At 39.8% G+C, this 276,088-nt stretch overlaps 1 protein-coding gene and 1 pseudogene across 1 annotated transcript; one reads left to right on the top strand and one right to left on the bottom strand.

Annotated features, from left to right (window-relative positions):
- Window positions 1-31,233: 31,233 nt before the first annotated feature.
- Window positions 31,234-31,419, bottom strand: LOC142848901 (small nuclear ribonucleoprotein G pseudogene; annotated as a pseudogene).
- Window positions 31,420-131,062: 99,643 nt separating this feature from the next.
- On the top strand, window positions 131,063-274,193 carry Vps41 (VPS41 subunit of HOPS complex). Its single transcript, XM_075970144.1, has 29 exons — window positions 131,063-131,127; window positions 139,296-139,334; window positions 152,672-152,776; window positions 168,202-168,279; window positions 195,718-195,792; window positions 202,448-202,510; window positions 204,660-204,725; window positions 220,058-220,177; window positions 221,257-221,403; window positions 226,909-226,975; window positions 233,845-233,942; window positions 236,668-236,797; window positions 238,931-239,046; window positions 240,422-240,478; window positions 244,265-244,326; window positions 245,230-245,311; window positions 246,309-246,401; window positions 247,310-247,437; window positions 248,575-248,719; window positions 252,636-252,677; window positions 253,241-253,291; window positions 256,016-256,153; window positions 260,317-260,371; window positions 262,417-262,557; window positions 263,361-263,497; window positions 270,183-270,282; window positions 270,386-270,430; window positions 271,793-271,872; window positions 273,505-274,193. Exons 1-29 carry the CDS (start codon window positions 131,107-131,109, stop codon window positions 273,583-273,585), a joined length of 2,562 nt encoding a protein of 853 aa, XP_075826259.1. The 5' UTR covers window positions 131,063-131,106; the 3' UTR covers window positions 273,586-274,193.
- Window positions 274,194-276,088: the final 1,895 nt, after the last annotated feature.

Genomic DNA, 276,088 nt, shown 5'->3' with positions numbered 1-276,088 from the left:
AGCTACTTAATAGAGGTTCTAGGAAGAACTAAACTCTGGTCCTCTAGGAAAACAGTATTTTCTCTTAACCACTGAGCCATCTCTCCAGTACAGAAACTTGTTCTTGATACAATGAAATAGTCTGGATGCCAAACGAATCCCTAATACAAAATGAAAATCATTCTCTGGGCAAAGCTTGGTAAGAACCATCACTTTCTGCTCTCTGGGAACAGTTGGAAAGAGGAATGAAATCACATCAGCTTTGGAAACCTTCCCTTTGCCTTTAAAGGACATTGCATGGCCAAAAAGCTCCTGAGAATATTATTTCATGGCCGTCTTTCTCCTTTTACTCTCCTGACTTTTGGGCATTAAAATAATGCCATAAGAAATCACATACTCATTAAAAACTGTATGAAATGAACCCATAAAATAGTAGATACATAGTATCTACTGTCACTGTTTAATACATTATTAACATATTGCACACACACACAAATTTTGTATCTGATTGTACATTCACTCATTAAGATTGTATCATTACCATTTTCTAAAGCCACTCAAAAGTCCTCAATAAGAGAAATGAGTCATTACTGCATAATATTTAAGGCATCCACTGCTGGATGATTAACCTATTCATAATATGTTAAGTAACTCTCAGCATCATGAATTTTTTCGTATATGTTGTCTTGATCTCCCTTATCAAGTAATAGTTCTTCATGTCAAGAATTATTTCACCTGAAATGACAGATAATCTTAAGGATTTACTCAAATTGTTTTTCCTCAAAGGTCTGAGGACCTCATATTTCAGTATCTATTCCTTCTACTTGTCTGATACTGTCAATTCTTAATTTTTTTAAATTTCTCAAACAAAATCTTATCATTAACTTTTTTCTACTTCTCATGAGGAAATATGAAAGACATTTCCTCACATTTTATTGTTTGATGTGGTTATTATTCCTTTGAATATTTAATACTCTAGGATGTGCTTCTCTTACCAAATTTTTGAATGTTTAATCAAAATATAATTATATCACTTCCCTCTTCCTTTTTCCTCCCTCTAAACTCTGCCATTATGCCTCTCAGCTGATGGCCTCCTTTTCTTTGATTGTTACGTAGAGAAATACATAAATATGTAAACACAGCCTGCTGAGTCTACATGGTGATGGCTATGTGTATATTTTCAAGTTTTCAGCGTCACACTAAATTTGCTTGCAGTTATTTTTGGTCATGTAATATTGTAATACACATATACATTGTGTAATGTTTAAATCAGATGAGATACACCTGTCTTCTCAAGTATTCATTTCTTCTTTATGGTGAAAACACCTTGGTCTCGTACTCTTAACCTGCAGAATTAAAAGGAATAAATCCCTATCATTGAAATCTCCACCCTATAGGTACTCAATGTATTTCCACCACAGCTTGTAACTTACTTATTTTAGCTACTTAGTTTCTTTGCTGTTGTAATTTCTTTAGGCTTTATAACTCCTCAGAAGCTTTTCATCATCAGTTACCAGCAGATAAATGTTCCCTTCATTTCCAGTCTATAATTTAAATTATAACTTTCTCCGATATACAATGTGAGAATGAGCGTTAACTTTTTCTGCGAGGTGATAGATAATGGTTCTTTAGAGCCCTTTGGTCAGCAGACTTGTGCATTACTTTAGTCAGAGGAAAGCTTTCCTTTGGGACACAGACCAAGCACAGCTCTCCCTGATTCTGAGCATGCTGCCTTTGTGAGACTCTCCTCGTGCACAGTCCCACTCTTCCGAATCCCTTGTTATTTCTAAACACCCCAGAATTGTATTTAGTAATATTGGTAACACCTAGATCTTTTCCTCGCCCTTAAAGAAGTCAGTGCATCCTTGCCTTCCATTTATGAAAATGGAAGATGCCGGTTCTAATTTTAGTGTACGGAACATTTTAAATCTGCAGTGATAGAAAAGTGCCCGAGTGCGCACACACTTGTACACACACATGCACACACTCCAGAGATTTTCCGTCTCCTTATGTCCTGAAGACACCTTGTCTTGACACCTTTAACTGGGTTTTCAGGATCTTTCTGTCAGCCTCCTGAATAGCCCTGCTCTCCTGAAGCAGAGAGAACAGAAAACAGTGGCTTTGGTTCTAGTGAACAACAGCTGCAGGGCACTGCATGCCCTGGGAAGCAAAAGGAGCAGAGCATCCATCCCTTTTTAGGGCCCCATGTCTCCCCAATAGCCACACATAGGAGATGAAGATACTGGCTATCAATCAAGGGAGCTCTTCTCTACAAGGCGAAACAGAGCTAACTGTGTGGTTGGGTTAATGAGTACAGGTATTGCTTGTTGGGCATTTTCATGACACCTGGATTTTGATGTTCTTCTCTCAATCACCCAATGGAGAATCACTGGTTATTACATATCTCTGTCCTAAAGCTCACCAGGTTTACTATCCTGTCAAATCCAAACACTGTTTCTAAGTTGTCAAATGTCTATACCTTTGAGCAGCCTTTGCACTTTCAATGACTTTTTTCTTGAGATCTCTTTTACTTGACTTCCAGGAAACAATATTTGCCAGATGCTATTTCAATACCACTGACTTTGAAATTTTCTATAGATTCTCCTTCATTTACACCTTTCTGACCACATGATCTTATGCCCAGTCCTACAGTCTTCTCTTCTTTATTTATTTTTCAACATATTATCCATCGAAATGGCACTATGAAGAACCAAGACTTCTTACCAACTGACAAACTAATTTTATCTCGAAAGTGCACACTGAAGCCTCAGGCAACCCTTCAAAAAATGATAGCCTTGGTTAAGCCCTGAAGAGACTGGACTCTCGCAGTCATCTGCTAGAACTTCCAATAAAGCTTCTTCAGAAATTCTGATCTACCAAAACTCTGAGAGATGACTGATGATTAGTGTTGACATAACCATTTATTTTGGAGCCCTTCCTGATAGTTCTTAAAGAAATTAAACTGTTTAGCTTTAGACCATCTAAAGATTAGCTATGTAGCATAGAAAGGGGCCTGTTCTCTTAATACTACAGATTTGCATTGGTCTAAGGGTATAACAATAAATCACTGAGAGTCAGATTAATACTATGACCATTTAGTAGCAGAAGACTAGTACCCCTACCACAGGGCCTTTGTCCTGTCTAGCCAAAGCTTCCTGGCCTAATATTGGTGTCAGATACAGGTTATTGTAGGGGAAGCCCAGCCCTATGTGGGACGTGTTCGCCTCGACCTAATGTTTACATATAAATCTGGCGGGAGTGAGCCCCACCGGTCCTTTTTGTATTTCCTGCCCATCTGGATCCCTGGTGTTGTAAGCTATCCCTTCATTAAAATTTGCTGTTTCATATTAAGCTAGCCTGGTTATTACACCACATACAGGTTATATCTTGAGGAGTAGGACTTAAATCCAATAAAACTGTAATTGGTTACTCCCAGGATGTTCATACCCCCATTGCACTGGTAGGTATGTCCTGTCAGGCTAGTCATTTTTACAGCTTCCTGGTTTCACATCTGGGGAAGATTAAGGATTAGATTACTCCTCCTGTCCTTGCATAGCACCCTTGAGCAATATGAAAGCTAACCAGGAGGAATGGAGTGTTCAGGTCTGTCCCAGCTTGACTTATTCATTTTCTGTGATTCCAGTATGTGGCAACTTCAGTAACATAGTCTTACCATTAAGTTCAGGAGGGTAGCTAAGAGCAATGGTAGCCTGTAAAGTTTAAAGGGTCCATAGGACCTCACTGGCCAACAACTTCAAAACAACTAACGCATTTGTGATACTTGACTTCTTATTTGTTCACTGATGGTGTCTAGTAGGACATTGTCACCCTTTACAGGGTAGCTCCTCTCTCTCTCTCTCTCTCTCTCTCTCTCTCTCTCTCTCTCTCTCTCTCTCTCTGTGTGTGTGTGTGTGTGTGTGTGTGTTTGTGCTAGGAAGCTAGCTTCTACAGTAATAGATTTCCATGTGTCTTTTCCAAAAACTCTATTATTTGTCCTAGCTATTTAAAACCTCTCCATAGGGGGCTGGAGAGACGGCTCAGTGGTTAAGAGCATTGCCTGCTCTACCAAAGGTCCTGAGTTCAATTCCCAGCAACCACATGGTGGCTCACAACCATCTGTAAAGAGGTCTGGCGCCCTCTTCTGGTCTTCAGGCATATACACAGACAGAATATTGTATACATTATAAATAAATAAATATTTTTTAAGAAAAAAATCTCTATATACTTGGCAATGCTGACAAAATCTCATGGATCAAAGACGTCAAAACAGAAATTATGATTAATAGACTATATATTAAAATCTGTGACATACAGAGAAACCTGTTTTTCTAGAGAAAATTATGGGCATAAAGCTATGTAACAAAAAAGAAAATATGGGACATAAAATTAGAAAAGGGACTAAAGACTACGAAAACAGAAGCCATTGAAGGGGGGAAAATAAAATAGGGGAAAGTACTTTTGGGGAGGAAAGAGCCCAGAGAGAGAGGGAAAGTATGATGGAGGCCAAATAGAAGCAACGTGTCAGAGCTAGTTTGTAAGCAGGTAGAGAAGTTGTCACACAAGCCTGGCAACTGTTCCATCACCAAAATCAATGTAAAAGTGGAAGGGGAGACTCCAAAAAGTTTTCTTCTGACCTTCCCATGAGCCCCATGATGTATGTGCGCTTGCATACACACCATGCACACACCAGCACACATACAATGATAATAAAATATAGATACAAAGCAAAGTCTAATGATATGCTGATACACAAATGTGACAAAAAGACTTAGTACTTATAAGTACTCTTATCTTGAAGAAGAATTGTCAAAATAAAAAGACAATGCACAAATAAGCGCGTCAGGGGAAACAGAAGTGTAACTATAAATAAAACATATTGAAAGTATTATACAATAGTCAATGAAAGCTATAGAGCAAAAAAAATAAAAATAAATCTTAATCAAAATGGACAATTTTCTAGAAAACAAACGTTTTTCAAGAAACTTTAAAAAAAGAAATTCAGAGATAAAAGCCATGCACTTCTCCCTTTATTGTTAAGTAAGCTGAGTACACAATTTTAAGAGCAATTATGTATGTGTACATAAATATATGTACACTTCTTATATGGATGAGCATTTAAACATTTACACCAGCTTTAAAAACTCTTTTAAAGAATAAAGTAAGATTTTTTTCTAAATTTGTGAAGTCAATAAAAACTTAAAAGCAATTAAGTTTATTTGGTAGTCTTAGAATTTGATTCATGAGCAAAGATGAAAAACTCTATAAAACATTAGCAAAAAAAGTCTAGCATGATAAAAAATAGTAACATACTATGATAGAGTCATTATTATCTCAGAAATGCAACGATGATTTAGGATTTTAAAATCTATCAACATCATTGGCTTTATTGATTCAGTGACTAATTGTATGATCATTTTCATATATTCAGAAAAATAATTTGATAAAAATTCTAATACTGATATCAGCAATAAGATGCATGCTTTTGCAGACCAAGAAAAGAAAAAAAAAACTGTGTTTACTGTTTCAAAAGAATTTTGTAATAAACTTACAGAAAGCATCCTTGATGGTTAGAAAGAGATGGCATGCTATGCAAGGTCAAGCCAACCAAAGCTCTATTATGTGTGGGGAAGGACTCAGAGCGGCAACTACTGTCAGCTGGTGACTGTTGGGAGAGGTATATTTCTCTTTGAATGCTTGGCAACAAGTAGGTTAAAGGAAACATCAGAAGGTGACCTCTTACCCTAGCCGGTAAAACAGCAGGCAGAATTAAAGAAGCAAAGGAATGAAAACAACATACAAAGAGAGTTCTTTATGCTATGTGTTTGTGTAAAAAGTTCAAAAGGCATAAAATACTCTAAACAGCTTCACAAAATGACTGGCATGTAATCAATATACAGATGCAAATATCAATTACTATATGCCAGTAATGATTACCAAAAATATGTGCAAGAGGGCACAAACAGTTGGAAATTTTCTGTAGGAAAAAAAAAAGTAAGCGTTACAAGATGATTGATTCAGTGTACAAAGTGCTTGCTGCACAATCATGAGGACCTGAATTTGGATCCCCTGTACACTCTTAAAAAGCCTAGTCAGATAACATGTCTGTAGCTCCAGCACCAGGAGGCAGAGGCAAAAAGAGAAAAGGGGCTTGCCTGGCTAGTCAGTCTAACTAAGCCAGTGAGCTCCAGAATAAGTGGCAGACCTTGTCTAAAAAATAAGACAAAGTTTTATAAACCCTCTCCTTCATCCATGATGAAATGCTGACAACTCATTCATGTACAGATATATGTAATTATTCACAGTTAGAATGATGTATTAGTGCTATGGCCTTGTCATGTCCAGGAGACATTTTATGCAACACTCCTCTCCATCCTACAGTTCCTATAGTCTTCCCACCATTTTTCACACTCACACAAGCATGTCTAATTAAACCCAATGAGTCATGCATCCAGAAAGACACAAAACTAGGAGGGGTTTCTGGAAAGAGTGGGGTAGGAAATGTGACTGTATAATGGAGATAAAAATGACTAAAATTCATTATATACTTTTCTGAACTGTCAAAAATAAAAAGAAAGAATATGAAAATAAAGTAGAGAACAAAAGAAGACAGCAGCATTGGCCTCTGACCTCAGTATAAGCACACTGCGAACATACATTCATAATAAAATAAATATAAACGTTGTCTTTGGGTTTCTAATCCTGTGAAGAGACACCATGACCAGGTCAAGGCTTATAAAGGAGAAACATTCAATTGAGGCTGACTTATATCTTCAGAGGTTAGGTTTATTATCATCATGGTAAGACATGGCAGCAAGCAAACAGACAGATACAGTACAGGAAAGGAAGCTGAGAGTTTTATATCTTAATAACAGGAAGTAATTAAGGCACTGGGTGTGGCTTGAGCATATATGAGACCTCAAAGCCCACTTCCACAGTAACATACTTCCTCCACAAGTCACACCCACTCTAACAAAGCCACAAATTCTAATTGTGCCAGGCCCTTTGGGGGCCCTTTTCTTTCAAATCACTGTAGACATTTGAAGAAAAATTAATAAAACTAAAGCATACAAGAATAAATATGAAAAATACTCAATACCTGTTTAAATAACCACAGAGAAATTGTATTAATTAAATCACTGCTTGGCCCATTAGCTCTAGTTTCTTATTGGCTAATTCTTATATCTTAATTTAACCCATTTATATTAATCTGTATATCACCATGAGGTCGTAGCCTACCAGCAAAGTTCCAGCATGTCTGACTCTGGAGGCGGCTCCAGAGCATCTCTCTGACTCTGCCTTCTTCCTCCCAGAATTCAGTTCCATCTTCCCCGTCTACCTAAGCTCTGCCTTATCAATAGGCTACAGCCTTTATTCATTAATGGTAATTACAGCACATAGAGGGAACTCCCACATCACCTCTGTATGCTATATGTTTTATTACCATTGGTTAATAATAAAGAAGCTACTTTGACCTACAGCAGGACAGAATAGAGTTAGGTGGGAAAACTAAATTGAATGCAGGGAAAAAGAAAGAAGGCAGAGTCATGGAGATTCCATGTAGCTGCTGATGGAGAAAGATGCCAAAACCTTACCAGTAAGGCCATAGTCTCGTGCTGATACACAGATTAATAGAAATGTGTTAGAAGTATGCCTAAGCTATTGGCAAACAGTGTTGTAATTAATATGGTTTCTGTGTGGTTAATTGGGTCTGGGAACCTTGGAACCAATGTAAAGTCTCTGGTTACAAATGGTGCCCACCATCTGGGGTACAGATCCACATAAGACCTAAAAAAAAGCTTAAGGAAAAAGAGGGGCTCCTAGAGCCACAAAAAAATGGGAGCCAAGTGTAGTTTCTTGGTAGCTGCATTTTTTTTTTCAGATAGGCTCTCCTTGCTAGCTGCAAGCAAGGTGAGGCTTCTTTAAGAGATGGCTTCCTGGTTTGTGTTGGCAACACAAATGGCTCTGGCTCTTTCGGGAGATCCAGCTACTGAGCACTTGAATGGGGTTTGTAAACAGCATGCAGCAAGTTGCTTAATGACAACGACATAGACCCACTGCATTCCTGGAGCTGGGGTAATGAGTATGGCTCACACAGCTGGCAGTAAGTGTACCTCTGCCATATTGAAAGGCTAAGAGAGGTGGGACCAGCAGTCAGGGCTGCAGAAACCATACCACTTATCATTTTAAAAAAGTACTCCTGGTCAGAAAAGGATTACAAAAATAAACCTCTGAACAAGTCACAATGTGTTTTAAAATGTATATAGGCTTGGGAGAGAGAGGAAAAAGAGTATAGACAGCTATAAAAAGAAGTAAATAGTTTTAATAAATAAAACAAAGTCTTTAAAAAGATAGTAAAGGAATAAAGAAAATAAATATTAAAAAGTAATATAAAAAGCAACATAAAGATGGAAAATACACAAAGAATCTGAATTATGTATCCTATTGCATTTTCTTTGATTTTTTTTTTGTGGTGAATGAGCTAACTACAGAGAAACATTTTATTGTACAAGCTGCTAAGCTAAACCCAAAAATATATTTTAAAGATACCTTGACTTCAAAATTTGAATCTAAGGATATGTTGCTTTGGAAAAAAGGTTCTGCTTTTGTTTCCACAGAAGATCAGAACCTGTGGATTCTGTCCAGGCTAATGTGTTTTGATTGAACAAGACCCCCTGAAAGGTCTCTGTGAACCCTAAAAATACTCTACCCAACAAAAAACAGGAAGTAGTTCACAGAAAACAATGTCAAAATTCCCAAAATGATTGTTTATAAAGGTTTGTTTTCATTTAAAGGGGGATATGATATGGAGATGAATAGTTTGCATTGGGATGGATCTTGGTCTATTAATCCAGATTTAAGGTCAATTTTGTTACACTGTGTATATGTATTATTATATATCATATTATTATTACAGTCTTGCTTAAGGTATTGTGTTTATGCAGCTCATTTAAAATGTAATATATAATTAAAAACTATAATTTAATAGTCATTTATAATAGTCAAACTGTAGTCATGTTGGTTAGGTTTTCTAGATGTACAGAGATATCTTTCAGTTGGATGGGTATTCTTCAAACCTTTCAAAGACCTACAGAATATGGCAGTTAAAAGTCTAAAAATCTTAGACTTTCTCGTCAGTGAGACATGTCTGCTTCTGGCAGCACCAATTACTTTAGAAAGGTTAATGGGCATCAAAGAAACTTGTTGTGGAATTTGCCTTCATTGTGACAATACTAACCACTTAGACAAGAAACTGCCCTTGCCTGGACTGCTTGATTAGGTATGCTTATAAACTAGACATGCAGGACCCACAGAAAAGTGGCTGCTGCATTTTCCAAAAGATGGGATGGTCCTTTATGGTTCCTACTTCACAGAAGAAACTGCCAGACATTCTGCGGGACACAGAAAGTGACTGACAAATTTCCAATATAGGCAAAACAGCCTTTCAACTTTCCTGCTTCATGGAAGTCTGTCAGGTACTATGGGCCTGTAGGCTGAAAGTGATACCCCAATGATACAGAAGAACTTTGGGTGACTGTCCAGGCAGCAAGATGTCTCTGTCAATTCTAGTTTTGGAAGTTGTTTACAATGCACTTCCTCTTTACTTAAGTAATATTATATCCTTCTGGGGTCTTTGATGGAGTTGAAGACAGGTTATAGCTTTCTTTAGTTATGATAAAAGATCAATTAGAGATGAAAATTTAGACTCACAAAGGTAAAAGAGACAATAGAATATTTTATTTAATTTTGCCAGATACAAATAGACTAAATATTGTAACTGTAATTTTTGCTTGATACCTGTCTTGTTATATGTAATTTTACTATGTTAAAGTTAAAACTTTCCTTTTTATTTAGACAGAAAATAGAAGATGATATGAAATTCCCCTCTGTATGCTATGAATATGCTTTATTATCACTGGTTAATGAAGAAACTGCTTTAGTCCATGGCAGAACAGAATAGAGCTAGGTGAAGAAAACTAAACTTAACGCAGGAAGAAAAAAGTTAGAGTCATGGCGATGCCATATAGCTGCCAAAGGAGAAAGATGCCAGAAACTTACTGGTAGACCTCAGCTTCATGGTAACACATAGATTACTAGAAATGGGTTACATCTTACATTTAAGATGTAAGAACTAACAAGAAATATGCCTGAGCCATTGGCCAAACAGTGTTATAAGTGTAATTATTCAGATTTGGGTGGGCAGGAAACCAAAACGCAGTCTACAGTTATAGGCATAACTTAATCATTGACTGGAAATTTTGATAGTAAAAATATGTTAAATATCCCCAAACTTATTTACAAATATCTTTACAGACATTTCAAAAAGAAATTTTTATCAGTGTTTGGAGATCATCATTCTACCATTATCAGAACTTTATGAAGCAGTGATAATTAAGATAACTAAGCAATTATACATGTAACACTGTAGAGTGTCCTTAAAATACTAATGTACTTTAAACTTCCTTAAACAAGGCATAAAAGAAAAAATATGAAGTAGTTTTAGAATTCATTTCATCTGTATCAACACTAAAACTATGAGAGGTTGGAGAGATGACTGAGCAGCTAAAAGCTCTCCTATGCAGGGGGCATGAGCTTTGTTTTTAATGTCCACATCTGGAGGTTCATAACAGCTGTAACTTGAGTTCCATCAGATCTGACACCACCATTTACCTGTACTGACATGCACATACCAACATGTAGACACATCATTAAAAATAAAAATTTAAAAACTAAAATGTCCATCAAAAGTCACCATAAGGAAAGTGAAAATACAAGAGACAGAGACTATTTTTACTAAAAAAAAAATTAGAATGTATATAATCAACAAAGCATTGGCATGCAGAAAGTACAACGAAGTTTATAATACGGAAAATATGGGCAAAGGACATGCATAGCTTTTCATAGTAGATAAAAGGCATGTCAGACAAACATGAAAAAGTGCTTGTTCTCATTAGTAATCAGGGGAAATCCCTTAGAGGACCATAAGATGTAATTTTATACTGCTTAGCCTTCAAAAGTAATAATTTGATTCGACTTAGTATTAGAGATGATGTGGATCAATGGAGATTCTTAAATACTTGGTTGTAAGAATACAAATTGGCATATCCATGTGGAATACAAATTTGCTTTCTCTTTTAAATTTAACCTTCCTAGTACCAAAGGTAGAAAAAAAATTTTTTTTGTTTGTTTTTAAGTATATAAACAAGGACTGGAGAGATGGCTCAGCACTTAAGGGCACTAGTTGTTCAATTCCCAGCACCCTCAAGTTCCAATCATTTGGAACTCCTCTTCTTTGGAATTCTATGCCCTCTTCTGGCCTTCGCTGATACTAGGCACACACGTTGTGCACAGACATAAATGTAGGCAAAACACATATTTCACATAATATGAAAATAAATAAATCCAAAATGAATTAAAAACAAAAATATATAAACAAAACAAGGCTGCTGTACATTCAAAAAAAAAAAAGACAGTTTCCAATATTCCAGAGAACCACGCAAGTGCCACAGCTGTACATACAGTCAAGTCTATGGCAGGGGAAAGCAGCTGTGATTGGCAGGCCCTGCAGTTCACTAAACTTCTGAGGGCTGTTTCTGTGAGGCTAAAGATTCTGTGCTTTGCACAGCACAGCAAAATGTTTTAAGCATTTTTAGTCATGAACTAGAAATCAACAGTGCAAAACATGTAGACACAAAAGCAGAGTTGCTCAGGTTGGAACTGGAAGACTGTTCCCGGATGGTATAGCCTTGCCTGTCTTTGCATAGCACCCTGAAGATATCCCACAGTGCTCGCGAAGCTTGGGCCTAGACTTGAAACAAAAGCCCTGTGAGGAAAGTTTCAAATAGGCAGTGCCTCAATAGACTTGATACGGTAGAAACATCCTAGAACACCTGTACAATTGGATGATGGGGAAATGGCTAATTAAAATTGTTAGAATTCCCAGAAGATGCCCAGCTGTAATATGAAGGGACTGGAGAAGATTTGAAAGAAGCCTCAGGAAATGTGACTATTCAGCCACCGAGTCTGCTCCGGCACTCTGGAGGTAGACTGCACCTTTACGCAGGTGACTCATAGGGTTTCTCTGAGTTCTGAAAGATTGCCTAAGCCTTTCACTAATCCTGTGTGAAGCCCACTTAACACCACTTTTGGTCCTCATCACAGTCAAACGGAAAGCACAAACAAAAATAAAGGTAGGAGCAGCTAATGCCTTAAACTAGCCCTGGGAGTAAAGGGGGACACTGTCTTCTGTTTAGAGTTTGGCAATCTGTAAAAGAGAGATAAAACTTTCCATCTGTCTCTTTACCACTCTAAATTTCAATCTGACCATTGTATGAAATTAACACTGTACAATTAACCATTGTACAAAATTAATTAATATTAAGTCCAGGTGGATGACTCGATTATCTTAATATTAATAGCGAAATAAAATGGTAGAGAAAAGAGTTGGACCTTTTCCCTTCCTGGCTTCAGTGTCTCCATCTGTAAAGAAGGAAGAAAATCATATTTCTAGGATTAAATGAAGCATATTTAAAACAGATAGAATGGAGCTTCTACCACAATAAATACTTGATATATAATAGCTGCAATATGATGTAGAACATAAAACATAATAAATTTGTAAATTGGATAGAAACAGCTTCTTAATAAGAACTCCCTGAGGAGAAAATGAAAAAGTTGTTTGGATGTAAGTAAATCACTTTAAATAAAGACTCCTCGACCGTAGCCTTGTTGACATTTTGGATTGGGTTGTTTTAGATAATGGGGGACCCTTGTCTTGCGCTCATTAGATATCAGGAAGCCATTCTCTCTGAGTCATGACAAACCATTATGGTTCCAAACATCCCTACACGCTACTAGTAGTGAGAAAAAATAGCAACTGCAAGTGAAAAAAAGAGAAGAAAAAATTGGACATTGTCAAAATCCGGTTTCTCTTCTAATGAAAATGAGAAGGCGGACGGAGAGGCAGCTCTATCTTTAAAGTGCTTCTTGGGGGAGCATGAAAACATGAACTCACACCACCACCCCCCAAAACAGTCAAGCATGTTGGCATGGGTGATGTGGGCTTGTGATTCTACTACTGAGGAGGTGGAGACAAGGGGATTTCCGAGGCTCACTGTAACCCACCCAGCTTAGCCTAGTGAGTTCCAGGCTCTTAAGAGACCCTGGGACAAAAATGAAAAAGGTGCTCAGCTCCTGAGGAATGACACACACACTTGTTCTGTGGCCTCCACACACATGAACTCACAAGAATGCCCACATCTGAACACGTGCATTCATCCCTCCAACACAAGCACACATACCTACACATACACAAAAACTGAAATGAAAGGATATAAATGAAAAGGCATGATAGAGACTGACCAAAAGTTTACAATACATGTCTCTGATAACGGGCAGCATAAATACTTTAAGTTCTGAAAACGTTTTAACAACTTATTTGAAAAACCTTGCCAAAGACTTGAATAATATTTCACATATACAAAAATATAGAAATGTCCAATATGACCACGATAATCATCAAATAAATACTCCCATAAAATCATAATGATAATCACCACACACATCTTCAAAAGGCAGTATTCCACATCAGTGTTGGGCATGAGATACCTCCCTTTGGTTTGTTGACTCAGAGACCCACAAAACAATACAGGCTATTGGTACTACTCTTGGTTGCTCACTGGGACTTGATGGCAAGACCCTGCTGCTGAATACATCACCCATTTTGGTCACAGGATATGGAGAAATGAAGCTGAAAGAGATTGGAGGCTTCTCCCTTGCTGCCTAGCTTTCGTGGTACCAGCAGGTATGCTGTAGACTGCTGAGGGTGGTCATCAATCGTCTCTCCCAGCTGGGAGCCCTGCAAGCTGCAGTAACACCCAGTCTGCCCAGGTGTGCTCCCTGCTGTATCAGTGCCATGAAGGTTAAGGTGGTAACCAATTTCTTTCTAAATGGACTGGAGGAAATAATTTGTTCCAAAGCTGAAAAAAAACTAGAGGTCTGTATTCTAAGGTATTCCTCAGTACCAAAGGGAAATATTTCCTAAAGAACCATCATTGAAAAACTTTTGAGTTCTAAGAATAAAGGTAAAACTTTAAGTATGTTTAGAAAAAAAGGAAAAGTCGGCCACTAGAGTAAAATGAAAAATCATAGGTTTCGGTAATTTGATTTTAAGAACCCGTATAAAATTTGTTTAAATGGTTTTCAAATTTCATTTTTATAAGAACCTTAAAATACTTTATTTACTACTGTACAATATTCCAATAAACACACACATACAAATGCACACACACACACACACACACACACACACACACACACACACACTGTGCTTGATAGTTCTATGTCAACTTGATACAAACTAAAGTCATCTGAGAGGAGGAAATCTCAATTTGCCTCAAAAAAAAAAAAACCTGGGTTTTAAGCAGGCCTGTAGAGTATTGCTTAATTAATATTTGATAGGGGAGCTGATGGTCCTGGGTTCTATAAGAAAGCAGACCAAGAAAGCCATGAAGAGTAAACCAGTAAGCAGCATTCCTCCAAGGCCTCTGCATCAGCTCCTGCCTCCAGGTTCCTGCCCAGTTTGAGTTCCTGTCCTGACTTCCTTTGATTATGAACAATGCTGTGGAAATAGAAGACAAATAGACTCTTTTCTCTGCAACTTGCTTTTGGTCTTGGTGTTTCATTGCCGTAATAGAAACCCTAACTAGAACACATGCACACACAAACACACATGCACTCACACACACACACACCTTTTAAAATGGTATAAATTGTAGTAATATGGGCGGCGGGGCTGCGTCCCCAGCACCCCGGCTGCCTGGCTAGCTTATGCCCGAAATAACAACACACAAACTGTATTCATTTAAAAACTGCTTTGCCCTTTAGCTCTGGCCCTTACTGGCTAATTCTGATATACCGATCAACCCAACTCTAATAATCTGTGAGCACCGGTCATACCGGGAAGATTCTAGGTCGGAGCTTCATCGCGTGTGTCTGCCTGGGAGCGGGGCATGGCGTCTCTCTGATGTGTCTGCTCCAGAGAGGAGAGCTGTGGAGTCTGACCTCACTTCCTCTTCCTCCCAGCGTTCTGTTCTGTTTACTCCACCTACCTATGTCCTAACCAATAAAATGGGCCAAGGCAGTTCCTTTATTAGCCAATGACCTTCCTCCATCAATAAATCAAGTACATTGATTAACACATTTATGGAGTTTGAATTACTGAGTAATAAATAAGACAAAACACATTGTATCCTTTGTATGCAATGATCCTAGAGAATAAAGAAGAATGCATCAAAGAGGAGATTAACCATCACAATAAACTTGCCAAAGAAGAAATCCCCTTTGACGACATTTCTTTTTGGTATCATAATTATAAATTAATATAACATATTATTATAGACTTTAGAAAGAAATAATTCTATCAAGTGAAGATTAAGAAGATAATGGAATAATATATATTTAGGATTTTATATGAAAGTACTGTATCTAGGAACTGGAGAGATAGCTCAGAGGTTAAGAGCACTAGCTACTCCTCCAAAGGTCCTAAATTCAATTCCCAGCAACCACATGTTGACTCACAACCATCTCTAATGAGATCTGGCGCCCTCTTCTGGCCTGCAAGCATATATATTACATGTAGGTAGGACACTATACATAATAAATAAATACATCTCTCTTTTTTTTTAAGTACTGTAGCTACATCATTCTCCTCTTTTCTCTCCTCTTCTCTGATTCCTAGCTCCCATGACCTTTCCACTCCTTAAATTCATGGCCTCTTACTCTTTAATTATAATTGTTAAACATATATATATATATATGTACTTATGTTTATAGCATAACATGTTGAGATTATTTAGTGTTAATTATGTGTTTAGGGCTGGCTTCTTGGAATTGGCTACAGTATTGTGGATCTCATCCATGAGGAAGGTTGATATTCTCTCTCTCTCTCTCTCTTTCTCTCTCTCTCTCTCTCTGCAACCATTAGCTACCTATAGCTCTTATTCTAGTGATGGGAACTTGTGTAAATTCCCCCAGTCATGTTGGCTTGTCAATTGGTATTGTCATTGTTTAGATCTTGTATAGGCAACCATATTGCTGGGATTTTCTGGGTATGGTTTTCATATCATATCATATCATATCAGATGGCCCATCCTAATCCCCTAACTTTTGCAATCTTTCTTTCCCCTCTTCCATGATAATCTCTCAGCCTTACCTAAAGAAGTTATATTGAAGATGGACCAATTGGGACTGGGCAACCCATATTCAGGTGTTCTCTACATCTTGACCAGATGCAGTTTTATGGATTTGTCTGTCAGCTACAAAATGAAGCTTCTTTGGTGAGAAGTTAGAGCTACATTTGTCTGTTAGTAAATAGATAGATATTTAGAATGAACTGGTTTAGTGATGTGGCAAGAGCAGATTCTTTGCAGAGGTCCACGGCTTCACTAGCCAGTTAGTGGGCTGGCTTCCTACCTATTGAGCAGGGCATTGGTCTAATTAGACGGCTGCTAATGAGTCATGGGATATAAGCGCCACTATTGCACCTCCTAGGATATCTTGACATTCTGGTCATTGTTGTTCATCTTCACTATTGCTAGGTAGGACTGCTGATTGCTTTCCTCTCATGACTGCTCACGTAACTCCTTCTGGAGCTAGCTCTCAGGGAAGAGGACTTCAGGTCAGTACCACCAGTTCCAATGTCTGAGTATTGCGGTGTCTCCAGCAGTAGAGTCTTATCTTTCATTTCTGGAAGTCATCCAAAGGTAACAGATATAGTCTGTTATTTTAGGGGCCCTTGGGCTCCCCTGACCAATTTACTCAGAAAAAAAGAAAAAGAGAGGGGGAGGGAGGGAGAAAGGGAGGGAGGGATAGAGGGAGGGAAGGAAGGAAGGAAGGGAGGGAGGGAGGGAGGGAGGGAGGGAGGGAGGGAGGGAAGGAAGGAAGGAAGGAAGGAAGGAAGGAAGGAAGGAAGAAGAAAAAGGTTTCCTATACATAGCACGGGGTTCTGAGTTTTCTTTTAGATAGTTGATGGTTCATAAGGGAACACTGTCACCCCAAGTGGAATAACTTCATTATATACATATGAATACATATAGACTTATGTGTATGTATGTGTAAACATATATGTAAGTAAATATACAATAATATGATTCCCTATGGTTTTTCAGACATCCTTATTTTTATACATCCCACCTCCATTGCTTCCCCTCCTCGTTTCCTCTTCCCCCTTCCAAGGTAAGACTTCACCTGCTGGCTTCTCATTTTCCCTTCCATAGCATATATGTCTTACTATTCCTTTCTCTAGAGCTCTTTCTGTAACCCCACCCCCACCCTGGGCCCTTTTTTCCTTCCATAGTGTCTACTGTTACTCCAGATGATATGCTCATATCTACAGAGTTGAAGCTAGAGTCCAAAAATAAGAGAGAACCCATGTGTTTTGGCTTTCTTAGTCTGGGTCACCTCACTCAGCACAATATTTCTAGTTCCACACATTTACCTGCCATTTTCCAATATCTTAAAGTAGATTTTTGATTATCTAATAAATAGAAGTCCTGAATCTATTTTTTTCCTCAGAAGTGTAAATATTTTACATATTTTTCATGTTAAAAGGCTTCATTATTTAAGAAACAGGTTGAAGGAGTCTACTCTGATCCGTGCTAGCGCTTTCAATCCAGAGGTTCTGGCCCACAGTATGAAGAACGAGTCCTTAGTGGCAACCATGAGGGCACAGATGAACTTCTCACCTATTTCTATACATCACAAATGGAGCCTATCACAGGGAGCTGGTGAGGAAAGTCAGGACAGAAGCATTTAATAATTATCCTACTCTATAGCCACAATTACCAGATATGTGAAAATGTAGAAGAAATAAAAATAATAAAAAGAATAGATGAGCACAGAAGAAAACAATATTTCAAAGAGAATGGGATCTAAAAATAACGTGATTGTTTTTAGGAGGAAGATTTGACGGTCTTATCTATAGGATAAGAGCAAGCTGCAATGATAAAAGAAAGAAGAGTTTTTAAACTTTTAGATATTTCTAGACCTTTGTAAACTTGATAGAATACTAGATTAAGGAGTGAAGAACCTTTCAGAATCTGGAAGAAAATGACGAGCAGGAATTGTGAAAACTTTCAAAGCAATCAATACAGGAGACCAATATCCATCTCCTAGTAATTCTAGGAGGAAGTCAGTAAGGAACTGATGTGAACAATTATCGGGGGATGATGGAGCGAGGTTACCCAAAGCTTAAATAAACCAGCATTCCTTCATACTGATGATTCCATCTGTTGCTAAGCTTAAAAAAAAATCAAAACACGTCCCCATAAATTTCAGAACACTAAGTTTCTGAAGAAGATCCTAAGAGCTTCCAAAGAGATTACATTTATCTCCAAAGGAAGAAAGGCTAAATTGGTTTCAGACATTTCATGAGCAGGGCTAGAGGCCAGAAAACATCAGAGCAATGCCGTCAAAATTCTGAGTGGAAATTATTTTGAACCTCAAATTCTAGCTATCAGTCGGGAGGAAAGATAAATTAAAGCCATGTTTAGACGTTAAGGGCTTTAAAAAAACATCTGCTCTGTTCATAAAAGATTATTTTACAGGCATACCCAAGTGACAATGGCAAAAGCTGCACTCAAGACTCAGGGGTTACTTCTCTAATACCTGACAAAAGCCAATAAAGAGGGTTTTCTTTGGCTCGCAATGTAGGGGATGGTACATCACGGTGGGGAAGTTGGGGCAGCGGGTGCTCAGGTGCTGGAGGCAGTTGATCACATTGCTTCTGCAGTCAGGGTTAGAGTGATAAAAGCTGCTGCCCAGCTTGCATTTTCCTTTTTATTCATCCCAGGACTGCTGCCCAGGGAACAGGAGCAGTACTGCCCACATTTGGGGGAATCAGGAATCTTCCCGTGTCAATTACCCAATTCTAGATAAACCCTCACGTGCATGGCCAGAGAACTGTTTCCATGTTGATTCTAAATCCTATTGAGCTGGCAATCAAAATTCGTTACCACAATTTGATTTAAGAAAGTGTGAATCAATTTACCCATGAGTTATTGGTCAGGGAGACCCCCAGAGGCTCTCAAAACATCGCAGGCTATTGCTGTTTGCTCTCGGTTGTTCACTCCAACTAGACAGAAGGACCTTGTTGCCAGAGATAACACACTTTTAGATGTAAGGCACAGAGAAAAGTCCTTGGAAACCAGTTTGAAGCTCCCGCCTCCCCCGTGTCAAATGTTCCTAGTACCAGCAAGTGCTATGCAAGCTGCTGTAGGAGAAAATTCATCCAGGTCTTACCCAGTTACATACCTTGTGTTAGGAAACCAACCAACTAGCAAGATATGGCCACCAATAATAATATACTATTTTAGTTTTAAGAGCCCTCCATGGGAGGGAATACAGGATTGGTACTGTAAACCTAATTAATTGAAAGCTTACGAGCTTTAATGAGGATCAGATCCCTCATTAAAGTTTAAACCTGCTTTTAGGAACGGTAAGAACATGTTCTTTTTGTAGTAAGTTAGGGTTAATGCAGAGAATCAAATCAGGTCAAGGTGTTGAGAACACGTGACAGTTGAGGACTGAGCCCCAACTGGGATCTTTGTACCCTTCTCTTGCAGGAGCCAGGATCTTTGTACCCTTCTCTTGCAGAAGCCAGGATCTTTGTACCCTTTTCTTGCAGGAGCCAGGATCTTTGTACCCTTCTCTTGCAGGAGCCAGGATCTTTGTACCCTTCTCTTGCAGGAGCCAGGATCTTTGTATCCTTCTCTTGCAGGAGCCAGGGAGCATTGTGAAGAAGGAGAGGAAAGAAAGGTTCTAAGAGCTGGAGGAGGAAAGGAGAGTTATGAAATATTGTCTTTCTGGATGAGATGCCATTGCTCCAGTCATGAAGAAGAAACAGTAACTAATTTCACTAGACACACACACACACACACACAACACACACACAAGCAGAAGGAGATTAGTTGAGAAGGAAGGGAGCAGTAACTGCAAGAGAGGATAGAAAGGGTAATGGGCTGATTACAATCATAAAACCTTGTATAAATGAATGATTCGTTGTCTTTTTTATTGGGGGGGGTCATGTTTTGTTTGTTTCGTTGTTTGATTTTGTTTTTAAACAAGTAAGACAGCTGAATGGAAAGGGATTCCAGAAAGATAACTATGCCATGATCCTGGAAAGCGGGGCTGTCATAAAACATGGATTCACAGAGCCAAACTGGGGAGTTTCCAAGATTCTAGCAAATTTTAAGACCTGGTACAGAGGTTGAATAATGAGTGGCCTATAATTTACTCAGTATTAATCAGAGTGATTCAATATGTACTATTTCATAAAGAGAGTGGTTTGGAGAATAATCAGATACAAAATGCAATAATGGTGACAGATGGAGCCGGACAATACTTAGTGGACTCTCTGAACGCTGCCTGAAGGCATTCTTACCTGAGGACTTGACAATCACCTTCTCTTGATTAACAAAAAGTCATTTAAATACTGCCATTTGTGACTAAAACAGTTCAGACAATGTTCACATTTAAGGGACTGGAGAGAGGCTCCTCTGTCAAGAACACTGCCGCTCTTCCAGAGGATGTGAGTTTGGTTCTCAGAACCCCCATCTGATTACATGCAGCTCTTGTAACTCCAGCTCAAGGGTATCCCTGCCCTCTTCTGGCCTCTGTATGCACCCGCACATGTGGTACATACTTATACAAACAAAGGCATGACACATAAATAAAAAAACAATTCTTTCTTTTTAATCATACATTTAAACAAACCACAAGGACTTCTAAACTAGGTGGGAAGATACTCTTTGAATTTTCCTTATTGAGTTGAAACTATTAGCCAATTCAGCAAGTCCAAAAAAATAAATGAAAAACATTTGTAAGAAAGAAAGAAAAAAGACAATTACACCTATACAGATAATGGAGTAAAAAGCCAAAAGAATCACTCAATAAATTTAAAAAAATGTATCTGGGGAAAATCCATTAGAAATACACACCTTATATCAAAAAATAGGCTTAATTTTAAAAATTAAACGCTATAAGGGAGAAATTGTACAAATATTTGGAGGGAGGTTACTTGGGCAGAGAGACCTGAGTCTGAGAGGTGAGAACTTGGCTGCTCTGCAGAGCTGCAAGGGTCCCAGAGTACAGAGTGCAGCGGAACCGCTCCCGGGAGGTCTCTATGTTGCTGTAAAGACTTAGACTCCCACTCTGGGTGATTAGGGGGCCACACAGAGGGTTTCTAACCAGGACTAAGTAATTTACTTTAGGTTAGCCTGCTACAGGAGCCTGAGGCTATTGAAGCTTTGGACCCCACCTCCTGTTTCCCTGGTAACACTAGAAATGTAAACATCAGCTTTGTCATTGCTTGGAATTAAGATTACCACATGAAAAGGGTGAAGGTTTCTGGGATTTACTCTAAATGCCATCTCTAGCCTTAGAGTGGAGACCTGGCATTCCAAGCTACCCTAAAAGAGATGGAAAGGATTATTGACCACTTAAGAAGATAATGTACTTTTCTTCCCAGAAGCCCCTTCTCAATGTAGACCCTTGGAGCTGCTTCTAGTAAGCTGCACTGTGGAGCCTCTGCCACGAAGCCTGCCAGCTTTTCTGAGACCTTACTTAGTTACTGTTTAGAAAAGCGTAACTTTACTTTTCTTCATCCCTTTTTAGGGTACTGGCTTCGGGGTAGATGTTTTCCTTAGCATTCTGGGCTTGCGTTTTCACTCTCTGAAGCCTTCAGTCTCCTTTTGCCATATGGTTGCTTGTTAGCCTTCACTGCAAACAGCATGGTATGGCTCTCTCTCCCTCCCTCCCTCCCTCCCTTCCTCCTTTCTTTCCTTCCTCCCTCCCTTCCTCCCTCCCTCCCTTCCTCCCTCCCTCCTTCTCTCTTCCCTCTCTCTTTCTTTCTCTCTCTCTCTCTCCCTTCTCCCAGCAGCCACAGTAATTTATAGTTTGTCTGCCCTTCCGGTTCCCCGAAATTCCAACGCAGTTGTCCTTGAGCGCAGTTCTAAATTCCGTCCCCAACAGAACTAAGAACACAAAGGGAACCTCCAATTCTAGAACTGCTCTGGTGGCTGTGCTGCCAATAGACAATGGAAAGAACAGTAACAAAGTGAGTGATCATCCACATAAACATGACATCAGCAACCAAAGCTGATTCTGACCAAGGCAGGTTGTAATACCGCTATAAAGACATCCGACTCCAAGCACCAGGGAGATCATGAATGGCTGTCGAATACACACTATTTCACTTGCATATGCAAACCAAGTGAACAACTTTTGCTGTTTTATAAAAATTCTAAAGAAAATTCAAGGGGAACATGGTGTAAGTCCATCGATTTAATGAGCGTTTGTTGAGTGAACATGGTGTGGGGGCCAGCCATGATAAGCTAAGTATGGGCTGGTCACACAAAGAAAGTTCTTTACTTCCAACCATTATCACCTGCTAGAGTAGAACTCAGCCATCAATAAATTTAATAAGAGGCCTGAGTCTCAGTAGTTTACCCTGAGGCAACACCTGGTTGCAGAAAGAACCACAAACTGAGATTGCCTAGTACCACCCAAAAACAGACCATCCAAAGGAAATGCCTAGTATTCCAACTGCTATAGATAGGACCTCCTGCCAGTACACATTGAACAGGATACCCCTAGACAATTATCAGCCAATCAGGGGTCCTAAATCTCAAAAACTCCTCACCCCCACCTTTACTACTATAAAAACCCTATTCTAACTGAGCCCAGGGCTCTTTGGTTGGACATGCGGAGAGACCTAGTTTGCAAACTTGATTCAAATAAAGGCTCTTTGCTTTCACATATGGGACTCGGTCTCCTTGTTGGCTTTTGCAGGGACTTTGTGGATTTGGGTATAACAATGGCATTTGTGAATTAGCCACTAAGCAAGTCATAGAACAAGAATGGATAAATTCTTGCTCCAAAAAGCTCATGGTCAGGTTGGTAAGGGAAAAGAAACATGGCAAGATGAAACTAGAATATTTGCATAAATTGGGAGCAGGTATGGCCAATGTCTCGAGGCTTCCTCGCCCATTTGGAGTTAATGGTTTTCAGGGGCTTGCTGACATTTCTTAGGTTGAACCCAGACTCTTCTAAAAGAGCTCATGATCTGGCTCAATCCATCCTTAAGATCTGTTGAGATGAGGTGACGCTCCACTCTATGTTTCTCAATATTGTATTTAGAAAAGAGGGGGGAGAGGGTTTCAGGTTGAGTCTTGCCCTAGGAGCCTCCATTTTCCAAGCATCCAGTTCTATGTGGAGGAGGAAGAATGACTGTAGTCCCTGGGTAGACCTAGAAACTATAGCTCAAGTCAGTCGCTGCCCATCTAGCGCACACAGATCAATGACTTACTTCTGGGAACAGAAAGTGAACCTACCTCTAAGTTTGTTCGAAGGTTTGAAACTGTTGGGGCATGTGGGTATATTAAAATCCTATCATGACAAGACCCAAGAACTTATCAGACACACTAGATCAAAGAAAAGTACAACTCCCTCATTTGAACCCACAAAGTGATGAATTTATTATTCAGGGATAGTCCCATACAACCTGTCATCTGTCAAGCACCAAGGATTCCCAACGTTCTGCTTTATCTGCCCCAACCCCCATCTTCTGCTCCTGACCCAATTCAGACCTTTCACCTGCAGCATCCCTCTCAATCCAGAAGCGCCACCAGCTGTTTTCATGAGCAGAACCCTCTCAGCACTGGTCTGGTTCATCATCATCTCTATGCAGACTCTATCCACTTCTGAGGCTTAGTGAACTGTCCTGCACTATCTTAAACTTCACTCGATCTATAACCCATACGTAAGTACAGAGATATAAAATACATTTACTATGTGGCCTGTTGTGTGGAATAGTGTTAGTGATTTCCTAAGAACTTGATTCTTTGAATCAAGAACTTACATTTGCCCCTGCCAAGTCACCAAAGTAGGCAGATTTTATGACAATTGCTGTCATTGAAATTGCTGAATCTTGTAAATTTATTGTTATTCAGTAAATTCTGACGTTATAGAACGGCCCAAGCCTGCCCACCTGTCTCTGGCACAGTGTGCTCACAAGAGCATCCTCTGTTCTCTGTGTATCTGCCACAGTGGCTGTTTGTCTTCAATAGAACTTTGATCTAGATGGACCATGTTCCTTTTAGCCTCACGATTCAATGGCTAGGAATTACCACATCTTAATCTATGATGGGTATTTGTTAATTAGGTGAATTAAGGAAATAGTAATTAAATTGCAATTACTTTTTACTTTACAACACTAAAGAATGAGGGGAAACCATGAGTGTTTTACTTTCATTTTCATCATTTAACACAATGCCTACCTCATACTAAAGGCAGAACAATTATCTGTTGATTAGTAAATGATGAACTAATAAATGTAATTAAGTGAATGACAGAACAAATGAATTAACAAATTTGCTTTTTCCTATACCATCAACTATCTACAAATTAAATCTTTTTCTACTTATCTCCTGAAAAAAGCATGAATGTGTAATTGTATTTTTTCATAGGAGGAAACAAATTCTAAAATAAGAACTAATTGAGCATTCATTTTTAAAAATTTCTTCCCATAAGAGTGGGAGGAATGAGAATATGAGCAAAGAAGTCAAGACCAGGATGGGTACACCCACTGAAACAGTTTACCTGAGCTAATGGAAGCTCACCAACACCAGCTGGACCAAGAAGGAAAGAGCACAGGGACCAAACTAGTCCCTCTGACGTGGCTGACAGTTGCATGGCTGGGGCAGACTGAGGAGCCACTGCAGTGGCACCAGGATTCGTCCCTACTGTTTATACTGGCTTTTTGGAAACCTGTTCTCTTTGGATGGATACCTTGCTCTGTCTAGATATAGTAGGGAGGACCTTGGATGTTCCCCAGAACAATGTGCCTTACCCTATCTGAGGAGTGGATGGGGATGGGGGGGGGAAGGGGCGGGTATGTGGAGGGAATAGGAGGAGGAGAGGTAGTAGGAACTAGGATTGGTGTGTATAATGAAAAAACATTGTTTTCTTTTTAAAAATAAATAAATAAATTCTTCCCATAAAGAAAACAGAATGTTTTGACATAATTTGATAGCTTAATGCTTTCTTTAAACCATCAAATAAAATGCTGAATGTTCTCAGGGGCCATGTGAACAGAGACCACAAAGAAGAAATGGAGAATTTCTCTCACCTGCCATCCTTTTTCTTTCTTCTTCTTTTTTTAATCACAAGGCCTGTGGAGACAACTAAGTATAAAAGAAGGGCCACCAGCATTTGAGAGAAAGCAGCAACCACTCCACGGATCCAGTTCAGCCTACTCAGATGCTCACTGAACCTGCAGACTATTTCCACTGCCCAGAAGCCGACAAGGCCTAGAAAGACTCCAGGTCTGACCAGCAGCTACAGAAGAGAATGACCAAAGCTTAAAGACTAACTGACCAATTAACAGAAGTTCAGTACAGCTTTATCTGACTCCTTGAGATATAGTCCACTGGAGCAGTTTTCTAATGCCCAAACCCGTGGAAAAACTTAACATTAGAAGCTGCTACAGATTCGGTATGCCATAGTTAACTATGGTCTCCCTGCTCTACTACAAGGTGCCAGAACTTATTTCTCCCGCAAACATGGAAAACTAGGAGAGAAATGACAGGTGTTCAACATCACATCTGAAATTGCAAGCTTACTGCAAAATTAATTGCATCTTATTTTTCTGTGTGTTCACCTTTTTTATGCACCCGTGACACCTCTTCATTTGAGAACACACCATCTCAGCTAGTGGGAAGATAGATCCACCAGCCACTTCCACAGGCCCTTCTGAAGCAGCCACCAGGGGAAAATGTTCATGGGAAGCAAGGCTGACCACTAGCAGCACTGAGTTGTGCGGTTGGCTTTCAAGTAACCGCTTCAAGTCACTCCCAGGAGATGCATAGCTAACATTCCCATAGTAAGATGTCTCTTCTCCCGGCTGGAAAAGACATTGCCACCACATTCATATTTGATTTTCTGGAAAAAAAATCTGTATTTTCCTCATGCTTCAGCCCTTATTATTAAGCATATGACTTTACTTTTGCAACTCATTCAGACTGCTCTTGGGGGAGGGGGATGGATTCAGAAATGAAGTAACTCGAGAAGCTGACTCCATAATTCAGTGCTGAAATTCTCAACCAACAGACTCTTGATAGTGTGCATGCAGCACAAACACCGGCCTGCGGCACTCCAGCTCCTTTTCACAAGGAATGAACCGGTGTTGGGAGGATTACTGTTTAGGATTGCTTCCTGTATTTGTCAATTTACGGTAGCCCTAAACACTTAGTATTTAGACAAATGTTGTTATTGGAATGAAAGGAATCCTAAATATTTGCATAAATAAATTGTAAATAAGTGCTTCCTTATCGACACTGAAAAGTCCCATTATTTTTGCAAAATGGTTGATTATATTGGCACTAGTTTCTAAAAACCCAAGATGCTTTGAAATGTAGGCCTACTTCAAAAAGAATAAATCTAATATAAAAAGAAGGATCAGAGAGATAATGTGTTTTCCAAGACCCATCCGCAATGACTTTGGTCCCCTTCACAGGTTCTGTGCCTCTGACATGGGACACCATCACTAAGTTTAAACTTCTCTCACCTTTTTTCATCTGTCCTAAAGAAGTCATGAATATTCAAAATGCAACTTTTCCTTCCTGGAAAACTTTGGAATTTCTAAATACAAACATGTAAATGCAAGCGCGAAGAAACCCTCAAAGATCTAGTCTCCTTTCCCATAAAGGTACGCTTTCTCTTATGTTTAGATGAGCTATAAGTTCAGCAAACATCCCATCAAATACCATGTATATGCAATTTGTATTTAAAGGTAAGATCTAATTGTCAAATAGGTATACAGCAATGAAAGAGATGTATGAAAATTAGGTGACATTACCCACAGACAGAGCTACACAGAAGTAAGAAAGACCTTGAGTGTAGAAACTGCTAGACTCAAATGACTTTAAAGAGGATCAGAGAACACTCCCATACGCCGCCCCTTCCCCCTTGTTCCCCCCACCTCCCACCAAGAGAAGCCTGATTCCGCAGCAAGCCCACAGATCCAGTGTTTGTGGAAATGTCCTCTTTGTAGGCATTCTGAAATCCCAACAAAAACACCTGAGAAAGGTCATTTCCCATTTCCTTCTCTTAGCATCATGTCATCAAATGGGGTAACACAACCCGAGGGTTAAAGTAGAACAGGAAAGTCTAATGTTTTGTTCCGGTCATTTGTCTGAGGTTTGGCTTGCAACTCAGCCTTCAAGCGCTGAGATTACAGGCAGAAGCTACCATGCCTGATTCAACAGTTTATTTGAACGATGGCATTGTAAAGAAAGCTTAGCTGAAGAGAAACGCGTGCTCTGCCTCTGACCAGCAACCAAATTCCATGGGATCAGATGGCAAATGGCTTATTTATTTATTTATGAAAGTATAAAGAACCTTAAGGAGAGTCTTCTAAATTCATCTCCAAATAATGGTGCATCACCACTGTATAATGTATAATGCCCTTAATGTCCACATCCTTAAATGGAACTTTTCCTTACCACTCGTAGCGCAGTATCAAACACTACAACATGCCAAGTCAGTTCTGGCCTGGATCCCCCTTCCTTAGCCATGCAGGCGGAAAACCCAATGTCTGAGATTCTCCAGTAAAATACTATCTTGAGCCTCTGCCAGAAATCAAATGCCCATGAACTGGGTGGCCACAGTAATGCCTGTTTCTGAGTGTTGTGGTCTAGTGAGGAGATCTGCCTGTTTCTGAACATAAGCTCGTAGAGATCTGATAGGCCCTATGAAAGGTAAAGCGTCATTATGAATGTTTTTTCCTTAAGAAAGTCACTGCCCGATCCAAAGAATATCTTAAAACTCAAAACCAGACCAAAGAGGATTCCATGTTCTTGTGTTTCTCCCCTGACAACATCAGATCCTATTCACTTCAGAACTAAAATAATTAAAAAAAAAAAAAAAGCCTTCAGCAGGGCGGGTCAAGATAGCACGTGCCATTCAGCAACCCTCGACTCGTCACTACTCCCTTTACCCAAAAGCCTTTCACGCAAATGTCCAGCCAGACAAAAGCCTGTTTGCCTACTGCTTTTGTGTGCTATAGCAGGAAGCAGTTGTCAGCCACAGACAGCTGCGTTAGTGAAAAATAATAACCGCAGACGCCGAGACACGAGCCACAATGTTCCTGCGGAAATCAAACTCTGAGAAATTTTTTAAATGTTTTCAACACATCAGCGTGAAGCATCGACCTAGTTGGAATCACTTAGATCTGAAGCAAATGCGCTGATTGTTTTCACAGCAGGCTTTTCTTCTCAGACGCAGAGCAAGAGCAGGCGCTGGCACGAGGGCTGCTTGGAAGGGTTTTCAGCCCCCTGCCTCTGGAGGCTGTCGCCTGTGACAGGATCAATACCAGGGTGAGCAGCACAGGAAGCTGACGGAAGATTATGAAGATGAGGTGAGCTGTGGAATTACCCTACAGGCTCTGCTCTTTCCCTGACCTCGAATCTCATCAGCCTCGGACGTAGATGGAAAACCATCAGGACAGAGACTGAAAAAGAGAGGAGGAAGGGCCGAGTGGTGTGAGGCAGCGTCCGTGCAGAGCCTGGCTGTCGGGTGGCTGCATGTTGTGGTCTCAGAAAAGGGCAAGCTCTGTGACCAGGTGAGGTAGCATTGTGACCAGCAGGAAGGCTTTCATGCCCCGCCAGCAAAGCAGGTGTGCAGTAATTGGTAACACCTTCTTTGGTAGGTTTTCATTACAGTGAGGACGATTCCTCTTCTACTTTTGGGCCCAGACAAGTAGCATTTCTGTAAGTAATCTGCACAAAGTACCATGGAGAGGCGGATATGCACCCTGAAGGCCCATCATCTGTCTGATGGGATCTTCCTGGCCCCATACTACACAGCTCAGTTCTCCTTCAGGCAGAGCCCCAGTTTATCCCCTGAGCATCCTGAATCTCAGCTGGAGCAGTGGATCAGGAGACACCATTCTCATTCCAAGTGACCAGTACACACACTTGAAGGAACCTCTTATTCCTATTAGTCTGCACTGTTCCGGCTAACTGAGCGTACGGAGATGTGTCTCATAATCAATGAGCGGTGTCCGGTTCAAACTAAAATAGCTACACAACCTAACAGTGGAACATAAAGCCCGAGACTTCTCTGGATTTCTCTAAAGACTATACAACATGCAATCACAATATATAAGAGGCATCCAAGAAATTCAAGGTTATTTTTAAATCTGTTTGCATAAGTCCTTGGATGAGCAAAGAAGAGAGTATAAGTTAGTCCTTGTAGGTATTAAATGGACTATTATCTACAATCCCTCAAATCTGGAAATTGCCACCACCACCAAGGTTAGCTATTTATTTCTACACACACACACACACACACACACTCTCTCTCTCTCTCTCTCTCTCTCTCTCTCTCTCACACACACACACACACACACACTTTTTAAAGTTGTATTTATTATTTTTAATGTGTGTATAGGTTTGTGTGTGTATAGGTGTATGTGCGTATATAGGTGTGTGTGTGTGTATGTGTGTTGTATGCTTGTATGTATTTCTTTTGTTCCTGGTGCCTGTGGAGGCCAGAAGAGGGTGCCAAATCTCATGGAGCTGCAGTTCAAGATATTGTGAGTTGCCATGTGGGTTTTTGGAATCAAACTTGGACTCTGCAAAAACAAGTGTTTTTAACAAGTGAACCATCTCTCTAGCCCCATATACATATATTATTTGCATTACTAGTACCTTACTAGATAAAGCAAGTTTCTTGTTTGGGCTAACATACATTAGACCACCAAAATACACTCAGCTCATTCAGTTTCTTCAGAAACTATTTTAATGCCTTTTAAATTACGGATTGACTTTATATGTTTCATTAGCCCATGCTGAAGATATCAGATGTCTGGTTTTTTGTGTGAACATCAAATGAAAAGTCTTTTTACAGCTCTTACTATTTTTCTAAAAGCAGAATTACTAGATCAAAAGCTGAAATAAATATTTTTCTGTGGCGTTTTTAAAAGAACTATTTTTATTACAGAAATTTTATATTTTTAAAAAGAAAACTTTCTCAAAAATCCCACACAGGTCTGAGATTAATATTGCTATGTGTTCTTGGTGGCTTTTTGTGCACCACATAAAAATATAGATATGCTTCTTATATTTTACTATTTATAAAACCGAACCATAAAGCGCATAGTGGGGTATAACCTGCTTTTTCCAGTTAGTAAATGATTGAGATTCATGTTGTCTTCCAAGTTCAGAAACAGGGCTAACAAAGCTGTGCTGGTTTCCACGAGCGCCCTCACATGGATTTCATTCTGCAGGATTCCCATCAGTTCGTTGACTTCTCTACCACGCTCTTCCCAGTGTCTGGTGTCCGTGTCTCATCCATAATGAGAACTTCCTAAGTGTATGCTGAGGACCTTTTGGTAGGAGGAGAAGGAATCATATGGTGGTGTGGGGGATGCACATGAGAAAATACTCAAAACACTTGCCTGATGAGAAAAATAACTTGCAATACTTCACAGAAAGATCAGCTCAATAATTTACCAAAGCAGCAAACAAGGAATGTTTTTCTCTAATAACTATGAATCACAGACCTCAAGGCAAAATCAGCACTTTGTTATAAAGCTAGTTTCTTAGTGCTTATATATATATATATCTTTGTATAATCTAGATATTAACCCTCTGCCAGTTAGATACCTGGTAAAGCTTTCCCCCTTTTCCTTAGCTTGCATATTCACTCAAATAGTCCTGTACTTTGCTGGAGAGAGCTTTAGAGTATCCTGAGGTCCCTTTCATTAACTGCTGGCTTCAAAGCCAGTGCTACCAGAGCCTTGTTCAGAAAGTCCTTTCCTGCACCATGAGTTCAAGTGGACTCCTGCTTTCTCCCTTACCAGATTCAAGGTATCAAGTCTCATGGTCTTTGATCACTTTAAAGTTTTGTGTTGGGTGAGAGATAAGGATCTAATTAATTAGTTAATTGGTTAATTCCTCTACACGTAGCTTCCTAGTTTGACCATTGCCATTTGTTGAAAATCTTGTTTTTTCTCAATGCATACTTTTCCCCCTGAGTATCACAAGTTTATTTAGCAAAAAGTTTTATATGAAAATGTACATGATCCAATTCTACACCACAGTCAAACAGGTCCTTTGGGGAGGGACGTGGACTTCTCTGCTGAAAAGTCTTTGTTCAGATTCTTTCCAAGACTAATGACAAGCTGATGCTGTTTCCTCATGCGACCACGATTCTGAAGTTATTCTGTTGCCCGCGAGTTACCATCTCCACATACTCATCAATCACAAGATGCATAAAGGAGTTCAAGCCCTGTAGTAGTCCTTGTACATGTCTGTCACCATCTGACTGCAATAACTTCTTGTCCATAAATTCCTTCAGTTGGGGAGGATGGGTCTTGCTCATGGGGACTTCTCAGCAGAATCAGCACAACCTCAATGTATATTATTAAATACTTTGTCAAAATTCAGTGGCTAGAGGAGTGTTGGCTTATGTGTGCAGTTCTATTGCAATGATTAACTTTTCTGTGTTTATGTCAGTACCATGCTGACTTTATTACTATATATTACTATATTCTGTAGTGTGACTCAAAGTCTGGGATGTTGATCCTTCCAACAATTTTTGTTATTGTTGTTTTTATTTTAGTTTGTTCACTTTTTCTTTTTCTTTTGTTTTAATGTATTCATTTATTTTTACATCCTGACTGCCGCTTCCCCTCCCTCCTCTCCTCCAAGCCCACACACCTCCCCTCTGATCCCCATATCCACTCCTCCTCCATTTCTGTTCAAAAAAAGAGCAGACCTCCCATGGATATCAACAAAACATGGCATATCACGTTGCAGGAAGACTAAGCACCTTTCTTTGTATTAAGGATGGTCAAAGTAACCCAATATGAGAAGTAGGGTACCAAAAGCCAACAAAAGAGTAAAAGATGGCCCCTGCTCCCACTGTCAGGAGTCCCACAAGAAAAAGAAGTTACACAACTGTAACAAACATGCAGAGGGCCTAGATAAATTTGATGTAGGCTCCCTGGTTGTCAGTTCAGTCTCTGTGAGCCTCTAAGAGCCCAGGTTAGTTGATTCTGTGGGTTTTCTTGTGATGTCCTTGACCTCTCTGGCATCTACAATCCAACCTCCCTCTCTCTTCATCACTACCATTACTACCGTCAAGACCATCATCAAGGCCATCATCATCACAATATCAGCACCCACACCATCATTAGCAGCATAACCATCCTTACAACCATTACAGATCCTCAACATTACTACCACCACCATTACTACCATCACCATCATTACCACCATTACGACTACCACCACTGTCATTACCAACATCACCACTATCACCACCTTACTCATCTCATCATTTCTATCAAATCATCATCATGTTTTCTACCATTGCTACCATCATTGCCACAGTCAGGTCCAAAGGGTACCCCATTGCCCCCTAAAAGGGCAAGCCCCACTGACTTGATCCAAAATTAAATCTAGGCTCAGCTCAAGCTGGACTATAGGAGGATTTTTGGTAGTTAGATAAAATCCAGTATTCCTCAGGAATGTTCAAAATGGTTCCTTCCCTTCCTTCCAAAAGGAAGTCCCTTCCCTTGCCTCTGGCTGAAAGGACATATGTGGTTCTTCATTGACATAGACCTTGCAGCTATCAACATATTGAAGTCCTGCTGGCCTCCAGGCTCCTTGGTCTTTTCTCACAAACAACTGTTATACATTCCAAAGTCTACACTAGGATCCTGGTCCCTCTCATCTCTGCCTCTAGTTTAAATTCCCAGGCTATTTTAGTTCACAGGCTTTATGCCTCCACAGGTAACTTTTCTCTAAAACCTCAAGATTATTTCCACCCCCTCCCAACACCATTAGCTTCTCTGTGCTTTCCATTTTGGTGGTTACTTCTCTGTGTTCTTGAATTGTGAATTAACAGCTTCATTGTTAATTGGTATCCTTTTTCTATACCTGAGGCTGGATTATAGTAAATAAAACAGATTTATTTAGTATATAGTTTTATGCACAGGCAGACAAATTTATGGAAGCCTTGTCCATTTGACCTTTGGCGCTGCAGAATATTTGAGCATACTGTGAACCCTGAGATTGCCTGATTGTAGCTGTGGTTTGACTCAGTCCTAGCATATACCTTTAATCCAAGAGCTTTCTGCTTGGATGATGTAAACAGAATTAAATAAAAATCAACCTTAGGTCAAGCAGCAGAGCAAGCAATCAGTTGACAGGAAATAAACATAGAGAGATAGAGAGTGAGAGGGAGTCAAAACTAAAGAGAGAGAGGGAGGAAGAGAGGGAGGGAGGGAGGAAGGGAAGGAGGGAGGGAGCAACAGGAAGTAGAAGAGAGTGATATCTAGTTGGAGGAGTTTTTCTTTGAGAAGGGTAGGAGAAAACCCTCTTTCTGGGACAATGGGGGAGGAGGAAGCAATTAGGTGCTTTCTTTGCCTCCCTAGGCTAGTATGCTTTTCTCACTACCTGGCTCCTGAGTCTTTATTGATAAAAATAGAAAGATAGAGAGTTAAAAACCAACACTGGCAAAGATCTCATGGTACATGGCATTGGGGTATATATACAGGGGTAAAATCATATAAGAAAATAAGAAGTAGGAAGGTGGGAGGAGTCAGCTTTGCTATTGTATTATAACCAACTCTCAAGAGAACCAACAATGCTCTCACAATTACTACATTACTTCATTAATCCCTCCGAGAGACACCCAATGACCTAACATTTTACTCTAAGCTACAACTTAAATGCTCTCCTGCTTTTGAACATCACAGTACTGAGGACCAAGCTTTCAACTCATGAATCCTGGATGAGCAGATTTAAATTTTATCCAAACAATGTAGTAAGTTTATTTGCAGCTCACTGTTGCAGCTCTAGTTGGCAGCAGGAATCTGGGAGAGTAAAACCTAAAAACGAGGTGGACTAAAGTCTCATGCTATAGACAACTTTATTCAGAGCATCAGACAATTTATATTCGAAAGTTAAGCAAGGTCATATGCATTTAGGTTATATACAGTCACAAAGCCAACCTGTGCTTGGAAACTTTTTGCATAGTAAAAGTGAGTAGCGATGTATAATCTAAAGCAAATCCACTGTTAGGTACTATACCTCAGAAGGGCACCAAAGCACATTACGAGAATGAACCCACGTTTTGGTGGAACAGAGGTGACAAGACTTTCTCTTGTTTCCTTGGAATGATTTCACAAGCTCTCAGATTTCTCCTTGCATAGCTTCATTCTTGGATCATGTTCTGAGAATTCACTATCTTAGTAATATTTTTTATCTGTTTTTTGGTATTTATCACAATTTGGAATTTTTCTTTGTAACTTGCATACAAACTTATACTGTAAAATAGGTGAGGAATTAAAAACTCTCTTGGCTATCAGTCCATCCCTGGTGTGCTATGTACTGGCTAGGCAACAGTAGGTCACCATTCAATAAAAGCTACAACAATAATGAATATATCCCTGTTATCAACTCTAACTCCAAACAGAGAAAACATCTAAATTACCTGTGGTGATAACTATTCTTTTATATAATTTGTCACAGTTTGGGAATCTTTTGCTTTGATATCCATATAAAGACTGTTTAAACCTATGTACACATATAGGTCTTAAGGAGAACCAATAAAGAGAGTGATCTAGGTAATGTGAGTCAGAAGTGGGAAAAAAAACCTGTCTATTCATAAACATTTTTTCTTATGTCAAAGATGAAATTAAGCTACTTGAATTAGCTTTTAAGGCTAATCCAGCATAATATCACAAAATCTACCTTAAAATATAAATGCAAGATGACAGTTCACATATGAATTCATCTACAGACTGAAGAAAGAGTGCTGGACAGGGGCATTTCGGTTTGCCAAAGACTGATCCGTTAGAAGACAGAAGGAAAAGGAAAGTCGGCATTGTCCATGAGGAGAAATCAGTCGCTGCCCAGGGAACATGAAACAGGAAGAGGAAGATCTATATCCTTCACCCCAATACCTTCTGGAGACTCTGCAATCAAAACTTCAGACAATTTTTATTCTGTTTCAGTAAGCATGTTTGAATGCACCAATTTAAAAATTACGGGGAGAAAGAGAAACAGGCCAAAAATGTTCATTCTTCAGTCCAGGACTGAAAATGATAAGAAAATGCTAAGAAGAAGCTGGGGGGATGGGGGCAGTTAGGGTGGGGTATATGGAAGAGATAAAGACAGCATCTGGAGAAAGACCGCAGTGGGGGACGTGAACAGTTTAATGCTAGTTACTGATGGAGAATCAACACGGGCAAAGTGTTGTTCTTGCTTCACCAGACAGTTCAGGTGATCACTAGATAACGTAAAAGCCTTGTAAGTAAGTCAGCATTTAACAACAAGGGGCTCTCAATCTAGAAAGGGATAGACACTTAAAGGATTTCCCCAAGAGACTGTATCAGAAAGCGTCAAGTAGCAGAGAAATACCTGCTGGCTTAAGGCCAATCTTTTTAACCAGTGTGCTTAACTGGCATCCTCAAAGTGTGCTGGCTGAAACTGGAGGAAGAGAGGCACTTGGCTCCACTTCATTGCCCCCACCTGTCCCCTCACTCAGCTACCAGGAGCTTTCCTTGACTTTCATTCACCAATTAAAATATAAGAACTAAACATCTTTATACCTTCCTCGCTTTTCAGAACTCTGATTAAAGAATCTTTCTATTAAGAAGAATAAAGGGCAAGTTCTAGTTTACTAAGAGTTACAGTGAAGTTAGAGAAATGAAGAGACGATGCGTCTTCCTGGCTGCACTGGACAAGACGAGAAAATGTGGTCAACGGTGTTGTTCCTACATCTCACATGGCCAGACTGACTCAAATGGACTTCCCTTCTCAGAATTGGCATAGCAGAATCACTCCAACAAAGCAAAGCTGATACCAAACTATTGTTTAGAAATATTGCTATCACAGAATTACTAAGAAAAAAACCCATTCAAGTCCAGAACTGTCATATAATAAGCACACAAACTTGGAACTGGATGTATTGACCAAACCTGAGGAGGAAGTTAAGCGTGTAAAGGCAGTGGGTACAGTGTCACCTCCGAATAGACCAGAAGGGCTAGTGCTTATTTGGGGTATAAAAAAAAAGCCATGATTCCCACAGCAACAGTAACTTAACTGGTTGAACATATAGTATATTATGACATGAAAGTTGACACCACACACAAAAATACTAAATACTACACATGCCTGAAGGGTTCTCATTATTACCACTGTGGGAGTTATAAGTTCTGCGTGGCGATAGAAAGGGAGTCAGAACCAGCTGAACAACCTTGGATCAGGCCTTTATGGAAGCCCTGTGTGCCCATGTACTTCACAAATCTTTATTGAGTGTCTAGTATGAGTAAAGTGTTGTACTAGAGGCTGTGCAACAATATGGGGCCTGCCTCGAGTAGCTTATAAAAAACTATGTTCACTGGGACCTAAGCACTGGCTTATAACAAGTGATAGAATTCCTCATGCCGTGGCCAGGCAGTTGGTTCCACCTTTCCCAAATGTCATGGTTATGATGTAGAAATGCTGCCAGAATCTCCACCCAACTACTAAGGCTAACTGTCTGTTGCCCACTACTGGGCTCCCCATAGTTAATTAAGCTTCATGTGCTAGTCTGTCATTTCTTTCTTTGCTTCCTCCCAACCTTTTAAATAAATCTATATTATCTAAAATTCTCTAAAAATGACCATGCTACTAAAGATACTCTTTAAAATATATCTATCCTGATCTCTCCATGTTCAGATCTCCAAAAGGCATACACATACCACTTGGCATTTCAACAAGTATCTACCATCTCCTTACTTATCCTGTCTACCTGACTAAATAAATACACGTATGCGTCTCTAAAATGGAGTCATATTGAGCATATCACAAGCTCACTGGCACTGGTGCTGGGTGCTACATCCTGAACATGCTGAGTTGATGCAATTCACTTCAGAACACCTTAGTCACTGCACAAGAGAGCTCAGGCAACAACGAACCTGATGAAAACACAGGCGGAGATTCTGTCTTTCACCTCTTACCTTAGGAAGTTTCAAAGTCAGGATGTCACTGGTAATTTATTAACTGGAGAAAAGAGTAATCAACCCATAACTGCATGCAGAGTTCATGTGACTGTCGGGAGTTTGAAGATGGAAAGAAAGAAAATGGAATGACTGAATCATTGTAATGATGGTCATAAGAAACACAGATGGACTCACACAGATCATTTCACAAATAATAATTTTTACTTCATATCTTTTTTTTTTGAAACTTACAAAGCTCTGTGTTAGGGGTCAACCAGAAGTAGGGGAAGAGCTGTGAAATGAATGCCCAGACAATGGAAGTTCTTTGACCTTGACCAAATCAGTTAAAACATTTGAATTCAAAACAAATGTCTTCAGCTGGATGTACTTTGTAAGTTCTTCTCTAACTACATATGCTTCCAAGAAGCATGACCCTATCTTGTCTCCCTACACATATCCATCACTCTATTAGTTCCAAAGTAGCTGGAATTTAATTATTCTCAAGGTCTCAAAATATGCCTAACAAATAATAAATAGCCTTTTACTGAATTAATAATATTTTTCCACTACTTGAAAAATATTTACTGTCAGTGTGTCTAATACTTCTAAGACCACTTATAAACTTTTGCCTAAGAACACGGGATAGATAAAAACAGAGTACACTTAGATTAAGGGCAAGAGAAAATTAAATAGAGATTTGCAAAAACCCTAATTCAAAACTGATGATATATACCAAGATGTTTGGTGCACTCTGAGCATTGAAGGGAAGGCAGATACCATGGGAAGGGCAGGCAGAACTCTGAAGGAGCTGTTTTCCCACAGAGAGGGACAAGACTTAAGAGATAGAAACTGTGATGGAAGTCTAAAGGTGTGGAGGGAAGGAATTCCAGGTACTTCCCAAATGTGATATCTAGTTTCAGGATGGATGTTCAGAGTCCAGAGGAGAGACTGGAAAGAACATTAGCTTGTGGGAGATGGCCAGGTCCTCTCATGATGTCATCCCTGACTGGAAACCGGGAAGTGTGTCTAAGTAAAATTTTCAGCAGCATCTAGCTCAACCGTGAATAAAATCAACAGAGAGCAGTGGGGATTTGGTTCCTTAAAATGTCCAGCTGGAGCCCAGGGTGTTTGTCTGCCCAGTATCTGGGTCTTTTGTGCAACAGTGTTTAAAGACAGAAATATGTGAAAAGTGTCATGACCAAGGGCACATGGCCTGAAGGCAAGGAGGAAGTTACTTTAACAGTCCAGGAGAGTGGAACAAATTCAAAAATAAGTTAGGCCTGCAGAAATGAATAGAGTATTGCAACCCAGGTGTATCCCATGAACGCTTTAGGGGCTAGAGAGAAGGCTCAATAGTTAAGGTAACATACAAATCGTGAGGAGGACCTAAGTTCAGTTCTCAGAACCCATTCACCACTGCCTGTAACTCTAGCTCCAGCATATCTGATGACCTCTTTTGGCCTCCTCAGGCATCTGCATTCATGATTATGTGCACACACACACACACACACACACACACACACACACACACACTTAAAAACCAAATAAATATTTCAAAAATAATTTTTAAAAGAAATATGCTTGTTAGGATGAGTAAACAGAGACTGACTGCCCTAGTTCGAATCCTAGCTCCACCCCTTGCTCATACACAGAAATATGCTTATTGCAATGTTCTTAGAATGCTTAGTGTAAGACAAGTGCACGCCATTGTTTAAGAAGAACGTGTTTGTAGGAAAGACGGCTTTAGCACACAATAGGATGTTATAAAGGGAAAATCAAATATGTAAGTAAATGTGGTAAATTTAAACATGATAAGGTAACCAGGTATGAAGATGTATTGGAGAATTAATGTACAGAGGAATAACAGCTGATGATACTGTCATTGGTTGGGGTACAGAGGACAGGAGAAAACCTGGGTAAAACTGGAACTGTCTTGTTTCTGGAAAGGAGAAAGAAGAAACAGAATTAAAAATAGATGGAAAATTTTTAAAAATTACCTTATAAAGTTGGGGTTAAGAAAACTAAAACCTAGCAGAATGATATATGCCAGTAATCCCAAAATGCAGGATACTGAGGAGAGAGAATTGTTAACTTGCGGTCGTCTTGAGTTACACGGTGGGACTCTATTTCAGAATAAAAACAAAAATGTAAGCAAGCCACTAGTTGAGTTCAGGAAGCATGGTCAGTACCCGGCCAGTGGAGAAGAAATGTCTTATACTGAGAAGTGGGCCAACAATTGTTAACAATAATACATATTTCAAACAGGTAAAGGAATTCTTATTTTTAATTCTGTTTCTTCTTTTTCCTTTCCAGAAATGAGACAGTCCCAGTTTTACCCAGGTTTTCTCCTATCCTCTGTATCCCAACCAATGACAGTGTCATCAGCTGTTACTTCTCTGTATATTTATTCTCCAATACATCTTCATACCTGCTTACCTTATTATGTTTAAATGATTCCACAATAAAGAAATGGAAAATAGTTTAATGTATGGGCATGTTAATTGTCTTGGTTAGGTAGGCATACAGTATGTTCACATGTAGCAAAATATCACACTGTATCCATAAACATGTACAATTATTGTTTCAATTAAAAATATAAAATTTCCTTTAAGAGAAGCACACTCAACAATATTCTACAAAAGACGGAAGTGGATAGCCTCTTTCTTCACATTTTCACAAAAGCTGGAAGTCAGAAGTGAGCAGAAGTGGATGGGAAGGTCTTAGAAGTAAACAGTCCATAAAAACAAGATCTTCTCATGTTCATGACAAACTTTCTGAACACCAATCACTGGGCTCTTTTTCTCCATGAATTATTTTACTGAGTTCTCACAGTACCCATTGAAGTGGTCACTTTCTAATTTGTTTTTGGCAATTTCATACATGTATACAACACATTCTTGTCATACCCGTCCCTCCATCCTCTCTCACGTTCTCTACTGTCATTACTGCCTGGTTCCCCCAAGTCTCCAGTTCATTTTTATTTATGCCTTTTGGGATTTGGGGGGTATTTTTGGTTAATTTATTTTATGCTTTGTAATACTTGTGCTTTAAGCAGGACCACTGGTATGGGTGTTAAGTGTGATGCTATTCTCCAGTCGCTACACAATTGAAGTCAATTATTTATTCTTGTTTTGCAGCCTTGACTGCTATAAAATCCTGTGGGCAAGGCCCAATGATTTCTCTCCTATCTCTGTCTAAGTGTTTACTGGCTCAGTCATGGGCAGGCCCTGTGTAGGCAACAATACCTGAAGTGAGGTCATGAGGGCCACAGTTCTATCAAGTCCGTAAGAGAGCATTTCACAATTCCCCTCTATGTTATTGGCTCTTATTGTTTTCCAACACCCTTTCTATTACGTTTCCTGTGCTTTTAAAGGGGTGGGACAAGTGATTCATTTAATGAATGCTTAGAACCCTACAGTCATTTGTTCTCAGCACCTTGGCCAGCTATGAGTTTCTGCATTAAATGCAAAGAGGAATTTCTTTGATGAAGGCTGAAAATACCACTAATTTATGGTGGAAGAAGAGAACTTCCTACCAATTGCACAGCCTCATGTGTACGTCAGGAATGGGAGCCCTAAGCTGTAGCATCATTCTGAAGCTATGTGAAAGCAATCTGGAAGCAGGAACTACCTGCCAGAGCCAGATGGGGTGAGACATGGAGCCACCACTCAGTTGGTAGGAAAAGCCAAGCATGAGGGGTGGAGGTTCTGGAGATTAAGCGTAGTGACCTGGGGACGCAATGACTGGGACTTGGAAGGTGCAGGAGGAGGTAAGGGGTGTGGCGGAGAGGCACCACAGTGCTTCTTAAGGTTCCAGAGTAAAAGGAAGAAAAGCAAGGAAATTTGAACAGTCAGGATAAGGATTCAAGGTGAAGGTTTAGGCTTTTGAACACCAGGGTGCGAAATAGAGGTGAGGACATCAGAGAGTCTCCTGTGCTGTCAGAGGACCTGCGATGCAGGTCTCTGTGGCTGGAAAATGCAGAAGTCTTGGTTTTCTCATTTCCTCTCTGTTTCAGCCACTCCCCAGTTTTGTGTCTGTGTTGCTCCCTATTCTTTCAACTACTTCTCCATATGTGTATAGGATTTGTTTGCAACTCCAGAGCATTCTGTAATGAAACCATGAGCAGAGTACCCCCAAACCCCCAGAGGGGTTTCTTGAGAGGGAATGAGTAGAACTAAGGCAGCCTAAAACTTCAGAGCCGCTTGAGAGGGGCACCTACAAAGTTAGAAGTTAGAAGAGGGCCAGCTGCTATAAGTTCTCATACTGAACAATCAACAAGCCTCTCGGTGCCAACAGCACCTCCAGAGGAACACAAGCATTGTTAGGTAATAGCAGGGGGTTAAAGGAAGATGGTATATATAATGAGGGAAAAACCCACGGGGTCTTGGCAACTCTTTTCAACTTTTCACTCATTCTAATATGGTTAGGAGCCATTTTCACAGAAAGGAAGGAAATAAGAAAATAAAGAGGAGGAAGGGGAGGGAGATAAAAGCTTCTGAAGATATCTAAACCTAACATACAGGAAGTCAGGACCCCCTGTCATTCAAACACCCCTTGCTCAGCCTCTCAGTCTGACACTACTCCATCTAGATGCCAAGAGTACCACTTTCCTGCAAAACAGGCAGAAAGCATCTACACAGAAAAAGGATGGAGAGAGGAGCCTCAGTCCTCTGTTCCTGGCTTCATGCAAACTCTCTCCTCAGTCCTGAGGGAGCAGATTCATCACCACCTTGATATCTGATGTGGTCTGGCATCCCTGGCCCCAAATTTACAAGACGAGTCATCTTTTCCATTGTGGTTTTTTTTTCTCGAAAGAAACAGAAGTCCTCACTCCTCATGCTACCTAAACTTTTCTCTAGTAGGAAGAACCCAAGATAAAATACAGGTACACAAGAAATCACGAAGTTATAATTGTATATTGAAGGTCACAGTCTTCATTAAGCCTTATAAATTAGAAGCCAAAAATATTTTTAGAAATTAAAGAATGTTATTTATTGACCCTCAAACTTTAATATAATTAAACAAATGCATAGGATGCTAACTTTTTAAAAACGATTAATATTAGCAATTTGTTATAAACTTAAATGACAGCTGGTGAGTCAGGGATGAGATATTTTATCTTTTGTTTAAATGGTCACAAACGTAAGTTGAGCCTCTCTGTGCAGTACTGTGGTAAGCCAATAATCAGACAGATGCATAGGGGCAGCATGACCTTTTGTATTCAACATTTCCTTTACAAGTATTTCCCAATGAAGATTTGGTTCATCTGGGAAAGGAAGAATGCCACCAAGACTACTAGAGGAAGAAATATGCTAGCAGATGAGAAAAATTCCAAGATCGATGTGCTCAAAATTTCTGCTGCCCCTTCTGCCATCTAAGGCTCTGTCATGCACACGCTAAACTCAGTGCCACTTCTTTCTCAGATGGGTCCTTAGAAGAGATGTCATCAGTCTGCAGCTCAGAGCTTAACCATGACCAGATCCCTTCCCTTTGATTCACAGCAGGCATTGGAAGGAGAAATGTGGGTGTGGAGATGTGGCAGACATGACCCAAGATACATTATACATCACTGAATTACAGGCCAAGGGAAAGAAGGAAGGAAGGAAGGAAGGAAGGAAGGAAGGAAGGAAGGAAGGAAGGAAGGAAGGAAGGAAGGAAGGAAATGCAAATGCAAAAAAGACTGAAGTTTTGTGACAATTTCAAACTACTAGATAGAGAAGAGAAATTATGTTCTCAGCCACACCTACCATAAGGATCACAAATATTTAAGGTGCTATTAACAGGAAAAAATGAACTTAGGAGGAGGTAAGCAGAATAGAAGAAACCCATGATCTAATTCAGTGCAAAAAAGTAGAATTGAAGCAGGAACTGAGATGGCACAATATAAACCCGCTTTCCAAAATTTGATTTAAGATAAGTCTTCAGTGATGTCACATTGCCATAATTCTTAATGGTAACATTAAGAACCATAATTTGTGCCTAAAGTAAGCATATATTAAGCATTGCTCTTTCCAGAGACAGAGTTTAAGGCCTTATTTCATTTTGTGGTTTTGTGTACAATTAAGGTTTAGCAACCCTGATACCAGCATTTTTATACTAAATTCGAACTTTGCCACTTATTGCCCACTTGATACTGTCTTCTAGGCTCAGCTTCCTGGTCAAGTAAACCAGATGGCACCCATCTATCTCACAGACCTCCTGTGAGGATTAAACCTTTGTTGCAAAGTGTCTAACACCTACTAAGTACTCACTAGCTCACCAGCTCACTAGTTCACGGATTATCATTAGTGCTCTTGATTTGAGACAGCTGAATCTTTAACCCTTTTCTGTTGTTTTCTAAAGGTGTGTGTGTGTGTGTGTGTGTGTGTGTGTGTGTGTGTGTGTCCTTGTGAGTAAGCCATATGTGTGCAGGTGTTCACAGATGAGAAAAGTGAATTCTAGAGCTGTGGCTTCCAACTCTGTGTCAAGGCCAACGCTGTGATTTGCTGTTGAGAGCCTGTTCTGAGCTGGAGGAGGCAACAAACTGTTGTGATGCTTACAGGTGAGGATGGTTTGTGAAACCCAGAGTACTTATCCTGGCATCTGGGGGAGAGCAGAGGAGGGGAACTTGTATTTCTCCAGTGGGCAGTTCAGCAAATCAGTTTCTAGGAATCTCTACAGGCAAAGCTGTCATGAGTAGTCCCTACGAGTCCTTCTCCCCTATATAATGATATTTTATTTATGTTTTAGCAAGTAAAACTTGCCGGAAGATCAGAAAAGCAAAACAACCAAGCCACGAGAAAAGTCTTACCTCTACCAAGGCTGGGTGACTGAACACTGAGCTGAGCCTGTCTCCTCCCGTCTTATTCCCCTTTAGTGCTGGGATTAAAGGCGTGACTCCCTCATACTGAAATTAAAGGTGTGAGCCACCACCACCTGAATCTGTTTCTGCATTGATTTTGTGTAACCCAAGGTGGCCTTGAACTCACAGAGACGCATCTGCCTCTGTCTCTCAAATCCTGGGATTAAAAACGTGTGACACCACTGCCTAGACTCTAGTCGCTCAGTTTTACCTTCTGATCTACATAAAAAAACATAAATAAAATATCACTATACCGCTAAATAGAAGATTTCATTATTTCCAAATTCTCTTTCTTTCTCATGTACTTGAAATAACGTGATTAAGATCCACAATCACAGATTTCCTAAAAGAAATGTAAACCATAACTTCTAACACGTTCTCCTAAGTATTCAAGTAGTAGACATTTTGCCTACTTATCAAAACACCAAGTTAGTAGAATTCAAATGGTAATTCTGATTATTTTTGGTTCAGTCTTCTCTCAACTGTATTATGCAATGCATAAGAGAGGTGAAAGAAAGATTGGCCCGATACAAAATGAAATACAGAAAATAGGAATCTAACTGGGAGCCATTACCATGGATTGCTCGTTGTCTTCTACTCACTAATCTAGGTACACTTATTGTGTCAAACGCTGGAAGCACCGTTGTGTATCCTACTAAGGAGCAGTGAGGCCCATGTTGGAGTGTATGGCATGCACTGTGGTCAGAGGAGTAGCTAGCCTGGTTTTAGAGTCATGACATACCCAGCTGAGAACCAATGCCATTAATCTATCTTTCATTTTTTTTAAAGATTTATTTATTTATTATGTATACAACAATCTGCCTCCATGTATGCCCACATGCCAGAAGAGGGCGCCAGATCTCATTACAAATGGTTGTAAGCCACAATGTGATTGCTGGGAATTGAACTCACGACCTCTGAAAGAATAGCCAGTGCTCTTAACCATTCAGCCATCTCTCCAGCCCCTATCTTTCATTTTTAATATTACACTTGATCATCTATCTTTTTTAGGGTTACTATTGCTGTGATGAAACACCAGGACCAAAAGCAAGTTGGGGAGGAAAGGGTTTATAAGGTTTACACTTCCACATTGTTGTTCATCATCGAAGGAAATCAGGACAGGAACACAAACAGGGCAGGAACCTGGAGGCAGGAGCTAATGCAGAGGCAATGCAGGGGTGCTGCTTACTGGTTTGCTCAGCCTGCTTTCTTATAGGACCCAGAGTCTCCAGCCCAGGAATGGAACTACCCACAATGAACTAACCCCCACCCCATCAATCATTACTTAAGAAAATATCTTACAGCCACATCTTCTGGAGCCATTTCCTTAAGTAAGTCTTTCTCCCCTCAAGTCTTTCTCCTTTTTAGAACAGCCGCCGCAGTGGGATAGAGCCAGCCAGAGCCTAGAAGACAAGGTGTGTGTGCTACAGAGGCCAGAACTGGAGAAGCGACTTATGCTCCCTGAAGGAGCCAGAAGAGAGTGAGTGAACCCCAAATAATTGGACATTCAGTCATTTCTACTGTTAGAGTTTGGTTTTGCTTGTGAAGTGTCCTAGTTCTTCCCTCTTGATGGTTTTTAATTTAATTTTGGTTCTTTATCGGCGTCCACAATTGAAAGACTTTGAACTTTTAATAAAGGTTTTGAATTTTTAGAAAGATTGGATGTTTTAAGGAGACTGAAATTTTGATGTGTTTGAATTTGTGAAGACTGTAGGACTTGTGCTGGAGAGATGGCTCAGAGGTTAAGATCACTGACTGCTCTTCCAAAGGTCCTAAATCCAATTCCCAGCAACCACATGGTGGCTCATAACCATCTATAATGAGATCTGATGCCTTCTTCTGGCCTGCAGGTGTACATGCAGACAGAACATTGTACACATAATAAATAATAAAGAAAACATTTTAAAAGACTGCGGGACTTTTAAAGTTATTTATGTTTTTAATGTGAGCTCTTGAGGATGAGTAAGAAAGGAAAGGTGGCTCACGCCTTCAATCCCAGCACTCTGTAAACTCAAGGCCAGCCTGGTCTACAGAGTGAGATCCACGGCAGCCAGGGCTATACCACACAGTGAAATCCTGCTTCAAAAACAAAACAAAAAGGAAAGAAAAGAAAGGTGTGGCTTGTTGGTGACATGTTTGTGTTTTTAGTTGACAAGGGGTCAGTTTTGCTGGCTGGACTAATGTCAACTTGGCACTCAAGCTAGAGTTATCTGAAAGGAGAGAACCTTAACTGAGAAAACTCCTCCATAAGAGCCAGCTATATGGTGTTTTCTTAATTAGGGATTGATAGGGAGAGGGCAGCCAATTGTGAGTGGTACCATCCCTGGGCTGATGGTCCTGGATTCTATAAGAAAGCAGGTTGAGTAAGCCTAGCATCAGCTCCTGCCTCCAGATTTCTTCCCTTTTGGGTTCCTGTCCTGACTTCTTTCAATGATGAACAGAAATGTAGATGTATAAGTAAAATAGCCCCTTTCCTCCCCAACTTGCTTTTGGTCATGGTATTTCATCATAGTAATAGTAACCCCAACTAATACACTATCTCTTAGCAAGGGACATGTATGAGTTCTTTTGCAAAAGCAAACCCCACTTAGAAGATTCTGGAACACATTCGTTTACACTAATTGGTAAGAGGGCTTATTTTTAAATATTGGGTGCTCAGCAGGAGAGTACTGAACATCCAGAAAATGGAATATTACTGAAAAGAATGTAGATTTAGAGCCAGACATGGTAACACATGCCTGCGGACCCAGGTTTTTGAGAGGCTGAGGCAAGAGTAACTATCATTTGAGCACGGAGTTCCAGGAGATCTTGTCTTTTTTAAAAATGCAGATCTATTTTTAAGTATATGTAGTATTCGGGGCTGGAGAGATGGCTCAGTGGTTAAGAGCATTGCCTGCTCTTCCAAAGGTCCTGAGTTCAATTCCCGGCAACCACATGGTGGCTCACAACCATCTGTAAAGAGGTCTGGTGCCCTCTTCTGGCCTGCAGGCATACAGACAGACAGAATATTGTATACAGAATAAATAAATAAAATAAATATTTAAAAAGTATATGTAGTATTCAATATATGCTTATAAATATATGCAATAAGTTGCAGAACTCTGTAAAATATGAATGTGCTCAGGTAGCACAAATATTCTCTATGCTGATATATACATGGAAGCTTTCCAGAAAGACAGATAAAAATTGTTAGGGCATAATAGTTTGAAGAGAGGGAAATAAAAGGTACTTTGTTTTCCAATTTGTATAGTTCCATCTTATTGACACTGTTTCCCAAAAGTATGCTTTATTTTATAATTTCTTTTTATTGCTTTTATTAAGCTATATATTTTTCTCTGTTCCCCTTCTTATTTTATAATTTCTTAAATAATTTCTTAGGTAGCTCATCTCAATCTTGTGTGTATCTAAACTGTGTATCACTGTGATGCCGCTCTCTCTCTTCCTATTTAGGAGAAATACAGAAGAGAGAAAACAATCCCAGCTTGTATGTTTCAGTGCTTGTCGGAAGTAGCTACATGATAGAAATGTATTGGGAGACAAACCTGATTTTATGAGAGTGGAACAGTCATTATCTTTTGCTTCTAGAAATCAGTGTGTTCAAATTGCAACTTGAAAAGTTTGCGTGCTGTTTCTACATTCTCCTCAACAACCTAGTTGAGAAGAGTGCTTCAAAGTACGTATCTAATATAGTTTTTTATATATTAAATTTAAGAGACTTAAAACACCTTCAGAAAATTAAAAGTTAAATAAATAATCAAGCATTTCAAAAATCCTTAGTGTGTGTGGTGCACATATATGTGTTCATGTGTGCGTGTGTGCATGCATATGTGTGTGTGCATATGCTTGAGTGTGTGTGCTAACTGGATTGCCAAATGCACCTGTTTCATTCTTATATTTAGGAATTGGAAATCTAAATATGTTCAATCACACACATACAAAATGTTTTCAATAAAGAAATCACAATTTTAACTCTTGAATATAATATTAATTTTCTACAACAGAACGAATATGATTGTTTTGAATTTAAGCACGTTTTTCTTTGTCCCCATAAGCCTTTGATTATAACTCTAGGCATCTTTTGCAAGAGCGGCATCAGAAATGTACTAAGAAATGAATCCAAGAATACTTAAAGTCCACTCTATTGAAGAACATTTTGAACCCGAGAAAAGGAATGCAGCAGAAATCTACTTTTAAGACTCTGGACATCTCTGTTACATTAAAAAAAAATAGAAATGTTCAAACTTGGAGTTTTTATATTGCAGCCAAATTTCTACAAAACCTCCTATTTTTCCCAAATTCTGACCTGGAGCACTTCACCCCCCAATCATCACTTGTGCTTTCGATTCAACCAGCATCTTGTCAAATCTGGCTGCAAGATTAAGTTTCCCAATTCAGAATTCAATATTGTAACCCTAAGGATATAAGATCCAAGCTGGAACATTCTGTTTTTTTTAAAAAAATGGATAAAATTGTTTCAGCCCAGAGACCACAGTTGGCTCAGACCGCAATGATGAATCGTCAGGACTGACACTAAGTGAAATGAGTTTGATGTTCTTGGCTTTACTCGTGCACATTAAGCAGCCTTTTACATTTGTCCCAACTCCCAACCTTTTGGAGGAGAAGTTGAAGGAGTCCTATGATCTTGTGTAATGGTAAGGTTTACAAAATCAACAAGCTCTGTCAGGGCTGTTTGTCTAGGTTTTTGTGTTTTTCTCCATTCCTTTCCATGCTGGCCTTCAATTTTAGAGAAATAGCGCTGAAGATTTTTTTTCCTATACATCTTCAATATTGTTGAGGCTCTTGGTATCCAAACTTCTGTTTCTATATAATGCTTGCTTCTCTTGAAACTAATGCATTTTAATGGAAAACCATGGATGTGAATTCTGCACTGAAACCTCTAAAGTTTAAAGAGAAACTTAACCTCTCTAAATATGATGCACTTTGTTTTCTTCAGAGGGGTTTGCCTGAGTTCTGATGAGTGTTAAAAATCTTTATTTTAAGGGACATCTAAGCTTTTCAAAATACACCTGTTTGCGTCTCTGAGCGTTGGAGAAATAAATTTTCTTCTTAAAATAGTTTCTAATTATTCAGGTAAAAAGCAATGTTGACACAAAATTAAGCCCCAGAAACACCCACTGTGGTAGGTTGCTCCTTCAGAGCTTCTGAACACTAGTCAACCTATGTCAAAATTTCCCAAGGATGTCTGACAGTGTTCTTCAATTCTGACATTTATGTATGTCAGAAACAGAAAAAGGGAACTGTTTTCCTGCAATTTCCCTTTGGAGATTTTATTTTTCTTAAATTGTTTTCACCAAATATGATCTCAGTTACAAAGTCAGCTGAAGTAAAATTATGAGATAACAAAAACCACTAAGGTAGTAAATGTGTTGGGATATTTGCTATTCTTTAGCATTTGTCTCTCCTTCTGGTGCCTTCCTGCCTGGGCAGCCCACCAAGATTCACTGTTCATTTCTTACTTATTACTCTGACTCTGGATCACAGTGGGAAAGAACAGAATGGCTGACAGGCATAAGACAATGAAAGGAGAGAGCAGATGCCAGAGCAACACTCTGGAGCGAATTATCCTTCTCATTAAAGGTGGTCACACATTTGTTTGCATCTTTGATCCCACGAATGGAGCGCTGGTGATTACAGGGGAACATCTTTACTCAGGAGTAACCTACCTCTCAAAATAGGTGAGATTTATTCTGTTGATTTTTTTACCCACTGCCCAGATCCTTTAGTTAGAAGGGGGCTGCCAAAGACAGTGGTGTTGCAGTTCACTGGAATCTGAACCCAACATCAACAGCTAATCTGTCTGGTGAGGAAAGAGTCCTTCCTATCACATGGGAGACTTAAAGCTAGTGGGGAAAAAAAAGCTATTTTCCAAAGACCAGCTGGGTGTAAGAATAAAGTATCTTACTATCTAAAGACAATCTAGAAATTTTTCTTTCATATAAATAATTAAAGAAGCTTTCAGTCACCTTACTGCTGTTATTTATTTCAGGGGTTTTTTTTGTTTACAAAATGTTAACTCTGAAATAACAATGTGCTCATTTATGCAGATAAATAAAATTAATACAAGCTTAGGTTATGAAGAAAATGAAGTTATCAGGTAAAAACTAAGCAATGTTCACCATCATTGGCTCACACTGTGGGACTGGAAGAATAAGAAGACGATGGGAAGAGAAATGGAGCCTTCCTAAAATGAGATGCTGGTGCCTTCCTCTGAATACCATCCTCAAAGCGAGACTCAGAGAGATGTACAAGAATTAAAACTGATGCAAGTCTCCAGCGTAATCTCAGAAGAACTCAAGGCAGTGTGGCTCAATAGAGCTGTTTCCACGTGCTTGAAAACCAAGTCCTGAACTGTCGTTTATTTCACTGGAACACAGTAGATCTATTAAGAGGAGGAAGGAAAGTAAAAAGGAAAGAAGGGGAGTGGGAGGAAGAGAAAAGGAAAGAAATGGAGAAATAAAACAGTAATGCTGGCTTGCATTTCTATTTAGAACAGCTATACAGGTTTTTTTAATAAATGAAATTTAATTTAAAAGTGGTATAATTTATATTTTCTATTGATGTTCAATTTATGACCAGTGTTTACCTTTCCCCCACATTGTTTCTGTGCGTCTGATCCTTTTATCTTCGCATTTTATTTCCTACTTTAATTCTGCTCTTTCAAATGTTAGGCAAAAGCAAGAGCTCAAGAGCACAATGCAGCCGAAGAGCAGCGTTTGTCCACATTTGCAGATGTGTTCAAAGCTAATTTTGATGCCAAAAAGAGAAAGATGTTTGAAACTGCTCAGTAATGCGCAGTTTGCACAGCAAGGCAAACATCTTCCTTCCCTGACCTCCAGCCGCTGCTACTCGGGATTTAACAGGCAGCTCACCACAAACTTTCCTTCACATTCTTATTTCATGTTATTATCACTGCACCAATGACATGACTTTATAATTTACAAACCCACATCAATTTTAAAATATTCAAAAGACAGTAAAATTAAGAACACCAGACAAGAATCATGTAAGTAGCATTAAACTGGCACCTAAATTTGTATATTGTAAAGAGTTTGACATCAATAAGGACATAACACAGGTTAGTGAATCTAGCACCATTCTGTACCCTTAGAAAATCTTACCATTGAGTTGTATTTTACTAAAACACTAACCATCTATAGCACCATGGGAAGTGTATTCTCAGCTAAATTTGAGCAATAATCATTTCACATCCTGAAACGTATACACTTATTGAAGCAATATATCAGTTTTAGAAAAAGTCATTCAGGTCCAAGGGTGTAAGACAGGGTTAGGTAAGTACAATGCTAAAACTGTATATATTTGGCATGAAAGTCAGTCTAAGAAGACCAATGACAGCGTGCATGACATTGACTGCCTACTAGGATCTTCTCGCTAGGCAACCTCGACCTCATGGCAGCTTGAATGTGGCTCAGGTAAGCAGATTACTTTTAGTATTACATTGACTATTTTCTGGAACAAGAAAAGATGTAAATAAATCTGTATTTTAATTGTTTTGATACTAAAACACAACTTCTCACTTGTTTTATCACCAGAAAGTAAAGGTGAGAGAATATGCACAAGTCAAATACGGGACACACAGAGACAACAGCCTTTCTGAGCTATTAACACGCGCTTCTAATGTACAACTGTGAAACACTGCAAATTGTATAACTCTATGTGGAAAAAAAGACCTATTTTATAGGGAAGGAAAACTGCAAATGCTTTTGAATGCTTTTCTAATGTTATGAGAATATACAGCAACTGGTGTCTTCATTCTTGCAATGTCCTCTGGAATTGTACCCATGACCTGGTTATTTCTCTCCCATTACTGGCAAATTCCAAAATATGCTTTAAAAACACTTTTAAAAAAATTTTTAAAAATAAAAAAAAACGCTTTTAAAGAAATCTAATTCAACTCATCTGTTGTTTTTAGTACCTAATATAACACAGCATCTACTGGTAATATTTGCACCATAGTGCAATAATATTGCAATATAGACCTGTGCTGCGGCCCAGGCCCTCAGGGCTGCACATCAGGATGGTAGACCTGCCAGTTTCTCTGGGGAATAAAGTGCCAAGAGTATTAGACCGAGTGACCAGTCTCCATGAGATGTGCAGAAAGCAAAACTGTAAAAACAGGCTGCAATTCTGATGGACTCGTCTGTCACTCACAATCACAGGTCTACAAAAGAGAACAGATGAAGTAAACATTTAATGACCACGAGAGGTGGGTATTTAAGCCTTCGTTTTTAAATGATAATTGGAACCCATGCGTCAAAGCCTCCTTAAATGCTGAGCTCGAATTTATTTGAAACTATCTGAAGGATAACAACCCAGTCTTTGAAACAAGGGTTTAGGGAGCTTGCTACGGACAATTACTATCAAAAATCTGATTTGGTTTCTGAAAATTGTATGAATGAATCGAGTTTCTTGGTGTTGATATACTGGGCAGAGAGCTTGTTCTTCCAAGTCTAGACTGCTTAATTGCTTGCTTGAGGGAGGGAAAAATCCTGAGGGAGAGGCATATATGAGCAATATCTGCTGTGTGAAGCCAGAACTCTCCCAAGCTAGATCTTGCCCAGAAATGCAGAAAGGTCTGATCTTCCCTTCAGTTGAAGTGACCATACACATTTGATCCTAGAACTGAATAAAAAAAAAAAAAAGCAAAAATGACCATATTTCATGGGAGCCATTTAGTACTTTGAGTGAAAAAAATCGCTTGAAACTGTTTATTTGCTTCTCCAAGCCAAAGCCATTTAGAAACAAGAATCGGAACAGAGGAGAGGTAAAAATAAAAACACCAATATGCATTCTAGAAGGAGCAAACATTTGCATTATCAGAGGGGACTGCCCACACCTGCTGAGTAGGTAGGTGTTAGAGGATATTTAGTCAAGGACTTGGAAACAAAGCCTTCCTTGCTGGCTATGAGGGACTGCAAAGTAATTTTTTTTTCCTTTTTCTTTTCCTTGTGTTACAATCAGTTACAAAAAACATTGTTATCTGTGCTGTAAAAGTTAAAATGAATCCGTTTCAAGTGTTGATTACGTCTATTTTTGTCTTTGTAAGCACCGATCAATTTAGACTTTTATGGTATACATGAAAGACTGTATGGTATTTCCCCTACCCTTTCAATAGTGTTTCAATTTTAAATTTAAAAAATGAATATTCCAGGGTGTGCCTTTAAGCACTGAAATTCATATCATTTTCAAAATAACCACTTCTATAATTTCTATCTTAAAATTAAGCATGAATTTTTAAAAGAAACAAATAATTTATGAAAAATAGTGCCAGAAAATGTAGCTATTTGAATGCAATTATTTACAAAGTATCCATAACAAGTCACTAGCATTAGTGTGGCTTCTGGATACAGACTTTAGGATATTCCTGGAGTACACACAAGACACAGCTAAGGAATAAGCACAGGTACTTAACCCAGACAAATCAGAAGGCTTGCATCTGTAAAATACACACCGGTTCATCTTTAACGGGACATAATTCAGCATTTAAAAAGTATACACTCTTACAATTGATTTCCAATAAAAAAATCTTAAATAACAAACTAAGAGTATTCCTTCTGATTTTTTTCACTAGAAACAAGTACAGAAAGGGAATCAGAGTAATTTTTTCCAGTACTAAGCACCATAACTAGCTCATGGAGAAATAGTATATGCAACTGAAGAAAAGTTTTATTAAACAGGACGAGACAGCTGCTGTGGATTCAAATTTTAATCGTATACACAAACCTCATCTCCTTTAGCAGATATTTACCTAACTCCCCATAACAAAATTATCTGGGCTCCAACTGATATACTTTTCTGTCAGTAAACACAATAAATACAGCAGGTGTCAGCGGTATAGAGAATTAGTTGCATGTTTTCTCCTGACAAGGATATGAACACAGTGTTCACTTTATAACATGCCAACAGAATAAAAAAAAAACTTCAAAGTTGAAAATGATTCTTTTTTCTGTTCAAACAACCATATGCTTCTTTTAAAATACTGTGAGCATGTGGAAATATAGTATTATATAGCTGATATTTTCCATCTACGAATGCATTAAGCGATATACCTTCAGCCTCCTGGAGTGCTTTGCTATAATTTGTTTGGAAACAGAGTAAGAAGGTCTATCATTACTGTGTAATTAACAAGCAGCAAGTACATCTTATGTCTCCATCATACCAGCTTGCCTTGACTGGAAAGTGTGCAAAAAAAAAAACCCTAAAACTTTTGAGAGTTCATAAATATTCGTAACCACATTCTGATTTACGAGTTAACAATTCTTAAGCAAGCATAAAGAACTTAGAGAAAAATTTAGCGAAAAGCACATTTAAAAGAAAAACTGTATAGATTCCTTTTTTTTTTTTTTTGCGCACCCCACCCCCATCACCCTCCCTCCAGCAGGGCACTGCTATGCCTTTCAGCACTTATCAGAAGGCAAATGAGCAGACAACGACCCTCTCCTCCTCTCATTTAGCTTACGAGGCAAACATTTAAGCACAGACATAAAGTACCTATTTAACAGACAGCATCAGACAGAGAGAGCAGGACTCACTGACCCATTTGGAAGACAAAGACGACAGAGCAGCAAAGCTCTGAAAATCAGCTTGTGAGGCCTCTGAGAGACATCCTTCTGGCATTTCATCACAGCAGCCCCAGACCAGTTCACCTCCCTGGATACAGAGAGGAGGAACTAAATAGAGCTGTTTATTAAAGCCGGTGTGCTGGATTGCATTAGGACGCACGGGCAGGCCACCTGGACCTTTCAGATTGTGGCGGTGTTTAATTTGCAGCCTGCCCCTCTGCAGCAGAGCAGGCAACGGCTACTACTCCATTTCCCAGGCTCAGTCACACACCACCGGGGCTAGAAGTAAAGGCACTTGTATCTGTGTACTTATATTTTCCAGAGAGAGAGAGAGAGAAAGAGAGAGAGAGAGAGGGAGAGGGAGAGCGAAGAATGCAATCCAAATAAAAATATTGACTAGCACAATAAAGAATTGTCACTACTGCCTAGGAAGCATGGCACTTTATTTTCTTCTCATACTTCATTTCTTTCAGAGATCACAATCTACGCAGAAAAAAAAAATAAATTCTTAAAATGAAAGTTTTTCATATTCTGCCCAAGTCATAAATTTGCTATGCTCTTTGAATTTCTTGGTGGTGGTTTTGTTTTGGTTTCTGTTTAAGAGCATCGCACTGAAGTTTCCAGCCCGGCTTTCCTAGCCTGATTTAATGGGCGCCTTTTGCCTTTCGCACTTTCAGCACTACGCTGGCAGGTAGCTGAAGACGCAGATAGAAAGATGGTACAGTAAATATGAATTATGTGAATCATATGGTGAGACCCTTGTGGAAAAGGGGGAGTTGAGAAATGGCTGACTCCATACCTGACCAATTACAGCTTGCATGGTCCCCGTGTCCTGCTGCGCTGGGAGATCGCAATCCATCATATGTTGTCTTTGAAAAGGAGAATGGGGGTTTCTGGCATGCATCTGTCAATCAACTTCTGCACTCACAACCATCACCAAAAGCAAGGGGGAAAAAAGTCAAGCTGCTCCACCAAATAGGATGAGACTGTCATGTGACCTCCGGCAGAGACGCACACACATTCACTACCTCCATAGAGCGTAAGAATTTTCTGTAGATATGAAATGACATTGACAAATATCCAATACCAAGTAAATAAAGTGAGACAAACAGCTACTCACCAAAGACAAAACGTTAGCTGTAGTCTTCTGCTAAAGGTATATAAAAAATAAAAACGTGAGGATTCTTTTTAATGTGCTAGAAATATATTTTAAAATAAAAATAACTTTCATATAATAATCTAGTCTTTTTACAATATAAATTTTAAAATAATAATTCATTGTTGGACTTCTCTTAAGCTGTCCCTTGTGATTTTATTTTCCAAACTTCTAAATGACCTTTTGACAATATGCGGTAATGTTCGTCGTTTTATAAAAAGTCACCACTGTAGAGAAGCTTAAAATATTAACCATTATGTATCACAGATGCCCTGATATTTGTTGATTGGAAATGGATATACAATCATTTGTGTAAACTCAAATATAAAATATTCAAAGTGTGTAAATAGCGGTCACTAAACTTTTCATCTTCCAAAAGGTTAGGGAAGGATTTACTTCTAGCTCACCCAAACTGACGTACCGTAATGACAAATACTTCCACTTTTTCCCCATTTAAATAAAGCTATTTGATCACACTGTGGGGCAGCTTACCAGTGCATTGTGAGCCATCTACTACAACACCTGAAAATAACCAAGCAGCTTTTTAACCCTTTCAGGATTTCGAACCTGCCTTTGAAGACAATCCTACAGATACAGCAGACTTGCTCGTTGAAAAGCCCACATCACAACTGGCACTATTTATTTAGTGACATTGTAAGTTGTTGGTTCTCTTTGTCCACTTTTCAAACTGGAGCTCCTTAATTACTGTATTTCCCTTAACTAAGAAAAAAATCAGAAAGATTTTGTGTTATAGAATGAAAACTTTAAGACTAAAAACGAATGTTAATGTTAAACTTGGTAAGTGGTAAAATTAAAAGAAATGGCTAAAACACAATAAGTACACACACACACACACACACACACACACACACACACACGCACGCATGCACGCAGCAGCAGCAGCATCCCCAAGCCGAAGGAACCATGCATGCATACTGCAGGTCTTGAAAACTAAGGACTGGAAAGTCCCACTAAATACCATTCGAATTCACAGTCCACGCTGAAGCCTCTGTCCTGAGACCCTAGACAGGGACGCCAACACAGCGGAATGCTTCTGCAGTCAACCCAAAATAGGACCTTACATGTCCATCACCCGCCCCCTGCCCAGGATGGGGTCGGGGAGGCTGAAGCCATCGGGACCATCTGCTAAACCGCAGTGGGAACTTGCAAGGGCTGAGCCAACCCTTTCTGTAACCTGATGGCTTGCAGGGGCTGGAGGGCTGGGAGGCTGTAGTGGGCTCTGGGGGACGGCTCAGCAAACTCTAGGCAAAGAGGCAGAATGATGGTAAGACCGAGTCGCAGGGGCGGGCAGCATGAGTATTTGTTCAGAGCCTGGGGATTCTGGCTACCCACGGCAGAGCCTGGAGTGGTCCCGGGACTTTTGGCTTTGGCAGCACGAGGCGCAACCCTGAGCCAGCTTGATGGGGAGCCTGTGGACTCCCAAGCAGCCGATCCTTTCTGACTGCTACTTGACTCTAGATGTTCAGCGTCCTCTAGGGACCTTAGCTTCCTAAGTGTCTTCCCACAGGATCAAGGGTGGGGGATGGTGGTCAAGCTATAGTATGAGGAGGAGACCTTTTAAGTTCCTTTTCCCATATTCCGGTGTTTGTGACTGGTTATAGGATACCACTGCTTGCTCATAACCTGTGGGTGAGCCTGGAAGAGGGCTTGAGCCAGGCAAGGCTAGACTTTGTCTTAATTCGTTATCTCCTGGTGAAAATCCAGGGAGGCGTGACAGTTATTTCCATTTCACAGATGCGGATCAGAAAAATAAATAAAAGAGCTATGATTCAAGGTTGTTTTAAATCCAAAGTCTAAAGATGGAACTTTTATGAAACTGGAGTCAGCTAACATTTAAAATCTTAATTTTAATTTAATTATAACAATTCAAATTGAAACAACGGCTGTCTTATATGAGACACTGACTTCCTCAACAAATGTTTATGCCAAGTGCTGCACTCGGTGCTGGAGACACAGCAAACAGTGCAGGTTACTTTTGAAACAATAAAAACAAGCGAACAGCTTAAAATTCATTTGTGGGGATTGTCTGATTTTGAATACTGGAAGAAGTTTACAATTCTAGAATGTCTTATATTCTTGGCAGGTGGCAGAGTTTTCAGAGAAACTTCCCATTTTATACCAGAGATAATAACCCCTCAAGGATTCAGGGAGCTGTCTCATGGAAGCTTACTGGGATATATTTTTCTGGTATCCAAGAAATCTTAGTTATTTCCCTTCTGGGAAGGCAGGCAGTAGAAAGGCAAGAAAGGTGAATTCTACTGGAGATTGAGGAAAACCACATGCAGGTAGTAGAGAGGTTTGGGTTGTGATATAAAGAGAAGGCACCCCTTGCTCCCCACAAGGAACAGCATGGTCTGTTTCCCACCCCACCCCCAGCTCCCAGTGTGAGCAGCAGGCTTTCCTACGCCTTGAAGAGTGGAAGACAATTGAGAGAGGGTAGCAATGGAGAAGTTTACTTCCACCCCTACAATAGAATCTAGAAAGGGAAATCTATTACATGAAAAGTTTACTATGACTACTATCCCTTCTGCCTTCTCGACTCATCCAGAGTTTTCATAAACTTATGCATTATTGTCCCACCTTGGCTATGTCCTTCATAGTAGTCAAGGAGACACTGGGATCCCAGCATAGGCCGCGTTATAAAACAGATGGTGTGAGCCAGACCAAAGAGGTCTCACCATTGTCCCTGACTCCCACTCTCAGCTTCTTGAACTAGGGATTACCTTGCTTTCTCAACTAAACCACAAAGAATGCAAAGAGAAAAGCAATACTGAGAGCAAAGTAGAAAGATATTTAGATAGATTTTGTCTTTGCATTTAATTGAGGTTTTAGACTCTTCAGAGATAAGAAACGGCATACCTAGACACTTCTCCAGCCCAAACACCAAGCACGGTAAATGGTGGGTGGATGTTTGAACAAAATCCAAGAGCAAACATCTCTTCCTGCTAGACAGAGCACATTTCCCCTTATGCTATTAGGTAAGTTTTCATCAGTACAACATAGCTTGCCTTTCTGCCTGTTAGATCTGCTTTATCTCTGCTGTTATTTTCTTCTCTTTTTGGTTGCAATGACATCATGCTTGTTCCTTCATCTCCTATTCCTTGTTTGTTCATACTTAATATTCACACTTTTACGTCTGATCCCTGAAAGAATGGTTTTACCATTTTCTTGACTTCTTTTCATTATCTCTTTCCTTCAGCTAATGCTCCCTCAGTATTTTCTTCAGATTACACAACACTCATTATAATGTGGCTGATTATATAGTGACTTGGCATTCATGGTTTTCACAACTCCCATGGACATGATTCAGTGTGTAGTGGGAATAGGTCCGTGTGGTCAAGACTCCCTTTCCATGGTCTTTTGGTTTACTCTGCTTCACTCTGGCTTCCTTCTCAAGGTCGTATGTTTGTCAAATGTTCTGCACCATCAACCTCTGGATGATCTATTGCTTTGTCTATTTCTACCACTTTTTCCCAACAGCACATTTTAACCTAGACTTTCATATTTTGTAGAGGACTTCTCTGGAATGGTCTTTTCAATCACTATCTGTTCCTTAACCATTATTACATAGCTTTGGCTTCCACAGGACACCGACCAGCATAAATAATCTGTACCCTGGGATCCTTGGTTGTTCTTATTTTCATAGATCTAGAAAATTGAGCACAGGAAAAGTATCACAAGCAGAATGATGAAAGTAGAAAGAGGAGAGGAGGGAAAAGCCATAGCCCCAAGACCCAGGGAATGTAGAATTGAGGGGCTTGATCATGCGCGGTTTAAGCACACGAGTTGTGGGTACTTGTGATTTACTGTTTTCTTCTACAGTATAATTTGGGAGTACTGTTTTTTTGTTGTTGCTGTTGTTTGTTTGTTTTTGGTTTTGTTTTTTTTTCTCCTTGAGAAACAGTGATGAGACATTGCTTTTAGAATGAATAGCTGAGAAGTAGCTCCAGAACCCAGTGACTCTCGACAAGGAAGATCCATGAACATACTATACATTGTCTGATTAGCTGACCTCTGACTTTGCTATTCTTTCTAACTGGGGTCTATATTCATAATGAAAAAGGAAGGCATCACTGGGAACTAATATCTTTTTTATACTTCCGTGATTGCTTTTGTTAAAGTGTGGTTTCTTGGATGCATGTCTTCTTCCAGGATATACTGAGAAGAAGGCACTGAAGTAAATGCTCCTGGACCTCACAGTACACTGGGCAGTTTTGGTGTTTGAACCTAAGCACTAAGACAATTTTTTTTTAAGTCTGTCCCAGTAGGACAGGTGAACAACTTGTTTCCTTAACACTGTGGTCCACCGGGGGACTTCCTGACCTTCATTTCATGGCTAAAGAGCCACCTGCCTGAAGAAGCTAATCAAGCTGCCATTTGACTCTTTGTTTTTCACACTGGTAGACTTGAAGCATTGAGATCTGCCCACTGTTTTTAAAGCCCACCAGCCTTAAATGGGCGTCTGAATAGAAGCAGATATATTAAAAGAACATCACCATTCCTAGGTAGACAGCAACAACAAAAATAAATAAACAAATAGGCCAGGGAAGACATTGACAAGAAGAAAAGAATAAACAAAATAAGAGCATGAAGCTGAGAACTTTATAGCCAGTGAGAAATTCCCCACTGTTTCCCATCAGGTTAATAGTATAAGAAGTCTTTTTGGCGCACGCCTTTAATCCCAGCACTCGGGAGGCAGAGGCAGGCGGATCTCTGTGAGTTCGAGACCAGCCTGGTCTACAGAGCTAGTTCCAGGACAGGCTCCAAAGCCACAGAGAAACCCTGCCTCGAAAAACCAAAAAAAAAAAAAAAGAAGTCTTTTTGGCTGCACAACCATTTGCCATACAGTGGCATGGGTGAGGGAAGCAGGCTCTCATCCTCCATTCCTTGCTACCTGCAACAGGTGAGCGAGCTGGCCCTGGGATCAAGAGAATGAGGGGGCTGCCCCTGCCTCTCACAGGCTGCAGCACCCAGAAGAGCAGGCCCTGCACCCCATCTATACAGCACAATAGAGCTGACCCTATTGTAGCAAGGGGCACACAGGTGAGCCAGCCTTGACAGCAGGAGAGCAGGAGAGCTAACCCATGCCCCTTGAATACTCCCTGCAGCGATCAGGAGAGAAGGCCCTGGGCCTCACAACAGTAGAACTGGCTCTGGTATGACTCTGATGGCATGAGTGTGAGAGGCTGGATCTGAAGACTTAAGAACAAGAGAACTGGCCCGGCCCCTTGCTACAGGCTGTATTGGGTGAGCTAGCCTAGTCAGTGTTGGGGAGCTTGCCTCAGTGGTGATGAGGGAAAGGTGGCCTGCTGAGCAACCCAGCTACCACCCAGGCCCAGAACCAGGGCTATGAATGAGGCCATCCCAGCATCTACAGCATCTATGAGCTGTTGGGAAATGTGAAAGGGATGAACCTACAGCTCCAAAATTACAGGATCTCCTTGGCACAGGTAACAACAGAATAGCCAAGAGGAGCCCCAGAGAGAGCCCATTATTGATAGTGTAGCAGAAGCCAGAGTCCTCAAACCAGACCAATGATTCATAGCAATGGACACTTACAAGTAAAGAAGAAAGGGCTAAAGTGTGGTGATATTTTGTTTGTGCCTTAACAAATAAAGCTTGCCTGAAGATCAGAGTGTAGAGCTAGCCACTTGTTAGCCATAGGGGCCAGGCAGTGGTGATATACTCCTTTAATACCAGCACTTGGGAAACAGGCAGGTGGATATCTTTGAGTTCAAGGCCACCCCAGGCTACACAGAGAGATGGGGACAGGTAGTGTTGGTTCACATCTTTAATCCCAGTAATTGGAAGTAACATGCCTTTAATCTCAGCTCTAGGGAGGTGGAGACAGGAAAGGATATGGCTGGGTAGAGAGAGGAATATAAGGCGGGAGGAGACAGGAGCTCAATTGCATTCAGTCTGAGGATTCTTAGAGGCAGAATCGCCCTTTCGGCCTGAGGATTCAGTAGAAGTAGAAACTAGTGGCTGGCTGCTCTGCTTCTCTGATCTTTCAGCATTTACTCCTTTATCTGATTCCAGATATTTTGTTATTAAGACCAATTAGAATTCACGCAACACTAAAGGATAAACTGTGTGGCAAAGTGGGCAATAATACAGCTTCCACAATGAGATTCTTCTCCTTTTTTTGTTTTGTTTTGGTGTTACTTTTTCTTTTAAATTTTGTTTTGTTTTAGGTGGAGGTTGCATGGCAAGGGATAGAAGTGAGGGTATAGGGAGATAAGTAGGATCAGGATAGACGATGTGAAATCCACAGAAAATCAATAAACCTTGAGAAAAAAAAAAGCCTTTTTGGGTGGTTTTTAGAGCCAACACCCAAATCTTGGTAGCCCTGAAATTAAATATCTTATTCTTTGTCAACCTATACTATGTAATAACCAGCAGATGAGCTTTACAGTGTCAGTCTTCGCTCTGATCACTCTTGGGGTTTTTGTGTCCACTGTATCTCAATCACTCACTACCAATGACATAGCTAGATACAACAATATTGCCTCCATAATCTAGATTCCAAGTACGTCAATCTCCTTCTTTGTTTACACACTTAAAGAATTAGCTCAAACCTATCATTTCTTTGACCTAATTATTATTGAAGTTCATTAACCCTTACATCCTTGATATTCCTTACCTTCAAAGATTGGAATATTGCATGTGTTCATTTTAATGACCTTATTATAGTAGGCTAGTTCTAGCCCCGCCCCTAACAGCCATTTCTTATTCACCTGTGTGTCAAGACTAATATCCCATGACTAATAGGTTAAAAACCTTTTGAAATCTATTAACTTAGCAGACTACTAGCTTCCACAAGCACAAAGCTAAGACTGTCACCAAACAGTATCTGGCGATCTATTGAAAAGCTTCCACCCGTCATACTGTACCGATCTCTCTGCTGTGTCCTCCAATATAGTTAAGCCTGCCTTAATTTGTTGCTTTCTTTGTTTTGTAAGCTATAAAGCTTCATGAAATTGCTTCCATATCGAAACATTGTATTTGGGGAGATCTAAAATATGTTACCAGGCCATAGTCACTCATACATGCTCTAGAAATAAGCAAGTTGTTAGTCTTTTGAGGTGTTTATTTCAATGATAACATTATTTCTTTATCAAAAACAGAGAATTAACAGCTGGTTTCGAAAATTCTCTTCTAGCCAAGGGGCACCTGAGGATTGGACTGATTATTGGTTGAGTATCTTTGCAACTTTAACTTGGATAATGGCCAGGAATCTACATATACTGGATTGATGAAGGAGAACCAAGAAGAAAATACAAAACCAAGCATGTGTTTGGAGTGAGAACTTGCTCCTGAACTGTCATGTATAAAGCTTTAAAGACCCGAGTTTATGGCTATTCCAAGCAGGCACTGTAAACTGTATCATCTCCAGGGCAGAATGACTGTGAAATCATAAATTGTCTTAGAAGTCACAGCCTTTATAGCATCACTCTGCATACTATTACATGCTGTTTATTTCTTCTTAACTCTAAGTAAGCTTAAGATTGTGTGAGTCTGGGGCTGGAGAGATGGCTCAGTGGTTAAGAGCATTGCCTGCTCTTCCAAAGGTCCTGAGTTCAGTTCCCAGCAACCACATGGTGGCTCACAACCATCTATAAAGAGGTCTGGCGCCCTCTTCTGGCCTTCAGGCATACACACAGACAGAAAATTGTATACATAATAAATAAATAAATATAAAAAAAAGATTGTGTGAGTCTGTAGTGTCTCATACATTGTCTCAGAAATTGTACATATGCTCTTCTCTATAGTCTTTGTATGTTAAATCTGATGCTTTACCCTGCACCTTAACACAAGAAAGAATGTAGGGAAAGGAAAGTACAAATCATGACTACTGTCTTAAGCTCATTAACTTCAAATGATCCCATCATGCTCCTCTGCCATCCAAATTCATTTCCTTGCTCAACAGAGTCCACTACCAAATACTGGATGCTTTCTCTTCCTTCCTCAGGTCTTATAGTAATCCCTCAACATTCCTCCCACTCAATAGACAAAGAAACAGAGAAGGAATGAGGAGAGACGCTTATGCTCCTCCCTTTGTTTATCAAATTATGAAAATAGTGGCTAACAAAGAGTTGTAATTTCCCTAGGAACCTCATTTACTGGGGCCTGGTATAGCCAAAGGAAGACGTTGTCTCGAAGGATGAGATTGCACAGAGTTCTGACACCTTGTCAGATCACCTTCCCGCAAAGACTAGAGCTGAAATAACAATGGGTCGGTGCGGGCTGAACCATACCTTGACCAGGACAGTTCATTAGGCATGCTTTTTGCCATCTATTTACACCTAATTTCATGTCACGACCCAGAAGATGAACTTGGTGAGATGTGATCACTAGACATCTTACTTTTTCTTTCTACTAGTGTGGCCACATTGAATAAATGTCTTTTTTCTGCTTTTCACCATTACTTATGTCTCTCACTGGCCTATTGAAGACAAATGGCTGAGAATAACTTGTTAAGGCTTTCAGGACTGAGATTTTCACCCTAATAATTCCAGCAATATTCCTGCCACCCAATCTGTCAGTCTTTTTATTTGTATCTGGTGTTCTGTCCTCCTCCCGCTAAACTGGATAAAATGCACTTGCTTCTGCATTGAAACCCTGTGCACAACATCTTGTTCCCTCTCAATTACTTTATAATTTTGTTCTTGCAATCCTTCCTTTCCTTCTACATCAGCAAAATTTTCTGCTCTACTACGCTCTTCCAATCAGCACACAAACGTACTAGATTATCTTTAGCGCCACCTGTCCCCAGGAGGTCAGCTATCATTTCCGTTTTCCTCAGGCTTCACAAGAAAGGGTCTAAAATCATTGACTTTATTGCCACCTCCCCTGTCACCATGAAAGACAAGAGAAAATTGCATTATTATGTTACTTTCTTATAATTTTTTTTCCATTTAAACTTTATAAGAAAGTCTATTAAGATCTATAAAATATGTGAGGCTCAAAGGATTGGCAGATTCAGAAGCAATCTCAATAATCAACTTTATTTCGAAGCACATTGTTAAGATGTCAGTCTTCTCTAATTAATCCATAGAATCAATGTGATATCTTCGAATATCATACAGAGTTTTTTTGGTAGAAATTAGCAAGTTAATTTTATAATTTATATGAAATGCAAAGGACAAAACAATTTTGAAAAAGAAGAAAAAATTAGATGGCATTAAAACATAGGATAAAAAAATAAAAAAACATAGGATAAAGCAGCAGTAATCATAATAACTAATGGTGTATTTATATAAGATAGAGAAATAAAACAGAATAGAGGCTAGAAATATACCCGCATATATGCAAACACTGTTACTTGACCAAAGTTCAAAACAGTTCACTGAACAATTTTAGTTGATCGTGCTTGAATAATTGTGCATCACATGTAAAGAAAAATAAAAAGAATTTTAATCCATATCATAAATACTAAACTTAAATTAACTCAAAGTGAACTAATGACCTAACATAAAATTTGAAAATATAACATGTTGAGAAGAAAACTTTCTTGTCTTGGTAAATATTTAGTTCTTAATATAATACCTAACTCAATAAAGATCAAAGTATAGTATGAACTCTATAAAAGTGATAAACTTCCTCTTCAAAATATATGAGGAGATGGATGGTAAAATGGAGAGCTAGATATGATCATATATCATTGTATAGATCTGTGAAATTCTTAGTAATAAAGAAAATTAAGAGAATTTCAAAATAAACTATTAAAAACAAACTTTTGAAAGACAAACTACAGAACAGAAGAAAGTATTTATGTTACATATCTGATAAAGGACTTGTGTCCACAAGATAGGACCACTCTCAAAGATAAAAGATAAAATCAATATTAAAAAGGGTAAAAGATTTGAAGAGAATCTCTACTAAGGAAAATCTTCAGTCAGTAAATAGACACATGGAAAGTTGTCCATTATTCATTAGGGAAGCACTAATTGGCACAAGAAAGGCAAGTAAAGATGTTTCTTGACTTAGTAATTATTCTACTTGCAATTTTAAATTGATGGTACTGATAAATGATATACATTTAGGAGAGCTACACCTCAAATTGAACACTGATCTTTTCTTGGGATAGTAATAGCAGTGTTACCCTCTTTCATGACATTGGACAGCATCACAGACCCACAACACCCAGTCAGCACAATCTACAGCATGCCATGTAGTTTAGTGGTTAAGTGGATTAGATGTACTTGGATTGTATAAAATTTTCAGTGTATAAAAGATTTGGGGAATGTACATCCACAAGTATCTGTATACTCTATGTCCATGGCTAAAATTTAAAATGACTGACCATATCAATTGCTGGCAATAGTGTAGGGAAATTAAACTCTCCTCCATCACAGAGAAAAATACAGGAAGCTATGCCCACTTTGTAAAAAGCAGACGGGAAGGTTTCAATTATTAGCTATAAACTTGGAGTATGATGAAGGTTTTCCACTCCTAAGTATTTACACACTAATGAAGACACAGTAACGTTGATCATGAGGGCACAGCAGCTTGACTGCCTACACAGATCTGCACACACACAAATGCATGAATGTAGTTGGAGGAGGAGTTGGCAGGAGGAAGGAGATCAGGAAAAGCGATGGGGATAAGGGAAGGTAATGGGAACACGTCACAATACATTGTATAAATCATAAAATGCCAAAACTTTAAAAAATATTTTAAAGATGGTACAGTTTTCCAATGCTAATTATTATGTCATCTTTGAGAGACTTATTTTAACAAATAATTTCAAATATTATTTTATTATTAAAATGTTTTCATGCCTATAACAGACTAAGTTCTTGGTTAAATTTTGAATGTGTGCTGTGGTGGAAATTAAGCACAGAAGCACACATGAGCCCTAACCACCTTACAGACTCACAGGGAATCACATCTTAAACAAGTAAACCTTCAAAGAAATGTGCACATTAACACATGATAATTTTATGAATGCAAATAGGAATATATGGGAAAACATTGCAGTGCTCTGTCATTCACTTTAACAATTTTGTCATGTTTTATAAAAAGCATATTAATGCAAGAGTTCACAATGACTCTATGGTTAGCTACAGCCATGCTGTTCATGAGTTCTTAAGTAACACAGATTCTGTATTTGTACAATGTTGAATTTGATTAATCTTTAATTAAGATAAACTTTTACTTACAAACTAAAGTTTCAAGCTATTACAATTTGACAGTTAATGCACACTTAAAAGTGTGCATTTCCATTGCCTCAACAGTAAAACAACTTCTCCTAATTGGGTAAAGCATTGGGGGATTACTTAGGTTTTCTTCAAATTTATTTCTATTTCTCCACAATTTCCTGCCACTTAATATCTCAGAGGAAAAGCTCTCTGAAATATTAAATAAGTGATTTCTTTCAAATGCTTTAGCACTTAGGCTTTAGTCCTTATTCTTGATATTTGCCGACTTTACAAAGAGATACGTTGCTCTCTTTTGTTACTATCAGGAAAAAATGCTTTAAAATATAGAGTAAAAGATCCATGAAAGAGAAATGGGAAAGGTGGGATGTAGATATGATGATTTGAATGGGAAGTCACCTTTAGTCTGAGAATTTGAATACTTGGTCTCAAGGGTGGTGGTTGTTGGGGGTGGTTGGATAGGAGGTGCATACTTGCTGGATGAAGTATGTCACTGAGGGTGGGCTTTGAAGTTTTAAAAGACTATTCTTGCTTCAAGTTGGCTCTCTCTTCTTTCTGTTCTCCTTTTTAGGTATGGTCTCCCAGATGCTGTTCCAGTCACCAAGCCTGCCTGTTGTCTTGCTCTACTCACATGATAGAAAAGAACTCTTATTCCTCTGGAATGGTAAAGTCAATATACCCTTCCTTTCATAAGTTGCCTTGGTCATGGTGTTTTATCACAGGAATAGAAAAGTAACCAATACTGGCTGTTGATTGGGAGGGGGAAGGGAGATCAACACAGAGAGGGTGGGATGAGAGTAAAAGAAGAGTAAGGATATCTGAAAAAGTCATAAAGATTCATATTATTAACTATCTACCTCAAAACACTTATGTGTGTGTGTGTGTGTGCTTATACATATCATACATACATACACATATGTAGTTTAAAAGAATTTTTTTTTATCTGAGCTGACAATGATCCCCAAAATCCACAGACTAACAAAAACCACAGCACCAGGCATGAGAATAAGAATTCTCTATTTGAGTTGTTGGTTGGTGTTGTCCAAGAGACTTCTGAAATATAAGAGGCTATTGCTGTTGCCTTTTGTTGCCACCCAGAGGTTGAAGGTAAGCCTAGAGACACCATGTACTAAAGACACAAGATCTGGGATATCCAAGCTCAATCTAGCTTAAAAGCCTTCTCCTGAAGACTAGTTTCCATGGGACTGTAAGGCTCCATGAAGGCTTCCAAGGCAGAGAAGCAACCAGCAGTCCCACCCAGCTATGATTCCTATGAACCACAACAACCAGCATGACATGATAAACTTAAGTCTGCAATATTGACCCACATACTTTGATGGTAACCAACATCTCTCTAATTGGACTACCTAGAGATTGTTGGGTCATGGATCTTGGAGGAGAACCCTCAACCACCAATTTGCTAAGGCAGCATAGTTCCTAACTACATTCTAAATATTTATCCTTATACCCAACGGATAAGTGTATTTCTCACCCCTAAACAAAGAACCTTCTCTTTGCAATAGGTAGAGACTGTTACAGAAAACCACAATTGATCAGAATGCAGAGACCAAATGATCATCTGGTGCTTAGCCAAAACTGATATATATATATATATATATATATATATATATATATATATATATATATATATATATATATATATATGCTGTGGGACAATGGTCTTCGACTCTGTAAAGATTTGTCACTTATATCACTTTAATAAAATGCTGATTGGCCAGTAGCCAAGCAGGAAGTATAGGTGGCACAACCAGAACAGGAGAATTCTGGGAAGAAGAAAGGATCAGTTTGCAGTTGTAACCCAGACTGAGAGGAAGCAAGATGAGAATGCCTTGCTGATAAAAGGTACCAAGCCACATGCCTGACAAGGACAAGAATTATGGGTTAATGTAGGATGTAAAAATTAATAAAAAACCTGAGCCAATAGGCCAAATAGTTTATGATTAATGTAGACCTCTGTGTTTCTTTGGAACGGAACAGCTGTGGGACTGGGTGGGACAGAAACATCTGTCAACACATATACAGCACAACTCCTATACCAAGACTGCTAAATAGTGAACAGAAAAGAGCCAGAGGAATAGGGTGTCTGCTGTGAGATTGCATCACAGAAATGTCAGGGAAGCCATATCCATGATGTTTGAACTATATGGCTGCTTAAACAAGGATAACACCAATACACTTATTAACATTGAAAGGGGAAATCTCATGGGGCCTTAACCCTAAACAAAGAATTATAAACAACTAAGTAATACAGAGAGCTGGAGAAAATGGTCTTTCCAGGGAAGAGCTCCCCAGCTGGGTACCTAATGCCAAGTAGCCCTGAAATTATATACATACAAGAAACACTGGACAGACTGAACAGGTTGTACTTATGTATTTAAGAAAACACACACACTTAAAATATCAACAACAGCTGAACAAAACCCAGAGACTGAGAGTCTAGTAGTTGCTAGTCCACAAGCCTGGTTGGTGCCTCAGCAGCTGCAACCAATACAGAAGTCTCAGAATGTTCATGGAAAACCTCTGGTCCTTAGTTTGATCCTGATATCTGCAAAAGGATCCTCAGTATCAGCAGCTTGTCAAACAAAAATGTCAACGAAGCAAAGAGAATGATATTCCTTGTGCCATGCTTTTTTTGTTCCAGATGCTATTCACCATTGGGGTGAAGCTTTCTGCATCAATTGAGGCAATCACATCATATTTCAAAGTTCATCAAAGTTCTTCAGGTGAGGTTTCATATCCTAGTGATTCTAATTTGTGATACAATGGCCTTACACCCAATCATAATTATGCCTTGTGAGTTTTTAGCCAGATTCTAAAGTGCTCCCTGCATTTGTGTTCATCACCCCTAAACAACTCAAGGTAAATTTCAATAGCTGAACAACATTTTCTTTCATGACCACTATTACAAAAATTAATCATATTGCTCAATATCATAAATTATTTGATAATCTTAATATTTAGTGTATTTGGTTTGTATTCAAACTTGCAAAATTGCTATACTTCCAAAATTGCTTTTCTACTATTGGGTTGATTAACTAAAATTTAAATAAGGCTCTTGTATTTTCATATACATTGAGTTTCTTATAAAAGTCTCAATATAAAAGATTCTCTCTTCATTAAATTTTTCTGCTAAAATGTTGAAAAGACTGGGTCCATTCCATGTTTTTAATTTTCCTGTTTCTCTTGATGTTGTCTCCTTGTCACTTGTAATTACTGTGGAGCCAGAACTAACACTACAGCTTGCTGAAGGTCATGATCAAGTTTCATTCAAGGAGCTCCCTTACTTTAGAGGACCCTGTAGCTGTGAAGGTGAGGGACTCATGTGCTAGAAGCTCGTTTCTACATTGTATGCATTTCCATCCAAAGGTTTTGATGACCACAGCCTGAAGTAGTTAGTTCCTGAAAGCTGTGGATGGTGATGCTTTTACAGTCCTTCTGTATAGACTATCGGGTTTATACAGAAAAACTCATTCTCTGAGAATATTGGTTCTTTCTAAGTAGTTAATGCTGCCAAGGTGACGTATGCTTAGTCCTTTGTCTTTCATCATCAGTTTTCAGAGAAGTTAGGTCACACTTTAGCCAATCTCTAGTGCTATGGTTTGTTGTTATTCTCTTCTTATAGTATCACTCACTAATCAGTCATAATTTCCTATTTTCAGTGTCTGAGCAATTGCCCAGGTCATCTCACCTCTGCTCATGCCACATGCTTTGCTGAGGAAGTTCATGGCCTGGTTGTGTGCCTTGACATAACCCCATTCACCTCCCAGAATTTCTTTGAGTTTTGCAATAATACTATATTCCAGAACCTCCCTGTTCATTTCCTACAATACTCCTTCGCTCTTTTTGGAGGAGAATGGTATTTAGAACCACTTGGAATATGTCATTTGAAAGGTCAAAGCTAGAAAATACATCTGTTTTTTGAAGGGAGAAAAAAATAAAAAAAATGTTTACTCTGATATTCCCAATTCACATTTTAATATCAGAGATTTGTTCTGATTTCGTTATTTTACACTTAGATCTTTTACATTTCTATTTCTTTTGAAATACTATTTTGCCTTATGATGACATTAAAGTAATTGTGCTCTGTTTTATTTCTGAATAAGTGTTAAGTGGTTCACAAAATGAAATGTAGAATTCCTATTAATTCTACATTCATTTATTTAACAATCAGAAACAATGCCAGCATCTTGAAATGACTTCCATTTGTGGGAAGCTTACATTTTTTTTTCTCTGTGAGTGGTTTTGTTTTATATTATAAATGTACTTGTTTGAAGCCTCTTTCTTTGTGATCACATTCAACACCGAGTGACCTTTTGAATCTACTGGTCCTTTTACTCCAGGTGATTGTCTCTAGACTTCAACTCTGCTCGGCTGTGGGTCTGTGTTCACAATAACCGCCATGGTTATTGTTTATGGAAGCACAGTGGTCCTGCAGGATTTGAGGATAATGAAGCCACGTTAGTGCCAACATTCAGAATTTAGGTATGAGAATTCAGAAAATGTGGGAGTCCTCATGCAAACAAATGTTTGAGTGTTTCTTCTCCGAGGGAAGCACTGCTCAGAAAGCTGCAGCTCTCTCATTGTGTTGATGGGGCTGAGAGTTGGTTCCCTACTGAACAGAAAAGCCATATAAACTGTAGGAAAGCTTAACGGAATGTTTTAAACATAAACTTAGTTTGCTTGGTAAGAAAAAGGGATATATGGAAAACAGAAAAAAAAAGAAGAAGAAGAAAATTGAAAGTTAGCCCCCTCATGCAAAAACATTGGGAATGTTTTTGAATCTGAGAATGAAGATGGCTTGGGATTTGGATGTCCAAGAACCCAGGAACTGATCTCTCTGGGCAATAACTGTAAATCAGTACCAGTTCATGGGACAACTCATGCCCCTTTTGACTAAACTCTGAAATCTCTTTGTTTACATTATGATGAAGCTACAGTTTGATGAAAATTGGTCCAAAATTTATGACTTGTAATGAGCACCTGACATGATTAAATGCAAAATAATCACAATATGGCTATTAAAATTTTCATAGGCTAAGTTATTTAAAATGACTTTTAATTTGCATTTAGTTAAAAATGTGTGACCAAAAAGTTCAGCAACAGAAAATTCATGAAAAATCATAAGCAGGAAATTAAATCCTCATATTCTTTAAATTACAATCATATTAAAAAACCATCATAATTAAGCAAATGAAACAAATTGCCAAATCTTAAAGAAGATTGTTGAAATAGAAAACTGTTTCAAAGAAATAAATTAAAGCCAGTGTAAGGGTACATGCCTTTAATCTTAGCACTCAGGAAACAAAGGTAGGTAAATCTCTGTGATTTCAAAGTCAGCCTGGTCAACACAGAGAGGTCCAGGCTAATAGGGGCAAGGTAATAAGACATTGCTCCAATTCACTAATCAATTAATTAATTAAAATAAAATCTTCTAAAAGTGAAAATTGGAACTAAAACTAAAATTTGGTGAATGGCTAAACTGTGGCAGATTTTAGTGGATTAAAAGAAAAGAAAATGGGTGAGTGGAAGGCAAGCCTTTACTTAGAAAAAAGCTCAAAGATATGGAGCGGTAGAAATATTCAAAGACTTAAGAAACATGGAACACAGCAATATAGCACACCTGGCCAACATCTGTGAACTATTGTTACCAAAAGGTGTTCTTTGGGAAGAATATTGACCATAACTGAAGGACTCAAGAACAAATAGCAAACAAAACAACAAAACAATAATGCCTTTAAAATGTCCTAATTGGTAGGATGGTCATTTGGGCAATACTAATTCTATCAAACCATGAGCATGGGGGGGGGGGTATTTCCATCATTTAATGCCTTTTTAAATCTTTCTTCAGATATTCAGTATTCACTGTAGAAGTCTTTCATCTTCTTGGTTCTGTTTATTACTAGAAATTTTCTTCTAATATTTTGAGGTTATTATGAATGGAAGTGTTTCCATGATTTCAATCTCAACCTGACTGCTATTAGCATATAGAAAGATTACTGGTTTTTTGTAAGTTAATTTTTTTATTCTTCTCTTTTCTGAAGATTCTGATCATTTCTAGAAGTGTATGGAGTTAACTAATGTAATAGCATCTGCAAATAAGAATAATTTGACATCCAATTTGTAACTCTTTGTTTCCCTCTCTTGTCTTGTTGCTTTAGCTAGTACACAAAACACTATATTGGAAAGGAGACCAGTGGGGCTGGAGAGATGGCTCTGTGGTTAAGACCACTGACAAATCTTCCAGAGGACCTAGATTTAATTCCCAGAAGCCATATGACAGCTCTCAATTGTCTGTATGTCCACTTCCAGGGATCTGACATCCTTATACAGGCATATACACAGGCGAATTACCAATGCACCTAAAATAAAATAAAACAAAATAAATAAGAAAGGAGACCCTAGAGGAGAACATATGACTGCAACTTTCTCAAACAGTGTAATCTCTAAATGCATTCTTAATATTTACCATTATACCTACGGGTAAGTGTAGCTCTTATCAGGGAAGTTTATTTCGTAATAGATAGAGACTATTACTGACACCAATAATTGGTCAAAACACAGATAATAAGTGATCATGATATGCACCAGTTGGTACAGTGAAACTCCTAAAACCCACGTTCAGGAAACTTCAAGGGAAAAGGATCAGAAATATGGTTCAAGCCAGAGGACTAAATGCCTGCTGTTAGATGGCATATTCTAGTTGTAAAAGTGACACTGCACCCATGAATTCTTAACTTTGTGTTTTTCACAAATAAGACCATGATGAAGATTGCATCATTTGACATGCCAGTGATGGAGGAAGGTCATTGGTTAAGTAATAAAGAAACTGCTTGGCCTCATAGGTTAAAACATAGGTGGGAGGAGTAAACAGAACAGAATGCTGGGAGGAAGAGGAAGTGAGCTCAGAGGCCACGCTCCCCTCTCCCTGGCAGACGCGATCAATGAAGCTCTGACCCAGGATGGACGTAGGTTAAGATCTTCCCTGGTAAGCCACCTCGTGGGCTACACAGATGATTAGAAATGGGCTAAATTAATATGTGAGAATTAGCCTAGAAGAGGCTAGATAGAAATGGGCCAAGCAGTGTTTAAATGAATACAGTTTGTGTGTTGTTATTTCGGGCATAAGCTAGCCAGGCAGCCGGGGTGCTGGGGATGCAGCCCCTCCGCTCATATTACAACAGAATGGCGCCCAGACGTGTGGACAACTGAATCTACTGAAAGCCTGAGAAAGCTTGGGAAAGAGTAAAGCATGTTTTCTTGGTAGCTGCAATTTCTCGGTTCTACTCTGCTTGCTAGAGGCAAGCAACCGCTCTCATCTAAGAGAGGCTTCCTGACTCAGCTTCAGCTGCAAAACCCTGCAGCTCTTAAGAAGTCCTGCCATGAAACACTTAAATAGTGTTGACGAAAAGCTGAGCGAATGCTTTTCGGTTTTCAGCCGTAGCAGGAAAAAAGCTGCGCCATTTAAAAATGCTGGCTTTCTGGGCCGTCCTGCCAGGGCAAACTCTGACTGTTTGAGGCAGGAGGGCCAGCTACAGAGAGAGGACTTGAGTGTTGTCTGTTGTAGCTTGTTTGATGGCAAGGACCTTGAAACACTGTAGACTTGTGGCACTGAATGCGGCTCTGGCTGGTACCTCAGCCACAAGGTTGGAATGGCAGAAAGCTAAGGAATGGGCTACATCTAGCCATCAAAGCCACGCCTTTAGTCCTACTGAGATTGCTTGGTAAATTAAAGACTCATGTGGTCAGAAAAACAGAGAGAGATACAGTAAAGAGAGCGTCAAAGACAAAGAAAATGTTTAAATGATTTACAGCGTGTTAAAAATATATGCAGGCTAAAAGTTGAAGTTCTTAAAGTATAAAAAAAAGGAAGAGAGTTGTGTGTGATAGTACATACCTTTAATCCCAACACTTGGGAGGCAGAGGGAGATTGACCTTTGTGACTTCAAGGTGTGGTAGCACACACCTTTAATCCCAGTGCCTAGAAGGCAGAGACAAACAGATCTCTGTGAATTCAAGGTGTAGTAGCATACACCTTTAATCCCGATGCCCAGGAGGCAGAGACAGGCGGATCTCTGAGAGTTCAAGGACAGCCTGGTCTACAGAGTTATTCCAGGTCAAAGATACAGAGAACCTGTCTCAAAAAGCAAAAAATAAAAATAAACAAAATAGAGGTTAAAATAAAATGCAAAAAGATGGAAAATACACAGAGAATCTTGATACTGTATGCTATTATGCTCTGTTTGAATTGTTTGAATGCTGAGGAAGGAGCAAAAGCTGCTAAAAGATATTTGTTTATAAATGCTGCTGAACTAATCCAACATAGATATTTTGAAAATGCCTTGACTTTGAAATTTGGATTTAAGGACATGATGCTTTGGAAAGGAGTTTCTTATTTTGTTTTCACAGAGGATGAGACCCTGTTCATTTCTTCTATTCCGATATGGTATGATGGACCACGCCCTCCTGAAGGGTTGCTGTGAACATCTTCAGAAAATTGCTTTGCTCAACTGCCAACTGAGATGAAAATAGCACACAGGTTATACCATGAAAGACCTAATTAACGACGCCCCCATTCAGCAGGAAGCAGTTTGGAGAGAAAAAACTGCGCCCATATTCCCAAATATGGTTTATAAAAGTTCTTTTACATTTAAAGGGAGATATGATATAGATATGAATAATTTGCATTTGTATAGATTTTGCTTTATTGATAGAGATTTAAGGTCAATTTTGTTATATGTATATGTATTTCTGATCTTTATTAAGGTATTGTGATTGTGCAGTTCACTTAAAAATGTAATGTATATAGGTTGTTAATAGATAATCATAATAGTCAAGTTTGTAGTCATGTTAGTTAGATTTTCTAGATGTACATAGATAAATATTAGATAGACATTCTTCATATCTTTCAAAGATTACATAATAGGACATTTAATGTTTTAATAAGTGAGGACTTTTCATGAAAATGAGACACTCTGCTCCTGGCAGCACCAATCTACTTCAAGAGGAAGATGGGCATTGAAGAGGCACCTCATGGAGTTTGATAGCCATTTGTGCAAGAAATTGCTCTTGGCCTGGACTATTGCATAAACTGGACACAGAGAACCCGCAGAGAGAGGACTACTGAACTTGCCTAAAGGTGAGATGATCTTTCGGGGTTCCTGATTCATGAAAGAGTCTGCGAGATATTCTGCAGGACATAACAGATAGTGACTGAACTGACTTTGAAATGACCTGCTTCATGGAAATGTCTGCTGGAAACTATGGGCCTGAAGGCCAAAGATAGATGCCCCAATGGTACAGAGGAACTTTGGGTGACTGTCCAGGCAGTGAGATGTCTCTGTCATTTCTAGAGTTTGGAAATTGCTTATTTCTTGTTTAATTAGGTAATATTATATCCTTCTGGAGTCTTTGATGGAGTTGAAGAATGGATAGATAATCATAGTTTTCCTTAGCTATGATAAAAGATAAAGTAGATGTAAATATTGTAACTGTCATTCTTGCTTTATAACTGTTCTGTTATATGTAATTTTGCTATGTTAAAGTTAAAGCCTTTCCTATTTGTTTAAACAGAAAAAGGGGAAATGATGGAGGAAGGTCATTGGTTAAGTAATAAAGAAACTGCTTGGCCTCATAGGTTAAAACATAGGTGGGAGGAGTAAACAGAACAGAATGCTGGGAGGAAGAGGAAGTGAGCTCAGAGGCCACGCTCCCCTCTCCCTGGCAGACGCAATCAATGAAGCTCCAACCCAGGATGGACGTAGGTTAAGATCTTCCCTGGTAAGCCACCTCATGGGCTACACAGATGATTAGAAATGGGCTAAATTAATATGTGAGAATTAGCCTAGAAGAGGCTAGATAGAAATGGGCCAAGCAGTGTTTAAATGAATACAGTTTGTGTGTTGTTATTTTGGGCATAAGCTAGCCAGGCAGCTGGGGTGCTGGGGACGCAGCCCTGCCGATCCTATTTCTACATGTCAGTGTGGATGGGGCTATTTCATAAATCCCACCCTTCAATGAAGAACTACAGGAAATTAACTGCTGATGAAAGAGAAAGAATCAGCTTTTGTGGGGACAAGCCTACTGATAGGATTTCAAGTCTCATTTGATCAAACCTAAATATATGTACACATGAGCAACAGTACATAGATTCAATACATTTTGTATGTCTGTACATAAATATAGGTATGCATGCATGCACGTATGTTTCTATATAACAATTATAATTAAAGTAGATAAGGTTGTGTATTTGAGAAGGAATGAGGGGACATAGAAGAGTTGGGCTGGAAATTAGGGAGAGAAAAATATGTAAACCCAGTACTTATAAAATTCTCAAAAACAAAATAAAATTAAAAATTATGTTTTGGCAAGTTTTATTAGTAAATTAACAAAGACAAAAGCATATTGTTTAAAATGCAATATGAGCTGAAAATATAAATATGCAGTAAATCTCTCTTCATCTCCCCACTCTGCAAATGTTTCATCAACCATTTTTCTGTTTGTTTGGTTTATTTTTTTTTATTTTATTTATTTATTTTGGAGACAGGGTCTCACTATGTAGCTCTCACTGTCATGGAACTCACTCTGTAGATCAGGGTGGACTTGAACTCAAACATCAGTCTGCCCCTTCTTCCCAAGTGCTGGAATTAAAGGTGGATTCCACCACGTCTGGTTCATCAACTATTTATCTCTTCAACAGAATTATTAAGGAAACTGTGTTTGTTGACTGAAACATCTGGTCCTATCAAATAAAATGTAGGCAACCTTCACTGAACTCTGACTGCTCACTGTGAATGCAGTCACATTGTTATTTGAAGGAGATACGAACTCAACATTATTTATAACTTGTAAGACAAATAGAAAACCTTTGTCTTTTATTTCATATTTTAGATGCTCTGACATGTTTTGTACTTTATACATTTTAATATGTTTCAGAGTATATATTTCTAAAGTTTTGCATAGAATCATGTAACTGGATATCTGTACACAGAAATTACAAGTTCTTTTGGTTCCTGGGAAAGGAAACCTGTTGTTTTGACCACACAGTCTGTATTTAAAGCTGTCATCATTGTTACGACCAGCTGGTTCAGTGCTGGGCAGCTAAGCCTGGCTTTCCAGTACACCAACATGCCAATCCCCTCACTTGAGGAGTGCTGGCTCAGATTCTTGTCAACCTGGACTCCTTCCTCTTTTTTTGCAGTGTGAAGCCTTCAGATATTAACAGAACTCTAAAAGAATCTGGTTTTCATCTCCACTCACACAAATCAGAGATGTAGCTTTCCGAGTAAGGTATTCATTACTTATTTAAAATAAGTAAGTTTGTTTTTAAGGAAAATGGAACTTTCCTTGGAATTAGTAGAAAATAAATAACAAAAATCTCTCAGCATGTAAGAACTCTGTACTACAGCTTGTTTGCCATACAACTCCAGAGCACTGTTTACTGAACCCCCAAACAAGTGTAATAAAACGAACTTGCCATCTAAAGCAGAGAGTGGATCCCCAAGTTCCTGAGTGCATGCTGCCATTCAACACACAAAACAACTTTTGTTTTCTAATAGAAACTATAATTTTATGTCTATTTTTGTTTATATTACTTTAACTGTGTGGTACAATTTGAGGTTGTGGATGACAGTTATTTTATTATTTAGAATTATGTCAGCTATCCTGTATTATTTTTTATTTCCATATCAAGCTGAAGTTTGTTCTCTGGAGATCTGTGAAGAACTGAGTTGTAACTTTGATAGGGACTTCATTGAATCTGCAGACTGATTTTGGTAGGATGGACGTTTTTCTTATAGTAGCACTACCATTCCTTTAGCATTGGAAATCTTTTTATCTTCTGATATCTTCAATTTTTTTTCTTTAGAGTCTTAAAGTTTTTTATCATACAAATCTACTTGCTTTAATATATACATATGTATATATATATGTACACACACACACACACATATATATATACAGAGAGAGAGAGAGAGAGAGAGAGAGAGAGAGAGAGAGAGAGAGAGAGAGAGAGAGAGAGAGAGAGAGAGAGAGAGGTGAGAGAGGTGGACTGCTCATTCATTCCCTGGCCGTCCAGACCCAAAATAAAGACACAGAAACTATATTAATTGCAATATTGTTTGGTCAATGGCTTAAGCATATTTCTAACTAGTTCCTACATCCTAAATTAACCCATTTTTATTATTTTATATTTTACCATGAGACTCATGGTTTACCATTAAGGTTCCGGTCAGCAGCTCGCATCTTTCTCCTCATGGCATCTCCCTCGACTCTTCCTACTCTCTCTCTCTCTCTCTCTCTCTCTCTCTCTCTGTATATCTTTTTCAGTATGGCTTTATTCTGTTAAGCCATTAGCTAAAAGCAACGTTTTTATTAACCAATGGCAATGAAATATATTCATAGCATACAGAGGGGAATCCCACATAAGAGAGAGAGAGATGGGGTGGGGTGCTATTGTGAAGGTAGTCCTTCTGAATGTGGTTGACAGATGCATGGCTAGGGCAGACTGAGGGGCCACTGGAATTGGCACCAGAATTTATCCCTACTGCTTGTACTGACTTTTTCAGAACCCATTCTCTTTGGATGGATACCTTGCTTAGCCTAGATATAGTAGGGAGGGCCTTGAGAGTCCCCAAAACAATGTGCCTTACCCTCTCTGAGGAGTGGATCTGATGGTGGGGGGGGGGAGATGTGGAGGGAATGGGAGGAGGGGAAGCAGTGGAAACTTGGATTGGTATGTATAATGAAAAAAGACAGTTTGTTTTCTTTTTAAATAAATAAATAAATTCTTCCCACAAACAAGATAGAATGTTTTGACATGATTTTTGATAATTTAATGCTTTCTTTAATTCACCAAATAAAATGCTGAGGGGATTGGAGGAGAGGAATGGGAAATTGGATTGGATATGTATAATGAAAATAAGATAGTTTGTTTTCTTTTTAAAAAATTTAAGAAATTAAATTAAAATAAAATAAACAGAAAGGTGTTGTTTCCATGATTTCTTTCTCAGATTATCTGTCACATTTATATAGAAAGACTATTAATTTTTGTGAGTTAATTTTGTATCCAGCTACCTTGTTGAAAGTATTTATCAGCTATAGGATTCCCCAATGGAATTTTTAGGGTCATTTATGTATACTATTAAAGCATCTACAAATAAAGGTACTATGACTTCTTCCTTTCCAATTTGTATCCCTTTGATCTTCTTCAGTTGTCTTATTGCTCTACCTAGGACTTGAAGTACTATGTTGAATAGATATGGACAGAGTGGTCAGTATTGTCTTGTTCCTGATTTTGGTGGAACTGCTTTGAATTTCTCTCCATTTTAGCTGTTGTTGGCTATGGATTTGCTGTAAAATGCCTTTACTATGTTGAGGTGTATCCCTTGTGTCTTAGATTCTCCAGCACTTTATTATGAAGGGGTGTTGGATTTTTGTCAAAGGCCTTTTCTGCATCTAATAAGATATCATGTGGTTTTTATCTTTCAGTTTGTTTATACAATAGACTACATATATCTGTTTGCATATGTCAAACTATCCCTGTATGTCGAGCTTGAATCCTACTTAATTATGGTGGTTGATTTTGTGTGTGTGTGTGTGTGTGTGTGTGTGTGTGTGTGTGTGTGTGTGTGTATTCAGTTTGCAAGTATTTTTCATTATTAACATAAATTTGTATTGATTCTTTGGGAATTTCACATCCTGGACCCATCCCCAGTCCCACTCATTTTCTAGTCCCTCTATATCTGCCCTTTATCCTTGTAGTGTCCTCCCAGAGAAAAACTTAAAATGAAATAATAAAAATAACATAAAAATTACAAATTAAAATGCAAATAAGAATATTAATTTAAAAACAAAAACAAACAAGAAAAAACCACTTTGCTGCTCCCATCTTTTCCTCCTCTCCATCACCTTCTCATTCATTTTGGTGTCACTGGGAGCTGCTGTGTAGCATGCACTGTATATGTGCTTTTGTCCACACAGCTTTACTTGCAAATGTTCATTGTTTAATGGAATTTTGGTCAGGGTCAAGGCCTCTGACTTCTGGTACACTCCCAGTACTGACCCCTCACTAAAACTCCTCTCAGATATCCTGTAGTTGCCCCCTAGTCATGGAGATCCCACAGCTATGGTTCCATTGGACCAGTCCTTTATGAGCTTCAGCAGGTCATAGTTGGGGTAGATGTTGGAAAGGGATAACAACATCATGGTCTGTGATCCCATGGTTCAGTTCAGCTCTCTTACACATGGTTCATTCAGTACATGGTTTGTGTGGGTCTCTGTAGTAACACAGGCAACTGACATCAACACAGAGAATTTTCACATCTATGTTGATAAAGAAAATTGGTCTGTAATTGTCTTTATTTGTTATATATTTATGTGGTTTTGGTTATCAGGGTAACTGTGGCCTCATGAAGTAAAAGGGGAAGTGCTGTGTCTGTATTATTTTGTGGATAGCTTGAGAAGTATTGACTTTAACTCTCCTTTGAAAGTCTGGTATAATTCTGTATCAAGATCATTTGGTTTTGGCTTTACTGCTTTTATTTCACTATGGGTTATATTTCTGTTTAAATTGCTTATCTAGTCTTGATTTAACTTTGGTAAGTGGTACCTATTGAGGAAATTATCCATTTCTTTTAGATTTTCCAATTTGCTGGAGTACAAGTTTTAAAAGTATGTCCTATGACTCAATGTGCTTATTAATTTGAATGTGCTCTCTCTTCACCTATTTGTTGGTTTGGATAAGGGTTTGTCAATCTGATTGATTTTCTAAAGAAATCAACTCTTTGTTTCATTGATTGTCTTGCTCTGTTGTTATTATTTCTATTTTATTGATTTCACCCCTGTGTTTGATTATTTCTTGCTGCCTATCCACTTTGGGTATGATTTATTCTTTTTGTTATAGAGTTTTCATATGTGCTGTTAAGTTACTAATATACAATCTCAATTTTTTATGTAGACAATTAGTGCTATGAACTTCCCTCTTAGAACTGCTTTCATTGTGTCCCATAAGTTTGAGTATGTTGTGTGTTCATTTTCTTTTAATTCTAGAAAGTCTTTAGTTTCTTTCTTAATTTCTGTCTTGACCAATTTTTCATTTAGTAGTGAGTTGTTCATTTCATGTAATATCTATTTTTCCTTTTATCTAAATTGTGATTGAACATGAATTTCTAAGCTTTCTGTTGTTTCTGTTATTGTTGATATCCAACATTAATCTGTGGTGGTGAGATATGATTAAAGGGTTATTTCCATTTACTTGCATCTATTGAGACTTGTTTTGTGACCAAGTTTGTAAACAATTTTGGAGGAAGTTCCATGAGGCACAAGAAGAAGGTCTATTCTTTTGGGTTTGTGTGAAATGCTCTCTAAATACCTGTTAGGTACATTTGATTTATGACACCAGTTAGCTCCAGCATTTCTCTGTTTATATTTTGTCTGGATGGCCTGTCTTTTGGCAAGAGTTGGGTATTGATGTCTCCCACTACCAGTGTGTAAGTGTCAATAGTAATTTAAGCTGTAGTACTGTTTCTTCTATGAACTTGGGTGCCCTTGTGTATGGTGAACAGATATTAAGAATTGAAATGTCTTCTTCATGGAGTTTTCCTTTGTTGAGTGTGTGTGTATGTATGTATGTATGTATATGTATATGTGTATGTATAGTATATACACTGTACACTCATTTCATTTGATGAGTGTATAGTGTCCTTTCCTATTCTTTTGATTAGCTTTGGGTTTAAATATATTTTGTAGGACATTAAAATGAATACACCAGCTTGCTTCTTAGGTCCATTTGCTTGGAATACCTTTTTCCATCCTTTTATTCTAAGGTGATATCTATCCTTGATGTTAAGATATATTTCTTGGATGCAGCCAAGGGATAGATCCTGCATTCACATTCATTATGTTAGTCTGTGTCTTTTTATTGATGACCTGCAATCACTGAGGTGGAGAGTTATAAATGAACAATTGAATCCTGTTATTTTGGTATTGTGTTGTTGTTGTTGTTGGTAGTGGTGGTGGTGGTGGTGATGTAGTGTGTATGTGTGTGTTTACTCTCTATTGATTTGCTGGTCTGAGTGTAGAAGGGAGGCTGTTTGTTTGCCCCAGCAACCCAGAACTGAAATAATCACACAGAAATCATATTAATTAAATCACTGCTTAGCCCATCAGCTCTAGCTTCTTATAGGCAAACTCTTACATATTAATTTAACCCATTTCTATTAATCTGTGTGTCACCACATGGCTGTGGCTTACTGACTAAAGTTCCATCTGGCTCTGGCGGGGCTACATGGCTTTTCTCTGACTTCAACCTTCTTTCTTCCATCATTCAGTTAAAGTTTCCCCACTTACCTCTATTTTACCCTACCAGGACAAGCCAGTTTTCTTTATTCATTAATGGTAATCACAGGATACAGAGTGGAATCCCACATCATCTGAGATTATTTACTCCTTGTGCTTCTTGGGTGTGGTTTACTTTTCATGTTGAAGATGTCCTTCTATTGCCTTCTGTAGAGCTGGATTTGTGGATAGACATAGATTAAATTTGATTTTTTTCTTGGAATATCTTTGTTTTCATCTAAATTGTGATTGAACATTTTTCAGAATATAGTAGTTTTACCTGGCTTCGTAAACTTTAGAGTTTGTAGAACATCTATCCGGGCCCATCTGGTTTTTAGAGTGTCTACTGAGAAGTCAAGTGCTGTGCTTATAGCACTGTCTTTGAATTTTATTTCGTCTTTTTCCCTTGTAGCTTTTAATACTCTTTCTCTGTTTTGTATATTTAGTGTTTTTATTATTATGTGCCAAGAGGAATTTATTTTCTAGTCTAGTCTATTTGGTGTTCGGTATGCCTCTTGTACCTTGATAGAAATCTTCTTCTTTAGGTTAAAGAAATTTTGTTCTGGGGACTGGAGAGATGGCTCAGTGGTTAAGAGCATTGCCTGCTCTTCCAAAGGTCCTGAGTTCAATTTCCAGCAACCACATGGTGCCTCATAACCATCTGTAATGAGGTTTGAATGCCCTCCTCTGGCCTTCAGGCATAAACACAGACAGAACATTGTATACATAATAAATGAATAAATATTAAAAAAAGAAATTTTGTTCTATGGTTTTGTTGAAAATATTTTCTGTGCCTTTGACCTCAGTTTCTGCTTTCTCTATGTATATTCTTAGATGTTAAAACGTTTTTAAATGAAACCATTATTGTTCTGATACCAAAACTGTATAAAAACTGAGCAAAAAGAAAATTATGGACCAATATCCTCTGGCTCTTAAGTATGTCTTGCTATTTGTGGGTCTCTGTGTTGATTACCAACTCCTCCAAGGAGAAGCTTTCTGATGACTGTTGAATGAAACTCTGACATGTGAGTACAGAAACACATTATTTGGAGTCATTTTAGCAGTTAGTTTATTTTTTATATTTATTTTATTTTATTTTTGGTTTTTCGAGACAGGGTTTCTCTGTAGCTTTGGAGCCTGTCCTGGAACTCCCTTTGTAGACCAGGCTGGCCTCGAACTCACAGAGATCCGCCTGCCTCTGCCTCCCGAGTGCTGGGATTACAGGCGTGCGCCACCACCGCCCGGCTTAGCAGTTAGTTTAGCAGAGTAAGATTAGTAGGCTTTTCTTAGGGGCCATGACATAACTTGTCACAGGTTCTTGGCCACTTTAGCAGTATTAAGTATGGGCTCTATCCTATCAAGTTGACCATAAATCTGATTTTTTTTAAATAAGTGGTTGGCTACTCCTATAACTCTTATGACAGTATTGCATCAGTATATCTTGCAGGCAGATATTCTTGTGGGTTACAGTTTCAAATTTGAGTGATATTGATAATATTGATATTTTCTCCTTGAGTAGCATGCATACCTTCCAATGACATGAACACTAGTCAGTAAGGCATTGGTTTAATTTCTCCATGTTACATGACATTAGTGTTTTCAACAAAGGTGTCTGCCATGTTGGAGAGGAAAACTAATATCACTGGCAATAGTATTTGGGGGATTCTGTGGGCCCCCTTTGTCAACAATTCAACAAGATATAATCCACTACTTGTACTGAGGGGCTTTTCTTGGTAGCATAAAATATCTAGTTGGGGCATTGTATCACTTATATAACTCCAGTTAGATTCTGTTCATATATGTATATAGTTTAGGAAGCTGATACAATAGTATATTTTCATATAACTTTTCAAAAACAATTAGTTGCCCCTTCAATATCTCCCTTTATTTACCTCACCCTCCCATGCTCTAACCATTTAACCCTCCTACTCTAGTTTCTCTTTTATATATGTTAACACTAGATTCTATGTATTCTTTATTGGAAGATCCCATTCTCTTTGCCTGGTCCCTTACTAACTACCTAACCTCTGTAGTGATTCTAAATGAAATACACATATCTGAAACTAGAAAGCTAATACTCGTATATGAAAGAAAACATGGAGCACTGTCTTTTTGGTCACAGTTATCTCATAAAGAATGACTGTGTTTTTACTTTCATCCACTTGCATACAAATTTCATAATTTTTCTTGTCAACTGAATATTATTCCATTCTGTAAATGTACCACATTTTTACTAAAGACTGATCAGTTGGTGGGCATGTAGGTTCTTATGAATAGGTCAACTATGAACATGAATAAGCGAGTATGTCCATCATAAGGTGTACAATCCTTTGGGTATATGATCAAAAGTGGTAGAACTGTATCTTATGGTCCAACTATTTTCAACTTTTAAAGGAACCTCCAAGATGACTTTCATAGTGGTTGTACCAATTTTTACTCTCAAAAATCAATAAATATTCCCCATTCCCTACAACTTTGCCATCATCTGCTATCATTTGTCTTTATTGATCTTGGGCATCTGACCGAGTAAGAGGAAATCTAAAGGTGGTTTTAACTTACATTTCCCTGAGTGCTAAAGGCATTTAATATAGTTTTAAGTTTTTCCCAGGCACAGGAGTTTCATCTTTTGAGAACTTTCTGTTTTGTTTTATACCCTATTTTAAAATTGAGTTCTTGGTTGTCTTGGTTTTAAGTTATTTTTGTACTTTAGATATTAACCACCTGTCAGATGTATAATTGGTAAAGATTTTATTCCTCTATTTTTAGGCTACTGCTTTGCTCAAAAGATGGTGTCCTTTGTCATACAGAAGGTTCTCAGTTTCATGAGGTCCCATTTAGTAATTGTTGGTCTTAATACCTGTGCTATCAGGGTCCTGTTCAGAAGGTCCGTTCCTGTGTCAATAAGTTCATATGAATTGCCTACTTTTTCTTCTGTCAGATTCAGGGTATCTGATCTTATGTTGAAGTCTTTGATTCCTCTGGAGTTTATTTTTGTACAGGGTTTCATAAACAGATCTACTTTAATTCTTCTCCATGCATCTAGTTAGCTTGACCAAAAACATTTGTTGAAAATTCTTTCTCCAGTGTTCCTCTGTTAAAAAAATTAAAAATCATGATTCATGGAGCTGGAGAGATGGCTCAGAGGTTAAGAGCATTGCCCGCTCTTCCAAAGGTCCTGAGTTCAATTCCCAGCAATCACATGGTGGCTCACAACAATCTGTAATGGGGTCTGGTGCCCTCTTCTGGTCTGCAGGCATACACACAGATGGAATATTGTATACATAATAAATAAATAAATATTTTTTTAAAAAAATCATGATTCATGTTTTTTTGAGTTATATCAAATTCTTCAGTTATATTACATTAATCAACATGTTTGTTTTAATGTCAAGATCATGCACTTTTTTATTACTATAGCTCTGTAATACAACTTGAAATCTGGTATGGTGATAACACCAGTTGTTCTTTTATGAATCAGGATTGTTTTAGCTCTCTTGAGATGATTGTGTTTCTATATGAAGTGTAAGATTATTTTTCAATTTCTGATAAGAATTATGTTGGAAATTTTATGAGAATTGCACCGAATCTGAATTGCTGTTGATAGGACAATCATTATCATAATATTAACCCTATTGATCCATGAGTAGGATAGATCATTTCATCTCTGATGTTTCTTGAAATTCTTCTTCAGTATCTTAAAGGTCATACAGTCTTTCACTTATTTGGTTGCAGTTATTGTAAGATAGTTTTAAAAAGCTATTGTTTAAAGTTACGGTTTCCTTGATTTCTTTCTTATCGTGCTTGCTATTTCTGTATTGGAAGGCTATTCATTTTGTGTGGTTGGTTTTGTATCATGTTATTTTTCTGAAAGCATTTGTTTATCACCTGTAGAAATTTCCTGATGTCATCTTTTGGCTCTTTTGTGTATAAAAATCATATTATCTGCAATAAGGATAATTGGACTTCTTCCTTTATATTTGTATCCTCTTCACTTCTTTTGGTCTTCTTACTATTCTAGCTAAGAGTTCAAGTGCTATCTTGAACAGTTATGGAAAGAGTTCCTAATTTTACTGGAAATTCTTTTAATTTCTCCCCAAAAAGGATGATGTTGACTGTGGGCTTGTTGTAAATCTTCTTATTAAAATAAATTGAGATATGACCCTTGTATCTCTAATCTCTTTTAAAACTTTCATCATGAAGGGATGTTGGGGTTTTGTCAGAGGACATATCTGTATTTAATGAGATGATAATGTTACTTTTGTCTTTCAATCTGTTTATATTGTGATATATATATGCATATATATATATATATTCACATGCTGGCTATTGGTCTATAATTTTGTGTTTGATTGAGTCTTTGTGTGGTTTTGGTGGTTTCATTAAACTGAATTTTAAAGTTTCCCTTCAGCTTCTATTTTGTGAAATAATTTGAGGAGTATTGTTGATAGTTCTCCTTTGGAGGTCTGATAGAATTCTTCAATGAGTCCATCTGGCCCTGAACATCTTTTGTTGAGAGATTTTTAATTTTTGCTTCTATTTTACTAGAGATTTTGGGTCTGCTTAAATTGTTTATTTTATCTTGACTTAATTTCAGTAGATTGTATATAAGAAATACATCCATTTCTTCTAGGTTTTCCTGCTGGATGGAATACAGATTTTTTTTAAAGTATATCTTTATGATTCTCTAAATAACCTAGATATCTGGCATAATGTTTCCCTTTTTATCTCCTATCTTATTAATTTGGATCTTTTTTTATCATTCGTTAGGTTAACTTGGCTAAAACTGTGTCTTTCTCTGTTGCAGTGATGCTTTATATTGTTTTTGTTGTTTCTATTTTATAAATTTCAGTCCTGAGTTTATTTAGTGCTGCCATATTTTTTGGATGATGTTATTCTAGTCTTTCTAGAGCTTTCAAGTATATTGTTGTTAGTAATGAGATTTGGAGGCAGAGAGTGCTCTTTCATTTTCTGGCTGTCCAGACCTAAATAATCTCACAGAAACCATATTAATTACAACACTGTTCAGCCAATGACTCAGGCATATTTCTAGCTAGCTCTTACATCTTAAATTAACACATTTCTATTAATCTGTGTATTGCCACGATGCTATGGCTTACTGAAAAAGTTTCCCGTCCTTCTCCTTCAGCAGCTACACATCATTTCCTTGACTCCACCTACTCTTTCTCATTATCTCTGCTCAGATTTCCCTCCTAGTTTTACTCTGCTAAGACATTGGCTGAAACAGCTTCTTTATTAACCAAAGGTAATAAAACATATTCACAGTATTCAGATGAGAATCCCACATCAGAGATATCTAGGGGTTTTTTATATTATTATGTAGATATTTAGTGCCTTGTCTCCATAGTATTCCATAGTTTTGGGTATGTTGCATTTTCCTTTTCAGTCACTCATAAAAGAAAATGTCAATTTTCTTTTTAATTTTAGTCTACTCAATTTTGATTCAGTAATGAGTTGTTCAGCTTCCACGAATTTGTATACTTTTTGTCCTCTTTGTTGTTGATATCCAGCTTTAGTCTTTGGTGTTCAAATGGGAGGCGGTGAGCTTTGTAGCCTAGTATGTGGTCAATCTGGAGAAATTCCATGGTCTGTTAAGAAGAACACATATTCTTTGGTGTTTTGTGGAATATTCTGTGGATGTATGTTAGGTCCATTTGACTTATGACATTATTTCACTGCATCATTTCTTTGTTAAGTTTTAACCTGACTGTCCTGTCTATTGGTGAAAGTGTGTTACTGAAGTTTGCACACTTTAACTGCGTTATGGTCAATATACGTGATTTTAGCTATACTAGTGTTTCTTTTATGATATCGGGTGTCCTTCTGTTTTGTGGATAAATATTTAGAATTATAACTTCCTGGTGGACTTTCCCTTTAGGGAGTGTGTAGTATCCTTCCACCTCTCTCTGATTAGCTTTGATATGAAGTCTATTTTGTCAGGTATTAAAATAGCTATACATGCTTCCTATTCAATCAGATTTGCTCAGAAAACCTTTCTCCATTCTGTTACATCTGTCGTTGGTAATGAGGTGTGTTTCTTGGATGCAGAAGAAAGATGTACCCTGTTTTTATAATCCGATCTATTAAGCTGTGCCTCTTTATTTGGAAATTAAGACCATTAATATTGAAAGTCATTACTGAGTAGACTTATTAATTCCTTTCATTTTATTGTGATGGTGGTTTTGTTTTCCTCTTTTTACAACTGAAATCTGAACTCAGTGATGATAATATGGCAGGGCTGATTTCTTCTCAGAGTCCTTCTATTGGGCTGCAGGTGGCCATTTTCTGTGTCTTGCCATTCCTTTCCTTTGTGCCTTCTTGTGTCCTCATGCCCTCTTTTATAAGAATATCAGTCACATTGGATTAAGACCCTGCCCAATCATTGTATTTTACCTTTATTATCTCATGAAGTCCTGTGCCTTAACACAAGTACAATCTATACTAAACAAACATTTGAAGGGAAGATCCATTTCAACTCACAGCAGTTCCCTGTTCAAAAACTTATCTTCCCAGATTTAAACTTCTCCCCATTGCTCTCCCTCACACTCATCCATCTCCATCCACCAGCTCTTTTGTTTGCCAGAGACACTGGGATCTCTTCTGCTCTGGCTTTGCACATAATGCCTTTCCTCCAGGGATGCTCTGCCTGCTGCTTTGCTTGGCTGCTTATCAGTATTTAATCTCAGTGTGTTTCTTCTGCAAAGATTGGGATCTCAAATTAGCCTCTCTTCTTCCATTGTATTTCAGATTTTCATTCATAGTGCATAAGTGTACTTGTTTGTGATATCATTTAATAATATCTATACAATATTTATAAAGGATAAATATTACTCGATTTTTATTTTGGACACATATTTTCCATTTCTAGTTCTCTTCATTCTCTTTAGGAGATCCACATTTCATTCAGCCCTGTTTCTTTCTGCCTGAAGGACTACATATCACAGTTTTATTATTCCGAAAAGAATGAATTCTCTTAAACTTCTGGTACCCAAAGAGGTAACAGTCATGCTAGATTAAAGGGATTTCTGGTTGTATAATTCATATTTCTGCTTTGGCTAATTTTAACATCTATAGGATCTATAATTACTTTTTTCTTTCATTCTAATGCTGGTAATTTGTACTTTTTCTTTCTTTGTCTTTACAAGTTTAAGGCATGACAGATATAGGTCCTTTCAGGGAACCAAGTTTTGCTTACACTGATTGTGTTGGTTCATTTTCCATTCATTTGAATGGAAGTGTAATTTTCTCCTTTCTTGGAACATTTTAAAATTGAATTTGGGACCGATGTAATCATCATTCTTTTAATACAGATTTTCTTCCTTAACACTGTTTTGTGCATATTTTACAAAATTTGATGTGTCTTCAGTTTCCTGAAAATGTTATTTTCCTAACTTCCTCAGTTTTCTTCATTGACTCATGAAGTAAGAATATGTTGCTTACTCTAAACAGTTAAATATTTTCCAGAAACACTTTTAGCTTTAATTTAATTTTGTTTTGTTACTAAAGCATGTTTTATATACTTCAGTATGGCCCAGTAGACAATCTCTGAGAAGAGATGAGCATTTGTGTGCCTTGAAAACAACCCAAGAATATGGAGCACAGTCTTGAAATGCCAACTAGATTAAGTTAGTTAATAGCATTGCCCAAGCATGATCTATCTTTTATTTCCCAAATTTTGGCTACTTACACTTTCAACAGAGGGTGAGTAAAATCACCATCTGTAACCATGGATGCATCTGTTCCATCAGTTCCTATTTTGTGTATTTTAAATCTAAGGTTGTTGTACCAATAGAATTCTTTTCTGATGCTGTTCCACGCTTACTCATCAGGGAAAGACCGTTTAAAAAATCATAATAGTTCCCCAATATAGATAATTGTAAAAACATGGAGCAAAATGGTATAGCCTTTCTCTCTCTGAGCTTCCCTCAGTATGAGAGTCAGTCGGTTTCCTGCTGCCTTCTGGTCAAGGTATAGCTAGTATCATATCTGCCTGCATGCCGCCATTTTCTCCATCAAGATGACAGTGGACTGAACCTCTGAAACTGTGAGCCGCCACCTCAATTAAATGTTTTCTTTACAAAAGTTTCCATAGTCATGATGTCTCTTCATAGCAATAAAATAAAAAAGTAAAAAGAATAAGACAGGGATGCATTTCATAGAAATGTGTATATTATGGAAGGCTGGTAAAATTGAACAATGTGTGATATTACTTCACTATATTCATCAGTATTTACTTTTCTGAGAACAGACATCTGAATATAGCCACAACTCTCCTTTTCTCTGTGTACCCTTACTACTTAGTATAGTGGCAGACCCATGGCACTTACTAAGCATAGACACAGAGCAAAGATGATTTGATATTGCTTTATTTTTATGCGGAATTGTTCAGAAATCAAAAACTGTTGAGGCATGAAAGAGAGAGTTGGGGTCGTCGTTGGATACAAAACTGTATTTAGAAATGGAAAATAATAAATTCTGGCATTCTATTACATCGTAAGGTGATTACCATCAATAATCACATATACTTTAAAAGAGCTAAAATATTTTAATTGTTAGCATAAAACTGACAAGTATTTGAGATTATGGATTGCTAAATACATGAATTGATCAGTCTCCAATGTATCCATACACTGAAATATCATATTGCACCCGTGAATATCTCTAATTATTTTTTACTAACTAAAAAGAAAAAGGTTTTTAATATAAACATACTTTAATCATAGAAGGTTTGTTTTAGAAAAAGCAAATCACCAATGTAATTTGCAAGTAAGTCTTTTAGTAATAAAAACTTCTTGGCTAAAGTCCGTGTATTTTAAGACAGTCAGTATTGGAGGGAGCTTTTCCTAGCATCTACTAAGTTCAGCTTGTTTGGTTGTTTAAAGCAAATTGGAAATGGTTCAAATAAATGTCAAGAGATCCATGCCAGGTTCCAACCCACTTTTATTTAATCCTAACTTCTAGGTCTAGAAGTCTCTATTCTTCCTTCTTCCTGGAATCACTCTTCAAATTTAAAACAGGGTAATTGTAATATTCTGACATGTATCAAATTGTAGGTAGTTAGCCTTTCTTGAGGTTTTAGAAACTTCAGAGGGTCTTCACAAGTTCTTGACATCTCCTGCTCTAGACTATGCTCCTTCTGAACTTGAATTTTAATACTCAAATGTCAATGCCTGGATTGCTGTCTTCTCTTTTAGAGAACTCATCTGATCCTCTACACTGCCTTTCTTCCTGTGTTTCTTCAAAGGACCATTGACCAGAACACTGCATAGACATGATCACGTTTTGAAGGCTTAGGCTATCAGAAGCAGATGATGTACAGGAAGGTTAAAACTGACAGCCTTACAAAACGGAATACTAAGCATCGATGTGCTGGGATTCAAAGGACATCTGTACTGAGGACCATTTTGTGGGATTCTTTATTCCTGCAGCCCCTGGAGACTTCCTTCTTTCTGAGGATTCCTCCTCACAGCCCTGAGTCTTCTCCATCTTTCCTTTCCTGCCTTAAATTTCTGACTCTAAGCTTGGAGTGTTTAGCCTTTTGTTCAAGAGAAGAAATGTCGCTTACTGTGTAATATAAAAATATTGTTTCCTTATTGGTCTGTACCTTATCTCTTTATACTGTACCCTACAGATTTTAGTGTTTTGTATGTTATTGTGTTCTGCAAAAAGAAAGTTGTACCCTAAGAGGAATCCTTCCTTTCTTCTAGTCCTGCCAGCTTAAACTGAAAAGAAAATTAAAGAAAAGAAACAATGGAAATAGAAGGAAAGGGAAAATGGCAGATAGGAAAAAGGGGAAAGGGAGAGAGAAGAGGGAGAGGAACAGAAGGACTAAAAGGAGAAATTGACCACATCTTGCTGGAGTGGTCAGTAAAGAACCTCTCCGATCATCATGGAGAAGGAGCACAGACTCTGCAATTCTTTCTAGAATTGAACAGCACTCAGAAGTAGAAATTTTGCCGAAAATATATAATTTTCTATCCTTGTAGTGTGATCTTTAAAGTTTGCTTTCAAATGTATCAGCACAGACAGCAGGATGAAAATGAATGCATGTGTTAATTTTAATCTACACCGTAGGGGGTGTCACTTACCCCTGTCAGGAATTTACTGTCAACATAAGATCAACTAGTATTATATTGGAAAGTACACCACATGAGGCTGTGAATACTTTTTTATCTTCATGTAATTATGCTACTAGTTTAAATATTGAGTGTTGGAATGGATTTATGTTGGTGAGATTATTGGCTTGGTTGTTAGTATAGAGAACGCTGGAAATGGTAAAAGTAAGGTAATTGAATCACAAGAATGGCAAACTGAGTGCAGACCTTTCTATGTTTCTAACTCTCATGATCATTGGCAAGTCCTCAAACAAGCACAGTTACTTTTGTGATAAAGGAACTACAATGGTGGAGTGCCTGTAAGTCATGCACAACCAAGTCTTTGCATTAAATCCCTGCTTCACAAAAAAGAAAGCGGGACTAACAGTTGTCAGCTGCCAGTTCCCAGGTTAACAATCACTTCACCTTTGGACCATTGCTACAGTTGGTTGTATGGGAACCTCTACTCAAGGGATTTGCCGATTCTTTTAAAGAAGCGGGAACATTACCTTCTTGCATCTCACAAGACAGAGTTGTGAGATGGTTTATGTGTCTGCTTGTTTGCCCTCAGATTTTGTTCTCAGACAGCTTTCTCTAACATAGATCATAAAGGACTAATTGTGAGCTTTGATTCTAGTAACTATAAACATCTACCACAAAGAAACTAATAATTGTGCATGAGTCAACAGATTCAGATGGCTGGCCATGCCACAACGATGACAGTGGCAGCATCTGCTCCCACCGGAAGTTTCACAGGACTGGACACAGGATACAAATGTGATGACTATTTAATAAATGAGTAACTAGTGCCTACCATAAATCTAACTCGGTTGTTGGGGAGGTAAGATTGAAGAGAAAAATGGATTGTACTTGCTTGTTCTGTCAGTGTGGTGTGCGTAGGAACACAATAGAATTGAAATTAGACAGGCTGACAGGACCCAGGACAGGCCTTACCAAGGAACACCTGAATTAGACTCTCTTCAGCAGGTAGGGATAATCACACAGAAGAAAGAGTTTTGTAAAAATTAAATGTCTAAGAACCAAGGTAGGTTCCAGAGCTGCCTATTTTTTTCCATTTATACTACAAAATAAAAATCATATGTACCAAAATTGTGGCTTCTACATGACCAAGGAAAGCACTAGAAAAAACACATAATAGAAGGACATGTTAAAATAAAACATAACTTGGAAACAATAGCTGTTAAGCAAATGATCACATAAATGTTCAACAAACAGCCTATAAATAGACTAACACCCTTTCATCTTATCCATCACTGTAGTCGGGGCCCTCCTGATAAAGAAGCACCAAGTCGATGGCTAATGTTTGAGTTATAAAGTGCACCTACGGATCTGGAGAGGCAGCTCAGTGGTTAAGAGTACTAGCTGCAGCCCGGCGCACGCCTTTAATCCCAGCACTCGGGAGGCAGAGGCAGGTGGATCTCTGGGAGTTCGAGGCCAGCCTGGTCTACAAGAGCTAGTTAACGGGACAGGCACCAAAGCTACAGAGAAACCCTGTCTCGAAAAACCAAAAAAAAAAAAAAAAAGAGTACTAGCTGCTCTTCCAGAGGACCCAGGTTCAATTCTCAGCACCCACATATTGGCACACACACTTTGTAATTCCAGTTGCAGGAAATCAAAAGTCTTCTTCTCTCTGCAGGTATGTAAATAGTTCACAGACATACATATATGTAGGCAGACACTTAGACATATATTAAAGTGTCCTGTTTCAAACTTAAGTAACTAATTACTTAAATAACTAATTAGTAATCAATTAGCTAACTAATTAAGTAACCAAAGGCTCAATTTTGAAAGTTCGATCCTAACTATAAAGAACATTCAGAGATAAGCTTTAGGAAGGTCAGTGGCTCGTGAAGGCTTAAGAATAAACTGATATATTTCCACTGTAAATTATGTATTGAGAGGTAGAGCTGTGAAGGGTAGGGCCTGGACTGAGGAAGTAGGTTATTAAGAACAGGTATTTGAGAGATGGCTCAGAGGTTAAGAGTACTGACTGCTTTTCCAGAGGTCCTGGGTTCAATTCGAAGCAATCACATGGTGGCTCACAACCATCTGTAATGACATCTGGTGTGCCGGGTGGTAGTGGCACACACCTTCAGTCCCAGCCCTTTGAAAGTAGAGGCAGGTGGATATCTGTGAGTTCGAGGCCAGCCTGATCTACAGAGTGAGTTCCAGGACAGGGTTCAAAAAAGAACAAGTCTTTGAAGGATATGATGCTCTCGACCTTCTTTGCTTCCTAAAGGCTGTGAGGCAGGCAAATCCATCATGCCACATGTTGGCATGCTAACCTACCTACCATGGGCCAAGAAAGCAAGAAATCAGGTGGTCATGAGCAGAAACTTCTGGACCCAGGATCTAAATCAAACCTTTCATTTTCCCCCATAGTTTTCTCTACTGTTTGTGACAGTGATGAGAGGGGAAGGAGGGCATGATGAATGGTCAAAGATCTCTCTTCAATTTCAGTTCTATTACAACATGCTTCTCTCTAGAAAAGGTATAGTGTAAACTTTGTTACTATTGAATGTTACAAACCCAAGTCTGTCAGTTTAACTTATTGCTTTTGCATTTCTTTTATAATATTATTTGCTTGCTTGTGTGCGTGTGTGTGTGTGTGTGTACTATGGAATGCATGTAGAATTCAGAAGACAATGTATAAGAGTCAGTTATTTTCTTCCACCATTATGGAGGCACCAGGCTTGGTTGCCAGCCACATAACCTGCTGAACCATCTCTCCAACCAGCTTTGACATTTTTCTTGTATTTATTTGTTCACATTTGGTATCCCCAACAATGGAACCAAATCTTTCAAATATCACCGTTGATTTTCAAGAAGCAAATGCCCATCATAAGATCCTTTACACGCATCCTGCTCTGCTTTGTCCATACTTCTGATAAAATGAGATTCTGACCTATAGATCTGAAGGGAGACATGAAGATAGTCTAAATGGACTTTTAACTTAACCACGTACATTAAAGTAATTCTGTTTGGCACGTTTGTCCAATGATCATTATAATTTTATGGACATCTCATATTGATTCTTATGCTCTATGAAAAAGAGGTGCCAAAGTTTTATTTCTGCTCAAAAGCCTTTACTGTATTTTGGAAAATTTGGTTCATATACACAATACTAGAGAAAAGTAACTGGAAAATACTCTAATTGGTGGATAATCTAGTTTGGGACTCAAAGGTTTTAGCCATTGAAAATTTTACAAATGCTACTTACTTTGTTTCAAGAATTATAATCACACAGAAAATTATAAATGTCATGGTAAGATGGAATAAATCAAGGTGCATCTTGAAGAAAGAGAGGTGAGGAAGAGCTCACAGGCTACTTAGAGTGAGGAAGGTGTTGAGAGGATCCTCCTTTGTAGTAGGGAGCTACGGGCTGTGTTCCTGCCGCCCCAGCTCCTGGTCACCTGGCTAGCTTATGCCCCGAAATAACAACACACAAACTGTATTCTTTTAAACACTGTTTGGCCCATTATATCTAGCCTCTTCTTGGCTGACTCTTGCACCTGGACTAGCCCATTTCTAATAATGTGTGTAGCACCCCAATGTGTGCTTACCGGGAAGATTCTAGCCTATGTCCATCCTGGGTCGGAGCTCCATCGCGTCTGCCCAGGAGAGGGGAGCTAGGAGTCTGTCTGAGGTGTCTTAGCTCACTTCCTCTTCCTCCCAGCATTCTGTTCTGTTTTCTCCTCCCACCTATCTAAATTCTGCCCTATGAGGCCAAGCAGTTTCTTTATTACTTAACCAATGAAATCAACAGATTGATATATGACACTGCCACATCACTCCTTGACCAGGGAAGCAAAGGATTAAAATTAGCACAGTGAAACAAAATGGGGCTGGAAAACTTGAGACTGTAGGGGGTAGAGCTAGGGACTAACATCCCCATAACAGTAAGAAACAGCACCTTCAGGCTGTGTAGTACTATCACAGACAGATAGGAATGTATGTACTAATATCCCAATTTTACTAAGGAGACTAAGTGCACACACAAGTCCTCTGAAAGCAGGAAGTAATGTAAAACCTCACAGAAACAGGCAGGCAGGCTGCCATCATTCTGGACAAGAGACCCCTTGTATAAGCAGAGGTCATACACTGGAGAAGCATCAGCTGCATGTTTTATCAACATGTTCTCTTTGGTCTGTGGTTTTTATCTCTTTCTACTTTTGTATTTATCCACATCTAAGCAAAACTAAAAGATCCCTCTTCCCCCTTGTGTGCACATACATATGAAAGTCAGAAAGTATCCTTGGGTAACATTTTTCTGGGACTGTGGATGCATTGTTTTGAGACTGTATTATTGTACCTCTCTCTGGTCTGGCTGATCAAGAATCCCTAAGGATCCCCCATCTCTGTCTCTCTAGTTCAGAAATTACAAGCACAATGCCAAGGGTTTTAAATATAGATTCTAGGGAAGAAACTCGGGTCATGAACTTTACCAGCTGAACTCTCTGTCAGGGCCAGGGCATTTCTATCAGAAACACCAATCACACAGTCACACTACACCCTTATTCCAGTGAGAAGCATAGCCCCAAACAAGAGCCATTTCCAGGAAGGCAAGGCCTCTCCACTCATCTCTATAGGTAAGTCACACCCTCAATTCTGTCAACTACCAGAATTCTGGGTATTTGAGTCTTTAAATACTACATTAAAATAGCAGTTTAAAAGAAAAACTACATAGAAAGAAAAGAGGTTTTCTCTGTGCTTCTCCAAAGAGCTCTGTCATTGGAAATTTTCTTTCACTGCTCAAAATTCTCACTCTGCACAAGTCAGCCCTAGGATAAAATAATGGCATTAAAATCTCCTAGGCCAACATGGTCCCCTTTCTGCAAAGCTCACCTGGAATACCCACAATACTAAATGTGATAGTTAACATCAAGTTATGCCAGGAGATCAAGAATTCAAAGCCATCTTAGCTACACATTTAAAGCTAGATATTTGGATCACTAGTTAAGAACACTCACTGCTCTTACTGAGAACCCATGTTTAATTCACAAAAACCACATGGTGCCTCACAACTATCTATAACTCCACTTTCAGGGATCCAACACCCTGTTCTAACCTCTGCCGATATCAAGCCATCATGTAGTATACATACATATGCACAGGCAAAACATTCATACAAATAAAACAATCTTAAAAAAATATTTGTTAAGGGGCTGAAGAGATAACTCAGTGGCTAGTAGCATCTGCTCCCTATCATCTGGACCAGAGATAAGATCCCAGTACCCACATAACAATCCAGACATCATGCATGCTTGTTCCCAGCTTCAAGAAAGGTAGGGAATGGAGACTCTCTGAGGTTTGCTGGCTTTCAGCCTAGCTGAGAAAACACAAGCCCCAAGGTCAGGGGAAAGAGTCTTTCAAAAGGAATGGAGGAAGAGTGCTAGAGAGGAACACCCAATGCATCTCTGGAACCCTGCACATGAGCAGACATGTAAACCCACAGACAGAGCGGCACATACATTCATACAGAGAAACACAAATACACATATGCCAAAATTACATAAATAGGTAAATCTTCTAAAATAACCAGCCACACAACTGCACTCATGAGCGTGGGACACCTGGGGTAGCCTGAACAAGACCTGCACAAGATTAAGTCAATTAACATTCTATTATAGATAAGAAAGGGGCTGAAGAGCCTCCACCCATACCTGAGGAGCTATGGATAGCTGATTGCTTTGGGGAGGGGTGGGTGGAGTCAGTTTTCTTTAAGGGTAGCCACTGGTAGACCATTCTGCAGTGTATGGTCCCAAAAAAAAAAAAGATTATATAAGCACACAAATTAGACTAGGCAGATTATTATTTAAAAAAGGAAGATGAGTAGGAGGAGAAAGAGGTGCTGGTGGTGCTGGTATAAGGAAGCACAGTGACACACTCCTTCCATCCCAGCACATGGGAGCAGTTGTAGATCTCTGAGTATGAGGCCAACCTAGGGAGTTCCAGGACAGCCAGAGGCATGTAGGGAGACCTTGTCTCAAAAAATGCAAATTTTGAAAAAGACACAAACCTGGTGTTGAATAGGGAGGTGGGTTGGATCTGGCAGGAATAGCGAGTGAATATGATCAAAATACATTATATGAAATTATCAAGTAATTAATTATAGAATTATATATTTTTAAAAATCACTTCTTCTAGAAATGGAGGGTGACCTGTTTGTGTTCTGTAAGGATAGGCATTAATAGGCAAATAGGAGCTGTAGGAATTCTTAAACAGTTAAGAATGTCATCCTCAGATATGCCTATGCAGGTAGGCAGGAAGATGCTGGTGTCACGTCTTTAACACGCAAAACAACTGGACAGGAATCACAGCCGTGTCAATGGAAACAGGAAAATAAGTGCCACAGACCTGACATGCATTTGATCCTCCTCTTGTTTGAATGCCATTTTCAGCCTCTAAACAGAATAGATGCTGATTTCTATTGTGAGATGATATAAAATTGTTCCACAGAGCTTTCAAGTGACTTCAAAAGGCATGAGATATTGCATTTTATTCATACAGCAGCTGGTATAAAATGCAGAAATTGTCATATAGAACAATTTTCTAAAAGCTTCGAGCACATGTTCTAGTCAAAAAGATGTTTTTGAAAGTCGAATCATTAATTTCCTCTTCCTCACTAAAAAGCATGTTTAGCATCTAATTAAATCCGATGCTGTGCAGTGCATTTTGCAGAGAGGAGTGCTGGTCCTGGGAAGGTAATGGCAGGAACCCACCTGTATCCTCACACCCCAAGAATAAAACCATCACTTTTAGTGCGCTGTCATCAATTTTGGTTCACGCGATTCTAATGCAAGTTTATCAAGTAAGTTATGTGTTGAAGGTAAAAGAAATTAGTCAATGAATGTGTTTTATGTAAATGTCATTCTCTTCTTTGAAGCCCTGGCCACTGACATAAGTGCAGCTGGTCAAAATGGCCTGATCTTACTCTCAGCCCTGTCCTTGGTGTCAACAGGGCACTCCACAATTGCAAGCTGCCATCTGCTCCCTCACTCAAAATGTTTTCCTTGCTCCAGTCATAACTACTGTGACTGTAGCAAACAGCCTATACTTATATACTGCCCAGTCATTCCAAAGAGAACTCCTAAGTTCTCACCAGTCTTGGGTGTTAATATTTCAAAAGTCAGCTTTCAACTAGGAAAATTGAAATGTTTCATCACTATTTTAATTTTATAATTTTTAACAGAAAAAATATGTTGTATTTAACTCATGTTTTAGAGGGATTTAGCTTGACAGAATTGCACCCCTCTTCAGTTATCTGCCACGATTGCTGCCTAGTAATTCAAGTACAAGCTTGTCTTGATTATTTCCCTGAAAACTACACTGGAAACATATTTTAAGGGCCATGTGTAGAAATACCATAAGAATCATTTGCAGAGCTTAACATCAGGATGGAGTCTCGGGCAATATGCCAAGCCTTCAATATTATCTGAAAACTAACCTCCTATATTGGTATGTCATGGGTATTGTCATTTTCTCCTAACTTATGTAGGCTCCTCTTTTTGACCCCATTTGTGGGGATCTACCTGTATTTGCTCCCAGTTAGTAACCATTGTTTTATTGCAGCAAGACATCCTCCCAATAAACTATACTCTGCAATCTGGGTCTGTCTGCTTCTGTCTTTGTGGAACACTGGGGCTTTGATGTCTTCCTTTCTTATTTGTGTTCCTGCTTTTCCTTCTCTTACTGTTCTTTGGTAAGGTTTCAAGCAGGGTTGAATAGGTGTGGGGTGAGTGGACACCATCATCTTATTTTTGACTTTAGAAGAAATGTTTCAAGTCCCCCCCCCCAATAACATGATGATAGCTATAGATTTGTCATATATAATCTTTATGATGTTGACATATATTCCCTCATCCCTACTTTCTTTTTTTTAGTTTTTTTTTTTGAGACAGGGTTTCTCTGTAGCTTTTGGTGCCTGTCCTGGAACAACTAGTTCTTGTAGACCAGGCTGGCCTCGAACTCCCAGAGATCCTCCTGCCTCTGCCTCCCGAGTGTTGGGATTAAAGGCATGTGCCACCACCGCCCACCCCTACTTTCTCTAGAACTTTTAGTATGAAGTGATTTTGAATTTTGTTAAAGACCTTCTCTGTATCTACTGAGATGGCCATGTGATTTCTAACTTTGAGTGTATTTATATGGTGGATTGCTTCTATTGACTTGTGTACGTTGAACTATCCCTGCATCTCTAGAATGAGACTGACTTGATCATGGTGAATGATCTTTTTAAAATGTTCTTGAATTCACTTTTTAGTATTTTATTGAGAATTTTTGCATCTTTGCTAATCAGGGAGTTTGGTCCATAATTTTCTTTTTCTGTTGCTGTGTCCTTTTCTGGTTGCCGTAGCATTCCTTCCTTTTCTTATTTTATGCAAGAATTAAAGAAATATTAGTATCAGTTCTTCTTTGAGAGTCTTGTAAAATGCTGAACTGAACATGGATTTTTTTTTAAGTTAAGAAATATAAATTACTGTTGCAGTGCTATTTCTTAGTGTATATTTCTCTAAATTATTTATCTGGGGGCTGCTCTTACAAGGACTACAGCTCAGTTTCCAGCACCCATGGTAAAAGCCCATAACCTCCTATAACTACAGTTCTGGGCATCTGATGTCCTGTTCTGGCCTCCTTGAGCACACTCACACATGTGCATATATACCCATGGACACAAACATACAGATGACTCAAAAATAAATATTTTTAAGTCATTTTGGTTTGACTGTTGACAGGTCATATACATCTAGAAATCCATTCATTTATTTTAGATTTTTAATTTTTAAATGTAGATTTTAAAAAATATACCCTTATAGTTTTCTGAATTTTACTTGGATCTGGGACAATGTCTCCCTATCCATTTTGTTAATTTGGTTCTCTGTTTTTCTTTGGTTAATCTGACTAACGTTTGTCTATAGTGTTAATTTTCTGAAGAATGACTTTCTCTTATTGTTCCTTTGTATTTTAGCTTGTATTGTTTCATTAATTTATGCCCTGATTATAGCCATTTCTACTGAATTACAGTTTTGGGGTTTGTTTTGTTTTTCAAATGCCTTAAGGTGGGTCTCTGATTTTTTTAAGGTAGTCCCTAAAAGTGATAGTTTTCCTTCTTAGGATAGCCTACATTTCATTACATGGGTTTTGATATATTCTGTCATCCTTTTCAATTTCAGGAATATTTTTGTTTATTTAAATGACTCATTCACCATTCAATAGTGTGTTGTTTCATTTTCATGAGTTTGTATATATTCTGTAATTTCCTTTACTGTTGATCCGTAATCTTATTCATTTATGATCAGTTAAATTACAAGGAATTGTTTTGATTTTTCTGTATTGGTTGAGATCTGATTTGTGTCCTAATATGTTATCTTTTTTAGGAAAAGTTCCCTGGGCTTCTGAAAAGGAATACATATTCTGTAGCACTTGAGTAGAATAATCTGTAGATGTTTATAAGGTCCATTTGATCTACGTGTCATTTCATTATAATACTTCTCTATTTTATCTAAATGATCTCCTTAAAGGTAAGCCTAGGGGCTAGAAGTCACTAATCACTTTTATGTTAGTGTGAATCTGTGTTTATATCCTGCAGTATTTGTTGGACGTTAGAGTAATGATATCTGTTTACCCTTGTTCCATTTGCTTGGAATATCTTCTTGCATCCTTTTACCCTAAGGTAGCATCTATCCTTTTTTAAAAAGATTTATTACATATATGGGTGTTTTTGTCTGCATGTACATCTACACACCAGAAGGAGGCAGTAAAATTCATGGAACTGCAGTTATAGACAGTTGTAAGCCACTATGTGGGGCATTGAACTCAGAACCTCTGGAAGAGCTGCCAGTGCTCTTAACCACTGAGTCATCTAGCCATGTCCTGATAATATCTATCTTTGATGGTAGGATGCTTCTTTGAAGCAAGCAACAAAATGAAAAACTCATTGCTGGAAAATTTTATGTCAACTTGATACAAGCTAGCATCCCTGAATAGGAGGAAACCTCAACAGGGAAAATGACTCCAGAAGACTGGGCTTTGGAAAAACCTGTACGTTATTTTCTAAATTAGTGGTTGATGTGGGAAAGCCTCCACATGTGCGTGGGGATGCCCATGGGCTGTTGGTCCTGCATAAGAAACCAGGCTGAGCAAGCTAGTAAGCAGCTCTCCTCCCTGGTCTCTGTGTCAGCTCCTGCCCTGTTTAAGTACTTTTCCTGCCTTTCTTTAATTATGAACAGTGATATGGAATCATAAGACAAAAAAACCCTTTCCTCTCCAAGCTGCTTTGGTCATGGTGTTTTATTACAGTAATAGTAACCCCAACTAGGACATATCTTGTTTTTTAATTCAATCTGCTAGTCTGAATCTTTTCATAGAGAAATTGAGACCATTAATATTTAGTTATTATTCGAAGATATGTATTGATTCATATTGCTTTGTTTGTCTTGTGGATTTTGCTGGTTTTTTAGTGCTCTTTTGCTAACAGCTGTCTTAGTCTTCTTTAGTTTTCCTCTGGAGCCTCTTGTGGGTGTTTATGCTTTTCTTCAGCCTCAAGTGTTCCCTCTAGTACTAGTGTCCTATGTACTGCTGCTTTGGTGGTCATAAATTCTTTTAACCTGCATTTGTCATGGAAAATTTAGAAACTTTTTCTTTCTCCTTCATTTTTTATAGATAGTTTTGACTGGTGTATTAGGATTGTCAGTTGTGATCTGTCAAAATCTGAAATAAATCTTTTCAAGCCTTCTTGCTTTTTAAAGTTTCCATTGAAAAGTCAAAAGTTATTCGGTTGAATCTTCCTTTATATGTGACTTGGCCCTTCTCTCTTGTAGCTTTCAATACTCCTTTGTTCTGTACATTTCATGTTTTAACTATAATGTAAGGAGTTTTTTTTTCTGGTTCTGTCTATTTAGTAGGCTGTGTACCTCTTGAGTCTGGATGACCTTCTCTTTTCCCAAAAATGCCAAACTGGAGCTAGGGCCACATGTGTGGACATTTTCCCTATCTCCAAATGGTGAATTAGGAGTTGCTACATCTACATAGTACCTTGGCAATTTTGACAAACGTGTCCTATTTGCTATGGGAGAAAAATCCAGCTGATTTTTTCCATTCAGTATTTGCTTTGTTCTCATTGATGTCTTATTTCCCCAAAATATCTAGAAATATGTTTTTACATTCTCAGGTTCCTCTCCATTGTATTCTGACTTCATAAATCTAGAAAATTTGTGGTATAAGTTCATTTGAACTAAACCAATATATTTTAAACAATGAGAACATTGAATATGTCCTTCAGTGAGATATTTACCTAGGAGAATATATTCTAAAGACAAACATAACTATCATTTATTGAATGATTAATATATCTTAGAACTCAGTGAAAATGCCATGTATAAACTGGGAATGGTATCATACAGGAAGCTGGGGCCAAACTAATGTCAGTTCAGAGCCAATTCTGTCATTTGAGACAGGAGTGCCTAGACTTAAAAATAAAACAAAAGTGATACACATATGCATGATCTCTATGGTCCTGACAGCTCTGGTGGAGGAAGTAGTATCATTTTATATTCACCTCCATGGTGACACTCTTCCTCCAACAAGGCCATTCCTACTCCAACAAAACCACATCTCCTAAAAGTGTCGCTCCCTTTGGTGGTCATTTTCTTTCAGACCGCCACAGTGACCCAAAAATGATTCTGGGTTTAAAGCGTGAACACACTTTCCTCTGTACAGAGGGCTAGATATATAGATGAGAGAGAGTTTTAGCATGGTTGAGAAGCATTTTTTGTCTATACTGAGAAGACAACCAAAGAAAATTTTAAATTTTGAGTTTGTGAATATGATAATAGTAGCAGTGCTTAACAAGGTCTAAATTGATAGCTTATCAGAAGTCCGCTGGCTAATATTAAAATTGTGAACTTCAGAAGTTTTAATCTAACAATAGCATAGAAAGGGAAAGAAGTATAAAACATTTTTTTAATGTTTTATATACCTTAAATCACTTACTTAGACCTTAAATTACGTTCTCTGACCCTCTTAACTTAGTTAAACTTTAAACCTTTTCTTTCCCCCATGCAATCAATTACCACGGAACATAAGTGGTTGGTTTTTGAGAGAAGTCATTGTAAAGCAAGTTTTGTTTGGGGGGTTTTGTTGTTGTGGCTGTTGTTGTTGTTTTTAGTGGTGGTGGTGGTGTTTTTTATAAAGAAATGGTAAAAAAAAAAAAGTTACTTTGAAACCTATTTTGTGAGTTTCTCTCTTAAGAGTGAAAGTCTGTCAGACTGTTAAATTGTGTTTGCCTTTCCCAGCAGGAGGCCTAGCTGCTCTAGAAAAGCAATGCCTGAGGCCTGATTTTTACATTTGAAATAAACTGCCAAAGCCTTGTGGAAGAAGCTGGCTTGCTTGCTGCCCAGTAGGGCAAAGGGCTTCCTAGCACACCGGATGTGACTTTGTAGTAATAGTAGACAAAACAGGCAGCTCTGGCGTGACACTTATCCAGTAGGGGGGGGGGGGGGGGGGGAGAGAGAGAGAGAGAGAGAGAGAGAGAGAGAGAGAGAGAGAGAGAGAGAGAGAGAGAGAGAGAGAGAGGTCCTGATAAGGATAGCAAACCAGAGATACCTAAAGAGTAGATGAGGAGAGGCTGACAGTTAAGAGTACTTGGATGGAAGAAGCAATTGAAGAGTCAGACTCTAGAATTGGAGTCAAATTTGAGTGCCAGAGTCCAGCAGTAACAAATGACCCATACATATGTTAGGGTCTGAGAAAAGCTCCCAAGGAAGACCAACAGCTCATGTGTGTAATAACAAGAGTGCTTTATTAATTCCAATGTTGGGGTGGCACTTGGTGACCCCCAAAGAAGGTCACAAGCTCCTCTTAAGCAGAGTCAGGGGAATTTCAGAGAGGAGGGATTAATCGGGGGCTCATTGGTGGAAGGTCCTTGTGGTTAGGGACCTTCTAGTTGCTGAGTAGGGAAAGCTATCTTTAGTTACTAGGAGATAGGGGGTGCCTGTTGAGCCAGCAAAGAGACTTTGGAGGCCTGCTGAGCCAGCAGAGGGGTTTTGGGGTGCCTGATGAGGTAGCAAAAGGCTGTTGTTTTTCTGAGGACTGTTTAGTTCTGTCCCATTCTAGTAAACAAAAACTAAGGCTTAGACTTCTGTCAGGCTACTAGGATAGCCTGGTCTGCTCCCCGCCCCCCAGCTCTCTCATATACGTTAGGAGAGAGAGGCCAAGTCCCTTGGCAAGGAGGCCATATATGCCAATCTGGTACTTTTGGCACCAGATGAACAAAAATTGAGGACATGACTGTTCCAGATTATGGTTGAGAAGAGTTTTTGTATGTATAGGAGAGGAAAAAGCCAGAGTTCACAGTGAACTTGCCAGGTCATGAGAGGAGGCGGGGAGTAAGAGAGGAAGAGAAGAGAGAGAACAATAAGATTATCTGGGAGTCCAGAGATCAAGAGACCAAAAGACCAAAGGACAGTTAGCCAAAATGTCTGAGGTAATATAGGGATCAGAGACTGGGGGAAGGGAAGCCCAACCCAGACCCTATGCTGAAGAGTTCAGGGTAGGGGACTGGGTACCAGCCAGGAAGACTCTTTAACAGTGGAGATGGAGGGAGACTGGCAGCCAGAATCTACTTGGACATGTTAAATGGGCGTCTCAGTTAGACATTTGTCTGCAGAACAGACAGGCATAGCATCTTTGAGACCTAACAATGCCAACCAGGGCTTCCCAGGCCTTACAGTTAGGAAGACTGAACCATCAAAGGGCATAGGCAGTAAGCTTTTGGCAGGAAAGAGTGAGGGCTTTCTTCTTTCCCATGAGAAGACCCAATTGGCTTTTTTGAATTGTTCTCGGGCTGTTAGGAAATTGAAGCCTCAGCGTTGGACAAGGTGGATGTCTCATCCTTCGGTAAGGAAGGATTATTTCTGAAGATCCTTATTTGTGAGAGCAGGTTGGGGAAGGGTGCTTTTGGTTAGGCAGGCCATTTACGGCTCTCCCGATTTCAATGCATAGCATGGCAGCACATAACTTAGAATTCCAATTTTAGGCCTCTCATCACTGTGTCAATATGGAGAGAGATGCGCAGTCGTGGAGTGTTTCAGGAAGTAGATGTCTCTGGCATGGAGGAAGAGTCAGCTAGGTCAATGCAGAGAACCGTCCCATTTCCCTAGTCATGCTTAGATAGAGTGCAGCTGCTCCAAGTGTGATTCTTTCTCCAGTGTTGGTCCCCAAATTGTTTATCATGTCTGTGATGAAACAAGTTCAGAAATCCAGACACTTTTGCAGTTATTGAACACATAGATAACAGTACTAGGCACATGTGTAAAGCAAGCACATCACACTCAATATGGTTTCCCACCAAGGAATAGTCACCTATAAGCAACCTAGGCGGAGATGTGAATATGGGTCAACAGGAGGCTTATTTCATTAATGGTTAATTCTGCTCCTGTGCTCCTATCCCCACTCCAATTAAGTATAAAACACACATTGCAAGATTTGATGCCAAACCATAAAGGCTAGAGACAAGCCCTGCTACCCGGCAGTAAATATTAAGGGGAAGATTTAATGTAAGCAGCGCTGTGTGGCAGTACTGATGGTTTCTTATAAGCTACATGGACTAATTTAGAAAGGGGGAAAAGGCAGAGAAGCCTTCAAGGAAGTAATAACCCAGAGGTAAAAAATATTGATTAGGGAAAAATATTATCTTAATCAAAATATGTCTTTTAGCTGGAAGTTGTTTAGATTCCAGAAAGAGAAAACAAAATATGTTTCTAAGACGCACGTTTTTTTTCCTTGTGTTATTTGTTGAATAATGACCGTGGCTATCATTCGGCTCGTTGCTATATAAATCAAAACACAGGCTTTAGAAATTCTGTGAGGAACCTTATTTATTAGTGTGATAAACACTAAGCAGAAGTAACTATTTTCTAAATATCTCCACATACACCTGTGCCTTGTGGTGTTTTAAATTATATGACCTGATAAATTTTTCTCATCTGGCAACGTGCTGTATTTTCTTCTAATGAGAACTTGTTACCTCTACTCTGTCATCTGTCTTTAGAAACAAATGATTCAAAACAACTTGACTTCTACAGTATTTGTGTCGTGTGTGAGCAACTCTTTTTGAATTTGCTTCCGGGTGCCAGCTTGACCTCTCACACATTGTGATTAAATGTTATTTCAATGTGCCACACATTCTGAAATTTTTATGTATCAAAATGCTGATGTTTATCATTTGCCATTTGGACATCATTTAGCCATAGGAAAGACTGTCATGGGGATGCATGGTCCCTTTCTTGCACTCCGGAGGTGGAAAAACCAAATCAGGATGTACTAAGAGATGCCATGGCAGAGTGATACTGGTGTGTACTTTCTGCTAATTCACTCTGTGCCTGCATTCACAACATAAAAAAACTGAAAACTTGTCCAATGAATTTAGCTTTTATAGCCAAGAAAATTTATGTGCAATTGATAAATAGGGACTCAAATTGTTCAGGAGACCAAATTCCTCTGGAGCCATTAATTCCCATTTCCTATGTAAATACTGACTCTCCCTCCAACTTCCTTCAACTGGCCTGTGGATTTCCTGGCTTTTCTCTGAACACATTTGCGAAAACCTTTCTGTATTTTTGAAGAGGCACAGTCTTTTCTTGTGCCTTAAAATGAGTGCAACAGAAGAAACAGAGAGAGAAAGAGAGTTAAAATTCATTTTGACTTCATTTCCCCTCATCAAAATATGCATAGAGCACCCCCTGTTGGCTGCCTCGCAGTTGGCGACACACAAAGAAGTCAGCCTAGAGAGAGAGCCCCGGTGATTTGGGTCCTGTCTCAAAAGGGAGGGGGAGGAAAAAAAAATCAATGTTTGCTTAATGGAAAAACAACATTGAGGGGAAAGGAAGTTTTATTCTCTAACTTTTAATAGGGTCTTACAAGCACTGGGGAAAAATACTCAAATTCTTTGTTTTTTAAGCTTAAAATTAGGTTCCTTTCCACTATGCGATAATGTTCTGAGCAGAATACTGGCGTGGGGTTCCGAAAATATACGTTTGTTTTGTCTGCTTTTCATGGTGTGTCTTCAGTCGGCTCCCGTCAAAGGCTAAGGACCGCACCGCAGGTCCTGCACTCGCCTCCCTATTTTCACCCGGGCAGGGAAGAGAAGAGCGCAGGAGGGATGTGCTGTTTTACACATTGAGTTAATAGAAACGGATTTTCCTTGTGTTTACCATACATGCACTGTGATCCCAGCCCTTTAGTGCTCTTGCTAAAATCTGATCTTAGTCATCTATAATAAAGCAGAGATTTTATTTTAAAATACCATCTTAAAAGTGCAATGATATACTTCACCAATCCTGCCAATAGAAGAATAAGACTTAATGTCTTTCTCTAAGAAATCTCTCTGTTTGAGAAATTTAAATATCTGTTCTTTTCTTCTCAATTACGTCTCCATATATGAAATTTAAATATACAGTCAGTGCATGACATGGCAAGAACATTAGGTGCCTACCAAAGGGCCTGATTTTTTTTAAAAAAAAAATTTAAATCAATTTATTTATTTTATATCCTGACCTCAGTTTTCCTTCCCTTCTCTCCGCCCAGCCCCTCCTCCCACTTCCCATCTGCCCCCCCCCTCACCCTCCAACCTCTCCTCTACTTCTATTCAGAAACGGGCAGACCTCCCATGGATAGGAACAAAACGCGTATCCAGTAAGACTAAGCACCTCTGCTTGTAATAAGGCTGAACAAGGTGGCCCAGTATAAGAAGTAGGGTCCCAAAAGTCAACAAAAAAGTCAGATAGTCCCTGTTCCCACTGTTAAGAGTCCCATAAGAAGGCCAAGCTACACAACTGTAACATATATATATATATATATATATATATATATATATATATATATATAGTGCCTAGGTCAGACCCATACAGGCTCCCTGATTGTCAATTCAGTCTCTGTGAGCCCCTTTGAACCTTGGTTAATTGATTTTGTGATGTGATGTGTGTGTGTGTATGTGTGTGTGTGTATGTAGTGTCCTTGACCCCTCTGACTCCCGCTCTCCAGCAGGATTTTCCAAGCTCTGCCTATGTTTGGCTGTGGGCTTCTGCGTCTGTTCCCATGGGTGAGTGTCACATAGCTATATCAGCAGCGTGTCTTGCACCAGTGTGTATGACGACTCATGAGACCCGCATCACTCCAGTTCCCCAAGCAGCTGCAAGCAACTACACCACTGGAAGAGATTCTTCTCACCTGGTAGATGTTTACTGCTTGTATGATTTAGGTGTGATTCCTTCCCCCTCAAAAAGAGAACATTGCAATGTAGCGGAAACCATTACACAACCATCTTACAAAGGAAAGTTACTGGAATATATTAATAGAGATAAAACATAGCCATGACTAAATTACCAGGGTATTAGGAAAAGTTAAGGGATTGGAGATATGACTCAGTGGATTAAGAGTACTTGCTGCTCTAGAAAAGGACTAGGGTTCTTTCCCCAAGCACCCACATAGCTACTCACAATCATCCATATCTCCGGTTGCAGGGGACCTGACACCCTCTTCTGCCACACTCAGGCACCAGGTACACAATGGCACATATTTTCACATGCAGCAAGTACTCACAAGCGTAAAATAAAGGTAAATATTCTTTTTAAAACATAAGAAGTTACCACGTATGAAAATCCATACATTTTTATAAATTACTATGATTGTATTTATCATATGTGATGTTGTAGAGAAAAGACCTACATAGCATCTCTGTCTCTGATGTTGGGTGCTTGTGTTCTACTGTTTTGTCCTTAGAATATAAAGCAAGGCTATTTTAAGAAAAGTAATAAATGAGAAATCAAAAACAGAAGCTTAATCCATGGCCACGGGTAAACCTTTCATGTTCCCAGTCATGTCCTCTTTCATCTCTTCTTCCTTAGAATTGATAGAAAGATCTGAAACTATATATGGTGAGAAAGGTCTAAAAACTATATATGGTGATGTAAAAAGCCACGTGGCAACAGTGCCAGCCTGAGATGGGTACCATGGCCTCGGCAAAGAGACTAGCCAAGCTTTGTAAGAATAGAGTATGGCCATGAATGAATGACATTTTTAAACTTATTATGTGAAACTCAGTGGGACTATTTCCACTAAATTGATGTTTAATTAATTCATTGTCAAAATGTGGTAGGGTTATGCTAAATTTTGATTATAATTTCTAGTGCATTTATTTCTTGGTATATAAATTCACTCTTGAAATTTCCTTTTAGGGCTTGGGGCAAAATGGGAGTGAGTCCTGACATTGGGAAAAGTCAGTTGCCATCACCACATTTCTCCTCATTCTTGATCACGGGATCATGAAGACTTACAAAATCTATAACTCTGTAGAATGAACTATTGTTCAGGGGGAGCTCATTGCTGGTTTTAAGGTGTTTCGTTCCAGTTAGAGACTTACCTTGTAATGCAGATAGCAAGCATACTCTCTACTTAAAAGTGTGAATTGTAGGGACTGGAGAAATGACCCTGTGGTTTGTGCTTGCTATTCTTGCAGAACCTAGAGCTCAATTCCCAGCACCCATGCCAAGCAACTCACATCTATCTGTAGCTCCAGTACTGGGGAATCTAACACCCTCCACTGGTCTTGGAAAGCAACTGTATTTATGTGGACTCAGTGGGCACAAGCTCAAGCACATGCACATACACCTAACTAAAACAATTCTAAAAATCTTTTTTAAATGTGCAAATGGCTATGTGATCTTTAAAAGCATGTGCTCCATTTCTGAAGCATTCATTCCCATATTTAATTAGGAAGCTAACCAAGGCAGACCCCTACTCCAGGAGAGTAGGACCTAATTTCAACTATTCTGGCAGGTGGTGGCCTGGTTTTTAATGTCATGAAACCTACAAATATACTCTCCACTTTGAAAGAGGCTCTTGGTTCAAAATGTATTTCTTTAGAAAGACCCACCGAGAAGTCTAAAGAAAAAATCCTACCACAAGCCATGTACTTAGGCAGTCTCTTTCAAGTACCACTTAACGGCATTGAGCTGAACCACGGATCAGGGTTTGAAATCTGACGTGGCCACTCTCAGCTCTCCAATCACAGCTTCCCTGGGATAGGGAGCACTTATGGCTCTGGGTTAGCCTCTATTATTGTGGAGGTTTGGGGAGGAAGAGAGGAAATAGGAAGTACAGGCTATTTCTATGAAGAAGAAGGAATTGAACGTGGAGCTAGAATGAAACTCTAATGAAGGATGCTGCCCTCTGGTTGGTCAGGGAGTGGCAGAGAATGAAGACCCTACACAAGACAGTCTGTCTAAGGGGGAAAATAGATGACATGCACCTGCTTGGAATTTTTCAGTGGGACAGAGGGGTACAGGAAAAGAGTAACACTTAAAACACACAAAAATACTAATCTTCCTTAGTCTCTGTGAATTCAATCCAGTATTTTTACACTACACCTTTAGCTATGTAGTTACTCTCACACAAGTTCAGCAGAGCTTTCGATTAACTTTTGGTTATGTTTTACATTCACTACAAGGAAATGGTTAAATTAACAACTACTATAAATACATATGCAAATATATGTTGTAGAAAACATGCCTTGGGAACTATTGTCTAAACTGGTTATATAATGATGTTTTATTATTAATAATTTGGGAAGGGAAGTCAGGATTTTATACATATTTCATTCATAAAACAGTCTAATATAGGGTTTCAGAACTAACTCATGGAAACTCTTGAACAAGTGATATTATGCTGTGAGGCAATGGTCTGTACCCTGTCACTTGTATTCTAATAAAACACTGATTGACCAGTAGCCAGTCAGGAAGTATAGATGGGACAACCAGGCAGGAAGTAGAGGTGGGGCAACAAGAACAGGAGAATTCTGGAAAGAGGAAAGATGCAGTCTGCAGTCGTCACTCAGACAGAGAGAAAGCAAGTTGAGAATGCCTCACTGATGAAAGGTACCAAGCCATGTGGCTAACACAGACAAGAATAATGGGTTAATGTAAGATGTAAGAATTAGTTAATAAGAAGCCTGAGCAAATAGGCTAACCAGTTTATAATTAATGTAGACCTCTGTGTGTTTATTTGGGACTGCATGGCTGCAGGACCAGGCAGGACAGAAACTACTGTCAACAATATCATATAATCCTTGACGTAAGTCAGATGAAAGTCTACACAGAAATCTCCCTGTAGTAAATGGTGAGAACAAGCATTTAAATACACTCAACTAGACACTATTGTGTGTCACTGGCATTGGTGTATCTCATTAGAGCCCCGAGTTGATGTAAAGTATAGCCAGGTGCTATCTTAGTTTAAGTAACATGAAGCAAGGAGCCAAACAAATTCATTTGCTTTGCAAGAATATACATCCCATTTAGCTGTGTAACTCGGAAACATCATTGTTTGAAATGTATGGTATCCTTCAGATAACTGAGACCTTACACTGTCTGCTTTCTTGCAATTTTGTTGAGCTTTCTCAGAGAACAAAACATTCTGCAAATCTAGAGAGGCAGTATTACAGGACAGAATGATTCTTCATAAACACATTATAAAGGCACTGACCGGTCAACAATTTGAAGCACGTTGAGATCAACACACAGTTTAAGGTTGGAACCCAAGTTTCCTCCAAGGAATGACATTATATTGAAATGATTCCAGATCTGTGAAAACCATCACTACCAGAGTCTGAATATTTTCTTCCATCCTGAGACTAGCATCTATGAGTCTTTGATGACATTTTCAAATTTTCATTCAGAGTGTAAACCTAGGAAGACTTTCAGATGGTTAGAAATAGAAATGAACTGTAATTTATTTCAGTTGGGTTAGAAGAAAGATTTCCTATTGTATGACATTTTGATTGCATTCTGATGTTCCCAAGACTGACAATAATGTTTGTTTTGAATCAGAGGGCAGAGCCAACTACTAGCTGACCAAAATTAACCATATAGGTTTTGGAGGACTGAGGACAAATAGAGAGACAGGAAGTAATAGGACAGAGCTTAGAGAGGGTCTTGGCCTTTTCAGATAAAGGAACAAAAGAGGAGGTTACTGGTTGCTTATCCACCACTTTTCTAATCATTCAGGTTCTTATTCTGTTATCTGAGTCCATGTTTCTACTGATAAATAATAATTGGATAAAGGCATCATCTGGTGTCCAACTCGGGGCACAAAATCACCAGGTAGCCACTAGCCACTGGCTTTGCAGCCACTAGAGCTGCCTTTGAAGCTTACCCTAAGCCCTCTGAGTGAGCTTGGAATTTTCTTGTTGCAGCCTCTCTACAACATTCCCAGGCCCAGAATCCACAGGCACCAAACTCCACAGGCGCCTGGGCTCCATATGCCACACGAGTTAGCCACCTACCCCAGCCAGCTCTGTCTTCAGGTAGTCCGGTGCCCTTACTTCCTGCCACACATGTTTCTTCTGCACATTCCCATGTCCACTTTTCAGGAGGTTGGCTCCCTCTCCTCATGGGTCCTGGCTTCCCTTGGATGTGCTTCTTTGGATGCTGCCACACCAAGTCAGCAGCCTTGACACCAGCTCGGGGTCCTATTGTTGCTGTGATTGCCACATACTCTTAGCTATCAGCTAAATACTAGCAGCTGCAGCTGCTTTCAACCATGTGATACACTGCTTGTGTTCTCTGCCCAGCCATGCTATGCAGCAACAGCCAGCCTCACACTGCAATGTCAAAATCATCAGACCTGGTGAGACAGCTGAGAATTCTTAATGGGGGAATTCATTTAAAAATGGTTTTTTGCCCACATTAAAAATAGGAAAGAGTATTACAATGCAGGGAGTTAGGTCTCTATATAGTTTCACAATGGGTGGTATGAAAATGGGGCAATTAAATGAAGGGATAATCAACTTAATGGGATTTGACATAAGGTCAATTATAATTATTGTGATTTTGGCAATTCATGTTTTATCCCTAAAAATATTATTTGATATTGGTGCCAAATACCAAAAATTGACTGATAATATACAGTCTTTAGAAAGACATACTAATGAGACTAAGAAAAATATTTACACATAGACAGAAGAGTTTAGAGCAGAAGCTACCACATTTTTGCATTATGAAACTGAAGAGGAGAGCCCAAAGTTATTAGAAAACTAACTTCAGTTTACCTAATTACCACTCAAGAACAACCACCAGATTATGGATACCCCTAAAAATATTCAGAAGTTAACCAAGATCCTATAGAAATGTCAAATTTGAAGAGATTTAAGGAAATGGTCATTTCATATGGTATTGATTCAACTTTTGTAAAATAGATGTTAAATTCATGGATCACTTGAAACAGAATTATTCCACAAAACTGGAAAGATTTAGTTACAGCAGTATTGAAAGCTGGTCCTCACTTACAATGAAAAACGAGGAAGAAAGATGAAGCTAGGGTCATAGTACAATGAGGTAGGAATTATGAAATTTCCCCAGGTAAAATTCTTTGTGAGTGACATGGGATTCTCCTCTCTCTGTTGTGAATTTATTACCATTAGTTAATAAAGAAGCTACGTTGGCCTATGACAGGGCAGAAGAGAGCAAGTAGGTAAACTAAACTGAATGCAGGGAGAAAGAAGGTGGAGTCAGGCAGAAGTCATGTAGCTGCTGAAAGAGAAAGATGCCAAAACCTTACCAGTAAGCCACAGCCTCATGCTGAGACACAGATTAATAGAAATAGGTTAATTTAAGAAATATGAGCTATCTGGAAATATGCCTAAGCCATCGGCCAAACAGTGTTGTAATTAATATTGTTTCTGTGTCATTATTGGGGTCTGAGAGGCCAGAAAATGAAAGAGCAGTCTCCATTTGCAGAATGATGCCCAATGTGGGGCAAGAATTTCCACATAAAGCCTGAGAAAGCTTTAAAAAAGGATTATAGACAGACAAAAATGAAGTATGGCTTCTTGGTAGTAGCATTTTCTGGGGTGGGCTCTATTTGCTTGAGGAAAGCAGAGGTGTGGCTTCTTTAAGAGAGGCTTCCTGACTCAGCATTAATGGCAAAAACCTTAGGGCTCTTTTAAGAGTCTCTGCTGCAAAACATTTAAATAGTGTTTATGAGCAGCTGGCATCAGGCTTCTTAGTGGTAGCATGAACCTAGAAATTCCACAGAGTTATGAAAATAAATCTGGCACCCACCAGTACCTCTAGCATGAAACTAGACTCTTAGGAGGCCAAGGAATGGGTCAAAGCCAGCAGTCAAAGCCAGATCTTTAATCCTAGCCATGCTGCTTAGCCAATTAAAGACTCATTTGTTCAGAAAAAGATAGAGATATACAGTAAAAATAATTTCAGATGTAGAAAGAAGCCTCTAAATATTTTACAGTTTGTTTAAAAATCTATATTGACTTGGGAGATAAAAGAAAAAAGACAGAGAAAGTACTTTAAAAAAAGAAAGAGTAGCCAGGTATGATGACACATACCTTTAATCCCAGTACATGGAAGACAGAGGCAGGCAGATCTCTGTGAGTTCAAGCCTAGCCTGCTCTATAGAGTGAGATCCAAGACAGTCAAAGATACACAGAGAAACCATGTGTTAAAAAAAAACAAAAATTAAGAAATAAAAGTAAAAGAAATAGAGTAAAAAATAAACATGCAAAGATGTAAAATATACAAAGAATCTGGATAATATATGTTATTGTGTGGTTTTTGAACTTTTTGACTGCTGAGGAAGGAGCAACAGTTACTAAAAGACATTTGATTATAAATGCTGCTGGGATTAATCCAACCTATATATTTTGAAAATGCCTTGACTTCAAAATTTAATTCAAAAGATATGTTACTTTGGAGAAGAGGTTTTGGTTTAATTTCCACAGGAAATAAGAGGCTGTGGATTCATTCATGGTTAAGAAATATAAGGTTTGATTGAGGACATCCCCCTTAAAAATCTCCAGTGGGAATGGATGGACCAGATGAGCCAATGTTTCAGAGCACCTCTGTCGTAGTTTCTTCTAAGTTCCACATTCAGTACACCTTTAAGGCTGTGGGCTGGGATGATTAAACCTCACAAAATACTCCAGGCAGGATTTGACTGTAACCCTAAATTTTCTTTGAGTCCCCATAAGATTAGCAGCATCCCCGATCAGCATGAAATAGCCTAGAAAACTATGCCCACATTCCCAAATAATGGATTATGGATGTTTGTCTTTATTTAGCATGTTGGTTACAAGTTTTCATGTATAGAGATTAGATTTAGGGTTTTTGTTTTGAAAAGAAAAATAGGAGAAATGGTGTGAGATAATGTTCTTGTACACTGTAAAGATTTGCCACTTGTATTAATCTAATAAAATACTTGTTGGCCAGTAGCCATGCAGGAAGTATAGGTGGAGAAACCAGACTAAGAGAATTCTGGAAAGAGGAAAGACAGAGAGGCACAGTCCCCAGTCAGATGTAGAGGAAGCATGATGTGAATGCCTCACTGAGTAAAGGTACCAAGCCATATGGCTAAACATAGACAAGAATTATGGGTTAATTTAAATTGTAAGAGCTCGTTAATAATAAGCTTGAACTAACAGGCCAAGTTAGTTTATAATTAACATAAGCCTCTGTGTGCTTTTTTTTAAAATAATTGAATGACTGTAAGACCAGGCAGGATAGAGACTTTTGTCTATAGGTGAGGGCCATTATGGTGATTTGGAAAGACAGATTAAATTTGATGATCACATCTTGGCTCTATGTCACCGAGCTGCTTTGAAAGCTTGGTACATGATCAAAGAACTAGGAAAAAGGACTAACCCATTTACTAAAATTATACAAGGTCCAAAAGAAGTCTTCACTGTTTTTTTGCAAAAAAAAACCCAAGAACAACAACAACTGCAGCTGTAAATAGAATGATATCAGATCCAGAATTTAGACAATATTAATTGAATCTTTGTCTTTTAAAAATACTAATTCAGAATATAAAATGTTGATTAGTCTTTTAAAGGCAAGATATGCACCTATAGATTAATGGGTTAGAAATACAGCTGATATTGATCTCATGCTAAGATGATACATGGATAAAAGTGATTTCTATAAATTTTTAAGAAAAATCAAAAGGTTAGATATTTCAATTATGGTAAATCAGGTCATCTGAAAAGGAATTGTAGGCAAGGCATTCCTAGGATCAAATTTTTTCTAGAGATAATTAAAACTGAAGGCCCCATTCTTCTAGAATATACAGAAGTGTGGCAAAGGCTGTCAGTGGACTAATGAATGAAAATCAACATGCAACAGGTCAAGATACTCTTTGCCATCAGGAAATGCCTTAGGGGGACTCTTGCAAATCCCCATGTCAAATTTGGTTCAATCATTCCTTATCAGTATTGGGGAAACTCCTCCACAGAGCATTGCCTATTGTGAAAAACCATGCTACTCTGAATGACAGAACAACTTCATCTGATAAATCAAAATTTTCATAAGAGACCATAAAACAAGTATTTTGGCAAACTTCTACAAATGATCAAAGACCAAAGTTAAAAATACAAATAGATGGCGTTGTAATTGATGGTTTGGTAGATACAGGGGAAGATATAGCAAGACTTGCACTAAAAACTTGGCATCCAAATTGGTCACTTCAGGAGGTGAATGTTCAGCTTCTAGGGATTGAAACTTTATCTTTGGTAAAGCAAAGTACAGGATGGGTAGAGCATATAGGGCCAGAAGGACAAAGAAGGAAGATAATTAAAGCCATATGTGGTTAGCATAGCAATGAATTTTTGAGGATGTGATTTATTACGGCAGTGGCATACCCAGATTAATTCCTCTAATTTTAGAAACAAAGCATAAACTAATATATGTTTCTGAGAAAAACATTGCAAGGAGTTATCAAGAGCAATCACCAACCATTTAGGTTGTACATAAACAAGGCAAATGCCTGTTGACATTTCAAATGTACCAACAGCCCTACTTTTAAATTGGTTAACTGAAAAACCTGTCTGGGTGGAACAATGACCTTTGACAACAGAAAAATTATAATCATTAGAACATCTGGTACAGGAGCAGTTAGATGTTTGACATATTGAAGAATAGACTGATTCTTAGAATTCTTCTATATTTATCTTCAAAAAGAAATCTAGAAAATGGAGAATGGTAAGAGATCTAAGAGCCATTAATAAGATGATTCAGCCAGTGGGCTCTTTACAGCCTGAAATTCCCTTGCCTACTCTATCACCTAAAGTAATTGATTTAAAAGACTTTTAAAAAAAACTATATCTTTACAAGAACAGGAGAGGGAAAATTTGCCTTTGCAATACCTACTTAAATTAATTTCCAGCCTGTTAAAAAAAAAAAATCAATGGAAAATTCTTCAACATGGAATTTTAAAGCCCTATCTTGTATCAATATTTTATAAAACAGCCATTAGAAATAATTCATTATCAATTTCCTCAATCTATAATTTACCATTGTATGGATGATATCTTAAAAGCTGATTCAAATGTAGATACCTTAGAGGAAATGTATGAAGCACTAATTTTTTTTTTTGCCTTGTTGGGGATTAGAAATTGCTGCTGAAAAAATACAGAGGAGATTCTAATTACTACCTAGGATGTGAGATAGGGTTATAAAAAATTTAACCACAGAAAGTACAAATCAGAAGAGATCAATTATGAATTCAATGATTTTCCAAAATTTCCAGAGATATTAACTGATTACAACCTACAACTGGATTAACAACTCAAGAACTAAGTAATTGATTTTAAACTGTACAAGCTAATATGGACTTAAATAACCCAAGAAAGTCATCAGCTAAGGCTGAAAGAGAATGTGATTTTGGTAGAAAAAAGTGCAAGATGCACATTGGATTGTATGGATTCAGACCTTGGTTGTGTTCTGGTTGTTTTACCTTTTATGCATTCTCCTACAGGAATTCTTATGCAGAGAGAAGATAATCTTAGAATGGATATTTTTATCACACAGAGTAAAAAATTAAAGACCTATGTAGAAAAGGTTTCTGATTTGATTCTGAAAGGATAATTAAAACTTTGTCAATTACCAGGAATAGACACAGTAGAAATCATGTTACCTTTTACTAATGCTGAAATTTCCTCAATACAGACACAAAATGAATATTGGCAAAGAGATTTTAATAATTACTTGGAAGAGATTAGCAACAAATATCCCCAAGTCAAGAAACTTCAGTATATATAAAGAACTAATTGGATCATTACTTCCATTGTATGGGAAACACCAATTTTTGGAGGTTCTAGTTCTCTATCGAAGCAAATAAATCAGGAAAGGCAGCTTATACGTCTGGAAATTTAAACAAAGTGGCTCAAAATCCTTATGTTTCTGTTCAAAAGTCAAAAGTACATGCTATTCTCATGATATTATTAGATTATCTCTCTAGCACAAGGCAATGATGAAATTGATGAGCTATTGGTAGAAAATGTGCTGGAAGTCTCAGAATTAACACCATGTTAATAGTAAGGGTTTGAAGAAAGATTTATCTATCACTTGGCAACAAACCAAGGAAATGAACTATTTCTTCTTTGTATAAACCAACTCTACTACCTGCAGAAAGTAATGAAATTTGGCAAATGGATGTGTTTCACTTTTTAGAGTTTGGAAAATTAAAATATGTTCATCATATTATAGAAACATTCAGGATTTTTAATGGATAACTGCTTTGATTTCTGAAAAGGCTGATTCCATAATTACACATTTATTAGAAGTTATCATCATTATTAAAACATTCCCTTTCTATTTAGACAAAAATGGGGAAATGTTATGTGATATTTTGATTGTATTCTGATGTTCCGAAGACTGACAATAAAGTTTCTTTTGAATCAGGGGGCAGAGCTAGCTACTAACGGACCAAAACTAATCATAGAGGTTTTGGAGTACTGAGTAGAGAGACAAGAAGTAGCAGGGTGGGGCTTAGAGAGGGTCTCAGTATTTTGGCTGAAAAACAAAAGAAAGAGGTGACTGGTTGCTTCTCTGCCAGTTCTCTAATCATTTAAGTTCTTACCTCAATATCTGACTCCTGACTTTTTATTGATAAATAATAATTATATAATCAATTTTCATTATTATAGGAGAAGTAAACAAAGGACCCAGTGCTTTGAGAGTAAACTGTACCTCATTGAGGGAGCATTATTTTACAGAACTACATGTAAGTCTTGGTTGTCTAGTGCTTACTGCCTTTTGATAGAACAGCAGAAGACTGCTTTGTTAGCCACATGCCACTGTGGAAATAGAAAGAAATGCATTACTTTTATCCAAAGAAGTACTCATTACAGTGTTCTTAATGGCAAGATGGCTAGCTTTGGGTATTAGCAATTGTCTGAAGGTGTTGTCTTAGGAATAACTCAACTTTTTTTTTTGTTTGTTTTTTTTTGTTTTTTTGAGACAGGGTTTCTCTGTAGCTTTGGTGCCTGTCCTGGAACTAGCTCCTGTAGACCAGGCTGGCCTCGAACTCACAGAGATCCGTCTGCCTCTGCCTCCCGAGTGCTGGGATTAAAGGCGTGCGCCACCACTGCCCGGCCCAGGAATAACTCAACTTTAGTCTTCTTTTGACCTAATCCTTAAATCACATTGTATCACCAATATATTTGAATTACATTTTTTCATGAACTTGAAAGTGCTTCTAAAATATCTTTGACTATTGGTCTGGCTGACTGGAACCCAGAAAGGAAAGTTTGATAAGAATCAGTTATTGTCTGAAATTCTGCTAGCATCAGAAAGGCAGCGTGTTCAGCCTTTACTAGTGCTAGACACAAGTGTAGGGATAAACTAGGAGAAGGTAGGAGTGAGCAGTTATACGTGGCATCTAAGCAGCAGGGAACACAGCCTGTCTGTATCTGAAGATATCTTTCCTTTATCCTTTGCTGCTGGAACCGAGGTAGTTTCCCTGGCTTTAAAAGAGACAACATTTAAGAAGAGAAAGCAAACTTTGTATGTGTATGTACACATCAGGTGGGGCTCTTTATCTGCACCAAAGAATGGATTTGAACTTGTTTCAACAACAACAACAAAATCTCCAATGTTATCTAGCAAAACATAAACATCAGAAAATAGTGTGGTCTCTTTAATTTTTAATTTCAGCAATCTTCGGAAAAGAATAATGATCAATAATGTGCATTCAGTGAGTGGAGGAGTTTGGTGGGATATAGCCAGGGTCTACTTAGCACAGAATGTCTCTGTTATGACATTTGTGAGAACAGAATGACTGGAACATTCTGGTTTGAAACAGAGTCAATAGAAACAGTGAAAGAAAGGCACTAAAGAAAATGCTTAGTGAATTCCTTGGGAGTGAGTGGGGAGGAGAGACCATAAAAGGAAATACTTAGGTGTCAGAGAAGATCAAGAAACACTTGTTGGCCGGGCGGTGGTGGCTCACGCCTTTAATCCCAGCACTCGGGAGGCAGAGGCAGGAGGATCTCTGCGAGTTCGAGACCAGCCTGGTCTACAAGAGCTAGTTCCAGGACAGGCTCCAAAACCACAGAGAAACCCTGTCTTGAAAAACCAAAAAAAAAAAAAAAAAAAAAAGAAACACTTGTTGAGGAGGTTTTTTCCCTGGTTTTGGTTACACCACAGAACTCTCTGTCTCTCAAGTAATTGTCAGTTGGTCCAAATAAAAATGCAAGTACTACTCAGCCCATGCACAGGGAATTAGCTCTAGGAACCTCAGAAATGCCCAGATCTACAGATACTCAAGTCTCTTATATAAAACAGCATTGGTTTATGTACAACCACAATACTCCTATAGATTAAAAATCTTTAACTTACTTATAATTCCTAGAACAATATAGTTGCTATGAAAATCAATGTAAAATAACTTTAAGTGTTTTGTACAGATTTAAATGTTCTTTGTTTCTTTTCTCCTTTGGAATACTTTCTATCTGAGTTTGTTTGAATCTACAGGTAGAGACCCCAAGCTGTACCACATGGGAGTCTGATAATGTTTACCTAAGCGCACACACATGGCTTCACTTTCTGTGTAACTTCCTATGACCTCATCTTTGGAACTTTCTTATTTTTGTTCTCCTTGAGATGTGCACTATTTGAGGGGCTACAGACTGAGTAATAGTGGTCAAATCAGGATTTTTCAATTAAAGCTTCATTTTCCTGTGATAACAATCTCATAAATGACAGCTGGGATTCCTGTTGGCCACATTCCAGCTTTGCTAAAGCAATAAATGACAGGCCACAGCAGAAACACAATAAAATAAGAAAGAAACCTTGTGGTGATTAAATTGTATTTTCATTGTAAACTGCTGTGCAATCAAAGTCCAAAATTATTAAACTAGCATATTGGTGTTTATTCCTTTAATTCCTTTTATAGCATCAGTAATATACTGTGCTATGTTCATATCATCTATGAAGTCAGCTATATTATGTACAAATAGCTAGCTGACTAAGAATCTTCCTTACTACTGTCTCTTAAAATAAGAGATGAATATTAATTTTCAATAACTAACAAGCTAGTTATACTAAATTTTAGCACATGATTAAAGACAAGCATTGTTTTTAGTTTATACAACAAATCCTTCTACTTCCTCCCTTATTCCTCTTCTTTTACAATTTTATTAGTTTGTTTCTATATTGAAAGGACGCAATATATATGAAGGAGAAGTTGGACTCATCTACAGAAATACCTTGATCTTAAATTTTCTTGAAAAGCAGAACCTGGTTTGAAAACAATGTTTGGATCCAGTGACAGGATGTGTTGAGTATTTTGTTTCAAAATTTTGATTGAAAATGAAGGACTTTATTAAATAATACATTTTCCTGGCACAGTCAAACACCTGGATTCAGATAGATTGAATTCAAGCCTTTAAAAAATTGTTTTGTGCTCTCTGTCAAAAATATTAAAGCAGTTCAGTAAGTGGGTTGCAGACACACAGGCTGTGTTGTGTTCTTTCAAACAAGTGGCCTCTGAACAGATCTGACAGAAAAACACACAGTAGGAATCCCACATTTACTTTGTATTTCAGTTCCCCAAAAGTTGTATTTCCTAAAACTTGTTCCATCTAGTATTCAAAACGTCTTCTTAACATGTAGCTTGAGAAGACCTTTTCAAGTACTCCATATCAGTTCGTATCAGTGCTTAGTAGATCTTCAAAGGGCATTTTGTGTTATTTACAAAGTGTCTTTTTGTTTGTTGTTGTTTTGGTTTTTCTAGTCAAGATTTCTCTGTGTATCTTTGGCTGTCCTACAACTCAATCTGTAGACCAGGTTGGCTTTGACTATATAGAGATCTGCCTGCTTTTGCCTCGGGAGTGCTGGGATTAATGGTGTATATCACCATGCCCATTTTACAGAAAGCTTTTGTGGTGACTTTAAAGGTGTCAATAACCAGGCTATTCCCTTTCAATGTATGTTTTTAAGGAAATATTAATCAATTGGAAAAGAGAAATGTTAATTAGCTACACAACAAAAAGAATGTTCATTAAGATTAGGATTTTTTTTCATAGACTGAAGCTGTAACAAACACCACTAAATGATTATTTTAGGACAATATATACTATTAATTCAAAGTGAGCTAATAGAACTAAGTAAAGAAAACAGATAACAAAATTTGATTCCATATTTTTGTTAGAAAACAAATCTTTATACACAAAAGAAGAGCAGAAAGGAAAAGGGGTATAGTTGAAGGTGAGGATAAGGAAAATGTAAAAATATATTCAGCAATGGCGAGCTGAATGGATATCTCACATAGGAGTTTCATCTTTCTAATTACATGTGTAAGCATATATTATGTTTATAATTAGAAAAGGATTGTTTTAAAAGTATAATGGGTTTACTGACTTTTATGGCATGGTTATTAAATGTTTCCTGAAAACCCAGGTGGTAAAGGCTTTATTGGTCCCCAGCCTGGTACAGTGGGATGTCCTGGAATCCTTAAGAATTGGAATCTAATGGGAGGTATTAGGGGATTGGGTATGGCTTTAGAGAGAACAGTGGAATCTTTTTCCTTCTTCCAGTCTTTTGCCTTTTGGCCATGAAGTGGTTTTGTTTCATCCCCACTGTCATCTACTGCCTCTTCACAGGCTCTCAAGCTGGGATGGTAGTAGTGGTAGTGGTTTGTTATGGATTCGGATGCTCCAAATTGTGAACCACAGTAAATCTTTTCTCTTTATAACTTGAGTATCTCAGGATTATTTTTAAAAGTAGAGGTAGGGAGTTGACACTTGACATTTCCAGCAAGCTGTATATTGTAGGAGGAATTTCTCTGTGTCCTGACAGATGCTCCCAAATAACCACACAGAGACTTATTATTAATTATAATTGATTTATCAATAGCTCAGGCTTGTTACTAACTAGCTCTTACATTTGAAATTAACCCATATTTCTTATGTAAGTTCTGTCATGTGGTTTCGTGCCTTTTCTCAGTACAGCAAGTTGTTCTCTGATTCCTCCCCTTTTTCCTCATACTCTCTTTTTGTCTACAAATCTGGCCTAACCCCTACTTGTCCAGCAATTTGTCAGTCAGTTTCTTTATTAACCCAACCAGAGTGGCATATATTCACACGGTGTAAAGGAATATTCCACAGTGTTTTTTTTTTTTTTGTTTTTCGAGACAGGGTTTCTCTGTGGTTTTTGGAGCCTGTCCTGAAACTAGCTCTTGTAGACCAGGCTGGTCTCGAACTCACAGAGATCCACCTGCCTCTGCCCCCCGAGTGCTGGGATTAAAAGCGTGCGCCACCACCGCCTTGGCTTCCACAGTATTTTAAAATAACATTTATAGTAGTAGACCATGAAGGTTTCAGTGGGTTCTGTATTTTAAAATGAAATTGTGAAATAAACCAAGGTTTATTATCACTCAAGATAACATCTATGTTATTTTAACTATTTCAGGGAAAAGAAAATTAAAGAAAGAATAGAAGGGTACAGGTTGAAGCAGGTAACTTAGTGTGCTGTGAGTTTGCCTGTCATTTCATCCTAAAGATTTTAGGATAAAAAAGGTAACAATATAATGCCTGATATCATCTCTCCAAAATAAACTGAGCAGAAAAACAAAAGCACCTTGAGGGGAAGGCAGTGGTAACAAGGCATAGAGGCTCAGGACTGGGGTAGTTTCTTTTCTTTTTTTTTTTTTTTTGGTTTTTTTTCGAGACAGGGTTTCTCTGTGGTTTTGGAGCCTGTCCTGGAACTAGCTCTGTAGACCAGGCTGGTCTCGAACTCACAGAGATCCGCCTGCCTCTGCCTCCCGAGTGCTGGGATTAAAGGCGTGCACCACCACCGCCCGGCTGGGGTAGTTTCTTGAAACTGCTAACTTTGTCAGAAACTGATGTTTTTGTAAGGTTACCTTCTCACTTTGATAAACAATGGAAGCACTATTTCATAAGGGTCAACATTGAAACCATTCATATTGTTTAAAATGAGATAAAGTTATTATGAATAGAATGGCTATCATAATTTACTAAACTGTGTTAAACCTATAGTGATAATTTTTAAGACAGATTTTTAAATTCAGCAAACTACTATAAACTACTACTACTATATATACTATACTAAAGTATAATCTACTATATTGAGGTCTGGTTGCTAACACCAAGTAACAAGTTTCAAGTCCTATAAAGAAAGATTGAGGAGCTGAACCTAGTCTTTCCCCCCATAACTGAAAGGAGGAATGATTGAACAATGTGAATTTTCAAAATGAGTGATCTGACGTAGAATTTATAACTGCTAGGTCAAATACTTTTTAAGTTTTACCTATTTATGTATAATCTGGGGTCATCATCCAGTAAGTCACTCAGAGGGTCTCTAGTCACTTAGTCCTAGCACAGGCCCAGGTGGTCCATGGAGAGTTTTTGTATAGCAAGAAGAAACACTAGGACCTTTCAGAAAAGGGAATCTCAAACTCCCACAGGAGAAACCGTGCGGTTCAGAGGTCACATGCCAATTTTATTCTGTCTAGTAGCTTAGAATTAACCTAGCCCATGGTAGGTTTCGACTTTGCATGCATTCCTCCCAATCTTTCCTGTGCCCAATGAATCCCATGCTCATTGTCTTTTATTATAGTGTATAGGTGTTTGTTTCTGTTTTTTGTTTTTGTTTTTTTTTTCAAGACAGGGATTCTCATCGTAGTCTTGACTACCCAGAACTCTCTCCTGAGAAAAGGTTGGCCTTGAACTCATAGAGATCTGCCCCTCCCAAATGCTGGGATTATAAGTGTGTGCCACCACACAAGACTTGTCATTTATTATAGGAAAGACAGATGTGGAGAACACTATCTTAGGGCTCTCTGGGGTTGGGTGAACAGAGAAGAATTTGCAGCAAACTCCAGCTGCTTTTGCATGCTGTCCAACAACATCCCATTTGAGAAAGAAAAGAGATCAAACGTTCTTCTTTCCAAAGAGTTGAAAGTCCACCATAGGCCAGAGCTCATGACTAGCTTCCTGCTTTGCTTGCCTAGACAATCATGGTGTCTTCTCCATTAGAATGTTTTTAAGAGTAGACAGAACCTGTGTAGTGGATGAAAGGGATGTGTCCTATAGTCTTTGGAGATTCATCCAAACATACAAACCAAAGCTCCAACTTCCGGGGAGAAAAGAAAATTCCAGAAAACAGATAGACAGAAATAGACAGACAGAGAGACAGACAGACAGACAGACAGACAGACAGACAGGAAAATCAGCAATGATATTAGAGCTGCAGCCTTTGCTGATTTGGGTTTTGGAAGACCTTTTATTATCACGCATTTACTTATTTATTTAATGTATATGTGTCTGTGTGTCTATGGGAGCACAGAACATACACATAATGTCTCTGTGCAGGCTGAGTCCTGAAGACAGTGATGGCTCCTAACCATTGATGAATATCTTCAGGATTCTGAGGGACCTTTTCAACAAAGACTTTCAACTGACCCCAGCTCCAATTCTACCGTCAACACAAAGCCAGGGTGAGTGAGACTGTAACACCCAATTTTGTGTTACCCTCTTGGTACAGTTTGTGTGCCACTGTACCTTATGTGAGCCAGGCAAGGACCTGGAGATTGAAAGAACACACAAGAGACCTGGGTCATTAGCTGGGAGATCAGCTGAATGCCATTTATTCAACCTTGAGGAAATCCTTACACACCTAGCTGCCAGACAAGGAATTCCCCCAGGCAGGTGGGAAATTGACACACCCAAGATGGAGTAAACAATGCTCTACAGCCAGTCACCAGGCAGGGCAGAGGGAGCACAAAAACAAACAGAATGTTTTAGCTGACTGACCAGAAACTGTCCTCAAGTAACCCCAGGAGCAGGGGTAGACCCGGGCCCTACATTACTACATGAGATCTCTCTCTCTCTCTCTCTCTCTCTCTCTCACACACACACACACACACACCTCTGTCTCTCTCTCCTTCTCGGTGTCTGTGTGTGTCATATGGGGTTAAGAAGAATGTCAGCCTAGAAGGAAAGGATTATGAAATCATCAGAATTTGAGGGTTTGATATGGTGATGCAATGTCTTTAATCCCAGCACTTGGGAGGCTGTGAGTTGTGAGTTCAAGAGCATCCTGGTCTACTTAAGCAAGATCTAAGCCATCCCAGGTTGTATCGTGAGACTTGGTCTCAAAACCAACCAACCAACCAAACAAACAACCAACCAAACAAACAAAAAACCCCAAAACTTAAACAAATACAAAAATCCTCAAAATCAAAAAAAAAAAAATCCTCAAAATCTGAAGTAGATCACACAGTTGTTGGTTTTCCAGAACAAGAACAAAACCTTGTTTGGGAATTCAGTGTTGATTTTCCCAGCAGTTAATCCCTCCTTTTCCACATGACTGATTCTCACCAAAACCAAAATGAACAGAACAAGGAGAAAACCATGATAACAGTCCGGCATTCTCCTCCCTCTTTCCTGTATGTGTTTGATAGAAACAGGATTCTGCTGGGCAGAAGAGGATGCACTCTCACCAGTTTCTCTGGATGCAGCTCACAACAGGAAAAGGGAAAATAATGGCTTGTGAAGCAAATCGGAGGAGCCAAAGATCTAGGCTTCTTTCTATTTTCCATAGGAATGGGCTTCCTCTGCGTCTACTGTGTGGAAGGCTTGTTGCAGAGCACTGACCTCTAATTCCAACAATACCCATCTTCGTAAGACCATCTGTGTCTGCTTGCAAAGGATCCTCACAATTGGATTTGTTGACTGCTGACATTCTGTCATAGGAAGGAGCAGGGAGGTCACTGGACCCTCACCTGAGTATGCAGCTACTCCTTCCAGTCAGAATGATGCCAGTCTATCCTAATTGCATGTGACCTCATAGTTTCTTGGAGAGACTGAAGTACATCAGCTGGGGCAAAACAAGGAGAAGGGGGCTTCATCTGTTGTTATGGTTATGCCTTCATCCTTGCAGGGTAGACACTTTTCAGTGAAGCTGCTTTGGGGTCACTTATGCACCTGACAAGAGCTCCTTACCCATGCTCTGTAAGTAAGCTCAATAAAGTTATTTGTTTCCGAGGGGGAACTATGGTGTGTCAGAAGTTTGTGTTGTCATTGGGACCTTAAAGGAAAGAGATAGAGTACCTTGGCTCCTGCTGCCAGGGAGAAAATTCTTACAAGGTTTTTCTGTGGCTTGAAATCCATCATGAGTGCTGTTTGGGCCTGAGCTGCTTCACAAGAAACTCTTAGATTAGACGTTACCTTGGGTGTTTGCTTATAAGTATTTAAATGAGCCGAGTAAAGAGCAGGCTGGAAGTGGGACCCCCAGCAAGGATTGGAGGCAGTTTAGGCTCTTGAGGGAGATCCAAGGGTCTGAGAGATGACATCATCATGGCTTCTGGGTTACTGAGGAAAATGGGTTGAGAAAGCAACACCAAGGGACTAGGGGAAAGACATAGCACTGAGTATGTGACTTTCTGCTAGGTCAGAGTCAGTGTGTGCCATAAGGAACAAAAAGGACACTGGGGTATGCACCACCTGCTGCCAATTGTGCTACCTCTGTGATCTGCCAGCTGTTTAAGACGCTGTAAACAGACAATGGCTGTCTTTGGACAGATGATTGGATTCCCAAAGAATAGAAAAGATAGTTGATTTTGCTCAGAAACATTAGGTAGCGTCAAGTTTTCTAAATAATGTTTTTCAGATTTTGCAAATGACAAGCTGATATTTTATCTTGAAGACAGTCGATGCAAGTTTAGCAAATAATTAAACAATAGGGATTTTAAAAATTCAATATTTATATGTCAATTGCTATTGCATCTCTTCCAGGGTTTCAGAGTTTGATTCCCGATACCTGTATAGCAGCTCTCAAAATATCTCTAATTTCAGGGACTCTGGTAAACTCTTCTGGCCTATGAGGACACGAAGCTCTCAAGTGTGCACAGACATATAGGCAGGCAAGATATTTGTACATAAAAATTAAGTTAAAAAAGACATCAGTTTAATGTACCAAGAACCTAATCTTTGTTAAATTATAAATTATTTTCTGATTCAACACTGCAGACATTCTTCTGTAGTTTTAAAAAGGGAATGGGCGGGCACAGCGACAGTATTAGCCTGAAGAACATTTGACATGGTAGTCTTGGGCATCGGGCAGGGACGAATTCTAAATAGAGGCTTCTTATGTAAGACTAGTGAGATCCCTGAGGTGCTTTGCTCTTCCCTGTTAATGAGGGTAAATGTAGGGATTGTTGAGAGTACTAAATGAGATAATTCATAATTTTACGGCAAACCAGGCTTGGAATAGAAAGCCCTTAATAGATACTGCAATAAAAAATAGAACGTATACCAACAACAAAACAAAATCTAACATTAACTATATATACATGGATTGTCTTAAACAGAGCTCTGTTGAGAAATAATGAGAGTTGGATAAGGAACCGGATTGATTTGGGGAAAAACTACATTTCCCAGTAGGCTGTGGACAGGGGCTGTTTTCTCTTATTTCCGGGTATGTCATGTGACTTTCAGACTGCGCTATGGCGGAAGCAGAGGAGCAGGTAAACGCTGGCCGAGCTAGTTCGGGGCAGCAGGGACTTGGAGACACGAGTGAGGGGTTTTGGGGCGCAGAGGGCCAGAGACGAGGCGGGCGTGGCCGAGTTAGTTGGGGCGGCCCCTCCTCTCGGATGTAGAACCATGCACACCCCGCCATCCGAGCCGGCCTAGCTTCGGTTCAGCCCTTCTGCTTTAAATTACGTGGAATTCTTTTGAAGAAGGCAAGTCGTGTGGGCTGTGCAGTGCTTAGGGGATTATCCCTGTTGCTGGCGATACTTAGATGGCAAAGTACATCCTGTAGCTCGGAAGGTAGCACTGAGGTGTTGAGTAGAAATTACTGCCGTATTTTCATACAGCCTCTCTGATAGCCGTACATTAGGGCAGAGAAAAAAACTGAATGAAACCGACAGAATCGAAGACTTTAAGGCCAGACCTTGGAAGAGACCCTTTAAGTTTCCGTTTCTAGTGTCACTTCAGTTTGACATAAATAATATTTTGCCCATTTACATTAACTAGCCCGTCTACCATTTTCTGTGATGCTCCTTAGGAAGTGATGACGACGAACTGCTTACTGCTGTAAGAGACACTGACTTGTAGTAGACTTTTTACCATTCACATCGTACTTATTTTATGTATGCCAAAAGTCAAGGACTTTGACTAGGAAGAATCTGCGTTTGGGATTGTGTTAGCAAGAGCCTCTTACCCATCATTTCTGCAAACTGTCTCTTGCACTGCAGCTCAAAGGGAAACAGGACTTGCCTTCACAGCAGGCCTTACTCAGTTTGACTACTGCGAGAGGGCTTTTCACATAGGGCATTTCTGTTTCTGTTGAAACATAGTTGTGGTTTGTAGAAAAGCAAAAGTCCAAGTTCGTTAAGTTCCTAGATTATATCCAGTGCGATCGAAAGGAGTACTCCTTATTTCCCCACTCATGCAGAAGAGGAGTTTGACAAAGCTGTCTGATGTTAGAAATTAGAAAATCAGCTAGATAATAAGATGTTTCCCATTTCTGCAGTGCTTCCAAGCTTAAAAAGCTCCTTTCACAGGACAGTTGGTCCTTCCAAAAGAATTCTGTGAGGTAAATGTTTACTCTTGTGTAGAAGGTATATAATGCTTCCATGTCTCAAACCTTCTTATCCCAAACTGCAGTAAAACAGTGTGGGATTACTCAACAGGGCTATGCGAGCCACCCCCTTACCACTGCTCTCTGACTTCATTTCCGACCACGATCCTCCCCTTCTGCCCTGGTCTCACAGTGCCTGTCCTGTAGTTCTGCACACAAGCCAGGCGTGTTGCCACCCAGAGCCTTGGCTCACTGGCTCTTTTGAGGACTTCTGCTGTCTACAGCACTTTCTCCTTTATTTTCTTCATGCGTCTGTGGAATTTTGCTTTCCAATTGAGAGTTCCTGCTCATTCTTGGAGACCACCTTCTGATATTATTCTGTGTAATACTCATGTCTTAAAATTATTATTTTTTTTTATTTTTTTTTGGTTTTTCGAGACAGGGTTTCTCTGTGGTTTTGGAGCCTGTCCTGGAACTAGCTCTTGTAGACCAGGCTGGTCTCGAACTCACAGAGATCCGCCTGCCTCTGCCTCCCAAGTGCTGGGATTAAAGGCGTGCGCCACCACCGCCCGGCCTGTCTTAAAATTATTTTTCTTGTGTATTTTCACTTTTGCATGCCACATGGTAAGAATATATTCACTACTGATGACCAATATTGGGATATTGCTTTCATACTTAGTATATTAAATTATTGGATTTTACAGATAAATGGATTGAAATTTATTTTGAATTTTCTTATGCTTATATCTATAATATTTTAGTTTCATGTCTCCAAAGGTCACTTTTTTTTCACTAGATCACTCTGCTTTTTAAAGTATGCCAAAGAACTTAAATCTAAATATGTTCACACGCACATGATCTTTGTGAAGTAAAATTAGCCCTTATCATCTTGATGCTTGATGGTTTTCCTTGTAGCCCTTATTCCTCCTGTGGTGTTAAGCAGCCAATGTACTATTGGAAAGAGCATTTCTTCCCAACTGTATCAATGTAGCTTTAAGAAAGACCAGTAGTCTATTGTCTTTTAATGATTTGATAAAAAATTACGATTCCTTAAAAGAAAATAAATAATTTACTCATTATTAGTCCTTTGAAGATTAAACAAGAGCAGATTTTTCTTATTTTCTGGATTGGTACATTTTGCACTTACAGTAAGAAGCCACTATAATCTGATAGTAGGCCTTTGTAAACAGGTTTTTGGTGGCAAAGTACACAAACATCAAGTAAGTAAATGTGCTCATATTTTGCCACCCTGAATATTTTTGGAAATGATGGCATCCCTTTTTCTTCCTCCTGAGTACTTTAGGAGTTGACATGTATGTTAAGCGAACTACAGTACAAATCACAGAGGGAGGCAAAGCGTATTCTTGGTTCCTGTCCTGCAAATGCAAGCATCCTTCCTAGGTGAATAGCACAAGAGTAAGCCCACTGACTTATCTTACCTGCGTGCGGTGTTATTTGATGATTGTCTCCCCTTGAATTTAATGACGAGCCAAAAGGGTGACGTCTGTACTGAGTTTACATACTATTAGAAAACCCACAGTTTAAAGCTAAAATCACTGCTTAAGTATGGGTAAACAGATGTCTTTAAGTCATGATGGAAGCCTTGATTTTGCTGAATATAGAAAAAAAAGTACTTTGTAAAAAGTAACATTTGTGTTTTATAGTTCATAGAAGCTAATAGCCACAGTTCTGCCTGGAATTCTTGTAACCAGCACTTTTGCTTAGTTCTGGAACGATTTATAGGTGGCTTTCATAGTCACAGATGCCCAACAGTGTTTGTCTCGACCTCTCATGAATAACACTCTGCTTGAAGTCTGGTGGGTGTATTTGTCTCCTGCAGATTGCTGAGTCCTCAGAACGAGGGCTATAGCTTCCTCATGTCTGTATCTCCCCAAGAGCTAGTGGTTTCCAAACCCTAAGTGAGGAAATGAATCTAGTAGGAGGAGAACACTTATAATTGTCATGTTGTAAATTCTGTTCAGTAGAGTGTGTGGAAACCGTTGTGTCATATTTAACATGTTGGGAGGTTACTAATTCAGGTGTAATATGGACCACATTCTCCACATTTCTTCCTCTTAACCTTCCCTCACTTTCATCCTCCCCACTCAGCCACAAAATTAGCCATCAGTTTTTTGGCTGTTGGAGAGAGTTTTGATTTTGATTTTTACTACTGTGTCTTAGAAATTAGGGGAGTTCCATCTTCATTTTGGTTATTAGATGGTGCAGTCTGTGCTTATGAATATCTCTGTGCATAAAAAAATAAAAGTCAGGTTTGTATATACTTCAGTGCCTCTATTTCCTTGCCTGTTAATTTATTCTTTAAGACTTGTTAGGAAATAAATTTATTAAAATGGTGAGGGTGAAATAGTTAACTTATAAATAACACAAAGATTACTTGTCCAGATCAGGCTTGGCCAGGGCAACCAAGTTTGGGCTATTAAGGATAGTGTATATTTGGATGTAGCTAGTGCTTTTCACATTTACATCTTAGGGTGGTACCCGGAACTTAGGGTTTACGATAGTGAAGGTCATGTTGAAGCAGTAGGACATCTTCCCCACTGAGTCCCAGAGACAATACTTGAAGCTGGAAAACTATAAGGATCTTTGTAGAGCTGAGCCAGGGCTAGGAGGAGGGAATGCCCTAAGGAAAATCTCACTGGGGATCGCTACCTCAAGGCAGGTGTCCATGACCTAAGTGAGGCTGGAAGTGATGTTGAGGGGTACAGCATCCTCCATCCTGGCGTTGCTGCGCAGCTCCAACTGAAATTAAGCAGAAATACTGATACTGTGGAGGTGTAATGTGATTTTTTTTTTTTTTTTGGTTTTTCGAGACAGGGTTTCTCTGTAGCTTTGGTGCCTGTCCTGGAACTAGCTCTTGTAGACCAGGCTGGCCTCGAACTCCCAGAGATCCACCTGCCTCTGCCTCCCGAGTGCTGGGATTAAAGGCGTGCGCCACCACCGCCCGGCTGTGTAATGTGATTTTTATGAAGTTGGAAATTCAGATTTTTCTGAAAACCTCATCTAGGTATAACAACACATTTGTAGGTCACACCTAAATCCTGCCTGTCATTTTGCTGTTTCTAACCTGGAGACACCAGCATGTGGTTCTCAGTTGTAGCTTACTTAGTGTGGATAGAGGGGCTTAGATTTGTGGAGGGGCTAGAGAGAATAGAAGTCTCCTGGTGTCAGAAATCACTCTTTATCTGCCTTGCTGGGGAGTCACGGCTGGTCTAGTCGACCTGGGAGACCAGTGCTGGTTCTTTGAGGATGGCAGTTATCAGTCTGATAACTTTTTATCAGTCTTTGGGCAGCTGATGAGTATCTCAGGTCCAACACAGTCTTAAGGGAAGTTCTTCAGATAGATGATTGGTGTTCAAGTGATTGCTTTGGGAAAGAAAGGTAAATTACTGAATTAATTGTTAAGCTCGCTGCCTAGAATTTGAGTGACTGAACATTTATTTATATCAGTGCATATCTTCTAGTCTAAACTCCAGCCAAAACAGCATTGAGTTTTTAGTTGGAAATGAAGTTCATCAATTCAGTAATTTTTAAGTATGTGATTCAGTTAGATTAAGTAATATTTAAGTTGCTGTGCGGTCATCACCACCATACCTTGTGCTGGAGTTTTTTTTACACACTGAGACCTTACCTACTAATAACTTCCTATCTCCACATTGCTCTGATAGTCTCTATTTTACTTCATTATATACATAAAATCATATATTAGTTGTGGATTGTTTGGTGAGTTTGACTTATATTACATAGGAACAACACCGTTTAGCTTATGTTTTCTTGATGCAAATTTGAGATTTCTTGAGGCTAAAAATGTTGAAAACCATGCAGTCTTCAATGGCAACCTCGCTCATGGTTTAGTCTTGTTTCTTGAGTTTGCATTCTTATGCCTTTCTGTTTACTTATTTGTCTGTAGAACTATTAAGTAGTAGGATTGGTCAAAGAAACTGCTAAGCACCCATACTGGGCTCATATCCGAGGTCTGTCATGCATTGCTGTCATAACGTGGATGGGAATGTAGATGTGTTGAGGCCAGACCTCTGGTCAGGTAGCCTGTGCTAATGCTGACGGTGGGTCTTACAGGGCCCTGAAATACGTTCTCAGCTGGTGCAAAACTCTCTTGCATTATTTCTGGTGTGGAACAAGTATGACATTGGATTGTGAGGTCTGGACTACTTCTATTGATGATTTATGTTGTTTTCATGAAGCACGTGAGCCTCCCCCATTTACCAAATATGTATACTTGAGTGGATGCCACATTAAAAAATATTCTGATTTTTAATGTAATTTTCTGGAAGAGTAACCATGTATGTTTTCAGCACTCTGAATGTGGGAAATCGGAATCTAGACACAGCAATGACAACATTGCTTTGCTAGTGCTATTTAATATTCAGGGAACTCAGATCAGAGATATTTTGGAAACCATTAAATTCAAACTCTGTACTTCATTATTCTGTCCTAAGGGGTTAGAAATATTCAAATGCTGTATTATAGACATACAGATGGTAAAACATTTAGTATTATGAGTGGAGATAGATGGTCAGTAACAAAGTCAGACTAGTAAGTATAAAAATGTATAAAAACCAGTTTCTGCTGTGTGTCTGAGGTAAACAGTATGATGTTATGAGATGTGTGTGTGTATGAGGATCCTAATTCCTTCCCAGAATTGTCCATTTTCCCACAACTAATCTGCTCTTTGGAAAAAAAATCCTTACAATTCATTGAATATATCCATAGCAGCTGTGGCTTTTATTTTGTACCTGAGCTCTTTAGAATACTTATTCCCGCATATCTGCTGCTTTGTGTGCGGGTGACCTGTATTAAGCCATTTCCACACACCCCTGAGGTTAATAGCTCCTGCTTTATTACGTTTGCCCATTTGACATTTCCCCCTTTCTGTTGCACAGATAAGAAGATAATGCAACAACAGCCCCTTCACAGCTCTCCTCATACCTGTCCTTCTGGGAAAAGCTATTCTACAGTTATCTGAAGTGATCGAGTGGCTTTGATTAGCATTTCCGCAATTAGAGAGTCTGAGCACCTTTGAATGAACCAGTTGTCCATTTTGAATGCCTTTTTTTGGAGAAGTGTTTATTTAGGACCTGGTTTTAATTAGGGTCTATGTTTTCTTGCTGTTGAGTTGTGTGGATTCTCTGCAGGTGTGAGAGGTTAGCCCTTTGTGAAATATATGGCTGACAATTTTTTTTTCTGCAGCCCATACGCTGTCTTTATGTATTATTTGCTTTGCTATGCAGAAGGTTTTTTAGTTTGATGCATTGGCATTTATTTATTTCTGCATCTGTAGCCTTCGATTTTTGTGAGATAGCCAAGAAACCAAGGCCAAGGCTAATGTCAGGTAAGGCTTCTGTATGGAGCTTCAGGATATTATAGCCTACCTTTGGGCGTTTTGTCCATTTTGAGTTGCTTTCATTCTTATAAATGTAGAGACCTAGTTCTTTCAGCATCATTATAAACGATGAGCCCTTTCCCATTGTGTTTTCTTAGGACGCTTGTGGGAAATTAGCTAGTGCTGCTTACTTGGACTATTTCTGGCCTCTGTGTTCTGTGGAATAGTGACTTAATTTTAAAAGTGGAATGTTTAGAAGAGATAGATTAAGATGCAAAGAGGACTAAAACCAAGAACTGGATGGTGAGTGCAGAGGAGAAATGGTTTAGAAGGGTCGGTGGGATGCTTCCTGTTAACTGTGTAGACAACTATCAAATGGTAGGAAAGCTGGATTCTCTTTTTGGTGTGTGTGTGTGCGTGGCATGCAGATGTAAGACCATCTAGTTGTTTTAGAGGTTTGCAGTTTTAAACTATTGAGAGTTCTGAGATTCTGAGTCCCATTAAGTCAAACGAACTGCATGCTAAGACTGAAACTTTCTCTAGAAGTTACTTGTCTCCTCCCAAGCTTTTATTGTTTTTTTTTTTTTGACATATAAAGTAAAGCTGCTTTTCAGCACTAGATTTACATTTATCTTGCTATCCGTGTTGAATTGAATAAAATGTGCATCTGGCTTTCTTTAAAATGTTCTTTTTTTTCCTTAAAAATACGTTATATCTGGGATGTTATCACACTTTTTTGGTTCGCTTTGTTTGTTTGCCTTATGGATTCTAAAATGCTTACATTTGATGTCAGCATATTAGCTGTAACTTTTTATTGCTATTGATATCTATAAGTACGTTAAGTAAATCTTCATTTTGCTGACCTCTTTGAGGATGCGTGGCATCAGCAGATTCTCTCTTTCGGTGGACAGGTGAGAGATTAGCGGGATCAAGTCCATTTTTTCCCTTTTTGCTTTGTTTCCTCCCGAGCAGCAAGATTCATTGTGCAGCAAGAAGGGAGCTGTGCTAAGTGGAGGAATTTGTCTTAGAGGTACTAGTTTATTAAAGGGCTTATAACATGTGTGATGAGTACCTCTGTGGGAAGATTCTTTTTACGAGAACTGTTCTCGACTTGGGGATGTAGTTTAGCTGTAGAGTGCTTGCCTAGCCTACCCAGAGCCTTGAGTTCTGTCCCCAGAGTGACAGAAAAAACAAGCACGGTGTCACGCCTCCGTAATCCCAGTCTGTTGGCTGTAGAGAAAGGAGAATGGGAAGTTCAAGGTCATCATCAGCTTCGAGGTCAGCCAGACTGCACAAATGAGTCTCACTAAACAACCACCCCTCCCCCCATGAATTTCCTTCCTAAAACTTTTAGCAAGACAGTAATTTTGACTCATCAACGAAAGAGATTTCAGTCTTAACAACTGGCTCTTTTGATGTGGTTTCTTGTTCCCCTGTGTTATCAGCGAGGTTTTGCCAGGTGGATTTCCAGTATCTGAGTGTTTAGCTTTCACGCATCAAGTTCCTAGGGCAATTTGTTCAGAATTTGAAAGAGAAAAACAGAAGCTTGGAGCCCCATAATCCTACCCCCTCCTCTGCCTGTCCCAGGCTAGCCATGGTGTGAAGTTATGGAAGGGGTGAGAGCTGAGCACGTGGCATCCACTAAAATGTCATTGCAAACGACTTTCCCAGCAAAGCAGGCGGGTGCGGTGATTCTTGTCCACTGCAAATTGTTTTCATTCTTCTGACCCCTCTCTCCTCTGTGCTTGCAGGAAACTGGGTCTCTTGAGGAGTCTACAGACGAATCAGAGGTAAGATGGAGCCTGCACGTTTGCCACTTACCTCGGCGTTATCCTGAGCTTGTGGGCAATGAAGTCTGGCATTCCCAGGAGCTGAAAGATGAGCACTAGAAAGCAGATACTTAAAAAATAGCATGCTGGTTGTCTTTAAAACATTAAATGAATTAGCTTAAACATATATAGGGGACCAAACATTTCTGTTCGTCTCCTGAGGCAACCACTCCACCATGGCTCTCGGCTTTGCACCCACAGCTGTGCATGCTGGAGGACTGACAGAGTTTTAGAAACCGGTGCCCATCTGCTAAAGCCTGCTGGTCTTCACAGTTTTTGCTGTGGTTTTACAATGTGTATGTTTTCTCCTGTGGTTTTGAAGATTCTGCCCAGCTCCTTCACGTTTGCTAGACAAGTGCCTCACTGCTGAGCTACAACCTCATTCCTGATATTTATTCATTTTCTTTTTCCATGAAAATGAATGACCATATTATACCTATCTCTGTTTCCTGAATCAATGAAATTGTAGCTCATTTCTTTTTTTTTTTTTTTTTTGGTTTTTTCGAGACAGGGTTTCTCTGTGGCTTTGGAGCCTGTCCTGGAACTAGCTCTTGTAGACCAGGCTGGTCTCGAACTCACAGAGATCCGCCTGCCTCTGCCTCCCGAGTGCTGGGATTAAAGGCGTGCGCCACCATCGCCCAGCCTGTAGCTCATTTCTTTAAAAGGGAAACTACCTGGGAGTTTTGTTAAAGATATTTACACAAGGGAAATAAAATTGTTCTTTTAATACTGTCACTGCTTTGAGAAACGCCTTTTCAAAGCTCTGTCAAGTTTTGAAAGAAATAGGCTGAGCATATTGCAAATTAATTAGAATCTAAATTGTGTGGATGGACTAATGGGTAATATGCTTTCTTTTAATATTTCATTTCGGGAAGGCAAATGAAAATGTATCTTGCTAATCTGCAAGAAATTTCTACCAGTGTGACTGTATTTGATAGTCTCTTCATCTTTTGTTGATATATATTGCATACTTGACATGGATTTTGCTTTTCCTGTGAAATGGTGGGTTTATACATACTTCTCCAGACACACCATATAGATGATGACAGTTTCTGGTTATAGCTCTTAACATTTCACTATAGGATTCTTAGTACCATGAAACTGCAGGTACCTCTGTTAACGTCTGGTAGTGTATGGGAGAACAGTTCCCATTACCACTGTTACGTTTGGAAATTTTAGGCGAGAACCCCGACTTCCCGAATCGCTGGTGCATAAGGCAGTGCTTGAGCCCTCTCCTAGAACTTCTCTCAGACATGAAGAGGACGTCACTGGCCACTCAGATCAAATCTTTCCAGATCTCCTCTAGGTACTAATGGAGTGCCAGCGAGCGGGAGCAAAGCATAGAGCCAGCCTCCAGGATAACCCGAGAGCACGGGGGAATAACATACAGAATGTGCCAGGGGAGAGAAATACCCAGGAAGCCAGAAGATCCGCCAGGGCTGGGAGTTTTTTGGCAAGGGATCTAGTAGAAACCAAGGAATCTCAAGGATGGCACTTTTGAAAGACGGGGACCAGAGGTGGCGGTGCTGAATGGTGCTGCTTCTGAGCAAGAAGGGGGAGGCATTCTTTATAAATGTGGAGCTGAAGGGAAGCTTCAAAGTAGAAATTCAAAGTACTGAGTACTAAGGATCTGATCAGGGGACTTGACTTCCTCCTTCTGTGACAAAGGTGCCGCAGGCTGAAAGAAAATACTCTGCAGTCCATCCACACAACTCAGCATCCTAGAAACACCACCCCCATTGCCCCCAGGTCCTCCAGCTCCTCCTCAGGAGCTTCTGCTGTTGCTGTCCCAGGAAAGTCAGGCTGTTTAAACATAAACTGGAGGCAGCATGCATCCAGAGCTCCTATAGATTGAAAGCAGAAAGTGAGACTCCAGATTACTTGGCGACAGAACCCTGTAACATGACTCTGTTATAGTTGGACAGGTCAGTGGCGTTATGATCAACTGTCCTAAACTGGAAATGCAAAATTCAGAAATAGAGATGGAGGGCCTGGGTGTGTGGTGGGGAGCGGCGAGTAGGAAATGAGAGCCGGCCGAAGTAATCAAAACCCGAGGGATCGCGCAGAACCTGTGAATGAGAGAAATGGCTTCCAACTCCAGACTCTTGTCATCGTCTTGTCTTCCAGCTCTGTGCTTTCTGGGATGTTGCTTAGAAAACGATTCAGCTTTTGGGTTTGTAGCTTGGCTGTCCCTCATACTTTCTGTGACCTGGGAGTCATGTTCTGTAATGTCTTTCTCTCAGTTCTTCATGTGACAAATGGGTCTATAGTGTATTTGCTTCATATGGTTGCTGTCAGGGTTGGAAAACGTCAATGTTTATCACCCAGCTTCTGTTGTGTGAACTTCCTGTCATCATTAGTGACTCAGCTTGTGTTACATCTTCACTTGAGTCACTCCTTTGCCAACTTGTGTTTCAGCCCGAGAGGCTGGAGGCCTCTCCACTAGTTCTTTAGGAAGAGGGGTTTATCTTCCAGTTACTGCGTGAGGTAAGTTTGTGGACCAGCAAAGTACTCATATGTTGATGGGCAAGCTCAGGTTTTAGGCCACAGGCCAGCTTGGCAGAAATTTTCATGGGTTTCTTTCTTTCCTTTTCTTTTCTTTTTTTAGGGAGGGAGGAAACTTCAGTGAGTACTGAAAATTCTCACCCGTGTTTAATTTCCAACTGGTTAATATACCCCTGACCCCCAAACATAAGAGTAAAACAAAAAACTGCATTAACACGCAAATTGAAAGTCACAGGCTACATTCCTCCGCTCCCACACCCTAGACCAAACACTCTGTAGGCAAACCACTCTCTGGGTGGAATCCCAAGTAATTTCCATAAAGGGAACTGGAACTTAGTTGGATCCTTAGACTTTTGTTTTAGGTAGGAACCAACTACTTCCCCATTTCAGGAGTGCAAGGTCTGGCAACTAGCCACACCTGTTGATAGTCTTGAGAGAGCAGAACTCTGATTTACACACAGGTGGGACCTTTGTTTGGGTTAAAAGCATAATGACATTGAATGAACTTATAGCAGTCTCAAACTCTCTGACCTTTGGCCTCTTTGGGCCTCCACAATTCCTCCCTTTTTATTAATTTTAATAATGCCTGTGCTTCTGCAACAGGACAGATGATCGCATCTGTCTTGGGATGAACACTTTTCCATTTCCCAGTCTTACCTGTCTTTGGAACATGCATTTTCATGGACTCTTACCCATCATGGGTTTCTTTACTCAGTTTGAATCGCTGTCTATTCCAGGAATAGTATTTTAAGACATCACCAAGTAGGCTGAAGAACCTTTCTTCATCCTGTTCTCCTTTCCCTCTAAATCTTATTACTATCAGATTTTTTTTTTAACCCTTGAGCTTTGGAAGTCAGGCATTTGCTTTATATATTTTCATTTCTGTGTTCAAGTGTTCAAACTTTCATTTTTAAGTAGAGTTTTCAACAATGTGTTGTAACAAGTTGCCTGATACTTCTATCATTTCCTGAAATTCCACATTAAGTGGATTCTTAAGTTATGGAGAAGACTTGTTAGCAAGTTTATCTCAAGGTCTTATTTTCTTGACCTTTTTTGAGAATTTCATCTAGTCACACCTGTTGATAGTCTTGAGAGAGCAGAACTCTGATTTACATATAGATATATTTACATATCTATATCACTTCCCCAAGGTCTTCCTCCTCCAACTCTTCCTGCGTCCCCTTTAACTCCTTAAATTCGTGACCTCTTCTTTAATTACTGTTGTTACATATATGATTGTTATGTGTATGTAGAAATATATCCTACTGAGTCCATTCTTTTTAGCACTGCTCTATGTATATGTGTTTAAGGCTGATCACTTGGAATTAGACAGTGTACCAGAGAGCAAGATAGTTCCAAGCGTGTGATAGTGGCACTTACAACTCTGGTCCTAACCAACAGCCATCCAATTCTACTTAAGCCCTGTTTAGTAGGGTGGAATTCATGCCTGGTACAGTAAACCAAGCCAACTACTCATGTCTTGTGAAGTAAGTCATAGACTCTAGATGAGAACATACTATGTCCACTTTCAACTAGTATAATTACTAACTGCACTGTATAGGCCTGTCCTTATATCCTTATACACAGATAAGTGTAGTTCTCAGCCTTCAGCAAGCTCTTGCTTTAATAAATATCTGAGAAAGGAACACTGTCTTCTATTGTGTGTGATTTTTATTAATTTTGAAAAGTGAAACCAAACGAAAAGAGTTTGACAAGGCAGGGTTGATATAATTGGGAGTTACACTAGGTGACTAAGGACCAGAAATGAAATTTTATGAATTAAAATATTTGTTAAAAACCAACACATTTCTTGAACAACCAAAAACCAAACCAAGCCAAAACAAAAACCTTCAACATATTAGTTTTTTTTAAATCTTTTAATTTACTTATATTTTTTATGTATGAGTGCTCTGCATGTACACCTGCAGGCCAGAAGAGGGCACCGGATCTCATTACAGATACTTGTGAGCCTCCATGTGGTTGCTGGGAGTTGAACTCAGGACCTCTGGAAGAGCAGCCACTGCTCTTAATCACTGAGACATCCCTGCAGCCCTCAGTACATCAGTTTTAAGAGGAGAACCAAGGACAGAGAAGAGCATCATATGTGGGCTGAAACACTGGGGCCTGCTGTGGATGAGTGAAGGGTCTATTAGCCTTGTAAGTTTATACAAGCAGCTGAATGGCTAAGTTTTTTTTTTTCGATATTTTTTAAACATGATGACTTTGATGCAGTTTAGTTTCTTCACAGTTCTGAGGCCTGTAAACTGTAAACATATTACCAGTTTAATAAGTTAAATATATTAAATTTTTAGTATTAAACAGTAAAATTATTTTTTTTTTTTTTTTTTTTTTTTTTGGTTTTTCGAGACAGGGTTTCTCTGTGGCTTTGGAGCCTGTCCTGGAACTAGCTCTGTAGACCAGGCTGGTCTCGAACTCACAGAGATCCACCTGCCTCTGCCTCCCGAGTGCTGGGATTAAAGGCGTGCGCCACCATCGCCCGGCTAAACAGTAAAATTAAAATGAATTGACAGCTGAAGCTATTCAAAATAATATGGAGAGTGAGAAATTAATCTTAAAATGAAATCAGCTTCTAGGAATTTCAGCCATATGGAGAGCTCCCTTTTAGTTTTGTTGAAGTGAAAACCAGTCATTGTAAGAAATTAGGAGAAGTTATTTTTAAATCAGAAAATTCACCCCACAAAATCATTTATCTTACGTTGTACACAGAGATTCTGAATCATTTATTGAAAATTAAATTGCTTTTTTTTAACTCATTAATTTTAACACACAGGTTTTTATGATTTTAAAAAATGCTGCAAGATCCCTGATGGCAGTAGGCAGCAGAAATGCTGTAGGTCCCAAATGGTGGTAGCAGGCCATGTGGTGGCAGGCAGTGGGCTCTGGGAGCAGCCAGTCCCAGGCAGAGACGGCTGCTGGTCCCTGAGCAGTGGCTGGTCCCAGACAGGGAGACACATGGCTGGCGGGCAGAAGACAGAGACATGGATAGGCATGACTTGCAGAGTGAGGTTGAATATTTATTCAGGTGGTTATGGGGGGAAGGGGAAAGGGGAGGCAGAGAGAGAGAGAGAGAGAGAGAGAGAGAGAGAGAGAGAGAGAGACAGACAAAGTTTAGGTGGGACTGGTCATCAGCGGCATTGATATGCAATTAGCCATGCCTGCGAAGCATTAAGTCTCTGCTAAAACAGCCTTTACAAGGATTTAACGTTTGTTCTTTTTCATATAACAGGGTACACATTTTAACATAATGTTTTTGAAAATTGAATTTATATGGCCTTTGCTTTCTATCTCTGTTAGAAGAGGAGGAGCAACATTTATAGAAATTTATCTAAAATTTCAGTTTACACTGCCTTCCCTCTGTTTCAAGCCTCCTCTTTCCCTCTTAAGAGTAACACACCTTCCAGGGTTTCTATGACACCTGCAGTTGCTTTGGCTCCTAATCTCTGCTTTGGAGTGTGGAGATCTAATTGAGGATACCTTAAGGAAGCTGCTTGCTAAACTTGGGTCTTCTGCTGCTACAGACGTTTGTTTTGACTGGTCTTTATTGGGTAACCACAGTTTTGTTAGGTGAAGTTCAGAACAATGAAAAGGCATAAACTCTGCTTCTAAGGATCTTGTGATCACCAGAGGATATTGGGAAGAAAGGAAAAGAGGGTTATGTTGGCTTTAGTGGCGGAAATTGTCCACCCGAATGGCATAGCTTGAAGATTGGTGAGGTTATTCCATATGGCTGGGAGGAAATGAAAAGCTTATTTGCTTTTCTCATTTTCCTCCTCTTCTATATATTCTTATCGCTTTCCCAATATAAAATAAATGATGAGAGTTGATCCTGTTTATGGTATGTGGCGTAGGGCATGGGAACCTTCACCTTGTTTTTTTTTCTCCTTGAATTGAACATGAAATTCTGGTACTACAGGGCAAAGGAGAGAGCAGGTTTATGAAGCCTGCCTGACTGGTGCATCTTAAGCAGTGCTCTTCAATTATTCCAGGCTCAACTTCTCTTCCCTTTCCTAGTTAGAGTATTTGAGTGAGGAGCGAGGCTCCAAAAACGGGGATTTCAGTTCAGATGATGGAGTTTGAACGATACCGAACAGTGGAATTTATTTTTATTTTTATGGAAATAGCATTTATTTCTATAAGAAATGAAGTGCATGTTTGTTTTAGAGTATATTGGCCAGACAGCAGAGCAGTGATTCCCCCTCATGTGACATAGGTCAGGTTATCACCCCTGTCCATAGATGAAGAGTAGGAAGCTGAGAAAGGTACTATTTGATGTGTATTCTGGTTTTTTCCTACCGAATACACTAAGTTTCTGGAGAGAAATTTGCATTGTGCAGGGTGTTTTATGATATCTTTCACCTGACAAGCATTCGGAAAATACTTCCTGGGAGTGATGTTAATGTCTTTAACTAAGTGGTGTTTGACTTGGGCACCATGGGGTTTTTGAGTGCTTTGGTTTTTTTGGACAGGCTGTACATTGTACATTATTTCAAACCCACTCTGACCTCTGCGGAAGCTGGGAGCTGCCGGTAGTAACTTCTTGCCACATGTCCAAGTTATGGCTAAAGTGGCGTCAGGCACTTACTAGGGAACAGAAGCCCCCTGATTGTGAGTAACTCGCCAATATGTGTTTTATGCTTTAAGGGTAATGGTGTGGCAGGAGGGATGAGGTGTGTGTGTGTGTGTGTGTGTGTGTGTGTGTGTGTGTGTGTGTGTGTGGAGGGTGAGTACTGGACGAGAAGACTGGAATTGGGGGCCGTTTTAGGGGTGAAGTAGAGATCTAGTGCAGTGGAAACTCTGGGGTCTCGAGGTTGACCTTTGTGAAGACAGTTAGGAATGGGAGATGCGGAGCCAGACAAGGTCCTCATTGGAGGGCCTGGGACACCAACCCAGCCACAAAACCTACCTGCGGTTTGTTCTGCCTGCAAGATGTGCTGCAATAAAGGTGGCACAGAATTTGTGGGAATGGCCCACTAGTGACTGGTCCAACTTGAGACCCACACCATGAGAGGAAGCCCACACCTGACGCTGTCTGGAGGGCCAGGAACCAGAGGCTGGACAGCTCAGAGACCCAGGACCAAACCAAGCATGCCTGACCAAAAAAGAAAAAGAAAAAAAAAGTCAATGTAGTGAGGCCTAACTCATTTCTGCTGTACTCATAGACTGGTGCCTAGCCCAATTGTCATCAGAGAGGCTTCATTCAGCAGCTGGTGGAAACAGATCTTGACCCACAGCCAAACATTAGATCGAGCTCTGGGATTTCCATGGAAGAGGGGGAGAAAGGATTGTAGGAGACGGGTTAAGAACACCACAAAAACCCGCCCACAGAATCAATTAACTAGGCCTCAGAGAGGCTCACGGAGACTGAACTGACAATCAGGAAGCCTGTATGGGACTGACCTAGTTCCTCTGCATATATGTTATGATTGTGTAACTTAGTGTTCTTGCGGGACCCCTCTAACAGTGAGAGCAGGGACTGTCTCTGATTCTTTTGCCTGCTTTTGGAACCTTTTCCCTCCTACCAGGTTGCCTCGTTTAGCTTGATATTGAGGTATGCGCCGTGCCTTATTGTATATTGTTATGCTGTGTCCAGTTGACATCCCTGGGAGGTCTGCTCTTTTCTGAAGGGAAAAAGAGGAGGAGTGGATCTAGGGGATAGGAGAGGCGGGGGGGGGGGGGGGGACTGGGAAGAGAGTCGGGAGGAGAGTCGGGTTGGGATGTAATAGATGGGAGAAGAATAAATGGCTAAATAAATAAATAAATAAATGGTGTGGCTTGGGCATTTATATGTGGCCACTGGCAGTGGGACCAGGATCTAACCCTAATGCATGAACTGACTTTGTGGAGCACATTCTTTCTGGAGAGATACCTTGCTCAGTCTAGGGAGTGGGATGGGGGTGTGGGGGTGGGCTTGGTCCTGCATCAACGAAGTGCTGCATCAAACTTAGTTGACTTCCCAGGGAAGGCCTCACCACCGATTCTGTGGAGCAGAGGAGGGTTGGGGTGCGGGGAGGAAGAGAAGAGGGGAGTTGAGATTAGTATGCAATGAATGAATGAATGAATGAATGAATGAATGAATGAATGAATAAATAGGGTGAAAAGCAAAGGCAAGAAGGGAGAAATATGACAAAACCTAAAACAAAACGACCCGTGTAGGTATGAAGAATCTTGGTGACTTTTCTGTATGTTTAAAAGAGCAGGCCTGTGCCATCTGTAGTAATTTATCAGTTCCAACTTTTAGTGTTTTTATGATTTTTTTCACATTAGCCATATTGCTTAAAGGATGAAAATGTAACATTAGCATCCATACAACAGTCAGCTGCTTGTCTGTCAGCAGCCTGATGGAAAGGCGTCTGGAAGCTGTGACCACAGTTGTTTTGTTACAGGTCGTTGTCTTCATGGCACTTTCCTAAGAAGTGTGGTCACTGAGGCAGCTGTAATACCTTATGTTATTGATGGAAAGCAGAAATTACTCTTTCAGCTTCATTATGTAGTTTCTTTGACATATTTTGATACTTTAGAAGGAGCTTTGGAGTCATCTTTCTTATCAGATGTTCATCTTTTCATATAAATAAACTGCTGCTTCTATAATAGAAGTATAGCACACAGTCATTAACAGCACAGCTTACCTTTTTAAAGAGATCTCATTCATTTAGTGCATTTGAGGGAGGGGCATTAGAGAATGAGCCTAAGGCCTTAGCCCTTGACTAACTCTGTGCCTCACCTGCCTTGTCTTTTCATAAGTTCCTTTCCTCACTCTAGATCTCCGCCACCCTTTCTGAAGGTGTTTCTTTTTGTTTGTTTTTGTTTTGTTTTGTTTTGTTTGGGTTTTCAAAACAGGGTTTCTCTACGTAGAGCCCTTGCTATCCTGGAACTTGCCTTGTACACCAGACTGGCCTTGAACTTCTAGAGATTTGCCTGCCTCCTCTGTTTCCTTAGTATTGGGATTAAAGGCATACTCTGTGTACTAAATTTGAAGGAGTCCTGTGTGCATGCACATTTATAGAGATCATAGTAAATGTGTTTATTCATAATATGTGATTTCAATTTGTTTCTGAAGCTTTGGATATAATAATCTATGGAAGTAGTTAGATCTGTTCCTTTAAATTATTTTTATGTGTTTGAGTTTCAAATTGTGTTTTGTTTGACATTGATTTCAATAATGCCTTTAAGAAATTCCTAATTTGTATGTTCTTTGTTTTCTTTAACAAATTATAATTGATCAGAAATATTAGCATATATCATGAATCCTCTATGAAGTAAAGTATTGGTAATGAGAGACAATTTAAAATACAAATATTCTGAAATTCAAATGTCCTGATATTGGATTTTGATAGTTATTTTTTATATATTGAACTTGTAAGAATGAGTACAATTTTGAGTATTTCAGTTTTCCTCAAGGTAATTAGAGTTCTAGACAGAATGTCCTAGAGGAAGCAAACCTTTATTTTAGACTTTCATACCTATGGTTGATTATTGATTTGCTTTTTATTAACACTTGGTTTTTACTGTGGAAAGTTGAGCTGTATGAGAGCAGTTTTTTGTTTTTGTTTTTTTTTTTTAAACACTGAGAAATTCTTTGAGGATGTTAGTGTCTCCCTATTGTATCCAGCTTTAAAACATTGGATATTTATTAAAAGGATTTGCCCCTAGTCAGATGTAGCTGATGACAGGAAACTAGGTAAAGCATTCATCTGATTAAATTTCCTAATGGTTCAGCTGCGGTGTCCTGGAAGGGGACTGGCATCTACACAGAGCGGCGGGTTGCCGAGGAGTGATTGCCTGGAGACGTTTTTACAGCTGAATCTGGGCTTTGTGTGATATCTCACCTTTTTTCTTAAGTCTACCTAATGTTAGTTTTGGTTTAGAAAGTTAAAGTTGAATTTAATAAAGGATAGTATTCAGAAATAAAAATTTAATTTCTGTATGAATAGGAGGACTAGAAAATTTCATGGTTGACACTTGATGCATGTGAAACTGGGGACTGAAATGACGACCTGTGTATTCTAATCATGTGCTGAGCTATGTTCCAGTCCTTATTCCGTGTTTTTGTTTTGAGAGGGTCTTGCTAAGTGAGCACTGTTGGCCTTGAACTCAAGTGTAGTCCAGTAAGCCTCAAGCTTGCAATTTCCCTGCCTCAGTTCCCAAGCAGTTGGAATATAGGTATATACCACCAACCCTAGTTAACATTTTCCCTCTGTATGTGAAATTCAAATCTTTATTTGGACCATAACAGTGTCCATAATGCATTGTATAAAATGTATTAATGTGTGAAACAAAGGTATTAATAAAAATTAAAATGTAGAATACTTTAGCTAAACTCAAGTTTTTGTATACTGGAATTTTCAATGTTGAAAATGATGCTGGTGTTGGTGCACAAGGGCAGGTGAAGTGCCCTGGACTTCGCTGGGGTGGTCATCCTCCCGGGACACACTGACAAAAGGAAGGGCCGCGGAACAGCTTCTAACAGAGAAACCCTTCAGAGCTTATTTGTTGTTTCCTGAGGTGATTTTCTCCTCTTAAGTTCAAAACTCAGCAAAAGTGACCCTGAAATGACATTTATTCTCAGATAGTGCTCTAGAATTTCATAGAATGGTTCAAGGATTTGTCTTTAATTAAAAGTGCTATACACTTAGTACGAGTCTGTGTTTGTTGAGAAATTGATTCTTTTTGAAGGGAAGCTGCAAACTTTCCTTGTATGGGTAAATGTCACTCTATTCATATCTTCACTTAGCTGCAAGTCAGTATGTGTTCTGTTCCACCAGGTTGTCATAGTAACACAGTAACTGTCATCTCAACTCAGACTGTTGATGGTTTTATTTGTAGGTTTGTAGGATTATTAAAATTTAACAAAATTATTGATTTGCTTTTTATTAACACAGAGTTATTTACCATGAAAGTTCAAGCTGCACGTTTTTTTTCTGTTTAATTTTTTTCCCCAAAATTAAAGTGAAACTAGATATTAAATCCTTGTGATTAAATTTTTTTTATTTAAAATGTAATATAGAGTCTGCAATAGCAGAATAACCTCTGTGAATTGTAGTTTTGACTCATTTCCTATTTTCTTTCTTTTGACAAGGAGGCAAAGAAAAAAGGCTTAAAATTCACCTTTAGCTTGCTCTTAAGTAAACATAAAGGATACCTGTCAGGAAAGCATGAAATGGTACATAAAGTGCCTAATACTGAGTTTTCATTTTATTTATGGTTTTTGAAACCTTGTGGGAATGCTTCACTGAACTGTGTTGTAAACGTATTTATTTTGGTATATTTATGTGAGCAAGATTACTTAGTTTTCACTTATAAATAAGGCAGGCAAGCCTTATTTACAGTAAGCTTCTCTAATGGTCCGTGGATGAGTGCTTTTATGCAAAATAGTTGGGAGGCTAGAATTAACTTTCTCATTGAGTGCACATTTGATGTCCACTTGAGCAACATGTGGCATCTTATTCTAAGGGCTGCTGTTGAGGATTCAATTTGTATTTAACACATTTCCCTTGGAACACAGTGCACCTGTATGACATCTAATGTTTCCTTTTGAGTGTCTCATTCTTCCTAGGAGATACAAAGGGTTTATTGTTTTTATAATCTTTCCAGTTTATTTTTTTAAAGACTTGATTAATTAGCTGTGTCATATATCAACACAGATCAGTCTGGGGATATTACAGCTTCCGTGTGGGTTTATTATTTTGTGGTACCTTTTCCTCTTCCTATGGAATACTGTGCATTATACTGTGTATTTTGTTGCTCTTAGTTCTCAGTCATGGAAAGTTAACAGTATGTGTACAGACCCTGGTAGAATACTTTGTTGCTCAAAAGCTGGTAGCTTGTATACTCTTGAGCTGAGGAATGTTCATTAGTGTTCATGAAATGTTTCTTTTAAACGTTTTATTAATGTTCTTGTAATTGTATGATGCCCCTCCCCACAGTCCTCACAGCCTCTTATTTATGTTCTTGTGTCCTCTCCTGCCACATTGAATCATGACTGACCCATAAGATCAGTAGAATTTTGTAGATGTGAAGTGTGCAACCTTGGAGGCTAGGCCTAACAAGGCACAAGGCTTTATTTTGTTCGCTCTTGGATGCATTCCCAGTGGGAGAAGCTGCATGCTTTTGAGGTGTTCAGGCGCCCAGGGAAAGCCTCATGAGTAAGGAAGTGAGTCTTCCCACCAAAGTCAACACTGACCTGCCAGCCGCTGTGTGAGCTGCTGTGGGGCCGATGCCTTCTTTTTTAGAGTTTCATTCATGAGCATAATGAATTTACATCATATCCCTCCTCGCTCCCCACTCCAACTCCTTTCCCCATCCCTCTCTCAAATTCATGTCCTCTTCATATATGAAGCGGTTGAGTCCATTTAGTGTTGTCCACAGTGCATGGGTGTAGGGCCGACTTCCTAAGCCATCACAGCTCTTGGTTTGGGAACTTTGTCTTAAACTTACAAATGTAAAATTATGCCTCTTTCAAATCACTATAGAGTTATAGCTATCTTTGATTTTTTGATTTGTAGTTATCATCATGAGGATGGAGAATATCTTAGATACTATACCACATAGTAAGGTTGAACATACAGTTATTTACAGTACAATAGTAGTTGAATTTATTCCTCCAGTGAAACCGTATATGTAGTTGGCAAAGAGAAACAGGAATCTTAACGTATATCTACAGTTGTAGTCTTTAACACTGAATGAAGAAATTGTCTCTTGCTATCCATAAGTACATTTTGAGTCATTCAGAACAAAGCCACAGTGACTACAGTGTTCCTCTGCTTTTCATGCAGGAAGAGAGCGAAGAGGAACCCAAACTGAAGTATGAAAGGCTTTCCAATGGGGTGACGGAGATTCTGCAGAAGGATGCAGCAAGCTGTATGACGGTTCATGACAAGGTAATGAGCACGCGAAGGGGATTGCACATGCCCAACATCTGTGTCCCTGCTATGGCAGAGGTCTCTCTGACATTCTGAGACTACTCTAGGTATTGGGTCAGACCCTCAGTCTATTCTTAAACAAAAGAATTGTTTATATTATAATAGTGGAGGCCGTGATTTCCCCCTTGCTCTCTTCTTCCCTGTGAGCCTGGGAGTGAGCCTTGGACCATCCTCACCTCTGATGTGTCCTTTGCCTTACGTTTTGTTGTTTCCTTCTCCAGCTGGCGTTTGTGCTTCAGATTTTATTCACTCAGTGATTTGATGATAATGTCTGCTCTTTTGCTTTTACCATAAACTCTCTCCTGTGAGTCTCCTGCCTTCTCTGACTGTCACGCCATGGCTGCTGAACTCTAGCTAACTCCTTGTTCTTCACAGATGAAGACTGATCTTGCAGTTTTTCAAACTCACTTGCTTCCATTGACTTCACTTTTTTTTTGTATTTTTTTATTAAAAAATTTACTTTTCATTTTACATACCAACCCCAGTTCCTCATCCCTTCCCTTCTCCCAACCCCTCACTTCCCCCCTAACCATCCCCCATCCACTCCTCAGAGGAACTTCTTTATGGTTGTCTTAGTCACCATAATCTATTGCGGTGAAGAGACACCATGACCAAGACAATTCTTTTTCTTTCTTTTTTTAGTATTTGTTAAGATTTAATTTTTTAATTTATTTTTTTAAAAAGAAAACAAACTATCTTTATTCATTACACATACCAATCCATGTTCCCACTCTTTCCCTTTCTCCCATTTTCTCCACACACCCTCCTACCCCACCCCCCATCCATTCCTCGGAGAGGGTAAGGCACATTGCTTTGGGAAGGTCCAAGGCCCTCCCTACTGTGTCTAGGCTGAGCAAGGTATCCATTCAAAGAGAATAGGTTTTCAAAAATCCAGTACATGCAGCATGGATAAATCCTTGGTCCTATGCTTGTTCCTTCCTAGTCCAGCTGGAGTTGGTGAGCTCCCATGAAACAGGTAAACTGTTTCAATGGGTGAACCCATCATGGTCTTGACCTCTTTGCTCACATTCTCACTCCTCCCATTCTTCAACTGGACATTGGGAGCTCATTCCAGTGCTCCAATATGGTTCTCTGCCTCTGTTTCCATCAGTTGCTGGCTGTTTCCATCAGTTCTATGGTGATATTTAAGACATTCATCAGTCTGACTACAGGGCAAGTCAAGATCGGGCCCTCTCTCCTCTATTGCTTAGGGTCTTAGCTGGGGCCATCCTTGTGGATTCCTGGGAATTTCTCTAGAGCTAGGTTTCTTGCTCACCCTATAATGGTTCCCTCAATCAAGATATCTCTTTTCTTGTTCTCATCTCTGTCCTTCCTCCATCTTGACTATCCAATTCCCTCAAGTTCTCCTCACCTCTGCCCTTCTCCCGTCCTCTTCCCTTTCTACTCTTCCTTCTCCCCCACCCCCATGCTCCCAATTTTGTCAGGCGATCTTATATGTTTCCTCTTTCCAGGTGGATCTATATATGTTTTTCTTAGGGTTCAAACCAAGACAACTCTTACAACAGAAAGCATTTAATTGGAGACTTGCTTACAGTTTCAGAGGCTTAGTCCATTATCATCATGACAGTGCACATAGCAACAGGCATGTGCGATCCTGGAGAAGTAGCTGAGAGCTACACCCTGATCTTCTGGCAGAGAGGTAGAGCCTGACCTGGCATAGGCTTTTGAAACCTAAAAGCCCAACCCCCAGTGATATTCTTTCTCCAATAAGGCTACACCTCCTAATCCTTGTAATGCTACTCCCTGGTGACTACACACTCAAATAGAGGAGCCTATGGTGGGGGGGCTTATTCAGACTACCACACTGGTGCATCTCCCACTGCCAGGGCTACATTAGAGATGATTTCAGTGCTGGAACTTGGTGATATTTGGCCTGCATCATTCTGTCTTCAAATCTTCATGTTCATTTCCACACAAACATAATTCTTGACGATGGTGTCCCAGTCTCTATTTTATTTTCTTGTTATCTGTCCTGTGAAATTATCCCGAATGTGCCAGTCTCCCTTCTCCATCTTCTTATCTCTCTAGTCGCAGTCTCAGTTTTGAATCCACTGTGCAGTGCGAGGTAGTCATGGCCCCAGGTCACCTGCTCCACCTTTGCTCTTTACTCTCCGAAGATGTCATTCTCTTTCCCGTGCCTTCCTCTCCCCATCTCCTTTTGCTTTCTCTTAGATTTTTACAGCTACCTTAAACTCATGATGTTGCTGCCTTGACCTCCTGAATGTTTACATTACAGATGTGCACCGGAACCCCCATGCAGTCTCATTTCTTTAAGGAAGTTAAACAATGATGCAAAGTCGGCCTCATTTCAGAGTGCATACCCACACTTACCCGCAGATTTTCTTCTTCCAGGTCAAGGGTCTTTTGTCTACTTTGGTTCTTTATCTCACAAAGACACCTTTGTCTTTTTCTTATATATTTGCTAAACCATAGAACATACTTAATATGAGCATTAGGTAGTTGCAATCTTCTTTATGTATTTATAAATGTTTTTTTATAGATAGCCTATTTAGGATGTTTCAGATAAATGCAGTCATAGCTTATCTGATTTGTTTTGCCAGACTTACTTTACTTATATACTGTTTAGAAGTTCCTATATGTCATAACAGGGATCAATACTTTACTTTTTTACTGCTGAAGAATAGTCTGTTGTATGGTCAGCCATAATTTCTGTATCCATTAGCAGAACTGGTGTACATTTTGATGTTTGCTGATTTTAAGTTGTGTGTTTCTCTTTTCAAAACTTCATCACAGCTGCCCTTTTAGTACCATCTTGGTCATTTCTGGTTTTCCCCGCTCTCTCTTCTACTTTTCCCGACATTCTTTCTAAAACTGGCTCCTCTATGTTTCATTTTTTTTTTTTTTTAAATTTTTTTATTGATAAAAGGAGGATAAAGAAAAGAAAAAAAAAAACAAATTTCCACCTCCTCCCACCAGCCGCCCATTTCCCTCCCCCTCCTCCCACTCTTCTCCCCCTCCTCCCACTCTTCTCCCCCTCCTCCCACCCCTCTCCCCTTCCCCCCACTCCTCTCCCCCTCCCTTTCCAGTCCAAAGAGCTGTCAGGGTTCCCTGCCCTGTGGTACGTCCTAGGTCCTCCCCCCTCCATCCATATCTAGGAAGGTGAACATCCAGACTGGCTAGGCTCCCACCAAGCCAGCACATTGCGTAGGATCAAAACCGCGTGCCATTGTCCTTGGCGTCTCTTCAGCCCTCATTGTTCGCCATGTTCCGAGAGTCCAGTTTTGTCCCATGCTTTTTCTGGTAACAGTCCAGCTGGCCTTGGTGAGCTCCCAGTAGATCATCTCCACTGTCTCAGTGGGTGGGTGCACTCCTCGTGGTCCCGACATCTTTGCTCATGTTCTCACTCCTTCTGCACCTCATTGGGACCTTGGGAGCTCAGTCCAGTGCTCCAGTGTGGGTCTCTGTCTCTATCTCCATCCATCGCCAGATGCAAGTTCTAGGATGATATGCAATATATTCGTCAGTATTGCTCTAGGGTAGGGTCATTTCAGGTTCCCTATCCTCAGCTGCCCAGGGAACTAACTGGGGACATCAGCTTGGGCACCTGGGAGCCCCTCTAGGGTCAAGTCTCCTGCCCACCCTAAAGTGGGTCCCTTAACTAAGAATTGTGGTTCCGTGCTCCCCTATCCAACCTTCCTTTATCCCGATCCTCCTGTTTCCCCAAGTCCACCCTCCTTCCCTTCTACCTTTTCTCTCCCCATCTCCCCTAACCCCCATCCCACCCCACCCCCAAGATCCCACTTTTCCCCCCCGGCAATTTTGTCTACTTCCCTTATCCAAGAGGATAACTATATGTTTTTCCTTGGGTTCACCTTCTTACTTAGCTTCTTTAGATTCGCCTATTGTAGACTCCGTGAACCCTATTTATGGCTAGAAACCAATTATGAGTGAGTACATCCCATGTTCGTCTTTTTGGGCCTGGGATACCTCACTCAGGATAGTGTTTTCTATTTCCATCCATTTGCATGCAAAATTCGAGAAGTCATTGTTTTTTACCGCAGCGTAGTACTCTAGTGTGTATATATTCCATACTTTCTTCATCCATTCTTCCATTGAAGGGCATCTAGGTTGTTTCCAGGTTCTGGCTATTACAAATAATACTGCTATGAACATAGTTGAACAAATGCTTTTGACATGTGATAGAGCATCTCTTGGGTAAATTCCCAAGAGTGGTATTGCTGGGTCCAGGGGTAGGTTGATCCCGAATTTCCGGAGAAACCGAAACACTGACTTCCACAGTGGTTGCACAAGATTGCATTCCCACCAGCAATGGATGAGGGTACCCCTTCCTCCGCAGCCTCTCCAGCAAAGGCTATCCTTGGTGTTTTTGACTTTAGCCAATCTTACAGGTGTAAGATGATATCTCAAAGTTGTTTTGATTTGCATTTCCCTGATCGCTAAGGAGGTTGAGCATGACCTTAAGTGTCTTTTGGCCATTTGAACTTCTTCTGTTGAGAATTCTCTGTTCAGTTCAGCGCCCCATTTTTTAATTGGGTTAATTAGCATTTTAAAGTCTAGTTTCTTGAGTTCTCTATATATTTTGGAGATCAGACCTTTGTCTGTTGCGGGGTTGGTGAAGATCTTCTCCCAGTCAGTAGGTTGCCTTTGTGTCTTAGTGACAGTGTCCTTTGCTTTACAGAAGCTTCTCAGTTTTAGTAGGTCCCATTTATTCAATGTTGCCCTTAATGTCTGTGCTTCTGGGGTTATACCTAAGAAGCGATCGCCTGTGCCCATCTGTTGTAGGGTATTGCCCACTTTCTCTTCTATCAGATTCAGTGTTTTCGGGCTGATATTGAGGTCTTTAATCCATTTGGACTTGAGTTTTGTGCACGGTGATAGATATGGGTCTATTTTCATTCTTCTACAGGTTGACATCCAGTTGTGCCAGCACCATTTGTTGAAGATGCTTTCTTTCTTCCAATGTAAACTTTTAGCTCCTTTATCGAAAATGAGGTGTTTATAGGTTTGTGGGATAAAGTCCGGGTCTTCTATACGATTCCATTGGTCGACTTCTCTGTTTTTATGCCAGTACCACCCTGTTTTCATTACTGTAGCTCTGTAATAGAGTTTGAAGTCAGGGATGGTAATGCCTCCAGAAGATCCTTTATTGTATAGGATTGTTTTGGCTATCCTGGGTTTTTTGTTTTTCCATATAAAGTTGATTATTGTCCTCTCCAGATCTGTGAAGAATTTTGATGGGATCTTGATGGGGATTGCATTGAATCTATAAATTGCCTTTGGTAGAATTGCCATTTTTACTATGTTGATCCTCCCAATCCAAGAGCAAGGGATGTCCATCCATTTTTTGGTATCCTCTTCAATTTCTTTCTTCAGTGCCTTAAAGTTCTTGTCAAATAGATCTTTCACTTCCTTGGTTAGATTTACCCCAAGATATTTTATGCTGTTTGTGGCTATCGTGAATGGAGAAGCTTCTCTGATTTCCCTCTCTGCTTCCATATCCTTTGAGTATAGGAGGGCGACTGATTTTTTGGAGTTGATCTTGTATCCTGCCACATTACTAAAGGTGTTTATCAGCTGTAAAAGTTCTTTGGTGGAATTTTGGGGGTCGCTTATGTACACTATCATATCATCTGCGAATAACGAAAGTTTCACTTCTTCATTTCCAATTCGAATCCCCTTGATCCCATTATGCTGTCTTATTGCTATTGCTAGAACTTCCAGCACTATATTGAAGAGGTATGGCGAAAGTGGGCAGCCTTGTCGTGTTCCTGAGTTAAGCGGGATGGCTTTGAGTTTCTCTCCATTTAATTTGATGTTAGCTGTCGGCTTGCTGTATATAGCTTTTATTATATTTAGGTATGACCCTTGTATCCCTAATCTCTCCAAGACTTTTAACATAAATGGATGTTGAATTTTGTCAAATGCTTTTTCAGCATCTAATGAAATGATCATATGGTTTTTTTCTTTCAGTTTATTTATATGATGGATTACATTGATAGATTTTCGTATGTTGAACCATCCCTGCATCTCAGGAATGAATCCTACTTGATCATAATGGATAATTTTTCGGATGTGTTCTTGGATTCGGTTTGCCAGTATTTTGTTGAGGATTTTTGCGTCGATATTCATGAGTGAGATCGGCCTGTAATTCTCTTTCCTGGTTGAGTCTTTGTGTGGTTTTGGTATCAGAGTAACTGTAGCTTCATAAAAGGAATTTGGTAATGACCCTTCTGTTTCTATATTGTGGAATACATTGAGGAGTATAGGTATTAGGTCTTCTTGGAAGTTCTGGTAGAATTCCGCATTGAAACCATCTGGCCCTGGGCTTTTTTTGGTAGGGAGGTTTTTGATAACAGCTTCTAGTTCTTCGCGACTGACAGGTCTGTTTAGCTTGTTCACCTGGTCCTGATTTAATTTTGGTAAATGATATTTATCTAAGAAAGTGTCCATTTCTTTTACATTTTCCAGTTTAGTGGCATACAAGCTTTTGTAGTAAGATCTAATGACTCTCTGAATTTCCTCTGTGTTTGTGGTTATGTCCCCCTTTTCATTTCTGATCTTATTAATTTGCAAATTTTCTCTCTGCCGTTTGATTAGTTTGGATAGGGGTTTGTCAATCTTGTTGATTTTTTCCAGGAACCAGCTTCTTGATTCATTGATTCTTTGGATTGTTTTTTGTGTTTCTATTTTGTTGATTTCAGCCCTCAGTTTGATTATTTCCAGTCTTCTACTCCTCCTAGGTGAGTCTGCTTCTTTTTTTTCTAGAGCTTTCAGGTGGGCTGTTAAGTCTCCAATATGTGCTTTCTCTGTTTTCTTTAAGTGGGCACTTAGTGCTATGAACTTTCCTCTCAGGACTGCTTTCATAGTGTCCCATAAGTTCGAGTATGTTGTTTCTTTATTTTCATTGAATTCAAGGAAGACTTTAATTTCTTTCTTTATTTCCTCCTTAATCCAGGTATGGTTCAGTAGTTGACTGTTCAGTTTCCATGAGTTTGTAGGCTTTCTGGGGGTAGCATTGTTGTTGAATTCTAACTTTAATCCATGGTGGTCTGATAAGACACAGGTGGTTAGTAATATTTTTTTGTAGCTGTGTAAGTTAGCTTTGTTACCAAGTATGTGGTCAATTTTCGAGAAGGTTCCATGAGCTGCAGAGAAAAAGGTATATTCTTTCCTATTTGGGTGGAATATTCTATAGATGTCTGTTAAGTCCATTTGCTTCATTACCTCCATTAATTCTCTAATTTCTCTGTTAGGTTTCTGTCTGATTGACCTGTCCATTGGTGAAAGAGGAGTGTTGAAGTCTCCTACTATTAGTGTGTGCGGTTTGATGGCTGCCTTGAATTTTAGCAATGTTTCTTTTACATACGTGGGTGCTTTTATATTAGGGGCATAGATATTCAGGATTGAGATTTCTTCCTGATGAATTTTTCCTGTTATGAGTATAAAATGTCCCTCTCCATCTCTTTTGATTGATTTAAGTTTGAAGTCAACTTTGTTAGAAATTAGTATGGCCACACCTGCTTGTTTCTTAGGTCCATTTGCTTGATAAGCCTTTTCCCAGCCCTTTACTCTGAGTAGGTGCCTGTCTTTGTGGTTGAGGTGTGTTTCTTGTAGACAGCAGAATGTTGGATCCTGTTTTCGTATCCAGTCTCTTAGCCTGTGCCTTTTTATAGGTGAGTTGAGTCCATTGACATTAAGTGATATTAATGACCAGTGGTTGTTAACTCCGGTCACTTTTTAAGTAGTAGGGTTTGTGTGTTTCCCTTCTTTGAGTTGCGCTGGTGAAGGGTCTCTAGATGTCTGAGTTATTGAGGTCTTTGTTGGACTCCTTGGTTAGTGATTTTCCTTCTATTATTTTCTGTAAGGCTGGATTTGTGGCTACGTATTGCTTAAATTTGTTTTTATCCTGGAAAATTTTGTTTTCTCCATTTATGGTGAACGAAAGCTTGGCTGGATATAGTAGTCTGGGCTTGCATCCATGGTCTCTTAGTTTTTGCAGTACATCTATCCAGGACCTTCTGGCTTTCATGGTTTCCATAGAGAAGTCAGGTGTAAGTCTGATAGGTTTACCTTTATAAGTAACTTGGCCTTTTTCCTTTGCGGCTCTTAATATTCTTTCTTTATTCTGTATATTTTGTGTTTTGATTATTATATGGCGAGGGGATGTTTTTTTTTTGATCCAGCCTATTTGGGGTTCTGTATGCCTCTTGAACCTTCATAGGTACATCCTTCTTCAGGTTGGGAAAGTTTTCTTCTATAATTTTGTTAAGTATATTTTCTGGACCGTTGAGCTGCACTTCTTCTCCTTCTTCTACTCCAATTATTCTTAGGTTTGGTCTTTTTATTGTGTCCCATATTTCCTGAATGTTTTGTGATGAGAGTTTGTTGGACTTGCTGTTTTCTTTGATCAGTGCGTTTATTTTCTCTATGTTATCCTCAGACTCTGAGATTCTTTCTTCTATCTCTTGTATTCTGCTGGTTATGCTTGTTTCTGTAGTCTCTATTCGTTTACCTAGATTTTCCATGTCCAGCCGGCCCTCTGTTTGTGTTTTCTTCTTTGCCTCCATTTCATTTTTCAAATCATGAACTGTTTCCATTATCTGCTTGATTGTTTTTCCTTGCTTTCCTAGGGTATCATTCACTGATTTACTCAATTCCTCGAACTTTCTGTTATACTTCTCATCCATTTCTATAAGGGCGTTTTTTATATGCTGTTTAAGGGTGTCAATCCCTGTCATGAAGTCAGTTTTTTCTCCTTCTTCATGATTAAGGTGTTCATGTCCTCCTGTTGTGAGGTCGCTGGCTTCTGGTAGTTTCGTGTTGTTTTTCAGATTGTTGGGTGAATTCTTGCATTGGCGTCTCCCCATCTCTTCCTTCCAATATTCTCCTATGGATCTTCTTTTACAGGATCAGGTCTTCTTGCCAACTGATGTACCTTCCAAGTGATGTCACTCCCCCGTGATGTTTCTCCTGGAGTCCAGTTCCTATCTCCTTGCTGCTTGGTTAGCTTGCAAACAAAGGCCCACCCTGCTTGCTGCAGGCAGGTTATGGAGACAAGGGAGCTACCACCTTCCCCTTTGCACTCACCTTCGGGTTCAGTCCCAGCGCCCAGGCAGGCTGAACAGGGAGGCACTCTGCCCCAAGAAGGGAGGGATGGAGGGAGACAGGGGGTAGGGGGATCTGGATGTAAGCTGGATGGGATAGGAAGAGAGAGGAGGTACCGGGCAGTGTAGCCCTGTAGGTTGATCAGGAAGTGTAGGCGGGCTGTTCCCGGGTGCAGGAGCACTCACTCACCACAATGATGTCTCACTAGGTGCCCTGATCGAAACTCCGTGCTGCTTGGTTCGCTCGCAGACAAAGGGCCCACCCTGCTTGCTGCAGGCGGGCTATGGGGACAAAGAAGCCCCCGAGCTCCCCTTTACCCTACGCTTGGGGTTAGGACCCAGCGCCCAAGCAGGCAGAGCAGGGAGGCTCTCTGCCACCAGGGAAGGGAGGGATGGAGGGAGACAGGGGGTAGGGGGATCTGGATGTAAGCTGGATGGGATAGGAAGAGAGAGGAGGTACCGGGCAGTGTAGCCCTGTAGGTTGATCAGGAAGTGTAGGCGGGCTGTTCCTGGGTGCCTCAGCACTCACTCACCACAATGATGTCTCACTAGGTGCCCTGATCGAAACTCCGTGCTGCTTGGTTCGCTCGCAGACAAAGGGCCCACCCTGCTTGCTGCAGGCGGGCTATGGGGACAAAGAAGCCCCCGAGCTCCCCTTTACCCTACGCTTGGGGTTAGGACCCAGCGCCCAAGCAGGCAGAGCAGGGAGGCTCTCTGCCACCAGGGAAGGGAGGGATGGAGGGAGACAGGGGGTAGGGGGATCTGGATGTAAGCTGGATGGGATAGGAAGAGAGAGGAGGTACCGGGCAGTGTAGCCCTGTAGGTTGATCAGGAAGTGTAGGCGGGCTCTCTATGTTTCATTTTTTTCGCCAACATGCTGAGCTCTCAGAAGAGCATGTGGGCTTTCTAGACGCCTCTTCCTTTGTTCTTTCTATTGGAACCTTAGCACATATGTGTTGGGATTATTTTCTTTCTAGACGCCTCTTCCTTTGTTCTTTTTATTGGAACCTTAGCACATACATGTTGGGATTATCTTCTTTCTATACGCCTCTTCCTTTGTTCTTTCTATTGGAACCTTAGCACATACGTGTTGGGATTATCTTCTTTCTAGACGCCTCTTCCTTTGTTCTTTCTATTGGAACCTTAGCACATACGTGTTGGGATTATCTTCTTTCTAGACGCCTCTTCCTTTGTTCTTTCTATTGGAACCTTAGCACATACGTGTTGGGATTATCTTCTTTCTAGACGCCTCTTCCTTTGTTCTTTTTATTGGAACCTTAGCACATACATGTTGGGATTATCTTCTTTTTTTTTTCTAAACGTGTACCTGTTTTGGGCTATGTGATCCCATTTTGGTGGCATCACCATCTTCTGTGACCTAAGCCAGAAGTGACCCCTTTGCCCTTCCCCACAGCCATTCCTCATGTCTTGGTGACTTTGTTTTTTCTGAGCTTGAGCATTGGCTCTCAGCTTCTCCTTCCTGCACGAGGTAAATGGGGACTCATCTGGCTTTCCTGTCTAGACCCTTCTGCCTCCTAGTTGTAGGATATTTTGTTGAAAGTACGGAACTTTTTAGATCCTTTTGTAATTTTTTTCATGTACATAGAAGCTGAGCTCTGTGGTGTGGTATGCAAGGCACTGTAGGATCTTGCTTGCAGTGCGTAGCTGAACTCCTGTGTCACTACTTTTTGCTGTGGGTTTGGGACTGTGGCAGCAATGCTTTGGCCTTATTCGGCACATTATGCTCTTGCATGGATTCTGCATCCAGCTTATGTGCGCCAGCTTCTGCTAGCTCACATTCACCATTTCTCCCAAGGCTTTCGCCCCTACTGTGGACTAGTCTGCTCTCTTCCATATTTGTCTTCTCGCTTCTCTTCCAGCCCTTTGCCCACAGAGACCTCCAGAGAGTCTGAGCTGGTCATTCAGTCTTCTCCCGCGAAACGTCCTGATTCCTGATGTCTTAATGATTTGGTTCTGTCCACCCTGCTTTCCTCCACTTCCACCTTTCATCCCTCTGCAATTATTCAGTGCGCCTTGTTAGTCAGCCTTTCCAGCTGTACCGCCTGCGTTTTTCTCTTGGGGATGCGATAGATGGATCTTTCATCTGTGTAAAGCTGCTTATAATTTTCTGTTTTTTGTTATGCAGCTTCATGTTGTTGAGCAAGTTGTTTCCACTCTGGCCTTTCTTCCCTGTCTGTTTTCTCATTCTTCCTTCCCGATTTATCACACAACTCTATTTCCGTGGATCTTAGAGGTACTGCCACTTTAAACAGTCTTTACATTTAATTGCAATTGCTTATTTTTTACATGTGTCTTCCTCAGTGCAGCAAAACCTTTATTGCATTTGCTCATTGTCTAAGTACATTATAGTTGTTTTTGTGTGCTTGTTGAATGAACATTTGAATGCATGAAATGAAGAGCCGTGTTTGTCCCTTTGTTAACACCGTACATAACCAATTGGCCAGAGAACCTGGTAATTGGAAAGAATTGTCAGTGCTGACATTTAGGACATAGACTCTCAGCTGAGCCCTATATTTTATTAAGAAGATTCTGATTGAGTTGATAGCATATCAGTGTTATTTGTGCTTTGTTCCTGCAGTTCTGGGAACTGAATGCAGGGCATAGCAGACATATGCTTTGAATCCCAACTACCTCCTGGACCCTCCATTTCAGTATTTGTTTCTGTCCCTGATTGCACTCGGTACCTGTTTCTAATGAAGTCTCATCAGTTTCTGGGATCTAACACCTCATGTGTAATTGGAGGTTGTCCTGGTGTCAGTACTTTGAATATTATAAAACAAGGGCTAAACAGACATGCATTGTGGTTCCTTTTTTTGGTGATTCTTTAGACCTGCTGACAAACCCATCTGTTTCACCCACATAGAGTTCAGTTGCGCACAGTGGAAGCACTGCACTTAGTGGGGTAAGGTGCCCACCTTTTGGAAAGCAAATCAGTGTCCTTTAATTAAATGTTAGAGAGGACATTGAAGCTATATTTATGATTATACAGCCTAGATTTTACATATTTTCAGGCTAAAGAAAAAAGCAAAATCTAATACCTAAGAAGACCAAGGAGTTAAAAAAAAGTATTAGGTTTTGGAGAATTTAATAAAATTTGTTTTAATTATATTCACCCTGTTTCTCTTATTCTCCCCATCCCCAGGTTTTCCCTCTTTTCCCCATCCACCCAACTCTATCAACAACCAAATTGTACTGCCCAAATATTCTTGGGGGTGAGGCCTTCCACTGGAGCATGGTCAATTTACCAGGGGTTACACTTTAGAGAAAACTGATTTTCTCCTAGCAGCTAGCAGTTGCAATAGACCCCATGACTAGAGGTGGGATTGTGTGCCCAGCTCCTTTCTCCATGGTGGGTTTGGTCTGGCTTGGGCTTGCCTTGTAAGTGCTCTGAGTACAGATATGCACTTGCCTCGTTGTGTCCAGATGACAGTTTCCTTATAATCATTCACTACCTCTGTTGTAGTAGGAGAGGCAGGCTACGTTCCTGGCACCCCGCCTGCACGGCTAGCTTTACCCGAAATAATTACACGGAAACTGTATTCTTTTAAACACTGTTTGGCCCATTAGTTTTAACCTCTTATTGGCTAGCTTTAACATATTGATCTAACCCACTTTTAATATTTTGTGTAGCACCACGAGCTGCCTTACCAGGAAAGATCTTAGCCTGCGTCTGTCTGGAGTGAGACTGCCTGACTCGGCTTCTTTCTCCCAGCATTCTGTTCTGTTTACTCCGCCTACATAATTTTCTGTCCTATCAGGCCAAGCAGTTTTCTTTATTAGTTAACCAATGAAAGCAACAGATAAGATACAAGACCCACCTCCATCATACCTCTGGCTCTTAAACTCTTCCTCACCCACTTCGGCAGTGATTCATGAACCTTGGGAGGAGGGTGATACACATGTTTCATGTAAGGCCAAGTGTTCTGTGCCTTGACCAGGTTTTATTGCATTTATTTGTTTGTTTATTATCTGTATAGGTGTGTGAGATATTGTTTATGTGTATATATAGGCATGATTGAGCCATGGTGTATGTATAGAGGTCAGAGGACAGCTTGGAGGAGTTGGTTCTCTTCATACGCCATGCAGATCCTAGGGACTGAACTCATCTGTCTTAGCAACAAGCACTTTGACCCTCTGAGCCCAGAGACTCACGGTTTTTAATGGCTAGAAGGAAAATAAAATTTGAAGGATTTGTTCTTACATATTGTGTCATATTGTGGACAATTATGTATTTTGCATTTTTGCTGCATTTTTAGTCAAAAGCAGAGGATTATATGAATTATCCATACTTTCAGTAATTAAATAACTTTGTTCAACAAGTTAAATTTTTTTTAGAAGGACATTTAGTTGTTTTCGTCTAAGACACATTAGCATTCGTTTACTGTTCTAAGTGGTTAAATATCTTCCTGAACAAAAGATAACTCATCATACAAATACATATAAATTTTTTCATAAATGGTCCAAATTTATCATACCTTTATATCAAAAATATAAAATCCTAATTATATTTTACTATCAATCCTAAGTTGATAAAACAGATTTTATTAGAAAATTTTTCAGGAAAACATCTAAGGAATTATATTTAACCTCTAAATTTTTCCTAAAATAGAATGCAGTTATTTTTTAAAATGGTCTTTATAATAATGCACAGAGTGACACAATATTGCTGCATTTTGAAGATTCAAACTCCCTTAGTTTTCTAACAAACTATATGCAGAATTTATGAGGAGAATCAATACTGTAAAGTACTTGGGGTGCAGTGAGCTTTTAAGACCCATTCTTTTACCGCAGAGAGACGTCAAATGGCATATCGCTTGCCTTTGGTTAGCATTTTATGTGGCATCTCCTGTTCAGATACAGTCAGTGTCACTCTGAAGATAAAATGACAACCACTTGGGTCCTCTAGTTCTGATTAGAATGTTCTTGTGCATTGGAGAAAGCATTCCTGCTTGGTTTAAATACTAGACTAATTTCACACCAGGTTCACCTCTTCTCCCTTTCTCCTGCAGCACCCGAGCCTCCTGTTTGCACCAGGCTTGCTGTCTGCCCCGGATGACTAATCGTCATGGCACCTGGTGCATTCAGGCAGTCCTGTGCAGTGGAATCGTCATCCCTAGTTATGTCTGCACACCTGATGTTTTATTAACCAGTATTGATTTTTTTACCCAGGGGACTTTTTTCTTCCTGAAAAAAGGCAACCTTGCAGGAGTGAAAGGCATTGCAGGGGATGAATTTCTAATGAGCCCCTTTCCCCCCTTTTGTGGCTCCTCTTTAATGTAGCTTCGTATTTTAAGTGCCGGAATTGAAATTTCGTTTTTAGCAATTCTATTTTGATAAATCCTTTCAAATCTTGACTTCCTGTAAGGTTATTTTTTAAAGATTGTGCTGCTTGACTGAGATGCTTACTAGTGCCTATGAATCTGAGCATTTCATTATAGGCTGCAATGAAGCATGCTCGCATGCAGTGAAATACAGGGGACTCGGGACGCTTTGAGTAATGCTTAGAGAAATGAAAAGGAAGAAAAATCTCATGTCGTATTTCAGGTAGTCCTTAAGTTTCTTCTGGCTTGTTTAGGATCAGTTCAGAGGAATAAAGAAACAGTGGGGTGTGTGAAGCAGTCCAGTGTCATAAAATGAATATGTAGTTGAGCAGTTACTTAGTGACATGAAGGGATTATTTTTGCATTGGAGTATAAACATTTATGCTCAGTGTTATGTGGTACCATTTATAGAGATATCCTGAAGCTGTTGATACAAGAACATCTGAGGTTTTTCATACCTCAATATGGTGTGGAATTTTCCATTCAGAAACAATGCTTTATTGTTTTTAAGCAGTTTCCCCTCATTGGGCTGAAACGACGGGCCTATATTTCCACATTTAACTTAAATTAGGGAGTTTCTTAATCATTTCCCCTGACTTTGGGTTCAGCTGCAGCATGTTTGAGCCTTTACTGCTGCATTTTTAATTTACTGCCCAGTCCATCAGGCACTGTGTACCGAGTGCGTCCACGCCATTAGTTGTCAGCAGATGAGGGTCCTCATGCGTCATCCTGACAGCTGGCTTACACGGGCTTGGTAAATAGGCCTGGTTCTGTCATTTCCCCCAAGCTGGAGGCTTGCCTGTTTTAAGGAATGCATATCTTCCAAGATATTGCAGATGATTGTGTATTAAGTGTTTCACTTTGAAAAGGTTTTTATTAACTGTATACTAATACACTGCGTATTTATTAATTGACATCTTTGCTTTTCTTACAGTTTTTGGCACTGGGCACACATTATGGCAAGGTTTATTTACTTGATGTCCAGGGAAACATCACTCAGAAGTTTGATGTAGTAAGTATGTGGTATAAAATAGTGTACATGTTAAGTGTCATGCTAAAAATTTGTGATTTTAACAGCTCAGTAGCATAAGAAGGTGGTAATCAGAGTGCTAAGAGTACAGTCTAAAATTTTTAGTATATTCCTTAAGTTTTAAAGATGAACTAGAGAAAGGAATAGTTGTAGATACATTATATATATATTAGTTTGACTGATGTGTTTATACTTACATACTCTTTGTATAAATTTATTATTATAAACATTCACTTGACTTTGAATGGAGCATTAAGATAGTACGTATCTGCACATATATTTAATTGGCAGTGTGGAATGTCTAGCTTAGCGCTTCAAATGCTATGACCTTTTAATATAGTACCTCATGTTGTGGTGATCCCCAACCATAACATTATTTTGTTGCTACTTCATAACTGTAATAATTTTGCTACCATTATGAATCGTAATATAAATATCTGTTATTCAGTATATCTTATATTAGACTCCCAAAAGGGTTGCGACCCACAGGTTGAGAACTACTGGTTTAGATAAACTGTCATTAAAACAAAAGATCCTGCTTTTATTAGTGAATAATGCTAATTTACATGCCTGGGAGTTTGTGAGAATTTTGTGTGTGAATCTCTCTTTGATGTCTGAATTGTCTTGCCCTCTCATTGAGTTGCCAAATATGATTGAAGCTTGACTGACTGGTGTATTAGTTTATCTCTTTTAGTGTATACAGTTCAGATATTTTATGTGAATGCTTTTAGGCTTACTTGATTGCGACTTTGGTGTTCAGGATGAAGTAACTGTTACATTTGAAGTTTGATTTTTCTGTTTAATGCCCACCTTAAAGGTATTGGTAACTTTTGTTTTTTTGTGTGACTATAAAAATGTAGAATGAAAAGATGAATGTTTTGCTGGGGGCAGATGTTAAGTTTTTTTTTAAGATTTATTTTTGTGTATGAGTATTTTATTTGCATGCATTTATGTCTATCATCTATGTCCCTGTTACATGAGGAAGTCAGAAGAGGGACTTGGATCTCTGGAACTAGAGTAATAGAATATTGTGAGCCACCACGTGCATGCTCAGAACTGAACCCAGGTACTCTGTTAAAGCTCCAAGTGCTCTTAACTGCAGCGCCATCTGTCTCTCTAGTCGGGTAGGGGGAGGCATGACAGATATTAAATACCAATAACAAAGCATTCAGCGCTTGTTGTGACCTATTCTAGGACACTGCATGTGGCACAGGGGAGGAAAGGAATGTAGCATCCGGGAAGGGAAATGTGCCCTCTCCCTGCAATGCTGCACCGTGCCCTCAGGGCAACCTCGGGTTTCGGTTTGTTTTTTTTTTTTCCTCTCTTAATTGTCCTTTTCTGGCAAGAGGAATAGAGGAATATATTCTTTACTCCCTTTATTCCCTCCTCTCTTACTTCAGACTCTGCCTGTACATCTTGGTGATCTAAGCCCTTGGGTTTTCCACTGTGGTCTGTTAATACACAAGAGGGGGGAAGTGGGGGTGGTGGAGCGTTACACACGACTTCCTAACTTTAAAACAAAGTTTGCCTGAACAGTCTCATAAGTCTTTGTTTGTTTGTTTGTTGTTTTGTTTTTCGAGACAGGGTTTCTCTGTAGATTTTGGGACCTGTCCTGGAACTTGGCTTTGTAGACCAGGATGGCCTCAAACTCATACAGATGTGCCTACCTCCGCTTCCTGTGTGCTGGGATTAAAGGTGTGCACCACCACCACCTGGTTCTTAAGTCTTTAATATGCATTGTTTAGAACATGTGTTTGCCCATGAGGTTTATAGTCATATACTTTTGTTGCCAAGAAGCAGTCTTTGTATGTACTGAGCCTGTGCCTGGGTTCCATCTTCTGTGAGTCAACGCCATGTAAGCTATGTCCTCCGGCAATTAGCTGGTAGTGATCTTGCCCATGAGATTGGTGCCATGTGATTCGTTGGTGTTCAGCTTGTAGTGATTTCACCCATAAGATTGTCTCAACTTTTGCTTTTGGGCCCTGTCTGCCGCCTTTGAAAACTAAACTTACGTCATGTTTATTGTTTTGTTTCTTTTTCTTACCCCTTTCATTGTAGATGAAGATGATGATTTGATGAGATTTTTCTTTATTTGTTTAGTCTTTCCAAGAAATTTGATAATCTGCCCTGGAAGAGTTACTTATGTAAGCACATGGCTTCTTGATGGTTCTCATCAGATTAGAATTTTAAGTCTCAAATATCAGGAGGTCATTATCTTTTGAAAGAAGTGCTAATCTCAGTTTCAAATCTGTCATGATATGTGTAAGATAATATAAATCCTTTCTTTCCCACTTTGGTTTTGGTCATTGTTTTATCACAGCAATAGAAAACAATCTAGGACACTAGTCAAAATAATTGTTTTTGAGAATTTCATATAGGAATATTATATTTATATCATTTCTCCTCCCTCCTCTCTTCAATTCCTCCTGTCTCCACCCCACACTCCCTTTCAAATTCAAGGCCTTTTTTCCCTTAGTTATTTTTGCTACACATGCACAAAAATACCACCTGAAGAATACTATTAGTGCTATTAATTAATTAATTAATTACTGTTATTAATTAATACTAATATTAATTAGTACTATTAATACTAATTATAATTATAATTAATACTATTATGTATATGTTTCCAGGGCTAAAATTTTAATACATACACAGACCTCTTTTGGTTGCTATGGGAATTCATAAACCTTTTGAGTTTGGGTGTTGAGGAGACTTTCAAAGATCATTCAAAGCATAGAAAAGATGCAGGTAAGGAAGCCAGGAGCAAATGGATTTATGCTGTTCTAGTATGAGCTCTTTGCCCTTTGCTCTTCAGGTCTCCTTACCCGTCTAGCATAGGTCATCCCTTAACTAAATTTCAGAGGGTGTTTTTGTTATTAGTTCCTTCTGTGAAAGATTTCCTGTCTGTCCCTGCACTGGGTACTTGGCCTTCTTCAGACTGGAATGCACTTTTGACCTTGGATTGTCTTCTTTGGGGTAGAATTAACTCTAATCCAGAGAAGCTCTTCTTTTCTTCTATTGATATGTAAATGATGTTAGGAAGCTGTGTAGTTTCCAGCCAAGATAACTCTCTCTTCTCTCTCCTCTGCCCTCTGCGAACACAACCCTAAAAGTTTCCTCTTTCTTTCAGGCTTCCTAAATTGCATTTTTTATACTCATTCTTTGTTTACATGACTTAATTGTCTTCTCTGTGTTACATTTGGTACATACATTTACATTTTTAACACAAATTGTTTTTGTATCCTTTGAAGAGCTTAGCATATAGTTTTCCTAACAGTGCTAACTTCATAAACACACTCTAAAAGTGGTACAATCATGACCTTGCCTGGCAGCACTTCTCACAGTGTTTCATAATACTTTAGTTCAAATTTGAAAAATTCCATGTATCAGGACAGTTTTCTAGATAATTAGGGTTTTACAGCTTTCTTCTCACATTGGAATAACTATGCATGCTTACATTTGTGATTCTCTACCCGTGTTTTTGCTTACTTGTCGTGTGACAAGTGTGATATCAGGGGTGATTATTTATTGGAAGAATCCTGGGGGTCAGGTCTAAGAACTTCAGCTAGCTCTCCTCAGTCAAAGAAACCATGCTTTACACTGTCGGACCACTTGTGCTTGCTCCCTATCCTGGAGCAGATGTTGACTGTAGTTTGCTATTTTTGCTGTGGCATCATTAATTAGGAAGCAGGGTTTGTATCTGTTGATGTGATCAGAATGATGCATTGTTGGCCCAAATGTGCCAGCACCTATAATTCTTACGTAAGACTGATTGACAGGTCTCAGTCTCTCATGCGCTTAGAGAACCTGTTTTCTATATTTGAGCACAGTGTTTTCAGTGATAAGAGATGTGTCAAATGTTGCGATTTACTTAAATGGAAAACATTCGAACTTTTGATAAATGATGCTGAGGAAACTCACATTTCCAATTTTCTGCATTAAATATAATCTTAAGTTTGTGGATTAGGTGCGGGTACCTTGATAACTTTGTGGTGCTCATGCATCTAAGTGAGTAAGAAAATTCATTTGGTATCCAGGCTGCTTGTCTAATTTAGAGTCAAGTGTAGAGTGAGGGATGCTGGAATATCTGACCCTTTTGTGGTCAGTGTGTTTGGGTAGATATCACTTCAGCAGCTAGATTTTAATAGTTCTTCACAGAAGGAAATATGCTGGAACTTTGCCTGTTTCTAAGTCGAGGTTGAAGTAATTTTCACTTTCCAAAACATGCCGGTGCTGTGAGATGGGTAGTAGCCTGGAGCTTAGCTGCCTGAAACCCAGGGAATATTTACTTCTGCAGACAGAGCACTGTCAGCCTGGTTCTTTCTTTGGGGCTCAGTCATTTATTTCAATGAAAGAGAGATTATGAGCAAGGTGAGACTCAGGAGCAGCAATCACTTTTGCAAGAGAGAGACTGAGAACCCATGGAAGCTGGAATGGGGAGATTTGAGCTTTGGGTGCCTGGGTTTTGGGTTGTCACAGTTGAGCTAGACAGGGTGATAGATTCTTCTTCGAAACAGGGAATCACCAGGCTAAGGACTGGTTATCAGAAGGTGTTCATATAAGCATTTATGTATCCTTTGGCATCGTGAGAACAGAAGGGTGGGCTGCAGAGGATAGGTATGTGATAGTTACAAAGACTTTTGGCAGGGCTAGCCAATAGACATCAAGAAGAGAGTGCTGGGATTCAAGAGATTGTCTCTGCAAGGCCTTGAAGTTGAGACAGTTGGGGAATGAAGTGAAACCAGGAGAGTAATGGTAGATCAGGTCTGCTTAGATAGTTCAACAGCGTTTTTACCTTTAGTTTTATTTAGAATACACTTTTTAATATTTTGGAACCTTGACAGAGTATGTCTCAAAATAATTGTATATACCTCCTTCTTAATCTGTTTTTCTGATTGAATAGATTTCTTTTTGTAGCACCCTCCCCCTTTTGGAAATTATTTATTTGGCAATAATTCATAATTATCTTTTATCTAATTGACTTGTATATTAATTAGAACAGATAAACACTTGAAGAATATTTTCCTCCATCTCTCCATATGAAAACTTCTATAACATTCTCATCACTTGATGTTTTTTTATATTTATTCATTTATTATATATACACTATTCTGTCTCTGTGTATGCCTGAAGGCCAGAAGAGGGCACCAGACCTCATTACAGATGGTTGTGAGCCACCATGTGGTTGCTGGGAATTGAATTCAGGACCTTTGGAAGAGCAGGCAATGCTCTTAACCTCTGAGTCATCTCTCCAGCCCATCACTTGATGTTTTATTTCATACTAATAAGATGGTATCATAGCTTCTAGGAACACTATTAATCTTAACTCTTTAGCTTTCTGTTTCATTGAAAGGAACAAAAGCAACACATTAAAGCTTAGTAAAATTGGATAACCCATGTAATTAAAATAACTACCAAAATGGCTACAGTTACAAAGAGTAGCCATGTCAAGTGTAGAGGATGTGGAAGAGCTGACCCTTCTGTCTTCCCCTCTGCTCCTCTCCTCTTCTCTTCCCTTGTAGTGTTGGGGATCAAACACAAGGCCTTATGTTTTCTGAGAAGGTGCTCTGATTGTAAGCTATAGCACTCATGCAAACATACCAGGCAGTGGGAAAGTTTTTAGAAAATTAGATCCAAAGCCCTGTATGCCCAGGCTTTCTAGACGTGGAGATGAAAACAAGTATGCATAGAGAGACATGTGTCAATAGTCATGAGGATATTTTTGTAATACATCCCAGCTTTAGACAGCCTTTGCTGTCTGTCTACAGGTGAATGGGTGAACAAAGTTCCTTCCTATAGTTGATTGCATTGTAAAGAGATGCGCCCAGAAAAAGAGGGGATCCGTTTGTTGTTATTGTCAGTGTTCTGCACACATTTCCAGTGATGCTGGACCTAGGGTACAACTGTGATAAATATCCTTGTGTGGGTAGTGGTCTTTTGAATATGCTCTGTATGGTGAGAGGACCTGGCCAGATGTAACAGGTTTCTGTTACAAGTATCCGTATGCCATGTTATACCCTGTTATACCCGCCAGTGTAGTTTAGCAATGTGTTTTTGTTGTTACTTCTGGTCACCAGCATAAGCCGTTTTAATGCAAAACCTCTTTGCCATTTAGATTTCTAGAAAATGGCAAATATATTGATTTAGTCTCTATTTTTTCTGTTTACTAATAAGGCTGTTTACTCTTGGGTGATTCATGTATTTTGTTAGTATATATGTTAAGTTCTAAGTTGAGATGCACTTAAAAAGTTGACTGTTTTCAGGTAAAAAACAAAGCATCAAGAAAGCAGCTCTTGATTAGGTTGGGTCATACAATGACTCAGAATCAGATCTGTTACTGGAAAGTCAAATTTAATGGTTTTCAACAGTAAATTAGAGATATGTCTACTTTTATATTATCTTTATATTTTAAATATGAGCTTTATTGGCTTGATTGACATATGTTTTGATTTTTACATTTTAAAAAAGATGTAATATGTTTGTGCCATGTTTAACATACATATTATTCTGTAAATTGTTACCTGTATTATGACTTGAGAAATGGTTCAGTGGTTAAGAGCACTTGCTGCTCTTGTAGAGGAAATAAATTTGTTTCCCAGCAACCACATGGGAAGTTTAGAACCACCTACCTGTAACTCCAGCTCCAGGGACGCTGACTCCCTCTTTTGGCCTCTGCAGGCATCTCCCTGTACACACTGGCACACAGACACACAAATAAAATAGGAAATCTTTAACAGAGTGGCATGTATCTTCTAGTATGTGGTTCATGTTTAAATTTCTCAATTATTGCCATTTCAGTTCATATTTTTTAATGGAGTAAATATGTATTAGTTTTCCCATTTATAGTTTTTGTGTGTGTATTTCTTCATCTTCAAACTGTTCCACAATCATATCTCAACTTTATATAACAGTTTGGGGATTGTTTGAGCTAATGCATGGTTAAATGATAGATATCAGGAGGTGAATCAAGTGGAGTGACTTTAACTGCAGGCATTTTTATACTTCTTGAAGAATATGTTAGTTTATTCATGTAGTTGGACTTAATCATGTTCTTGTACATAAGACTGAGAAAAAGGGAAGGAAGAAGGACAAGGAAAAGGAAAAGTGGCCTCTGTAGTGCCCATACTGACATCAACTCTACTAGCTGCTCCATTAGGTCCTATGTGTATTTGGGAGGGGCCGATTTTTCTTTCTGTGGTCAAATAGAGCTTGGTAGTTAGAGATGTGAACTGTGTCCAGGGAAGGTCTGGTGAGGTGACTGAAGAAGTTTCTATCTAATGCAGAGAGGCTGCAGCTTCATCTCTAGTGTACCTCTTCCTGTTGAGAGATCATCGTCCACTTGGGAAATGACCTGCTGGGACTCTGCATTTGTACTGAGCATTATAGAAATAGGTTTTGTGGGGAAAGTCCAGCTGAACTTGTGAATTGTGAGATGCTATTTCTTTATCAGATACTGGAAAAGTAAATTAGGCAATGTTCACTTCTGTTAATGATTGGTTATGTAAACTGTTTGTATTGTTTATCATTTTTAGATTTTTAGTTAAGTGTTTTTTTTGTTTTTTTTTTTTTTTACTGACTCTTAAATAGAAGGGTTTAACCTCTTGAATGTTTGGCATTTAGCATTGCCGCTGCAGAGTTGAAAAATGAATATGAGAACCAGGAGAACACCTTTATTGCTAGTGGATTTTCCCTTTGTCGATGATAGTATCATTGGTTTGTATAGTGGGGGAAAAGACAGGAATGTCTGTGGGCCCTTAAGATGCTCATGCCATTGTAAAGTGGGTCATGGACAGGCATCTGGGCATTGTTTGGCTCTTGTGTGTATTTGGGGCTGGCAGGGTCTCATACACATTATGCCAGCTTTGAACTTCGTTTGTCATCAAAGATGTCTTTGAACTTGTTTGCTCTTCTTCAGCCAATGTATAGCAGGGACTTAGAGTAGCAGTGCAAGGGTGGAGAAAAGGACCTGTTTTGAAGGACAGTAGCATGTTCTTTATCCTTCCATATTTATATAGGTCAAGGATGGCAACTCGTTTCTAGTACTCTTATTACAACACACGACTCCACTGAATTGTTCTTGGAAAAGAGGAAAACTGTGGATGGGGCTGTATAGTGTTACCCATCGTATAGATTAGCTGTCAAGGGAACATGGTCAGCTCCACAACACTATGTCCACCTCTCTCCATACGCATCTGGACATTAAAACTAACTTCTGTTTCTTTTCTTTTTTCTTTTTGGTTTTTTGAGACAGAATTTCTCTTTGTTAGCCCTGACTGTCCTGGAACCTGCCCTATAGACCAGGCTGGCTTTGAACTCATAGAAATCCGCCTGCTTCTGCCTCCCAAGTGTTGGGATTAAAGGCGTGCACCACCACCCCCAGCCAATTTCTGTTTATATCTATGCAAACTTATTGTTTAAAGTAACACAGATCATCTGGATTGTTTGGTGTATGCAGATGTTACCACTGCAGGTTCCTGTTGGAGTTGAAGGAATGGCACCATGCTTTCTGCACTGAATTCTGGTGCCATAGGCCAGCAGCACTATTGTCAATAAAGGGCCTGCTAAAGGCCTTTTAATAAGACAGCAAATGTTCTTTTCCCCTGGGATCTAGTGGGCCTATAAGGTAAAGTCTCTCTTTCTCTCTTTTTATATAATTGCTGAAGAAGAAAAAAAAATCTCCTTTTGCCTAATTGCAAAGAGTATTCTTTTTTTCTGCTGCTGGTTAGCATCATCAAAAGACTCCTTTCTTTTCTACGCCTCAGTGTTTACTTCTGTCTCTGACATTTATCCCTGTCATTTGCCCCATTGTTCTCTGTCCATTCTCTGAGGCTTCCTTTATCTTGTTCTCCCCTTCACTAGTTCTTCAGATTGCCACCAGCCTTGTTCAGACCTTTATTGAATCTCACATGGTTATTGCAGTAAAGCCCAACTGATCTCCCTTTCTCATGTCTCTGCAAATCCGTCCTTCACACAGCTGCCCAAGTAATCTTCCCAGAGTGATGCTGGACTTTCATTACAGCAAGCAAGTGGCTCCCAGATTCAGTGGAATCCAGCTGCCCTTCTGGATAGCATGCAGGACTTGCAGTTGGCCTTCACAGTGTTCTCCTGAATTGTAGTCCATACTATAACTGGTGCTAGGTAGAATGTGCTTGCCTCTTGTTGCTCATGGAAATGGTGACCCATCATCTCTGTGACATTGCCTTTAATGTTTATAGGCAGAAGAATATGTATTTGATATTCATTTAATAATTACTTCTTGTTCCTCGTGCAAACATTCTCAAAATTTGCCGGCGAAGTAATGACAGGTATTCACAGTGCAGCCCCCACTCCGGACCGGCTGGTCTGAAGTTATGAGGGTCTGGAAAGTAATGCGTTAGATTATTGCAGAGAGGCTGGGATCACAGCCTCCTCGCGGGCAGACCTGGTTTGTCCACCCTCCTCCCCCCACCGTCCCCTTTAAATTCTGCTTGTGTCTTTTAGGGAGTTTAGTAATAGTTAAGCTTGTTTTATTAAACCAAACCATTAACAATTTGATTTTCTTACAACTTGTTTATAACAGTGTGGTGACAGCCTTCCCTTTTCTGTTATTCTTACATGTTTTTGGTGGCTTTGTGTATGAACAAGGAAAGTATTTGCTCAATTAAAATGTTTTCATCATACTTTACATATTATATGTTGCCATTAAAAACTGAGTAGTATTTCATTTCAGTTTATCTGTGTTTGGAATAAATGCTTAACTGTTTATCCTTTTAACATAGTGGCTTTCTAGTAATAAGGATCACTTCATAATGACCTCAGGACCAATGCATATTTGGCGTGTTCTCAGCAATTCTTTATTGGCGAGTGACTGCCAGGAAGAAAAGCTTTTATTTGTTTCTTACACAGCTGCCTGACTCACTTGCCTTCTATAGCAGGGCCTTTTGATCTCTTTCTTATCTCAAATGCACTGTTGCTGGCAACTATTTGAGGTACCATGGTGAAACTAGAATCAGCTTATCCAAGATGTTCATCTGAGTCTCAGAGCAGTATGGTGAAGATGTGGACCCTGTAGACTTGGGAAGATAGGCTCCAGGTCTGGACTTGCTGTTCATCTGTGTGTGGCAGAGGCGACTGCAGGGTAGGTCTCAAGCTGAATGGCCTGCCAAGCTTCATAGTTTAATAAGGTCAAGGCCCTTTGCTTTGTTCGTTACTATGGACTTTTCTGTTCTTTCTTGAAGCAATCTGTATCCAGATGGTGAATGTCTGTCTAGCTTATGGGTAAAAGAAGGAAAAGAATGCAGTTCTGTATGAACGTATAGCTAGAAAACCCAGATTGGATTGGAAAGAACCAAAGACTTCCCTAAAAAAGTGGTGTCATAGCCCAGATGGAAAGCTGCAGCAGGAAAAGTGTGCAGAGGCTTGGGTGTAAGGTTACTTACTGTCTGGTGCTGTGTGAAAGGCAGCCTTCTACTGCCATTCATGGATGCAGCAGACATAAGCAGAAGATGAAGCTTCACACGAAAAGGTCTAGGAATCAGCAGTACATGACTTTCTTAGAGGGCAATCCCCTCCAAATCCTCATTGTTCTTTTAAAGGTTGTTAGGATTTAGACAAGGAACATCCATCTAATAAGTCTTCTGCAGGTGAAAAGCTGCTCTGCGCCCCAGCTCTGCAGAGGTTGCAGTGTCCTGGCAGTGCGGAGCAGCAAGGTCTGAGCCTTTTCCCAGTCAGACGTGCTCACAAGGCTCTTTGTCTTGAACACTGGGTAGAGGCAGCAACCTAAGGCGTTAGGGGCCAGGGAAGCTATTAAAGGTGGTAGCCTGTGACCTTCCAAGTTTACAGCACCCACATCTAGTCCTGTGTTCTTATAGGGGATGTGATTAAAACTTTTGAGTAGAAGACATTCTTAAAGCTAAGAAGAGCAGTACTTAAAGCTATTTTACTGCCCGATAAAAAGTTTTTAAGCATTCTCATATATGATAACAATTCAAGGTCAGTAATTAGCTTAAGACAGCAATGAGGGCTGGGAACATGGTCAGTGGTAGAGTCCTAGTTTTGATCTCAGCACTAGAAAGAAAGAAGAAAAAAAGCAATGATATAGTGACATGAGAGGGTAGAGTCACATTCTTTATTTTTCAGACAAAACAACTTCTTCTTAAAGCCTTTTTCCATTCATCTGATTTCCACATGGATTTTGTTTTTCATGTATATGTAGGATATTAGTTCAAGTCATGGACACATTTTTTTTAAAAAAATAAGGTGATTTGATTTTTAAGACATTAGAACAGGCTTGTCATATTCATTTGTATATTAAAATTAATATACAAATCACTCAAAGATGCCACAGAAGGTGTACATGGGCTTTTCCCTCCCATCCGCCAGTTCCCAAATAACCAACACAGAGGCTAAATATTAATTATAAGTGCTCGGTTAATAGCTCAGGCTTGTTACTAGTTAAAATTTTAAATTAACCTGTATTTCTTATCTATGCTTTGCCACATGGCTTGGTACCGTTTCACTTTTTGGCGTGCCCATCTTGCTTCTCTCTGCATCTGCTGGCAACTCCAGACTCTGCCCTTGCAGCATTCTCAGTTTGGCTCTCCTGCCTAACCTTATTCTGTTCAGCTATTGGCCAGTCAGCTTCTTTCGTAAACCAATCACAGTGCCATATTCTCACACAGTGTAAAGGATTATCCCATAGAAGGTGCTGCACAAGCATGAGGACCGGAGTTGGGTCTCAGCACCTATGGAATAGCTGGGTGTAGCCGTGTGTGCCGATAACCTCTGCTCTGGCAAGGACAGGGGCAGGTGGATCCTTTCTGGTCGTTGGTCAGGTGCAGTGAGACCCTATCTCAAAACCCAAGGTGGGAAGTGATAGAGGCAGACACCCAATGCTAATGTCTGCCCATCACATGCAAGAACAAGGGCACCCCTCCATCTGCACACATGCACATGCCACACACAGAAGCATGTAAAGAAGAAATAAAACCACGTCAGATGTCGTCCTTATTAGACAGCATTTTTACCATGGAAAGGAGAAAATATTTAGGGTTGCCTGGAGACATGTATGTGAACAGTGAACTCTATGCATTTTATTTCCTCTTTATTATTTGCATTAATTGTGTAGTGTTGAGGTTGGTTATGATGAGCTATAAAGCCCAGGAGCCACTGGGGGAAAGATTGCTTACAGTTCAGTGGGTTGTGCCGCCTGGGAGCTCTAGGAGGAGCACAGCTGGAGCACAGCTGGTGTAACCTTCAGTGAGAGGAGAGGCGTGCTGTCATCCATACTCTTAGGGAGGAGGTATTGGTGTTCTTGGCTTGTCACTGCTGTATAGTTTCCACTTCAAATTAGCTTTGCTTTAAATAAGTAAGGGCACACTCTGGTTTTTCTTTTTTCTTTTCTTTTTTTTTTTTGGGTTTTCGAGACAGGGTTTCTCTGTGGCTTTGGAGCCTGTCCTGGAACTAGCTCTGTAGACCAGGGTGGTCTCGAACTCACGGAGATCCGCCTGCCTCTGCCTCCCGAGTGCTGGGATTAAAGGCGTGTGCCACCACTGCCCGGCAAGGGCACACTCTTGAAAGTATAAATTGATAGTAGGCAATGAATACTTACTTGGTTGTGAAGTAAAAGGAATATTTTAGGTATTATATGAAAATTTAAAATGTAATATACAATGAACCATATCACATTTTATCACTTATCTCTTTTGTTTGTTCAAAATGAAAAATAAATTCTAATAAAGTGGGTTTTTTCTTTTATTTTTTAAGGCCATTGGGATGGTTTTGCTACTTTCTAATTTGCTCTCAGTTTGGAAGGAATCTTATTGATAAGCATCTCTTCCATCAGCAGCTTCTCTTCCAGCCCGATTGTCCTCAGCTGCCCATCAGTGTTAGAGAGGTGGACCTCAGAAGCGCATTTCTTGCATATATATCCATTTAACTGAGAAGTTTAGTTAGTATTATGGGATATGATGGCCACAGTGACTGTCAGCTTTGTCAACTAGTCACACCCAATTTGAAACTTTGACACTTGGTTCTTGAAGGGCCACGAGGCTAGCTCTTTCTCTTAAAGTTATTTTGAAGTTTTACCAGTCTCTAAAACTTTTTTTTTTAAATTAGGAAAACAACATCACAACAAAATTCATTCTTTCCCTCTTTTCTTTAGACTTTTTTTCCTAAGTGGTCTAGCTCTACCACTACTGGGCAAACCCCCAAAGGACTGTGTGCCTTACACAAAAGCCTACACATCTGTCTGTATCATATAATTTTACTCAAGCAGAGTAGGAACAGGATATTTTCAACTTCTAATATTTGTTAGACATGCTAATTGGAATCTTTGCCCCTTTTCCATTTTTTTTCATAATGAAAAGTATATATAGTAAATGTCATTAAGTAATTTTTCCTGAACAGAATTTAGTGGGTTCATGATTTCATAGTGTCCTGGTAAACGTGTTTGTCAGTAGGACCATGACTAGCCAGAGGCTGTGCTGTTGTTTCTTCTCCCACTCAGCACTGTTGATATTGCTAATTGTCGTAAGTTCCAAGTATAGAGTGTGGTTGTCATTACTGACGGAAGGGAAGCAGTGCTTAGCAAGGATGCACAAAGCAGTGCACCTACTGTAGTGGTGGGCGAGGTTATGTGTTATAAAGCAGTCCACGTACTGTAGTGGTGGGCGAGGTCATGTGTTATAAAGCAGTCCGCCTGCTGTAGTGGTGGGCGAGGTTATGTGTTACAAAGCAGTCCTCCTACTATAGTGGTGGGCGAGGTCATGTGTTACAAAGCAGTCCTCCTACTATAGTGGTGGGCGAGGTCATGTGTTACAAAGCAGTCCTCCTACTGTAGTGGTGGGCGAGGTCATGTGTTACAAAGCAGTCCTCCTACTGTAGTGGTGGGCGAGGTCATGTGTTACAAAGCAGTCCTCCTACTGTAGTGGTGGGCGAGGTCATGTGTTACAAAGCAGTCCTCCTACTATAGTGGTGGGCGAGGTCATGTGTTACAAAGCAGTCCTCCTACTGTAGTGGTGGGCGAGGTCATGTGTTACAAAGCAGTCCTCCTACTGTAGTGGTGGGCGAGGTCATGTGTTACAAAGCAGTCCTCCTACTGTAGTGGTGGGCGAGGTCATGTGTTACAAAGCAGTCCTCCTACTGTAGTGGTGGGCGAGGTCATGTGTTACAAAGCAGTCCTCCTACTGTAGTGGTGGGCGAGGTCATGTGTTACAAAGCAGTCCTCCTACTGTAGTGGTGGGCGAGGTCATGTGTTACAAAGCAGTCCTCCTACTGTAGTGGTGGGCGAGGTCATGTGTTACAAAGCAGTCCTCCTACTGTAGTGGTGGGCGAGGTCATGTGTTACAAAGCAGTCCTCCTACTATAGTGGTGGGCGAGGTTATGTGTTACAAAGCAGTCCTCCTACTGTAGTGGTGGGCGAGGTTATGTGTTATAAAGCAGTCCTCCTACTATAGTGGTGGGCGAGGTTATGTGTTACAAAGCAGTCCTCCTACTATAGTGGTGGGCGAGGTCATGTGTTACAAAGCAGTCCTCCTACTATAGTGGTGGGCGAGGTCATGTGTTACAAAGCAGTCCTCCTACTATAGTGGTGGGCGAGGTTATGTGTTACAAAGCAGTCCTCCTGCTGTAGTGGTGGGCGAGGTTATGTGTTACAAAGCAGTCCTCCTGCTGTAGTGGTGGGCGAGGTTATGTGTTATAAAGCAGTCCTCCTACTATAGTGGTGGGCGAGGTTATGTGTTATAAAGCAGTCCTCCTACTATAGTGGTGGGCGAGGTCATGTGTTACAAAGCAGTCCTCCTACTATAGTGGTGGGCGAGGTTATGTGTTATAAAGCAGTCCTCCTACTATAGTGGTGGGCGAGGTCATGTGTTACAAAGCAGTCCTCCTACTATAGTGGTGGGCGAGGTTATGTGTTACAAAGCAGTCCTCCTGCTGTAGTGGTGGGCGAGGTCATGTGTTACAAAGCAGTCCTCCTGCTGTAGTGGTGGGCGAGGTTATGTGTTACAAAGCAGTCCTCCTACTGTAGTGGTGGGCGAGGTCATGTGTTACAAAGCAGTCCTCCTACTGTAGTGGTGGGCGAGGTCATGTGTTACAAAGCAGTCCTCCTGCTGTAGTGGTGGGCGAGGTCATGTGTTACAAAGCAGTCCTCCTGCTGTAGTGGTGGGCGAGGTCATGTGTTACAAAGCAGTCCGCCTGCTGTAGTTTCTGACTGTTTCATCCTCTGCGCTTCTTGGGGAGAGCACCTGGCATTAGAAGCAGGCATGGCTGCCAGTTGCCCAGGTACCCATGAGTGATTTCAGGGACAAGAGGTTGAACAGTGAATGTGTGGCTTTTTTCCTCAAGTGCCAGCTGGATCCTTTACATCTTCTCTTTGGCCTTTACTGATCCTGTATTTCTTTGGAGCTTTTCTGGAGATGTTCACAAAATACCTTACTTCAAGATTGTTTGCGGTTGGGCTGGAGAGATGGCTCAGCGGTTAAGAGCATTGCCTATTCTTCCAAAGGTCCTGAGTTCAATTCCCAGCAACCACATGGTGGCTCACAACCATTTGTAATGAGGTCTGGTGCCCTCTTCTGGCCTTCAGGCATACATGCAGAAAGAATATTGTATACATAATAAATAAAATATTTAAAAAAAAAAAAAGATTGTTTGCGGTTAAATGTATTCCCCACCTTGGAACAAAGAAGGCTTTACTGCTTCAGATGCAGTCTGGGGGCACCTGGATTTGCAGTTTTATCACTAAAGGTTGTGTCCTTCTGGCTTTAAGTAAGTCAATGAGAAAATAAATGCAGTTTTTGTTCTGTGATTTGTAGACTTATGGCCAGGTCTGCTTTCCTTGGCTCGTGAAGTCCAGATAAATGCCTTCTCTTCCCCCGGGACTTACCACCAGTAAAACACACAGTGAGACCAGCTTTTCCCAACTATGGAAGTCTTGGGAGCTGTGAACTCCCCAGATCCTGAATTTCTTGTAAACAACTTGTTTTCCTCTGCTCTGAGACAGCTTGCAGCTCCTCTGAGCAGAAGACTCACAGGAGTTCCTGATGGCAGGGGAGTGATTTCTGGTGGGTTTGGCTGGGGCATGGCCATCCCTATATAAGCTGCCACTGGACACAATAAAGGGGGCATTCTTGGAGCATTCCTGTTTCAAGGATGACCCGTGTCTCTGTCTGTGTGTCTTTGTGTGTTTCAATCTCCAGCCCCTTGCTCGGTTCACGAACTGTATGGTAGCGTATAGAGCGCAGATGGGCGTGGTGCGCCGCATGGAAGTAGAGCATTTGCTTTTCTCACGTGAAATGCGAGTGCGACCTTCTCAGTGGATGTGACTAAGGGGCAGTAAACTGCCCTGGAAACCATGCTGGTGTTGGGCTCTAGCCAGTGCATCTCTGAGAGCAGGAGGAGGGCCTGTCTTCTTTTCCTATTCATTCCACTCAGTGACTGTGGGGATGCAGCATTTGTAAAGGGATCAATTATCCATCTGTTAGTCAGAGGAGCCTTACAAATTATACATTAGCAGATTGATTTCTTAAGCTCACTGTTGGGGGACGGGTAGCGTAAGGTGGGGTGATGAGGAGCGTCTAGGGAATCAGTTGCCACTAAGAACACCATTAAAAGCAGCTTTTTAAAATGACCACGGATTTATTCCTAATTGAAGAACTGGCATAATCCATACTAAGTGTATTCATTTCAAGTATTTTACGTTAGGTAATTGATTGTCCCATGAGGTGTACTTGTTAGTAATTTTGCCTTTTCTTTAAGAACTTGGCACCACATGTAGTGAACTTAGATTTAGAAGGTGTGTGCTGGTCCTTGCCCCCTCCTGTTTACTTGAACTTCTTCTTTTTTTTCATTCCATTAAGGAAACATTTTTGTATGTTCTATAGTGTCAGCTTGACTTTATTGATTTTTGAACAAACTCACTCATATTGTCCAAAATTCCAAACGTGTCTCCATTAGGAATACGGCCGTAGTTAATGGAGAGCACAGCTGAGTCCATTTCTCTCCAGACTGTTTGCCTTTGCTCTCTCTTCTTTTTCTGTGATTATTCCAGCATCCCATCTTTGAAAACATGTCCCCAGATATGTTTTTAGATATGACTCTTCCTTTCCTCAGCTCTTAAATAAAAGGGAAAAAATTCCCCCATTCTGGATAAATACAGGGTCTTGTGCCTGAAGGTCTTGGCCTGAGAGTGTGGGCATTGGCGGCCTTTTTGTTTTGCTGTTTGCAGTGTGTGGAACTGGCACAAGAATGCCTGACCTTTGTTCCTGTGTGAGAGGAATGATGATGGATGGCATGCCAGGTACAGGCCATTTACAGACATTTGTAGCTCACTTGTTTGTTGTTTCCAGAATGTTACAGGATTGTTGTGCAAATGCTAATGGTACTAGTGATCACCAGCATAAACCATGTGTGGTAGTTCCTTCCTTGTGTGATACTGGTGAAAGCTAATGATGCTTAGTTTCTGTTGTTTTAAATTAATCAGTTCCTAGCTAGCCAGGTTTTAAAGATATTTATCTCTGCTTGTGAACATACTAACTACTTTTAGAAAATTTGCAAAGTATAGAAAGGTGAGACTTAGTAATATCTCTTGTGTATGTATGTGTGGTGTAAATGGATGTGTATGTTTGCATGTGTAAGGGTGCATGTGTGTCCCTGCTGCACATGCGTGTGTGTGCACAAACACTCGAGGCCTCAGGATGACGTCCTAAGTCCTCTTTGATTTCTCTCCACCTTATTTATTCAGGAGGAGTCTCTCAGTTGAACCTATTGCTCACTGATAATCTTAGTTTGGCTAGTCAGCCTGCTCGAGTCATGTCTCTGCTTTCCTAAGCACTGGGAATTTCAGGTGGGCTGCTATGCCCACACAGTATTTATGTAGGCTCTAGGGATCTAAACTTTGGTTATCAGACAACCTTTTTTATCCATCTTTTCAGGTTTTTACATTTAATGATATCGTTAAAAAAAAAACCAGATATATCCAGTCCTACTCTTTGGGAATTTCTGCCTCTGATTATATAAATATTAAGCAAATGAAAATGGTAACCAGATATTGAGATTTAAGAGTACATTTTCCAGGCTACCATGTCTGCTCATCACTTCTTTGGTGAATAGATAAGGGCATACCAAGTATGATCATTTATTAAGGGTACAATGGTTAGTGTTAATTAACAACTTGACAAAATTGAGACCCACCTAGGAGATGGCTAGTATGTTGGTTGTGTTAATTAAAGTGAGTAGGCCTTCCCTCCATGGGTGGTACCATTCCTCAGCAGGAATCTTGGACAATAAAAGTTGCGGAGCAGCAGAACTCATTTTTGTTCTCTGCTTCTGTGAACATAATGTGACCAGCTACTTGAGTCTGTTGTTTTGATTTCCCCACCATGAGGAACTGTACCTGGAGCTGTAAGCTAAAACAAGCCCTTTATTCCTTAAGTTGCTTTTGTCCGTGTGTTTTATCCTAGCAATGGGGGAAATATTAAAAATAAAAATCCCTAAGACAAAAAGAAGGGGTCTATGTCAAAAATCAAGTAAAGGTCAAAAGCTACAGCCTGGGACAGCTGCAGACGTGGAACTTCCATTGTCTTGAGATTGTATGTGACACCCTCCTGCCATAGGTGTCAGCTGACCAAGAAAGGTCACTGTATCTACTTGTTGGATGTGGTAGCATCCCCAGCAGCAAGGGAGGCTGTTCCCCTGCTCTATTAGTCCTTATCAGCTGCGATGCTCATAGCCTCCCAGAAGCCAGTACAAATGTCAGACAGCTTTTGAATGAAGCCAAATCCTTTCTACATGATACTTAAAAATATTTATTTTAGCATTTATCATTTCTTAGACTACTTGTTTCTTTTTTTGTATTGAAAAAAAAAATTTCCGCCTCCTCCCAGCCTCCCATTTCCCTCCCCCTCCTCCTGCCCCTTCCCCCCACTCCTCTCCCCCTCCCTCTCCAGTCCGAAGAACAGTCAGGGTTCCCTGCCCTGTGGGAAGTCCAAGGTCCTCCCCCCTCCATCCTGGTCTAGGAAGGTGAGCATCCAAACTGGCTAGGCTCCCACAAAGCCAGAACATGAAGTAGGATCAAACCCCAGTGCCATTGTCCTTGGCTTCTCATCAGCCCTCATTGTTCGCCATGTTCAGAGAGTCCGGTTTTTTCCCATGCTTTTTCAGTCACAGTCCAGCTGGCCTTGGTGAGCTCCCAATAGATCAGCCCCCACTGTCTCAGTGGGTGACTACTTGCTTCTTATAGCACAAGTTCGAATGGGTCTTAATAATAAAAGCCCAAGTCGGATATTGGGAAAAATGCTGAGAGATCAGAGAGGCAAGGAGCAAGCCACAGCCACACCTTACCTCGCAAAATTCCCAGCCGAAAAGAGACTGAGTTCCTGTTTCCTCCTGCCTTATCACTTCTTCTTTCTGCCCAGCCATATCATTTCCTATCCTTTTCTACAGACCTTCAGACCTCTATAGTTTGCTAGTGGGTAGCTCCGCCCTCTGATCTTTAGGCAAGCTTTATTTGTACAAACAAGAAATCACCAAACTTCTAGAAATTTAAATAGTTTCCATTTCTCGGTCTTATGCATGAGATAACTGCCATAAAAAACACCTTGAACCAAGAAAGGTTCAAGTAAAAATATATATTTTAAATAATTCCAGTACATATTCTCAAATACCTTTTGAGAATCAAATTTGGATTGTGATTTTTGTAAGTGTCTTTGACCAACTTGGTACTTAAAAATTCAGTGCTGCTTCCCTATGTAAACACCACTGCTTGAGCACTCGGGTGTACATTTGTCATGAGGAAGGTTAATAGTCCTTAACCTTTCATTCGTAGTATTTCCTTTGTGAGTTGACTGTTTGCTTTTGATTTCGGTGAATCAAAATTTCACATTTTTTTCAAAGAACATTCTAAAGAAAACTTCAGATGCAATAAGCTACAAACCTTTTTCAGTGTGTATGATAATAAACATCCCTAACCTGCAATAAAGTCTTTTAAATTATTTTGAAAGTTTTGATTTCATAGTAAGAAAACAGTTCTAGATTCTTGCTTGTAGAGTTTAAGATTGTAGTTTTTTCTTGGTAGATTTCCTAGCTTTTCTCTCCCAGTTTCATTTTAAGTTACCCAAGAACTATCAAACAAGCCGATACTTTTCCAGTTGATTTTTCATAGAAGCATAGTTCAAGTATTGTTTAAAGGCATTCACTGAGAAATTAAGTGTTGTGGAATATTTTTTTTGTATACTGTAAAGGTGTGTCTTTGCCAAGGTACCTTCTGATTGGTTTAATAAAGAGCTGAATGACCAGTAGCTAGGCAGGAAGAGGTTAGGTGGTACTTCCCGACAGATAGAGAAGAGAGGAAGGGGAGGTGAATCTAGGTGCAAGGGATGCCAGAGGACTCAGACAGGAAACAGGTGCAAGATGGAAGAAAGGTAAAAAGTCACGAGACAAAGCATAGATTAATATAAATGGGTTAGTTTAAGTTGTAAGAGCTAATGGGACAAGTCTAAGCTATAGGCTGAGCTTTCATAATTAATAAGTCTACGTTTTTTTGTTTTGTTTTGTGAGCTGGTGGCCCAAGGAAAAATCCATCTTTAGTTAAAAGTAGACAGCACCTAACTCTGGAAATAAAAGAGTAAGGACTATGAGTAATATAATAAAAGATACAAATAAAGTGGCAAAACCTCACTTTTTAGCATAGGGAAAAGTGAAATAGTTTTTAACTTGGGAGGGTGAGGCAGGAAGATTACAAGTTTAAGGTCAGAGTGTGCTACAGACTAAGACCTTGTCTTGAAGGAACAAGGGGTAGAGATGCAGTTCTTGCCTGGTGTATGCAAGGGCCTGTGTTCAGTGCCAGCACCCTTTCCCACAAAGGGGAAGAAAGTCTCAGCATTAAGAACCTTGCATCAAGATGATGTGGACAGAAATAGACCTTAAAATGAGGGTCCAACCCAGGATGGTGACAGCAGAAGCACAACAGCTATAGCTTAGGTGGAGGAGCAGACCTTAAGAAGCGTAGCATTTCGATTGCATTTAAAAGTTAACTCTTAAACCCTTGAAACACCAAGTTATAGGGAATTTAAAATAAGTATAAATTTATTTTAATTAAAGGTGAAATAGACAAAAGCTATGCTTGTATTGTGGAATTTTGAAAGCATTTTACATTGTTAATGGTTTGATAAATAATAAATATTTATGGATAGTAGTTAAATAATATAAATGTCATTATTAAAACAATATGCTCTGAGCCTTTCTTTAGTTCCTTCCCTCATAGCTGCTGCAAACACCTGTCAGAGACAGCGTACTGGAGGACTGTATTAGGCTCACAATGCAGAGAGTACATGCAGTCCTTCATGCAGGGAAGCATGGGAAAAGGAGCTGTCGAGGCAGCTGCTTATTATATGGAGCCAATCAGAAAGCTGACAAAGCTCAAGCAGGAAGCAGATTACGGTCTGTAAACCTCAAGTCGATCTCCAAGGCACTGTATCTGTAGGTCTCATGTCCAAAAGGTTCCACAGCCTCCCCCAAACAGTGCCACCATCTGAGCACCAATGTGTAAACACATGAGCCTGTGGGGGACATTTCATACTCAAACTAGAAGCCTAACATAGAGAATATGAAATATTTAAAACTATGGTGTCATAGATTACAAAAAGAAATTGTGTATATATAAAGTACATTGTGTAAACAAAGTGTCGTCACACCAGGGATATTATTAGGTGAGTCCTCTGTTATTCTTTGCTCTCTATGAATTGCCCATGGCCAACTGTCTGAACCAGTAGTTCTCAGCCATCCTACTGCGTGACAGTTTAATGCAGTTCCTCATGTTGTGCTGACCCCAACCATAAGACTGGTGTTTTCACTGCTACTTCATAACTGTAATTTTACCACTGTTATGAATTATAAATATCTGTGCTTTCTGGTGCTCTTAGGTGACCCTGACCCTCCCCACACCCAGCAATGATCTGTGACCCACAGGTTGAAAAGCACTGATCTAAACGTTAGGTTGGGAATTGCGGAAGCAAGTCACAAAATGTAAACTGTGCACTGTTTGAGCATGATGACTCCTTGCTGTCTACCGGGAGCATTAGCCAGCCCTTACCATATCACGTATTTCATGACCTACATGTTAGCTGCTTAGTAGTCATTTCGGCTGTCAGATGAACCATCTCCCCCTTGTTTGTATATAGGGTTCAGTACTGTTAGTACATTTAGGCATCCTCTGGGCATTTGGAAAACATTCTGTATGGATGAGGGGACCTCTGTGACATCCTTGCCATCCTTAGATTTAAAACAGAATGAAATGTGAGTTTATTAAGAGAGAGAGAAAGAGAGAGAGAGAAAGAGAGAGGGAGAATAATCATTATAATTACATATTTACTTGGTTTTGGTTTGTAGAAAATGCCAATAAGGAAAATACTTCATTATGTGATTATGATGAATAATTATAATTATTGAGCAATGCAGTAATATGTTGGGAAATTAAAGTAAACAGTCTTCTTTTTAGGCATAAAATGAAAAGTAGTGAGAAATTAGTAAAATAGAAAACATTTAAAATCCACATCAAATTGCAGGGAGCATTGTGACTTTTCCTGGGGCATCAACAGCAAAGGCGCCATTCCAGTGCGGTCCAGGCTGGTGGGCCAATGAATTGATGCGGCTACAATAGGGTCATAGGTTACTCAAAGGTGGCCCCCTCTCGGAGAAGATCACCTCTTCCTGGTGAGGATGCACAGATGCTGCATCCCTGAAGTCTCTTGTCCAGCTGACAGGCAGCTTGGCCCATGAAAGTGGATTTTGGAAATCTGTTGACACCTTGAGCTTTCCGACCCTTGCAGTTTCCCTTGGCACCTTCATGTTATGGTCCTTCCCTGGGAGAAGTGTTGCAGTTCAGAGGAAAAGGCAGCACAGCTCGAGTATTGCTGCTCTGGAACTGTCAATACAACTGGTAAACATCTGCCATGGATAACCAAAGGAAAATGGCAAAAATAAACACAAAAGGAAAAGGAAAGACAAACTTTGAAGTAACCCACCAAATATGATGATCCCAGACATTTTTAAACACCTTTTAAAATCTAACTAGAAAAATGGAGTGCTTATCTTTTAAAGTTTGGAGAATAATGTGTGGTAGATGTGTATGGAGATGGCATGATGACGCCCGTTACTTTTATTCCAACCTAAAAATTAGCAATAAAAGGAAAAGTATGGGAATTATGTAATGAAATAGTCACAGAGTAAGCATAGCTACCAGTCCATGGGAATGGATTATGTGACACTTCCTCAAAACTTTCTTTTCACTGCTCTGCCCTTTATAGTAGTGAAGGTTTCGCTCTATGCTTTCTTCCATTATCCTCTTAATACATTTTTTTCTGTTATATATTTTATAAATGAGGTTGGATTTTGTGTTAGGAGTAAAGAAGAGATGCTTACTATCAAGGCTTGTCCTAGAATATAACAGCACTCTAAGAGGAAAAACATAAAGCTTTTTCAGAGACATTTATGTACACTTAAGTGGAGGAAGGCTTCTCCTGGAGACATGTTTCATATGGAGACATGTATCATGTGGAGACACACTTCTCATGGAGAGATGGCGTCTCATAAGGGGGCATGCTTCATGTGAAGAGATTTCATATGGGGCAATGTCTCATACTGTGACATGCTTCATGTGGAGACATAGACTCCTCATATAGAAAAATGTATCATGTTCTTGGATTAGGAGAATCAGCACCATGAAGATAACAGAAAGCCTCTGATCATGGTAGGATATACCTGCTAGTCATATGTAATATTCTTTATGAGGCTGAGGAGGTTTCTTCTCCACTAAAGCTTTTATTTTTCATGAATGAGTTTTGTTAGACAATTTCTACATCTGTTGAAATGGTTCTATAATTGTTTTCTTTTACTAATATATAAAATTGCATTGCATCATTTCTATGTTAAACCAGAGTTGCATTTTTTTCTTTTGGGAATACACTTGCCTTTAATGTATATGCTGGCTTTGCTATAATTTCTTCAGGGTTTTCCATTTAGATCCATGATTGTACTTTCCCCGTGATGTACTTGCTAATTTTGTTACTGGGGGTTTGTACAGGCCAAGTAAAGTAAGTTGAGAAGTATTTTCTTATTCTGATCTTTGAAGGTATTTATACAATTATAGTTTTTCATTCTTCAAAGAATCATGAAATTAATATGTAAGCTAGCGAACATGCAGCTGATGATGGGGTAAACGAGAAGTGTCAAGTGCCAAGGAGAAGAGAAGCTGCAGAAATGGCAGGACAAGTGCTTGAGAAAAGTCAAGGGCAATATGGGAAGTTCTGACTGGCCTGTCTTACCAAGGTGCCAGGACATGCTATATGCAAATTTACTAATGAAATCAATGTGGAACTGATAGGAACATGGCTGGAGAGAACTCACTTAAAATCTCAGAAAGTTGTCTCTGTATAGAAATAGCTACAGTATTGGTATGGGAGAATTGTCTGTATTCTGCCAATCATGTTTTAAATAAATGCTGATTGGCCAGGCAGGAAGTATAGGTGGGTCAACCAGACAGGAAGTAGAGGTGGGGCAATGAGAACAGGAGTATTCTGGGAAGCAGGAAGCTCCCTCTGCAGTTCTGCCCAGACCACCGGAGAGCAAGATGTGAGCTGCCCCACTGAGAAAGGTACCAAGCCATGTGGCTAACATAGATAGGAATAATGGGTTAATATAAGCTACAAGAGCTAATAAGTAGCCTGAGCTAATGGGACCAATCAGTTTTATAGCTTATGGAGATCTCTGATTTTCTTTGGGGCTTGCTAGTTGTGGGGAACTGGGCAAGACATAAACTCCAATGAGCAGGCCCTCATGTTACACAGTATGGTAAGCACGTTTTTCTTTGGGAATAGAAGGACAAATTATTTCATACCTGGGGCTAGCTCAACTGGTACCTTTTTTGCAGGAAAATAAAATGATTTCTGAAATGACTCAAGGTAATGATACAGTGACTAAAGCAGTAACCATCTTGAAGAGAAAAAAAAATCACATGTGGGTGCTTGGAAGCAAACCTGAGTGCTCTGAAAGCATCATGACCTCTTAATCCCTGAGCCATCATCATCACTCAAGCTCCAAGAAATATCTTAATAGAGAAAAATGTGAAAAGGATTTAAATAAGTACTTTATAGAGGTCAGCTAAATTGCCCAGTAGACTAAAGGTAAAGACTTAAGTTTATTTGTAGTCAGGGGATTGATTCAACGACTATTGGAAAGTTTTAAGGTATTTGTTGCTAATAGGCTGTCGGTTACCTTGTAGGTGTTATTTTTTTTCCTTGTAATATGGTACAGTTTCTGTTAGGTGTGTCATGGTAAATTTGGTTGATCTGCTCTCGAGATACCATTGGATTCTTTAGCTAGGTAGTAGGCCTTGGATCACACAGAAAAACTGAAGCTTCATTTTTCCTTATGTGAAATGGAGACACCTCTCCTTAGCTCACCACTTTCTTCAAAAATTGGGTATCTAATAAAGCATAGACCCCATTTTGGGGATTGGTAAGTGTGATTCAGGGACTACTTAGGCCATGGCCCTTTTCGTAACAAAAATCTGGGAGTAGAGTATACCAAACTTGGCACTATATGGAATGAAGATCTAGTTCTGATTTATAACTTGCAGTAAAGGTCTTATAATAGAGTCTTGGCATTGGTTGCATTCAGTACTTAGATTTAGTTTTGGAGGTGTCAGATACACTGTCCCCAGGAATTTTCCATAATGGGAACATATGGTGACCGCATTTCAGTACAGTCATGTATGGTTTTCAAATCTTTGATATGCATTACTATGATTTAGGAACTGAAATTCTAATTTTATTTATTTTTCAGTAATATAATCTTGATGTTTTTATTATAACCCTTGGCTTTTTAATGGCTGAGCCATCTCACTGGCCCCAAATATTATTTCTTTGGTCACTTGTGGACAGTGCTCTATTCATAAGAGGAAGAAAAAGTAGACCACACCCACCCATGGTTGGCTGTCATAACAGATGCCTAAAGTTAAAGTATAATATAGCTTATACTTGCCAAGTATAAAATGGATATAAAATGTTTAATGAAAGATCTGAATGGAAGATGAGCAACTTGAGGAATTGCTTATCCCCAAAATGCTATGGGGCTGACATTCTGGCTGGTGCTCAGCCCAGTAGCCATGCTGTCTGCTCAGTGCTTTCCCAGGGCAGCCTTTCTTTGTCTTAGCATTTTCCTTACTGACCTTGCAGCCCTTCTCCTTGTCAGCCCTTTCTCACAGCTGTGCACTCTGAGTCTCCTCTTATTTCTGCTGTGGGTCTTTAGCATGGGTGTCAGTTCCTTCTCCTCTACAGTGGACCACCTGTCTTCAGTGACCTTTTCCTTGCCTAACATGCTGGAAACTTTTAGAACTAGCTGAGTTTTCTTGGACTGCATTTCAGAGTGTTGCGTGGTGATTTAGGGGTCCAGATGTGAAAGGATTCTGTAGCCAGATTGCTTGGGAACTTGTCTCAGCCATCAGTCAGTATGTAGCCTTTGTAAAGTGTGCGGATCTTGTTGTGCCCTGACCTTTCCTTAATGACGACGAGATACTTTCCTGTTGAAGAGTCAGCACTCGTTTTGTGCATTTCCCTTTATCTCATCAACAAGGCAAATGGGGTAATTTTAAACTCTCCATGTGTTCTTTTGTTGTTAACTGCTATGGACTCACTCTATTTCCTGGTTTGCTGCAATGAGCTTTGCAGAAGGTACTTGTACTTGTCATTATTTAGGAATGAAAGGAAAAGCTATTGTGTGATGCTGCCAGTGGTCACTGAGTTTTGACTTTATTAGAAAAACCTCTCTGTAAATATTTTAGCAAGTAAACAATTAGCTACATAGAGATTTAAAATGCAATTGTAATTTAATTTTTGGAAAATAAACTAAATTTGAAATTATGTAAAAGGAGAAGGGATGCAAAATTAATTAATGTAATGTAGGCTATGGTTTTCCTGAATAGAGTAAAAATGAAATGTTAATCTGGTTATTCATTAGGGAAGAAACAGATTGATTAAGCCAACTAAAATAAGCAAAAAATGATTTTATGTACTGACAGACATTCTTAATTTTTTTGTTTGTCTTGTTCTTTTAATAGATTTTGGTTGTGAAAGATAAATTTAAGGGTATAAAGTAAGTAAAACAGATGGAAAGAAATGTAAGATTCTGAGAAGTAATGTTTTCACTATACTCCAGGCATATGAAAGAAAAGTTGTGGCGCTTATGGGTTTCTGGGTTCCCACTGAGTGTAGGAACAAAGCTGTATGTTTTATGTATTTTAGATGGTAATATGTTCATCTTGGAACAAAGTACACCTTAATTCATGAAGCTGATAAACAATTCATGTTATGCCAGCTTTACAAAGACTAAAGGTATCTGATTGTTGAAATGTTTTCCATTCCATTTTTTGTTTGTCTTTGATAGAGTCCTGTGAAGATAAACCAGATTAGCTTGGATGAAAGCGGAGAGCACATGGGAGTGTGTTCAGAGGACGGCAAGGTAAGTGCGCAGTGCTCACGGGCACAGTTGGTTGGGCAGTGACTGCTGGGTTTTACCCATGCAAGTGATTGGACGCTCTCTGCCTACTTTACACCTGTGTGCAGAGAGCCTTGATTATTCTTTTTCAGTATTGGTCTTGCTTTTGATTGCTCATAATTAAAATAAAATATATTTTGCCCAAATGTGCCTTAGGAAAAGTAATTACAAGAATGTCAATAACCTAACTAGTATTAAGCTGATTAACAGCTGTGGCAGGGTGACGCACCCCTTTAATCATTACTGCTGTGCCACTTTGACTCCAGTGACTAGTCTGCAGTTCCTGCAAGACAGTAGTTTAATGCTTTTCTGCCATAAATCCTCAAAATTGGATTTTGTGGGCATGATTTCTGTGGGCTGGTGGTTTTCATTTTAAAACACAAGTTATGAATGTTACTCTTGAATTATAGAATCTTTTGATAAGCAATCATAGTTTATCAGAAGAATAAAGTGTCTTACAATGGCCACATTAAATAAATGTAAAATCAATATATGTACAGTTTTCTAAAAACCTGGCACCTACTTCCTGGACCAAGGACATACATCATTGGTGCAGCATATAGCTAACAACTATCAGTGCTTCTTGCTGATGGTATGCTGTGACATTTAGTGGTTGTGATGATTGATTTTCCACTTGCAAGAATATCTTCTTTGTTTTTAAGTCGATGGAAGTCTTTTCTAATGTTCACTTGCAGTGATAAAATCCTAATGCAGAATATTTAAGCCACTTCTCTAAAATATCAGTTTAAGAAGAGATTGCATTAAAAATCATTATGTAAGTTTATGTATTCCTTAGTGAATAGAGATTTCCTAATCTAATTTTATATATTTTTAGTGCTCTGAATTCAATGGCCCATTAAGATGAGTAAATTAAAAACAATATACTCAGCACAAAAGAGGATATTCTCATCTCTATTAACAGTGCTGCCCCCATCTCTACCTATCAACACTGCTACCCCATCTCTATCAACACTGCTACCCCATCTCTATCAACACTGCTACCCCATCTCTACCTATCAACACTGCTACCCCATCTCTATCAACAGTGTTACCCCATCTCTATCAACACTGCTACCCCATCTCTATCAACACTGCTACTCCATCTCTATCAACACTGCTACCCCATCTCTATCAACACTGCTACCCCATCTCTATCAACACTGCTACCCCATCTCTACCTATCAACACTGCTACCCCATCTCTATCAACAGTGCTACCCCATCTCTATCAACAGTGCTACCCCATCTCTACCTATCAACACTGCTACCCCATCTCTATCAACACTGCTACCCCATCTCTATCAACAGTGCTACCCCATCTCTATCAACAGTGCTACCCCATCTCTATCAACACTGCTACCTCATCTCTATCAACACCGCTACCCCATCTCTATCAACACTGCTACCCCATCTCTACCTATCAACACTGCTACCCCATCTCTATCAACACTGCTATCCCATCTCTATCAACACTGCTACCCCATCTCTATCAACACTGCTACCCCATCTCTATCAACACTGCTACCCCATCTCTACCTATCAACACTGCTACCCCATCTCTATCAACACTGCTACCCCATCTCTACCTATCAACACTGCTACCCCATCTCTATCAACACTGCTACCCCATCTCTATCAACACTGCTACCCCATCTCTATCAACACTGCTACCCCATCTCTATCAACAGTGCTACCCCATCTCTATCAACAGTGCTACCCCATCTCTATCAACAGTGCTACCCCATCTCTATCAACACTGCTACTCCATCTCTATCAACAGTGCTACCCCATCTCTATCAACAGTGCTACCCCATCTCTATCAACACTGCTACCCCATCTCTATCAACACTGCTACCCCATCTCTATCAACACTGCTACCCCATCTCTATCAACAGTGCTACCCCATCTCTATCAACAGTGCTACCCCATCTCTATCAACACTGCTACTCCATCTCTATCAACAGTGCTACCCCATCTCTATCAACAGTGCTACCCCATCTCTACCTATCAACACTGCTACCCCACCTCTATCAACAGTGTTACCCCATCTCTATCAACACTGCTACCCCATCTTTATCAACACTGCTACCCCATCTCTATCAATAGTGCTACCCCCATCGATCTTTTCACAAGAGCAACACAAATCCTCTCGACATACACAGATGCATTTTATTTATCTCAGCTTCATCTTGCCCCGAAGCCTTTTGAAACACAGAATACTATGACTTTTCAGAAAGTACTGTCCAAGTTTATAGTACTTTGTGAAATTCTGAGATGAACACATGTCCAAGAAAGAATTAACGGAAGTGTTGGTTTGTGTGGAAATGGAAAAGAATTATCTACACAGTTAAAACATTTTTGTGCATATATTTGTAAAGAAAGTTTCATTTTAATTTTCTTTACTTAAATGCCTAATTATTTCTGAACTTATTAGCAGGTAGCAGTTTCTTTTAAACTAGCTGGGCAAGTAAGAGTGTTCATTTTTCCAATTAGAGACATTCATTGGGGATTCCAGCACTTTGACTGTTGAATTATTAGTAATGTGTTATAGTGGAATCTTTCAGTTACTCATCTGCTCTGTAATGTGATGGCCTGAGAGTTCCCATTGCACCCTTTAACACTATGCTCTCCTGGTTTAGAAAACATGTGGATCTGTCTTGTTTTTGTGTAGTTTCATGATGTATTTTGAAGTGTTTTTTCCCCACATCTTTTTTTTTTAGCATGAATAGAACCATAAAGAAATCTCCCAGTACATATATTTATGTAAGTCAACCCTGCCCAGTAGTCAGTGTTGTGAAAATTGGGAGGCTGTATAAAATGACGTATGAAGTGGTTAGCTGCCATAAGAACAGAAGGACTTCCCTGAGGTCAAATGTGTCTTTCAGTGACTGTTCACGGCTTTGGCTTTCATTGGTTTATTAGGACTCATATTCAATAGTTGTATTTATCTCACTGATTATCTTTGATATTTGCATTGGTTTTTAAAATCATCATTCTAATAGTTGGTTGAAGTTTATGTATATTCAGTGTGTGATCAGTTCTTTCTCATGGCTTCTCTGTGTTTGAGCTCTGCTTTTGAGATTCACAGTTATACAAGGCATTTGTGTATGTAGGTTCATTTTGGTGGCATGGATTCATACACAACTTTCAGGAGAGGGTTTATTTTCTCACCTGTGAAAGATGACTTCATATAGAGTATACTGATTTAACAAAACAAATTCTAGGTTGAAAGATTTTCTTTCAGATTTTAGAGAGAATGCCTGCTTGTTCTGACACTTTCAGCATCCCTGTTGGTCAGCCTGCTTTTGCTCTTTAAGAAATCTTTAAAAACAACTTTTGTCCTCCATAGCTTGGCTAATAATAATAGTAATAACAAAAACAAAAATAATAAACATGGCCTTTGTAATCCAGTTGCTATCCTATATCGCATTCTTATCTGTTGTCATTAATTTCATCTGCAACACAGTAACTCTTTTGAGTTATTAAAGTTGCTTTCATTTCAGGAAAGTTTATATGTTTGCTTCAGTTATAATTTTGATTATTACTTTAGCTCTATTTGTTTTCATTTCTTCAAAGAAATTCAATAATATGGGGCTGGAGGCAGTATTGCTTAGAGGCAGAGTGTAGCTGTGTTTCAGCTGCCTGGTCTGGACCTCACTCTGCTGTCTTAAGGTGGTGCACCACCTGCTTTCCTAGGTATCTTCCTTGCCTCAGACAGATTATGTGCAAAAGGGAAGCCCACACAAGAAACTTGAAAATCCCAACTCTGATGGATAGTAACTGTGAATTTCCAGGCTTTCAATACTAGCTCATTGCAGTGTGGACTCTTCCCTACTTCCATTTTTCTACTTAAAATTTTGCATGTAGCAGGATGAATGGACACATACTATCATGAAAGTGTATAGCTTGTAAGAGAGATCAGATGTATTGATTGAGTCACCGCATACTTGTTTTGCTCTTATGTTGGTCTTGTCCTTCCATTTCATGGAGGTGGGCAACTTCTTTGCTTGTCTAATTGCTTTCCCTGTTGGTTTCCCCTCAAACGTTAGTTTTTTCCCCCTTTGGGTGTAGATTTGTATGCCATTTTACAGTTTTACTTTTTCTTTAGGTATTAGGCAGTGTGGTCTTGGGATTCAAATTTGAATTACACTGTTGTGTTTTATGTTTGTTAAGTAAGCCTGTTTTTCTCTGTGCCTCAGTTTGTCTCCTACTATGAAAATTACCTTTAGTGACTTGGGATTGTACCTGGTAGAGGAGACCCCTATGGTAGCTGTTAACCTCTTTTTTTTTTTTTTTTTTTTTGGTTTTTCAAGACAGAGTTTCTCGGTAGCTTTGTTAACCTCTTTAATGCCAGTCACTATCCTCTTTCCGTCACTCGGCTATAGTTTCAGAGATGTGTGTCCTCTTGCTGAGGTTTCCCAATAGCCTTTGGGTTTTCCTTTGACGTCTGAGAACTGTGAAGACATGTTTAAATGTATTTTTTTTCCCCTTTGAGACTTTGGAATGGTGTTCTGCATTTTTTTAGGACATCAAGAATGTTGCTGTTTGCTTTTTAAAAAAAAATCTGTCTTAGCAAGAACCATGACTCTCGACGAACCTGACTTTATATTTTGAAGTTATATTAGTTACTGTCTGTTGCTGTGATAAAAACTGTAGAAAGTTACGTGGAGCGCACCTGAGGGTGCTGACTCCTGCCCTCCGCAATCCCGAAAGCAAGTGCTCTCTATGATAATCAATGATCACGCAATGATTATCAGCTGCCTGCATATGCGTGAACCTATGGGCAGTGCCCACCTGGCAATTCGGGTTTGGCAGCCTGTGCCTTTTTAAGGGCTGGGAGAGATTTGCCCAGAGAGAGAGAGAAAGAGAGAGAGAAGGAGGAGGAGGAGGAGGAGGAGGAGGAGGAGGAGGAGGAGGAGGAGGAGGAGGAGGAGGAGGAGGAGGAGGAGGGGAGGGGGGAGGGGGGAGGGGGAAGAGGGGAGAGGGGGAGAGAGAGCTGTCAGCTGTCTGAAAAACGCATGGAGATTGTTCGGGAAAGCAAGTGTGGTGGGGGAAGTCAGAACCAGCCAGGTTAGGTTAGCTGAGTCTTGTGTTTGGAGCTAGGTGCTTTTGGAGTTTGGGTGGCAGCTGAAGACTGTTTCAGAGAGGCTACAACGGGAAAATTCCAAATTTGCTCAGAGACTTGAGGAAAAAAGAAAAAGCCTAGCCAGGTGGGACTCTAGCCACCACATGCAGCTCTGGCCTTTTCCTGTGGGCAAAAAGCCACAGGCAAATGGCTTTTTCAGGGATTTTTACCCCAAATGCTGGGTGCCAAATTTAACATGAATAATATAAACCCAGAGACAGGTATTAGGGTTCAACCTGAAGAGAAGAAAAGCAAAGCAACCAAGCCACTAGAGAGCTCTTACCTCTATGAAATCTTCAGGTTGAAAGAGATCAAGTTTCTGTCTCATCCCACCTTACATTCCTCTCTAGTGCTCAGATTAAAGGTGTGCACCACCACCAGGCCTCTGTGGCTCACTAGTGTGGCTGCTGGGATTACAGTGCCACCACTTCCTGGCCTGTATGGCTGACTAGTGTGGCTGTTTTGCGTTCTGATCTTCAAGCAAACTTTATTAAAATACAAATGAAATATCACTCTCCAACCTCCATTTCTCCCTCCCTCCCTCCCTCCCTCCCTCCCTCCCTTCCTTCCTTCCTTCCTTCCTTCGTTTTTCCTGAGGTTAGACTCAGACTCATGATCCTCCAGCCTCAGCCTCTGAGAATCAGGATTATACTCACAGCTGGCCTATGTTCTCTTTCTTGCTCTGGCTAATGGTTGAAGAGTCAGCTTTATGTCACAAATTGTGTCAAGCTAAAATCTGTGATTTTTATCCTTTTTTTAAAAATGTACATTAGATCTAATTTTGTTTTTGTTGTGTTTTTGCTGTGATCAACTTAAAAATTGGGGAACTAGAATGAAGTGCCTCAAGACAGCTTGAAAGTGAACACTGATGAGGGGCAACTTAAATCCTTCCTTTACTCGTGGAGGAGATTCATCTAATTGTCCTGGTTTCACTTAGTTCGTTCTCTTGCCACATCATGCGTGTTTGTGCATTTGTGTGCATGTGTGTATGTCTATGAACCATGTTTATATGTATGACTCAAGAAAGGAAGTGCCTTTCTCTTTATGAGAGGAAAACAGTTCTTTAGCCCATGGGAAGTTCATAAATATGTTAGTAGCCTGCCATATCTATTTCATTTCTCAAAGTTGGTATCTGTTTATTAAATTGAGTGAGTAAAGGGAACTCTATGCATGTGTTACTTATGAAGGCTTTTTTTATTTTCATTTTTTAAATTAAAAAATTACATTATTCCCCTTTCCTTGCTGTATGTCCTCCATGTATCCCACCCACATGCCAATCATGGCCTCTGGCCTCTTTTTAAGATACTTTTAAAGCTTCATCACCACAGAGTGCTCAACATTGGTGGGATACTTGACACTGGGTGCTTTGTAGGAGGGTCATGATGACTTAAATCACTTGAATCAAGTCTTAACTGTTTTTTCTTTGTTTTTCCTCTGCTGACTTGGCTCTTTCTGTTACTGTCATATTGAACTGATTGATATGTTCACTTCTCAGGTACAAGTATTTGGACTATATTCTGGAGAAGAATTTCATGAGACTTTCGACTGTCCCATTAAAGTAAGTACTTAGCAAGTTTCTCCTCATGAAGGAGCTTTCTCCCCTAGACGAGGTGACTGAAGTGACGGAGACACTGGCCGTCCTGCTACCCCAGTGTCTGTGCTGGGACAGCCTGCACGCTGCGCCTGAGGCCTCAGTCTGTGCTCTGGGAGCTTTTCTTAGAGTAGATGAATTACACACATCATTCGGACTACAGAGTGGCAAGGTAAAAACAATCTTAAGTTCTGAGCTAAAAAGAAGTTATGGTTAGCTTCTTTTGGATAGTGGTGCTGTGTTTTGTTTTTGAGAGATGACTTCATAGGTTGAGTGATATCTGACTGAGCTTTGATACAGAGGCAGATACAGGGGGAACCATCTAGGAGGAAGAGCATATTAGAAATGAAGAGGCCAGGCAGATCAAACTGTGTCCAGTAAGTAGCAGAAAGTCTTGCCTAGGTGTGCATGAACAACTAAAGAGGCAGTAAAAGGCAGACTAGAGCAAGATCTTCAGATTAAGGAATTTGGTTTCCACCCAATAGCTCATTACGTGCCTAAGACCAAGAGTGGCATAGCGGAAGCCTGGTTCTAGAAGGGCTAATCTGGTGATTTATGCAGTAGAGATGGAAGGTCCGTGGGTAAGAGGCAGAGAGATCAGCTGGAGATAGCAATCATGCTAAAGTATCCCATGTACTCTTAAAGGAGGTGATTTCTTTCATGTATCTTTTCAGACATTGACTGGTAGTAAAGGATAGATAAGATCTGACATGTGTTTTAGAAAGCTCATTTGCCGGGAAGGAAGGGGATTTAAACAGGAGAGTCCCTGGGAAAGAGACAGTTTAGAAGGCTGATGTAGTGTACTAAGCAACGTACCACGAAGCTTGGTAAAGGGAGCAACCTTGAATGCTCACAATGGAGAAGTGGATTGGGACAGTTTTTAAGAGGTAGACATTGGAGCCTTAGTGACAGCATGGCTGAGTGAAGTCAAAGATGGAAGTGTTGAGGATAAATCCAGTGTCCTGCGTTAGTAATGACTTGAAGAAGCCTCACCAATTGTATTAGGTAACAATTTGAGTGAAGGCATTGTACATTTGGCCAGTTTATAGTTACTGTGTAAAAAGAGAAGACTGATGTTGATACTCTGAAGTTCTCAAAGATTGCAGTGGAAATAAAAATAGCCACTAAGCCAGACGGGTGATGCATGCCTTTGATCCCAGCACTCAGGAGGCAGAGGCAGGTAGATCTCCTGTGAGTTTGAGGCCAACCTGGTCAACAGGCACTGGGAGGGAGGCTAGGCCCAGCTGATGCCGCACAGAGGAGCAGTTAGTCCCTCGGCCCTCCTGGTTTATTGTACTGTACCTATATTACATGTGTGTGCATGCGTGTGCATAGTATTTTTGAGGAGAGATGTTTGTTATGTGTTTTGAGAGAGCTTGCAAGACTCTTTAGAGATTTTAAGAACTTGGAGAAATGCAGTGTTCATGTCTGTGTTGGAAGTTAGCATGGGTTAGGGCAGAGCTGCAGCGAGCACTGATCTACCAAATAGCAATGTTCACAAGAATGAGAGGATGTATGCTAAACCCTGGCGACAACAGTGTAGAGAAATCCAGTAACCTGTCCCATTGGAGGAGGAAAATGTACTGGCTAATTACAGAAATGTAGTATGTCTTCAACTGAAAATTACTAAAGTTTCCGATTTCATGGGTAATTGGGGATGAAAAGGTCAGAAGGGAGAAACTTACACTGAAAGAGATGGGTCTCAAAGAGAGCCAGGCTGACTGAGCCCTGGAAGTTCACTGTTGCTTTGCTGCTTCAGGAGAGTCCTCCACACGGCCCAGTTCTCTGAGTACTTCTAGGCAGTGTACTTCGTTACCAGTGGTTGAGAAATCCCGCTTTGTGGTCCATCTGCTTTAAAGCCTTTAGCAGACGAGTTTGCTCAGAGTGCCTCACTCAGCCAGAAGCTAGAACCCCTCATTCTTGTGTAACTGATTTTGCTTCAGAGAAGACATTTTATTACACAGGAGCAAGACTAAGGTGTTCTCCACAGTTGCACAGCCTTTCCTGAATGCCCTGCTCCCTGCCCAGGTCCAGGTTTTAGATCACGCTGCTCATAGTGAACGAAGGCTTCTCAAGCGTGCCTGTGACTTTTAAACCAGGTCCTTTTCTTTTGTAGATCATCGCTGTGCACCCACAGTTCGTGAGATCCAGTTGTAAGCAGTTTGTGACAGGAGGGAAGAAGGTAATGCTGGGTGTCTCTGAAGGATGTGTGCCCTGTGACAAATGAAGGTGGAATGAAACGGTGAGACTTCAGTCTCTAAGAGACGTGCAGCCTCAGCCAACTCACAGCCGTCCTAAAGTGTGAAAATAATGGCCCTTCCACATACAAAAAAAAAAAGAGGCAGCATTTAAAAGTAACGAAAAGTGATTGAGGTAGGGATTGTTCTTGTTTGTGACACACTTCCTGTAGGCTGAGGTGGTATGAGGAGAGTGACTGTGTGTGTTCATGGCACATTGTGTGGTTTCAGTGCTGCTCAGAGCAATGAGGAAGCAAAACCATCCTGAACTTCTTTCTGTTTATAGAAATATTGAATCCTGAAATGAGAGAGTATGGTGATTGTGTATCATTTGTTTTCTATATTTATTAGCAAAGCATTTTTAAAATCGAGTTTTCTTATAACAAACATACTAGAAGTGAAGATATTACTTTGTAGAGAGCCCCTGAAAAAACAGGTGTTCTGGATGATTTCAGTAGTGATGTAGCTGTACAGGGTGGCTTTGAGACCCACATTCCAAAGCATCTAGAATGTTCCACTATGTGAATAACTTTCTTCTCCCTGTGTTATTGTATAGAGTGAGGTGCTAGGAAAACACGTTGCTCCTTCCCTCTTATTCTCAAGGCTATGTGGCAGACATGGGGACCCATTCTGTGGCAGACAATCAAGAAGACACCAGCTCTGATTTCTTCTTAGGAGTTAGACTTTCCCTTCCCACCGTCTAGCTCATTCTCGTTGTTTGGTTCTAGTCCCATTCACAGCACACAAAATGTTTGTGCTGTTAGTCATGGGAATCACAGGCTTAATCTGACATTCCCTGCCTTAGGCAGAATTAAATACCTTCCTTGTTTGTGACAACTTTGAGGAAGAATAATTTTAAAACCCCTCATTTCATTATTAAACAGATTTTCGTTAGGAGAAATTTTTTGCATAAATTCACTTCACTTTGACTGCAATCCGTGCACTGGTTAGAATTCAGCGAGGATAAAGAGTTAATGATATGCTGCCATGTTAAAACATTGCTTTAAAAGGATGCTTTTATTAATAGTTTGGAATCTAAGAGTGTAGATGGAAGTTTCTGTCCTACCCGGTCCCACAGCCATTCAGTCCCAAATAAACACACAGAGGCTTGTATTAATTATAAACTGTTTGACCTATTGTTCGGCTTATTACTAACTACCTCTTATAACTTAAATTAACCCATAATTCTTATCTATGTTTAGCCAAGTGATGTGGTATCTTTTCTCAGTTAAGGCATTTTCATCTTGTTTACCCTACATCTGGATGACAGCTCCATCTCTGCCTTTCCTTTTCCCCAAATTCTCATAGTATATGATTGCCCCGCTTATACTTCCTGCCTGACTACTGGCCAATCAGCGTTTTATTAAACGAATATGAGTAACAAATCTTTACATTGTACAAGAGCATTATCCCACAGCATAAGAGCTCAGAGATTAGGTGCTGGTTGAGGGTCTAGGGAAGCAATCAACATCAAGTTACATCCCAGCACAGGTACTGTTCTTGAAACATTCTTGAGCTCTCTTTAATAGGCCACTATAAAATCTACAAAGTGTTAGGAGCTTTATGAAACACATGCTTACTATTGATTTGTTTCCTGGTATCCACTAAGTTTATTATGTAAGTCTACACTTTTCAAATAGTAAAATGTTGCATTTGTTTTTATAAACTGTGATGACATCGTTAGTTAAAATGGTACTTTCAGAATTTATGGGCTTGGTATGGTTGTAGAAATCTCCAGAACATTTCTTTCTTCTGTGCATACAGTATATACGTTTTAAAGATTGCCTGTGCTACATTGTTTTCACATTGTTTTGTTAAAATGGGTTTATGAAGATAGAGTTTTATTATTTATTTATTTATTTACTTACTTACTTTGATACAGGCTCTCTTGAAATTAGTTATGTAGACCAGATTGGCCTTGAACGGTCTGTCTCTGTCACCCAAGTTCTGGGACTAAAGGTGTAGCCACCATGTCTAGGCTATGAAATAGATCTTTTTGTTTTGTTTTGTTATAAAGCTATTTTGTGTGCATGTGTATCTGTGTACCACCATCATATCTAGGTGAAGAAATCTTGCTTTAAAAACATTATTTTATATATATAATATATATATAACATATATATTATATATATATAATATATATATATATTGCCTGCATGTATATCTATGCACCACATGCATTCCTGGTGCCCTCCGAGCCCAGAAGAGGGCGTCTGATCCCTGGGAACTAGAGTTACAGGTGGTATGAACTACCATGTGGATCCAGGGATTCAGCTTGGATCAAACAGCCAGTGCGCTTAACCACTTTGATTTTTTTTCCCTAAAGTAAGAAAGGGCTTTTATAGATGATAGATATTAAGTAGTGAGTATTGTTAGTGATTGTTTTCATTTAGAAAATGTTGGCAGACCTTCAGGAGATACTCACTGAGTTATAGATGTTTATAAACCTTGAAAAATGAGGAAAGCAAAGACTGCATTGGTCCAAAAACAGAGTCTTATTATTCTAACTGGAGTTTTAAAAGAGAACCAGAAGTTAACAGAATCAGTTGAAGAGTCCTACGTTTAACAACTATTGATAACCTTACAAGGATATGTCATAGGCACCCAAGTCTGCTGTAAAGGATGGGAAGCAGATCCATCATACAGAAGAAAAGAAAAATAAAGGCAATACTATGTAATTGAGAGACTTGAGTCAGAAATACCTTGACATTCAAAAACCTAGAGAAGAACTTTCCAGACGGAGGTATGACGTGGAATAGGTGTTTTTCTCAGAACACTAATTTAATAGGTGTTTGGTAAGAACACTCATTACACACTTATCTGTTCTGTAGTCCTTTACATTATATGCCAGCTTTGATAGAAGTGATAGGGTTGAAGTGGCCCATAGGCTAGGGATGTGGGCTATTCATAAGAGTAATGAAACATTTTATTTAATATTTTAGTTTTTGCAATATTTTTAAAAGATTGATTTGTGTATTTGTGTATTTTATGTATGTATTTTATGCTTTGTCTGCACATCAGAAGAGAGCACCAGGTCACATGAGACTACAGTTATAGATGGTTTTGAGCCATCATGTGGGTGCTGGGAATTGAACTCAGGACCTTTGGAAGAGCAGCTAATGCTGGTTTTTTTTTTTAGGCTCTCAAGGTAGTTTTCAACTTTTTAGAAGTTGAATGCTGTAGTTGAATTTATAGACTCACTGCTTGACACTTGAGCATAAAAAGCTTATTCAAAATTCTGTTTCATTTTTTTTTTTGAAAAAAAGAAAGAAAAAAAGAAGTCTCTTTTAAAAGTGTCATCGCAGGGAGTGCTAATGCAAGGAACCAGTGGATTTTTATACAAGTAGGAAGAAGACTAATAGATAAGCATAGCCAGCGAGTTTCTGCTTTAGACATAAAGCTGCCAGGTGCATCCCGTCTGGCTGCTTTTTTCTTTTAATTGTGCGGCTTTCTCTGTCAGCAAGATAAACAGCTTTATACAGCCTTTACCTTTGAACTCCGAAATACACTTCAGTGATAACTGATTCGACTTCTTTGACAAATTATTAGCTCATGGTGCCACTATTTGCAGTGAGTTCATTTGTAGAAGTGAGATAGTCAGCTGCTTGGCATTGCTGTGGGATAAAGTAAAGGAGCCTGGGTGTGGACACAGGTTGCTTTATATGATGGAAGATGTCAGTCAGCAAACCAGGGAAGGACCTTTGTGAATGAAATGAGATCAGTCGCTTCCCTCCTGGGCTGGAGGCTTTGTGCTATGGTTTTTTTGTTTGCTTGGGGGTGGTGGTTTGATTGCATTATATCTTGCTTGTAGGCTTCCAGTGATGATCTGCAAATAAAAATTTGCATTTGAATATTCTAAAGGATGATTCAATAAAATAGCTTTCTTAAAATATAGTTATAACATTTTCAAGATTATTTTTCTAGTTTTATAGAGGTGTATTTAACACATACAGTACAATCTGAGGATTCGTTCAAACACACCTAGTCCTCTCATGTAGTTATATTTTCTTATATGTGATAAAAGACTTAAGATCTAGTTTCTCCGTACATTTCAGTCTTCTATTAAATACAGTCACTGTCTTGTACATTGAATCCTAAGAACTTACACAGCTTGAGACAGAAAATCTCTGCCCTATGCCCGACACCTCCATTTCAACTATCCCAGCTGTAAATGTTTTTAGCAGTGAGATTGCCAAGGAGCCTTTTTGTCCTGCTGTGATCGCTAAACTCAGCATGTAGAGGTATTTCCTTACGTGCTTACTTATCTTTTGGTCAGATTGGACCTGAATGTTTTTTTAGGGTTACAAGGATATAGACACTAGCTCTGTACGGTGTATACACAGTCCAAAGATGTGGCTGTCCAGGATAGTTGTGAACATTGTCATGGGATAGCCATAGGCAGCCTGTACCATCTCATGTAACTCTTTATTACTCTCTTCAACTGAGCATTTGTGAAGAGTTAAGAATATTTGCTTGAAGACTTCCTAGCCAAGTTAGTATTAAGCCACAGGATATTACCAAGTTTATGAGCTAATGATTTATGTTGACCTGCTTTTAAAAAGTCACCTTTTCTTCTACATGCTGTGTTTCCAGTTGCATTTCTATTCCTAGTATTTCATGATGTCGGCAGATCAACACTGCAGAAACACCAACTAGCAGGAAGTAGCACACAAATGTAACTGTCATAAACTGTTTTTCTCAGTCATATAAACCAATTTGTAAATTAACTCTATGACAACTTATGTTGGTAGAGTTTTCTGTATATTTTATACTGGTTAATGATAAGTATAGAAATCCATTTCTTAAACTAGCAGTCATTTAACTCACAGCATTTCCATTTTATTTTTCATCTATGCCAAATGTCAGTTGATTTCCTGGTGTCTCTGTGTAGAATTCCCAGTCTTCAGCTCTTTAGTAGATGTGGAATGTGGAAAGGGTCCATACCAGCTTCATTTTCTTTCATGATTCCCTTGACACAAAGCTGTCAAATGTCTGTTAAGATCTTTCTGCAAGTTCAACTAAATTCTCCATATATAATAGTTCTTTTTTGTTGTTTATGCATGTGTATATGTGAATGTTTACATGTATGTGTATATGATGTAATTGTGTCTGACCATGCGAGTGGAGACCAGTGAACAAACTCAGCTGTTGTTTACTTTTCTTTCCTTCTCCTTTTTTTTTTTTAAAAAAGAGGGTCTTTCACTGATCTGAACCTCACTGTGTAGACTAAGATGGCTATTCATTGAGTCTCAAACAATCTGCCTTCCTTTGATTCCCCAATACTGGAATTAAAAGCATATGGCTGTCTTCTTTTGCATGGGTTCTGGGAATCGAACTCATGCATTAGTACTTACGAGGCAAGCACTTTGCGGACTGTGGCCCAGCTCTCAGTGTATGGCTTATGTGTGTTGATCACAGCACCTCCTTGACGCCTCCTCTTCCTGGAGCAGTCAAGCCACTGTCACTTCTCATTTGCTGCATTTTTCATTGCATATTTGAGTATTAGATTTGTCAGTTAGTGGGAAGATGCTCATCATCTTTTCTTGCGGGGCTTAGTACCGATCCACTGTTACTAATACTCCCTCCCTCCCTCCCTCCGTCTGTCCCTTCCTTCCTTTCTATGTAGGACTGAGTAAAACAAGGGGTTACAGGTGCAACTGTTGTTAGTATCACTCATACAACCTAAAGTGCTCATTTCAAGGAGCTCTGATCTGCTTGTTAAGCACATCTTTGTGGAGGGTTCCAGCTAGTGTTACTGTATGCACACTGTATCGTGACAGTGGGTTGTGGTTTTCAAAAGAATGCGAGTGGGTAAGTAGTAGTGGAATGACGTTAGTAAGATCATTTATTAATCGGAATGATGATGTGGTGAGAAGTTAATGTTGTGAATCATTGGAGAAAGAAATGTGAACAGGTACTTTTCTTTGTATGTATGTATTTAAGAATGTTTTACTGTGGAGAAATCTTGTACTGGTATTTTCTTTATTTTTAAACTTTCAACCAGTATTGCTCTTTGTTATTTTTAACAGTGAAGATTGAAACAGACTAACTAACCTAGATGGGCTGTGTGCCCTACATCAGCCGTAGATCATCAGAACTACATGGCGTGTTAGGAGGATGGCAGAAGGATGATCTTTTAAGATGGAGGCAATTTCAGGATGTGATTTGGAGGAGGCTTAAGAAGGCAAGTGTTTGTTCTAGAATGGATGCTGTAAAGAGGCCAGAGTAATTGTCTTCTAAGTATTTAAATAAGCCGTATTTAGGAAGACAGAGGCTAAGTCAAGGCTGAAGCATAAAGAACTTCAGAGTCTCTCACTTTAGACAGGATTCATCCTGTGTATTTTTGTGTGATTATTTTTGGGAAACGCATTCGTTGAGATATAGTTATGAAGTGATCTTGTTTGTACCAAAATCCTTCATGCTCACAGAGTGGCCTTGTACACTGCCGGTGCTCTGTGAAGTTGCTTGTTTGTTAGAAGACCAAGACTTCCCTGTGAGTGACAAAGCAGGCCCTTTCCAGATGTCAACCGTTTTCTTTGTCAGGGAGAATAAGCAAAGTGCCCGCATCTGATAAAGTGTTTTTGTTGGCATACTTTTCCAGGGGAGGGGGTCTCATGGCATTGTTTTTGAAATATAATTATGTATATAGGCACATTCAGGAATGACTATACACCAAATCAGTGGTTGTGGTGTGTCTGAACAGGATTATGAACATACTTGTTTGTCTACATTGGCATTCATTTCATCCTTTTTTTTGGAAGCATTCATTTATTTTATAATAAAATAGTGACAGAATGCATAAAGTCATCTCAATTTAGGACTTGTTTTTACTTAAAAATTGGAACTCAGGACCGCGAGGGGTGCACCCACACACTGAGACAATGGGGATGTTCTATCGGGAACTCACCAAGGCCAGCTGGCCTGGGTCTGAAAAAGCATGGGATAAATTTGGACTAGCTGAACATAGAGGACAATGAGGAAGAATGGGAACTCAAGAACAATCACAGTGGGTTTTTGATCCTACTGCACGTACTGGCTTTGGGGGAGCCTAGGCAGTTTGGATGCTCACCTTAGGAGACCTGGATAGAGGTGGGTGGTCCTTGGGCTTCCCACAGGTCAGGGAACCCTGATTGCTCTTCGAGCAGATGAGGGAGGGTGACTTGATCGGGGGAGGGGGAGGGAAATGGGAGGCGGTTGCGGGGAGGAGGCAGAAATCCTTAATAAATAAATAAATTAAAAAAAAATTGTAGTATATGAAATTCCCTATATTCTTGAAGTTGTTTATTCAGTATTGTTTGATAGTTGCCTGATTACTCCATTCTACAGGTCTGTTTCTTTTTCTTAGCTATTTTTCTGTTATTGAACATTTAGTTTGTGTCAGTGTTTGTCAACAGTCTACTTGTGATGAAGGTAGAAATGCTTTTCACCATTATTATCATTAATGAATTTTTGAGACAGGGTTTTGCATAGTCCAGAGTTCTGGGTTCAAACTGCTAATGTAGCTAAGGATAACCATGAACTTCTGATTCATCTCCCTCCATATTCTGATTGGTAGGGATACGGGAGTGTTCATAATCACATCTGATTTATATTGTCCTAGGATTAGAGCCTAGGACCTCATGCTTGTTAGCAGCTGCGCTCCAGATCTAGCCCACCAATGTGTATTAGTTGTACAAATTAATAGGCTTCACTGTGAAACTATTTTTCACTATTATTTCCATAATACATATGTTGTGTTTTGATTTTATCTACCCTTTTTATAACCCACTCTTTTCTTTCTTCCTATTTGTCATTGTTTGTCTCTCCCTTCCCTTGTTTCCTTTCCCTAATGGTTTCTCTTCTACTTATAGGTTGTCTTTCCTTTTTGACTTATCTCACTCAGCATAATCTCCATTTTCATTCATTTCTTACAAGTGACATATCATTCTTTGTGATTATCTAGTATTCTATTATGCATTTATGCCTTATTTTCTTTATGCTTCCCTCTGCTGGTAGGCACCTAGGTTTATTTCATGATTTAATTATTAAGGATAATATTGCAAAACATGGATGAACAAATATCTCTGTGGTATGACTAGAGTTCTTGGGATTATATGTTTAGGAGTGATATAACAGAATCATAAGAGAGTTCTGCTTTTAGTTTTTTGAGGAGCTTCCCCACCAACTTCCACAGTGACTGATTTCCGTTCTCATCGACACCAGGTGATAGGGCCCTTCTCCCACATTCTCATCAGCGTTTGCAGTGTTTCTTGTAAAAGCCATTCTGACTATCATGCGTCTCAAGCACATGAAATCTGAGTTCCCTGCTGCCAAAAAAATTATGTTTTTCATATATTTATTGGTCATTTGTTCTTCTCTCAAGAAGTATTTGTTCAGACCAGTTACCCATTTATTGAATAGCTTGTTCTTTTCGTGATTAAATTTTGTTAATTTCTTGTATATTCTAGATATTAATACTCTAGATATAATAACTAGCCATCAAGCATATTTTCCTATCTCTTTGCCAGTTTTGTACTTGGCCATTTTCTTTGTTTGCTGAATTTATGAATCTTTGGGCATGATCTTTTGTCTGTTGGTTGAACTATTTTCCTGCTTTTGATTAGAATTATTAGATCAATGATTATGGCTACTTTTTATGTATTTGAACACTTGCCAAATAAATATACATTTCAAACAATGTATACTCATTTTTACCAGCTATGCGTGAATAGCTTACTTCATTGTGTTCTCTGCCAAATGTTATTCTGCAATGTCTTTTAACTATTAGAAATTTTGAACATTGATATTATTCACATCCATATCTACCTTTGTAATTTGTATGGTGACATTCTTTGCTCTGGGCAGCTTTTAATATTATAATGGAAACCAGGGCATTGAAGACTGTCCACTTGATATTTGTTGTCAGTTTGAACACAAATTATTGCTGCCTACTGAGTAGCCTTAAGCCTTTTTACCAATATTGTTTAGATCTGGGATAATTATTTCTCTTCCCAGGGAGATACTATATAGAAGTCCAAATAAAAATAAAACTTACAAGTAGAAATTGAAGCATATAAGTAGTTTCATATGTTGATTGCAAATTACAAATGATTGTGTGTATATCACATCCTATAGACATGAGTCTGTTCAAAACCCATCGGTTCTGCCCCTTTTATAGACCTACCCATGACTGACTGTGTGCCCATTAGTATCAGCCTTTCATAAAGATGATAGGGAAGGTGATGGATGATCGCAAATTGAGTTGAACTCATTTAACTTGGCTTCTTCTGTAGATGGCAGTCATGATCTTAAGGTTTTCCTCACCTTTGTTTTACATAGAACTATGAAGGATTTATTCAAATATGCAAATCCATTAATTCAGATAAATTTACATTATGCAAATTTATCAGCTTTGTATTTCTTTTTCATATCTTGCTTGCCAGGATTCCCCTCCAGTGGTCCATTTATTGTTGAGGTACTATGCACATAAAATTAGAGATTTTTGTTCCTGACACTGGACATGAGTTCAGATGTGAGCAACTTTGAGATTTTCTCTTCCCTACTGCTGAAGGTCTGACCTCAAGTCCAGACCTCGAGATACATCCTTAGGTGGCCTCAATCTGAAATATGATCCCATATCTGTTAAGTCTGTTGTTATGGATCTGTGTGGAAGCAGAATTATTATTATTGATAAATGTTTCAATCATTTCTCAGACATTTATAGTCATGAACTTGCATCTGTAAGTATTACAGTGACAGGGTTAAATGGTCTATCTTTCAGAATGGGTAAGTTGATAATTTAGCTTGTAGTGGTAGATAGGTTGATCCACAGATTTTTATTTGTCATCTGTTTTACAATACAAAAGAAACTGCTCCTCATCGGACCCCTGGTATTTAGTATCTTCTTTTCATGTTGATTTCCTACTTTGAAGCTATTGATTGCTAAGTGGACTTTACCTTACAATGATTCAGTTTTGTTTTGTTTTCAACTATCAATATGTCCATACAGTTTTCACAAAATTAGCTAGCTTCCAGGTGCTTAGCATCATGTTTCCTATACTTCCTATAAAGCACATAGATGACCAAGCAGGCTGTGGGGCTCCTTGTATGCATGGTGATTTCTGTAGCACATGAAATCACCTTTAGAAAAAGAAGTCTGAAGGATTATAACATCCGGAAATGAACAGAGAGTTTAAAGCAAGAATATACTTGAGAATGTCCCTTTTTCTTGCTATGTTGTATGATATTTCTTGGTGGAGATTAAAACAAAGCAAACCAAACACCAACCAAACAAAAAACTATGTTTTAAACCTTGGTCCTGAGTCAAAGCAAGAAGTAAGATGAAGGTTCCCACTTACACTGCTGGCTACTTGGCTACTCATGGCTGTGTCAGAATTATAGCTCCTCCCTGCTGTACACAACCAGCACCTTCTCCACAGTGGCTAATGCTTCATTCAGTTGTCTTTTCCACTGGAAAGACTTATTTCAGTTTTAGTTATGGGAGGGTATGTGAGGTCTGTGTGTGCCTTGTATGTGTGGGTGCCCATGGAGGCCAGTTAGCCCTGATGTAGATGCTGAGAACTAAGCTCTGATCCTCCGGGAAAGCAGCAAGCACTCTTAGCCACGCAAACATCCCTCCAGTCCTGTGTTTTCTGCGTTTAGAACTTTATTCTTGATCTCTAAGTCCCATAATAAGACTTCCTACCATTATACCTTGGTCTTGTTTTACTGAGATTGCCTTGGTAGGTTCTGGTTTGCTGAGATTTATGATTTTAAAAGATTCCCACATTATTATTTTGATTTACTGTTTTTTCAAGACAGGGTTTCTCTGTATAGCCCTGGCAAACCTGAAACTCTCTGTAGATTAGTCTGGCCTTGAACTCAGAGATTCACCTGCTTCTGCCTCCCAAGTGTGGAGGTTAAAGGTATATACCATTACCACCCTGCTGTTCCCACCATGTTATTACCTTTGGTTGTCTAATTTCTCATCTGACTTAGTATAGGTTATATTTTATGGAATCTGTTTTTCTTGAAACCCTTGGTCCTTCCTATAGGACCATACCTGGTGTCTTCCATATCTACTTCCCATGGCATGATCCTCACTGCCCAAGACTTTCCTATTTTTTTTTTTGGTCTGGCTCAAAGCAAGCATCATTGCAAATGTTGAGGAAGACTAACAAGTTATGCTGTCCACAAACTTGGAAGATCCTCAGCTGACCACGGTTGAAACATACACCTACCTCTGTCAGGGGAGAGTGGGTGATTGGTAATGATAGCACTGGGACCAGAACCAAAGGCTTTATTGCAACCTGTTAGGGATCTGACGCAGGTGTGGGAGATTCTGGGGTGTGCATGCTACACCACTCTGTAATGTAGAAAAGTGTTAGATACATCTATCAGCACAAAACACAGAAGAATAAAGTATATTGCTGGTATGTGAAGGCTCCTATTGAAATATAAGTACTGAGAGTGCTGACTGCCAGAATGTGGATTTATGGGAAATAAAGCCCTGAAATACTTTCTCCAACAGCAACAAAAATATAGACCTCTTGGAAACAGCTTTTCCTCTCTGTGTACTTAGCTCCCATTGAGCTTAAATTGCTCTCAGTATTGGGATAATGACAATTCGATAATACAGGATGTGGAAGACAAACCAAATAAATTAACCAGCTGCTTTTAAGGCCAGTTCGCTCAATGACTGAGCCCGAAAATGCTTTGTAGAGCATTCATGCTCAGTGGGTCTCTAGGCAGTTTTACGACTAGAAGAAAGAAATGGATTTTATTAAATGTCAGTGAAATAGGGGCAGATAGCTTTGTGGTACTTAAATTAGTGCGGAATGTGTGTAAGAAAAGTAGTTTATCTTTCTCTAAATCATCAGTGCAGAACTTTGCTTGGCATTCCTGCTAGAAAATGTGTTCCTACTCAGAATTCCCCTAGATTAGGATAAGACAGTTAATGGAAGTGCAGCATTTGGTGCTGATCTCCTGAGTGAAGCCCTGTGTCCCTTGGAGTAAATCCCACTGAAGGACAGTGATAAAACTTTCATCCATTACTGGCAGACACATGAAGTTGAGGCTTAGAAGCGAGAACTTGTGAGTGAGGAATACAGCCAGGTGAAGAGGGATGAGAGGCACTGCTGAGGATCCAGGGACTTAATGCTAGGAGAGGAGCTGCTTAGGTGCAGAGAGTTTGAGAGGCGAATGCCATCCAAGTCCAGAGAGCCTTCTGCGGGGCCCAGAGCATCACTGTGCAGGTCAAACATAGGGCCCATCTGTGTCCCTCAATGTAAAGAGGGAAGGGGGTGCCTTTACTGGCTAGCGGTGCTGTGATTGGACCAGTATGGTTACAAAGCACATAACAGGACCAAGCAATTAGAGAGACATGACTTACAGAAGACGCTTGCTCATGATCCCATGAGCCCTGGATGGTAGTTATCTAGGTTTCTGGGTACCAAGCCTGGTTCCCTTTCTGTTCATCAGGCCTTAACTCCAGTTAGATAGCAGTTGGTTACTGCCAAGATATGAATGTCACTGTTACCCTTAGGGATATTTTGCCATTGTTGTTTGTTGTGGTTCAGAGGCATCCCCGCTGGATTTCTTCAGATGTAAGTATATGGCATGGAATTACTGCAGAAACCAGGAAACCATAACGAGATTGGGGGTCAGGGGGCTGTGAGTTGGGGTGAAAGAAGAGCAGAATGACTTCTTTTCTTTTATCTAGTCAGTTTTAGGGCATTTCTGTACTTTTAAAATGTTTTAATACAAGCAAGAAAAATCTACCCCCTTTCATCTAATTGCTCAGTTTTTTAAATTGCTATTGTCTCACTTTTTTTCTTTCAAATGAATTTCTAGTACTTTGGGAATAACTAGAATTAATCCTTTGCGATTTTCTATGGTCTTCCACGAGAGTCACATGGTAAACTGACGCAACTGGACTAAAGCTCTTTTTCCGGACTTAGTGGAGTGTCTTTGTTTGACTTCTGTGTGGCTTAACGTCCATATCTGTGCTCTTACACTTTTCCCATTTGATTGGTTCCTTGAAGGTTAGTTGGCTTTGTGACATGGCTGTCCTCCTGCTTAGAACTCTAAGTGCAATATGATTTTCCCTCTTACAAAGTTTGGAAATATTTTTTAATCTTCCATTGTCCTTTATTATTTTTGCCATCCCTGAAGAATGGTGATATGAAGGATTAAATCTAACTTTTAAAGTTCTTGTCTTCTCTATGGGATATCTTTAGCCTGTGGCATCACCAGTGAGAGATTTATCCCATTCCCTGGTAAATATCAATTCTTTTCAGGTACTGAGCCTTCTGTAGGTGCCCAGCAATTCCAATGTCCCACGTTCCTTCCCAATTGTGCTTTTCACAGCGGGAGTGGTGACAGCTTGGCCCGTGCACCTGAGCCATTGTGTTTCAGTGTGGTTTTCCCAGGAGTAGCCCCACAGTCACCCTGAGCATGGAGCATGTAGGCTGGCACTCTGGCACCCAGCCGAGCGGCTTTTGGCAGGCTGTTTTAGGGAGAATGTTTAACACAGCCTTTACTGGGTTTTCTAACTTTTTATAGAGTTTGTAGAAATTTTCATTTAAACTTTGGAGTGGGTTAACACAGTGCACATTGTTTGTCTTTCCTCTCAGTACCGAGTTGGTCCTGGTGGGGATTGATGGCGGAGTAATATGCTGCCACTCTACCAGGCTTCCTTCCTCTCCCTCGGCCTGCATTCATCTTAGCAGCTGGTGGTCAGTGCTCACTGTGCCCCGCCCATTTCTCACCGTCCCCTCCAGACCACGGCCATGGCCAGAGGAGAATCTGTGATCTTACCAGTTTCTCCTGGTAAGAATAATTATTAACTGCTTATTGGTAGTGGATTAGTTAGTAATCCTTTCCTGTTGCTAAAAATACACTCTTAAATTTTTCCTACTTTTCCCAGTTTCAAACCTTGTAGCAAATGCATCATTCCGTTCACCTGACTGGGCAGCATCCTGGCTACTGGCTAGGTCCTTTTCCTGTGTGACACAAAGGGGAAGATTCTGAATTCAGTACAGGACACCCTGTAGATTTCTAGCGAGGTAGCTAAGGATGGGTGATTAGAGGATCAGTGAAACTGGTGGGTATTTCTGATGGAAGACAGAAGGTGAGGTCAGCTTACTTTTGTACAGTTAACTTCAAGCATTTATAGCACGTTAACATGAGTATATTCAGCTTACTTGTGAGAATGCCCATTTTCTTTTCTATATCAAGTCTAATTGTGGAAATGTAAAGAATGAAATAGATATGTAGGAAATATAAGTAAAACGTAAATTTAGTCTTCATGCATATTCCTTCCTCCCTGATGCTTCGGACACGGTTGGAGATACACAGAACACGGAGGTGAACTGACATAGGAGCTTTGACTATTTCCTTGCCTTCTCTGGTGGCACCTGCCAGCAATCCTAGATTTGGAGGGCAGAGAGATCGTGGGCCCACAGTTCTACAGAGTGCTAGGCCGGCAGTAGTTCTGTCATGGCACGTGTTCTCAGTACCAGCATACAGCGTAGAACACATACTCCTGAACGATGTGCTTTGAGTGACACATCGTATAAATGTCACAGCTTAAAGAATTGAAGTTGGGTATATCAAGAAAAATATTTTATAATGCATGAATTATCAGAACTATATCTTCTTCAGGATTAAGGAGTTTTTACCAATTATATTTTATATTAAAATTTCCAGTAGGGTTTCACAATAGATTCTTCTCTTTACACAGTGTCTAGCTACTGTGGAATTCTTAAAAACCCTAAATCCTAAAGCAAATGGTCCATACTTTGTAACTTAATTTACTGTTCAAAAGATACTGTCAAATTATTTGCCTTGGATTAAATGAAAGAAAAGCAGACTGTTTCAAACTAAAGCAGTTTAATCTGTGATGACTGTCTTGTCAGAGAGGAATTTAAGAGATTTTGATTTCCTGGCTTACAAAATGAATTAGTTCCTAGTTCCTTATTTGGAAAGCTTCCCTGAAGCTGCTAGTCGGGAAGGCATTGTTTGCCCAGAGTCCTGGTGTTGTGGTGCCATCTTGTGGCAGAGATTTGTCATAACCTCAGTGCTCGAATCTGATTTAAATAGTGATACAGGCAGTTCAAGATATATAGGGAATTCTTTCCAAACGTAGGTTACCTAATAAAAAATAAACAGAAGCACGCACACACAAATTATTTAGAATGGCTTATTTGTCGTTTGGTGACACCGACAGGCAGAAACGGTGAGTAAAAGACCAGTGTGACGCTGGTATCTGAAAATCTGTGTTTTGCTGTGTCCTCAGCTGCTGCTGTTTGAACGGACGTGGATGAACAGATGGAAGTCTTCTGTCCTGCATGAAGGGGAAGGGAACATAAGGAGCGTGAAGTGGAGAGGCCATCTGATTGCTTGGGCCAATAACATGGTAAAGGCACATGTCTGTCTCTAACACTTGTGCAGTGGCAGAAGGTTGGCGAGATCGAAAGGTCTGCGGCAGAGAAGACGATGACACGTGGTGGGCGATGATTCTCACAGACACGAGAGACACTGACACCACCCCTAGAGCCAGAGGAAGGCAGATCACGCTGGGGTTTCGTAGTATATTTATTCCCAACACACTGTAGACTATGTTTTAGAGTAAGAATCCTGAAGTATGGAGTAGCCAAGAGAATGAAAAGCCATTTTAATAATTGAAGCACTGCTTCAGGAATGAGCTCTGCCATTTACTCGTTTCCCATGGGCCACTGTTAGAAGCAAGTATAGACTGTTTTTATTTCTTCTTTGCTTCCAGTATAATCATAGGCCAAAACACAGGCCTCCCTATAAAAAGTGTATTGTACTTTCAATATTGCACTGATTTAAAGTTTATTTAATAAAGTGGAGGTTGGAGAAAGTTTAAAAAATAGTTTTTTTTCCTATCTGTCATATTTTCTGAAATTTCATCACATAATTGAGAAAAATCAGTCCATTCGGTTAGAAATGGTAGAAACTTTCTCAGTTCAACCCTACTGTTTGGGCTTTTTCTTACTTTTCTTGGTTCCCAACAAAAGTAAACGACCATGGTCTCAAGGCTCATCTTCAGCAGGCAGTATTCTTGATGTTTCCTTTTGAGCAGTGTGAAATGTCCCATGTGATTTTCTTTGAATGGATGGGTTTTCAGAACCAACACTTTCTGAAGAACCAAACTCATTCCTGTGCAGGAAGCTCCATCAGAAGTGCCTGTCCACTGTCAGGTTGCGAGTAAAATGGGTATATCTGCGTGGCGCATCTTTGTGTTGGATGTACAGCACCCATGATATCCACTAATAATGCAGCCTCTGTCCAGGAAGAAGTGTGGAGGTTGCCTTCAGTTTTGGTTCTCATGTGGTTTCTATGAAACATGACCGTGCCTTTGTGTGGCTCCTTAGCATGCCCAGTAAACACCATCTTTGTTTTGATATAGCACACCTAATGTTATGTTCCTTCCCCAGAATGCAGGATGCTTAACATGGTTTTGTTTTGTAGGGTGTGAAGATTTTTGACATTACCTCCAAGCAAAGAATCACCAATGTTCCCCGAGATGATATAAGTCTTCGCCCAGATATGTATCCCTGCAGCCTCTGCTGGAAGGACCCCGTGACACTCATTATTGGCTGGGGAACTTCCATCAAGGTGCTTTACCTGGCCTTTATATTAAACCCAAATCATAACAGCTTTGTTGAGAGTTGTCTGAAAAGATTTGTATTCACAGATATGTTTCTGGGAGACCTAATATTTTTACCTGGATGCTGTGGTGATAGAACAGTTTATTCACGAGTACAGATATTAAGATGTGCTCCTTCCTTTCTATGATGTGCAAAGTAATCGCTCTTTTCTGTTCTCAGGATGACGCTGTATTTGTTGAGTTCTGTTTTAATTTCCCACAATCCCACGTCAGTCCCTTAGCTGTTTATGGAACACGTGGTTGGCTTTGGTGGTTTTGTTAGGCGCTCATCTCCATGTTATCCTTCCTTTGTCTTTATTTTCAGTTATTGATGGTAATGGCATAAGATTAAATCACCCTGCATGTTTCCTAATTTAATGACATAGAGACCCTGGCTCATTATCTATAATTTGATTGAAGAACATTTTTCTTACATTTGATTATCTCATTCATATGTGCCTGATAGAGTAAAGCTGCCTCCAGACCCCTACTGCCTTTATTTCATGCTTACCAGTGCTTCTGCTAGAGTAAGTACTTGAATCTCAAAAGCTATTTTTTCCCTTAAAGATGCAATACATAATTTAAAAAAGAAACTAAGATTTAGCTGAGGGGAAAACATATGAAAAAAGTATCTCAGCAATAGTTTAATATTTAGAGTCCGACAGACTTGAGATTGATTTCATTTTTTCCACTTCCCTCTTAGATGTATGCAGGAGGGTATAGAACTTGGCACATTGTAGTAGCTTATAAATGTTACCTATTAAAATGTAAATCCTGTAAGGGACATGAGAGACATGAGTAGAGAGGAAGAGCGTGACAGCGGCTGGTGTGGTGCCCTGCTGCCCAATCCATGCTCTTCCTGTCCTCACAGTGCTGGCATGCAGGTTCCCTTCTCTGTAGATTGGACTTGAAGGGCATATATATGAAAAAATACGTGATTCAGTTTACGACGGAGTGACTGCCCTGAGTTGTTCATCTAGGAGAGAACAAGCTACAAGGCTTAGGGTCTCTCTCAGGGCCTTCAAAGAAGTGCTGTCCTGCCGCACACTTCATGTCTCCTCATTAGTGAAAGTGGTTAGTCTTGAAGCTCTAGACCTGTAAGTGATTGCATTTCTGTGCAAAACTTACAGATTTGTGGTTATGTGTTACATCAGTCATGGATAATGAGTACACATTTCTCTATGCTTAAATAATGTCCTACAAATTTTATGTCAAGTATGTTACTTTATTAGGGATTTTCTTCTTCAGACTAAGTCATATTTTGAGCATTTCTCAATTCAAAATATTGGTGAGCAATCTTGATTGAGAGGAACAACTAGAAGCAGCGCAATAAAGCATATAGTTAGAGATATGCTCTGTTCATTTTGTGTGACCACCAAACACTTGCCGAGCATCTGCAGGCAGCGGCTGCCACACATACAACAAAAGGCAAGTCAGTTCTTTCTTTTGCAGACAATTTCTGTTTTGGTAAAGGAAGACAGACAGAAATCAAAGAGCAAGTAAGCACCTTTGGTGATGGTAAATAGAAGGAGGACATTTAAACAGGATAAAGGTGAAGGAGGCTCTTGGAAAGCTACTGTCTTGTTAGTGACAACTCTGAGAGAGGGAAGTTGTGCAGGTCTGAGGAGGTGCTGATATGGAGCAGCTGGAAACCATTGTCAAGAGTGGAGCAGGTGGAGAAGAGGGTGGATGAAGACAGTGGGAAAGCGGGTTGTGTGGGGGTGGGGTGTTAGAGTGGGTAGTATCCTGCTTATGGGCCCTGAGAAATCTGACCTCTCATTGAGTCAGGTGTGAGACCAGCAGAGGATGCTACAGTAGAGTTAGTTAAATGACCTAACTTGTATAAGGATCACTATGGTTGTGCAGAGCTATATAGCAAAGACAGTGGAGAGGAGAGAGCAGACAGGAGGCCACTGCTGTTAGATAGTAGTGTAATGTCTTCTTTTGTACCTGTGTTGTGGAGCTGGTGAGAGAGACTGGACTGTGGTGTATTCTGAAAGTGAACCGTTCTGTATTGAGTAATGATTGAACAAGGGATATAAGAAAAAGAGAAATCAGTGTTACCTAAGGAACTAGAAGGTGAAACATTCCTGCTCATGGAGTTCTCTTCCAGAAAAAAGATGCCCATGTGGAGATGTGGAGGAGATAGTTAAAAGAAGCATCTTGGCGTCCATGGGTAAAAGGTTGCCTAAAAGGAAATGGCCTTCAAATCTTTGATGTGCTTCAGTGCAGGCCACAAGCTCACTGGAGCATCTCTGCCTGTGCACTCTCCGAACCTGCTGCTTCAGACCACAGAGCTGAGGAGCAGTGGAGTAGAGCGGTCCGGCAGCCAGGGGATGGTGCCCAAGTCTTGCACTGATCATGGATATGCGTTAGCCCTTTAACTCTAATCCTGTGGTTTTGAGTAACTTCCAGTCTCAGGATTCTCATGTTAGATTAAACATGGTGGCATTGCCTTTCATGGGTATCTGTGTGTCAGAGAGTTCGGTCAGTCCACAGGTTCTCAAGGTTCTGTCTTCACTTCTTTTAATTTCCATCAAGTCTCCCTGGCTCTTGTCTCTGCCCTCCAGAGTGCAGCTAGAAGAGTGTATAGAGACTGCAGTCGGAGGTCCGTTTCTTCTGTACAGCTGTTGAGATGTGCTGTTATCATGCAGGGACTGATCTTCACCATGCCTTCCAAGGCTGTGCATAATCCAACCTCTTTGTTCTTTTTTTGGGCTCATCTCTGCCCCATATCTTATATTTTCAGTTTCTGTCTGACCTTCTAGCTGAAAGACTTGTCCCATGTACCTGTTTTGCCTTCTTGGTTCCTCTTCCATGTCTCTTCTTCCAGAAAGCCTGCCTACCTGCAATGCATGCCCTACTTCCCGACCACACTTGAGTCAAGTGCCTTATCACACGTCTGCACACTCATTTTAACAAAATAACTAACTCAGGATTGGTGTGCAGTCATCGCTCTGAAAGTGCTGGCTAATATCGACATTATATTTTCTTTATTGCTGTACTCCAACCATCTCCTTGACCACTTTTATCAGCACATCAAAATGACCGTCCATTTGGCATTGTGAAATGTTCCCCTTAGATGATTTAATAGTTTCCTTTGTAAGTATGGGGAAAAAGAATAGGTCCCTTATAAACTCAGAAGTCCATCAGAAAGAGAAGGAAACTGGGGGAAATGGACAGGAGAAGAATGTCCAAAAGTAATTAAAGAAAAAAGCTACTGGTCACATACTTGTGGATCCTCACATGCCTGCAGCCATGGGATGTTGTCCTACGTTAAGGAAGCGTTCTCTGAGGCTTTCACCAAGTTGATGCAGTGCTGAAAACCAGTTTAGACAAAAAATACCAAGTATTTCTAACCCTTGGGCCTCTTTATAACTAGTAATTTATCCTAAATAAAGTCTCTAACAGTTTATATTTAAGCATATTGTGCATGCTATTATGTTTATGATATTCATGGATAGAAAAAGAAGACAGTGAGAAAGTTAATCAAATATGTTATAATAGTTTATTATGCTACACTATAATGACACTGAAGATTTATATGGTAGAAGAATATTTAAATGATAATTATTATTTATAGCAAGCCTTCACATGAACAGCGGTAGCTCTACAGTAGACAACGATCACAGGTGTTGTCCTTGGGCTGACACTTTGTTCACACTTCTTTCGCCATTCGTCTGTCTACTGTAGACACTAGATTTCCAGTGTTCCATAGTGTCGTGATACTTAGGCTAGTGGCTGTAATAGCACTCTCTATATATAAGTGAAGGAAGAATCCTAATCACTGAATTGTGGGGTCAGTGTCTTCTAGTTCAATCTTATATACAGGGCCAGATCTTTAAAAATGCTCACTTCTTATTACAAAGTTGTATTTATTCACTTTGAATAGTACATTCATTTATGAAGAGATAAGAAAGTATTTATTGTCTTGGTAATCTAAAAAAAAATTCAACACACAACATGTGTTATCTAGTGTTTGAGAGTCGGGGAGGAGTCAGATTAAGGGATAGATTGATACATATTTAGTTACTGATTTAAAGTACACAATTTTTATCTCAACTTTACATTTATAATTTAAAACAAAGACAAACTTTTTTTTTTTTTAAAGAAACTGCTGATAGTAAAAACAGTAGACTTTTTGGCCACATACTTGCTACTCTTTTTCTGTCTTCCCTCACACAGTGGGAACTCCTCTTAGCGTCCCAGCCACTTGCCTGTGTGATTGGAATAGGGTGCGTGTAGACAGCAAGCTTTGTAGGTCAGGCATAGATGTCTGTTCTATCCAAATGCCTTCAGCTTGTGTCTGTAGGTCAGGCATAGATGTCTATTCTACCCAAATACCTTCAGCTTGTGTCTGTAGGTCAGGCATAAATGTCTGTTCTCCCCAAAATACCTTCAGCTTGTGTCTGTAGGTCAGTCATAGATGTCTATTCTACCCAAATACCTTCAGCTTGTGTCTGTAGGTCAGTCATAGATGTCTATTCTACCCAAATACCTTCAGCTTGTGTCTGTAGGTCAGTCATAGATGTCTATTCTACCCAAATACCTTCAGCTTGTGTCTGTAGGTCAGTCATAGATGTCTATTCTACCCAAATACCTTCAGCTTGTGTCTGTAGGTCAGTCATAGATGTCTATTCTACCCAAATACCTTCAGCTTGTGTCTGTAGGTCAGTCATAGATGTCTATTCTACCCAAATACCTTCAGCTTGTGTCTGTAGGTCAGTCATAGATGTCTATTCTACCCAAATACCTTCAGCTTGTGTCTGTAGGTCAGTCATAGATGTCTATTCTACCCAAATGCCTTCAGCTTGTGTCTGTAGGTCAGTCATAGATGTCTATTCTACCCAAATGCCTTCAGCTTGTGTCTGTAGGTCAGTCATAGATGTCTATTCTACCCAAATGCCTTCAGCTTGTGTCTGTAGGTCAGTCATAGATGTCTATTCTACCCAAATACCTTCAGCTTGTGTCTGTAGTTTTGAATAGGCCATTAGAAACACACATTTATATTAACATGCTCTTTCTTTGCCGTAGAGTGTAACTTTATTAGGCTAATGTTGGGGAATCTAAATAATGGTTCCCATAGGTTATTCAAACTAATTGCTTAATTTATCATTTACTTTATGTGTATGGGTGTTTTGCCTGCATGCATGTCTGGGAAACTCATGCATGCAGTGCCCACAGAGGCAGAAGAAGACATTGGATACTTTGGAACTGGAGTTACAAAAGGTTGTAAGCCACCATGTTGGTACTGGGAGCTGAAGCCATGTTTTCTAAAAAAGCAGCCAGTGCTCCTATCTGCTGAGCCATCTTTCCAGCCTCTCAAACTAATTTCTGTCTTTTACATCTTAGAATAGCTTATATGTGCTCCATCCTTGGGTAACATGATGACCTTAAAAAATACCATACTGAGTAAAATGTTGTAGAGAATTTTCTATCAAAGCTAGAAAATAACGCATGAATTTCCTTCCCAGGTATGTTCAGTGAAGGAACGTCACGCCAGTGAGATGAGGGATCTGCCAAGTCGATACGTTGAAATAGGTATGGGTCCCTCCCATGTATTCTGTGATGGTAAAACTTTCAGAGAACACCTGATTATTACGTGGGAGTCGAAGGCCGTATCCTCCTCCAAAGCTTATCTCTTGGTACTTTGATAAAATGGATTCAGAAAGCCTTCAAGTTTTGGAACCCCACTATGGAAAGCTCCCACCCCCATTTTTTCCAAACAGAGATTTATATTTCTCATAATAATTTTATTGTTGGCTCTGAAGTCAGATAATCATGTATTTGGATTCTGGTTTTGATATTTACCACTAGGACCTTAGACAGATTTCTGCTGTTTCAATAAGCTTGTGGTAAAATGTGAGGAGAATATTGAAGGTTATAAGGAGTGTGGGGTAGTGCATGGATGCAACTAGTGCAGTCCTGACTGTTGTTTTTGTTGACTTGAAACTTCTCTTTAATTTTTTTAAATATTTATTTATTATGTATACAATATTCTGTCTGTGTGTATGCCTGCAGGCCAGAAGAGGGCACCAGACCTCATTACAGATGGTTGTGAGCCACCGTGTGGTTGCTGGGAATTGAACTCAGGACCTTTGGAAGAACAGGCAGTGCTCTTAACCTCTGAGCCATCTCTCCAGAAACTTCTCAATACTCATTTTTGTCGCATTGCTCTGACCCCAGTTACCACCATCTTTAACTGGAGCTCTACAGCTAGCTGTTGTCTTGATTTTGCCTGTTCCACTGGAGACTAATCCAGTCTCTTCATCACAGTAAACATGCAGACCAGATCATGCAATTGTCCGTCAGTCTTTTCACATTGTTCTGAGGAGAAGGAATAGATGGCAGGGTTGGTGTTGTCCATCCCTGTCTGTCCAGCTGCAGCTCCCGCCACGCTTCTTTGTGATCTCTGTGCTCCAGCCACAGGACTTTCCTGTGTAGTGCCGGGTTCTTCCTTCCCCCTTTATCTCTTCACCATGAGTAGGCCACGCCTACTCATTCAGGTGTGGATTCTCTCTGCCCACTATACATATGGCTACAGCAGTCCTGCAGTCTTGATTATTGGTATATTTCTGGGTAGCACAGGACTGTCACTTCAGTGCAAGCAGACACTGGTCTATTTTTGTTTATTTTATATCTCGAAGGCCTAGAACATTATACTGTGCATTGCATAGTACTGTGTTGAATAATTCAGTGACTGCAGGAAACAGCTACTCAGAAAAAGTGTGCCGCGTATGTTAGGTCATTCTATGTTCTTGAGGGAAAAAGTCTTGCTGTATAAAATCTGCTGTAAAATTCTCTTGCATCTTTGGATAGTGGCTACGGTAGAAGTGTGGTGCTTCTCTGTTTCTCTGATGCTGCAAGCTTTGTTTGCTCTACATCATCCACTTGGCTAGTGTGGTGAGGGCTTTTCAGTCTGCGTTGTTCTGCACTTGAAGTCAGAAGTTGTGGTATAGTATGTAAAGTTTTAATCCTTTTTTTAACCTCAGAGAAGTCAGTAGTTCCAATTGCTCTGGGTATGAGCAGAATGCATAGGTAGAGTATAGTCGTACCCAGAAAAGCCAAGGAGCAAGAGGATAGAGTAGACTTCTACCTAGAAGAAGGTGTTTGTTTGACTGTCTCGCTCTGTCTTCCCACTTCTCCTTTGCCTGTCGGGGAGATCCTCTGAAAATCTTGATGCGTAGCATCTTAAGAGTCATTACTGAATAGTTAAGTGGCAAAACAAAAAGCTCTGATAGTTTTTAAGGATATGAAAGTTTCCAGAAAAATACAAGAATGTAACTTTGACATTTGTGTGAATACATTACTGGTAATTTACCACTATAGTTTTAAGACCCAAGGCCTTTGTGGAACGGTAGTTGGAGAGATGCTTTTTTGATAAATAAATTCGGGTGTTTTAATCATCTTCTGATGTCTACTGCCAGCAACAGATGACTTGCATGAAATTAATCACTGACTTCCTTGTCTTGATTGCATATGGAAGCTTAACAAGACCACTGAGATAAGGAACTACATGATCTACAAAGACTTTTAAAGAATCCAGGGATAAAGAGGAAGAGAAGAGAACGCACATTGTTCTCCTTTAGTAAAACATCATTATCTCCAGCTGGTCATGCACTGTGACCTTAAAACTTAGCATGTCATCCTGTTTTCAGCCTCTGGATTGATTTGGAACACAGTGACCTGGAAATTGAAAGTCTATTTACATGGTTCAGAAGAGCTTTGGGATAATTCTTTCTTAGATCTAAGTTTCTCTCTTCATGTGCTTGCTATCATTTTAATATACAGATTACAGCAGTGAGGTAGTTCTCTTTGTACACAGGTGACTCAGTTTTTCCTAATAGAAGTCTCAATAGATACCAGGTCTGGGGAAGTGTCTTACCAGATGTTTGTATTTGAGGGCATTTCTATAGTTTTCTGTTCAGCTTACTGTTTATGTTTAGTTTACTGTTTTACATTGGATTTTCCCTAGTACTTCATTATGAAAAGAATTTAAATATGAAAAGGCATTTTACAGTAAGCATCATAACACTCCCTGGATGCTGTTACATGTGACTGCATTTGCTTTGCTAGGAATTGTTCTTTATTCATTCCTTATCTTGGTATGATGGATTTAAATATGGTACCATGAACTTGGATATTTCTTATTAATAGTGGGATCATAGGAAATCTGAAGCACGGGGCTGGGAAAATAGCCAAGTTGGCAAACTACTTGCTGTACAAGCAGAAATATCTGAGTTGACATCACCAGAACGTATGTAGAAATGTGGACTTGGCCGTGTCATGCCAGAGCCCCATTGCTATCAGGGGTGAAAACGGGATGATGTCAGGCTTTTTCTTCTTTTCTTTTCTGCTCTTTTCTTTTGGCTGCTGGCCTAACTCTAGGTTTTTTGAGAGACTCTGTCTCAGGAGCATAAGGCAGAAGGTGGTGGAGCAGAAATAGGACATCTTCCTCTGGAGTACACACACACACACACCACCTACAGAAATATATATTGTTTTTCAATAACAATAGCCACTAGGCAGAATGCTAAGTATATCACAAATAACATGTTCAGTTATTCGGTCTGAACAGTATTCCATGGGTAGGCAGTTTTATTTCCATTTTATAGGTAGAGAAGTTGATCAGAGGAAATCAGGTAACCTACTCAAGACTGTCCTGTTCCTTAGCAAAAGCACCTTAACTCAGGCATTCCTGTTAGCAGGCGTTCTGTAGCCAGATGTGGCTCTTACCTGCAGTCCCCACACTTGAAGCCTGAGGCAGGAGGATTGACATAAGTTTGAGAAATGGAAATTGTATGCGTCCTTGTTTTATTTTAAACCTGCCGTTGTGCCTTCTCCCATGTTGGTGAGTCTCTGCAGCACACTTGCCTTGCTTGGGTAGTTTGCAGAGTTATTTCTAAGGACTGGGAGCCAGGCAGACTGTGACTCTGTCCTCCTTTCTGAAGGTGGAGAGCCTTTGTCATTTAGTGCTTGACTTGGGTTTAGCTGATACACTAAGGTAATTTTATGCTTATAACATGAACAATAACCATTTATTTGGTTTAGATATTTTTACCTAGCATGCTTTGACTGCTTCTTTTTCTTTTCTCTAAGCTTGAATTATATCCTCATCACTGGCTTCTGGGGGCTGAAGTTTGACACATGAAAGACTAATGTAACAGATACCAATTAGAGAATATGGGATTAAATTGAAACCAAAGTTACCTTGAATGGTTTCTGACCTCTATGTGCTATTGGCTCAGTTTCTTTGAATGTTTTTCTTCCTTTGTCTATTACCTAATCTGTTCAGTTTTCATTCTGTTTACCAGGTCTGTAATTTGCTGGCATGAAGCATCACATCACTTTTCCTTCAGTGTGTCTGCTTTAGAGCAATTCTTGAGGCTATGGACATGATTCCAAAAGTGTTTTTATTGGTTGCTGGCATGCCAGTCAAGGGTCCAGCCTTACTGAAAGCTCTCTGGGCATGACTGCTCCTGGTTTACCTGCTGGCTAAGGGTAGGACTCCTTAAACGACTAGAATGGAATGAGAGAGAGTTGCAGATGACTGCTCTTCCACATAGATTAGTATGGGGAGGGCAAAGGGATAAAGAGGGACCAGAAAAGACAGCGCAGGTTCTGTGTCCTGCAGTATGTTTGCCCTTATAGCAGCACAGAAAATTCTAGAGAAGGGCAGGGTTCTCTGATCACAAAAATTTCAAGTCTTAAACTGTTGTTCTTGGTGGTGTTGTGCACATGCAGCCTGCACTACTGTGTTCTCACCTATGTTGTCTAGTCCATCTACTTTGCAAAAGTAAGGCATTGAGTTCTGACATATGTTTTCTTCCGAAGATGTTTTAGTCCACTTGCTGACCTTCTGTGAGTTTCAGTACAGTGATTCTTTTTTTTTTTTAAGAAAACAAACTATCTTGCCACTGTCTCTGTAAATGATCCCAGTATCTGCTCACTGCCCTCTCTCATCCCCCCAACACCCTGCACTCCAAGCATCTCTAGAAACCCTACCCTGTCTACACTGGGCCTTCCCTACTCCACACTGTGATGGAGGTAGAAATGGTTCTCAAATAACCTTATTTGTGACCCTTCCCCATGTTACCTCTTTATCAAAACTGTTTTTATGGTACTCATCTTAAGCTTACAAAAGGGAAAGCAAATGTCAGTGGCAGAGATAAGCTCTAAGCACCCACCTGTGGACTTGTAACGGGACACCGTGTCCACTTGTGTCTAAGCACCCACCTGTGGACTTGTATCGGGACACCGTGTCCACTTGTGTCTAAGCACCCACCTGTGGACTTGTATCGGGACACCGTGTCCACTTGTGTCTAAGCACCCACCTTTGGACTTGTAACGGGACACCGTGTCCACTTGTGTCTAAGCACCCACCTGTGGACTTGTATCGGGACATCGTGTCCACTTGTGTCTAAGCACCCACCTGTGGACTTGTATCGGGACACTGTGTCCACTTGTGTCTAAGCACCCACCTGTGGACTTGTATCGGGACACTGTGTCCACTTGTGTCATCAGTCAGTGTCAAGGCATAAGAACACCTGAAACCCAACATTTAGGAGGTGGAGGCAGGAAGATCAGAGTTCAAAGTCCTTGTCAGCTATGTAGCAAATTCACAGCCAACCTAGGCTACATAAGACCTTGTCTCCAAAAACTTACCTATTGTAAAACTTATGTTAGTAATTTTTGATTCGGTGTTTTAGTATAGACTTTAAATTATGAATATGGTTATAAAGATAAACAAGGACTAAAAAAATCAAGGAAAGATAAAGGAGGAAGAAAAATTCTCTCGCTCCTCATTATATCTGTATTTTAAGTTTTATCTCATTTCTTCTTCTCAGATGAGAAAAGTTTACACATTGACTCTAAAGGAACTTGTTGAAGTCTAGTTCAGTGGAGTTATGGCCCAGATTTCCAGAGTACACAAACACTCAGTATTGCTTTCAGCATGACACACTTTTTTGAGTTCTCCCCACTCCGGGAAAGAAGGTGTGTTCATCGTAGATGTTAACTGGAAGTGCAGAAATAGCCAGGACATTGGCGGTAGTCTGGATTGGGATGAGTCCAAATGAGAGTTTGCTCACAAGTGAGCCCCACTGCAGAATATTGGCATTCTCAGGATCAGGCCATAGAAATATTTGTAGTTGCCTTGTGTAATGGGTTTACATACCCTTTCCCCAGTTTTGGGGATTAGACACAGTCCCTCATGCCTGTTAGACAAGCAGTCTACCACTGAGCTCTGTCCTTAACCCTCTTTTTATGTCTTACCTCGAAACAAACTCTCCCTGCAATACCTGGATGACCTTGAATTCATGCTGTAACCAAGACAGTCTGAACTTGTGATCTTTCTTCAGCCTGTGGAGGGCTGGCAATGTAGAATGCCACCACCAGGCCTGGCTCTGCCTTGTGTGTATGTGGTTACTTTTGACAGTGTGAGCGTACTCACCTGTGTTGGAACCCGGGCTCCCGGAGAGGGTATCTTCCTCTTTCACTGCTGTGTTGCCCTGAGACAGGGTCTCTTCTGAGCCAGAAGCTGCCATTTCAGTTAAGCTGACTGGCCATTGAGCTGTGGGGATCCAGCTGTCCGCCCTGCAGTCCATCAAATGCTGGGACTGTAGACGCATGTATCATGCCTGGTTTGTGTGGGTGCTGGGAGTTCAGGCTCCACGCCCCATGCTTGCAGTGTCCAGCACACTGAACCATCTCCTGAGAGTGCATACTTCTTAATAATATTTTTACTAACAGTATTCCTTTCTAAGCTTTAAGCACACTAATTTTCTTATTTTTCTCTGTATATAAGATATACAACTATGTATGCAAAGATGTTTAAATGAAATGTCTACAGCCAAAACGAAAAAAAAGAATATTTTCTATTAACCGAAGCATAACGTGTACTGTTTATATCACTGCACTTCACCTTTAAGAAAAAAACTTAAACTTGACCACTTGTTAAAAGTAATTTCATTAAGGATAGTTTTATTATTAAAGATAGTTGGTGTCAGGTTTCATTGTCTCAGAGAGTCTTCACGTGATGTAAGCACATCGTTAAGCTCCCTGGCACAGCGGAGCACTCCCACTTGCTATTTTGATGTTCATTTTTTCTGTAATGTCAACCTTCAAGTCTGCATTTCTGCATGTCTTTCCTTGGATGGATCATTGTAAAGCTCTTTTAGTGCTGCCCGGTGAAAGTCCTTTAACTTGAGACACACTGTGGCACATATTTAGTATAGCATCGTAATTCAGCACATACACAATGTGTAATAATCACATCGGGGGATTGAACGTGTATTTCCATTTCAAACATTTTTAAATGCGTTGTAGCGTTCACAGTTGGTGTGTCTTTGCCATCATGTGCACCTTTTTGCTCCATTTAATGATGAATCCTTTCTGCCTTTTGTTTGCAGTGTCTCAGTTTGAAACTGAATTCTACATTAGTGGACTCGCGCCTCTCTGCGATCAGCTTGTTGTGCTTTCCTACGTAAAGGAGGTTTCAGAAAAAACGGTAATTATCTTCTCCCCAGGTATAGAGGGATATAGAGGAGTTGGCTTTTAGCATCACGCCCAGGTCAGGCTGCCTGTCAGAGGAGATTGCTATAATCCCACCAGAACTTTTTGACCTATGAAATAAGCCTAGGTGAAATTACCCTGCAGACTAACATGTTTACCTGCAGAAGTCACACTCATTGCCGGTCTTTGTTCCGTTGCTACACAAAGAAGTGAGCCCTTTTTCTCTTTGCTTTTTTTGCTCTTTCTTTCTCATCAGTCACTTGATATTTTAGTTGAAAGAAAGGAAGGATTTCTCATTCTGAAAGGCGACAAAGCTAAGCTGATATTGCATTAACAGAGATGACAGCAATGAAGCCAGTCACTGCAGCACCAGGGATCCCAGTGGTCAGAGGGAGTTATTGAAAGAGTAGCTCCTTCTTTCCTGGAGTACAGACATATTTGTTTACCTCCCAGTGGCCTTGTGTTTCTAAGTAGCTCGATTCCTGCTTTGAAAGGGATTGTTGCTCATTCACTTGATGGTGCAGATTATAGACATTGAAATGTATTACAAACAGAAAGCAGCAGATAAACCCAAATTTTGTTTCCATGATGTTGGGATGAAGGTCTCAGCTGGGATTTAATGACCCCCAGGCTCCCTCTAGAACCCAGAGCAGTGCCGTTCCTAGTTTACCTATTGTTAGAGTTCAGGGCCCTGCCTGGAACAGGGGAAGGGAGCTTCAAGGCCTGAGTAAGGAGAGCTTGTTGAAAAGGATTTCCTTTTGGGTGCTGTATATAAAAGAAATTGCAATTGATTCTCTAGCCCTTCACAGTAAGCAGGCAGGTGAAGTGTACTCTCCCCGCTTGTATCCCCCTCCTTCTTTCTCTCTCTCTCTTTCTCAAATGATAAGGAATAAAATGGGGGAGAAAAGCCCAGGGAGCCCTTGTTGTGAAGTGGTGGCGGCACTTGAGCCTTTATCTGAGAGAACACTTGCATTAGGAAGCCATCACTATAGTAACTGAAGCTCTGGGTGCCCATGTTGCTAGGCAATGAAATGCTGTAGACTTAAGTGAACCCTCAAACCTCCTAAAATCAATAGGGTTGGCTTCTAGCCCTATTGCAGGACATCAGTTTATTATTATTTTATTTATTTTTTGAAAATACAGAAAAGCAGAGGCTCCTGGGGGAGTAAGAACAGTGCTTTTGATGAGGAGTGTGGGGCAGATTGAGGATGTGATTGAACAGAACAAGGGAAGAAGCAATAAAATTGGAAAAGGGAAAGGCTAATAAACTGATCAGAAAAAGTAAAAGGGGAAAAGGAAAAGGAAAGCCTGTGTTACTAAAGAGTACAGGAAAGGAGAAAACCAAAGGAAGGCCACCCTCACAGGGCTGATCAGAGAATTAAGAGCTTAGGAGACTACAGTGGATGGAGACTCACTTTATTTAACATCAGTGTGTGCTTTCAATTCTTAAATGCAGAGTTAACTGAATAAAGTTAGGGCAAAAGAATGACAGTCAGCTTTGGGTACACCATTACCCAATTTCTATTTTCATATTGAAAATCTTTTTCTATAAGGTTTTTATTGGCTATTTCCAATGGCTTTTCATTAATACTCTCAAGTGTTTCCCATGTGCCGCCTTTCGACTCACTTAATTTTAATCTTAATGTTTTAACCATCAGTCTGTGTAATTGAGAATAATAATATGTGATCACCCTTCCATTTTTTATTTGAGAAGCCAGTGAGTGATCTGTGTATCATCACCCTGGGTTCAGAAAAATGTCAGCTCATCTTTCGCTTGATCATAAACTAGAGCTTCTCTTTCAGAAACTGCAGTCTCTGGCTGTTTATGCTGTTTAAATGCAAGCTAATTATAGTCAAGTAAAATTAAGAATTTAGTTCCCTGGTCACATTAGCACATTGCCTGTGTTCAGCAGCCATCTCTGGCGAAGGTCTTCTACATGGCGATGTGAGCGTAGGCGACTCCACTGGCTCACAGTATGGTTCAGAGATGGATTCTAGTCTATGGCCTCTTGGCACTACTATTAGTTTCCTCATATTAGCAGTGATTTGGAACACGAAGTCGTTTGTAATACTCCTCATTCATATTCGTGTAGACAAGCTGTCATGGAGCTGTGTTTGTTGGTGTCAGGCCATAGATTCATTACTTTTCTCACTGCTGTGATGAAATACCAGGTGAAAGCAACTTAAGGAAGGAGGGGTTTGTTTTGTCTCATGATTTGACAGTATGGCTTGTTTGGTGGGGGACTCCTGGCGGCAGCTGTTCACATCACATCCAAAGTCCTGAAGCAGAGAGAGATAATACTGGCTTGTGTTGTTTTAGCCCAGGACCCAGAACATGAGATGGTGCACCTCACACTGGGACTGGGGAATTCTTCCTTACTCAGTTTAACTCTTTTGGACACATCATCACACACACACACACACACACCCAGAAATATGCTTCTGTAGTGATTCTAGATGCTGTCAAGCGATGAGAATACTAATTGGCCTCACTGCTTTAGGATTAGATCCTGCGATTGTGCTGTTCATAAATGTCATAATTCTGTATATTTCACAAAAAATTTACAAAGTAAGACAGATTAGGTGATTGTTCATGGCAAGCATTTAGAAGGATTTGTTTGTACTAAAATGCTAAACTCAAATTGAGTCCGAATAGTTTGTTCGTTTGTGTAAACTATGGTAACCAGGAAAATGAGCCTTCTCTATCATTTTCCCCCTAGGAAAGAGAATACTGTGCCCGGCCTAGACTGGACATCATCCAGCCACTTCCTGAGACGTGCGAAGAGATCTCATCAGATGCTCTGACGGTCAGGGGCTTTCAGGAGAATGAATGTAGGGATTATCACTTAGGTGAGCCAGCAGAAATCTGCTTGTGTTTTCTTTTTCTTTTTTTTTTAACTTTTTTTTTTATTGATAAAAGGAGAATAAAGAAAAGAAAGAAAAAAAAAACAAATTTCCACCTCCTCCCAGCCTCCCATTTCCCTCCCCCTCCTCCCATTCTTCTCCCCCTCCTCCCACCCCTCTCCCTTTCCCCCCACTTTTCTCCCCCTCCCTCTCCAGTCCAAAGAGCAGTCAGGGTTCCCTGCCCTGTGGTAAGTCCTAGGTCCTCCCCCCTCCGTCCATATCTAGGAAGGTGAACATCCAAACTGGCTAGGCTCCCACCAAGCCAGTACATTGCGTTGGATCAAAACCGCGTGCCATTGTCCTTGGCGTCTCATCAGCCCTCATTGTTCGTCATGTTCAGAGAGTCCAGTTTTATCCCATGCTTTTTTTGGTAACAGTCCAGCTGGCCTTGGTGAGCTCCCAGTAGATCAGCTCCACTGTCTCAGTGGGTGGGTGCACCCCTCGTGGTCCCGACTTCTTTGCTCATGTTCTCCCTCCTTCTGCTCCTCCTTGGGACCTTGGGAGCTCTATCCAGTGTTCCAGTGTGGGTCTCTGTCTCTATCTCCATCCATCGCCAGATGAAAGTTCTAGGATGATATGCATGATATTCGTCAGTATTGCTCTAGGATAGGGTCATTTCAGGTTCCCTATCCTCAGCTGCCCAAGTGTTTTCTTATACTGCTTTTGTTGTCCTTCTATTCAGCTCACCAAAGGGGAATTTAAATGTAGGTACTAACAGGACTTCAGAGAATAGCTAAGCTGGCCTCTGCCAGTAAAAGCTGGAGTTCTAGACTCAGAAATACTGTAACCTTGCCTGAATGTGCATAGGAAAAAGAAATGTTAGGCATGGGATTGGAACCAAGGTGAGAAGAGGGTTCTTTTTCTGTTGTTCTCTCAAGCCAGCTTGTCTGCTACCTATGTTTTCTGTGGTGCGAATCAAACCCTTCACTTTAAAGATGCTAGGGAAGCCCTTTGTCACCCAACACATCTCAGCCCTGTCCTAATTAAGTGACAGTTAGCTTTGATATCAGGCAGCATGACTCTAGTTGTCCTCCCGGTCCAAATGTGATGTTCCTGAAAGGTCTGCTGCGGGTGGCAGCGAAGTCCTTGTATTTGAGTCTAAGTCCTGAGCATGGAAAGATTCCCACGCCGTCACTGGGCCTGGACTTAATTGCGGAGTGGGTGGGTGGGTGTAGGTGAGTACACTAATCCCTCCCTGCTCAGGAGCAGAAGGAAGCTGTGACTCTTTCATCCTGCCTGGGGTGTGTGTCATCACAGCCTGGTAGAGTGCGGGAAGAAAAGGAGGTGCTCAGCTCTTCGGAAGCTCTTTCCTGCTCTCTCAACCGGCGCCTCAGGAAAACAGTTTACTCCTCAGTCATATGAAGAAGCAGCACACAAGTGTGCATGTGTCTGACTCTTTTATGAACCCTCTTAGTAGTTAGGAACTGGAAGACTATATTTTGGACTTTGCAAAAAATTATTATGATTCAGAAATGAAAGCATACATTCTGGGTATTTTGCTCAGAGCAAACTCAGCCGTATGCTTAGAAACCCTTTGGAGCAGGTTTTATAATGGAATTCTTCTGGAAACACTCGGGGTTGGCATCGTAGGCAACATGCTAAAATGATAGACTATGTCCCCAGGGCTTGGGCACCTGCTGTTTACTCATTAGATGGCCTTGACTCTAGTGAAGAGAAAACATTTGTCATCAACTTACAGAACTGTTGTTCTGTAAGAATAGATCTGTAAGTGTCCATAAATACAGTTTATACATGGCCAGTTGGGGTTCTGTTTGTTCATCTGAAGTCAGAATGTTAATGTGTTAAACTTGGAGTTCTAAACTTAACTTCTTTGTGTCTGCTGGTTTTCTTATAGTCTTTTCTTCTTGCTTTTTCTCATTCCTTTCTTCTGAACAGGTTTACACTGTGGTGCAGTTAAGAGCAATACACGCTGCCGTTCTCACCCTCCTTGACATTCTAGAGCATCAAGCACACTTGACTGTACAGGGAGAAAATTGACTTTTGATTCTGAAATCATAAGCTAATTGCCACTTTGTAATATCGATTCAACCAAGCTGTCCTCTCTCTCCTCCCTTCTAGAATACTCTGAAGGGGAATCACTCTTCTACATCGTGAGTCCAAGAGATGTCGTTGTAGCCAAGGAGCGAGACCAGGATGATCATATTGACTGGCTCCTGGAGAAGAAGAAATATGAAGTAGTTTTGATTTTACTTTCTTGAAAGTATTGGCTTGTCTGAACATAGAAAAGAGAAAAGATTTTTATAGTAAATCTTTCATATTGAGTTAGTGTGCCTCAAACCCCAAATATGTTCCAATCTCTCTCTGAGAAATCACAGAACAAAAGCACGCAGTTGTGTTGGCCTGCCTTTCTGTTAAGGGCTTGGCTGGGGAAGCATGGTTGATTCAGAAGGGAGTAAATAGTAATGTACTGAAGCTGTTGTGGTTGTTTTCCTAAAGTAACTAAAGTAGAATAAGTTTTTGGAGCTTTTTTTCTCTTTGGATATGTTCATAAAATTGCTCATTTTATCCTTATTTTGGGTATAAGGGAAAGATACCAGATTTATTCTAAGAATGGTTTGAACTAATTTGGGTAGAATGATGCTGTCTACTTCACTGGGCCATGGTTTTGACAAGTTTAAGTAGATGATGTACCAACATGACTGACTTTAGGATTAAAACATCATTCTTTACAACTGTAGTAGCTGCCAAGATAGTTTGTTCCTTAGAATGATGCTGGGCTTTCATATGCCCATCAACAGAAAACAACAGAGTCTGTTTTATGTGGAAGAGCTGTTGTTATATAGTAATACCTAGTATATACTCTAGCTGTTACCCTATTACATTAGCTTAAGTAATATTTTAGTGTTTCTTAAATTTGTTTACTTAGTTCTTTATTTGTATAGGTGTGTTTATCTGTATGAATGTATGTACATGTTTGCATGGGTGTTGGGATCTGAACTCTGCTTTTTATGATTTTAAAGCGAGTACTCTTAACTCCTGAATCATCTCTCCAGCCCCTAGATTAAGTAACATTTCTGTGAACTTAGTTTATGTGTTAAATATTTGTGTTAAGCTAATACTGGTAAATGTTCTGAAAGAAAAACACAATGTGGTTTGCATAAGCTTAACTGTAGACATGAAGGCATACATAAGTTGTTTGCCTTTATTGAAATATAAATGAAAGTGCCCTTTGTCAGTCTGGGTCATACAGTTTTAGAATGACAGCTATCCTTTTTTTTGCTTGAAGTCTAAGAAATTTTGTTACTTTGATTTGTGTATGAGATGTGATTCCAGCATCTTAGTGTGGGAATGAATTCAAGTAAAAATGAAGAGTCTTCATTTTGCTTGAATATTTTTATTTTGAATTCAGTGAAGTTCATTCAGCCATAACATTAAAAATTCCAGTGCCTTAAGCAAAAACCACAGGAAAATGGGGTTTTATTTGAGTAGTTCAAAAGTTAAAACATAATACACAGTTTATAACTGCACTTGCTTTCTCTCCCACTCACTCCATTTTCTCCCCCTTTTCTTTTTTAAATGGCCCTTATCATGATGCTTGTGTAAACATAGGAAGCTTTGATGGCAGCTGAAATTAGCCAAAGGAATATTAAAAGACATAAGATTCTGGTAAGTGCAACATCATTATTTAGAATCTAACTGTTCTTACTATTAAGGAAACTGAGTGATTTGAAAAGAACAAGAACAGGTTCTTCGTATCTATTCATAATTTGTTTTGAACTAATTCTTTTACCTGGGAGGGCATTCAATTGAGTCAGTTTTTGCTTGTAAACAAGAGACTTGGACACCTGCTAGGATGTAGCTTTAGGAAATTTTGAAACTGCATTTGGGCAATGCGCTTTGAATACAAAGCTCTGCAGTTGAATGTGTGAAAGCCTCTTTAAATCAGGTGTAAAATCACATTATCACAAAATGTATCAAGACTGGTCTCTTCAAACTAAATTGCTTTGGTGTGGCCTTGATAACAAATTCAATTGCTTTTGTTATGGAGACTATTCTAGGAAATCAAATACATTTTTATTACATTTTGAACTTTGGAAAAGTACAATGGCTAGAAACCTATTTCTCTGCTAAATGTGACAGTGAATTTTGTGGGCAGAGACCTGACATAAAATCATGTCCTCTACATATGAAGAGTGCTGTCCTTACATAACATTGAGTCTATTACCCCTGTTTACAAATGAATAGTAGAAATTTAGCCTTTTATAGCTAGTTGGGTTTCAGCACAAATTTCTTATATTATTTTGTTCATCCCAAAATTTTCTGTAAAACTATATATACACAAGCCATTAATTCCTAAAGAATGTATAAGCAAAACAATAAACAAATAAAGGGAAGAAAAAAGAAAGCTAGAGGTCTTTTAGGCATGGTTGAGGAGAATAGTAATTCTTAGAACTGAAGAAAGCCCTGCAGTGTTTAGTGAGGTGTATTGAAGGTGCAGAGACCAAAGGGGTGGAACAGTTGAATAAGGTAACTACATAGGTAGTTTTTTTGTTTTCTGTTTTTAAATTACTTTATAGATAAAACTAGATTTGATTTTGAAGTGACATATGTACTGAAAACTTGGTTCTGTTTTTGGAACATGCAGAACACAATTTAAGGCCATGTTCCTAACTATGAGGCTAGTCTAACCATGTCAGGCTAATGGAGAGAGGATCCGAGGGAGGCCAGCCGGCATGAGGTTCATGTGGTTTGTGTAGAAGATGAGGCCTGCCCAGAGCTGTGTAAACAGAGTCATACTGGTGGAGTCAAAACTAGTAGAGTACTGTTAGGAGCAAACACACCAGTCTTCCTGAGTTTGGAGAAAGCCACCCATAGCAGTGTTGGAGAACAGAGGATCTGCAGTGCAGTCATCTAAGGAATAATGCATACAAGACAGCCTGAGGAGCAGCAGCAGAGCCCGAGAGGGAAGTGTGTTCAGAAGAAAGGAAAGAAATGTTGTTGCAGACTAAGCAGCTGGTGATAATACCCTGGGTTTGGTAACATAAAATAGTTTTGTTTATTTTACTTATTCTCATTGTGGCATAGGGAGTGAAAGTGAGCAGGCAGTGTTACTCCTTACAAGACATGCAGCGGTAATGCTGGTGTCCAGGAGGAAGTGTTGTGTACTCAGTGGTAGAAACTAGCACCCAAGTTTTCTGTATATTAAACGTAAGCTCCTAGTGAAGTGAGAGCCATGTGGAGGGTGAGAGCTGCCCTCTTATCCCATGGACACATGTCCAAGGTGGAATGTGTGGATAGACTTGGATGCGTTCAACCGAACAGCTTCCTTCTCTCCATCGCCTCGAGCTGCATGTTGGCTTCCTTGCCCTTCTGAGCTCATTTTCACTGTTTGTGTTAAGCTGACATCTCATTTTTCCCTTTAGTATGATATTTTTCCAGTTAAGCCAATTTTATTGCTTTATTTCATTTTTTTATTGAGAAAATATTTTTACTCATATAATACATTGTGGTTATGGTTCCTGTCTTATACTCCTCCCAGCTCCTCCTCTTTTCTCCTCCCATCCAGATCCACCCCCTTTCCGTCTCTTGTTAGAAAAAAAAGCAGGCATTTAAGAGATAATAATAAAATATAATATAATATAATATAAAAAGATAAAATAATAACAAACAAATAGGACAAAACAAACAGAAGGAAAGGAACACAAGAAAAGACATGAGAAATGGATATTGATGCAGAGACCCATTCATACACACACTCAGGAATCCCGTTAAACCACAAAGCTGGAAGCCATGCACAAAGGACCTAAAAGCAAAAAAATTAAAGGGAATTAAGAAAAAGCCCTGACAGGATTCTGTGAGGAAAGGAACCTCCAACGATGCCACCAAGTTGGTTTCCTGTTGCCCGTCTGCTGCTGGCATGGAGTTAACAGACTCCTCTTTCTTGTTCTTCCTGGAGAGAACAAAATTTTTGTTTGTAAGTGGTCATCAATTGGAGATCTTTTCTGGATTAGATATGGGGGCATGTGTCTGCTTCTCCTTTCAGCTCTAGGACTCCATCTGGTACAGACCCTGGCAGTTCTGTGCGTTCTGCATCAGTCTCTGAGTTCATAAGAGGGTCAGTCCTCCTGTGTTTAGAAGGCCTTGTTTCCAAGGTGCCTTCTATTCCTGCTGACTCTTACACTCCTTTTCCCTCCTCTTCTGCACGGTTCCTCTAGCCCTGAGGGATTTGATGCAGGTATTATTCCAAGTAGGGCTGAGTGCTTCAAGGTTCCACTCTCTGCATATTGTCGGGCTGTGGGTCTCTGTATTTGTTTTCATCTGCTGCAGGAGGAAGCTTCTCTGGTGATGGTTGAACGAGCAAGGCACTGATTTATGAGTGTAACAGCATGTCATAGGGATAATTCTGTTGCTACATTCTTGTAATTTACATTGCTTTTACCTATATCCCTGGACTATCTAGTCTTAGGCTCTTGGTCACTTGAGTAACATCAGGTATGGTTCCATCGCATAGAGTGGACCTAAATTCAAAGCAGATATGGCTTGTTTACTCTCGTTAGCTTTGTGCCATTGCTATACTATCACATCTTGCAGGCAGGACACCATTGTAGATTGAAGGGTTTGCAGTTGGGTCGAGTGTAACATTTCTCCTTTGGTAGTATGCAGAGTACCTCCGGTACCAAGAGCACTAGCCAGTAGGGATAAAGGCTGTAGGTAGGTAACTGCTCCACGTCTCCATGTTCAGTGAGTTGTGTAGGTATTGTCTTCAGCCAGTTTGTGGAGAGCAGCGCATAGCCTTGGCAACAGTCTGGGTTATTTGGGGTCCCCTTGACATTCTTTTGGCCAACAACTCTATTAGGTATACCCCGTTTCTGGTACTGGAAACTTCATTTGGTAATGAGAGATGTTCAGTTGGGGCTCTGTCTCCCTATTATTGGAAATGTCTTTATATCACCTTCATATACGTATGTGTTAGGAAGCTTCTACTATATTAGGTTTCCACACTACCCCTCAAATGCCCTTGAGTTTTAGCTGTCTGTATCCATATCCCCTGCCACTCCAGTACTCTTGAATGTCTTTAGACTTCTCTGGAAGAGATCACATTTAACAGAAGACATCGGAAAAACAAACCTTTATATGGAGTGACAATTTAGGCTATTTCTAGGATCAGAGACTTCCTCTGCAGAGCATATCTGAGTGGGATAGGTTAGAAGATTTTTTACATGGAAACAAGGTTCAATTTTTAAAACTTTGATTATTAAAATTTATATAAAAATAAATGCATTAAGTCTAAATGAGCTAAAGTGTAATATCACCAAAGCTATGACACAGATACAGACAGGCTTGGACCGTGGTTCTCAGAGGAACCCCAAGTCCTGTCTGCTCAGAAACTGACACGCAACTCTTCAGTTGTTCCGGTTGCATTATTAATTTCCTTCATTTGCCTTTCTATAGGATATTGGGTTGGCATATGTAAACCACCTGATGGAGAGAGGGGACTACGACATGGCTGCACGGTAATAACAACGGCATCCTCACCGCTATTCATGCCGCTGGTAACAACAAGTAGAAGTGATTCTTTCCAACTGACTTTTTTATATCTTTCTAGGAAGGTATGAAAAGGTCTGGTGTAAGACACGAGCCATCAGCACAGAATTAAAGGACTGTCCAAATTAGCAGGAGTGTTGTGTCAGCCCTTACTGCATGACTCCAGTCCCATTTCCTGTAGCACAGCACATGGTGGGCAGGCAGACTCCCTGGTGGCGTGTCTGCCTTAGAATGACTTCTCCGTTTCTCTGTATAGAGTGGGCAAACTTGCCCACAGCTCTCACTTTGTGTGCCCTCCAGTTTCTAGGGCCAGTTGTGATACACATGCCTTTGGAAGAAATCTAGAACAAAGTACAGCTGCGTATAGTTCAAGGACAGTGGCTCCTCGCAAAAGTGTGGTCGCTAAGTGGAAACAATAAAGCCTGTGAGGCCACCATTAGACCTGCCTTGAATGCCCTGAGACTGGGACTCTGGCTGTGAATTATGTGGGAGGCTGGGAGTCTGATTTTCTACAGTCTGCTTTTTCACCTCGTTTTTAAAGCTGACCTGGAAGTTGTTGGCATTTGTGTTATAGTGAGGTTTCCTATAGAAAGTCCAAAGCAGCAGTGCTTTCAATGCACATCAAGTCGGGGGAACCCCTAGTCTTCTGAAAGAGACCTGTCTTTTCCTGTGGTATTATATAGTTTTCATGATTGTCATGAACTCCATGTACAGTCAGAGGAGTGCTGGTGACACCTTCATGTTTGTTGACAATAGAGGTAGAACCCCGTCAAAGCTCTGGGAAGGTTTACCTAAACCCCTGGGGAAATGTCTACTTAATCTCTTTATTTTTATTTACATTTTATTTCTCCCTGGATTGTTTTTGCTGCCAGAAAATGCCAGAAAATTCTTGGGAAAAATGCAGCCCTCTGGGAATATGAAGTGTACAAATTTAAAGAAATTGGACAGCTTAAAGTAAGCTATTTTATCTTAACCCTTAATTTTTGCATTGTAGTTTATTAAATGGGAATAAGCTTGAGACAGAGCAGGTGTTGGCTGAAAGAAGAAGTAAAGCTTATGTTTAGTTTATGTCAAATGCTTGCATCTCTGCCTTGTTACCTATGCGGGTCAGGTGCTCTGTTTAGGCATCTTCATCTTCCTTTTAGTGACTTGGGAACAATCATAATTTTAATGGATTTTACAGCATAGCATTTTAAAAATATACTCAAGGATTGATGTATTCTTCATTTTTATCTTTTCTTTTGTTGTGTTCCTCTGGAACCAAGGGCTTCAAAAATGTTAGGCAAGTGCTGTGCCACAGAGCTCATCCTCGGTGCTTGGATAATCTGCAGGAAGACAGATGAAACACTTGTCTGTAGCTCTGATGAGAAATTTTGTCATTTTATTACAATCTTTTCATCTGGGCACAACAGATATACCAGTCAGTCATTTTTATAGTCCTTTAAAGGGTTTTTAAATTTTCATCATCTGTTAGCTTTTTGAATACTCTGTTGAAATTAAGAATATACTGTTAAAATTTATTATTGTTTAAAGTTACCTTATGGAGAAGTGGGCTTCAATGTGGCATTGTCATATATTTGTGACAAGCTTGTTTCATAAGATGATTGAATTTTTAAAGTATTAATTAATGTATTACATTCAATATAAGAAAAGTTAAAAGAAATATAAAATAGCAGCTATTCTCCTGATTATTTATATTTTCAGTAATTAAACAAGAATAAAAGAATAGAGGTTAATGAAATCACTTTTGTACTTCTGTTACACACACACAAGTACACACACACTTTTGTAGCTTCCTGCTAGGTAACAGTTTATTTGAATCTTTTCTGAATGTCCCAGCGTGTCCTGTTACTTTACATTTTTAAGGTTATAACTATACTTTTATGTGGTCTGCATGTTTAGGATGCGGTTGTTGTACCATTCCTAAAAGGACTCTCTGCTTCATCCCTAGGCAATTAGTCCATATTTACCAAGAGGGGACCCAGTCCTGAAACCACTCATCTATGAAATGATCTTGCATGAATTTTTGGAAAGTGATTATGAGGTAAGGAATGCATACACGATCATTGATAGTTCTCTCTGTGTGTTACAAATCTAGAAATTTGACTTTTTTGTCCTTTTATGTTGGTGTCATAAGGGTTTGATATAAATGTGATTTAAATTATGTCATCAAAATTATTCTACCAGTTCCTGTCCTGTCTAGAAAACGTCTCACTATGGCTGAAGGAAATCAACCTGCTTTGACTCTTGGGCCTGGAGACTTTTTCCAGCATTATTGTCATGTCTGCCTCATTAATACTTTTGAAAAAAATTAGAATAATTTTATTGTCATTAAACTATATAAATCATTTAAATATTACTTTCATTTTTCTCATCTTTATGTTTAATTTTAAGTACTCATGTAATGAATCAAACAGCAGTGTTCCATAGGAACTGTTTGCCAAAATTATTCCTTGAAAAATTCTGTGCTGCTAATAGAGTAGGTTGCTAAAAACAAAAACAAATGAAAAACCCTAAGCCTAGTACTGTACATGTGTAATCAGTTACTCGGAAAGCTGAGGCAGGAGATTGTGAGTTTGGGTAACATAATGAGACACATCCGCATCTGTCCTCAGGGCTGGGGAAACCACTTGTCTGGAGTGTCAGCTTTGCAGCTTTCTTTTCTTCCTTTTTGCCAGTCAGGAAGCTGTCTGAACCTTGGCATGTTTATTGGCATTTATGGAAACTTCATTGCATAGGCATGATGGCTAATAGAGAGGTGGGAAAAGCCAGAGGTGGCTTAGCATTCCTTCCTCAGAGACAGGGGACTGGACCCCTCTGAAGGAGCTCTTGTGACTCACTAAGTTTCTGCGCTCTGCACTGGGGAAAGAGCAAGAGACTGTGGGTTCAAACCCAAATGCGATCATCACAGTATCACACTATGCAGTCTTTCTGCTGTTCTCTTTTGGTTAGGGCTTTGCCACGTTGATCAGAGAGTGGCCTGGAGATCTGTATAACAATTCCGTGATAGTTCAAGCAGTTCGAGACCACCTGAAGAAGGACAGTCAGAACAAGACTTTATTAAAAACACTGGCAGAATTGTGAGTATGTTTTGGTTCTTGCGGTCACAGAATGGGGAGGGTGCCTTTTCATTTTCCTATATCACTATTGGACACCTCTAAGTCTCAAGTGAGTAACTAGAACATGAATGTGTGAAGCCATATTATAATGTGATTTTCCAGAGTAGTGGAGTGGTGTGGGCCCTGGTGAGGAGATAGAAGGGTACAAGAGTCCCTCGGGCTCTCGTGAGCTGGGCTCTGGATTCTGTTATTCCTCAGTCTGCAAGCCTGTGCTCTTTCTGAATGACAGTCCATCTGTGCAATTACAGCCCACACTTTGTTATAGGAATACATTCAAACTTGAACGTTGGGCTCAGCAAGAAAAGTATGATGAATATTTCCCTTATTGGGCACTTCCATCTGACTTTCTTCCATGTCTGAGGCAAAGAGATAAGCTAGACCCTCACAAAGCCTCAGTGTAGAGCACCGAATGGTATACCATAGGCAATCCAAGAGGGAAGGCCTGTTGCACCCCTTCCTCAGCACCCATAAACCTTAGATTTCCCTTGCTCGTCTTTGTCAAAGTCTGACAAAAGGACCCATGATGGCCTGGACATCAGGACCACAAAGACTTGGCCCAGATGAAGTCATGATTGTGACATTCTAAGTTAGAGCACTCATTGTTTTCTATCAGAAGCACTTTACTAGATTTCCCTTGGAATTTGTAGCACTGCTTCTAGTGAACAGCAGGATGCTTTCTGTCCAACTGGCTTCCCTCAGCTGGATGAAAGACGTAGTGTGAAACATTGTTTCAATGGAAAGATGAGTCTCAGCTTCATACAACCCCCTGCAGATGAGCTGGAATATATCTCATTTGTCGGCTGAACTCGGTTTATAAGAATTCAGACTGATTTTTCTTCTACTTAAGAAGAATATCTCCTTCATTCTGGACCATAAGTTCACTGTTTGGAATATAGATTTCTAGAAAACCTTTAAGGCCGAGCTTAGAAGAGGGGGCATTTGAGAAAAAGTACATAGGAGCCAGGTGTTTTTAAATCTTAGCCAATATCGTAAAGTTAAATCTTTTCTTTGAACAACCATTTCAGTCTTTAATATTATGAAACATAATCTCTGCATTTTAATTATAACTGTTAATGAATATTATTTTTTTATTGCCAGGTACACCTATGACAAAAATTATGGAAATGCTCTGGAAATATACTTAACGTTAAGACATAAAGATGTTTTCCAGCTGATACACAAGCATAATCTTTTCAGCTCCATCAAAGATAAAATAGTTTTGCTAATGGATTTTGATTCAGAGGTAATGTGTTTCTTATTTCTGCATATTAACTACTAACTATTCAAAGGTTTCATCAGTGGCTACTTGTCCAAATGAATCATATACTTGACCATATACTGGTCATGCTAAGAACCCTCTGACTTATAATGCATGTTATTTTAGTAGTTGCCTTTCTGAAAGTGACTTCCCACCAAACCTGGCAAACCAACTCTGACCTCTGGGGACCACATGGTAGAAGGAGAGGATCAAGTCCTGAAAGTTATCCTCTGACCTAGACACATCTGCATGCCTGACCACATACCCTTGGAAACAAAACTAAGTAATAAAAATTTCTTTGAAGAGAAAAGCTAGAATGTCGGATTAAAACAGTACCTATCTATTTCTTGTCTATAAAAAAGTATACCTTAGGTGCAAAGACAAATCAAGCCTTAGGGTGAAAGGATAGAAAAAGGTATTCCAAGCAAATAGAATGTAGAAAACAGGTAGGTGGCGCTGTTCTAATGTCTAACAAAGTGAACTTCGAACAAAAATTAGAAGAAATAAAACTGCTTCATATTCAGGAAAGTCCATCAGGAAGATCTAACAGTTTTGACCATTTGTGTACTGAGCATTGCTTTATGAAACAGTAGAACACAGAGGTACAGTTTGACAGGCACGATAGCAGTGGGTGACTTCCGTGTATCACATTTATGAATAAACAGTTCATCTTGACAAAATATTTGAAACTGAGGCAAGGGATAAGTGACATAGAGAAAGGGACTTCCCAGAAATCTATAGAATTTCCACTCCTGTTCTATGGAATAACATTCTCAGCACTTGTGGAACTTTCTAGATCAAACCACATTTTATTGCATAAGCAAGTCTTAACAGATTCAAGGAAATCAAAACAACTTATTCTGTCTGATCATAGTGGAATAAAACTAGACATCAATAAAAATTACAGAAACTATGCATGCTTGTGAAGATTAAAGAACACATTATTGAGTAATGTGTAGAGTACCACAGAGATCAGGAGCGAAAATGAATGCCCTAGAATCAAATGAAAATGAAAACACAGATATCAGTTCAAGGGAAATACAATGAAAATAGTTCTAAGAGGGAAATGTGTATGAATAGGAGCTTATATTAAAGACACCAGAGATCTCAAGTAAATAACTTAATGATTCATTCCAGGGTCCTAGAAAAATAAGTACAAGCCAAACTCCAAATTAGTAGATGGAAAAAATAGTAAAGACTACAGGAGAATGCAACTGGAGACAGGTTAGTGGTTAGGAATATTCACTGCCCTTGAGAGGGTCCATGTTTATTTTCCCAAACCCACATGGAAGTTCACAACTATCTCTAACTCCACTTCAGGGGATCAGTGCCCTCTTCTTAACTCCATGGGTACCATGCACATAAGTGATGTAATACATTGATGCAGGCAAAACATTCATATGCACAAAATTTTAAAATACTTTAAAATCATGGAAAAATATATAAAATTGAAATGAAAAAAAATCAGTAAAAATAATTATAAAATAAGATTTTAGTTCTCTAAAAAGATAAACATTGGCAAACGATAGCCAAACTAACAAAAAATAATTTCTAGACACGTACCTACCAAAGTTAAACCATGAGGATGTGAACAGATTAAACAGAGACATACCAAAGAACATGGAATGATTGAAGAAATAAAACATCTCCTAGCTATAAAAGACTAGGCTGAGATGAATTCATTGTTGAATTCTTCAGTGAATACCTAGGGGCTCCTCAGACTGTTCTATAAAGCAGAAGGTGAAGGAACTCTGCTCACCTCTTTCTATGAAGCCCCCATTTCCCTGATACAATAACAAGGTAAAGATACACTTAGACACAAAAGACAGTTCAGGTTAGTCTTTCTTTGATGTATGCAAATACCAAAGATCTCAGGATAATACTTTCCAATTGGATTCAGCACAAGAGAAAAATCTTTCATCAGAACCAGGTTAACTTCTTTCCTGGAATACAAGAATGGTTCAATAAATGTAACACATTATATGTCAACAGACCCTAAGACAGAAAGCACAGCCTCACCAGAGTAGGTGGAGAAAATTACCCCAGAAAGGCATCTGAAAAAGCTCAGCATTCACTCATAATCAAACAAAAATAGAAGTAAAAGAAATATACCTTACCACAATAAAGACTAGATACAACAGACATATAACAAACATATTTGCAGGGAAATACATGGAACTAGAGATTGTGTTAAGCAAAATAAGACCCAGAAAGGTGAATCATGTTTTCTTTTGTGTAAATCTTAGATTTTATACAGATACATGGTCATGAAAGTGGAAATAAAACTGAGAGCATCTAGCGTAGAGGCACACACTAAAGTTTACACCTTTAATCCCAGCACTTGAAGGCAGAGGGTGGAGGGATGTCTGAGTTGGAGGCCAGCTAGGGCTATATAATGAGACCCTGTCTCCAAAACCTAGGAGAAAGGAAGGGAGAGAAGGAAGGAGGAAGCAAGGAAAACTGAGGGAACCAAGGGACTAAGAACAGAAGAAGCTGGAAGAGAGTATGGGGAGGTGGATGCGATCCAAGTTTGTGGAATACTTGTCTGGACATCTTCATGAAACCCAATTACTCTGCACAGTGGATGTGCACTAATCAAAAAGATGAGATGCTTATATAAAAACTAATAACAGAGTGAGTACTCAGCCAGTAAAGGCACCTGTCACCAAGCCTGAAGACCGAGTTTAATCCCTAGGAGGGAACCTACTCCCCCAAGTTGTCCTCTGGCCACACGTGCTCTGAGGCATGAATGCATGTACATTCACACACACGTGTAATTTAGAAGACTTAATTACATTCCCTTTATCCATTTTCTTCTGTGTTTCAAAGCTTAATTAGCATATGCACCAGTGGGAAAGAAATAGCTGAAACTGTTGTATTGAAGGAATTTGAGCTAAGGTTAGGGCATCATAGTTTTCTAGTTAGAAAGGATCTTTGGAATAATTGAACACCCTTATGTTTATATAACAAAAATAACATTTGGAACAGACATCAGGGTGGTAGCAAAGTCAGCCAGACAGTTATTCTGTTTGGTTGGCTGTCAGCCTTTTACCTCTTGTCATGAACTAATTAGTGTTTTATGACTGCTATAGATGGTATAGAAAACTGGAGTCCACGAGTTTTGTATATTTAGAGATTTCAGGTGTTTCCCTTGTTTCCCTTTGGTTAACCTGTTCTCGGAAGGCCAGCTCTTACTCACTTCTGTGACTGTGGTAATGTGATATTCTCCAGAGCTACTCAGGATGACATGACAGTTTGTAAACAGCTCAGATGAGACATCAAGGGGCTAGAACATGTTGCCTATTTTGAATATAGTAGGAACTTTTGCATTTGGTAAAAATAGAGCAGTGCAGCGGTTTAACAGTATAGAAAACACACAGACCTCAGGTTGACACACGTTTGAAGTTGTATTCCTCAGCAAATGGCATTTTGAATAAGGATTATTTATGAAGCTGTAGCTAATCTTTCTCTGTCCCACCAGCCAGCTCCCAAATAACCACACAGAGACTTGTTATTAGTTATGGAAGCTTGGTCAATAACTTAGGTTCATCCCACTAATTCTTATTTATAACTTAAATTAACCCATTTCTATTTATCTATGTGTTTCCACATTTACCTCTCCTCCTGTATGTCTTGCTCCCTCTGCATCTGGCTGGTGACTCCTTTCTTCTTCCCAGCATTCTCTCTGCCCTGAAAATCCTGCCTAGCTATTGGCTGTTCAGCTTATATTAAACACATAAGAGTGACACATATTCACAGTTTAACAAACGACATTTCTACAACATGAAGCTCAGTGCTTCTAAGTGTAAGAAATAAACACTTGGCCTGTAACCATGGCACTGCATTTTGTTTCGTGTTCGTGTGTGGCAGACAAGTAACTATGGCTGTGTTTGTATTTCAGAAAGCTGTTGACATGCTTTTGGACAATGAAGATAAAATTTCAGTGAGTCTTTTTGTATGTAATAGACCCATTTTCTGTTGCTAATAACGCACCACAGAATAAGCATGCTTTAGAGGAAAGAGGTTACTTTGTCTTATGGTCTGGTCCAAGATCAAGAAGCTGCATTTGGTGATGGCCTTTTTGCTGGCAGAGTGGCAAGTCAGTGTGGGGTGTTGCACAGCAGAAGACAGGATGAGCCATGTGGGAGGTCAGGGGTGCACCCTGGAAGAAAGAAGGCGGATGTAAGGTGTCTGGAAGTGGCCAGTCTCCTTGCTCTTTTATAACTATCTTATTTCATACAACCTGACCCTCTCATAGCCCAGTTTAATCCCTTTATATGGTAATCAGCCACATCCCACTAAATCCTTCTGTTTAAAGAATTTTACCACCTATTAGTGATAGGATCACCTTAGACATCAAGCATCGACTCAGGTTTTGGTGGGTCAAACCATAGCACGTGGTACTAGACGAGGGTCTGCAATACTGTGCCTACAATACAGTGTATCAGGTAATTTGTCAATGTGTTGTCTCCTCATAACTGCATTATATTTCATATTTTTCCTCAGATTAAAAAAGTAGTAGAAGAATTAGAAGACAGACCAGAATTGCAGCATGTGGTGAGCATTAGTCTTCTTTGCCCTTTTAATTCAGCAGCAGACAGGGCACCTGTGCATTGTGTGGGAGTGCCCATGCAGAGAACTTTTCTTAGTGAACACTGCTCTCATTGGAGCTTTGACCACAGACAGTGTGCAGGAATTACTAGACTGTAACACTTGCTGTGACTTTGTGGCTAGGAATTAACCATAGGACGGACAGGTGGTTGAAGTTTGATTTACAACTACTGAATTGGGACTTTAGAAAAATATATTGTTTTTCTATTCTCTACCATCCTATGCCTGGGGTAAATGCTTTCCTCTATAGCTGCTATTACATATAACCAAGTCATAAGTCATAGCACAAAACCAGTAGTACACTATAGATACCAAGTCCTGTTATTCTGTGTTCAAGACCATAGAGTGACCAAAGAACAGATTTATCATTTTCCCCTTACCCACACTGTAGCTAAAGCTGCCTATTCTGTATAGGTTTTGGGGGTGTATTATGAAGGGTGTTGTCTAGATTTCCTTAGAGGCTCCTTTGGTTCCATGTATCATGTCATCCAGGGAGTAAAGCAGGAGTAGTGTCTTAACTTGCTTTCTATTGCTGTGACCAAGCGCCGCGACCGAAACCAACTTGGTGAGGAAATGGTTGGTTTCATCTTACCACGTTCAAGTCACATTGTATCACTGAAGGAGGTCAAGGCAGGAATGCAGGCAGGAGCTTCAGAACAGGGATAGGAGCAGAAACCATGAAGGATCTCTGTTTACAGCTTGCCCCTCATAATTTGCTCAGTCTGCTTTCTTAGACACTCCAAGACTACCCCGGGGGTGGCACAGTGGGTGGGGCCCTTTAACATCAATCATTAATCAAGAATGCCCTACAGACCTGCCCATAGGCTAATCTTATGGTGACATTTTTGTTTTTCAATTATTAAAGTTCCTTACTCCCACATATGTCTAGGTTGTTTCAGGTTGACAAAAAAAAAAAACAACAACAACAAAAAACAGCACAAGACGGTATTTTCTATATGCTTTAAAAATGTAGAAAAGAAAAGGTTTGAGGGGCCAAGGGGATCATCCCAGTAGGGACGGTCTTTTCTCTGGAAGTGTAGTATTCTATCCCACAGCCAGCTTCTATGCTGAAGTTGGTAAGGATTCATGGATGGAAATAAAATCTGGATATATTTGGTTTCGTTTATTGCTCAGCATTTAATGCAGATACTGTTACCATGGTTTTCATGACCACAAAATCTTAAGATTATCTGCTTACCCAAGCAAGGCTCCATTCTGCTAGCCATCTTAAAATTTTGTTTCTAGAGCAACAATTTCTGATGTGCTAAGCTATAATCAAACAGGACAGCGTTGCTCTGTGACAGTGAACCACTGAAGAGTGTCCGGTACCCCACTAAAACAGTCATCCCTACCACCCGGCAATGTAGTGCCTGCATCCTGTGTGGCAGGAAAACACCTATTCAGGCAAAGTACCATGTACTGGCCATGTCCAGACCCCACTGCAGGCTGCCTGTCAGCACTCCTCATCAGATTTAGCGCAGCAGATGAGCTCAGTTTTGTTGTTCCATGTCCCCTTCTTGCCGCAAAGAACTGTGGACAGCCCGAGGGATGCCTCTTGAAGTCCATGTGTTGGTCTTGGTTTGATATGCAGCAGCAGTTACCTCACAGCTCTAGGAAAACTGAGCTTCTTTATCTATTATGAACCTGTTCACCAGGTTACAAACATTCATGGTATGAAATACTTTCTGTGGTTAGTGTAATTGTGGCTTCCTCCCTCTCGGGGGTTATAGGTTTGTGTTTGTATTTAACATTAGCACTGACTATCCGTTTTTGGGTGTTACATAATAAACTCAGTCTTTTCAGTAAGTAGAAAGTGGAAACCATTATTTTTAGAGTCCAGCTGCATGAAGCAACTGTTATCTTTTTATTATTTTTGTTTTTTGATGCCATCAATACAGGTACTACTTAATTCCAAAAGGATTACCTTAGTTCTCTAAAAATTGATATATGGAGTGTGTAAGTATTTAGTTCCCGCTACAGGGTGTTTTTTAGAAAAGTCATGTTGTAGCCCTGTGCCTTTTTATGTAAGAGAATATTTTAAAAGGCTTATTTTAATTTTCTGTGTAAGAGTGTTGTTGGGCTTGCACGTATGTAAGTGCACTGCAGGCTTCTTGGTGTGCATGGAGACCCGAGGAGGGTGGCTCATCCCGTAACTGGAGCTGTGGACAGGTGTAAGCTGCCATGTGGGTGTTAGGAATCCAACCTGGGTCTTCTACAAGAGTGGCAATGCTCTTAAGCGCTGAGCCATCTGCCCGACCCCAAGAATAGAATTGTTATCATCTTAGACTGCTACCCGGGCATGTGATTTCTGCAGCAAGGAGATGATGACTTTAAGATTTACCATCACTAATGCTTGTGCTTAGCATACACCGGGCCTGGTTCTGCATGATACACAAATGGTAATTACTTTGAACCAGTGAAGACCCCAAGTCACAGAGTGAGGAGGAACTTGTCTCAGTTCACATAGCTGTCAGTGGCAGCCAGTCCAACCATGAACCTTCTAGGAGGGTTTCAGAATCTACTCCCGAAATGGCATTCTCCTCCCCATTCCTCAAGTTATTCTTGCTGTGTCTCCTAACCTCCATGGAAGGTGTTAACAACTGAAAGTACTAAAGTTAACCAGCTATTTTATTCTTATTCTGATATCATGACTTATCTTGTTCCTTTTAGTATTTGCATAAGCTCTTCAAGAGAGACCATCATAAGGGACAACGCTACCATGAAAAACAGATCAGTCTGTATGCCGAGTATGATCGACCAAACCTCCTTCCCTTTCTCCGAGACAGTACCCATTGTCCACTTGAAAAGGTAAGTCACTGTCTCACTGGTCACATCAGAAGTAGTTGTCATTTTTGTAAGACTTTTGTTGGTCTTCTCTCTCTGACTGTGTTCATCCCTGTTCAAGAGAAGGCTGCTGTTGAACCAGTGGGTTCTGCCAGCCCATTGTGGTGAGCCATGGTTCTTTGGGTTAGACTTTGGGGCAGAACAGACATTCTGTAACAGGCTTACTTGGAATAAATATTTAATCCATGGCAACAAATACCAAGATGAAGTGATATCAAGACTCTGCATCTTTTTCTCAGAATTAGGGTCACGGGGGTAAGAGCCCGAGAGTGGGCACTGCCTGAAACCGGTGTAGCTGCTACAGTCAGGAACCCAGATTGATAAACAGAGGGATCGCATCCATCTCTTCTCAGCATTTGCTGCTGAGCTTCTGTGTTTCTCCAACTCACTGTGTCACACTGTAACTGCCTCAGCTGTCTGACTTCCTAGTCACCTGAAAGTCTTTGGAGGACTTTGTCAAAGGAACTTTGGACTTCCTTTGTCCAAAGTCAATGGAAGGACATTGCCTACTCATTTGGGTAAAGGAATCAATGCACTGATTGACATTTTTTTAACACTTTAAATGGCCTTTTCATTGTGGGCCACTGAAACTTATCAGACGTGATTTCTTTGTCAAGATCCATGGTAGGAAGTCTATTTACATAAAAGTGTTACCCAGCCTTATTTTGAAACAAAGCTAACTTTGACACATACTCATGATTTATGGATTCATGAATGATCTCATTCTTTTATCCTTAGAAATAAGAATTCTGTACACACTGAATTACCTCTAAAACTATCATTTATGTTTACCATAAACAGAGAAAGCTACCATGAATGACAGGGTAGATTCCCTACTATGCAGACATCTCAGGCTCTGACGGGGTGTCTGTGACATCTGTGACACCCAGTAGATGACAGGGGGCGAATGGTGGAATACATCCTCACTATTTCAGCTCAAAGACACACAGGACATGGGGCCCCTTTACCCAGATATAAATTACAATCTTTAATATCTGAATGCTCCCTCCCCAGAAATCTTTTAACATCAGAGGACTAATTCTGCCACGTCAGGCTATTTGCCTTTTCGGGGCTTGGGTAATTGCTGAAATGAATAATAATTGCAAATGGGCAACTAGAAATTTTGAAGTATTCAGGTCTACCTTATTTTGTGGGATTTGAAATTCATGCTTTGCAGCAACTCTGACAATAGTACATCAGCAGCCCGGTAAGGATGTCAGCTATTCAGTCCTAGATTTCAGGACTTAAAATCAGCACAGTTCATCAACTCAAAACTCAGTGCTAAGTTTTTTATGGAATTGTTGATTGCAAGGGAGCTCCAGACTTTGTAAGAATTTCTAGCCACTACTGCTCTTTGAAGAACAGCGCGTTCCTTCACAGTCTGTCATGCCTTCAGCCATGCTGTGCTCTCACTCTCTTGATACTGCCTCGTCTCCACAAAAGTGCCTGTAGGTGGGTAGAGGCATCTGGTACCTGGCCAGCTGAGACTGGCGGTGTGACCGAGTGGTTAGGAGCTGAGGGCAGACATGGAGGCTAGGCCTCTCACCCTCAGGTCCCACGTTCTTCACCGTGCTGAAGGATTGTATTTTCAGGTTTAAAATGCTCACTAAAATAGCAGCAGAGGTATTCTTCAGCATTGTAAACATCAAGAAAAATACAGCTGCAAATCTGTCTTTGGACTATAATTTACACATCTGATCTTATGATTTGATCATGCCTTAGAGATGTTGCAATCATTATAATCTTGGCAGGTTTATAACTGAATTGTGATCTCATATTAAACAACATTCACAAGGTGGCAGTATGTGTCCTTTGGGTGAACACATCAGTGACACAACGTGAATAAATACTAAAGGACTTAAAGCAAGGTTAACTAGGAGACATCAGAGTCAAGGCTCGGTAGAAGTCCTTGTTAAGTTGCAGCTGACAATGTTCCTCTTGCTACCCTGCAATTCCCCTATCACCTTGCTTCTATGCTGAAGCAAGAAAAAGATGTTAGAATACTACTTTTGCATCTTCTTTTTTAATCAATTTCTGTCAGTTATCTTACTTTTCACCTTTGTTTGCCCTCAAATTCCCCCTCCGTGTGTGTGTGTGTGTGTGTGTGTGTGTGTGTGTGTGTGTGTCTGTCTGTCTGTCTGTCTGTCTGTCCATCTAAAGTCTTTCTTCTGGAAGGATCATAGTGTCCGACATTTGAGAATCTAAACTAAGGATGCCACCACATTTGTATTTGTGTCAGTAATAGAAGAATTCTGTGTCCTGTGAATACTTCACTTTTATATTTCACTCAAAAACTCCTACATATTTCTAGAGTTTCATTATTTTTAAGGAGAATAATCTCAGGTGCAGTTAGACTCCATTTATAAATATTTTAATAACCTAGAAAACTCAAATTTCAAAGGCTTGCTGTTGTAGAAAGCTGTTCTCCAGTACAGCATGACCTGTTGAACCCTAGGCAGTTGTGATTCCTGGCAGGAGACCTGCATGAGGATGGGGAGATGTAACCAGTAACAGTGTCCAGGTAGTGTGCTCTGTAGGCCTAGATCATCCTTGTGGGTGTATAATCAGTTAAGATACTGACTGTTGAATATCTGAAACATGGCAAATCAGTGTAAATTAACTAGCCACATAGAGTAAGTGGTTTCCGTAATGTACCATTCCAGTGAGGCTCATTTCTGGCGTTAATGGTGTGTGTGACTTGAAACACTGTCCTGGCCTCATCCCTATTCTATACTGAGATGATGCTCTTTCCCCTATTTATTTCTTTTGTGGATACATTGATCTTTGTGATCAGACGCCACCCCCATTCCTTACTGTTTAAATATGTAGTCTGCAGGAAAATTTAAATCAAAAATCAAAATATCAAGATTAGCTCCTGCTGTTGTTTCTTAAGATAGATCACAGAATAGAAAGAAATGATTAACTCAAGCTGTTCTTTCTATGGCTTTGATTCTTATTTTCAAAACTGCTTGCCTGGCTGGTAGTTTCTAAATAACTACTTTAAATATGCAACCCAGTTAACTTGTTCTGAAATCGTTATTGTCTCCTCATTTGAAAAAATACTCATTACAGACCTACTGTGAACCCAGCATCGTGCTAAGCATAGGGCCTAACAAGCACGTGGTCCCTGCAGAGTGAAATTGAATGGCAAAAATAGTGAGTAGTTAGTTATCCTAGTGATAAAGAATTATGAAGCCACATGCAGGATGAAAATGGAGGAATAATTACAATCTGGTCCAGTATGAAGTTGTGACAATATTTGTCTCCAGTCCTTCATAGAATAGGGAGTTAGGAGTGAGGAGAAAGTTTCAGAGAGGGGACATTGCAGAGGTGGTCAGGGAGGATAACGCCATACTAGGATGGCTGGAGAAGCTTCAGGTCACCATGTAGCTACAGCAGGAGGATGGTCTGTGAGATGTGGTTCCCTAGTGAATAGTACCTGATTCAGGTGCTACCTCTCTGTGGAGCTTGTCACAGGAGTATGGCATGAATTAGTGTCGTCACTCCATACACATAGTCCTCCCTCTGCACTGTGCCAGTCGTGGGAAGACATGGTCATTTCTTGTCATCCTTTTTGTGCCCAAGAGTCTGAGGTAGACTTGATGTCTCTTTTCTGCTTCATGTTTCATGGCACCTTTGTCTCCTTAAGTGTTGTCCTTTCATGTTATTATTATCCTCACCTTTGCTCCCTTGGTTCAACCTGATCCTTCAGCATCTAGCAGGTAGAACAAAGTAAATATATGCTATTTGTTTTAGAGTGACCATGATTTATCAGTACACAGTGCATCTTTTCACTATGAGAGGACAAATACACCAATGACTATAGATGAGATTGGAAGCAATGGTATTAACTCAAGCATCTAGAAGAGAGAAAGCTTTGCTCACTGTTTCTGCTGATGAAACACTGTGTGGCTTCGTGGGCTCTCAGTTCAGCTCTGTAGATCCTAGTAACTCTGAAAGGTGAATGGAAACAAAGAGCCACAGAGATGTGTTTTCTTTTGTTATATATTTTTTAAGGAAAACAGTGAAAAGTTCTTCCAAGTTTGTAAGTATCTTTAAGTGGCTCTCTTAATGTTATTCTCCGTCTCTGTAGTCCCTAGTAACATTTCTCCCTGCTTTAACTGAAGGCTCTTGAGATCTGCCAACAAAGAAACTTTGTAGAAGAGACAGTTTATCTCCTGAGTAAGTACATTTGTTTATTTTAGTCCCATAAGCATAGAAGTGGGGGCAGGGGAAGATTTGTCATAATATGTGTAAAAATGGACACAGATTTGAGAACAAAGTGACAGACATTCAGGCCTAGTGTGTATAAAATTGTAACACATGGAAAAGGAGAGTCCTAAGCCCAGTAGCGTAGGAAGACTTACTAGAGCCATGCTTCTAAAGAACATATAGCAAATGTGTGATTTAAAAAATAAGCAAAAAAGCAAGCAAAAATGTATCATATTACACAATACATTAAAATTGTAGATGAGCTGACAGATTTGGTTTTGTGGCTTTTGGAGATTTTTTTTTCCTCCTTTAGTTTATAATTGGCTTACATCACCACACACTGATATGAAGTAATTCCTGTTTTCAAAAGTTACATTTTTAATAATTAGAATATGGTGCTTTAGAGCAAGAGGAAAGCTTCATAATATACTGTAGCTCTCACTACTCCCTTTTCGTGTGCTGCCCACCTCCAGACATGGCAGAGCAGGGGTGCCATGGGTACCATATACTAGAAAATTAGACTTGTCTGTCTTCCAGAGTGCATGAGAGCCAGGCAGCTTTTACTGTGGATTTTCTGAGGAAGCTGTGCAGGTGCTGGAGACGCACAGCATAGACTAAATGTGAGCATCTCTCTGGCATCAATTCCCTGCCCACCTGCCGTGCTTCTCACACCACAGCCTTCTTCCACACACCACTCACTGTCATCGGCTCCTTCGGCCTTTGTTAACCCAAGTCTCTCAGTCTTCTGTATGGAGTAGCAAACTCATGGATGTTCAGCGTCAGCCCTAGAACTGCCCAGTCGTGGGATCTGCTTTCCTTAGGAGAAACATTTGAGGCTGTATTTTCTGCATGAGCACAGTTTGGGGCTTCTCCTCACACCTTCAAATAGCTTGTCTGTTCATTTACTTCTTTTGACTGTGATCCAACAGGAAGTATCTGAATTCATCTTTATGTCTTAGGAGCAGTAGATGACTTAATTCATGACCCTTTACTGGTCCCTACGTGGAATAAGGGACAAGGGTAAATGTAGTAAGCCTCAGGCAGACAGTTGGCCTCTACTGCATAAGGCCTTCCACGTGAGCTCTAATAGCAGATTGTGAAAATTAGTAAGCGCCCACAGGTTAGTGAGCAGAAGAGGCACAATGATTTCCAAGTTTTTTAAAGTCTTAACTGTATCAGAATTTTCAAAAAAATTTACACGCCTGTGAGAAGGAAGGCAGAATGCAGTCAACCCAGCTCGAACTCCAGCTGTATAATTCAGTGGCTGCATGAGCTTCCCAAGTTACAAATACTGTGTTTCCTCTTCCATTTAAAAAAACTAATAAGTAATATTAAGCCAGGCATGATGATACATCCCTTTAACACTAGCACTCAAGAGGCAGAGGCAAGCAGATCTCCGTGGGTTCAAGGTCAGCCTGATCTACATAATGAATTTCAGGCTAGCTAGATCTACACAGTGAGGCTGTCTCAAAATAAAGGAAAAAATGTTTCAAAATATTCAGTGTTTTTTAAGCTGGAGAGATGACTCAGCAGTTAAGAGCATTTACTGTTCTTCCAGAGGGCCCAGGTTCAATCCCTAGCTATTACATGACACATGGTAGTTTTGCCACTCTGGATCTAGGGGATACAGTGCCCTCTTCTGGTCTCCATGAACAGTAGACATGTACATGGTACATGTACATACATGCAACTAAGACACTCCTACACATAAAGTTAAATAATAAAATTAAATAAAAATTAAAAAATTAAAGTTGAGACTTGGGTAAAGCATCCTGCCTAGAATTATAGTGAGAACAAATGATGTCATTCACATAACAACATCCAGTGAACACTCCACACAACAGCATGAGCATTCAATAAATAGGAAGTATTTATTTGACTGTCAAAACAGGAAATTCTTGTGTTATGTAAGAAAGTCAGCTTTATTCTTCTTTGAAGCTTTGTAAACCAATTAAGAAATGTGCTGTTTCTTTTTTAAATGAACAAAGTATCCCACACTTCCTCACCCCATCTAGGCCGAATGGGAAACAGTCGAAGTGCCCTCAAGATGATTATGGAGGAATTACATGATGTTGATAAAGCAATCGAGTTTGCCAAGGAGCAAGATGATGGAGAACTCTGGGAAGACCTGATTCTGTATTCCATTGACAAACCACGTAAGCAGAGAAGCCATTTGATTGTAAAGCTTCTTGTCAGTATGTATTATAACCCGTTATGTGAGGAAGAATTATCTCAGGGTACACTAGGCTAAAATTATGGCCAGGTGGGTTGGTGGAGAAGTTTGATCCCTAGGTCCCACATGGTAGAAAGAAACTGCCCCTTAGGTTGTCCTCCAACTTCCACACACGTACACACAGTGGAATGCATTCTCTCTCTCTCTCTCTCTCTCTCTCTCTCTCTCTCTCTCTCTCTCTCTCTCTCTCTCTCTCTCTCTCTCGCACACACACACACACAAAGTATAAATCAATGTAAGTGAATAGGTAGACGAATGAAATAATGTTTTGATGGGAAAGCATCCACAATGAATCCAGCAGTGAAAGTACTGGGGATTCTTACCCATCCCATGTAGAAAGTTCAGAACCTCCTGACTCTGCAAGCCTAAGGGTGAAATTAGTCCTTCAGAGTGTAATTTCACTGTAAAGTGGAAGGGTTCTTGAGAGTTTAGAAATTCACATTTTAAACACTTTTCTTAAAGGAAATAGGTTGTTATTTTTGATCTAAAGTTGAATGGTGAACAAATACAGTGCTTCCTAATATTGCTCATGTGGTTTTTATTTGTTTAAGTGGGTGGTTTTTTTGTTTTTGTTTGTTTGTTTGTTTTTCTAGATAGGGTTTCTCTGAGTAACAGTCCTGGACGCCCAAAATTTTGCTTTCTCAACCAGGCTAACCTTGAACTCAGAGATCTGCCTGCCTCTGCCTCCAAAGTGGCTCATGTGTTATTTTGCATGGTGTTTTGTAGCATTTATTACTGGCTTACTAAACAACATTGGCACACATGTGGATCCGATTCTACTAATCCATCGTATAAAGGAAGGAATGGAGATTCCCAATTTGAGAGATTCCTTGGTTAAAATTTTGCAAGATTATAACTTGCAGGTAAGTATCCTTAGACAAAGGATCATGGGAGTTAGCAGATTCATCCTTTTCTAAATAAGTGTTTCTAAGCCACTTAGATGTCAGACCGCAATTCACTGTTTGGAAACCTGTTCAAATAGAGACACTGAAAACATCTCAACTTAGGAAAGCCATTTGATTCCTCAGTCACCTCCAGTTTTTCTCTTGAGGAAGCGTATTTTCACTTAGGTGATAATACAGGGTAGTATTGAAGAGGGCACAAGAATACTTACAAAGAATAATTGAACCAGTCACAAAATATAGAGAAAATAAATATTGTGTGTAGTTTGGGAGAATGAGATATATTTTTAAACACTCAAGTAATTTTCCTTGCAACCATTGAAGGACTCCATTGCCTGGAACATGCTTAAACACAGGATCTAACGAGCCTTTGTCTGACTGGCACACTGATCCTGCTTTATTTGTCCTTTAGTTCAAAATTTGTGTTAAAAAGAATGGAACCTGCTATATATAAATAATTAACACACTAGTTACTGAGCATCCTATCTTTTCTCTTTATAAGACTAAACAGTGAGTATGTTTCAGAATCCAAGTAGCATCCTTAGGACTCAACTGTTTACTTTTAAAATGCAGACCATTCTCCCTACAATCACTTGGAAGTGTTTTTGTTGTAGTAGATGAACTCACATTCCTGGAAACAGCAATGCGTTGTCCAGGTTGTAGGAAGAACATTGTGATGCAGATGGGTCATGTCACCGGTCACTGGGAAGGGTGTAAGATAGAGGACTGCCTGCTGAACTCAGGGAAATGGCACCAACAGTCAGTGAGAAAATGTGCGGGAGTGGCCGACCAGGAGGGACAATGGTTGTCTCTCTGGAGAGTAGTCCTGTTACTGTAACATTTCTGTAGCTCCAGTGAAGGTGTTCAAAGAGGGTGGGGTTAACGTGGTCACAGAAGAATTAGGTGGGAAATTGAGATGCCAGGAACTTATGGAATCAACCAAATTGACTCTGAGAAAGGCTGGTACAGGCAAGGGGGACTACAAAGGAAATTCCAGCATTCTGTGGTCCTCAGAGAACTGTGAGATGACTAGAAGGAGCAACTTGAAAGAGGTGGGGTTTTTCTTCCCTAGAGGGAGGTGGACAGCCTAGAACCTTCTCTTGGGAGCACTGCATAGGAGATAGATTAGTTGAGGCAGAAAGACTGAGGGCCTGTTCTGCAGAGCCTGACCTTATGCTGGTGTTTATGGACAGTGGCCTTGGAGGTTTGTAGAGGACCCCGGAGAGATTATTTGAGAGAGAGAGAAAGAAAAAGAAGAGAGTAAGAATCTAGGAACCAGCTAATATGGAGAAGCAGGAGAAGAGAAGCACCTGCTTTTTTGCAGTTCCCCAGGAACTGCACAACAGTAATCCAGACTAGGAAGCCCATCGCAGGCTTGTGAGTGGGCTCTGGGGGAAATGGGGCCAATAGTCGACCTTAGAATACCCTGGATGTGATACTGATAGTACCCTCCCCTTTGGTGGGCCTGACTTCCTGAGGTAGAGTAAAATATGCTCAAGGCTTCAAATCTGATGTATAAAAAGTGTTTTGGACCACTGTGATACCTCTACCTGACAGTGGATTCTTAGACTGGTGCTTGGACATGGGTCTCTGGGGTGAAGCCATGCTTCCGATACCAGCCCTGGAAATGCCAGCAGAAGCGCCTGGCACACCCTCCTTGTGTTCCTCTCGTGAAACCTGCAGTCTCACTATTCATCCACTTTCTATGAACAAATTTGCAGGTTCTGAGCCAGCTGAAAAATACAAAGCATGAGATGTAAAATGAACATTTAACATAAAAAGGATCCCCTGAATTGGTGCCTTCCCCTCTAGATTATAAATGCGCAGAGAGCTTTCCTTATACCATGTAAATGTGCAGTTGGGTAGCGATTTAAGGAGACCCAGAAGTCTTCTGCCAGTGCCTCCAGAGAGCCATGGTTATCCATCAGTACCTGGATAGAACAGCTACTCAGAGGGAGAGGAAGGAATGGGGAGTTGAGGGCAGACCCACAGAAACTATCACACTAGGGCTGGCCCAGTGGAGAGCACAGGCCCCAGTGGAGATGCCAAGAAAAGCTGCAGTTCCCAAAAGTGCTTCCGACTCATTGAAGAAGACTTTAGATCTCTCTTCTTCTTCTTCTTCTTCTTCTTCTTCTTCTTCTTCTTCTTCTTCTTCTTCTTCTTCTTCTTCTTCTTCTTCTTCTTCTTCTTCTTCTTCCTCTTCCTCTTCCTCTTCCTCTTCCTCTTCCTCTTCTTCTTCTTCTTCCCTCTTCCTTCCCTTCTCCCTCTCCCTCTCTTCCTCCCTCTCCATAGGAAGAGCTGCTCATTTTTATCAGTGGTCATTTGTTTATCTTTTTTGCCTAAGCATCCTATTGTGATCATCATAAAAATATCCCGGGTCTCTTTGAAGCCATTGGCAGTTCCCGGAAGATTTTCACAGACATGCTTTTATTTTATTATATCAGTCTTTATTTTTTTGTTTCATAGAACTATATTTCATGTTTTCATTTATAATAGAAAAGTACAATCCCCCATAAGTCTTCCAAATTTAAGGGAAGTATTACAGGCCAATGAATTTTTAGGAATCCTATGTATGAGGTAATGAAACCCTAGTGTGATGAAACCCTTCAGACATAAAGGTCCAGAAGGATTTCTCACTGGTGCTCCCATACACTTTCTCAGTGCACTGAGGTCAGAGAGGAGGCTTACAGTGTAGTCATGTGGGCCCTGAAATGTGGAGTCAGCTGTTATTTGAAATGGGAGGGAGGGAAGGAGGGAGGGAGGGAGCTGTGAGGAAACTTAACAGCTCTTCTGATGTTACCATTTCATACTTCCTGACAACAGCTCTCTTCAGCAGGAAGGTAGCGGAGTTGAGCGTGTTCACAAGATACCCGTGCAGTTAGGGAAGTGGAAATCAGCGCTTTGGTCACTAGTCACTTTGTTTATGCCAGTCTTATTGACAGACGTTTTAGGTTCATAGCGGGCCTCTAATTAGCATTAGTCTTATTGCTCAGAGTAGACTAAGACTCCCAAAGGTGAGTGACCCGCTGGCATGTCAAGATACTGAACTAATTTTAGGCTCAGGCCCTGCGAGGGAATGTCATGCCTTTTCCTCTAGGACTGCATCAGCTCTAACAGGTAATCCGTAAAACGTTTGCCAGTCAGGACCACTTCCTGACTTCCCTCTGGAGAAAAGACAGTAGGCCTGTTCCTCAGGAAGCAGGAAGTGTGGGGACCGAATCCTTGTTGAGAGCAGAGGCCCAAGCTGTCCAGGTCGTCATGTGATGTGCAGTGAGTCATTTTCCACCTGAGGTCTCTTTTCCCTGATGCTCCCTAGTCATTCCAGGTCTACAAACAGATTTCCTGCATTTACATTTGCTACTTAAAATCGAAGACACAGTCAGTTTAAGACACAGTCAATTTGCCTGCCCTTTGAGGAGGGGGCATGAATTTCTTTTTCACTCATGCATTATCTAATCTCTCTGTTTTTCCTGACATGGTTTTTAAACTTGCAGATTTTGAAATAACCTTTTGAGACCAAATGGACTTTTTTTTCTTTGCAGATGATTTGAGTTTGATATTACCACCACATTTAAGTGACACAGGTGACCTGTACCAGCCAGTCATCACTTCCTTGATCCTTTTAGTTCATATGTACTCTGTGTTATTATGAGTTAAATACAGACATGATTTTTAAAGTCTTTTTAAACTGAAAACTAGACCTTCACATTTATCTTATGCATTTTATTTCTCTCTGCACTTAGTCGTCTTTGGCAGTAATCCAACACGAGCAAAGCATTCCAAGTAGAAGTCCCATGACACCAATGACCTCAGGACGAGGCTGGAAGTGAGAAAACGCATGGGGCTTGGAAGCCAGCTAGCTGGCAGCCATTTGCTTTCTAAGGACAAGCACATGCAAAGTGAATAAGGCAAAGCCAGCAAAATCCCAGTGCTCAGAGCCTTTTCAAATAAAAACTGCAGAAACTTGGCAGTTTTTCTGGCACGTTCCCCACAGCAGCTGTTTCTAAGGAGCCGTAGCTATTTCTCTGATGTGTGGTTCTTTATTGCTTTGTGAAGTATCTGTGAGACTACAGTTTTGCTTTTACTTGGAATTATTATCCATGGTGATGTGCTTTGGAGGAATCAGAAAAAAACTATGGAGCAGATCTAAGGTCTCACGTAGGTTGTCAACACCAAAGAATGTCCTCATCTAACTTCACCATAGCATAGGGATGGCTCATTGATCACACAGCTGCAGCTTGCTTCTTTAAAACAGATGAAGGGGAAGTGGAGAGGAACAAGGGTGGTGGAAGGGATAGAGGAAGAAGTTGGTCCTTAGGTGTGGATAATCTGGGAAAAATAGAAGGACCTTCCATATGGAAAAAGAGCTTCTGAAAAGATAATATTTTTCCGTCTGAGAACTGTCAATAAATATTTTTTTTGAGAAAGAAACTAGTGTTATGAAGCAGAGAGAAGGCTGTGGTTTATGTTGGATGGAGTTTTTAAAACAAGAAAGGTTAGTAAGCAGGGTTGGTAATCGTATTCTCCTGTTAACCAAGTAAAGCTGTTTTGGTTAGATCGTGGCCTGTCTCTTTAATACCATGATCTCTCAAAGAGGCCAGATCCCACTGCCTGGAAGCTCTCCCTACTGTGCTGTGACTTTATAGCTCCTTACCTGTCTTGCCCTGGTACCTGACTCCTTCATGTTCCTTCAAGTAGGCCAGTCTGGACTAAATCGTGTGGTGGAGAACTTCCACCACCTTCTCCCGAAAGGAAACAAGACTCAGATATTTGCCTTTGTTTGGGGATTTTTCATGGCTCTCCTCTGCCGCCAACCCTACCTTATGCATTAAAGGGAAGGCTCTTCTTCCTCTTGAGACTTCATTCATGTCGTTGTCCGTGATACAATGAATTGTCCCTTTCTTATATTCTTCCCATCATAGCTCATGTGGTCACAATGCCCTTTTCTTTTCTTAATGAAGTTCATTCCTGTGTCAGCTCCATATATGAACAAACATGTCTTACCTCTCTCTTTCTTCTATTCAACAGTTCAAACTGATGTTCATTTCTGAAAATGATATCAGAGGGAACCAGCACAGCAAAGAGACTGCTTGTACAACGGAGTACTGTCTGTTTTCCTTCACTGGCCTTGGTTGCCCTAAACTATTGTAGATATTGAGTGCAAATGACCATTCTGACCATGGACAACTCATTTTCTGTTAACTACCTTACTGGCATCGTGCCAGTGACAATTTGAATGCGTCCATATTTTTCTGGCTTAGAGCTGTGGGTTTTGATCAAATTGGGCAGAAAGTATCACTGTCGTTTTTCTTCTCATGGATTCTTGACTCTTGAAACTGAAAATGTTCCTAGCAGATGTGAGCAGGCAGGTTGTACCTGCTGTGAAAACGCAGTCCTGGGGGAAGAGTTCTCAGCCGTTAGGCTTTGCTGTTTTCTTTGCAACCTGTGGGCTGTGCCTGCCATCCTTTCTTGCCCTGGCCGTCTACCCTGGAGAGTGACACTCTGCTCCCTGAGACCTGTGCCAGAGGAGCTCAAACCGAGTTTATTGTTTTTTTATTGGACGGCAACAGCTTCCTGTAATTGCAAGTCAATTTTCAGAAAGTTTACTAGCATCAATATTTTGTAAATGTCTTTCTTGATGTGTTGTTTTTCTTCCTTTTCCTGTATGTTATATGATTTCTGTTTATTTGAAGCTTTAAAAGGTTACATTTCTAGTATGATCTGACAGGGAAGTTAAGTCTAAGCACTGAGGTGCACACCTGTAAACCTAACATTTGGGAGATTGAGTCAGGAGGATTCCTGTATAGTAAGATACATTTTCATAGAAACATTGAAAAAGAAGGAGGGAGGCTTTCCACAAGTCCTATCAAAGTGAATACAGAATATTAAAATCATGTAGTTTTGCTTGTCACACCCAAATATGGAAGCCACAGGGGCAGAGCTGTAGTCGTCAGTTCTGGTCCTGAATATGTCCCGTCATGTAAGCTGGGCAGCCTCTGACTGGATTCCACCAGAGCTGATGTTCTCGTGGTTTACATTGCATGTGGTTGCCATGGAGGACTGTGGTTGCTTTCCCCACTCCCATTCCCAGTGGTGCGAATTTACACCTGGGGCCGAAAATCACACGTCTAGGTTTAGAGCTGACAATGACCTCACTGTGAAGAAAGCCAAGGGCACCAGAGCACTTACAGTGACCCACAAGCACAGGCTTCTCTGCGCGCTTCTCATCTGCACCTAATGCCTTGCCCACGACGGACCCAGTGTGTTTGTCAAAGAGCAGATGGGTTTATTAAGTGGGTAGATGGCTTTGGAATGACAGGTTTTCCATCCTGTGCAAAGATGTGAAGGTTGAACTCCATGAATCATGCAAGAACCAAAGTGCCAGCAAGCAACCACACACAAAATTCAAAAGCCTGTAAGATAATGGTAGGATTTCAGTGCGGGGTCTTTTTAAGACTTTGGGATTTGTACTTGATTTTACTAATGCCACCATGTGGTCATAAAAACAAATAATGCCTAGCTCACTTGACAAAGTTTGGCAGGCAAGAGAACCAATAAGTGCCTCTGACATTTTCTGATTCCTCGGTTAGACACTCTTGATACTTGAATTGCTAAATGGTCTTTTCTTTTTAAACATGTACACTAGATTCTGCTTCGGGAAGGCTGCAAGAAAATCCTCGTTGCTGACTCTTTGTTGTTACTGAAGAAAATGCACCGAACCCAAATGAAAGGAGTTCTGGTCGACGGTGGGTAAAGCTGAAGGAACATTCAGAACCGTGTGCCATGCTTTCCAGAGAGGCCAGGCAAACGGAAATGTGCTTAACCTGCAGTGTGTGTGTTTTCTTACAGAAGAGAATATCTGTGAATCGTGCCTCTCTCCCATCCTCCCAACAGGTAAGATGCCTGCGGGGGAAATCATTTCCCAAACACGTGTTCATGATGGCTGGAATTGAGATTCTGAAACTGGCTAATGAGTGCCTGAAAAATTGTATGACTTTACAGTTGAGGAAGGGTTTCAGCCCCTTCCCTGCTCCTGTGAACGCTGATGCTGCTGACTACAGAGCAGGGCATATCAGTATCTGGGAGCTTTGCAAGAACCCACAGTGCTGGCCCCCTGGGGCTCAGAGTTCCCAGGAGTGTGGGCCTGAAAGCTGGTACTTCTAACAAGGTGATGCTCCTGGATCTGGTTAAGGGCCCTTCTTTGAGATTCTTCAAAAGAAAAGAAAAGTGAAAACTTAACCATCCATATATTTTAATTTTTAGGGGAAAGCCCACATGTATATCTGGGGATCAGTTGATGAGCCCTTCATCTTGACTGTAGTTTTAGGCACCCAGACCATAGCCCACCTTGGTGAAAACAGTACTCATCCTCACTGAAAGGTAGAGGCTTCTGTCTCTGTTTCTTGGTAGAGCTTCATACATAAGAAAAGGTTCTTTATTGAAAGAACATTCTGACATGAGAAAAGACGCTCCTGGTTTGAAAGTAGAAATCAAAGCATAGTGGTGAGGATAATTAATATACAGATCAGCATGGAAGAGCACGAAGGTGTCGCTGCTCAGTACCTGGTGTTAGGAAGTATTCAGTAGGAAGTGCTCCATAGCACAGAAACATGGGGAGTCATTTCACACAAGCTCTGTTCCCGAAGGAGCAGGTTTAGGTTTTAAGTGCTTCTCAAACCATGGTACTTTATGTGGCATTTCAGGGGAACAGGGTCATGGATGTCTCTATAAAGTTATATCCTCAGCTTCTCCTGTGGAGGGCACTAGGTCTTATCAGAACTAATCTAAGCTGGCTATACAGCAGAAGCAGATGACAGGACCTGATCAAACAGAAGTGTAGTAAATGCAGAAAGCCTGGGGTCCTGACCCAGTTCAGCCTCAGGCCTCAGTGAGAGGTCTTGGCAAAGGTAAGGTGAACTGAAACATTTTATCAAGTTACACACTTGATTTCAGCATGGGGTCATTGGAGTTGTGGTCAGGACACACAGAGACACATACATTATAGTTTTTCAAATATACATCACTATTTTTGCTGTGAAATTGTCCTGCACTGATCATTTGGTAACTGATGCTGAGACCAAACAAGTAACCTGTAAACTATAGTTCATACAAAGGGCACCTCACCCCTCAAGATTCTTTTGTAAGGAAGCCTCCTCAAATGCAGCCTCTTGCTGAGAAAACCGTTCAAGGCTGGGTGAACCAGTTCTAAGTCTGTCGGATGCACTGAATTCTCCTTTTGTCCTGAACCCCTTGCAGATGCAGCTAAGCCCTTCAGTGTGGTGGTCTTCCATTGCCGACACATGTTTCACAAGGAGTGCCTGCCCATGCCAAGCATAGTAAGTTGTCAGCCCAACACCTGCCAGCTAAAAAGAAACAGATCGCATCAGAGTTCACAGCTAGAATCCGTCATCCTTACGGCTCTGGCTTTCTTAATTCTAGTAGTCAAGACAGTTGGTCCTGTACTTTTTGCTAAATTTATAAATTCTGCGTCCATCCCTTCATCCAACCTTTCTTCAGCAGCATTGGATAAAGGCTACATTGTAATAAATGTAGAGGCTTTTCCTTTCTTGTCTTTATTTCCTAAACAAAACAGTGTTACAGTATTACATTGTATTCAGTATGGTAAGTAATTGGAGATGTTTTAAACATATGGGGGATATGCATAGGTTATGTGCCTTTATATGTAAAGGTGTTCTAATTTTCTGTTACTTTCATAAAACACTAACAAAACCCTACTTGGTCAGGAGAGGGTTTTTTACTTAAAAGTTGCAGTCCATCATGGAGAGATGCCAAGGCAGGAATGTAGAGGCAAGAGCTAAAGCAGAGGCCATGGAAGAACAAGGATAATTGCTTGGTCAGCCTGGTTTATTATTTAATCTGGGACCACCTGCCTAGGAAGAAGTGGTACTGCCTGTAGGACTTGACTCTCCCACATCAATTATTAATCAAGAAAGTGTCCTACAGACTTGCCTACAGGCCCCTGTAATAGAGGCAGTTCTCAACTGAGGTTCTCTCTTCTCTGGTGACTCTGACTTGTATCAAGTTGAGGAAAAAAGATTAAGAGCCTAAACCAGAACAAAAGGAATTGAGTCATCTGTGGACTATGGTATCTGAAAAGGGTCCTGGAATCTTCTCTGGGGTTGCCCTTTCTCTCTCTCTCTCTCTCTCTCTCTCTCTCTCTCTCTCTCTCTGTCTCTCTCTCTCTCTCTCTCTCTCTGTCTCTCTCTCTCTCTCTCTCTCTCTCTCTGTGTGTGTGTGTGTGTGTGTGTGTGTGTGTGACATAGGCTCTATTGACTTTGCAAATGTGAAGTATACAGTATACTCTAGTTACCGTAAAAGCAAACGCACTTGAGTGAATTCATGCTAATGACTTGATGGCTACTGGGCTGTGGCTGTCCTGTATGGTAGAAAACACTTTGAAGCTATTGGCCTTTTCTCAGCCTGCCTTGATGGCATGGTGCTGTTACTCCCAAGCTGCACCAGGCTGGTTCTGCTGTGCTGCCCTTTTGTTTTGCATGTGTTTGTATGCACACGTGGAGGCCAGAGGACTACCTCAGGTGTCGTTTCTCAGGAGCTGTCCTCTTTACAGCAGTGTCTTCTCACCAAGTCGTCCAGGCTGCCTGACCATTTAGCCCAGGGACCCACTGGCCACATGTGTCAGCCCTGGATTATAAGAACATGCCTCCACATCTGGTTTTGGCTTTAGTTTTAACATGGGTTCTGGGGCTTCATCTCAGACTCTAATTCTTTCTGTTTACCAGCCGAGCCATCTCCCAGCTCTCTGATGTCCTTTGGGTTGCAGGGTAACAGGAGGGTGTGACCTGTCTGAGCTAAAAGTCTTCTTCCGAGCAAAAAATGATACTTAATCGCTTCAAAGCCCTGGGCCCTCTGAATGGTGCAATAATCAATCATATTTCTGGATGTGAAAGGAGACAGCTTTTTAACCCGTGCATTTGATTTCTTTTCAGAACGCTCCCGCACAATACTGTAACATCTGCAGTGCTAAGAGCCGTGGACCCGGAAGTGCCATCCTCGACATGAAGAAGTAGTCCTCCCTGCCTGCCATACAGCATGCCATTTGCAGCTCTGCTCCAGGTGGCTGGTGGGCCGCAGCAGCCGTGTTGACACCAGTGCTGTCCGGGGCTAACATGCGCTCTGCATCAGTTGCCTCTCTAGACCTACCGTCCAGAAACTTATTTTTGTCGCTGATGGAGAAGTCAAGGCTGTTCCGTGCTGTGAAACATTTGGGTTTATAATCAATGTTTCATGGTTTTTTTATTTCGTTCATTTAGTTAGTAATTGAAAACCTAAATCTCAGAGTCGACAATGACATTGTGACTTATCACAGCACCAGGCCGGAAGTGCACTACTGAGAACTGCCCCAGCTGTCTGAGGACTTTGCAGGTGCAGTCAGCCAGAAGCTCTGCTGAAAACAATTCTGGCATTCCTGGCTTCATTGTTTATATATCATCAACTGTGGTTAGCTTCCTGAAACACTGAAAACTGTCACTCATTCAGTGACCTATGGGATACCATTACCTGATGTCCTGCAACTTTATGTTTGCTACTTACATGCTGTATGTTCTTACAGTAGAGTAATCTTATCAGGTATTCAGTGTTTGTTGAATGAATAAATGATGTCCTTCTCATTGTGAAACCTCTATTGCATTGCTAGCAAACCAGTATCCTGTAAGGAATAGAAGTGAGTTTGGGCACCTCAGTGTCTGATGAGTTGTGCTGGTTGAAAGTCAGCAGGAATCCAGTGATTCTGTCAGAGCTAGGAAGACTCTCCAGAGCAGTGGGAGCTTGAAATGCCAAGGATGGGCTCAGAATGTACCTCACTGCCTCTGAGGATGGGCCATGGATGGGCCTCACTGTTTCCAAGGATAGGCCAGGGATGTTCCTCACTGCCTCTGAAGATAGGCTAGGGATGTGCTTCACTGCCTCAACTTTTCATTGTTTGTAGCACAAATTCTAATTGCTCTTAATAAAAGTAGGGGATGAAAGCTGAAGGATCAGAGAAGCAGAGCAGCCAGCCACTAGAGTTCTTACCTGTGCCAATGCACAAACCAAAGGGTGGATCCTGTCCTTAGACTGACTGCTGCTCAGACTGCAACGCTCCTAATGGCATGCGATCCCAAGTGCTGGGATCTTCTTTGTGTGAGCTCTTTTTATCTTTTAGATTGGATCAGTTTTGTGTAGCCCAGAGTGGTTGTGAACTAACAGAGATCTACCTGCCTGTCTTCTGAGTCCTGGGATTAAAGGTATGTGCCACCACTGCCTGGCCTTTAGTGAGTTTGCTCAGCACTCTGATCTGCAGGCAAGCTTTACTTGTTTAAACACATATACACACCCCCCAAAAAAACATTGTTCATAACTTTCCTAATTTAATGTAAAGATTCTATTTATTGTTATCACGTGCTTTGCTGTTTGGAGCAGGTGCATGTTCAGAAAATTCTCACAGAACTTATTCACAGAGGAAGCTAATTTCAACACATTTTTCTTCTGAGGTAAATTACACTAATGACTAGATCACATTTAGACAATAATCCCTAAGTACTAAAAAGAAATTAGTAAGATGTTTTCATTTTAAGTAACTGAGCCGAGATGCAAAAAAATCAAGTGTGTTGATTACCTTCTTCAAAAATAACCGTTAAAATCTTCAAAACAAGATTGTGTTGTAAACAGAAAACACAGGCCTGCCTTTCTGGATGACTTTTCCTTTTGAACCAACTGTGGCGAATGGTTAGAGTCAAGGGTAATCCATCCTTTCCATTAGTTTTTACTTTATAAAGATTTAAATAAAACAAAATAATCAAAATGGTAGTCATATCACCTTTGTAATATGTAACCATTCTATTAAAAACAGATCTGAAGGACTAAAGAAATATTTCAGATGTTAGGAGCATTGGCTGCTCCTCCAGAGGACCTGGGTTCAATCCTCAACACCCACATGGCGCCTCACAACTATCGTAACTTTAGTTCCAAGGGATCTGATACCCTCTTGTAGCCTTTGTAGGTAACACACATGTGTGGTACAGAGACATATATCCTTCCAAAACAAATACAGATCATTTAAAACATATTTAATAAATAAAAGATGGCTGAAGCAAGCTGGGCCTACTTGTACCGAGGAAAAGTGCCCTCTGCATGTGAATCAGCCGAGCTCAAAGTTATTTGGTGACAACAGTTTTGTTTTGTTTTATCCAGAATTATCTGCTAGTTGGTGTTCATCCTGGAAAAGCTTTTCAGACCCTGTCAGTCAGTTGTTTGGTTGTTACAGTGCTTTAGTGCTGTAAAACCAGTCTTTGTGGAGTCTCTGTTTTGTGTGGTCTTATGGGCCCTTCCACATGTCCCTTAACCAGCCTACAGCCATATGGGAATGCCAGACCACTCTCGGAAGAAAAAGGTACTGGTAAGGAGGTGTCAGTGGATGACAGAATCACTGGTGGATCTGAAGAGCAAGGAATTACACAGCCTGGCTGCCGTGGCTGCCCGGAAACCACTGCCCATTTCCACCAGAGGGCGCTGCACCCAGCAGAAAGAGTCATC

This window comes from Microtus pennsylvanicus, chromosome 4, assembly GCF_037038515.1.
Source record: "Microtus pennsylvanicus isolate mMicPen1 chromosome 4, mMicPen1.hap1, whole genome shotgun sequence".
NCBI classification, from domain to species: domain Eukaryota; kingdom Metazoa; phylum Chordata; class Mammalia; order Rodentia; family Cricetidae; genus Microtus; species Microtus pennsylvanicus.
The sequence above is the reverse complement of the archived record's forward strand: the minus strand, read 5'-3'. Positions and strand labels throughout refer to the sequence as shown.

What these genes read in the sequence shown, in the direction of transcription:
- Vps41 (XM_075970144.1), top strand. Translation starts at nt 131,107, where the DNA reads ATGGCGGAAGCAGAGGAGCAG. An exon ending in TTAAAAACACTGGCAGAATT is followed by an intron (nt 247,438 to 248,574) that starts GTGAGTATGTTT and finishes TTTTATTGCCAG; the next exon opens with GTACACCTATGACAAAAATT. An exon ending in ACAATGAAGATAAAATTTCA is followed by an intron (nt 252,678 to 253,240) that starts GTGAGTCTTTTT and finishes ATTTTTCCTCAG; the next exon opens with ATTAAAAAAGTAGTAGAAGA.